The following is a 288,358-nucleotide window of genomic DNA, read 5'->3' on the forward strand; positions in this document are numbered from 1 at the left end:
CCAAGAAGTCCAAGATGTTGTACAATCATGCATATGAGGCATGAGTGTTGGCAATGAAAAAGGTGAGCTATTTTTTATTCTAGATGAGCATCTAAACCTTTTCTTTCTCCAACTATGCTCCTTGACTTGTCTTCTTTCCCAGTTCAAGCGGTGCCCCTTTATATTGCAATGACCATTCATGCATGGCAACAATATCTTATTGCACAACATTGAGATTTTAGACAAGATCTTTACACTTCTGTTGCAACCCATGCAAGTGGAAAACTACCTAATGCACAATAAAAATCTCATAAATATTCCACATGGTCTCTCCTAGTATCAATACCTCACCAAGTATCATTGCCTTCAGTTCTTCACGATAGACCTATGCAGGAGATGCATTCTGTAACTCTTCTTGAAGTTGTTAAACCTCTTTCCTAGAAGTTTGCAAGCTCTTTGTCAACTATTTGTTCTCAACCATTAGATAGTCTATGTTTGACTTTGTAGCACCTGCGAAGGCTAAGTTGGTTGCATTAATGGCACCTAGATTTCTTTTGGTGTTTGTCATGATCATCCTTTCTCTAATGAATGCAGGAGATGCAAGGTTGTCCAGAATATGTTTCTTCCTTGCTTGTACAATATTTTTCTAAAGCTCATCATAAGTCAGATTGTATGTGTCCATAACCGAACCTTCATAAAGAGGAACGATTTCCTCTTCCTTGCTTGGAGCTTGCTCTGCTGTAGGGTGGGGATATTGAATGTTGAGTTGTTGTGTACTTAGCATCAGATCAACATCCTGTTTTCATGGCTCCAGTTCCTCCTCCATGCCTTGAATCTCAATCAACTCCTCAATCTCTTGAGCGAGCTTCTTGTATTGCATCTTCTTTCTATCCTTCTCTAGTTTTTGGCTATGTTCCTGTTCTTCGAATTGTCTTCATGAAAATTCTTCATATTCTACTCTTCACCTTTCTTCTTCTTCCTTCTTCTTCCTTTCTTCTTGCATCCTATTTTTCCTCTTCTTCTCTACTACTGTTAGGGTCAGATAAATATAGTGATCAAGGTATGATTATCTAGCTATTTATCCCAATGGGATGTTGTAACTATTTTTTTCATTTTAAGTTGTTTTTAGCTTTTTAAAAGAAAAAACAAGAAAAAATAACTAAATAAGAAAAATAGGAAAAACAAAAGAAAACAAAAGCAAAAGAAAAATAGAAAAAATAAGAAAATAGAAAAAGAAATAAAAATAGAGAAAAAATAAAAGGGGAATAAAAAAATATGTGGAAAATAAATAAAAATAAAAATCCCCAAAGGGGTGCGCTATTTAAAATGTCTCCTTAAGTTTTTTATTATGTTTAAGGTTGACTAATTAGAAATAGACTTTGCTTAAAGTTATAAATAAAGCGGATGCGATGTTTTGTCACTTTTGATAAAGTGTTTCTAAATTTGAAAGGTTGAGATCATCACCACCCAGATAATTGACAGAGGATGATGTTCGGGACCCCCCCGAGCTTTGACGAATTAACGAGGGTGGGGGGGGGGGGTCCAAAATATGGTTTATAAAAAACTATCGAAAGCTATGTGGCAGCTTCACAACAATTTTGGGGGCATCCCCACCTTTACCCTTTAACGCTTGTACCCCCACCCAAACATTGTTAGCCACTCCTACCTGATCTCGCTCCATCCATGGCATGCCGCCTTTCATCCATTCAACCATCCACACCACCTTAGCATCCACGTCACAGTACCACTTGTTATTAAATTCTCCGGCCAATAGTCATATGGACGATGGCCATTAATAACTTCCACCAACGTATAATTTCTTTAATACGAAACTCCAAAATGGTAATGTTTCCATTAATCATCCCCCCCACCCCCTCTCACTTTAAAAATTTGATATCACCCTGAATTATTTACTTTTTCCATTTGTCTAATCTATGCAGGTTAAGACTAGAAGGTTTTCAAGCACACCAGTGTTCTCTGCAGTAGCATTCACCTCTTTTAACTGATCAATTCCAGTTTGGTAATACTATTTTCCCAAGCCTCCATTATAGTTGAAGATGTCTTCTCATGAAGGAAAGGCAAAAGTGGTTGTCGAGAGTCCTATTTTACCTTTTGTTCATAGTTTAGATGAATTCTCTTTAGTTGACATGCAGTATAAAATATCAGAAACCTAATGTGAGTTAGATGTGTATGAGCTTCATAACTAGGAAAATAAAAAATATTTAGATAACAACGATGAATAGTATCTGGGAGTCATTCTTACCTAAATTTATTTTTCCCCAAACTCATGTTTCTAGGAATTTGTTACATGGTGCCATCTTAGGTATCTCCCTAGACAACAAGCTATAATTGCCCAAAATTACAGAATCTTATTCTCAATTGCACCAAAAGCCATCTTCCAAGCTCTTCAGATTAATCCTCAAGATCCCTTACATCCATTTTCCACTGATTCACTAATGGAAATATACTATAAGCTTACTTTCTCTCAATGGGCCCATATTTCTGAGTCTTTTCTTCTTGAAATTTATACATTTTCCAGACATAATCCCCCATATTCTGCATCTATTTTCCCTGAAATGCCAAGGAATGTTATTTCTATGGTTACTTGCCTATTACCTTTCCCACAAATCAATGGGTAGATGAAGTAATGTTAGGATTTTTGTCAGTATTTTCAATTGGTCAAAATCCATCAGTCATTTTTAATTACAATCAACACCTATCAAATGTTATTCATGATAAATTTCTAAAGTTTACTGTTGAAGGTGCATTCAAACACCATTCAGTCCTCGTATATTTGATGATGTTCTATCAAGAAGACAGGTTCAAATTTAAGTCGCAGAAGGTGGATGAATAGGTAAGACCACTATTAGTTATTCACTGGACTTCCTTAGTAAAAAATAATAATAGAAGAATATTCATTTAGCAATTTTGTAGATCAGTTTTTGTAGGAATTTACAGGGTAAGTTCCTCAGATAGAACACCAAAGGACACTGCTCACAAACAGATCACAGATCAATACACCAGTATTTTGACGTGGTTAAAACCATCAAAGAGGGAAACAGTCCACGGCCTGAGCCAACGCGGCCACTTCAGGCAATTTATTAATAAAAGAATGAAAATTTACATAAGCTTCTCTCATGGACGGTTACCCTACAAATGACCCTCTATGCTCTTTAAATAGAGATCATGGACCAATCGGGTGTTAAGCCATGGATCAAGTGTCGGTAATACCGAGGAGAGAATGAACCGTCGGATCACTACATATCGTGACCGTCAGATTGTAAGTTACAAAATGTACATAGTAAAGAAACACACTTTACCTAACTCTACACTAGACCAAGTTATACTTAACTATTTCCTATGTGTCGGAATATCCTAACATCCCCCCTTAAGAACAAGTTGGGATAGGATTGAAGGATTTACAAATATGACACAATAGGAGAAGGAAGGAGGCACTAGAGCCTATCCCCCCTTAGTGACAACTTCCTGAACTCCAACCATAAATCGAAGTTTGGTAAACTTCGCCTCTGTGAGAGCCTTTGTAAAGATGTCTGCAACTTGATCATCTGTTGAACAATATTGCACTTCAAGAACATGGTCGTGAATGAGCTTTCTGATGAAGTGCATGTGCAGTTCAATGTGTTTGATGCGCTGATGTTGGACTGGATCTTTGCATAGTTGAATGGCACTTTGATTATCACACCAAAGTGTAGTCGGATGTTGCTGCTGAAAGCCAAACTTTGACAGGATCTGACGAAGCCACAAGGCTTCCTTACTGGCTTCTACAGCACCACGATACTCTGCTTCTACTGAAGAAAGAGAAACGACACCTTGTTTCTTGCAAGCCCATGTAATAGGTCCTGAACCAAGAGTGAACACATAAGCTGCAGTAGATTTCCGATCATTAGGGTCACCAGCCCAATCGGAATCAGTGAAACCAACCAATAGAGGAGCTGCTTCGGCACTGTAATGAATCCTAAATTGAACTGTACCTCGAACATAACGAAGTATTCTTTTAGCTTCTTTCCAATGACTTTCATATCGGTTTTGCATAAACCGAGCAACAAGGCCAACGACAAAGGAAAGGTCAGGACGAGTATGGGTTAGATACAAAAGTTTTCCTACAAGTTGACGGTATAAGGTAGCATCAACTTCAGGAGAAGTACAAGTGACTGAAAGTTTGACTCCAACCTGAAAGGGAGAAGGGGCTGGCTTACAGTCTTCCATGTGAAAATGGTGTAGAATATCACAGGCATACTTGGACTCGGAAAGGGAAATACCTTCCTTGGATTGCAAGACTTGAAGACCAAGAAAATAATGTAAGTGTCCTAAGTTTGTCATTTCAAAATTCCTTTCAAGGCTAGAAATCACATGGTTTATAAGGTTGGGATCACTACCAGTCAGGATAAGATCATCAACATAATGAACAAGAATGATAAGAGACTTGCCCACTTTCTTGGTGTAGATAGTATTGTCAGAATGACACCTAGAAAAGCCATTTTCTAAAAGAAAGTTATCCATTTTGGCATACCAAGCTCGAGGAGCTTGCTTGAGACCATAAAGGGATTTCTTAAGCCGACATACAAGGCTAGAGTCTATTTTTATAAAGCCAATAGGTTGTTCCATATAGATTTCTTCATGCAAGTCCCCATGCAAGAAGGCAGATTTAACATCCATCTGATGGACTTCCCATTTGAAAGAGGTAGCAAGGGAAAGAACAAGGTGGATAGAGTTCATTTTGGAAACAAGGGAGAAGGTTTCAGTGTAGTCAATGCCTTCAACTTGTGAAAAACCCTTAGCAACAAGACGAGCTTTATGTTTATCAACTTTCCCATCTGGTCCATACTTGGTTCTGTAAACCCATTTGCATCTAACAAGTTTTCGTCCCTTTGGTAGAGGAACAAGATCCCATGTATCATTTGCCAATAATGAATGATATTCTTCATTCATCGCTGCTTCCTAATCTGGATGACCTGAAGCTTCTGCAAAGGTGTCAGGATCATAATTCACTGAAGCTTGAGCCAGTAAAGAAGAGGCTCTATCAAACTAAGAACGTGTATGTCGCTGATCTGTAGGATCACCGGCAAGATCACCTGTTGCATCCCAAGTAGCACGGACCCATTTTGTAAGCTGAGGAGCTGAAGGAGGATCCTGAGAAGGTGGGGGAGGATTTTCATCCTCGCTTTCATCATCTGAAGAAGAAATATTTTCAAAAGTAGAAGAGATAGGGAGAGATGGCACATCCGCCGAACTAGGCTCGTAGGCCGATATATTTTCAGCAAACTTTACATCTCTTCTAATGATAACATTTTTGGACTTAAGTGGAATAAGTCTATATCCTTTGACATCTTCAGAATATCCAACAAAAATACATTTTTCACTCTTAGGTTCTAAAGCTTTATGTTTCTCATCTGGAATATGGGCCCATGCTTCACTTCCAAAAACATGAAAGTGACTTACATCTGGTTTAATTGAGCTCCATGCTTCTTCTGGAGTGATATTCTTTAAAACCTTAGTAGGAGTGCGATTTATTATGTAATTTGCACAGTTAATTGCTTCTGCCCAATAATTAAGACTAAGTCCTTTAGATTGAAGCATACAATTAGCCATTTCTTTTAAGGTGCGATTCTTCCTTTCAGCTACACCATTTTGTTGTGGAGTATATGGAACAATATGTTGCATTTGAATTCCATTCTCAGTGCAAAAGTTGATGAATTTGTCGTTAACATATTCTCCGCCATTATCAGATCTTAGCTTAAGAATTTGATGTCCAATTTTTTTTTCAACAAAGGCCTTAAAGGCCAAGAACATGTTAAATACTTCACTCTTGAGTTTTAAGAAGTATACCCAAGTGCCTCTGGAGAAATCATCAATGAAAGTTAAGAAATACTTGTAGCCAGAGAATGAAACAACTAGAAGTGGACCACATAAATCACTATGCACAAGCTGTAAAGGAGCTGAGACATGCCAAGATGCATGGTTTTCAAAACTGCCCCAATGATGTTTTCCGAGTACACATCCAAAACAAACACCATCTCTGCAAGATACCATTGGAAGACCTGTCACCATATTTTCTTTACATAGACTTTGAAGAGAACGATAGTTTAAGTGACCAAATCGCTCATGCCAAAGTTTGCTCACTTCATCATTATGAGCAACAAATACCGAGGGAAGATTTGATGACCCAAAGTTGTGAAACTTATACAACCTTGTAGAATCATCAGCAATGCGAGTAGCTAAATTTGTCTAGGATCTCTTAGGTCCTTAATTACAACATCGTGAGGTGAAAATTCAATGATTTTACCTTCACCTGAATGAGTTATTTGATATACAAATAGAAGGTTGCAGGATAAGGTTGGAACACATAATACATCATTAAATTGACCATTTTCTATATGAACAGTTCCAGTCCCTACAACACTAAGAGATCTATCATCACCAACATATATATTTTTTGTGTTACAATCATTTAAAGAAGAAAACATGGCTTTGTTTTTGGCCATGTGATAAGAAGCTCCAGAATCAATGAGCCACTCATGAGAATGAGAAGAATAAGATACATTTAGTGCATAGCCAGACCGAGATGCTTGACAACCACATGCAGAAAGTGCTATTCCTGAAGATGAAGTTGAAGTTGAAGATTGCTCCAAATGGATGTTATGCTTCTTCATTGCTGCTTCCAAGGCTTCCATCTTCTTAAAGCATTTGGATTCTAAGTGGCCATCTCGATTACAAAAGTTGCAATGTCTATCAGTCTTCTTCCCTTTGTTTTTATTTGTCTTATCATTTTGTTGAAATGATTTTTCATTTTGAGGCTGAAATTGCTTAGGACCCTTGTTTTGTTTAGGACCATTCCTTTTACGATACAACTTCTTAGGATTCTTTGAATTTGGTTGTTGCTGGGCAGCTAACACTTTCTTAGAAGAGTTTCCAAGATTAAGAAGACCAAGGTGTAAGAGTTTTTCTTGCTCTCTTATTAAAGAATCACAAAAGGAATCAAAGGAGGGGGACTTGTAGGCTTGTCCTTGAGAAATGAAGGCTTCTCTTGTAGAATGGAAGGTGGAAGCAAACACAGAATAGGCTGGTCCCAACTTAGTAAGAATGGAATAGATAAGGCTACTATCTTCTTTCTTAACCTTAACACCTTCCAAGAGAAGTCTAAGGGTCTTGAACTTGGAAAAAAAATCTTCAATGCAAGAAAAATTATTGGGGTCCAATGTAAGCAACTCATTTTCGAGTTGATGGGCTTTAAGTTCATTTTTAATTCCAAAAACTTTAGTGATCTGTTTCATTTCTTCCTCAGGAGTATCAAGTTCTGCAATATGGAATCTAAGATCGGGAGAAATAGACATCCCTATCAACCCACGTGCTTGATCTTGCCTATTTTCCCATTTAGCTGCCTTATCTTCATCTTTCGGTTTGGTTTCTTGGCCTGAGGCTATTCTGTAGAGACCTTTACTTCTAAGTAAATCCACAATGTAGGACCACCATTGAAAGTAGTTGGTGCTGTCAAGAATAACTTGGCATGGACTTTCCATTTTAACAGAAACTAAAGCTATAGATGCTTAAACTAAGTGTTCCAATGGAAAGATCTCGAAAAATTAGGCTAGTTCAAAACAAACGACTCTGAAAACGGCTTCCAGATGAAGAAGTTATGGCTTTTTGAAGAAAAGTTGATGAAGATGCCGACGAAGTGTGGGAATGTGCGGAAATGAAAATTCTGCCCCCAAAAAAAGGAGACTTGAACTCAAGACCTCTACTCTCATAAATTAGCTTTGGACCAAGTGAGCTAAACTAAAAGCAAGTGAGCTAAAATAAAAGTTTGAGAGAGAGAGAGAGAGAGAGAAGGGGGGGGGTTTGAGTCACTGAAGCTTTGGGTTGCGTGCTTGCTTGAGAAAGCTCTTTTTCCCTACAAAAAAAAAACAAAAAACCCAACACGGACATACAAAAAAAACCAACCTTGCGGCTCGAAGTTAGCTTTAGTCGGAAACTAAATATTTTCCTCAATGTTTCTGATTTTCCAAGATCACACTAAGGCACAACGGAAAAGAGCATACGCATGAGAAAAATCCTTCCTTTCTGTTTCTGATTTTCCCAGATCGCACAGAGTCGCGGGGCAAAGAGCATACGCAGAAATGAAAAGTATAGATCCGGTAATTAAAAAAAAAGCTAAATAAACCAAAATAAACAGAGAGAAAATAATTGTAAACTGCAAATAAACATTGTATACCTCTAGATCTTAAAAATGACGTAGCTAGGGCTACCAGAAACCTTTTTGCGTGAAACGAAAGGGGTTCCTCACTGAAACTGATGCTCCCAACACAATAGAGTAGTCCTCTCGGCCCGAAAGTAGTCAGAAATAGTAGATCTAGGAAATGACAGTCGGACGTAGTTCTACCGGCTTCCGATTTGGATCACCAACGGACGCGGCCCTCAAATAGCTCTGATACCATGTAGGAATTTACAGGGTAAGTTCCTCAGATAGAACACCAAAGGACATCGCCCACAAACAGATCACAGATCAATACACCAGTACTTTGACGTGGTTAAAACCCTCAAAGAGGGAAACAGTCCACGGCCTGAGCCAACGTAGCCACTTCAGGAAATTTATTAATAAAAGAATGAAAATTTACATAAGCTTCTCTCATGGATGGTTACCCTACAAATGACCCTCCATGCTCTTTAAATAAAGATCATGGACCAATCGGGTGTTAAGCCACAAATCAAGTGTCGGTAATACCGAGGATAGAATGAACTGTCGGATCACTACATATCGTGACCGTCAGATTGTAAGTTACAAAATGGACATAGTAAAGAAACACACTTTACCTAACTCTACACTAGACCAAGTTATACTTAAATATTTCCTATGTGTCGGAATATCCTAACAGTTTTTTCATGTATCCTTGAATCTTCTTAACAACATTGTTATCCCAAGGAATTCACGAGAAATGAAAAGAGTTTTGGATCTTATAAATCAATCCAAGGTTGGAGACCAGTATCTTTACCAGAATTATAAAGAAATTCAGATTTATTGATATGAACTCCCTCCCTATAGGTTGCCAAATTTTGTACCAATTAGATTTTTTTCCTTGGAGTATATCAGGAAAATGTTAAATATGGATGACCTGCATTTTGTGTCAAGAAATCAGAAAGCACAGTTTAAACTGAAGGCACATATTGGCCCTTACATCGTCAACACTAGAGTAGCAGCAAAGGAAGCAGATGAGTTACTAAAGAATATGAATTTAAAGTTGAGTTTCACATGTTCTTATGATCCATTAGGGATAATTTCAAAATTGAGAGTTGAGTAGAAGACCACACTATATGCACATACACCTAGACTAGAAATAGAGCAGTATGCCAATCATGTAGGAGGAACTAGTACAGAATGTCAAAGTAGTAGTTGAACAAAAAAAAGGTTGAAATTCAACACGAGCCAGTAGAAGCACATATAATTATCAAGATGTTGAACTCCATGTCTAAGGATGAGCTGGAATAACTAGAGATATAAGATAGAACAAGCACATTCATGGAAGTGAAAAGAGTTAAAACAAAGAAGAACCTCATGATACAACTTGAAAAAAAATACAAAGAATTAGAAATACAAGTGAAAATATTCAACAAAAAGTTTAATTCATTGCAGGAGAAAGGGCTTCCATCTTTGAGATATTCTAATGGAAAATTGATTCTATTAGAGAACTATCAAGACCCGTTATGCAATATAGCTGCAGATACATCTAAATTCACCAAAGTGAGAGGAAAAATAAGTGGAGAAGCTTTCTTGGAAGGCCTAAAATATGGTATCTACATTCAACATGAAGTCCATCATTTTTTTCTCAATAAACCATGTTTTCAAACATACACATAATAGATGAAAGATTTCGAAGTATGGTAAATTTCTCTATTTCTAGTGAAGAACGATGGGGTAAACTTCTAGATCTTGTTGAGTAAAATCAAACAAAAATCCCACATATTGGGAGTGGTCAAACAAAAGAAGTAGAAATGTAGCTATAGTCAATAACAACACTCCTCAAAGTGTGAACAAAACATCTGAATTAGTCTAGCATTGCTATCATTTAGTTCTGTTTTTTAAATATCTACATTTTCTGGTAGATATTATTTTGTAAATAATTTTATTTTGAAGTTTGAATTTAGTTCAAGACAAACTCTATAAGTATTTTGTAAAAATATTTAGAAAGGGTTGGATTATGTAAAAGAGAAGATCTTTCTTTGATTGTAAGTTGTGAACTTTATTTTGAATTAGTCAATTCATAAATACAGAGGCAATTCAACTCCAAGTAAATTCTAATATTAAATATAAAATTCATTTAAGTATGCTTTATATTCAATTTTGTCTTACCTTATATTCATCTTATCCATACCACAAATAATTCACGAGATCCAGGAGTTTGCCTACCTCACCCTACTCAGCTACTCTGTTTATTTGTGATTGATTACTGAATATTTTTTTATGACTCCATGCCTAATGAACTTTTATTTCATTCTAAAACCAAAACTTTGAAAAAACCTATCTTGACCTTTCATATATAGCCTAATATCTAAACATTAAAATTAAAATCATATAGAGAGAGCCCTCTATGAAGATGGAAGGGCTAGATCCGAGCTTTAAAAGTGGTTTGTCGTTACATCTGCAGTTTTCTTTTCAGCATAGGAAAACTATAAAGTGCTAACATTTTGGTGCCATACTAGGGATATTCCCTGGTAAACTTTGATTTTAAGAGCTCAAACCTATTTCCTGTGGGTGATAGTGAGTTAGGAAATATTTAGGCTGAATTCTTCACCTAGAAGTTGTGTTTTTACCCAACTATGACAAGTTCCCTTGGTAATCTAGCTCATAGAAATATTTATACAAGATCACAATGAGATCATGATCCTCCTAAAGTTGTGGATGATCCTAAGAGGTTGATTAGGAAAAAGAACCTTGAATAAAGTCAAGTAAGAATTAACCCTTTGCTGAGGTCTAACTCACTCCTTGAAAGCTTTCCAACACTCGAGGGTATTGAATATGATTTCTCTTTCGAATATAGTCTTTTTAGAACCAAATTAGAATGTTTTTCCCCAAAACATTTTGATGAAACCATTTTGAAACCATACATCTTAACACAAAATCCTGTTATTTCAGAATCTGATAAAGACGTTTTACAACAGTTCGAAAAGCTTAAAGATTTGGTAAACTAGTTGAATCACACTGCTAAAAATCCATTCATAGTTCAATAAACTATCATTTCTTCTTCTACTCCATCATTAACCTCCCCTTTGATTTCTCCCTTTTCTACTATCCCCATTACATCATCTGTCATTCATACTCCTTTTATAGCAACTCAACAGATCACAACCCCGCCACCTTTGCCACCTCTAACATCAAGCACAACTATAATTTCATCCTCCTCTCAGATTCAAATTATGGTAGCCCATTATGCCCCTTTGGTTATGAAACAACCATTAAATTCTATGCCACTGAATTATTACGTATACCTCATTTAGATGGCACTGGGCCTACTACAAATCAACAACACATTGATAAAATGAATGATTTTGCAGACCTAGAAGAGGTCGATGATGATGATGTTTGAATAAGATTGTTTGATGAAAGTTTGATAGGTGAAGCAAGAAAATGGTATAGAATATTAGCATCATGAAGTATTTCCAATTTACAGCAATTTCATCAAGTTTTTCTTTCTCATTGGAAGGTTAAAAAGAATCCACTTCAGATTCTTGCAAAATATGAAAGTTTAAGAAGAGCTCCAGGAGAGTCAGTTCAATATTATTCAGATAGATTCAAGAAACTTTATAATTATATTCCAGTAGAAATAAAGTCCCCACTGGGATTGGCTTTACTTCAATATCCAGATGGTTTTGATGTTGACATGGCCTATCAGTTGAGAGAAAGAAATCCAACTTCTTTAGAAGAGATGCAAAAGAATGTTGTTATTGTTAGTGTCTATGAGTCACCAGTGATCAAATGTACTCTTTCAAAGTTGTCGATAGGGTCCTAGGTCAAATTTTTATAGTTTCAAATGAGTTTTCAAATAAAATTTGATCATTGGTTAGTATGTCTAGGTATATTACTGCTCCCACCATTTCATGGTCACAAAACACCATCTTGGTCATGCCATCACTTCTTGTGATAGGTCATCAGTAAAGTGTCTTGATCACCATTTCACTCATCATCTCATGGTCATTCATACTGCAAGGTACAAAGGTCCAAATCATCAATTTGTAAATCCATTAGGTGTCATTATTAGGTCAAGTCATCAAAAAGAGTCATGTCATCACCTAGGTCATCATTATGGGAGTAGTAATTAGGGAAAATATTCTAAAATGATTCCTAAAGTACATTTTGATCCTTATGAATATGTAACTATGCATACTAAAGTTGTAAAGCTACAGTACACTAGCTTATCATTTCATTTTTCAAAAAGACAAGTGGTGTCACATCATGACCTAATGAAAAAATCGAGTTCCAGCCTATAAAAATACCAACAAATCACATCAATTTATCATTTCACTCTCATGAAAAATATCTCCAAAATCAGAGTGCACTCTAGCCACCAAAGCATTGAACTTTTACCTCCAATTCAGCTATTCTCCTCCTTCGTTGCACATCTGGTAGCCTTTGCTGCGTTTCTGGCAGAATGTTGTGCTTTTGAAGAGGGAGACAAATCAGCCATCACAGAGGTTTTCTTCAGCAACTATAGGTTCTAAAACCTCCTTGGCAAGTAAGTGGACCTCCATCACTCCTCCTTTCATCAATTTTCTCACAAAAGGTCAGTGAAATACCCTCTCCTAGGGTTTCACTGCGCTTTTGGTTTCTAGGGAATTTTGTTTCATTGTAGTGGTAAAAACCTCACATTTTCTACTCAATCATTCTCCCCTATGCTTTATTTACCTCCCCTTAGTGTTTCCCGTTCCTATTCACCTCATCTCCCTCACTTTCCCATAAACCCTAGCCTATGCTACACTTCTTGACAATTTCCTAGGCTAGGACTGTATTTTGAAGCTTTCTACCCCTTCCCCTCACTCATTCCCAAAAATTTCACTTCCCTACACTCCCTAACACCTATCCCTACTCCCAAAAATTTCCCCAAAAATTTACATCACCCCTAACCCCTTCATTCCCTTCCCTAAACAAAACAGTCCCAAATCCCCTATTTTCCCAAATCAAACCCTATCCTTCCTCCTTGTGAGCTAGGGTTTTACCATGCAGACTGAAACCTCAAACACTAAGAAGAAAAAGTACAAAGGAGGGAAATTTCTAGGTATGAGCCCACTCAGGTCCAAGAAATCATGGCCTCACCTTTCATCAAGAAATCTTTCCAAGATGTAGGCTACCTAGTTTTCTGTGAGAAGATTCAAGAAGTAGGTTCCAATGCCAAGTTGACAAGCCTCTTTTCCACCAACTTTAGGAGGGATAAGGCTAACATAGTAGGGGTTGACTTCACCATTTCAGCAGATGCCATTTCCATAGCCACTAGAATCCCTAACCATGGAGAAATCTAGTTCAAAGGGATGGATCTAGATATTGAGAACTACACAGCATTCTTAAAGCCACCCTACAAGAATGCTCCCAAACACATTTTTCCCTTCAGACAATTGCTTGACAGGTATGCTCCTTTAATGAAGATGATCATGAAGTACTTTACCTATGAGGGTAGGTTTTCAAGGCTATACTAGTATCACATAAGACTACTCATGCATTTCACAGCCATCAAACCTCTTAACCTACCTCATTACCTATATAGAAGCCTATTCAAGATGACAGAGAAGGTACAGAGCAAAGGGAAAGATCACCAAGAAAACCTATTTCCTCATGGCTTGGTCAAAATTATTGTTTCGCATCAGTTTTCACAGGGCAACTTATCTTGGGAGGCATTCATGCAGTCAGTTTTTCTTTTGCCCGCTACTAGTCAACCTAGTAGTCAAAGTTCACCATTGGAAAGATCACCAAGACCTCAAGAAGTTGGCTCTACAAGAAAAATAGTGACAAGGACACCTAGGGAAGGGGTAACAAAAACATATAACAGAGGTAAGAGGCTTGTGTTTTCTCTTGACAATGTAGAAAAACTTCAACCTACTACTATTGGACAAGCATCACGACATCACCATGATGCACCTTTGAAATGCAAAATAATAGGTACATTTTGATACTCACATGGTAGAAATAGAAGGGCATGAGAAAGACAAGTCACCTGAGAAAATCATCCAAGAGAAAAGAGGAAGAAATCAGAGAGTTTAAGGATGACTTGGCAAAAGAAAACTTCATCATTGCACTCTTATAGCGGGAGAACAAGCAACTTAAGGTAAATTAGTTTTTTCTTTCTAAACCTAGGGTTGATTTGGTCGCAGATGATGATAAAGGTAAGAGTGTGATATATGTTGAGAATCTTGAAGATAAGGGGCCTCATATCAAGCCAAGGAGGCTAAAGACTAGAGGACTAAAAAGAAAGGAAGGACTAGGGAGTGAGCCATCTCCTCCATTAGGTCAACAATACATTGAAGGCACCATTGTAGCATAATTTGAAAAGGACAAAGAGTATTAGCTAGGCAGAGCCAATGAACACTTGGAGATGCTTCTGAAGAAGGCTAACAGGGAGAGCAAGCTTTAGAGAGACATGGCCATGCACTACTACACCAAGAACTAGATCAATAAGATTAAGGTTAGAAATTTGAAGAAGAAACTACAGAAAACCTTAATCAAGCTAAGGAAGAAAACAACCTTGATTTTCTTGTGGATACATCATTGATTTCCTAACCTATCATTGACTAACTTAAAGGAGAAAGTTAGAGAAAATTTTAATGAATTTTTGCAAATGTTTTAGTTTTTGTGCACTTTTGCAAATTTGGGCAATTTCACACTGCTAGAAGTGCAGCGATCTCTCACTGTGCTTTTTCCGAGGGGCATGTTGATAGTGCAATATTGGTCAACATTTCAGAGGATCTCCCCAGTAAGAACTCCAAACTAGACCTCAGACCATTTGGTGTAGGAGTCCCAGCAGTGGGTTGTACGGTATTGCCTTGACCGTGGCGTAGAGGCAAGCAGGATGTCCTTTTTTGGTACGAAGGGTGTGACGAACGCAGCAAGCCAAGGAAGGTGCATGAAGGGTTCTAACACATAGAAAGGGGAATGACTGCACCCCTTGGAAACCTGTGGAAACACATAGCTTGAAAGGGAACACATGAGCAAAGATACATCACAAGCTGGAAGGCAGGGAACCCAATGATCAAAAGTGATGGTTAAACCAACAACACATCTCAATAAGATTCATACATACCTATATAGAAAGAGTCCATACATACATGCATAAGAAAACAACTACATATATCATTAGAGTAACCAAGATAGTTGAAATAGAATAACCACATATGCACGAAACGTGTTGGTTCTGTTATATTAAGAGTGAAAGATCCAATCATACAATACAACCATGACCAACCACTAGTTCTGTCAGTAGAATGTTACAGTCACTTCCGTCTACTCCTCCAAAGAGATATACTAGCTCCGCATTCTGGAGAAGCCAAGGCTAGTTACAATACACTCCAAGCTTTCTCTAATATACACCTATAGGAAGCTTGGCCACTAAATTCCTGTCAAATGAGTTATGAGGTTCTATAAATAGAAAAGGGTGGGGTGGACCTTGACATTCCCCTTTGTGAATCTTCACCTACCCTCACGACCCTTCAACTACTACATGACTGTTACATTTGACCATCGACACTTGGTCTTTCACTTTTACAAGATGTGCACATGTACCCATGTGAGACAAAATAGGCTTGAGAAAGTCATGTGAGACACTAATTGTTGGGTGTGGAGCCTAATTATCTTCTGTATTCAAAGGTATTGCTGCATTGGACCCCAATTCGTAATGGGGTGGCAAAGCTGCCCCTAAAATATACGCTGCAGGGGGGGTCTTGGGGGGGGTGACTTCAACCTTTGGGAGCACCCCCCTGGCGGGGGATCAGGTGCAGTGCCTCTGAAACTAAAAATAGATGTAAAATTTCCTTGTAAAATTTTGTAATTTTGTAGTCAATCTCGGTCATTCATTAGGCGAAGATGTGACGGTAGAAGTTATGTTTAATTTAGGGTTTTTTTCCCTGGAAGGTAACCCCTCCTATCTATGAGGGAATTGTATTGCGTCTATGTATATCTGTATTCTGAGTGAGGAAGAGAGGAGATTGAGAGCAAGGAGGGAATTACAACGGATCTACTATAGGTTGTATCTCTTCAGTTTGCTGGATAATATAAAAGGAAGAACTGGCTGTTTCTCCATGGACATAGCCTAAAATGTGTGAACCACGTATATCTGTGTCTCTCTTGTTTTATGTGTTTTCTATGTTTGTATTTCTGCAATATATTTTATGTGTTCCATTACTCTGTAATATATAATTTTCTAACAACTAGTATCAGAGCCGAAGGTCTATTTGGCTGATAAACTTGTGGGAGAGAAGGTTTCTTGGTTCGGGTGGGAGAAATGGCAAATATGGTAGGTTTAGTGTCGAAAAATATAACAGCCAAAACTACTAGCTATGGAAGATGCAGATGGAAGATTATTTGTACCAGAGAGATTTGTACCAACCATTGAGCAGAAAGGCAAAGAAGATGACAAGTATGACAGACACAGAATGTGATATTCTCGATAGAAAAGCACTTGGAACAATACAGTTATGCCTAGTGGCGTCGGTAGTGTTTAATATTTCAAAGGAAACGACAATAAAGGGTTTAATGTGGACATTGGCCAAGCTATATTAAAAACCCTCGGCCTCAAATAAGGTATTTCTTATGAAGCATTTATTTAATATGAATATGTCAGAAGGTGGATCTGTTGCTGATCATTTAAATGAATTTAATATAGTTACCAGTCAGTTAAGTTTTGTAGGGGTAACTTTTGATGATGAAGTTAGGGCTATGTTATATTTGTGCTCATTGCCGGAAATTTGGAATGGTTTAGTTATGGCCATTAGTAACTTTGTCTCTGGATCTAGTACTTTAAAGTTTGATGATGTTGTCAGTGCAATCCTTAGCAAGGAAATGTGATGGAAAAGCTCTGATGAGACATTAGGTAATGCTTTGACTGCAGAGACTAGGGGAAGAAAAATGGAATGAGGAAAGAGCCCTGGATATCACAGTAAGTCAAGAAAAGGTAGATCCAAGTCCAGATTGGGGATAGTGTGCTGGAAATGCGGGAAGAAAGGACACCTAAAGAAAGACTACAAGTCTAGGAAGGGAAAACAAGGAGATGTGCAACAAGAAAATGATCATGAAGCAAATGTGACAAGTGATGTGTTGCAAGATGCTTTTATTCTTTCATTAGAAAATAGTATTGATGCCTGGGTGGTAGATTCAAGGGCCCAATTCCATGCCACACCTAATCAGAAACATTTTCATGATTATGTTCAAGGAGATTTTGGACAAGTTTGATTGGGTGATGATAAACCCTGTAAAATCATTGGAATGGGTACAATTTTCATGAAACAACAAAATGGAAATCAATGGCTATTGAAGGAGGTAAGGCATGTTCCAGATTTGAAGAAAAATCTGATTTCAACAAGGCAGTTGGGAGGTGAAGGCTGTGTAGCTACTTTCACAAATAAAACCTAGAAAGTCACTAAAGTAGCCTTGGTAATAGCAAAAGGAGAAAAGGTTGGTACATTGTATTTATGCAATGGTATTTCTAATTTTGTTAATTCTTTAACCTCTACAGGAGAAGATACAACATTATGGCATCATAGGCTTGGGCACATGAGTGAGAAGGGGATGCAGATCCTTCACTCAAGAAATTTGTTGCTAGGTTTGAAGCATGTTGATTTGGAATTCTGTGAAAATTGAGTTTATGGAAAACAGAAGAGAGTCAAATTTCTCAAATTTGGGAAAGAAAAGATGAGCGAAAAATTAGATCTTGTGCATACAGATGTATGGGGAGTTGCTCAGGTATCATATCTCGGTGGCTCTCATTATAATGTTACCTTTATTGATGATGCAACCAGTAAAACCTAGATTTATTGTATTCGAAATAAATTTGATGTATTTGATACTTTCAAGAAATGGAAAACTTTGGTTGAAAATTAGATAGGAAAAAGGTTGAAGTGCCTCAGATCAGACAATGGAGGTGAACATTGCAGCAAAGAGTTTGATAGGTACTGTTCATAAAATGGAATTCGCAGAGAGAAGACAGTTCTAGGAACACCACAACAAAATGGTGTGTCAGAAAGGATGAATGGGACTGTTAGCCATGCTATGCAGTGCTGACTTTCTAATGTTAGAGAAAAGCTTGGTCCGTTTGGTGGTGTCTTCAAAGGGGCCCCACATGGGTCATTTTCCTTTCTCCTCCTACCCCGCTTACTCTCCACCACCTCTGTTTCCCTCTTTACCTCCTAAACTTGACAAAGCAATCCCCTTTGACCTTAGCCCCAAGCGCAAAACCCCAAACCAACCATAAAACCTTACCGTATGTCTTCACGTGGTTGTAACTCGCCACACCACATCCTCGCCATTGATCACCCTTGCCAATCCAACAGCTCCCGTCACACGCGATAAAGGCGACCCGCTCTACCACTCTCCGCCGTCAAATCATCTCCGCTAAGATATGATGGTCTTCACATTCATCACGTCGGAAACTTGATCGAACGATAGTGTGCGATGAGAGCATTTTCTCTCTCTCATCTGCCGCTATGTGTCAATCACTGAGTGGAATCACTTGACCCTAGTCATTTACCACTTAGCGCCTGAAAGTGGTGCGATGAAAACCTTCACCGCTTGGCCAAACTGCCCTTGCCCGTTAAACACCCATGCAACTCCATCGCCCCATGATCGTCTGATCTGTATGCTGAAGATCTAGCGGCCCTAACATACCTCGCTTTCACCTTAGTCGATAGCCTACGTAGAGCCATCTCCGCCGTTCATTTCCCCGATCCGACAGTCATTCTTCTCGCTCACACAGATCGTCCACCTACCCATGCATTCCGTGTCCTCTGACTATTCTGTTGCTCGAAGAAGGAGATGACCAGCTCTGCCAGCATCAGTTACAGTAATACCCCCAGCAACCATATTTAATAGAAAGCATGGCCAAAGGGAGAAAAGGACATATCACGGCTCTGTAACTGAATTTATTAGTCATGGACTCCATCGGTATGAGCACTCCAATCGCATAAAGGACAGCACAGCACTTGAACAGATCGGATTCACCCACTGAAACAAGAAACCTCATTCAGAGACTCCATCAAATAGTTAAATGCATTTGGTGGTCAATTGTGACCCCTCCACACATAAACGGCCAAGTGCCATTGTAACGAAAGCTTATAAATATGTAGAAGTAAGAGGTAATAAAGGTTGGCATTTTATGTAAGGTTCAACTTCTGGAGACTATAGACATTTTGTCACTTGCAGCATCTCATCTTCATTTTCAGCTAATACAAGCTTCTTTTTTTGTTAATTGTTCACTGTCCATTTTCCTCTGTTTTAAGTTTGTCCCTGAGATGTTGTGTTCTTGATCTTTGATGTTTAGCACTAGATAACTGTCATCTTATCTTTGTGTTTGAATGTTGAATGTATCACTGAATAGGTTACTCAGGTTTCTTTCTATCTAATGCAGGAGAGCTATCATCCTATATTTGTGTTGATAGATTAGATTTACATGTTTCTGTCCTGGTTGCAGCCGGCCATCACATGGTCTTGTGTATCTGTTGGTGTGGTTATTATTCTACATATTCACCTAATATCTAAAATTGTGAGCATTGGTGGTCTAAAGCCTTGTAGTCTGAGGGTGTTCATGGATGTCTAGAGTAAAACAAAGTAGAAGTGGTTATCTGTCTTGAACCAAACCATCATTCCTTCCATTAAACCTGTAACAATAGTTGAATTTATATGTTACAAGCATCTTCGAGCTACAACCTAGGAGAGTTTCTTGTAATCCTAACATAATTGGCGCCATTGCCGGGGAGAGGAGATTAAAGATCAGCTTCCCTGGGAGAATGACATAGATCCAGGTTTGATGATAGACAAAGTCTGGACACATTTTTGGTTGTAATCATCTATCTGGTGACTCTACTAAAGGACTAACCTTTTGGCAACTCCACATCATAGTTCTGGCTCAGTTCGTGAGACACACTTGGAGAAATCCTCAAAAATCACTAGCTGACCCAGTGCTTGACCCTAAGAAGATTGTCAAGCAAAGCAAGATATCACGAAAAGGAGCATCAGGATCAGGTAAGCCTAAACAATATTATGTATCTCTGCCAGAAAGGCTTGTAACTGAGCATGCACATGTTGAAAATATAGATCCTAGCACTATCAGTGAAGAAATACCCTTACAGATTCATAAAGCTCCTTGTTCAATAAGTTCCCCTTTGGATCTTAGTCCAAAGAAAACCTCCCTTCCAATCCATCATATTCCTTTAGCCCTGTTAGTCATTTCTCAACTCGCTACCTTCCAAACTTCCAGTACCCTTCCATATACCCCAATCATGGCAGGCCCACAAGCACCTACCAAAATGGAAAGAATCATAGCTGTTAGGTATGGACCCCTGGTCATGCCTATTCCTTTGAATGCCATGCCTATAGGAGAATATCAGAAATACATGCCTAAGTTCACTGGTACAAAGGGAGTAACAACTAAAGAACGCCTTGAGTCTTTTTATAGCTATGTTGATAACCTAGATATCAGTGAATATGATGTGTGGATGAGAGTATTTGTCCAAAGCCTTGATGGAGAGGCTAGAAAGTGGTTCAAAAAGCTGAGCTGGGTCTATAGCAGACATTGAAGCATTAGATGATGTGTTTTTAAAGCATTGGGGAGATAAGAAAGACCTGCTATACTACCACACTGAGTTTGGCAACCTCAAAAGGGAAAATGGGTAGTCATTGTCTGACTTTAATAAAAGATTCAATCGTATGTATAGCAAGATACCAGCTGAAGTAAAGCCTACCCCCACCTCTGCAAAACTCACCTATGCCAATGCTTTTGATTCTAATTTATGCCTGCTATTAAGAGAGAGAAGATGTGCCTCTCTTGCTGAAAAACAAGATGCAACCTGGGAGGTGGAATCCAATATTATGGATGTAGAGAAACTTAAAAGACATGCTGATAGAAGGAGGTAGATAGGTGAGTCTTCCTCTTCTTCTTCATCTTCAGAACCCAAAATAGACAAAATGACTAAAATGATAGAGTCATTGGCTGCTGAAATATCCAAACTGAAGGTTGAGCAGAGTTCTGGGAAAGCAAGGCTACTTAATACATTTGCTCCTAGAAAGCCAAATCCATTCAGAAGGGCAAATGAAAAATTGCAGATCATTCAGAGGGGTAAAAAGGCCAATGAAGAACCAATGGTTAAGACTCCTTTCCAGAACGTAGTCATGGAGGAAGAGCAGTTTGATGAAAAGGATGAGATCCACTATATGGAAGACAAGGGTAGTGCTACCTTTTTGACATTAGCTGCCTACAAGGAGTCATTACTCAGGGACCAGACCAGTCAAGAGTGGGACAGAGAAGCTGTTCTACAGGATGAAGACCATCAAAGGTATAACTTGAGGTCAAGAATGAGTAATGTCAAGGAAAGTCCTACTCAAAGAGTTGTTGTCCCCACAGAGCAGTGGACCAACAAACATAAGCGACCAACAGCTGATCCCATCATCCTCAAATCACCAGTTCAAGAGGTAAGAGGCCCTGAGAAGTCCCCTTAAGTCCCCTTCCCCTTTTAGTTTTGAATTAGAAGTCCAGATGTTGAGAATATCTGTACCTCTAATAGAACTTACAAAGAGTGTGGTCCTTAGAAAGCCCATCCTTGATGCCCTTGAGCTGAAAGTCACACAAGCATCTAATGACTATGTGAATTTACAAGATGATAAACCTGCAATTGTGCTTAGCCCAATGACTGGACCTGCTGATGACAATTCCCCATCATTTTATGTCTCCTTGACCATTCATGACAAAATCCTCCACAACTATTTGCTGGACACAGGTGCCAGCCATAATATGATGCCCAAAGCTGTCATGGAAGAGTTAGGCCTTGATATTACTAGACCTTATCATGACTTGTTCTCCTTTGATTCGAGGAAGGTGAAATGTCTGGGGTTAATCAAAGACTTAGCCATCACCCTAACTCAGCTGCCCATGAAAAGCATGATGATGGATATTGTGGTAGCAGATGTTCCCCCTAAGTTTGGTATGCTACTTTCTAGAGGGTCGATTAAGAGGGGGTGGGACATTGCAAAATGATTTGTATTATGCCACTGTCCCAGTTTTTGGAGGAGAAAGGAGAAGACTATACAGGGAAGCCCAGCTGGTCTATATCATCAGTGATGAGAAGAATCCCAATAATCATCCCAGGGTAGCCAACTTGTTAGTGGTGAGGAAGAAAAGTGGAGAAATTAGGCTGTGTGTTGATTTCAGGAACCTGAAAAAATGCTCTAAGAAGGACAACTATCCCCTGCCAAAGATGGAACATTTTCTACAGAAAGTCTCAGGAGCCAAAGTTATGTCTTTCCTGGATGGATTTTCAGGGTATAACCAAGTTGCTATGCATCCAGATGACCAAGAAAAGACTGTTTTCACTACTCCTTGGGGCACTTTTATGTACTCCAAGATGCCCTTTGGGCTAAACAATGTTGGGGCTACCTTTCAGAGAGCCATGGATATAGCGTTTGTAGCAGAGAAGGATAAGTTCGTCCTCGTCTACCTGGATGATATAACAGTATACTCCAGCAACCATCAAGATCATTTGCATCATTCAAAGAAAGTGTTTCTGAAGTGCAGGAGGTTTGGGATATCGTGAATCCCAAGAAGTCACAATTTGCTTTAGAAGAAGGCAAACTGCTAGGACACATTGTTTCTGCTGCAGGTGTCAAAATTGACCTAGAGAGAGTGAAAGCGATACGGACCTTGTCTGTCCCAAGATCAAAAAAATACATCCAATCCTTTTTGGGCAAAATAAATTTTGTAAGGAGGTTTATCCCTAATTTTTCAGAATTGGTAACACATCACCTTTATGCTGAAAAAGGGATTAGATATCAAATGGACTGATGCAACAAGAAGATATTTTGAAGCCATCAAAAGGACTATTATGGAAGCTCCCACTTTGATTAGCCCAGACTATAGCAAGGAGTTCCATATCTTCTCCTTTGCTTCTGATGACACCCTTGCAGCAGTTTTATTGTAGAAAAATGATGAGGGTTCAGAGCATCCAGTGGCATTCTTCATCAAAACATTAAGGGATGCTAAACTAAGGTATGATATTATCGAAAAACAGGCTTATGCTCTTATCAAATCTTTAAAAGCCTTCCGAATATACATTCTGCACTCCAATGTAGTTGCATATGTGCCCTCTGCTTCAGTAAGGGATGTCCTAACGCAGCTAGATGTTGATGGAAGAAGGGCTAAATGGATTGCAAAGATTATTGAATTCAACATAGAACTGAAGCCCACCAAACTTATTAAGGGTCAGGGCCTTATCAAGCTGATGGCTAAAGAAAATTGCAAGATGCTGGACATGAATTGGGTAAGCATAGACACAGATGATAGATAGACAGGGGGAGAAATAGTTGAACGAGGATAGAACCAGTCTTTGGTCGAAAATTTGGCCTTTTGTCAATGGTATGATAAATTAGTTCATTTTCTGTTGAACCTAGAAATCCTTGCAGGCCTTAGTTCAAGCCAAGCTAGGACTATTAAGCTCAGAGCAGCCAAGTATTGCATTCATGAAAGCTTGCTGTATTGGAGGGATCCATCTAGAATCCTTTTGAGATGTCTGGACAAAGAGAAATATGTGGAAGTCATGCATCAGTTTCATTCTAGCATCTGTGGAGGACATCACTATTGGAAAACCACAACCCACAAGATTCTCAGAGCTGGGTATTATTAGCCCACTCTATTTTCTGATGTCTTTTCATTTGTAAAATCTTGTGACAGGTGCCAGAGGTTTGAACGAAAACACCAGTTGAAATCCTTACCCTTGAAGCTAATACATGCCAATAGCCCTTTCTAGCAGTGGGGCTTGGACTTCATAGGGGAAATTAATTTGCATTCTAGTGGCCAGAACAGATAGATCTTAGTAGCCACTGATTACTTCACTAAATGGATTGAGGCCATCCCTACTAGGAAAGCTGATCACCATGTCATCATGAAGTTTTTGACAGAAAATATTTTCACTAGATTTGGCCGTCCACACAAATTAGTTACAAAAAATGCAGCAGCCTTCAGGGAAAAAGAGTTGGTGGACATGTGTAACTCAATGGGAATTAAGCTAGTGCATTCCACCTCATATTACCCTCAAGGTAATGGTCTGGTAGAATCATCCAATAAGAGCTTGATAAGGATAATCAAAAAGCTGCTAGAAGACAATAAAAGGAACTAGGATTCAAAACTGAAGTTTGCACTATGGGCTGATAGAGTGACCACCAAGAAATCCACAAGTAATTCTTCGTTAAAGCTGGTATATGGCACTGAGGATGTACTCCCAATCTAGTTGACCCTCCCTGTGGCCAAGTTCTTGCAGGAAGAGCAAAATGAGGAAAATGACATGGCAAAGAGGATTAGTGATTTGACTGAAGTACATCAAATCAAAGATCAATTGATTGAAAAGTCTACAGCACATCAAAAGAGAATCAAGGAATCCTTTGACAGAAAGGAAAAGATGCACAATTTTCAAATTGGAGACTTGGTTCTTAAGTGGGATGCTTTGAAGGAAAATAAAGGCAATCATGGGAAGTTCGATGCTTTGTGGATTGAACCTTTTGTCATTACTCAGGTCCAGGGGAACAACACTTTCATGCTGCAAACTATGGAAGGAGAAACAGTTTTTGATGGCCCAATTAATGGGTGATTTTTGAAATTTTATGTTGTTTAAGGCTTTTAGGTCTCAGCATTGTGATTATGTTCTTTTTAAAAGTTTTAGTGTAGGCTTAATTAGACTCCATGCCCAATGGAACACTAGGAAATATTGCTGATCTTGTTTTTGTATGAAAGGCAGTGGCCTACAGTTCTTGAAACCTCACAGGGAGGATTTCATCCCCAGAAGGAGCTAGTGTTAGCCCTGCTATGCAGCGGTGACTTTCTAATTTCAGAGAAAAGCTTGGTCTGTTTAATGGTGTCTTCAAAGGGGCCCAACATGGGTCATTTTCCTTTCTCCTCCTACCCGGCTTACTCTCCACCACCTCCGTTTCCCTCTTTACCTCCTAAACCCAACAAAGCAACCCCCTTTGACCTTAGCCTTAAGCGCAAAACCCCAAACCAACCATAAAACCTTACCATATGTCTTCACACGGTCCTAACTCGCCACGCCGCATCCCCACCGTTGATCACCACTACCAATCCAACGGCTCCCATCGCACTCGATAAAGGCGACCCACTCTACCACTCTCCACCATCAGATCATCTCTGCCAAGATCTGATGGTCTTTGCATTCATCACACTGGCAACTTGATCGAACGATAGTGCACGATGAGAGTGGTTTTTCTCTCTCATCCACCGCTACGTGTCGATCATTGAGTGGAATCGCTCAACCTCGGGCATACACTGCTTAGCGCTCAAAAGCGGTGCGATGAAAACCTTTACTGCCCGGCCAAACCGCCCTTGCCCGTTAAACACCTGTGCAACTCTGTCGCCCGATGACTGTCTGATCTCTCCATTGAAGATCTAACAGCCCTAACACACCTCGCCCTACCTCGGTCGATAGCCTCCATCGAGCCTCCATCGAGCCATCTCCGCCATTCATTTCCCCGATCCGACAGTCATTCTTCTCACTCACCGAAATCGTCCACCTACCCATGCATTCTGCATCCTCTGAACATTTTGTTGCTTGAAGAAGGAGATGACCAACTTTGCCAGCATCAGTTACAGTAATACCCCCAACAACCATATTTAAGAGAAAGAATGGCCAAAGGGAGAAATGGACATATCATGGCTCTGTAACTGAATTTATCAATCATGGACTCCACCGATACGAGCACTCCAACCGCCTAAAGGATAGAACAGCACCTGAACAGATCGGATTCACCCACTGAAACAAGAAACCTCGTTCAGAGACTCCATGAGGCAGTTAAATGCAGTTGGTGGTGAATTATGACCCCTCCACACCTAAACGGCCAAGTGCCATTGTAATAAAAAGTTATAGATATTCAGAAGTAAGAGGTAATCAAGGTTGGGATTTGATGTAAGGTTCAACTTCTGGAGACTGTAGACATTTCATCACTTGCAACGTCTCATCTTCATTTTCAGCTAATAAAAGCTTCTTTTGCTGTTAACTTCTCACTGTCCATTTTCCTCTGTTCTAAGCTTGTGCCTAAGATGTTGTGTTCTTGATCTTTGATGTTTAGCACTAGATAACTGTCATTTTATCTCTATGTTTGAATGTTGATTGTATCACTCAATAGGTTACTCAGGTTTCTTTCTATCTAATGCAAGAGAGCTATCATCCTGTCTTTGCATTAATAGATTAGATTTACATGTTTCTGTACTAGTTGTAGCCGGCCATCACATGGTCTTGTGTGTCTGCTGGTGTGGTTAGTATTCTCCATATTCACCTAATATCTAAAAATGTGAGCATTGGTGGTCTAAAGCCTTGTAGTCTGAGGGTGTTCATGCATGTCTAGAGTGAAACAAAGTAGAAGTGGTTATCTGGATTGAACCAAACCATCATTTCTTACATTAAACCTGCAACAATAGTTGAATTTATATGTTACTAGGCATCTCCGAGCTACAACCTAGGAGAGTTTCTTGGTATCCTAACAGGGACAATCATGGAGCGTGCAAGGTGCATGAGATTGCATGCAAGATTTCCTTTACAATTTTGGGTAGATGTTGTAGATACTATTGTTTATGTAATAAATAGAGGGCCTTCAAGTACCTTGGATGGTGGTATTCTAGAGGAGGCATGGACAGGTAAAAAGGTAAACTACTCTTTTTTAAAGACTTTTGGTTGTGAAGCTTTTGTCCACGTTAATAAAGAAAATAGAACAAAGCTTCAGGAAAAATAAAAGAAATGTACCTTTATTGGATATGGTGTTAATGATTTTGGTTATCGCTTTTATGATTATGAAAAACACAAAATCATTAGGAGCAAAGATGTCATATTCAATGAAAAGGTTTTGTATAAGGATTAGCTGCAAGAAAAGAGACAAGAAAAAGAAAACAGAGAATACACAGTGCTTGAAGAGATCACAGAAAAAGTGATGGTGCTTGAAAATCATAATGATCAACAGCCAGAACATTAAAAGCTACCACAACAGCAACAAGCACCTCAAATAGCTGAAAGTGGTGTTAGAAGATCTACCAGGATATGTAGACCCTCTGAATGATACTCCTTCATTATATTATGTATTGTTGATTGATTCTGGTGAACTAGAATGTTATAAGAAGCAGTGAAGGTAGAAACTAGGAAGAAGTGGGAGCAAGTCATGAAATAAGAGATGGACTCCTTAGCACATAACCAGACTTGGGACTTAGTTAGGTTTCCTGCAGGTAAAACACCATTGTAGAATAAATGGGTTTACAGGTTGAAGGAAGAAGATGGAGGTAGACAAAGGTATAAAGCTAGACATGTGGTGAAGGGGTTTGCATAGAAAAAGGGTGTAGAATTTGTTGAGATATTTTCTCCTGTTGTTAACATGACTTCAATCAGAACTATTTTAAGTCTAGTAGCAGCTGAAGATTTGCATCTTGAGCAGTTAGATGTAAAGACAACTTTTCTCCATGGGGATTTGGAGGAAGAGATATATATGCAGTAGCCACAAGGATATGAGGTAAAAGGGAAGGAGAAACTACTGTGCAGGTTGAAGAAGAGATTGTATGGATTAAAAGAAGCTCCAAGGTAGTGGTATCTAAAATTTGACAGGTTTATGTCTGAACAAGGTTATACTAGATGTCACTCTAATCATTGTGTTTATCGCAAAAGACAAAATGATGGCAGCTATATTATATTGTTATTGTATGTAGATGACATGCTTGTTGTAGGTTCTAACATGCAGGAAATAAATGTTCTCAAAAGAAAATTGGCAAACTCATTTGCAATGAAGGATTTGGGTGCAGCAAAACAAATCCTTGGTATGAGAATAACTAGAGACAGGAAGAATCACAAATTAACATTGTCTCAGAGTGAGTACATACAAAAGGTGTTGAAAAGGTTTAATATGCAGAATGCAAACTAGTTAGTATACCTTTTGCTAGCCATTTCAAATTAAGTAAGGAAATATGTCCCAAGACAGAAGAAGAAATGGATGATATGTCTAAAGTTCCATATGCATTAGTAGTTGGAAGCTTAATGTATGCAATGGTATGCACAAGGCCTAATATTGCACATGTAGTGGGAGTTGTAAGAAGGTACATGAACAATCTAGGAAAAGAACATTGGATGGAAATAAAGTGGATTCTCAGGTATTTGAGAGGTACCACAAATCAAGAATTATGCTTTGGTTGTTCAAAAATTACTCTACAGGGATATGTTGATGTAGATATGGCAGGTGATAGAGATAACAAGAGGAGCACCACAGGGTATGTGTTTACTATAGGTGGAACAACTATCAGTTGGGTCTCAAAACTACAAAGTGTTGTTGCACTCTCAACAACAAAACCAGAGTATGTTGCTGCTACATTGCTAGTAAATAAATGATTTGGTTACAAAGGTTTCTAGATGAATTGGGTAAGAAGTAGGAGTTGGGCAGGTTATACGGTGATAGCCAGAGTGCCATACATCTTGCAAAGAACTCTGCATTTCATTCCAAGACTAAACATATATAGCTCAAGTACCATTCCATATAGTCAGCATTGGAAGATGGATAGTTGAAGATGGAAAAGATACACACTAGCCAGAATCCTGCTGATTTCTCAACAAAAGTTGTAACCAAGGAGAAACTGAGAGTTTGCTCAGTTTCAATTGGTCTTCAAGTATGATGAAGAAGATGAGAAATAGCCAGGTCCAAAGTGGAGTCATTTTCCAGCAAATGAAGCGGCGGCGGAATTTCTATAATCAGTCTCCAAGTGGGAGATTGTTGGGTGTGGAGCCTAATTATCTCTTGTATTCAAAGGTATCACCGCATTGGACCCCAGTTTGTAATGGGGTGGCAAAGCCACCTGTAAAATATACACTACATGGGGGATCTATTGGGGGGTGACTGCGACTTTTGGGAGCCCCACTTGGCAGGGGATCACGGGTAGCACCCCCAAAGCTAAAAATAGATGTAAAATTGCCTTGAAAAATGTGTAATTTCATAGTCAATCTGGGTTGTTCATTAGGCGAAGATCTAATGGTAGAATTTATGTTTAATTTAGGGTTTTTTGCCCTAGAAGGCAACCCCTCCTGTATATGAGGAAATTGTATTGCGTCTATGTACATTTGTATTCTGAGTGAGGAAAAGAGAGGAGATTGAGAGCGGAGAGGGAATTACAACGGATTTACTGTAGGTTGTACCTCTTCAGTTTGTTGGATAATATAAAAGGAAGGACTGGTCATTTCTCCGTGGACGTAGCCCAAACTGGTTGAACCACGTATATTTGTGTCTCTCTTGTTTTATGTGTTTTTTGTGTTTGTATTTTTGCAATATATTTTATGTGTTCCATTGCTCTGTAATATATAATTTTCTAACACTACTAAGACTCGGATAACTATGGGAAGACCAACTCTTCGACATCCTCACGATGATCGATGGTGGTGAACTGATGCCAAGCTTGGTAGTCCGTGATGGTGTCTGTGTGATCAATAGTGACATTGTGTTGAAAGTGAACTCTCACCTCCGTTGCATCCGGGTACACTGATTTGGCATCCTTGTCCAACTCATCTAACAACATGCACATCATAGTCTTGAGTGTATTCGAACCAAAAACATGCTGATGCATAATGTGTGCGCTGATCTCTAAGTCTATGCTGGTGGCTACACACATCAACTCATCAAAGTACATGTCCAGCTCCTTTCAGAATTGGTTCTTTGATTTCACCTCTGTGAGTGTACCAATAGATGGGATCACATGTGTGTGCACAATGACATCCATGCTTCTAAACACCCGTTCATGTGAAGCCAACAAACTAGTGATGAGTTGTGGGAGTTCTTCATAGTTTCGAATCTGACTCCAGATGTGTGCCTTCAACTCTACCACCTTTGGCTTCATCATATTTGGAAAATATAATGGGTCTCCTTTGTATCTCATTTTCCATGTCTACATGTGGTCAACAATAGTGTGCAATTTGATGAGATGTGTGCTCTCCTAGCACAGTGCTGCTGCTAACCATTGAGATGGACAACTACCTTATGCACGGTGTCGAATCTAGAATACAACATCTGCGTGATTGTTTCGAGGGAAAATTCTTCATCTAGTATCGCTCTCTTCAACTTTGCTCTGGCGGATGATGTAACCTATTCTCTTGCCTACTTGATTGTTTGTAATTCCTTAGCCATTCGCTCATTTTTTGCTATCAAGAATCGAACACTTGAGCTGGTGGCCTTGGCATTTTCTTTGGTAGCATCAGCCAGTGATGTTGGATGCTTGCACACATTCTTCAAACTATGCAGGAGATGTGTGGACATCCAAAGTAGGCACTCTACGTGACTACACAACTCTGTGTTGTGATCTCTCAGTTATAAGGCATGAGGTCCATATCTTTTTCAGACTCTGGCTGCACTGCATTTGTATTGATCCAGGTGGGTCCCAACATAGGCAAAAGTCCCAGAGGACTCAGAAAGGGTCAAAATTCAAAGTGTTCAAATTGCTCCCAAACCAGCACCAGATCGAAGTACTCATCGCCCTGATTTTGACGGTGTGAACAACATTCAAATCCGAGCTCGTATGAGGGACAACAAGCTAGTCAAAGTTTTGGTCAAAGTTGGGTAGTGAGCCAAGTTTAAGTGTCCTACAAATTCAACGTCAACCGGCATGGGAACCTAGCTCCCGAAAATGGGCAAAATTGTGGTCTCATTAAATTGCCCAATATCCCTTATTTTCGAAATATTTGAAAATGTCTATTACTATAAAAAATAAAATAAAATAATTAATTAATTAAAATGGGTGGCGGGCCATGACCCCTGCCACCTCCATCGGCCCCAAAACCATGCATATATTTAAAAAAAGAAAATAACATTATTAATAGGCCGATGGTCCATGACCCCCACCGGCCCAACCAACCGCATTAATGTGTGAATAATGTTAACCTTGGGTTGTGGGTGGGCCACCTCTGGTGGACCCGGACCACGCCCCCACCTTATAACAATGGCCACATAAATATAGTGGAGCCGGTAGGGATTGAACCGACCTAGCCCACAAGGGCCAACCCCCACCTGGCGGCCCCATGTGGCATACTGCCAAACCAAATGTCACACCAAACAACAACCCATTTAATATGTAACGGCTCCACACTGTATACAAATAAGTCGCGCCATAAAATGGTTCCGCATACCCAAAACCAAATGCACGCCAAAACAAACTTAAAAATAACCGTGCCCTAATTAAAAAAATATGTAGTTATGTGTTATTAATGTGCCAAGAAGGGGGGTCAGTGGGGTTGGAACTGCTGACCTACCCACACCAAATTTGGTGTTTTCACCAATGGGCTAACAGCCTTCACGTTGAATACTCCGCCACAAAATTTTATATAAACCTAGTTCTCAGTGTGCGGAGGCCAAGGAGAGCACAGATTTCGAGACAACATTTTTAATTAACTTTTACAGGTGGAACCATGATCTTGGAAAAGAGCAAGTGAAACCATGACTGAGCCAAATTTCCAGGAGGGAAAATTTTTTCCAGTGTCCAAATTGGACAAACTTTATTTCGATCCTACACCTCTCAGTGACACAAACCTAATGGCATAGACAAAATTTTGATCTGAGAAGCAGATCTTCAGATGACACGGAGGAGGGAATCTTTGAGGAATCTAAGGGGAATCTAAAAGATCACTGTAGCCCTAGATTTTCACTTTCTCAAAATTCAGAAATTTGATAGTCGATTTTACACTCTTCGATGCCATGAATCTGATGGCACAATCAAATTTTCCATTTGATCATTTCATTTTTCGTCCACTTTTCAAAGTGGAGTGCAGGTCTCAGCATTCAATGTGAAAGTAGTCATTTCCATGATATTCAATGTTGTGAGATTGATGGTGCAGCCTGATCCAACAATTTATCATCCTCTTCTTCAGATAACTCCTTGATGTGAGGTATATGTTGTGTGCTCATCTACTTCTTTGTCTCTTTGCTTGAGGTGTATTGTGCTGTATAGATTCCCGTTTGATGTTTGATGTGGGATCTTGTTTTGTTCTTGATGTGAGATTTACTTATTGTCATGTTTTGATTGAGATCCCTCTGTCGTCATGTTGATGGGATACTCATGTGTCACCATGTATGTATGGATTGAGATCCTTTTGATTCCATGTGGGCATGATGCTCATTATGAACATACGTGTAATTATGTCATGCTGATAGAAGTCCTTTTTGAATGAGAGTTCCTGCAGTGGAACATCTATTGGAGCCACTCCTGCATGAGGGCATATTCCTTGTATGATAGAGAAAACACATGCATGTACATCATCACTCTTTCCAACACTTAATGCAATGACCTACACCATCTTGACACCAGGGCTCGGAGACGTGGTCCCTCTTGGATGAACTCCATTATCAACGTCTTGTGTTTTATGTTGCTGATTCTTGTCATGTTCCTTCTTCTTTACAACATGCATATGTGTTCCTTTATTCTCTTTTAAATGTAATTCTAATCACATCACGAAAGTAAAAGATCTTGGTTAAATCCGGGAGTTGAGTCAACTTGGATCAAGTTTGGTATCAGAGCGGTCTTTGCATGGATGTGAATTGCAAGCATGAACAATGGAACATGCAACGATGGAGGATGACAAAGCGATGTACGAGACCATGCTCAGAATTTCCCAAAAGGTGGAAATAATGTATGAAGCTCTACAAAAAGAGACAGAGGAAAAGGAGTGATTGCAGCCTCAGTTGCGAGCCATGGAAGAGGCCTTAGAAGAACTGAAGCACAATAGCTAGAGTCTTCAAGCAGAGAATGCTAAATTGAAGATACGTCTATAAGAAGAGAAAGAGGATAAACAATGTTTTCTACAAAAGTTGTAAGCTAAGGATGAGGCCTTGGAAAAGATGCAGCATGACCCATGTGAGGTAAAAACAAATTCTCTGAATTCATGTATTTTTCTTGATGATGATTTCACTGTGTTTGAAAATCATACCATAGGAATTGGCTCCAAACTGTGGAAGAAAATGGGGTATGAAGGAAAAGTCTTGGGTATTAATGGCCAAGGCATTGTCAACCCCATCAGATAGGACTTGGGTATGTCAGGAAGGAAGTTGGGGAATGCACGAAGACAGCCAGCAAACCACTAACAACAGAGGATGAGAAGCCCTCGTCAATTCTTTCTAACTCTATAGTGGAGATAAAAGATGATGATTTCCCTTTAGTTTCATCTTCACATAGTATGATTTCTATTGGAGATGTGGAGATACCAATTACAGGGACAAACATGAGGCTCCTTACCACGATGAGGTACAACGAGGAAGAAGAACTTGGTGTTAATAAACAAGGCATAACTCAACCATTGGAGGTTATGCAGAGATGTCAATTTGCAGGCTTGGGATACACCGAAGGAGAATGCTCAAAGGTGTCAGATTCTTCTGAGAAATCATCAAGGAAAGAGAATGATGGGAACACATCACCATCATCTCATGGCAGTGCCCATTGTAGGGAAAGAGCTGAGGCAAGCTCTCATTGCCATAATTACACCAGAGACAACAAGGAAAGGTATAACAAGTCTCAATATGCGAATGTTCATTTTTATTATAATTATGTTGTTAATTATGAACATTAAACATGGCATCGAAAAACATGTACCTTTTGTGGATTACATAACCATACATTTGCTAAGTGTTGGAAAAGAATAGCAGCACAAAAAAGGATGAGGCGTGAAAGACCCTCTCAACAGAAGGAAAAGAAGAAGGTAAAGAATATCTGGAGGAAGAAGACCTATTGCAGTTGTTGCAATAGAAGTGGTCATCAAAGAGCCACTTGTTGGAGGCTCCATCCAGAGCAGTGCCTTAAAGACAAAGTGTCGGTACATGAACCAGGTGAAATGGTTGTTCGAACAATGAATGCGCCAAAAGGAAATGACCCATTCACATCAATAAATGAAAAATGGTTTCTAGATATGTTAGCTTTTCATGGTCGTGCTTTTGTAAATCATTTGTTGCATTTTAAGATGTAAAAGTGATGATGTGTTTTCCATCACTTGTTAAGCAACAATGATTTCTGGTCTTATTTTGTGTTGCATTTTACACTATAAAAGTGATGTTGTGTTTCCATCACTTGTCAAAACAAAAATAGTGTTTGGCCTTATTTTTGTAAATCATGTGTTGTAGTGATGATGTGATTTCCATCACTTGTTGAAGCAACAATTATATGTTGGCCTTGTTTTTGGTAGCTGGGGTATTGTTTCCATCGTGATGTAAACTTGACCACCGAGTATGTGTTATAAAATCATGGCAAGTATGGGATGCTTGGGTCATTAGTTGGTCATGTGAATTAAGCATTTAATTTGAAAAATTGTACTATAGGTTTGCAGAGGATGCAGGTGTCGGCTCATCACTTATGGCTCCGAAGGACAAAGGTGAAGGAGAAGGAAGGGTCACTTATCAGATACTTGTAAGTGCAGACAAGGTACAAAGAAGTTCCAGATTATTTTCATGCTTTTGGAGGACAAAAAGCTCTTCAGTGGGGAGGATTGATCTAGGTGGCTCCTGACATAGGCAGAAGTCCTAGAGGACTCAAAAAGGGTCAAAATTCAAAGTGGTTAGATTTCTCCCAAACCAACACCAGATTGAAGTACTCGTCGTCCTGATTCCAATGGTATGAACGAAACTCCAATCCGAGCTTGTATGAGGGAGAACGAGACAGTCAAATTTTTGTTCAAAGTTGGGTAGTGAACCACGTTTAAGTGTCCTACAAATTCACCATCAATTGGCATGGGAACCTAGCTCTCGAAAATGGGCAAAATTGTGGCCTCGTTAAATTGCCCAATATCCCTTATTTTTGAAAGATTTGAAAATGTCTATTACTAAAATATATATATATATATATATATATATATATATATATATATATATATATATCTATATCTATATATATATATATAGATATATATATATATATTAAAATGGATGGTGGGCGAAGACCACTGCCACCTCCATCGGCCCCAAAAATACGCATATAGTTTAAAAAAAATAAAATAAACATTAATAATCGGCCGACAGGCCATGACCTTGTTGGCCCAACCAACCACATTAATGTGTGAACAATGTTAACATTGGGCTATGGGCGGGCCACCTCCGGTGGACTGGGTCCACACCCCCACCTTATAACAACGACCACATAAATATACTAGAGTTGATGAGGATTGAACTCACCCAGCCCACGTGGGTATGCCCCCACCAGGTGGCTGCATGTGGCGTATTGCCAAACAGAACATCACACCAAACAACAACCCATTTAATATGTAATGGCTCCACACTGTATACAACCAAACCACGCCATAAAATGGTTCCGCATACCCAAAACCAAATGCGTGCCAAAACAAAAACTAACTGCTCCCTAATTAAAAAAATAAGAAGTTATGTGTTATTAATGTGCCAAGTAGGGGGGTCGGTGGGGTTGGAATCCCTGACCTGCCCGCACCAAATTTGGTGTTTTCACCAACAGGCTAACAGCCTACTCCGCCACAAAATTTTATATAAACCTAGTTCTCAGTGCACAGAGGCCAAGGAGAGTGTGAAATCGAGACACAATTTTTAATTAATTTTTGTAGGTGGAACCATCATCCTAGAAAAGAGCAGGCAGAACCATGACTAAGCCAATTTTCTAGGAGGGAAAAAATTTTCAAGTGTCCAAATTCAACAAAATTTATGTCGATCCTACACCTCTCAGTGACACGAACCTAATGGTGTAGAAAGAATCCTGATCTGAGCAGTAGATCTTCAGATGGCCCGGAGGATGGAACCTTTGAGGAATCTAGGGGGAATCTCAAAGATTCCTGTAGCCCTAGATTTTCACTTTCTCAAAATTCAGAAATTTGACAGTCGATTTTACACTATTCGATGCCACGAATCTAATGGCACAATCAAATTTTCCATTTGATAATTTCATTTTTCAGCCACTTTTCAAAGTGGAGTGCAGGTGTCATCATTTAATGTGTGAGCAATCATTTCCATGAGATTCGACCCCGCGAGATTGATGGTGCAGCCAGATCTAATAGTTTATCATCCTATTCTTCATATAACTCCTTTATGTGAGGTATATGAAGTGTGATCATGTACTTCTTTGCCTCTTTGCTTGAGGTGCATTGTGTTCTATAGATCCCTGTTCGATGTTTGATGTGGGATCTTGTTTTATTCTTGATGTGTGTTATAGACATTTTTGTGCCTTACATCACTAAGCATGAAATGTCAATAATTAAGGGATCCAAAGTCCCTAAACATGTTGTTCCTACCCCTAGAGGAACAAGGCCAGCAAACCACAGCAATTCACAAAACTTCTCCACCTGAAAACACTCAAAAACAGGCCATTTCTGGATCATGTCAACTGCTCCACTGAGCATCTGCGCTGAATGTCAACTGCTCCACTGTCTACCTGCGCTGAATGTCAACTGCAAAGAAGGCTACCTGCGCTGAGCGTAACTGGACAAGTGGTAGACTCATTTCTCAAGGTGTCAATGCCCAGGAAGCTTCTAAAATGACACTTGGATCAGGGAATTCGACTGGTGATGAGTAAGAGGTTCCAAATCTCCAAGTGGAAGCAAGAACCTCCAAGTGGACTGAAGAACTGAAGTGGGAGAGGACACTAGTCAGCTCCATGCCAGCCTCAAGCTGACTCATCCTTTCTCCAAAACTCCTATATATAGATCTCTCTCAGAAGGTCATGGGAGGCTGGAATATTGTATTTGCAAAGAATTGCTGTTGGTTTGTGGTTGGATCATTGGGTGCTTATGCTTTGAAAGGGGCTGAAGAAGGAATTCTATTCTGCTGGGAAGGAGATGCTGGGTTGGAACCCTATGGGTTGTATCTCTTCCTGAACCTTGTTTGTCAATCAATAAAGCTTCTTGGTTCTTTCCTATATGCTAGTGTTTATTGTATGATTTGCATTAGTGTATTTGATTTACTTCTAATCCTGAATCATTTATGAATATGTATATTTGCCTTTGTATTGTGTCCTTCTCTTGTTGCATGTAGCTGTTCTCTTGTCACAGGTAGCTATTCTCTTGTGATCTCGTGGGAGCAAAAGCGAGGAGGCAAGTAGCTGTGGACACACAAAGAGGAGAGGATCTAGATCGAGGGACAACCGAAAGATAACGGTAAGTTCGATTTGCATTATTATGCTGGGGGCATGCAAACTTAACGAGCAGTTTTAGCATAAAGTTCATGCTCGTTAAAAAATAAACGCAAGATCCGAGCAGTTTTAGCACATAGTTCATGCTCGTTAAAAAATAAACATAAGATTGAGCAGTGTTTTGGCGCATTCAAGCTCGTTAAAAAATGAACCCATCCCGGTAAATAACCACTGAAGTATGTAACCTGATCAACCATAAAAGCCTTGGTCATGTTTGTGTACCGTCACCTCCACTTTTCATTTGGCCAATCATTTACCTCCATATGATTGTTTACCCATTTTGAGGAATAGCTGCGAAGAGTGATTTCACCTAGCCATCCTTGTGACACTGCCATGATTGGAAAATTCCAACCTGTACCTGGAATCAGCTGCTATCCCTGTTCATCACTCGTTCCTCGAAAGACGAGTCTTCTTTAAGCTCTTTTCAACTGACTCGTGAAATATGAAAAGATTGCCGAGTTTTGGCCTTCCAGCTCGTTAAATGACCGGAAGAGCTATCCCTCCTCTAGATTTTAATATTTTTGGACCTGAGGGATTATTGCACAAAAAGATCGAGCGCTTGTTTTGTTCGGCTCGTTAAAACTATCGAAAACTCATCCCTTCTGTATTGTTTTATACTTTTTCGGACTTAAGGGATTAGATGACGAAAAAGGAATTTTGGAGTTAATTTTATGTACCTTTTCAGACTCTCTAAAAATGAAAAGGGCCGAGTTTTCTTTGTCGTTAGACTCGTTAAAATCACTAAATAGCGACAAACTTGTCTTTAGACGAGAACGAGTTTCACTATCGCTAAGCTCGTTAAAACATAGAGATGGGCTTGCCCAAAGGGCAGGTTATAGAACAAGCATATGTTATCCTCCTCAAGCTTGACAAAAATAAAGAGGTACTGGTGAGCAATGACTGGGGAAAAATTGGGAAAAATCAAGAAGTCTTTGATGGTATCAGGTCGCTCTTGAACATGACACTTTTCCTCCATACCACATCGGGTTGGGTTGTTTCATTCACCGGTCACATCACCATGGTCTTTGCCACACCATCCATATTTGGGGTAATGCTACCAATCCATCGCATCAGTGTCGCCATATGTTCAAGAGAAGTCGTTCAGAAAAGAGTCAACCAGGTCCCATCCACTGCCATACATTATCCTTCATCCATTCATGACCACCACCCTGAATCATATGTCACAGATTGTTTTCACCTCCATTAAAATCACTAGCTCCGTTCCGTGTCACTGATGTGGGATTCATTAAGGCCCTCCTTTGACGGATCACTTCTTGTCGACATCAGCTCATTATCCAAGAAGTTGATCTAGGAACAACCCCTTCAGTACTTTGAAGCTTGCATGCCTCAATGGCAAGTTTCTCACTTCCGGTGACAGGTATACATCAATGACCTTTGACCAGAAGATTTTGCGTGGTGTTCGACGCCAAGTCCTTTATTCACACCACGTGAATTGTACTGCAGTACCTTGAGGGTCATTATCATTATCGGTGATTCCTCTCGCGCTTGTTAACGGTTTACATCATTGACCGGTAATCAAGCGATGTCTTTCCATGTTCGACTTCAGCGCAATTCTCACATGGATCGACTTGTACTTAGAGTGAAGATCGAATGAGATTGAAGACCCCGGATCTAGTTTCATCCATCCGGGCTGCGATATATATTCAGGAAATATAAAGACATTTGACATGTACATCATTGCAGCAGATGATCATCCTACTCAAAGGATGATAGTTTCGCCGGAATTATCAGTCTACCATCAGACGATCGTCTGTTCTATGTACCAAAATGTATTTATAAAGCTGAGCATGGGAATGCCCGCCTCAGCTAGATCATGAAAGTTGTATGAATCATAATGTATTGTATTGTATCTTATTACAGGTCTCCTCCCAGCAAACGGATGAACTTCGGACTCCCCTGGATAAAGCATTTCACCCGATAAACGGCCTCATACTTTACGGGGCAACTGTTATAGACATTTTTGTGCCTTACATCACTAAGCATGAAATGTCAATAATTAAGGGATCCAAAGTCCCTAAACATGTTGTTCTTACCCCTAGAGGAACAAGGCCAGCAAACCACAGCAATTCACAAAAGTTCTCCACCTGAAAACACTCAAAAACAGGCCATTTCTGGATCATGTCAACTGCTCCACTGAGCATCTGCGCTGAATGTCAACTGCTCCACTGTCTACCTGCGCTGAATGTCAACTGCAAAGAAGGCTACCTGCGCTGAGTGTAACTGGACAAGTGGCAGACTCATTTCTCAAGGTGTCAATGCCCAGGAAGCTTCCAAAATGACACTTAGATCAGGGAATTCGACTAGTGATGAGTAAGAGGTTCCAAATCTCCAAGTGGAAGCAAGAACCTCCAAGTGGACTCAAGAACTGAAGTGGGAGAGGACACTAGTTAGCTCCATGCCAGCCTCAAGCTGACTCATCCTTTCTCCAAAACTCCTATATATAGATCTCTCTCAGAAGGTCATGGGAGGCTGGAATATTGTATTTGCAAAGAATTGCTGTTGGTTTGTGGTTGGATCATTGGGTGCTTATGCTTTGAAAGGGGCTGAGGAAGGAATTCTATTCTGCTAGGAAGGAGATGTTGGGTTGGAACCCTATGGGTTGTATCTCTTCCTGAACCTTGTTTATCAATCAATAAAGCTTCTTGGTTCTTTCCTATATGCTGGTGTTTATTGTATGATTTGCATTAGTGTATTTGATTTACTTCTAATCCTGAATCATTTATGAATATGTATATTTGCCTTTGTATTGTGCGCTTCTCTTGTTGCATGTGGCTGTTCTCTTGTCACAGGTAGCTGTTCTCTTGTGATCTTTTGGAGCAAAAGCGAGGAGGCAAGTAGCTGTGGACACACAAAGAGGAGAGGATCTAGATCGAGGGACAACCGAGATAACGGTAAGTCCACCAATCTCCTCTCTTTCATATTTCATAAAGGAAGAAACCAAAGTAGCTGTATTCGTTTGTTGCTAAGGTACTGTCACACCTTAGGTGGATAGGATCATCCTGCATAGGCATTTTTCCCCACAACAAATTGGCGACTCCACTGGGGACAAACTTTGTTTTAGTCATTTTGTTTGTTTGCATCATTGTTTACCTCATAGACTTAACAGCAACGATCGAACTGCTTTGCAAAGTAGAATGTTGCTGCTTTGATCCTTCACTGGGTTTTTGTCTATGATCTCAACAATGGACTCACAAATGAATTGATGATCCTTTGTGATAGTCTTTAGTACCCTCTCAAAGCATCCCTCTATTTATACCTTGCTTGTGTTTCTGATTTGGCCTGAAACAGTTGATTTTTGAGCATTTTATGACCCGGAAACTAAGAGAAACGAGAGTTTCTCCTTTCAGCACAGACACTGTGAAGGCAGTCTGCATTTCAACGCAGGTCCCGTGAAGGCTACCTGCGTTGAATGTCAAACTGACAGTGTTACACTTGTGCTGAACCAGTGTGGCCTTGTGCAGTTGGGGTTCCTTGCTGTCTTTTGCCCTGTTTTGATCTCTGTTTTTGCAGCCTTTAACCAGCATAGGTACCACCTCTGATACCCCTTTTCTTTGCTTGAATTCTGCCTCATTTTTGTACAAAAATAATGTAAGTGTTTTTATGTGTTTGTGGCGTCATTTACAGTTTTCCTTTGCATGAGCAAAATAGTCATCCTGTAGCCTTGATTCAGATCTGATTGATTGATTGATTGAGATCTTAGGAGAGAGTTCATTGGCTGTTTGCAGTTTGATTATCATTTGCTTTTGCTTATTGGTTTGAATTTGTCACTTTTAAGTGTCGAAACAAGTATTTCTTTCGAAAAATCGCAAAGTGATTGTAATCTCTTCTACCCTTGCTGATTTTGGAAAAAGTAAACTTGTTTATTTTCAGTCATTTAAAAGCAAATTCAAAGTTGTACAAAAATCTTTCTTTGTAGGCATTTATACTAAGAAAGTGAAAACAAACACCTGCATTGTGCATTTTGCATTTTGATAAGTTTGCATGTTTGATTTAGGAAGAGTGCATTAGAGTGTGTTGATTGCTCTTTGAGAAAAGATAGTCGCTCTCTTTTCCCTTAGTAGCTAGGATTTTCAAAGTTGAAAGATTATAAAGCTTGCTTATCATCTTAGACTGCATTTAGGAATTTGTACCAATACATCTCGTGGTGATCCTGAAAGACAAACTTTAAAAAGATCAACTTAAAATAAACTGAATGAACCTAACAACTCTTTGCAACATAACGCACAACATAGAGGTCTAGGTAGAGACGTGTTCCGGCGTCGTTAAACCTAGTGACTGTCGATCTCAAAGAAGGTGGGTGATTCCTCCTGAGGGACGATAGCACTAATACGGACTTGTGCTCCCACGTACCGTCGCGTATATATTGGGAGACCCCTATAGGCATATATCCTTTATCCTTAGGAAGCCGTGTCGGCCGCCCTACTGATCGCAATGCAGTGAACACAGCATTCACGAAGATCGACCACCCGTACCATAAAAAGTATTCTGTGGTTTTGCGAAAAGTTTGGCACACCCTCTGCCTAGATCTCCAGAGCAGTTTCTTTTGGCCTTTTTCAGAATCTATAACAGAAAAAGTCCATCTGAGCATTTGTCACTTCGGGCTCGTTAAAACATCGAAGGAGACTAGAGTCATCTTTAGCTTTTTCTTGACTCTTTAAAACTGAAAAAGCAAGTTGTGTCTAAAAGCGTTGTTAACAATTTATTTTAAACGGAAAAATCACCCTTTATTCCTGCGTTGATCTTCGAAGTTAGTCTACCTTCATCACAAAGTTCTTGTAGAATTGCTAGGAAATCTTTTGGGTAGACTAAATATGTCTGAACAACCGTCGACATCCAGGACTGTGTCATCCGACACAGCAGCGGCAGAGCCTCCTATTGCTACTCCAACGATGTTCGCTGGTATACCATCTGTCCCGGCAAATTGTCAACAACAAGCTGGAGTCCAATCAGAGACTGTTTTGACGACATGGTTAGTTCCTATTTTTTCATCCGGATTATCATCTGGTATTTCTTATGTTGAAACTCAACAACTTGATCCAATGTGTCTTCAAAGGCCAATCTACCCTTTAAGCACTGGATTGCCACCATATGGAGCGCAGTATGCCTTTTCATTGTTCCCCCCCAGAGAACAACCATATGGGAGTTTACAACAAAGTTCAGGTCAAACTGGAATTACATCCAGCGGATGGGTACCAATACTGCCTCAGCAACCAAGGGTTGCATATTCAATGCAACTAGTCCACCCTGTGTCGAATGTTGCCACTATACCTGGTATGTTGATTGCGTCACAAGTACAAGCGCTACCTGTTGTATGTCAACCCCAAGTTTCTCAGGTTGCCATACAACAACCTCTTGTCTCGACAACTCAATCACAACCTCCGGTTAGTGCCTCCTTATCTAGAGCGACTCAGGCTCAAACAAGTACTATGACTCCTCATCTTAGTCAATCATCCAGTATTGGACAACAGCAAATGGTCCAACAACCGGAGCTGGTTCAAACTCAACAACCGCAATTCCAGCAATCATATCAAGGACCCGAGCAACAAGTCTTTGTAAGTAATGGGCAACCGTATAATAACGGTTATGCCCATCAAACTTGTCAAAGTTGCCAGCATCAAATACATTATGCTGGTATGCAAAGACCCACTGCTCAGGCGATTCCATCTTATCCTGGGTATGTTCCGCCTAACCTGAATCAACAGTTGCCCTTTGTAGCAACTCTAGAATTACCAGATCTAAACCGGCTGACGAATGATCCAATTGCTTATGCCCCTTGGTGGCCAGCGATTCCGCATAAAATTCCATCGGACATTCCTAAATTCAATGGAAATCCAGGTGAAGACCCATCGAATCACGTCATGACTTTTCATCTGTGGTGTTCATCGAACACCCTGAACGATGATTCGATAAGGCTTCGCCTTTTTCAGAGGACATTGACGGGTCCAGCGGCTAAATGGTATATTGAATTACCTAGAGCCTCTTTCGACAATTTCAGTTCCCTAGCCACGAATTTCTTAACCCATTTTCAATTACCGATAAGGTATGAAACTGGAACGGAAATCTTAACCAACTTCAAGCAGACGATGGCCACACATATATCCGATCATATACATGAGTGGCGTCGTCGTCGCAGGATGGTAAAGACTTACGTTCCAGATCAGCTGTTAGTTGAATGGTTTATAAAGTCGTTACTTCCTGCCATAACGGAAGATGTGGCCAAGGGGGGAGTCGTAACGGAGGAGCAAGTTATTGCTCGTGCACAATATCTAGACTTAGTATATACTCAGTCCGGCACGCTCTATGATAAAATACCTGACGCCCCTAGACCGGAATTTTCAATTCCTCCTCCTCCTAAATCAAATAGTGACTCTCATGCCGGTGATGGCGTGATGGGCGCAACAGACATAAAATTGACAAAGGCTATATCTAAAAAGGCCCGTATGATTTCCAGTCAAAATGCAAATGAGGAACTTCTTGCCTCGGAAGTAAGTGCCGTGTCGGACGACAAGGGAAAACGACTGAAGCAACCAGGGGGGAAGAAGAAAAACAAAGGGAGAAAAAGGAAACCCCCTACGGGGTGTCATATATGCGATGAGGATCATTGGACAGCAGATTGTCCATACAAAGCTGAGCTTAAAAGATTCTTTAAGAGTTCAAAAACCTCAGCTGTGTTGAATGATCCGTTTCCAAGCCCGAGAACCGAACTAGTTGCTAATCAAAATGCTTCCCGATCCCAAGTGCTTATGTTGTCTGTATCAAAGCAGCAAAATGATGCTTTGACGAGGAATAAGGATTACAGGAATCCAAAGCTGTCGAACAACAAGGCTAATGAACAACCTAGTAGTTCGACAACAACTTTGACCGAAGTTGTGCCACCCATCGTCCTTGAGCCAATGATAAAGTCGCAAAAGGGAGCAGTACACAAATCGACATTTAATCCTTGTGCGAAAATAGCACAGATAGAGGACCTGGCCCAATCGCCATCCGTTATGTCGACACTTGAGGTACCGCAAAATTGCTTCTCCCAAGAGCAAGCTTTATTATCAGCAATAGGTGGAATTGACCCAATGGATTCCAATCTTGTGGCCTTTGATCATAAAGGATATGACCCTCAGTTACCAGCTCAACTTGCTTTCCTTATTCAAGTGAAAGCCCTCAACAAAACTGTTCATCGAACAATTATTGATGAGGGGGCATCTACATGCATTATGTCGATGAGTTGCTGGAAAACTTTAGGATCTCCAACCTTGTCGAGGTCTGCGACGACGTTAAAAGCATTCGACGGAAGGACATATACCCCATATGGTATACTAAATAACTTGAAAGTTGAACTAGAGGGAAAAACGGTAGAAATAGATGTTGAAGTCATCGATGGGAATCTTGATTACAACATCCTACTAGGAAGACCCTGGATATATGCCATGGCCGCAGTTGTGTCAACCTACTTCAGGAAGATTGCATTTCCCTTCCAAGGAGGAATTACAATCGTTGACCAACAAACATTTCTCCCCAACAGTTCACAATTTATGGGAAGCATTCCAATGATCCATGGAAGGAATCATTCGCTCCAAAATATCGGAGTAGGTCTCCTAAAAGACCCTGCCTTAATGGGTACTTTTGCCCTACCGCCTTCGAGTAATCTGGCGGAAGTGGACACAGTGGAATATGAAACCTTCTATATCTAATGGATCTGGACTTTGAGGATGGTTCTTATCTCGTGTCAACCTTGTTAAAAAATGAAACAAGGAGTCATGAGGATAGTTCTTTTACTGCGTCAACCTCATTAAAAAATGAAACAATCCCCTTTCCAAATCTCAAAGGTAAACCTTCATTCCAACCACCGAGTTGAATGCAATGAAGCTTGGGGGAGCATGCACCTCGATTTGCATTATTATGCTGGGGGCATGCAAAATTAACGAGCAGTTTTAGCATAAAGTTCATGCTCGTTAAAAAATAAACGCAAGATCCGAGCAGTTTTAGCACATAGTTCATGCTCGTTAAAAAATAAACATAAGATTGAGCAATGTTTTGGCGCATTCAAGCTCGTTAAAAAATGAACCCATCCCGGTAAATAACCATTGAAGTATGTAACCTGATCAACCATAAAAGCCTTGGTCGTGTTTGTGTACCGTCACCTCCACTTTTCATTTGGCCGATCATTTACCTCCATATGATTGTTTACCCATTTTGAGGAACAGCTGCGAAGAGTGATTTCACCTAGCCATCCTTGTGACACTGCCGTGATTGGAAAATTCCAACCTGTACCTGGAATCAGCTGCTATCCCTGTTCATCACTCGTTCCTCGAAAGACGAGTCTTCTTTAAGCTCTTTTCAACTGAATCGTGAAATATGAAAAGATTGCCGAGTTTTGGCCTTCCAGCTCGTTAAACGACCGGAAGAGCTATCCCTCCTCTAGATTTTAATCTTTTTGGACCTGAGGGATTATTGCACAAAAAGATCGAGCGCTTGTTTTGTTCGGCTCGTTAAAACTATCGAAAACTCATCCCTTCTGTATTGTTTTATACTTTTTAAGACTTAAGGGATTAGATGACGAAAAAGGAATTTTGGAGTTAACTTTATGTACCTTTTCAGACTCTCTAAAAATGAAAAGGGCCGAGTTTTCTTTGTCGTTAGACTCGTTAAAATCACTAAATAGCGACAAACTTGTTTTTAGACGAGAACGAGTTTCACTATCGCTAAGCTCGTTAAAACATAGCGATGGGCTTGCCCGAAGGGCAGGTTATAGAACAAGCATATGTTATCCTCCTCAAGCTTGACAAAAATAAAGAGGTACTGGTCAGCAATGACTGGGGAAAAATTGGGAAAAATCAAGAAGTCTTTGATGGTAGCAGGTCGCTCTTGAACATGACACTTTTCCTCCGTACCACATCGGGTTGGGTTGTTTCATTCACCGGTCACATCACCATGGTCTTTGCCACACCATCCATATTTGGGGTAATGCTACCAATCCATCGCATCAGTGTCGCCATATGTTCAAGAGAAGTCATTCAGAAAAGAGTCAACCAGGTCCCATCCACTGCCATACATTATCCTTCATCCATTCATGACCGCCACCCTGAATCATATGTCACAGATTGTTTTCACCTCCATTAAAATCATTAGCTCCGTTCCGTGTCACTGATGTGGGATTCATTAAGGCCCTCCTTTGACGGATCACTTCTTGTCGACATCAGCTCATTATCCAAGAAGTTGATCTAGGAACAACCCCTTCAGTACTTTGAAGCTTGCATGCCTCAATGGCAAGTTTCTCACTTCCGGCGACTGGTATACATCAATGACCTTCGACCAGAAGATTTTGCGTGGTGTTCGACTCCAAGTCCTTTATTCACACCACGTGAATTGTACTGCAGTACCTTGAGGGTCATTATCATTATCGGTGATTCCTCTCGCGCTTGTTAACGGTTTACATCATTGACCGGTAATCAAGCGATGTCTTTCCATGTTCGACTTCAGCGCAATTCTCACATGGATCGACTTGTACTTAGAGTGAATATCGAACGAGATTGAAGACCCCGGATCTAGTTTCATCCATCCGGGCTGCGATATATATTCAGGAAATATAAAGACATTTGATATGTACATCATTGCAGCAGATGATCATCCTACTCAAAGGATGATAGTTTCGCCGGAATTATCAGTCTACCATCAGACGATCGTCTGTTCTATGTACCAAAATGTATTTATAAAGCTGAGCATGGGAATGCCCGCCTCAGCTAGATCATGAAAGCTGTATGAATCATAATGTATTGTATTGTATCTTATTACAGGTCTCCTCCCAGCAAATGGATGAACTTCGGACTCCCCTGGATAAAGCATTTCACCCGATAAACGGCCTCATACTTTAGGGGGCAACTGTTATAGACATTTTTGTGCCTTACATCACTAAGCATGAAATGTCAATAATTAAGGGATCCAAAGTCCCTAAACATGTTTTTCCTACCCCTAGAGGAACAAGGCCAGCAAACCACAGCAATTCACAAAAGTTCTCCACCTGAAAACACTCAAAAACAGGCCATTTCTGGATCATGTCAACTGCTCCACTGAGCATCTGCGCTGAATGTCAACTGCAAAGAAGGCTACCTGCGCTGAGCATAACTGGACAAGTGGCAGACTCATTTCTCAAGGTGTCAATGCCTAGGAAGCTTCCAAAATGACACTTGGATCAGGGAATTCGACTGGTAATGAGTAAGAGGTTCCAAATCTCCAAGTGGAAGCAAGAACCTCCAAGTGAACTCAAGAACTGAAGTGGGAGAGGACACTAGTCAGCTCCATGCCGGCCTCAAGCTAACTCATCCTTTCTCCAAAACTCCTATATATAGATCTCTCTCAGAAGGTCATGGGAGGTTGGAATATTGTATTTGCAAAGAATTGCTGTTGGTTTGTGGTTGGATCATTGGGTGCTTATGCTTTGAAAGGGGCTGAAGAAGGAATTCTATTCTGCTGGGAAGGAGATGCTGGGTTGGAACCCTATGGGTTGTATCTCTTCCTGAACCTTGTTTATCAATCAATAAAGCTTCTTGGTTCTTTCCTATATGCTGGTGTTTATTGTATGATTTGCATTAGTGTATTTGATTTACTTCTAATCCTGAATCATTTATGAATATGTATATTTGCCTTTGTATTGTGTCCTTCTCTTATTGCATGTAGCTGTTCTCTTGTCACAGGTAGCTATTCTCTTGTGATCTTGTGGGAGCAAAAGCGAGGAGGCAAGTAGCTGTGGACACACAAAGAGGGGAGGATCTAGATCGAGGGACAACCGAGATAACGGTAAGTCCACCAATCTCCTCTCTTTCATATTTCATAAAGGAAGAAACCAAAGTAGCTGTATTCGTTTGTTGCTAAGGTACTATCACACCTTAGGTGGATAGGATCGTCCTGCATAGGCATTTTTCCCCACAACAATTTGAGATGTACGTATTGTCATGTTTTGATTGAGATCTCTTTGTCATCATGTTGACGGGATACTCATGTGTCACCATGTATGTATGGATTGAGATCCCTTTGATGCCATATTGGCTAGATGCTCATTATGAAGATACGTGTAACTATGTCATGCTAATAGGAGACCTTTTGTGAATGAGAGTTCTTGTAGTGGAACATCTCTTGGAGCCACTCCTGCGTGAGGGCATATTCCTTGTATGATAGAGAAAGCACATACATGTACATCATCACTCTTTCCAAAACTTAATGCAGCGACCTACACCATCTTGACACTGGGGCTCAGAGACGTAGTCCCTCCTAGACAGACTCTGTTATCAACATCTTGTGTTCTATGTTGCTGATTCTTGTCATGTTCCTTCTTCTTTACAACATGCATATGTGTTCCTTTATGCTCTTTTCAATGAAATTCTAGTCACGTCATGAAAGTAAAAGATATTGGTTAAATCCGGGATTTGAGTCAACTCAAATCACATATCCATCTACTCTAGCATCTGTTTAATTTCTTGAGCTAAGTCCTGCTCCTCCAACTGCTCACCCTATCCGCTTTGTGCCGGCTTGTTAGATGAGTTTATAACCTGTATGGGCGCAGTTTCATCAATATTTACATGTTGCACCTCCTACTATGTCTTTCCCTGTTGTGCTTCCTTCTCTCTTCTACGCAGGTCCTTCTCTTCCTAGAGTTGCTGCTTCAACTTTTGAAACTCCTTTTCTATTTCCTCCATCCTCGATTTATCTCTTTTCCTTTGTGTGTTCCTCTTGTATTTTTCTCACCTCTTAGCCTCAATCTCCAAATCTTCTTTCATCACAAGTGGATATGCTTTGAACTTGCAGCATTGTTCTACCTCTACACTGTCATCAACCTTTCTCTTGCCTTTGTCATGCACAGGTCTATTACCCTCGGTTGCTGCTGATGATGGTACTCTCTGAGATGCTTCTTTGCTAACCATTCAAAAGCTATGCCGATTGGTTCATTGAGCTTGGAGAAGTTGTGACAGTATCTCCATGGGTCTTCCTTAGGCCAATGACATGCCCTGTGGATCCAAGGAAATTGCACTCTCACACAATGGTCCTTTACAAAGCAATGCAGGTCATACAGATTGAAACTTATGGTGTCGAAAGTGAATCTTTTGAACTCTTCCATCTCAACATCAACATGCTTGAGATTCCATATCTCGTACAACCCGATCTATAATTAGGAAGAGTAGGCCAAGGTGCCTTATTCTTCCTTTGTAATTTAGCTGACAACCCTATCGAGATGTGATATGAAACTTCTTGCATGAAGATTTTCTCCATGGAAAACTTCGGTAAAACCTGTGGAGGATTCTTTGTGTTGTACATCCGTATAAAGGTGCCAAGGGGTGAGGCATACCAATCTGCTATGTCGATCAGTGCCTCCATGACTACCTGCGATATGCAAGGCGGATCCTGTTCAAATATCATTTTGTACACCAGGGTGAAAAAGTGGTCTGAAAACCGTGTGATGACTCCACGGAAGTTGCATTCAGAGAACAATCTACCATAAGTGTACACAAAGGTTTTTGAAGGTGTCCATGCCCACTTTAAACCTGGGAATGGCTGATGGGCACAAATTGCATCCAGAATATAAGCGAACATGTATATCTTTACTTGCTAATGTTTGGGTGGAATCCTAGCTTCTGTCAACTATTCCTTCAGCCTAAGAGCTAACATGTCAGACCAATTGCATGGCCTTCCTTCACTGGCTAGTTCGTCCAACGCAATCACCTAGCTCTGTGGTAAGGTCTATGTGTTCTCTTGGACATATAAGCGGCATATTAAGATGACCAAGTACTGATATGCCTTCTGCAGTATCTTTGTCTTGTAAACCAAGTTGGGTGTTGTCCAAAACTTGGCTAGCTCTTTCACCCAAATCTTCAAGATATCTCTGGAGTTTGCGTTGCTGCGTGTGTTTAAGGGTTTCTCCACTGTGATCACTAGCTGTGGAAAGTGGTACATCTCTTGATAGTCCTTCATTCTAAAGGTAGCAAGCTCTGGCCCGCTGACACTTCTCAACATCATCATCTCAGGATCATAGTGCGAGACAATCCTATGTATCATGTCTGCGCATGAAACACGGGATACCTGCATGCAATCAGGTGCAAGCTATATTTGTGGATGTTGACATAGATCATGTAGTCTTCTAGATCTTCCTCAAGTGTGCCTAAGAATGTATTGTTGATTTCTTTCCATTTCACCTTTATGTCTCTGTCTATGCACATCTTGGTGTCTTCGTAAATGGGTAGGCCCATAGACACTTGTTCAACTGCATCTCTAGCTTTCCTTCCAATGGTGTCCTTTGACCCTAATCTCTTGGAGTCCATTGTACCTATACTATGAAGAGATAATGAACCTACTATACCTAGAGATAGAGCAACACTCATGGCAAGAAATCTGTCAGTTGACAGCCAAAACAAATATGAGGACTGACATGCAACATACCTGGGTGACTGGTAGTAATGATTGTACAATTTTCTTTGGAAGGTTGGGAGACTAGCTACAAAAAATACGCAAGGCACAATCTCGGCTGTTAGGATGTTGACTAACTGCTAGAACTGTGCAATGCATAGTCCAACCTGCCTGCTGAGGATTGAAACTACACAATGTGCAGTTTCAGTCAGCAAGGACATGCATGCCTGTAGCCTGCATTGCACAATTTTTTGGGTTAGTAGGACACTGCCTCCCATAATTGTGCAATGCAAGCTTAGAGGCTAGTGATGGGCCAGATTTGCACAATTTTTGGATGGAAGACAGAGCCTTCACTTCCAAAAATGTGCATTTCTGTCTGGGCAAGGAAAGGTCCAAGCCAAGGCAGCCTAGACTCTTTGATGGGTGACTGAAAACATGAAAAGGTTTGGATGCATGATGAGACTAAGTGTAAGAAAGAGTGAATGGTCATGCATGTAAATAGTGAATGAAGGATTCGAAAATAGGAACGCATGCATGTGTGTGAAATGAGTCGCCACAATAGTGACAATCCGTGGAAAACAATGTCATGCATGTGACAGCAATGAGATGCAAACAAAAGCTAAAATGACACTTCTACAAGATAATATACATTAAACCGACAACATGCATTCAAGAAAACCAAGAAAACAACATTCATACAAAGCGAAATATGAAAAGCAACAAAAAAGTGAACTTACCTGAAAACAACTGAGTTGAATGTGCCGAAGACTCCTAGATGTGTTGTGGGATGGCAGAGCTACATGATCGATGTGAGGAATGAGATCTACAATGTTGAATAAATAAGTTTGAGGCTTATGACGCACATGCCACAAATCTGGGAAAGGGTGACACTTGGAGGGAGGTTTCTAAAATGATCTTTGCATGTAACCTCTAGATGCTAAAAATAGATCCCTAAAATTTAGGGATGCTTTTGCATGTTTCTTTTTTCTATTTAAGGAAAAAGAAACCCATGCATGAAAATTGGTATTGCTCAATTCCGGAGGGAATGGTCAACCTGAAGGCACATACAACAGTCCGCAAGCCTGGGAAATAGATTTGCATAGTTTCTGGGCAGAGCAGGGCTAGTTGTCCCTTAGGCATTGTCCAATTTCTAGGGTCGGCAGGTAACTGCCTCCTAGAATTGTGAAATTTATGGGTTGAAGCCCAGTGTCGAGATGGATTGCGCAATTCTGGAGCCTAGCAAGCAACCCAACATGAATATGGAATTTATGGAGGGAAGGTTGGTTCCCTTCCAAAATTGTGCAATTTTCTGAGTGAACATCTCAGCCAGAAAATTACCTACGTATGGAATGGAAGCCCATGATTGGAAATAAACAAGTTGACATGCACATGGTAGAAAGCCAATGAAACTCAGTTGAAGCCTATGTACTTGATAGTGCAAGACATGCTACTAAGGATGGTTGGTAGGGAGGCTCCAAAATGAAGCTAAGGTAAAATTTTGGAGGGCGTTTGTAGTCGCTACAACACTTGGTGACACACTGGAAGAACTCCAGCTCTCTGAATGTACCTTTTTCTGTAAAAATCAAGTCTAACTCCAGAAGTATTTATTAGTTCTCAGATCATCTTGGTGTCCACACTAGCTTGATTGAAAGATGTAGCACCTACCATGCTCTTGGTTGGTTGGCAAACATTCCAAGCCAAGTCAACATAGTTGTTTCGATTGGGATGAGGGGTATATTGGTACACAATAAATATGACAATCAGAGTTTAAGTTTCATATCTGGTGTTGCTCCGCTACTAGCAGGTCTAGACAGTACCCCAACGGAGTCACGTAGGAACACAAGCATCGCTTCGCTACCAGCGAGCCTAGTCAGTACCCTGATAGAGTCACTTGCATCACCTCTCTATGCAGGAAGCCTTTCTATTCTTTCGCCTTATTCATTTTTCATTTTCCAAAAATTTTCACATTTTCATTTTTCATAACTGTGCATAGCACTTATTCATTTTAGAGGTGGAAGAGGAATCCCAACTTATTTAGAGCAAAAGAGGTTGTTCCTTTAGAGAAGTATTTTTTATATACCTATGACATACTTGTTAACATTTTCTCCCTCACCTTACTCTACTTGCCTGAGCTGACAAGGGTTAACCCAAAACAACTGACTAGAGTAGGTGATACTAGTTAGGGCACAAGAATTGTGTTTTCATCACGGTTCACTTCGAACATCACGTATTTTCCATTGGCATATCATGGACTGAAGATAACTAGTTCTACATATAGAGATAGGACAAAAAATAACCAAGTATTGATAATTGCACAAGTCCTCTTTCACTTTACCCTCGCTTGTTTCAAGATTCATACACAGTTTCATGCGAAACTAACCTAGAAACATAAACAAGAAAACAAACAACTAAAAGAGTGAAGAGCAGAAGAAAAATGTGAAAGCAAAGCTTGTAAGCAAACAAGCAAGAAAGCAAATAGAAACACAAGGCAACAAGAAAACATGTATGCAAGCAAACAAGACAAGAATCAAACACTACTCCTACTCCTAAGCTAACAGTGCATGGGCCTGATCATGTGAAGTGATATTTCCAATGTAGCCACTGGTGCATTGGTCGACCCATGTGGGTGAAGGCATGGTTTGTGAACAACGCAGTTGCACGAACCAACAAACATGAAAGATATAAAAATGAAGAAAAACATACTTCGAGTCTAAATGCATCCACAGAACATAGATGAGTGTAAGCGCATGACATGCAATCTGTGGACATACCATGGTGCTGTGTGACACTACGTGCGGATGTTAAGCATACACATTCTCTTGACTATGACAAGCAAGAAAATGAGAGAAACAAAGACAACTTGTGTCACGCATGTGTTCTTGTTGTGTAATATTCCTCCAATGCATGAGATATGGGATCATGCATTTCGAGTGGAGGAAGAGAGATCTATGTGTGGGATTGATCTTCAATGCATACTTATGAGTGATGAGGAGCCTCGGGTGTTTCAACAATTTCCTAACGAGAAGCGAAACCAAACTCAAGACAGCGAGGGCTTGACATAACCATCATCTCGGGCTGAAGTGCCTCAACAGTCTGGGGGTTTCAACTTCGTTGATAGAGAGATCATCATAAATAGGTGTCTTGGAAATATCAACAATGATAGAATCAACATCGTGATCGAATATGGGAGTAAATGGATCATGATAGCTATGATCAGAAAAATCAATAATTTCCTCAGCATCCCCATGATCAGATAAATAAAATAGAGGGGTAGGTGAGAAGCAAGAATGTTCACCCTCTACATTTCCAAAAGAAATAGATTAAAAATCATTTGGATTTTCAATGAAGCATTTGTCTTCTCCACTGTCGAATGATGGGTTGACGTCTAGTGTGTTCTACAAATGACCAGTGGTAGATACATCTGTGGATGGATTTACACAATGAAAATCAAATATAGAAAAATCACCGAAGCTGTTAGGAAAAAGTGGAGGCATGGACAGAAGGAGATCATCCTTCACCGCGGGTTGATATTCAGGTTTCCAGTCATACTCATCATGAATGACAATGCAGGTTGGTTGTGAAACACCAACTCTGTTGGTGGCTTGATCCTCGTTCACACTAAGTGTAGAGTCTAGAACGGAAGAACACAAGACAATGCAATCCAAAGGATCAGCGGAACATAAAGATGGACACTATGGTAACATATGCATGTGACAAGCCATGGGCTTCACAACCAAATCTACGCAAAAATTGAGAGTAGGGATGCTGGGAGGATATGACAGTTGAACATACGTGTGTGCATGTTCTCCCACATCACTTTGTGGTGGTGAAGATGTTTGATGAGGGGGTGGTGAATAGTCACTTGTGACAGCGACTGTATCCATCGGCGATTGCACAACTCCATCACCAAAGTATGCTGAGTGGGGTTTGAACTTCAACTTCATCTTAGGATTGATTGATTTGTTAAGGAAATATTTGAATCTATCCCAAAGATATTAAAACTTCATCTGGATTTTCAAAGCTTGAAACTGTAATACACGGAAGCGCTTCCAAAAATCCATAGGTGATTCTCGTGGAGTCTTCTGTTGTTTTAACAATTTTTTATCAAGAGGTTCTAGATCAAAATGATGGAAAGTAGATTCAATGAGATCACAGAACTTCTCAAGTGAGTGCATGTTGCCAGGTGGCAGGCTGCTACACCATCGTTGTGGGGATTTACAAAGTATGTATGAAAGCAACAAGTTGTCCTTTTCATCAGAGAAGTCATCTGCATCATCAAGAAATGCATAGAAGTCTTGTAAGTAATCAGGCGAGGCCACTTCACCTTCACCATTATACGTGAATTCTGACAAGAGATCCTAAAACTCCCTCATGATGTTGAGATGCTCACCGTTAGAGAAACATCGCAGAGGGATGACTCTAATAGTATCCATGATGAATATGCGAAGATTCAAAATAGGATTTGAGGACTCAGCTTGTCATCTGGCCCTTTGTCTAGTGCAAAAATGTTGACGGTGTTGGACCCACCAACATGTCAGGGGATCTCCCCAGTAAGAAGTCCCAACTAGACCTCAGATCGTTTGGTGTAAGAGTCCCAATAGTGGGTCACACTATATCGCCTTGACCATGGTTGCACACAAAGGCAAGTGGGTTGTCCTTGTTAGTAGAAAGGGTGTGACCAATGCAGCAAGCTAAGGAAGCTGCATGAAGGGTTCTAACACACGGAAACGGGAATGAGTGCACCCCTTGGAAACCTATGGAAACACGCAACTTGAAAGGGGACACACAAGCAAAGATACATCACAAGCTGAAACGAAGGGAAACCAACAATCCAAAGTGATGGTTAAACCAACATCACATCTCAGTAAGATTCATACATACATATATAGAAAGAGTCCATACATACATGTGTAAGCAAGCAACTACATATATCATTAGAGTAACCAAGATAGCTAAAATACAATAATAATATATGCATGAAACATGTTTCCTATGTTATATTAAGAGTGAAATATCTAATCATACAATGCAACCATGACCAACCATTGGTTCCGATAGCGAAACATTACAGTCATTGTCGCCTACTCTTCCAAAGAGATATATTAGCTCTGGACTGTGGAGAAGCTAAGGCTCGTTACAATACACTCTAAGATTTCTCTAAGAGACACCTATAGGAAGCTTGGCAACCAAAAGCCTTTACAATGAGTTATGAGGTTCTATAAATAGCAAAGGGTGGGGTGGCCCTTGGCATTCCCCTTTGTGACTCTTCACCTACCCTCATGACTCTTCAACTACTACATGACTGTTACATTCGACCATCGACACTTGGCCTTTAACTTTTACGAGATATGCACATGTACCCATGTGAGACAAAATAGGCTTGAGCAAGCCATGTAAGACACTACTAAGACTTGGACAACTATGGGAAGACCAAGTCTTCGACATCCTCATGATGATCGACGGTGACAAACTGATGCCAAGCTTGGTAGTCCATGATGGTGTCCATGTGTTCAATGGTGACATCCTGCTAAAAGCAAACTCTCGCCTCGTTGCATCTAGGTACACTAATTTGGCACCCTTTTCCAATGCGCCTGACAACATGTGCATCATAGTCTTGAGTGAAACTAGACTAGCAACATACTGATGGATAGTGTGTGCGATGATCTCTAAGTCTGCATTGGTGGCTACACGCATAAACTCATCAAAGTAAATGTCCAGCTCCGTTCAGACTTGGGTCTTTGATTTCACCTTTGTGAGTGTTACAATAGATGGGATCACATGCATGTGCACAATGGCATCCATGTTTCTGAACACCCATGCATGCGAAGCCTGCAAACTGGTGATGAGTTGCAAGAGTTACTCATAGTTTCGGATTTGACTCCGGATGATTTCCTTCAACTCTACCACCTTTGGCTTCATTATATTTGGAAAATTTAATGGGGCTCCTTTGTATCTCATTGTCCATGTCTGCATGCAGTCAATAGTAGTGTGCATATTTGACAATATGCGTGCTCTCCTATCATAGCATTGCTGCCAACCATTGAGATGGATAACTGCCTTATGCATGGTGCCGAATATGGAATACACCATTTGAATCATTGTTTTGAGGGATGATACTTCATCAAGTATCACTCTGGTGGATGATGTAATCTGTGCTCCTCCATACCTGGCCACTTATAATTCTTTAGCCATTCACTCATTTTTTGCTATTAATAACTGAACACTTGAGCTGGTGGCTTCGGCATATGCTCTGGTAGCATAGGCCAATGATGTTCGAGGATTGCACACACCAGATATGATCACTCATTCTTCAAAATAGGTAGGAGATGTGTGGACATCTGGAGTAGGCACTCTGTGCAACTACCCAACCTTGTGTTGCGACTCGTTGAAAGATATGTTGTGCATATTCACTTCCGGATTATCTTCAAGGATCTTTGTGTTTCCTTGATCGCTTGGGACTTGCTCTGCTTCCGGATCTGGTGAAGCTGGTGGAGTGACCTCTTAGTTATAAGGCATGAGGTAAACATCCTGTTTAGACTCTGGATGCACCGCATCTGTATCCATCTGCTCTAGCATCTTTTCAATTTCTTGAGCTAAGTCCTTCTTCTGTGACTGCTCACCCTGTCCACTCTATGCCAGCAACTTGGATGAGTCTATAACCTGTACGTGCGCAGTTTCATCAATCTATGCTTGTTGATACTCCTGTTGTGTCTGTCCCTGCTGCGCTTCCTTATCTCTTTTGCACAACTCCTGTTCTTCCCAGATTTGATGCTTCAACTCTTGCAACTCCTTTTCTCTTTCCTCCGTCCTCCAGTTATCTCTTTGACTTTGCACGTTCCTCTTGTCGTGTTGTTGCCTCTTAGCCTCAATCTCCAAAGTTTCTTTCATCACAAGTGGATCTACTTTGAACTTGCAGATTTGTTTTGCCTCTGTGTTGTCATCAACTTTTCTCTTGCATTTGTCATGTGCAGGTCTGTTACCCTCTACTGCTGCTAATGAGGGTGCTCTCTGAAAGTTTTCTTCGCATTACTTCACTAACCATTCCACAGCTATGCTGACCGGTTCATTGAGCCTGGAGAAGTTGTGACAGTATCTCCATGGTGTTGGTTTGTGTTATATTATTTCCATGACTAGCCCACGTAGTTAATTGGGGGGTTAGAAGGGGGGCAGAGCACCCTTTTTGTTGCGCTGATTGTGTAGCAAGGGGGGGTCACAGGGGGGTTGAGGTGTACCCGTAACCCCACTTTATGGGGTTCCAGGCAGCACCCCGGAAAATTTTGGTTTTGGACTCTATGTTAGGTTGGGCGAACCCACCTATGGTTTTGTGCATGATTTTCACACATGTTTTTTGGACGCGATGGTTTTTGGTCCATGGTATTGGATGCTTCGGCATGTATAAATATGTATTATAACATTGAAAGGAAAATAATGAAAAATCAAGCTGGTAGTCCTAGTTTTCGGATCCAGGGGAAAATCTCTGTGTATGTGTTTTATGTGTTATGCTCTCACATTGTTTATTTTCTGTGTTTTAGAATTCGTATGCAGGTAATTTCTGTACAGGGTTAAAACCTATATTTGGTATTAGAGTTGTTTTGGCCTCAAGGGGACACCTTTTTTGCTGAGGGGTTTTGCTCGGGCCTGTGGTAGACCCTGTTTAGTGGGAGATCTACGAGATCGATTCTAGTGGTGAAAGAAGATGGTGAGTAGTGGAAAGATAGAGATTGAGAAATTTAATGGTTAGAGTTTTGAGTTGTGGAAACTCAAGATGAAGGATCTGTTAGTGGATAAAGATCAGTGGATTGCAGTAGATCTGGGTACTAAACCAACAGGAGTGTTCGATGAAGAATGGAAGAAGTTGGATCAGTAGGCAAAGAGCACAATACAATTGTGTGTCTCAGATTCAGTATAGCTGAATGTATCAGGGGAAGCTACGATGAAGGCTTTGTGGGACAAGTTAGGGACTTTGTACCAATCTAAGTCTATGGTGAATAAACTATTCCTGCGGAAAAGGCTGCATAACCTGAGGATGAAAGATGGAGACTCGGTGATAAAGCATTTGAACACATTTAATACTTTGGTAAGTCAGTTAGCATCTGTTGATATTAAAATTTCAAATGAAGATAAGTGCATCAGTTTGTTGTGTTCTCTACTAGATTCGTGGGATAGTTTGGTTATTGCAATAGGTAGCAATGCAATTGCCTTGCAGTTTGATGAAATAGTCTCATCCTTGTTGACAGAGGATATGAGATGGAAAAATACGGAGAGCCAAAATGGTGTTGCCTTATTTGTATGAGGGTGGACCTAGGATAGAAACAAAAATAAGTCATCGAGTGGGAGATCTAAATCTAAAGGGAGATCTAAATCTCCAAGAAAACCCGTAAAGGTGGTGTGCTAGAAATGTGGAAAGGAAGGGCACTACAAAAGGGACTGTAAATCTAAAGCTCCTGACAAAGCAAAGGGATCTGATGAGGCTCCTTTTGTAGAGGCAAAAACCACCTCAGATGAAGGTGGTGATGTGTACTTGGCTTCTTCAAGTACACATGTAGATCACAAGGCATGCTTGATTGACTTAGGTGCATCCTTTCACTTCACTCCCCATAGAAAGTGGTTCTCTGAGTATGAGAAATATGATGGTGGTGATGTCTTCTTGGGGGATGATAGGAAGGCTAGAATCATTGGTCGCGGAAAAGTAAAGTTGAAATTGCAAGGTGGAAGGGTTAGAACGCTTCGAGGTGTTCTACATTGATCTATTAATCACCGTATGAGTGACCTCAGTTGAAGATTTATTAAACAAAAAGGTATTGCAGACCCATGTGCTGGTGTGTGTGTTCTATGTTATTGAAACAACGAATCGATCAGATTGCTAATACATAGAAAATAACTGGAAAGACAACAGAGAAATACAGTAAGCAACACAAAGACACAACAAATTTTTAATAAGGAGTTCACCCTATTCTCCAGGGCTACATCTCCGGTCCAGCTTCAGTGGTGGCCTTGTTTTATTGTGTCTTTCAGCAGAGAAATTACAATGCAGGGACTCATGAGTTCTCCTGTAACAGATTCTGCTTGGCAGGGAGGTTCTTGGATTCCCCAAGCCACTCGGAGTTCACAGACTCTTTTCCTTCCTACCAGCTCTATGACCCTCAGTCTACAGTGGAAAGAGCCAACTATGATGCTCAATCCTGACAGATTCCTCTATGGGAAGGCTTGATTCTTCAAGCTCTCTGGTGCCCAATGCTACCTGTGGTCAGCTCGGCCCTCTATCTCCTCTGCTTGGCTTTACTATTCTTTGTGCTCAGTCCCCCTATCAGGGTTCACTGTTCACTGCCTCTCTTGGTCACTTGGACTCTTCGCTCTCTCTAAATCCCTATTCAACTGTCTCTATTCATGGCTTTAGCCATTTGATGTCCATGATTGTTCGGTTCCTTTCCCGCCTGTGTTGATTCGCCTACCACCTGTGTGCTTGGAGTTCCCTGTTCGGCGTCAGCATGAATGCTCGGGAAGTAGCCACGTGTCCCATAGGAACAGTGCTAGCCTATTTGTCGATTCATTTCTTCGGTTATGTCGTGGATATGTTCTTTCTCCACCATGGCGATCAACGATTCCAAATCCCGTTAAATCGCGGCTTAATTCCCTGTCAATTCTGCTTCTGTCTATCAGGCACAATCTCAGCCATCCGATCTGGACTCCTCCAGATCCAACGTCATACGCACGTCAAGCACGGTTGACTTGCTCGACCGATAACGCACGATCTTCATGGTTTTTCTCTCACCTTCGCTGCCATGTGTCAATCGCTGAGTGGGATCGCTCCGCTCTCCTCCAAAACCTCTTACCATTCAAGGGCGCCCCAATCAATATCACCGGTTTCCAGGTTGTGGGTCCCACCTTCATACATTGGCGCTTTTCGTTTCTCTGCCCGCGATTCTCTGGCTCCCAATGTGACCAAGGGCTTAAGGCCCCTCCATTTCGGCCCTATTTGCCCAGCGATGCACGATTAGCACATCGAAAATCAGCTCCTTTTCCAGTTCCGGGGCTCCCAGGGGCTACATCGACCTCCTGCGCAGTCTCCATGGGCCTCGGTCAGTGCGCTTTGACCGAGGTCCTCGTCATTCCATGCCGGCTGCCATGGCCACTGGTTCAGGGTGTCTCTAATTACTGTTTTGCATTCTTTAAGGTTTTGTTTCATCTCGATACAAGTCAAGGTTCTTTGACAGTCGTTTATGGATTCGATTTGGATCACGGCCTCCCTATTGAAAAGCTTTTGGACCACCAAAAGTTGGTTTTCTTCAAGCATCGACTAAGTGAGGAAACTACTGTCTCACTTGTCCAATCTCAATCCACTTCGCACTGCTCAACTTCGAACCTTTAAGCCGAATCCTAAAGTATTCCACCTGTCCACTGCATGTCGTCCTTACCTTCCTGTCCAGCACTATATCTTCCTGCAACTCATTAAGATATTTAGGTAGCAGGTCATCAACAGAAGGTAATTGACTCTACTCTTTAGGGTCCTCAATCATTGAAGGCTCAAACAACCTCAAGCAATCTGCATTCACGACTGAGTAGATGTGCATGTAAGCTGGAAAATCAAGGTGAAAAGCATTTTCACCAATCTTCTCAAGTATCCTGAAGGGTCCATACCTAATAGGTTTTAGCTTCTTACCTTCACCTTACATCCTTTCCTTACTGATATACAACCAGACTTGGTCTCCAACTTGAAAAATATGCTCCATCCAATGCTTATCATGCCTAGCCTTGTACTTGGCCTGGCTCCTTTCTAGATGTTCCTGTACTGCCTGGTGGATCTCCTGGATCTGTTCAATGAACCTAGTTTCTCTGTCCACATCACTGTGTCTATCAACCATGGTATCTTTACCAAAGACAAAATCCAAGGGAGACCTTGGTATGAAACTAAAGCAGGCCTCGAAAGGAGATCTCTCGGTAGAAGAGTGTTTGGCTCTATTGTAAGCATGCTGCACATAACACAAGTGTTCATCCCAAAGCTTAGGGTGTTTGCTGCGATATCCTCTCAGTAACTAGATCACTTTCTTGTAAACTACTTCTGTCTCGCCATCTGTTTGTGGATGAAAGTTTGTGCTTTTCTTTAATTTTGTGTCCATTAGTTCCCACATACTGGACCAAAACTTTCCCACAAATTGGGTGTCTCGATCAGATATAATAGAAGTGGGTAATCCAAAATGAACCCATACATGTTCAAAGAATAATTCTGCAGTTTGTTCAGCTCTGTTTACTAAAAGGTATCAAAATACACATTTTACTGAACCTATCCACAACAACATATAGATAATCATGACCTTTCCTAGATTTGGCCAGCCGTCCAACAAAATCCATGGAAATGCTTTCCCAAGGGTGAGAAGGAACTGGCAATGGAGTGTACAAGCCTAGTTTTTTATTGTTGGGCTTGCTTTTAGCACACATAGCACATCCCTTTACGTATCTAGAAACTGCCTCACTCATTCTTGGCCAATAGCAGAACCTTTGCAGCTGTGCAACTATTTTACTTACCCCAAAGTGACCTAATATCAAAGAAGTGTGTGCTTCCCTAATTATCTTTGCTCTCTCAGTTTGTGGAATGCAGAGTTTCTCACAATGATATAAGAGTCAGTCCTTCACATGATAGTCCAATTCTTCTACTCCTTTGCCTTAACTCAAAGTTGCATATACATATTTAAAGTCCATATCCTCAGCATACTGTTCTATGTAGCTTTCATGCAGCACATAATTACGCTTAAGTATGGTGGATGCATTTATAATGGGTCTAGATAACATGTCTGCAACCTTGTTATGCATGCCCTTTTTATATCTGATGACTAAATGAAACTATTGTAGAAAACCTATCCATCTGTAATGTCTTGATTGTTGCAAATTAGTTTGGGAGTGTAGATATTGAAGTGGCTGATGATCAGTATGTATTACTGTTTCTTTGCCCATTAAGTAATGTTTCCACTTCTTCACTCTCTGAACTAATGCATACAATTCTTTATCATAGGTAGGATAGTTAATTACTGTAGGATTAAAAGTCTTAGAATGATAACATATGGGTTTACCATGCTGTGTCAACACTACTCCCATGGCATAGTCACTGGCATCAGTTTGGATCTCAAATGGTCTTTGTAGATCTAGCAGTGCTAGTACAGGTGTTGTACTAATTTTTTCTTTCAAGGTGTCGAAGGCTTTTTTCTGTTTGCCTCCCCACTGAAACACCTTGTTCAATCCTGTCAAAGCATGTAAGGAAGCTGCAATTGAGGAAAAATTTGAAATGAACTTCCTCCAATACTGTGTTGCTCCTAAGAAGCTTCTCACTTCTGTAGCAAACTTGGGTTTAGGCCAGTTTACAATGACTGCCACTTTAGAGGGATCTATTTTCAATTCACCTCCCCCTACTATATGACCCAAATAATTTAGAGAGGTTTTGCCAAATTCACATTCGGCGAGTTTAACATAAAGTTTTTATCTTTTAAAAACATCTAATGTCTGCTTAACATAATTTAAATGTTCTTCCTGCGTTTTACTAAAAATCAGAATGTCATCGAAATACATAATAACAAAATCATCAAGAAAAGGTCTGAGTACATCATTCATTAATCTCATGAAAGTAGCAGGGGCATTGGTCAAGCCAAAGGCATAACCAACCATTCATACAATCCCTACTTTGTATTGAAAGCAGTCTTCCATGCATCTTGCTCTGCAACTCTGACCTGATGGTATCCGCTATGCAAATCTAGCTTGGTGAAATAAACAGCTTCCTTCAGTTGATCTAAAAGATCATCTATGCGAGGAAGGGGATAATGATTTTTGATTGTTATCTTATTCAGTGCTCGATAATCAATGCACATTCTCCACGAGCCATCTTTCTTTCTCACCAAAATGATTAGTGACCCACATGGTGATGTGCTAGGCCTGATGAACCCTTTCTCGAGCAACTCCTGCACCTGATTCTTGATTTCAACATTCTCTAAAGCAGATAACCTGTACATCCCAATGTTAGGCAAAGGAACATCTTGCTGCAAAATAATATCATGTACTATTCCCTTTTTGGGTGGATGACCTTGAGGTTCTTGAAACAAGACATCATACTCTGAAACAATCTTTTCTATATCAGCTTGCTGATCAGAATTACAGCCCTCAAATACATTGGTTTTATCAGTTTTCTTTTCCTTTACAACCATTAGTAAGAACTGTTTGCATGAATTTATCATTCTTTTCATCTTTCCCGAGTTTATGAGAGTATAATTATTCTTGAGCTTATGAGCTCTTACAAAGTATTCGATTCCATCTTTAACAAGTAGATACTTGTTCTCGGCTCTATAGAAAATATCCTTTCTATCATACAAGTAAGGAATTCCTAAAACAATTCCACATATATCCAAAGGAATTAAATCTAACTCAACCTCATCTACAAATGTTGACCCAAAAGAAAACTTGAGTTTGCACTGTCTAGTCACTTGTAGTTGTGCTTTATCATTCAACCATCCTAATGGGTAGGGCTTCTTATGAGGTGTAGTTGCTAATCCCAATTTTTTTACAATTGCTTCAGAAATTAGATTTACTTGTGAGCCACTATCAATCAAAGTATCAATCTTTTGATTTTTGGAAACAACTTGAATATGGAAAAGCTCATGCCTTTTTCTCTCATGTTCTTCATCAACAATATATTGAGCAGAATTACTAGTAGATGCTTCAGAATTCTTACCTTTTATACCTGTGGCTGCAATGATTGTTTCATCTCCTGACTCTGACCCCAAATCTTTCTGAATAGCTGCAGTAGTCTTCTTCTTCTTGCCCTCGGACTTCTTAGGTCTCAGCTTTGGATGCAGAATCCAATAGTGCTCATCATCATGCCCCTCCTTTTTACAGTGAGTGCATGAAGCTTTGCCTTTCTGTGAAGTGTTAGCCTTCCTTGCTTTCCACTTCTGCTTTCTTTTCTCCTTGCTATTGCTTACAGTGGGTTGGGATGGTCCCGCAACTTCTGGATTTCCATCCTTTCCTCTAGACTCTAGATGAGTAGCTTGTACAAATACCTCATCTATACTAGTGGGATTAAACATGAGGATGGTATGGCTCATGTATTTGTGTAGACCACCAATGTATTTCAAAAGAGTTTCTGGTGAGTCTAATGAAATACCCAACATCAATGCTCTCTTTCGGAACTCTTGAGTATACCCTTGTACACTTTGCCCTTTCAACTACTGAAGAGTTTTCCAACTCATCATGGCTTGTTGCATGTAGGCCAATGGATATAACTTCTTTTTGATTGCAGTAACAAATTCACTCCAGACAGAGATGGTCTTACCATGCTTCCTCATATCAGTTTGGGTTCTGCCTTCCCACCAAATCAAGGTAGTGCCTCCTAGGCGTAGGCTTGCCAACTAAATATTACTCTTGTCTGAGTCTATATTTTGTACTCTGCAATATACATCAATTTGTCTAATCCAATTTTCCAACTTTTCAGCATTTAGCTCTCCATCATATATAGGAAAATCAAATTTAACATCTAACTTAATCAAAGATGCTTTCTTATTATGCACAGGGCTAGTAGGAGGTGTAGGGAAGCTTTCCTCTTTCCCCTTTCCTTTGGAGTGGTCATGGGAATGAGATTCATATTCTTCTTTATCTTTCTTAGAGCCTGATGAATCTTCACCCTTATGCTTTCTAAATTCCCTATACTTCTACCATAGACTTTATAGCTAGGAAACTTTCTATGAATTGAGGGTTTTGCCCTATAGAACCTTCTTCTAACATTGTCTTCCAAGAATAGACTCTCCCAATTTCAGGATTAGTTTCCACCAACTCTCCTTCTCCTAATTTGAGCTTTGATCTAGTGAGCATTCACAGCTAAACCAACACAAGCTTGTCTAACCTTATAGCCTAGAGCTCTGATACCACTTGATCTGATAATCACCCTATGAGTGACCTCAGTTTAAGATTTATTAAACAAAAAGGTATTATAGACCCATGTGCTGGTGTGTGTGTTCTGTGTTATTGAAACAACGGATCGATTAGATTGCCAATACACAGAAAATAAATGGAAAGACAGCAGAGAAATATAGTAAGCAACACAAAGACACAAGCAATTTTTAATAAGGAATTCACCCTATTCTCCAAGGCTACGTCTCCGGTCCAACTTCAGTGGTGGCCTTATTTTATTATGTCTTTTAGAAGAGAAATTACAATGCAGGGACTCACTATGAGTTCTCCTGTAATAGATTCTTCTTGGGAGGGTGGTTCTTGGATTCCCCAAGCCACTCGGAGTTCACAGACTCTTTTCCTTCCTACCAGCTCTGTGATCCTCGGTATACAGTGGAAAGAGCCAATTGTGATGCTCAATCCTGACAAATTCCTCTATGGGAAGGCTTGATTCTTCAAGCTCTCTGGTGCCGAATGCTACCTGTGGTCAGCTCGGCCCTCTGTCTGCTCTGCTTGGCTTTACTGCTCTCTGTGCTCAGTCCCCCTCTCAGGGTTCACTGTTCATTGTCTCTCTTGGTCGCTTGGACTCTTCGCTCTCTATGAATCCCTATTCAACTGTCTCTGTTCATGGCTTTAGCCATTTGATCTCCATGCCTATTTGGTTCCTTTCCCGCCTACGTCGATTTGCCTACCGCCTGCGTGCTTGAAGTTCCCTATTCGGCTTTAGCATGAATGCTTGGGATAGCCACGTGTCCCCATCGGAACAGTGCCAGCCTGTTCATCGATTCATTTCTTCAGTTATGTCGTGGATACGTTCTTTCTCCACCGTGGCGGTCAACAGATTCCAAATCCCCTTAAATCGCAGCTTAATTCCCTATCAATTCCACTTCTATCTATCGGGCGCAATCTCAGCCGTCCGATCTGGGCTCCTCTAGATCCAACATCATACGCATGTCGAGCACGGTTGACTTGCTCGACCGATAATGCACGATCACGGTGGTTTTTCTCTCACCTCCACTGCCACACGTCGATCACTGAGTGGGATCACTCCGCTCTCCTCCAAAACCTCTTACCGTTCAAGGGCGCCTCGATCAATATCACCGGTTTCTAGGTTGTGGGCCCTACCTTCGTACATTGGCACTTTTCATTTCTCTGCCCACGGTTCTCCAGCTCCCAACATGACCAAGGGCTTAAGGGCCCTCCATTTTGGCCCTGTTTTCCTAGCGATGTGGGATTAGCTCTAGGCACTAATTGCGCATCGAAAATCAGCTCCTTTTCCCATTCTGGGGCTCACAGGGGCTACATCGACCTCCTGCGCAGTCTCCATGGGCCTCAGTCAGTGCGCTTTGATCGAGGTCCTCGTCTTTCCACACTGGCTTCCATGGCCACTAGTTCAGGGTGTTTCCGATTGCTATTTTGGATTCTTCAAGGATTTGTTTCATCCTGATACAGGTCAGGGTTCTTTGACAGTTGTTTATGGATCCGATTTGGATCATACATATTCCTGCATTAGCCAGAAATCTGATTTCTGTTAGCAAGCTGGATGATGCAGGTGTAAAAACAATGTTCAAGAAGGATACCTGCAAGATGGTTCAGGGAGAACTGGTATTGATGCGGGGAGTTCAGATTGGAGCTCTATACAAGCTGCAAGGTAGCACTGTTATTGATGGGTGAAAAAGTTCTCTGGTTCTTGAAAGTGGAGTAGAAAATCTAGTGGTCTCCAGAGAGAAGACCATGCTATGGCATCAAAGGCTTGGACATATTGGAGAGAAGGGCCTTCGAATACTTCATGGTAAAGGTATGGTAAAAGATATGAGTAATAGCTCTCTGGATTTTGATTTCTTTGAAAATTGTGTATATGGGAAGCATAATTGGGTGAGTTTCCCCTCTGGTGGTAAGAGGGCAAAACATATATTAGAGCTTGTGCACAATGAAGTGTTTGGACCTGTGAAGGTTCCATCACTGGGTAAGTTTGTGTACTATGTATCATTTATAGATGACTTCTCAAGGAATACATGGATATATTTCCTTAAGAAGAAATCTGAAGTCTTTGACAGGTTTAAAGAATTTAAGGCTCTCGTGGAAAACCAGACAGAGAAGAAGGTAAAGGTGTTGAGGACAGATAATGGTGGAGAGTTTTACAGAAAGGAATTTGAAGAATTCTGTAAGAAGTGTGGTATATCACAACAGAAGACTACTACATATACACCTCAGAAAAATGGAGTTACAGAAAGAATGAACAAGACGTTGAATGAAAGGGCAAGAAGCATGCTCAGTGGTGCCAGGTTAGGATAGGAATTCGGGGTAGAGGCGGTGGATACTACATGTTACCTGTTCAACAGGTCACCTTCATTAGTGTTGGAGGATAAGACTCCACAAGAGGTATGGACTAGTAAGAAACCCTCTCTTTCACATCTAAGGGTATTTGGATGTGATTCATATGTATATGTTCCAAAGGAGAAAAGAACCAAGTTGGATAGTAAATATGAAAAGTGCGTCTTTAGTGGGTATAAGGATGGTTTAAAGGGTTATAAGCTTTGGAACCCAGTAACAAGGAAGGTTGTGTACAATCGAGATGTGGTGTTCAGAGAGGTGAAAGATGTTATTAAACATGAAGTCCAACCAAAGGAACCTGAGAAGATAGAGTTTGAGCTAAAGGAGGAAGAATCAGACTCTATAGTAGAGGAGGAATCAGAAGATGAAGAGCCACAAACTCCAACTATGAGAAGATCAGTTTGAGAAAGAAGGCAGCCTGAAAGGTATAGTCCATCTACTTTCTATTCAAATTTTTCTTTATCTATTACTGATGATGAACCCAGAATTGTGAAGGAAGCAACAGATTCAGAGGATGGAAAACTCTAAAAAGAGGCCATGGTTGATGAAATGGCATCTTTGCACAAAAATGAGGCATGGGATCTGGTGGAGTTTCTGGCTGGAAGGAACCCCTCGACAGCAAATGGGTGTTCAAAAAGAAGACAAATGCAGAAGGAAAAGTGGAGAAATACAAAGCTCGATTGGTAGCAAAAGGTTATTCCCAGGTGCCAGGAATTGATTTTGGTGATATTTTCTCTCCTGTTGCCAAGGTAACTTCTATTAGATTACTTTTATCTGTTGCCATTGTCTTTGATTTTGAGGTAGAAAAGATGGATGTGAAGACAGCATTTCTTCACAGGGATCCAGAAGAGGAAATCTACATGAAGCAACCTGAAGGCTTTGCAGCGAAGGGTAAGAAAGAACTAGTATGCAAGTTAAATAAGTCTCTGTATGGGTTAAAAAAGTCACCAAGGATGTGGTATCAGAAATTTGATACGTTTATACGGGGACTTGGCTTCATTAGAAGCAAAGAAGATCACTGTGTGTATTTTAAATTAATTGGTGACCATGTTATTTATCTGGTCTTGTATGTGGATGATATGTTGCTGGTTGGAAATGACAAAGAAATTATTTAGGATTTGAAGACCTAAATATCCTCCAAATTTGACATGAAAGATCTTGGTGCTGCAAACTATATTTTGGGCATGGAAATTAAAAGAGATCATACAAAGAGGAAGCTATGGTTAAACCAGAGGAAGTATGTCAAGACAATACTGCAGAGGTTTAATATGAAGGATAGTAAACCGGTGAAGGTTCCTATTCCTATAAGTGTGAGGTTATCTGTTGAACAGTGTCCCAAGACACAAGAAGAGGAAGAGGACATGTCCTGTGTTCCATATGCAAGTGCAGCTGGTAGTCTGATGTATGCAATGGTTTGTACTAAACCAGACATTGCACATGTAGTGGGAGTATTGGGCAGGTTTATGTCAAAACCAGGGAAGGAGCACTAGACAGCAGTGAAGCGGGTTTTCAAGTATTTGCGTGGCACTAGTGATTATGGTTTGTGCAACCAAGGAAGACGAGGATTGGACAAAGTGTTGGATATTCGTGACTTCGTTGACATAGACTGGGCTATAGATCTGGATCAAAGAAGATCTACAAGTGGGTATGTGTTTAACTGATTTGGAGGTGCAGTCAGTTGGATGAGTAAGAAACAATCTGTAGCGGCACTATCAACTACCGAGGCAGAATACATGGCAGCCACTCATGCAAGCAAGGAAGCATTTTGGTTGCAGAGATTCTGTTCAAGTATGGGGTTAGTACAAGGAGCTATAAGGTTAGACTGTGGCAAACAAAGTGCAATTTTCTTGGCAAAGAATCCCGCATATCATTCAAAGACAAAGCACATTGATGTTCAGTATCACTTTGTGAGGGATATGATAGAAGACAAAAAGGTGTTGCTGGTAAAGGTGGACACTTTGAAGAATATTGTAGATGCATTGAAAAAATCTGTGAGCTCTAAGAAGTTCTCTTGGTGTAGAGAAATAATGGGTGTTTCGGGGCTGGAAAAATTACTAAACTCTCTTGTGGCCCCCTATGGAAAGAAAACAACAAGTGGGAGAATGTTGGGTTATGTTATATTCTTTCCATGATTAACCCACGTAGTTAATCGGGGGGTTAGAGGGGTGGGTGGAGCACCCCCTTCGTTGCGCCGATTGTGTAGTGAGGGGGGATCACAAGGGGTTTGAGGTGTACCCGTAACCCCACTTTATGGGGTCCAGGGCAGCGCCCCAGAAAATTTTGGTTTTGGACTCTATGTTAGGTTGGGCGGACCCACCTATGGTTTTGTGCATGATTTTCGCACATGTTTTTTGGACGCGATGGTTTTTGGTCCATGGTATTGGATATGATGGTTTTCAGTCCATGGTATTAGATGCTTTGACATGTATAAATATGTATTATAACATTGAAAGGAAAATAATGAAAAATCAAGCCAGTAGTCCCGGTTTTGGGATCCAGGGGAAAATCTTTGTGTATATGTGTTTTATGTGTTATGCTCTCGCATTGTTTATTTTCTGTGTTTTAGAATTCGTATGCAGGTAATTTCTCTATGGGGTTAAGACCTACACATGGGTATTCCTCAGGCCAATGACACGTCCCATGGATCCAAGAAAATTTCACTCTCATGCAGTGGTTCTTTACAAAGAAACCTAGGTCATATGGGTTGAAACTTCTAGTGCTGAAAGTGAATCTATTGAATTCTTCCATCTCGGCATCAACATGCTTGAAATTTTGTATCTCGTACAACCTGATCTACAAAGGAATAGAGGGCCAAGGTGCCTTCTTCTTATTTTGCAATATAGATGATAGCCCTGTCAAGATGTGATATGAAACTTCTTGCATGACGAGCTTATCCATGGAAAACTTTGGTAAAACATGCAGAGGATTCTCCATGTTGTACATCCTTATGAAGGTGCCAAGAGATGAGGTGTACCAATCTTCCATATCGATCAATGCCTCCATTGCTACCTTCCACATGTAAGATGGATCCTACTCAAATATCATTTTGTACATCAGGTTTGTGTGATGACTCCGTGGAAGCTGCATTTGGAGAACAATCTAAAATAAGTGTGCACAAAGGTTTCCGAAGGTGTCCATGCCCACTTCAAACCTTGAACCTGCTAACGGGCATAGATTGCATCTAGAATATAAGCAGACATGTATATATTTACTTGTTGATTTTTGGGTGGATTCCGATCTTTTGTCACCTATTCCTTCAGCCTGAGAGCCAACATGTCAGACCAATTACATGGCCTTCCTTCACTGGCCAGTTGATCCAACGCAATCACCCAACTTTGTGGGAAGGTCTATGTCTTCTCTTAGCCATATAAGCGGCACGTAAAGATAACCAAGTACTTATATGCCTTCTGTAGTATCTTTGTCTTGTAAACCACGCCGGGTAATGTCTAAAACATGGATGGCTCTTTCACCCAACTCTTCAAGATATCTCTAGAGTTTGCGTTGATGCATTTGTTGAAGGGTTTCTCCATTGTGATCACCGGTTGTGGAAAGTGATACATCTCTTGATAGTCCTTCATTCTGAAGGTAGCAAGCTCTATCCCGCTAAAACTTCTCAACATCATCATCTCAGGATCAGTGTGTGAGACAATTCAATGTATCATGTTTGTGCATGGAAATGCGGGATACCTACATGCAATCCAAGACAAGCTAGATTTGTGGATGTTGACATAGACACTGTGATCTTCCAGATCTTCCTCAAATGTGCCTGAGAACGTATCATTGATTTCTTTCCATTTCATCTTGATGTATTTCTCTATGCAAAACTTGGTGTCTTCATAAACGGGCAGACCCATAGACACTTATTCAACTACATCTCTAGTTTTGTTTCCAATTGTGTCCTTTGCTCGTGCTCTCTTGGAGGCCATTATACCTATACTATGAAGAGACAAATGAACACCTGCTATACCTGGAGACATAGCAACACTCATGGAAAGAAATATGTCAGTTGAAAGAAAAAAAAATTGAGGACTAACATGCAACATACTTGGGTGACTGGCAGTAAAGATTGCGTAATTTTCATCAGGAGGCTGGAAGATTGACTGAAAAAACTGCACAAGGCATAATTTGGGCTGTCAGGAGGCTGGTTGACTACTAGAGCTATGCAATGCACAGTCCAGCTTTTCTATTGAGGACTAAAACTGCGCAATGTGCAGTTTCAACCAACAAGGACATGCATGCCCAAAGACTTCATTCAACAATTTTCTTGGTCAGCACGACACTGCCTACCAGAATTGCCCAATGCAAGCTTGGAGGCTAGTGCTGGGCCAGATTTTCACAATTTCTAGAGGGAAGATAGAGCCTTCACTTCTAGAAATGCACATTTTTGTCTAGGCCAAGGCATCCCAGACCGCCGATTGGTGACTGAAAACATGAAAAGGTTTGGATGCATGGTGAGACTGAGTGTAGGTAAGAGTGAATGATCATGCATGCAAACAGTGAATGCAGGATTTAGAAAATGGGAACTCATGCATGTGTGTGAAACGAGTTGCCACAATGGCGACCGTCTGTGCAAAATATTGTCATGCATGCAACATCAGTGAGATGGAAAAAAAAACTGAAACGGTGCTTCTAGAAGCTAATATACATTAAAATGACAGGCATTCAACAAAACCAAGCAAACAACATTCATACAAAGTGAAAGACGAAAAGCGACAGAAAAGCAGCAAATGACATTAAAAGGAGACTTACTCAAAAACCACTGAGCTGAATGTGCTGAAGATTCCCATATGTGTTGTGGGATGTTAGAGCTCCAAGATCGAAGTGAGGAATGAGCTCTATGGCGTGGAATAAATAAGTTTGAGGCATATGATGTGCATGCCACAAATCTGGGAAAAAGAGACACTTGGAGGGAAATTTCTAAAACGATCTTTACATGTAATCTCCAACTGCTAAAAATAGATCCCTAAAATTTAGGGATGCTTTTGAATGTTGCCTTTTGCTATTTCAGGAAAAAGCAGCCCATGCATGCAAATTAAGGTTGCTCAGTCTCAAAGGGAACCAATCAACTGGAAGGCACATGCAATGCTCTGCAAGTCTGGGAAATGGATTTGCACAATTTCTAGGTTGAGAAGGGTTGGCTATCCCTCAGGAATTGCACATTTTCTGGGGTTAGCAGGTCACTGAATCCTAGAATTGTACAATTTATCGGTTGAAGCCTAGTGTCGAGATGGATTGTACAATTTTCTGAAGGAGGGCTACCTAGCTGGATTGCACAATTCTCGAGCCCATCATGTAGCCTAGCATGATTTCGCAATTTTTGGAGGGCAAGTTGGTTCCACTCCAAAATTGCGCAATTTCTTGAGTGAATATCTCAGCCAGAAAATTACCTAAGTCCAGAATGGCAGCCCGTGATGGGAAACAAGCAAGCTAACATGCATAGGTTGGAAAGCCAATGAAACTCAGCTGAAGCCTATGTACTTGACAATGTGAGACATGCTGCTAAGGATGGTTGGTAGGGAGGCTACAAAATGAAGCTAAGGCAAAATTTTGGAGGGTGATTGTAGTTGCTACAGTAGGGTACTAAATGAGGAAAATTATATATGGTTGGATAGCTTATGACCTGTACATATAAAATATATACTTGGGTTTCCATATCAGCTTGCAATTTCAGAGAAAAAGTCAAAATACATGCTAAAAATCATGTTTCTGCCTCATTTTTGACCTCCTCGCTGCGCTTCTGGAGCAGTCTTGGGAAAAGTGATTTTAGCCACCTTGGAAAAGTGTTTTTTCTTGCTTGAAGGTTCGAAGGACAAGTAGACATCCAATGATTTCTAGATCTACCTTCTGTTCAACAAATGGATGAAGAAAATTCACTCAAAAGTTCCCTCAAAATATTCATTGCACTTCTGTCAAATTCGTTGTGCTTCTGAGGAGATTCGTTGTGTTTCTGTCAGCAAGTGAAATTTTCAAGTTTTTCTTGGTCAAGGTCAAGTTTTGTGATGTAATTTATCCTCTAAGGTTTTCCTATGATGTAATTAAATGTATTTAAGCTTGAAAATGTCAAATTAGTGTAGATTCATGCTCATTAAAGCTTTTAAAGTTAAAATTAATCAGTTTGGGCCAAATTGGGAGTTGGTTTCTAACCTCCCTAGTCTTAGGTATGGTTGGAGATATTCTTGTAAATAGTTCCTATCATGATGGATTCAACCCCTGAGAGGGGGAAAGTCGTTTTTGATCTATATGTAGCTTGATCTAAGTCATAGAGAGGGTTGGATACTTGAGAATCATAGCTTGGAGCTAGTGTACAATTTTTTGCAGTAATACAATAATCAATTGCAACTATTATCTTGGGATTCTTGTGGTATGCTTTTATGACATTGTTTTTCTCTCTTTATCATCAAATTGAATATATATTTTGCCTTTCTACCATATCTATGCTTTCTTGTGATCATCTCATAGGTGTTTGAGCAGAATTCATAAGTTATATGCTCTGTTTTGATGAGGTTTTCATGTTAGTGTTCTGTTTCTTCTAATGAATGAATTCATGGTTACATGCTCATTCTGATCCTCTACCTTTTCATCCATGCACCACCATGAAAACCTACTTCTATCACTGATCATACCTACCTTGCCCCATTATATCTCTACAATTGATCATTTGAAACCCTATCCTAGTTCCTAGATCTATGAGCTTCATCTAGCAAACCCTAAAAATCAAACACCATTGAGCTTAATATCTAGCCTAACATCTGATTCCCTCTCCAGTCACTTCATTGGCTGTGAGATCCTTGAGAGATCCCTCTCTGATTTGGTAGGGCTAGCTACTAGATCTAAATATTGGTTTGAGGTTACCTCCGTCGGTCTCCTTTCTCAGCCTCGGGACACTGAGGAGTGCTAATAGTTAGTGTAGAGGCCAATCTACTTTCCAAGAAAGCTAAGTTGAGGTATGAGAAGAGAGTGACCATTAAAGAAGAACCTTCTTCATCATCAGATGTAAATATGGACACTTTGGTTAAAACTATGGAGAGAATGATGGAAAGAATGACTTTGACAGATAGAGTTGCACCAAAAGAACCACAAGGGGGTCCTCAAATCTGGAATCTAAACTTTAGAAGATAGAAGACTCAAATCAAGCAAAGAGAGTTGAGAAACCCAGTAGATCAACAATAAATTAGACCTACTTTTCAGGAAAATTATGCTAAGAAAGAACATGAGATAGCATATGAGCCAGAAAAGAATCAAATCAATCTTTTTGGTGAAGGAGAAATAGATAATGTTTTCTTGACCAAAGAGGAACAATATTTTTTCTTATTAGCACAACAAGATGTGATGCCTACAAAATCAGAGGATTACAAAAAAGGTTATCAAAATTCCATTATGGAAGTGCATAAATAATATAATCTGAGAAATAAAAAAGCTGCAACAAATCCTCCTAAAAAGATCCAAATTTATATACCTTCTACAAGTCAAACATAGGTTGATCTTCCAAAAGAAGCCCCTAAAAAATAAGATACAAATGCAAAAGAGGTAGAAAAGACTCAACCTTATTTTAACATTGAAAATGAGTTGTCAAAGGATAATACTTTTGTTCCTTTAACTGAATTAATGAAAAATGATGTATATAGAAGTCAAGTTATAAAAGCACTAAAGATAGAGGAGGGAACAAATATTGTAAATATAAGTGATGACCAACCTAAATTGTTGTTTGGACCAAAAGTTGAGGGAAAATCAGAAGATGGTAATGTGCCACCGTTTTATGTTTGTATTAACATTCATGATTTCATTTTGCGCAATTCCATGATGGATTCAGGTTCTTCACATAATCTCATGCCAAAAGTGATTATGGAAAAACTCAGATATAACCAGACCATATAAAGATGTTTTCTCTTTTAATTCAAGTAGAGTAAGATGTTTATGTTTGATAAAGGATTTCTGTATGACCCTTATCCAAATCCCAACCAAAATTACAGTGGTGGATATTTTTGTGGCTGATATCCCTCCAAAATATGGAATGCTCTTGTGAAGGTCTCGGGGAGAAAAGTTGCAAGGCACATTGCAAATGGATATGGAATATGCAACTATTCATATTTTTGTGCAACAAAGGAGGTTGTAGATTGAGACTCTTACGAAATATATTGTAAGTAGTTAGGGAAAACCCAATAATTACTCACTTTATTCTATACATTTAGACATGGATTCTTTCATTTTATATAATGACATATGTTTGGAAGATGAAATTCAAGACAGGGAAACTCAATTAGGAAAAAAAAGGGATGTGAGGTTAAAGACTAAAACAAAAGATGATAACGATGAAGGCCTTTGGCATATGGATTTTAATGGGGAAATCAACAAGGAAGGATTCGGGGTTGGTGTATTCATCTTAGACACAAAATTAGGTAGGTCAAAGAATAATTCCTACAATCTTGTTTTTCAATGCACCAACAATGTGGCCGAATATGAGGCATTTATTTTGGGGTTGCAACTATTGAAATATTAGGAGCCAAACGGATTTCTATCCATGGAGATTCAAAATTCATCATAAATCAAATCAAAGGTGAGTATTTAACCAAATATCCTAGGTTGAGGGCACACAAAATTGTTGTTTTGGATTTTTTGCAGTGCTTTCCAGAGTATCAGTTGTCTCTAATTCCTAGAAATCAAAATGTGTTTGCTGATGCATTTCCTACCTCAGCAAGTACATGTAATATTTCTTTCAACCTAAATAATAAATATGAAATTGAGGTAAAAAATAGGCCTATTGTCCCAAATAACATAAGGTACTGGCAAGTGTTTGACAATGACAAACAATTAGACAATTTTTTGCAATTAAAGGGGGGGTTTGAAAATTTGCATATTGATGTAGAAAGTAGTGTTGATTATGATAGATAGGAAAATATTTTGAATCAGATTAGTGAGAACTCTGATGAACATGAAGTAGAGCTTGAAATCATGTAGTTAAAGGACACTGTGATACCAAGAGGTTTGTTACAACTTGAATAATTATTTGATTTCAATGATGTGGCTCAAAAGACCAAAATGAACCCTGTCAGAATGAAAGTGGAGGATTATAACATTGGGACTAAAGACAATCCAAATATTGTGAAGATTTCAAATTCCTTACCTCCAGAAGAGAAGTAGAAATACATTGATTTATTGAGAGAATACTATGATGTTTTTGCATGGGGATACGAGGACTTAAGGCCTATGAAACAAGCATTATTCAGTATACTATTCCTATCAAAGAAGATCAAAAACCTTTTAAGAAGAAGCTAAGAAGAGTGAACCTTGTTCTACTACCCTTAATTGAGAAAGAAGTAAGGAAGCGTTTTGATGCCAGGATTGTTGTACCTTTGAGATTTCCTAAATGGTTATCAAATCTAGTACCAGTGATAAAAAATACTGAAGAAATAACGTTATGCGTGGATTTCTAAAAGCTTAATAAATTTTCTCTCAAAGAAAATTACCCCTTGTCGAAGATGGATCATATACTGCAGAGAGTATTTGGTTCTAGCAGAATTTCATTGCTTGATGGGCTTTTTGGTTACAACCAGATTTTAGTGCATCTAGATGATCAAGACAAAGCAACCTTCACAACACCATAGGGAACTTTCATGTATGTGAAGATGCCTTTCGAACATATGAATGCATGGGAAAATTTTCAGCGAGCAATGGATATAATTTTTACAGATGAAAAAGAAATATTTATTGTGATATATATCAATGACATCACTATGTTTTCTAAACCTCATGAAGATCATTTGTTTCATTTTAAAATTGTCTTTGAGAAATGTAGAAAATTTGGTATTTCTTTAAATCCTAAAAAGTCTCGTTTTAGTTTGGAAGAAGGTAGACTGCTAGGTCATATAAATTTCAAAGATGGTATCAGAAATGACCCAAGTAGAATTAAAGTTATCATGAAAATTGATCCCCCAAAAAATAAAAAAGGAAGTGTAGTCTTTCATCGATAGAATTAATTGTCTAAGGAGGTTTATTTCGAATTTGGCTAAAATTTCAAGAGAAATCACCAATATGTTGGTATAAAGGATGGTGAAATAAAATGGAATGCTGAAGCAGAAAGATCATTCAGTGAGGTAAGGTCAAGCTTGACTCATGCTCCTGTTCTAGCTAGTCCTGAATACACTAGGGATTTCATTATTTTTTCCTTTGCTTCAGAACATACTATTGCAGTAGTATTGATGCACAAAAACAAGGAGGGATATGAGAAACCCATAGCCTATTTTAGTAGGGGGTTAAGAGACGCTTCTTTGAAATATAATATTATGGAAAAGAAATATTTTTCCTTCGTAAAAGTCATGAAATATTAAGAGTGTATATACAACATTCTCATATAATTTCTTTTGTTCCCAATGCAGTAGTAAAAGACATCCTTACTCAAAATGATCTAGAAGGAAAGAGAGGTAAGTGGATAGTTGTTATTTTAGAATATGATATTGAGATTAAGCCCACAAAACTTATTAAGGGTCAGGGATTGGCCAAATTGATGGCTGAATCAAATTTGCATGCATTGGATATCAATTTTATTGTTGCTCTAGATGGTGAAGAAGACCCTATTCAATAGGTATCAGAAAAATTTGTTACTTCCCCCTAGTATACAAATATTGTTTATGTTTTGCAGCATTTACAAGCTCCACCTAGTCTGACAAAGACTAAATCAATATTTCTCAAATTAAAGGCTGTCAAATTCTGCATTTTGGATCAAGCTTTATATTGGAAGGACGCTGGAGGAATTTTATTGAATTTTTTGTTAGAGGATGAGGCAGATAAGATAATGGAAGAGTTTCATAAAGGTGATTGTGGAGGGAATATTTTTTGGAAGACTACAACAAATAAAATCTTGAGAGTTGGTTTCTACTGGCCTACTTTGTTTGCTGATGTGCACAAAAGGGTTTCTACTTGTCATTAATGTCAAATTTTTAAGGAAGGAAGAAACTCTTACCTTTTCCTTTGAGCCCATTTTAGTAGAAGTACCTTTTCAGTAGTGGGGTTTGGATTTTATTGGGGAGATTCATCTAAGTTCTTAAGCCCATCACAAGTGGATTCTGAAAGCCACAGATTGCTTCACCAAATGGATAAGAGTAGTTACAAATAGGCAGGCCACAAACTCAGTAATTATCCAATTCATGGAAGGTAATACTCTTTCTAGGTTTGGATGTCCTTATGAAGATCATCATTGATAATGCTGCTACATTTAAATATAAAAATATGGTTGATTTCTGCAATAAATATCATATAGTGCTAGGAAATTCTACTTCCTATTATCCTTATGGAAATGGTTTAGTAGAGTCTTCTAACAAGATCTTGGTCAATATAATAAAGAAGTTATTAAAGGAAAATAAAATGTCTTGGCACAAAAAGTTGATAAATTCTCTATGGGCTGATAGGGTAAGTACTAGGAAATCAATTGGAATGACACCATTCAAATGGTTTATGGAGTTGACGCAATTTTCCCTACCTCCCTAGGAATTCTAGTATTGAAATTATTGCAGGAATTAGAGGTTGAAACAAATGATGTGCAGAGATGGATAAATCAAATGGTACAATCGTAGCAGACCAGAGAAGAAGTCTAGAATAATACTCAGGTAATCCAAGATAAGATCAAATGAATTCATGACAGGAGTGTGGAAGCTGATGATTTTTAGCTTAATAACCTTGTGTTAAAATGGGATGCTAGAAATGAGGAAAAGGGAAAACACAGAAAATTTGACAGTTTGTGGAAGGGGCCTTACAAGATTGAAGCTCTTTGTGGGACCAATGCATTTATGTTGAAATATATAATAGGGGAATCACTTGCTAGAGGACTTGTTAATGGAAGGTTACTCAAACATTATGTTAGCTAAATTCAGTCAATTTAAAACATCGTCATTGTATATATCAGTTTATTGTTTCAAATACTCCAGGTATGGGTAGCTGCCATACGAAATTGAAGCCCGAAGTGAAGGCACTAAGTTTCAAATGAGTTTCTACCATATGTAATGAATTTTTAGATAATCAAGTCAATTTCAATTGATTGAAGGTTAAATAAACGCCCAACAGAGAAGGCTACTAGTCTACTATGTTCTTTGCACCTTACAGGGAGGATGCCATCCCCATTGGAGCCTTTTTTAGGGTCCTATAAATATAGTGATCAAGGTATGATTATCTAGTTATTTATCCCAATGGGATGTTGTAACTTATTTTTTCATTTTAAGTTGTTTTTAGCTTTTGAAAAGAAAAAATAAGAAAAATAAAATAGAAAAATAAAAGAAAAGAAAAGAAAAAAGAAAAATAGAGAAAAAATAAAAGGGGAATAAAAAATATGTGGAAAATAAATAAAAAATAAAAATACCAAAGGGGCACGCTAATAAAAATACCCAAAGGGGCGCGCTAATTATGTTTAAGGTTGATTAATTAGTAATGGACTTTGTTTAAAGTTATAAATAAAGTGGATGTGATGTTTTTTCACTTTTGATAAAGTGTTCATAAGTTTGAAAGGCTGAGATCATCCCCACCCAGATCAACGATGGAGGACAATGTTTGGGCCCCCCTCAAGCTTTCGGGACTTAACAAGGGGTGGGGGTCCAAAATATGGTTTATAAAAAATTTCTGAAAGCTATGTGGTAGCTCCACAATGGATTCAGGGGCCTCCCCCGCTTTACCACTTACCACTTGTACCACCCTGAAAACTACTGCCAGCTACTACCCATTCCTTCCTGCTCCCACTCCATCCACAGTATGCCACCTACCATGCATTCAACCATCCACTTTACCTTACCATCGACGTCACAGTACCATTGGTTATTAAATTCACCTGACAACAATACTATGGACTTTGGTCATTAATAACTCCCACCAACGTATAATTCCTTTAATACAATGCTCCAAAACGATAATGTTTCTATTAATCACCCCCCTCCCTTCTCTCATTTTAAAAATCCCATATCACCATGCATTATTTCCTTTTGCGATTTTTTTGATCTATGCAAGTTAAGACGTCAAGGTTTTCAAGTGCACCAATGATCTCTATAGTAGCATTCCCCTCCTATAACCGATCAATTGTAGTCTGGTAATACTATTTTCCCAAGCCTCCATTACAGTTGAAGATGTCTTCTCATAAAGGAAAGGAGAAAATGGTTGTTGAGAGTCTTGTTTTGCCTCCTATTCATAATTTAGATGAATTCCCTTTGGTTGACACACATCATAAAATAGCATAAACCTAGCGTGATTTTAACTTGTATGAGCTTTGTAACTGGGAAAATGAAAAATATTTAAATAACAATGATGAATTTAGTATTTGGGAATAATTCTTGCCTCAATTTATTTTTCCCTAGACTCATGTTTTCTAGGAATTTGTTACATAGTGTCATCTTAGGTATCTCCCTAGCCAATAAGCTATAATCACCCAAGATAATGAAATCTCATTCTCAATTGCACCAGAAGCCATCTGTCGAGCTCTTTAGATTAATCCTCAATATCCCTTACATCCATTTTCCATTGATTCACTCATGGAAATATACCAGAAGCTTACTTTCTCTCAATGAACCCATATTTTTGAGTCTTTTCTCCCTGTAAATTCTAAATTTCCCAGACATAATCCCCCATATTCTGCTTCTATTTTCCTTGAAATGTCATGGCAAGTTATTTCTATGGTTACTTTCTGATTAGGTTATCCCATAGATCAATGCATAAATTTTAGAAATTTTGAACAATATGACACTTATTCACAGAGATTATCCCGATTATACACTATTTCAGAATACATGCATAATACATAACCTCCTCTACGTTGATCATCAATTTAGCAGCATCAAAAACAATGAAACATCAATCGCATGCACACATTAACACAGTATGTAACCCGGGGAAAGTTTACAGCTGAAAACCCCACACTATCTGTATATTAATGATTGAGAACATGTAACAATACATAGTACAATACTCCTCACAAGTACTCAGTACTATCTCCACCTGTTACACACAAAACTAGCTCAGATCCGAACAAGTCATAGGTTCAAATCTCCTCCGCTACTTTTCCTGCCTCCACTGCACAAACCTACAAAAGAATCACTCACCCTGGAAATCACGTGAGCACAGGCTATAATACTTGGTATTGGCCTCATTGCACAGTACTCATTGGCATAACTCAATCCCATTGATTATGCAAGATCTCATGCACAACTATAGTCACAACTGATAGCAATCTCAACCTCTAACACCTGTCTCCACTGAACTTTACATGCACTGACATGCAACTGAGTTAACTGATGTATTCTTTAGTTTCTTTATGAGTTAATAATTAATTCACACAACTCATCACTAGTCTATTTGCAGTTAGACTAATTACAACTAGTTTAACCAAGTCAAACTGAACACAACTCCATCAACTCCACATCCAACTCCACCAAACTCAACTGCTTGAGTTCTAACTGAAGTCCTGCATGCAACAGCTCAACTAACTCACAAGAAAAGCATATTTCCTTCTGACAGCTGCATGTGCCACATCTGTAGCTCAAATTGAAGTGCTCCAAGAGGATAAGATAAAGTTTATAGTCCAAATATTATTATGAGACAATAATATTTGACTTTTCTATTTTTAGCCTGGCAGTCTAAAAATAGACTCTGATCACACCGCTGTGAACCAAAAATAGAAGTCCATCTATTTTTCCCAACATGACCAATCATCCATAAATAGCATACTGCAACTCATAGACCATGATCCATATGTCTAAAAATAGACATAGTCTAAAAATAGACTTTGCACCATAATTTGCCTGTGGGCCCACTTAGTGAAGGCGACTCCTTTCCACTAAGCTCCATCATCTTGTTGCATTATCAACACTCCCTCTCAACAAGATATGGATTATCAACAACCCCTATCCTGCCTCGGTGGTATTCGAATTTGCTCCTGGTGAGCGCCTTCGTCAAGATATCAGCATCCTGATCCTCCGTTGGAATGTATGAAAGTAACATGATTCTCCGCTGCACACAATCTCTGATATGATGGTACCTGATGTCAATATTCTTAGATCTATCGTGAAATACAGGATTAGCCAAGAGTTCAATGCAACTCTCGTTATCACATTAAATCACAATAGGATCCAAGTGAGAACCGAACAACCCGACTAGAATCTTCCTCATCCATATAGCCTCGCATGTAGCCAAACTTGGTGCCATATACTCGGCCTTTGCTGAACTGAGTGCCACGGATCTCTGCTTCCTGCTGTACCAAGAAACTACTGTTGACCCGATACTGAAGACCCCTCTCGATGTTCTCTTTCTATCCGTTGGGCTTCCTGCCCAGTCTGCATCTGTGAAGCCACATAGCTTCACCTCATCGTCCTGTTTATACCACAAACCATATCCTGATGTGCCTCTCAAATAATGCAATACATGCTTGCTTTCCTTCCAGAAGAGCTTGGTTGGCTTAATCATAGCTTGTGAAAGCTAGTTAACAACATAGCATATATTGGGTCATGTATTGACCAGATACATAAGTGACCCCACCAACTATCGATAAACAGTGGCATCCACTTCTTCTGCCGAAGTGGCATCCTCCTTCCTCCAACCTCTAGGAAGAGGAGTATCAACAGGCTTGCAGCCATGCATGTTGAACTTCTCTAGTATCTCCCGAGCATACTTACCCTGAGAAACAAATAGTCCATCACTACGCTACCAAATTTCCAATCCCAGGAAATAATGAAGGAGGCCCAAGTCCTTCATCTCAAACTCCTTAGCAAGATCATCCTTTCATGAAAGTATCAACAACTCATCACCCGTTAGAATCAAATCATGTACATAAAGTGAAATTATAAGCAACTTACCCTCCACCACAATCTGGCATAGGTTAGGATCCGCCCCACCCTTGGAGAATCCAAGTCTGGTGAAATAACTATCTATTCATGTGTACCAAGCACGTGGTGCTTGTTTCAACCCATACAGTGCTCTCTTGAGCCTGAACACATGCGACTTGCTGCTGAAGATCTCAAAACCTTCGGGCTACTCAATGTACACCTCCTCCTCAATGACTCCGTTGAGGAACGCAGTCTTCACATCCATCTGATGAATGTGCCACCCCATCTATGTTGAGAGAGCAAGAATCGTCTGTATGGAAGAATACCTTGCGACAGGTGCAAAGGTCTCCTCATAATCGATCCCCTCTATCTGTGAAAAGACTCGGGCAACAAATCTTGCCTTGTACTTCTGCACACTCCCGTCAGCTGCCTGCTTAACTTTGTAGATCCATCTCGAACCCACCATTGATTTCCCTTCCAGTCTTGGGACAATCTCCCATGCACTGTTTCTGACAATCGAATCATACTCTTCCACCATGGCGTCTACCCATGTGGGATCCTCCATAGCTTCCTCGAAAGAGGATGGCTCAGTCACAACACATTTTCTCATAAGAGCCATGTATCTAGTGTACCAATAAGGTGATTGTCTATGCCTGCGTTGGGCTGTAGGTGGTCCTATAATTTTCTCTGCATCTTGAGCCAGTCGCTCAGCTTCTGTCAAGCGCTTTCGCCCTCTGATGGTTGGCATTGCATGAGTGGTCTCTTCCACTCCATGAACTTCGTCCTGTGGCTGATCCACATCCTGAAGCTCATCTTTAGAAACTAATAGCTCCTCATCTGCATGCAAGTGTGGCTCCCTCTCAAGCGAACACTTCATGGCTTTCTCCTCCTGAAATTTTATATCCCGTCACACAACAATCTTGCCACTATCTGGAAAATACACACGATAGTTGTGGGGCGTATCAGTGTACCCCACAAATATCCCAACCTCTGCGGTCAGCTCCAACTTCTTCCTAGCATCCTTCATCACATGCATGTAAACGTTAACACCAAAAATCCTCAAATGAGAAAGATCAGGCTTCTTACCATAATAAGCCTCCTCGGGTGTACTCATGCCAAGTATCCTGTGAGGACAACGGTTCTGTACATATACTGCTGTATTGCGTGCTTCCACCCATAAGAAGGGGTAGGCTCTGATCATGCAACATTGCCCATGCAGCACCCATGATCATTCTGTTCTTCCACTCAGCAACCTCGTTCTGCTATGGGTTATGGGGAGCTATGAGCTCTCTTCGAATCCCTTCTACTTTACAGAAATCCTTGACCTCATCAGAGATGTATTCACCACCATTATCGCTCCTAAGAACCTTCAACTTCTTCCCTGACTCCTTCTCGACCAGTGCTTTGAACTCATAGAACTTTGAGTATGTATCGCTCTTCTTCTGCATGAAGAAGATCCAACACTTACGAGAGAAATCATCAACAAAAATTACATAATACCTGTGCTTTGCTGTCGAAGCTACTGAGAAAGGTCCACACATGTCTGTGTGAATTCTCTTAAGGATCGTCATGGCATGACTATCCTTCTCGTGAAAGGTGGCTTTCACAAACTTTCCCAAAGTACACCGCTTGCACTGATCTGACTATGCAAGAGTGCCTTTAGGAAGCCTTGTAGTGATCTGCTGCAGTATCTTCAAGGCTCCATGGTGAAGGTGACCCAATCTCCTATGCCACAGCTCACCATCATCTCGGCTCACCAATCCTTTTGCCTTGCATGCCATTGCTGCACAACCATCTACATGCAACTAATAAAGGTTCCTCACTCGAACCCCTATCTTCCAGGTTTCTCCAGTTTTCTTACTGCGCAGGAAAGCCTTTCCCTCGCTAAAAACAACATCATATCCCTTGTCTTCTAACATCGCCACAGAGATAAGATTCTTCTTCAATCCTAGAACATGCATCACTTCCTTCAATACGAAGGATTTACCAGACTCCCTCTCAAAGGAAATGGTACCGATACTGGTCGCACTGTATCTGCCAACATCGCCCATCTCGATGTGAACTCTAAGATCTTTGTCCTCCAGATCAGAAAACAAATCTCGATCTCCTGTCATGTGAAAGGATGCACCACTGTCCAAGAACCATACCGATCCCATCACACTTGAAACCAAGCATGCGATCATTGAAAAATCAAGCTCAAACTGCGAGGCTAGAGCCTCTCTTGCTGCATATTCAGTAGCTTTCTTGTTCTTCTTCTTCTGCAGAAAATTAGTGGCATAGTGTCCGTGCTGGTGACAGTGAAAACACTTCACCTTGGACATGTCCTACTTCTTGCCTTTCGCACTGGACTGAGAAGCCTTCTTGTTCTTCCCCTTCTTTGCTTTGGCAGCCAAAGCGCAATTTTCTTCATCAGCTCCCTTTGATGAAGATCTGTCCCTGGTATTCCGCCTGATCTCCTCCTGCACAAGATCTGACCAAAGTCTCTCCCATCCTGGCAATTTCTCTCGACCATTGACAGAGTCCTGATAGGAATGCCAACTCTTTAGAAGACCAAGTAGAGCTAAGCTCACCAAGTCCTCATCATCGACAGTTACCCCCACACTTCCTAGCTCATCTCGACACTGAGTAAACATCGTGAGATACTTGGGCATACTGTCTCCCTTCTCACATTTGATGTTTCTGAGTTTATCCTTGAGCGCCAGCTTCCTCTGATCGTTCTTGCTTTGGAATAGATCTGTTAACGCTTTCCACATCAAGTATGGAGAAGCCTTTCCATGCAGGCTAGACACAATGTGATCCTTCACGCCCTCCAACAAAATCCTTCGACACTTTGCTGTCTTCTTTTGCCAACCATCAACTTGAGTAGCATCAGTAGGCTTTGGGACATCAGCCTCTATGAAATCCTTCAGCCCATTATCATCCAAAACTGTCTCCATCCTATCCTTCCATGCAATATAGTTCGAGCTGCCCTCAAGAGCATACTCCAATCACAATCCGTTGAAAGACATTGCCACGTTGATACCAAGAAAACACTGCTGCAAATTCCAATTCCACCAGCTCCAAACTCAACTGCCTCGGATCTAGAGTTCATGAGAACAAAGTATTTCTCGTACAGAGATTGAATGTACGGGCTTTTACCAGATATCTCACCTTCCAAAGGAAGGATGAATCCAGAGGCTACCTAGCCCGATTACAGACTCTGCCTAAAGAAATAAGATGTAGACACTTTTTGAATAATAGATCTGATGATCAACAGCTTCGATACCATGTAGAAATTTTGAATAATATGACACTTATTCATAGAGATTATCTCGATTATACACTATTGCGAAATACATGCATAATACATAACCTCCTCTACGTTGATCATCAATTTAGCAGCATAAAAAATAATAAAACATCAATCGCATGCACACATGAACACAGTATGTAACCCAGGGAAAGCTTACAGCTGAAAACCCCACACTATCTATATATTAATGATTGAGAACATGTAACAATACATAGTACAATACTCCTCACAAGTACTCAGTACTATCTCCACTTGTTACACACAAAACTAGCTCAAATCCGAACAAGTCACAGGTTCAAATCTCCAACACTGCTTTGCCTGCCTCCACTGCACAAACCTACAAGAGAATCACTCACCCTGGAAATCATGTGAGCATAGGCTATAATACTTGGTATTGGCCTGATTGCGCAGTACTCATTGGCATAACTCAATCCCATTGATTGTGCAAGATCTCATGCACAACTATAGTCACAACTGATAGCAATCTCAACCTCTAACACCTGTCTCCACTGAACTATACATGCACTGACATGCAACTGAGTTAACTGATGTATTCTTTAGTTGCTTTATGAGTTAATAATTAATTCACACAACTCATCACTAGTCTATTTGCAGTTAGACTAATTACAACTAGTTTAACCAAGTCAAACTGAACACAACTCCATCAACTCCACATCCAACTCCACCAAACTCAACTGCTTGAGTTCTAAATGAAGTCCTGCATGCAATAGCTCAACTGACTCACAAGAAAAGCGTATTTCCTTATGACAACTGCATGTGCCACATTTGTAGCTCAAACTGAAGTGTTCCAAGAGGATAAGATAAAGTTTATAGTCCAAATATTATTGTGAGACAATAATATTTGACATTTCTATTTTTAGCCTGGCAGTCTAAAAATAGACTCCGATCACACCGCTGTGAACCAAAAATAGAAGTCCATCTGTTTTTCCCAACATGACCAATCATCCATAAACAACGTACTACAACTCATAGACCATGATCCATATGTCTAAAAATAGACATAGTCTAAAAATAGACTTTGCGCCATAATTTGCCTACGGGCCCACTTAGTGAAGGCGACTCCTTTCCACTAAGCTCCATCATCTTGTTGCATTCTCAACATAAATGACGTAGTGTTAGGATTTTTGTGAGTGTTTTCAATTTGTCAAAATTCATCAGCCATTTTTAATTGTTGTCAATACTTATCAAATGTTATTCATGACCAGTTTATGAAGTTTACTGCTGAAGGTGCATTCAAAAACCAGTCAATCCTCATATATTTGATGTTGTTCCATCAAGAAAACAAGTTCAAATTTTAGTTGCAGAAAGTGGATGAACAGGGAAGACCACTAACTATTAGTTATTCACTGGACTTCCTTAGTTAGAGAAAATACAGAAGAATATTCATTTAGCAATTTTGCAGATTAGGTTTTGCATGTATCCTTGTGTCTTCTTAGAAGCAATGTTATCCCAAGGATTTCACCAGAAATCAAAAGAGTTTTTCATCTTACAGAACAAGCCAAGGTTGGAGACTGGTACCTTTACCAGAATTATACATAAATTCAAATTTATGGATGTGAAATCCCTCCCTACAGGTTGCCAGTTTTTGTACCAGTTAGAATTTTTTCCTTGGATTATATTAGGAAAATGTTAAATATGGATGACCTGAATTTTGTGTCAAGAAAGAAGAAAGCACAGTTTAAATTGAAGGCAAATATTGGTCCTTACATTATCAACACCAAAGCAGCAACAATGGAAGCGGATGAGTTACTAAAGAAGATGAATTTCAAGCTGAGCTTCGCATGGTCTTATGATCCTTTAGGGATAATTTCAAAATTTAGAGTTGAGCAGAAGACCACACCATATGCACGTACACCTAGACCAGAAATAAAGAAATATGCCAATCAAGAGAAGTGGATAGAGAATACACTGCAAGAGGCTGAAGATAAAACTGTCAAGCAGACATCCCTACAAAATCATTTTTCAAAAGACAAAGAGGCTAAGAGATCAAGGGAAAGAATGTTTCCTACAAATTCAAGTTCTCAAGCTGCATACTTTTGGGTTTTCAATAGGAGAAAGAAGACATATCCAAGGAAAAATACTAAGTCTGATACTAAAAATGATGCTCAGATAAATACTCAGGAGGAATCATCAGAAGAAAAGATCTCATAGGATAAAACTACAATTGTTTTAACAGGTCATCCAAACATTTCCTTCTCACACACTAAAGAGACAATAGATTCACTTATATCTTCTCCATCCAAGATTGCAACACAACATAACATTGCCAGATATAGAGAGATTAAGAGAAAGAATGAAGCATTGAAGGCTACAACATACAAAGAATTTTGGAAGCAGACTTCTACTACTCAGCACAGATTGTTGTCTACCCTTGACATAGAGAAGGGAAAATTCTAATTAGCCTTGTTGGAACCTACAGTTCCAAACCCTAAAGGTGCAAAAGACTACAAAGCTTCTATCTTTTCTTTTGATACCAAGAAGAATCTTGCAATCAACCAGATTGATTTTCATAAATAGGTTGGAGAAATGATATACTCAACATTAACAAGTTCAACCATGGAAACCTCCAAGCTGTAGACCTCTCTAAACAACATGTATTTAGAGTTAAAGATAAAGAGAATGCCATCCTTAGCCAAAGACACCAGAACCAAATCTCTTGTAGATTTGGTAATTAAACAAGGATATGATCCTAGTGATATCAAAGCAGTTGAGGAGATGATAAAAAAATAAGAATGTTGATATTCAACCACTAAGAAATCAACTCAAAATTCCAACCGCAGAGCACCCATAGACTAAATAAATCACTCAGCTGGAGGTAAAGAAAGAAAATTTGTTCAAGTTGATAGTTGAACAAAACATTCAAATTCAGAAAATGGAAGCAGACATGGAGGCACTTTTGAAAGAAAAGGAATTGTTGTTAGCTACAGGTACATCAACACAATAGATAGTATAACAAACAACAACAATGAACTCAACAAAATGGGCAAAAACATCCATTGCAGGTTCTTCTAAAAATTTAATAAAGGCTCTGGGAGATTTATCATTAACTAACCAAGAAAATGAAAGATTGTTAGCATCAGTGAGAATAATGGGGGGAAATAAAATCAAAGTTGACAATGCATATTTAGCAAAAGTATAGAAAAAAAATTTAAGCTGACTCAGTAGATTGCAAAGTATGAAAACCAATATTTAACAACACAAATGTTGGCAGAGGCCAAGCAAAGCATATGGCATAACATTAATGCAAATATTACAAAATTGTGGTCATAATTTTAGATTATATTTGAGCAGGAGGAACTACTACAGAATTTCAAAGCAGTAGTTGAACAAACAATGGTTGAAATTGAACACAGGCCAACAAAAGCACATATAATTATCAAGATGTTGAACTCCAAGACCAAGAATGAGCTTGAAGAACTCGATATACAAGACAGAACAAGCACAATCATGGAAGTGCAAAGAGTTCTAACAAATAAGAACCTTATTATATAGCTTGAAAACAAATGCAAATAGTTAGAACTGCAAGTGAAAAGATTCAACAGAAAGTTTAATTTATTACAGGAGAAAGGGATTCCATAGTTGAGAGCTTATAATGGAAAAAATATTCCATTAGAGAAATATTAGGACCAGTTGTGTAATATGGTTGCAGATACATCTAAATTGACCAAAGTGAGAGAAACAATAAGTGGAGAAGCTTTACTAGAAGGCCTACAATATGACCACTACATTCAACAAGTCCATCATCTATTTCTTAATAAACCAACTTTTCAAAGCACACAGAAGTAGATGAAATATTTCGAAGTATGGTAAATTTCTCTATTCCCAGTGACGAACGATGGGATAAACTGTTGGAGCTTGTTCAGTAAAATCAAACAGAAATCCTACAGATTGGGAGCGGTCAAATAGAAGAAGCAGAAATGTAGCTATAGTCAACAACTCTCCTCGAAGTGTGAACATAACATTTGAATTAGCCAAACATTGCTATCATTTAGTTCTATTTTTAAAATATCTACATTTTCTGGTACATATTATTTTGTAAATAATTTTATTTTGAAGTCCAAATTTAGTTCAAGTCAGAATCTATAAGTATTTTGTAAAAAGATTTAGAAAGGGTTGGATTATGTAAAAGAGAAGATATTTATTTGATTGTAAGCAGTGAACTTTATTTTGAAGTAATCAATTCAGAAATACAGAGGCAATATTGTTTTAGGATTCTTGTGTCAAATAAATGGTGATGTTTTCCTCTTTGTTAATGTGTTTTTCTTTCTAAGTTTTCACATGGATGTTCTTTCCTAATTATTACAAGAAGATTATGAGTTGAATTTACTTGGAATACTCTGCTCTGACTTGTTTAAACAATCTTAATGTTTTCCTTCCTAGATTAAATATAAAATTCATTTAAGTATTCTTTATATTTAATTGATTCTTACATTATATTCATATTATACATACCACACATAATTCTCGAGATCTAGGAGCATGCCTACCTCACCCTGTTCAAATACTCTTTTTATTTGTGGTTGATTACTGAAGATTTTCTTTATGACTCCATGCCCAATGAATTTTATTTCATTCTACAAAAGAAACTTTGAAAAAACCTATCTTGACCTTTCATATCTAGCCTAATATCTAAACAGTAAAATTAAAATCATATAGAGAGATCCCTCTCTGAAGCTAGAAGCACTAGATCCCAAATTTAAAAGTGGTTTGTGGTTACATATGCAATTTTATTTTAATCCTAGGAAAAATATGGAGGGCTAATAACTTCTATGACCGCTTTAAGTATGATTGGATCTACTTTCATCTTATGGCTTCACTCTCCCCCTGGACCATGCACAACTTTCCTCTTTCCCTTCTCCCACACTAGGTTGTTCCCTTTTGCTCGCACTACCTCTGGAGTAACTTCTCTCTATAGAGTAACCTTTGAAGTTCTTGCAAAACTACTTGAATCGCAGGACATGGAGGCATTATAACCATTCTTCCATGATTCCTCCTCTAGGTTGTAGAATGTCCCGCTCAGCCACTAGAAATGAATCGTCACACAGTTGTCTCTACAAACATCCTAGGGATTTTATGGATTGAAGTCCAAAGTACCAAATGCAATTTTTTCTATCGCCTTTCCTTCAGTATCCACGAATTTTAGATTCTATTTCTCCTACAATCTGATTTGCATAGGAAGAGTTGGTAAATGTGCTTTCTTCTTCTTGTGCATATTTGCTAGCAACCCTGACAGATGATGTGCAACTTCTTGTATGGCTAACTTATCAGTGGCATGCCTCGGTAAAATATGTGGTGACTTCTCCCAATAGAACACTCTAAGGAATGTACCATCCGATGAGGTGAACCAATCTGCTATCTCCAACACTTCTTCCATTGCCCCACGTGACATGCAAGGTGTCTCTTCCTCAAATATCAACTTGTACAACATAATGAGGAAGTGATCAGTAAAATTTTCCATTACTCCTCTATGTATGCACTCTAAAAATAGTTAGCAGTGTATGTGCATAATAGGCTCTCATGATGTCCAAGTCCAATTCATGCCAGGGAATGAATTGTGTGTGAAAATTGCATCCAGTGGATAGGGAGACATGTAAAATATAACTTGCTTTCCCTTGGGGGGATGAGGGAATTAGATACATGGATCTACATCTATTAAGCCAGCAAGTCTGACCTCTTAAATGGTTTTCCTTCATTCACAACCTGGTTTGGTAATAATTCCCACCATTTAAGGAAGTTCTCCGTGCTTTGCTGATCATAGGTTCTACAACATAGAACTATCAAGAACTGATAATTCCTCCTAAGATATTTCATCCTATAGGTGTTAGTGGGTGTCTGACAGAACTCTGTTGGCTCTTTCACCTAGATTTTAACTATATGGCTGGTGCTCAAGTAGTTGGTGGCAACATAAAAGTAAGAATCCGTGAGCAATTCTGCTTTCAGCAAATGATACATGAGATGATAATATGGTGCTAGAAAAGAAGCAAGCCTTTTTCCGCTGGCATTGTTCAAAGTCATAGTCTTTCGATCTATATGAGAAGCTATCCAAATGATAACTTCTGCACATGGGAAAGTCAGATACCTACATGCAACCTTATGTAACCCTGACTTCTAGACATTGATATACACATTCCAGTCTTCAATCTCGGCTTGGAAGCTTCTTGCTGAGAATGATTCATTCACTTTCTACCATGTGATATATGATTCCTTTTTTAAAAAAAAATTAGTATCTGCGTAAACTGGAAAGTTCATTGGCGTACTCCTAACTACCTCCATAGTGCTGCTTTCTGTGGTATCCTTTGAAGTAGATCGCTTTGGTGCCATGATGTCAGTGATTGATGAAGATAATTTCTCAACAAATGCAATACCTGTAGGAGGAAAATGCACTCAAGGCAAACACAAATTAGCTTTAACAAATTGACTCTGAAAGCAAGATCACAACAACACCGAGTGGACTGACTAGGAAATTTATGCAATTCTTGAGGTGAAGGAGGGAGATTGGTTGTCTGAACTGCACATTGTGTAGTCTTAGTATCTAGTGGTGTAGCTTGGGGCTAGATACTGTGCAATGCAGCGTTCATTCTCGGCAGACTGAGGTGGAGACTATGCATTGCGCAGTCCCAATGGCCAAGGGATGGGCTTGAACCTTGGAAATGCACAATTCATATTTTGGCTAGCCAGGTACTATGCATTATGTAGTCTCAGAGGCCAAGTTGACAACGTGAGCCTTGGACTTGCGCATTTCCCAGCTAAACAAGGAAAAAACTAACCAAGGGATGAAACGATATGCCTAATAAGAGTGTAGGAAACTGGTATATATGAGTGATGGTGCAAGTTTAAAGTGCATATCTAACTAAGGATAGAAGGGTCAATGAAAATTGAGTGCAAATGATCAACATGTAGAAGGAAAAAAAAAGCATGCATGGAGAATCGCCGAAACGACGACCACTAATGGGAAAAAATAAGAAAACTAATGTGACACTTGTAAAAGGAAAATAATTCAAGGAACCAACAGTTGTACAAGCTAATAGAAATTAAAACACTAGCAACCATGAAAATAAACAAGAAAAACATTGCTCATAGAAGCTAAACGGAAAAAAGTGACAGAAAAAGTGACAAAATAAAAACTCACTTGGAAAAGCACCGCAAACTCCACCAAATGCTCCTTGATCTCCTTGGGAATGCTAGAGCTTCAAGATCAAATGTGAAAATGAGCTCTTGGGGTGTCGATTATATAGATCTATACTCATTAGGGTTTATCACATGCATGCCTAAAATCAAGGAAAAAGTGACACTTGGTGGAAAGCTCCAAAAATAGTAAGTGTGTCACCTTCAAGAAACTCATTAATGACTCCCTATTTTCTGGGGATTCTTTTTAATTTTTTCCTTTTTTTCTTTCTTTTTTCCTTGAAAATTGACCATTCACACTACCAAGGAAGATTGCGGAATTCCCAAGGACTGGGAAGCTCCTTGACTCAACGCATTGCACAGTTTCTGAGTTGATGAGATGCTTTATGTAGTTTCCATCATCAAGGCTAGTCTGCCAAGAAGAATTGAGCATTTTTTGGAGGAAAGGTTGGCTTGCCTTCCAATATTTTGTAGTTTTTGGAGGCAATCTCAAAAACGCTGCAAGGTTTGGGCAAAAAATTTCTTTTGACTTAAAAGATTTAGATCGAGATCAAAACGAGAAATCACAATTGAAACTTGAAAAAATAAGTCTTTAGCATATCATGAATACTTAACGAGAGTAAAAGATAAGCTCTCGTGGATAGAAGGGAAGCTCCAAAATCAAAGCATCGAAATTTTTTTGGAGGGTGGTTGTAGCAACTACAACATAAGGATCCATAGATCCATATACCATTCGAGTTATAATCATATAAGGACTCTTGAAGATGTAAATAATTTTATCTTTATGTATTCTAAACTACTCATAATGAGTATTCTAAACTACTTCATTGTGAGTACAAGGGATACTACAAGACATAATTTCAGATCTTGGGGATTTGAAATTACTGAGATATAATAGATTCAATATCGAGCTCCTGCAAAGCAAGAAAAAGGTGTGTAATTTTGAAATTTTTTGCATAAGTTTTGTTTGAAAAATTAGTTTGAAGTGATTCAAAGGCAACAATGAAGCATAAATATCATTAATTGATGACCCGAAGAAAAAAAATGGAAACACCTAGTAAGCAACCCGAAAGTTCTACTATGACACATGAAGAAGAAGAAGAAATGCGACATCAAATATCAAAATTACAAGACCAAGTGTAACAAATTTCGCTCTCACAAAGAGTACCTAAAAATGAAATGGAAGCTAAGATGGATGGTATGAAGAATGGTTTAAAATCAGACATGGAAGGTTAGAAGAATGGTTTAAAAGTAGACATGAAAGATGACATAGAAGAAGAAATGAAGGGCAACATGGAAGATTTGAAGAATGGTTTAAAAGCAGACATGGAAGGTTTGAAGCAAGGTTTGACAAAGTTGCTACAAAAAATGCTTCCTAATGGCAAAAAGGTATTAGATGAAACTCATGATGAGAACAAAAGGAATGTTAATCATGATTTCATAGAATCTAAAATTGCATTGAAGACCTTCCTATTCCAAAGATCGATATGAAGAAGTTTGATGGCAAGGATCTGGTAACATGGATACTATAGTTGGAACAATATTCTAATCTCCATAATGTATAACACACACAAAAGGTATGCATTGCATCTTTATATTTAGAATCCAATTAGTTTGTATGGTATCGATGGCTTTGTTCTTGTAAACCACCTATCACTTGGTAAATTTTTACGGAGGAAATGATAGCACATTATGAGGATACAAAGAGAAACACCATTTTTAGCCAATTGATAAATCTCAAACAAAAGGGTTCAATGGTGGAGCACATCGAGGACTTCCAAAAGCTAAATATGAGGGTAAATGATATTGTAGAGGAGCATAAGATTGATGTCTTCATAGGGACTTTAAATGATAACATAAAACATGAGGTTCGTCTATGGGAACTTGATTCATTGGAGAAGGCATTCAGGTTGGCGAGAAAATTGAAGAAAAATTATGGCAACAAGGAAAACATAGTTACCAATCAAACATGAACTATTACCTTGAAATGGCTACTTGAGCCCAAAAATCCATAAAAAAACTTTAAAAAACATCTTGAAATTGAAAAGTGTTGATTCCAGAATAAAGTTTTATTATTTTTTATTTATTATTTTTATTTTTTTCACAGTAAATTTTCAATATTTTTTAAAATTAACAGTAAAAAAATAATAAAAGCCATTTTGTTTGGTGCAAAAAACACCTTGAAATTGAAAAGTGTTGATGTCAGAATAGTGATTATTTATTTATTTATTTATTATTATTATTATTATTATTATTATTATTTATTTATTTATTTTATTTTCAGGGTACATTTTTAACACTTTTTAGTAATGACGTTAAAAACAAAATATCGTGACTCTGAAAAACTTTAAATTTCCAATGATTTTCAAGCATGACATTAAACTTAAAATATCACTTCTTTGAAAAACCTTAAAATTCCAACAATTTTCAAGTATGGTGCTAAGAAAAAATATTTATAATTGTTTTCAGCCATAACATTAAAGATAAAATATCACGACTTAGAAAAACATTAAAAATCCTGGCAAATTTTCAACAATGGAATTAAAACCAAAGATTATGACTACAAAACAATCTTAAATTTTCAAAACATTTTAAGCATGACATTATGGAAAAAATTTATGGCTAAAAAAACTTTAAAAATGAACACCTTGAATGAAAGAGTTATTATACCAAGAGTAATTTTTTTTAAATGCTAAATGTATAGCGATTTTGAAGTCTTAGCCTAAGACAACTTGATACGTTGCGAAAAAAATATAAAAATCAACTATCAAATTGACACGTAGTGTAGGTGAGTTCAACCCATTGTAATGAAAACTTAAAGACCAACCATGAAATTAACACATTGTGGGGCAGACTCGATTCATTATAATGAAAATTTTAGAATCAACTATAAAATTGCACATAATGGAATCGGGTCGCTAGACAAGCATCGACACATACCCTACAATATATATATATATATATATATATATATATATATATATGAAAGATACACACACACACACACACACACACACATATATATATATGAAAGATACATAAAAACATAAAAATTCAAATATTGAAAAAAAATTAAAAGATAAAAGTAATAAAACATGAAAAAACATGACAAAAAATCAAATATAAAAAATATATAGTAATGACATAAAAAAAACTATAAAATGTAAAAATATTAACCATACCATGTAAAATTGAAAAAAAAAAAAAAAAAAAAAAAAAAAAAAAAGGGGGAAAAAAGAGAGTAAAATAAAATAAAAACCAAAAAATAAAAAATTAAAATTAAAATTAAAAAAATAAAAAAAAAAAACAAAAAATACAAAAATAAAATACAACATTACAAAAAATTAAAAATTGAAAAAAAAAAAATTCCCACGCCGAACTAGCCAGGGGTGGCAAAGGGATGATTCATGACAAAAAAAATAAAAAAATCATATATATATATATATATATATATATATATATATATATATATATATATATATATATATAGATATAAAATAAAAACCATAAAAATGTAAAAAAAAAAATCAAAATTAACTTGTAAAAATGAAAAACTTAATTGAATAAATAAATATGAAAAAACTAACATAAAAAATAAACAAAAAAAAAAAAATATTTATATAATATAAGAAAATATAAATTAAAATTAAAAAAAAAAACATTTTTTAAGTTTAAATAAATAAATAAAAACGCCACTTAATTTTTTTTTAAATAATTATAAAAAAAAAAATTAAAATAATTAAAAAAACAAAAAAAATCAAAACAATTAAAAAAAATTAAAATCAAAATTAATTAATTAATTATTTTTTAATTTAAATTATAAAAAATTTAAAATAACAAATATTTAAATTTAAAAATAAAAATAAAAAATATTTAAATTTAAAAATAAAAATAATAATTATTATAAGAATTAAAATACAAAAAAAAAATGAAAACAAACCAAAAAAACATAAATTAAAATTAAAAAAAATATATATTTAAAAATTAATAATAAACAATTAAAAAAAGCAAATTGAAAAAAAACAATTAAAAAAAATAAGAATAAAACAATAAAAAAAATAAAAATTAAAAGAAAACAAAATTAAAAAACAAACAAATAAAAAAAAAACAACAACAATTACAAAATATAGCCCCGCCCGCCTCCTGCCCTTCACCCTCCCTCCACTCCTCTCTCCTCTCCCCCATCTGGCCCTCACCCCATCCCCCGCCCTCACTCCCCTCCCCACTCTCAGCCCTCCCACGACCCCCCTTACCCCCCTCCCCTCCCCACCCAGGTCCCCACCCAGCAGCAAAGAGGCCGTAGGCTAGGGGGCCGGGAGAGCGAGGGAGGCTATGCGCAACCCTCCCCTCCCCGTCTGAGCCCCAGGCTGTAGGCTGATGCCCGGAATCAGCCTGTGGCCTCTTGGCTGCTAACTGGGGGCCCGAGTGGGGAGCAGAGGCGGTAAGGTGTGGGCGGGGGGTGCGAGAGTGGGGAGGCAAGGGGGTTTGAGATCAGGGGTTGGGGTGGGGACCATGTGGGGGAGGGGAAAGGGGAGCGGAGGGAGGGGGAGCAAAGAGGAGGGAGGGGGGTGAGGTTGCGGGGTGGGGTGGCGGCCAGGTCGGGGAGGGGAGAGAAGGGAGAGGGTGATGGTGTAGGGTGGAGTGGAGGCTGGATCGGGGAGGGGAGGGGAGGGAGAGGTTGAGGGCGGAGAGTGGGGTGGAGGTCGGGTGGGGGAGGCCATGGGAGGAGGGTGTGGGCCATGTGGGGGAGGACTCAGGAGGTGGATGCGGACCGGGGGTGCAGTCAGGGCCGGGAGGGGAAGGAGTCAGGAGGAGGGTGAGAGCGGAGAGTGGGCTGAATTTTTTTTAAAGTGTTTTTTAATTGTTTTTTTTTTTTAATTTTCTAAATATATATTTTTTTATATTATTTTTTTCTTTAAATTTAATTGTTTTGTTTCTAAATTGTTTTTTTTAATGGTATTTTTTTTATTTATTATTTTTTTTAATTGTTTTTTTTTTTTTTTTTTTAATTTTTAATTTTCTTAATATTTTTTTTTTAAATTGTTTTTTTTTTTAAATTGTGATTTTTTAATTGTTATTATTTTTAATTTTAATTTTATTTGTTTTATTGTTATATTATTTTTTTAAATGTTTTGGTTTTGTTTTTTTTAAATTGTTTTTATTAGTTAATTATTTTTTAATTGTTTTGATTTTTTTTATTTAAATTTTTAAAATTTAATTAAATTTTTTATTTATTTATTTTTTGTTTTTGTTTTGGTTTTTTTTTGTTTGTTTGTTTTTTTTTTTTACCTTATTTCTTTATTTTTATAGTTTTAATTAAAAAAAAAAAATTCTTAAATTTTTATTTCATTTTATTTTTTATTTTTTTATTTAAATTATTTAATTTAAATATTTTCTTTTTAATTATTTTTTTTCTTAATTTTTTTTTTAATAAATATTTTAAATTTTTTTTGTAATGAGGCTTTTTTAATTATATTTTTTAACTCAAAAAAATATTTTTAGATTTTTTTTGTGGATCAATTTGTTTTTCTTTAAATTATATATTTTTTAATAAAATTTTTTCCAATTTTTTTATTATTACGAGTTAATTTTGGTTCTTTTTTACATTTTTTAGGTTTTCTTTTTTCTTTTTTTCCTTTTTTATATATTTTTTTGTATTTGATTTTTTTGTCATGTTTTTATATTTTTATTTTTATGTTCTATTACTAACATGTTTTGTGTTTTATTTTTTTTACATTTTTGTAGGTTGTTTGTTTGTTTGTTTGCTTTTTTTTTTTTTTTTTTGTTCTATTTGATTTTTTTTTGTCTTTTTATTATTATTATTTATATTATTTTTTATGGTTTATTACTAACATGAAAATCACCAAGATTTAAAAAAAATATCCACACTTAACTCATTAGAAAATTTAAACTATAAAGACTAAGCCCTTTAAACAAAAAGGGTTGATGCTCATCAACACTTTTCAAAGTCAAGATGAAAATCACTAACAAAAAAAAAATGTTCACACTTTTCAAAATTAGCATGAAAATCGATAACATTTAAAAAAATGTGTTGATGTTGCATCAACACTTTTCAAAATCAGCATGAAATCACTAACAGCGAAAAAAATGTTCACACTTGATACATAAGAAAATTTAAAGTGTCAAAAATATGCTAAAAAAAGAGTGTATTATGGCATCACCATTTTTCAAAATCGGGTGATTTTTTGCTACCTCAAAAAAAAAGGTACCAGTTCACTTTCTCTTTTGATCGGTAATTATGTTGGAATCTTACCACTCACAACTATAATTATGGAAGTGTTGTTGCTCCCATCCTTCCACAACCTACAAGGTTGACACCACAAAAATTGGAGGAAAAGATAACGAAATGGATTTGTTACAGTTGTGATAGAAAATACACTAAAGTTTATAAGTGTGCTGAGAAGAAATTAATTTACGTAAATTGGGAAGAGGAGGAAGAAAAAGAACAAGAAATGTCAAAATAAGAAGATATACACTAGGAACCAACCTGAGAGAAAGAAGAAATGAATCCGACCATATCTTGTAATGCATTGACAAGAATTACCACCCATCAAACTCTCAAGATAGAAGGACATATCAAGAAGAAGAAGGTAATAGTGTTGATAGATTTGGGTAGTACCCATAATTTTATTCATTGTAAGATAGCCAAGGAATTGAATTGCTTCCTATATCTAGCACTAAGTGTCAAGTGATGGTTGCAAATGGAGGAACCATAAATTTCTCTAGAAAATGCCATAATATCAAGCTATCCATGGGAGAATGTATATTGAATATTCCAATGATTTCCATTCCAATGGGTAGTCCTCATGTTGTGCTAGGAGTCCAATGATTACAATCTTTGGGTAAAATAGCCTTTGATTTTTAAGAACTTTTCTTGAAATTTTTTTGCGAAAGAAAGGAAGTTGAATTAAGGGGTATCGCAGAGAAACCATGAAAGATAATCAACTGTAATGACATGACAAAGATTCTAAAGAAATAACAATGGGGTGTAATTTCACAATTATGTTCACTAGAGGTTCAAACAATGAAATCATCATTTTCTCCATATCTCCAAAAAGTCTTGGACAATCATTCTAAGGTTGAAGCCATGGAATATCACATTGAGAATCAACAAAAAGTTCTCCAACTATTAAAGGATAACCTCACTTTAACGCATAATCGAATGAAACAACATGAAGATCAACATCGCAACGAGAGAAGTTTTGATGTAAGCGACTGGGTATTTTTATGGCTACAACCATAGAAACAAATGTCCCTCAAGCAAGATAAGAAGGATGATAAATTATCACTAAAGTAATATGGTCCTTACAAGGTGTTGCAAAATATTGGTATTATGCCATACAAATTGGAGCTTCTTGCATCTTCCCAAGTGTACCCAGTTCTCCATGTTTCATGCTTAAAGAAGGTTATAGGTGACAAGCTCCCAGTTCAAAAAATATTGTTAGAACTTGACGAGGAAGGAAAAATCATATTAGAACATGAATAAGTCACGAAATAACTATGAAATATATGAAATCGACCAATTTCAGAGTATCTCATGAAGTGGAATAACTTTCCCACTAAAGATTCCACATGGGAGGATGATAATTTTATACAGAAGCATCCAGAACTACTCAAATGTTGGGGACATCACTTTTTTCAACGAGAGGAGCATGTTACATCCCTATATTGCTAGTGTAACCCCTTATTGTATTGTTGTGCCCATGTAGTCCCCATATTGTTATTATTGTGCCCCATAGAAGCCCAGTATTGTTATTGTTGTGCCCTTACAATATTATTTTTATGTAGGCTATGATTATATTATGACCCCTTAAAATCCTATCAATAGAAAGAAGGTCTTGTCATTTGTATCATCCAAGAATTGTTCATTTATATAATGTACATGAGGTTTCCCCTTTGAAGAGGATAAATTTTAAGTCATTGATCTATCTATTTGTGAGCTAGTTGCATAACAAAAAGATTCATAATCAAGTTGTGACTATAAAAAAAAACCTATATCGAAACCATCTCCTATTCCAAAATCGTGATCAAAGGTTAATTGTTCATCATCATACACATTGTAAACAAAAAGTTTAGAATAATTAACATAAATATTATGTGGACTGATATTACAACTTCTTGAAAACGCTATCACATACCAATTTGTTTGTTTGAGAAATGTCTTCCAGAGTTGATATTTGATCTACATAATCATGAATGGATGAGGTTGACATTGTGATAGACATAATTTACTCCTCGACCTACCCCGCTTCACAAAATTTATCAATATAATGATCAGGGAAATCAAATAAATAGGAATCGAAGTTGAGATTAGTGATTAAATTGTTAGCTTCCTTAAGATAATGTTTGCAATCAAAACGAGATATGCTACTATGTTCATTTAAAGATTCATAGGGTAAAAACTTTTCATTATAATTATAAGATTCATCTTGCTGACATTCAACTTCATTATGAGTACAAGATTCACTTTCTTGAATTCCTAAATTAGATCTATCACAAATCTCATTTGAATGGAAAAAATCTACAATGAGTAAGTTAGAGGAATATATGATTTTATAATGTTCATAGAAAATTGTGTGGAAAAACTTTAAAGATGAAATACCACTAGGAGGAATCCTCTTGTACCATTATCATTCATTACCCTCTAAGGACATCATAAATAGTTTCATGAGTATGTACTCATGATAAACCCTAATCTTTGGAATGTAGTTGTGGAACTCTATGAGGTGTTGAACAAGATCATCATCATCATCTTCACAAAATTAGGGCAAGCATCCCACATATCTATCTCAAGCATTTGATTTAAAAACCTGATATATCATAGAAATTAAGTGGAGCAAATCATTTATAAATAAAATAAGATTAAAAAAACTATCTAAACAATGAAGGAGTCACTAGGTGAACAAAAAAACAAAGAAATATATACTTGAAGATATTTAAGGCACTTGCAGATGTGACCCTATTCTCCAGTAGGTTACAGACTTAACCAATCAATCTAGTTACCAGGAAAATGAAATCTTGACAATTTTCTCCCTGACAACGGTGCCAAAAGAATGTTGGTTCTCAGATTGTCTCAGTAACTAAGAATGTATAGAGAAGATATTCACTGAGGATTATAAGAATCCTCCCGCTTCATGTGATGAGGGCTAGCCTCACTTCACCTTAGGGAGTATTCCATTTGATTGATGTAATTTAAATATATTTTCTAATGAAACAAATAATTATGGCTAGATAATGATATGAGGATGTTTTTTTAATAAAATAGGGTTTTAGGGAGAGAAGGGTGGTAAGAACACACAACGTCAAACTTATTAAATAAAACATCATTTATGACAACATGAATTTGAATAACATATCATAATTCACACATGATGAGAATTATAATTTAAAAATAAAAGGGAAAGTAGGAAATCCAAACAAACTGGCTTAAATGCATCTAATTGGAATATGTAGTTAAAACAATATGATATCAAGTAACAATATTAATCTATCCTACACAAACACTTAGAATATATGATTTAATTATTTCTCAATAATAAATATTGGGGAAAAGCTAAATCATATTTTTGTGTGAAAGATCGAAGAACATGGTCAAGTCAAAATATTTATGATGAGTCAAAATATTTCTCATCAATCACATGTGTTAGTGAAATAAATAACATAGGAAACAATAATAAAATAAAAGAGAAATGAAAAGGAAAATTGGTTCTTTTGGCATTCAAATTCAGTATCAAGTAACCCTAGCTAACATGTGTCATTAGAATTTTGGCCTACAACAAATAAACTCAAATTTGATCCAAAACCCTTAAATATCAAGTATTCAAAGACATTTAAATCAATTTATGCATTCAATATTTTTGTATAATCAAGTTAAATTAGCAATCTTGAATGATTCTACCAGCTAGTATAGAATTTAAACAAAGAAGAACACATGAAAGGAAATGAAATGAAATGAAATAAATTGTGATATTATTAAGGAAACCTCACAGTAACAATGAGAAGAGTCACTACAACAAGTGCATTATGGATGTCAGAAAGAAGTTTTCATCTCCAACCTGCCATCTTCTTAATCTATCTCCTTTTGAACCCCTCAAATGAATGTTTACATCATTTAATCACAATGAGAAGAGTCACTGTAACAAGTGCATTATGGATGTAAGAAAGAAGTCTTCATCTCCAACCTACCATCTTCTTAATCTGTCTCCTTTTGAAGCCCTCAAATGAATCTTTACATCATTTTTTATGTTGCTGGGAGTTAGTTTTCCATTTAATTCTTATAACTACTTTAAATAAAATTACGATAATAATAATAAATTTTTCTAAATAAAATATATATTCCATCTTTTCATTACATTTTGTTAAAATCTTTTCCGAGAATCTTTTAAAATACTTTCATATCACAACCAAATAAGTCCTTGTCCCTCTATAAATGTGTGATAAAAAATTCAATCAGATATCGTATATTAATTTTCATTTTTTAATTTTATACAACATTTCTATCAAAAACAGAATTATATATATATATATAAAAGTTTTACATATATAAATTTTGAATAACATATATATATATTTTACATATATATAAACTTTCTAAACCTTAACACGCATATTCAAACATAATAAATTTTTTAAACCCAATTTGATGCCTTTTGGGTGTGCTCGAGGAGAGAGAAATTATGAGGCAACTATGGCTCGACGAATCTCAACCATCGAGACATTTTAATCGAGTAATCACTGTTCATGTCAGGTGAGAATAAACTCGATGATTAGTTTTTAAGTTGGGGGCTTAAGTCACGCAGGGGATGGTGTATTAAAAGGGATTATTAAAAATGTTTTAGGATCATATAAGGAATTTCACATTGCTAATTGTATGAGGTGGGTTAGGGATTTATAAAATTATTTAATATTTTTTTTTAGTTAATTATGTTATTTTTAATTAATTTACATTGTTTTGTTTATTATTATTTTTTTAACTAGTTTAGTTTATATTATATTTAGTTCATATATAATTTAGTTAATTTATATTTTTAAATTTAATTTAATTATTATATTTTATTTTTTATTTTTTTTAAATTATGTCAATAATTTATATTTTGATTAGTTAATTTTAACTATTAATTAATTTGATTTGATTTTTAATTTATTTATTAATTTATTTTTATTTTAGATTATTAAAATAATAATTATAACTTATAGCTATATTTTTTTATATAAATATTAATTTAAGATTAGGATTTCAAACTTTTCATTTAATGCAATAATGATCTTTATAAGCTATAGTGACTAATATAACAATAATCTTAATGCAGGGCAAGACATAAATATATTGTCATGAAGATTCGTGCATGTGGTTTTGATCATCAGAATACAAATAATTCATATGCTGAGGGAATTGCAAGGCTAACCTAGTAGAAAGAGCCAAGTTCTAATTGAGGTTAGATTTGGTGACAACATAGATAGAATAATTTAGAAAAGCAAGAGGAAGTCTTTTCCCATAAAGGAGAAACCATAGGTCCTCCTGACAAGTACATAGCAACAAAACAAACAAAAATATTGGGGGATCCAAGAGTAGAGAGACATTGTGCCTACAAAAGGAGATACCTTAAGATATGAGCTTCACCTAGCTAGCATTCTAGAGGGTCTTCTTGGACCATTGGACAAGGCTTGTAGTATTCTACATCATTAAAAAGGAGGTGCCCCATGGAAGTTGACCAACTAGATGAAGATGGATGCGATGATTTCTATGAGAAAGGAAAGACACCATGGCTAACTTGGCAACTCTTGTTGCTGGAGGGGCCTAAGCTAGCTAGAGGATCCTTCGATTCACTCTGGGTCTACAAACACCTTGGTGAAGGGATGTGAAGCTTGTCATGTTGGGTATTAGTTTGAGCTAGAGAGACCGAATGGGAGTTATCCACTATGTTCGTTGAAGGAGAAATAGAGCCCTGGAGCTGCATGCCCAGGAGGTTTGCAATTTGGTGGTAGGCATCTTTGGTATGGTGTAGGTGCAATCCCATGTCAAGCACATTGCCCTCCAGTAGCATATTGATGTTCTCCTAGTCTCTGAAGAGGTAACCGAGGAGATTTTGTAGTGCCTACTGGTGGTCTTTCGTGACTCTAAGCTACTGAGCCTCGACAACCATTATACAGTAGCGATGAGGGATGCCACAGTGGTAGTGCTCATCATCCTGTCCATGCCAAGGTGAGAGGGGGGTCTTCCCCTTCCTTGGCCTCCTCTGTGTGGGAGACCTCGTTCTCGCACCATAAATGCTATGAATTCAATCGCAATTCCCATCATCTTAGTTGCTACTCTGCCTTCGAGTTGTTGCAAAGATGAATTGCAAATTTCCCCACACTCGAGCATTGTACCTTGGAGTTCCTCTTGCTAGGAAGTAGAGTGAGTGCACTAACTCATCACAAGCCATAATGTTAGAAGAGGGTGGGTTTTCCACAACCTCCATGTTCAAAACTCGATAAGTTACGGAAGGCGTTCCAATGGTGCTGCAAAAATCACAAGACATATGAGATGTGGGGGTCATTCATGAGGGTAGTTATTGCCTAGGATATGTCGACCAACACAATAAAGTTATACAATAAAACCTAAAACATAAAATTATAAAACCTAATAACTTAAGTTGTAAAAAATTAATATTATAAAAATTTAAGTTATGGAAGAGATTGTTATGCTGCGATTTATTGGTGTGAAGCTAAATGTAGTGATCCACAATCAAGTAGTACAAAGTTTCTTTAACCATATGCAACTAGAGAGAGGAATGTAAACGACAAAGCATGAAGACATTACATAATTCATTACATCCAAATCTACTTATCAATGCAGAATTACAAGTGCAACAAATCATATTTTGTAAATTTTGAATTTAAACATGGTTTAAACACATGCAAGGAATTTATCATCTGAAACTCTATTACCCACTTCAATAAGAGGACTCTTATAGGCTTAATTAAAAAAATATATCTACTAAATAAAAAATGTTTTTTAACAATGTTATAATCGAAAACATATATATACAACTAGGTAGGTTCTCTATTCTGTGCTCTATAAAATCATTAATACAAAACTAAGTTGGAAATGCCAAAAACATAAGCCTCAAAACACAGCCCTCCCATCAAGCTTTAACACTGGGTATAGAAATTCAATCATGATGAAATATTTAGTAACTTGCCATTATGTGAAAAGATATATTTGGAAGATAATGTTTCCATGCTGACTTTGGAATTGGTTTGAGTTGTTGAAACTTGAAAGATCTTCTCAAGTCTTATCTCTAATGTTAGAATTAATTAGATCTCAATCCAAATATATATACGAGAAAAAAACATTTAAAAAAAAAATTGTGTGCAAATTAATTTTCTTTGTTGGTGTCAGCCAGAGTGAGCTAACTCCTCAAAGGAGGGCCCAAGGGCATAGGGAGAGTGAATATATTTTTTTGAAGTGAGTACTTTTTTCTGTCTATACATCCTTTTAATGAGCAGCAGAAGGAGCCACTGGAGCGCTGCCATTGTGACGAGGAGGTGCTTCTGTGTTTTGTGTGGTTGTGAAGCCTTTTGTAAGTGTTCGATGGAGTGTTGTTGGAGGAAGTGTCGTTGTATTATCTTTGTTTGACCAATTTAAAGCACAGGCCCATTATGTGGGCTCAACACCCAAGCAGTGTAGGCAGAGGATCGTGTAACTTCAGCTAGATCCATGTGAATATCAATCCTATGGATGATTTTGAGGTTTGTTCATGTTGTGTTTTTTGCCAAGAAATGTTGCTTGAAGTGTTTTCCCTCTGAAGCTTCAGTAGTGGATAATATTGGTGTCGCACCAGAAGGCCAAATAGAGTTGATGTAGTCCCACTGTTGCTTTTCAGTATTGTATTGAGTGTGTAGTGACTAAGAAGATGGAAACCGAGAAGACAGTTTAAGCCTCACTGGAACCATGAGACCTGTATCAATTGTGTGATGGTTAAGGTCCAGTAACTGGAGGATGACCATTCAGACTTCGGGTGTTTTAACTGGAACTAACAACTAGTATGAATGATTGACAGTAGCCATTTATGACCGATAGTAGCAATATGTTAAATCGTCGAAGGCACTGAGACAAGTCTTTGACATTTGAAGGTGGTGCATATCCTGATTATGATACACCTCCATATGTAGCTTAAGTGGAGAAAATAAACAGAGATATCCAAATGAACATGAAAGTGAAGGTTCATACACTTGAGGAATCGATCGGCCGGCAGAGACAATTCCATAGTGTCAAGAATTTTTTTTTTGATGCTTAGTTGCATAAATTGTCCTTTCATGACTAGCACAACCCAATTCCCATTATAGGCATGGGTATCATTGCTGATATTTGGGTAGGAATGGATTTTGTTTTTTCCGCTTCATTAACATATCCTCTTCTCTACTGATATCACAATACATGAGTTTGTAGCCAAATCTATATGCTTGTTTAGCTTTACAGTGTGTTGCTTGGGCCATCCCAATGCTTCCCATAAACTACAAAACCTAAATCACAGTATTCTTCTGGATATTTTGTTGGGAATAATGCTTAATTTGTTATGTAAATTACTGACAAATTAGTCAGCAGATTTTGTGTTCTGTGTTTTATTTGTTTCACTATTTTTTTTATATGTATTTTTATTCATAGTTATGTTGGCTTATCAGCTGGCTTAAAGAGGGCCATTTCATATTCTACAAGTGGTATCAGAACACGTAAAATTGTTTTGGGTTAAAGTTGTATTGTTGGAATTTTACCAAAATTAATCATATTGAATTCTAACCAAATGTCAGTTCTAGAATTTGATTGGGAACGATTATGATTATTGGTGCATTAAGATGCTAACCTTTTTATTGGAAAATATCTGTGGGAGATTGTTGAATCAAGTTATGAGGAACCAGCTGATTAGAATGCTCTTACAGCCAATGAAAGAACAACCAGAAAGGAAGAAAGGAAGAAGAATGCTCAAGCTTTGTTTCACATTTAGATAGCTCTTGATAAGAGCTTATTTCCAAGAATATCAGGAGCAAAAACTGCCAAAGATGCTTGGGAGACTCTACAAGAAGCTTACCAAGGTAGTGATCAAGTTAAGGTGGTTAATCTTCAGACATTGAAGCGAGAGTTCGATAATTTGAAGATGCAAGACGCTGAAAGTGTGAGTGACTATTGTGTGAGAGTCAAAGATGTGGTCAATAAAATGGCTACACTTGGAGAAATTGTAAGTAATGAAGTTTTAATTAAAAAAGTATTGAGATCTTTAACACATAGATGGAATCATGTTGTCATAATCATGGAAGAAAGTAAGGATTTGACAAAACTACAGTTTGATCAATTGGTTGGATCTTTGATGTCTCATGAAAAAATATTGAAGGACACTTTTGAAGGTGTAGAGAAAGCTTTTTCCTCTAAATTACAAATTACAAAGAATGAAGATGCAAGCAGCAGCAGTACCAAAAGAAATCAAGGTCAAGGTAAATGGCAAAGCCAAAATTATTCAAGAGGTAGAGGAAGAGGTGGCTCAAGTGGAAGAGGTAGTTTCAGAGGAAGAGGTAGAGGTAGATTTGATAAGAGAAATGTTCAATGTTACTATTGTAATAGGTATGGCCACTTTGAAAGAGAATGCGGATTGAAAGAAGGTAATCATGCTAACTATGCTAAAAAAAGTGGTGAGTATCCTCGATATCATTTATTTTTATCTTATGTCAAAGGTGAAAATACTAGTAATAATGCTTGGTACCTAAATTCTGGATGCTCTAACCATATGATAGGGAATGAGAAGTTGCTTTCAGCAAAGGATGGAAGTTTCAAATCCAAGATCCAGCTTAGTGATGATAAATCATTAGAGATTGCTGCCAAACGAGCTATGGAGGTCCAAACAAAAGAAGGTATAAAGAGTATTCATGACATTTATTATACTCCACAATTGAATCATAATTTGTTGAGCATTGGGCAGCTATGTGAGCAAAATTATAAAGTAGTCTTTGAAAATAAGACATGTACTATCTATGATAAAAATAAGAGAAATAGGGTGATCATTGTTGTGCATATGACAAGAAATAAGATGTTTCCCTTGAGGTTTGATGAACATAACAAAATTCTTGGCTTATGAGGATTCAGGTTGGTTATGGCATCTCAGGTATGGGCATTTAAATTTTCACAGTTTGAAGTTTCTAACCTCATATGCATTAGTTTTTGGTTTGCTCAAGGTAGAAGAGCATAAGGAGGTTTGTGAAGGAAGTGCTAAAGGAAAGCATGCAAGGGAAAGGTTTCCACAAGGCACTGCATGGAGGGCTCATCACCCACTTCAGCTTGTTCATACAGACATATGTGGTCCTATGCAAACTAAGAGTTTGGGTAAGTCATAATATTTCATCACTTTTATTGATGATTACTCACGAAATTGTTGGGTGTAGTTTTTGAAGGCCAAAAGTGAAGCCCTAGATACATTCAAGAAGTTCAAAGCCCTTGTAGAAAATGAGACAGGGTGCAAGATCAAATGTTTGCGGATTGACAGTGGAGGACCATTCTGCTCAAAAGTTTTCGAGAGTTATTGTGATATGAATGGCATCAGGAGGCAGCATACTATGGCATACACACAACAGAATGGCATAGCTGAAAGAAAGAATCGTACTGTGGTTGAAATGGCAAGATGCATGTTACAAACTAATGGGTTGAGCAATTCTTATTGGGGAGATGCAGTTGCTACAATAGTGTACATCCTCAACCATAGCCCCACCAGTGCATTGGAAAAGATGACTCCTTATGAAGCTTGGTATGGAAAAGGGCCTAATGTTAATCATTTCAATTTTTTTGGTTGTTTGGCTTATGTGCATGTACCTGATCATAATAGAAAAAAGTTAGATGCAAAGAGTGAGTTATGTATTTTTATTGGGTATAGTGAGACAAGCAAGGCTTATAAATTGTATAATCCTCTAAATAACAACCTTATTGTCTCAAGAGATGTAATTTTCAATGAAGGGGGAGTTTATGGTGATAAAAAAGGCCATGTTGAGAAGACAAAATCTGTTTTGAATGATGATATAATTGTTGATAATGATCATAAGCAACCAACTAATGTTTCTATAACTAGTGGGTTAACTCCACCAAGCAACCCTTCATCAATTTCTTCATCAAGTTCAATTCCAACTTCTTCTCCAAGTTCTACAAAGAAGGTAAGAAGATTGAGTGATATTTATCAGAGCAGTGCAAATCAAGCACATGAAGAAAGTCCAATAGGTGAGGTAGTCAATTTTTCTTTATTAGCTAAGGCTGATTTTGAACCATCATGTTTTGAAGATGCATGTACTAATGAGGTTTGGATGCAAGCCATGCAAGAAGAGATGGATTCCATTCAAAGGAATGACACTTGGAAGTTGACAGAGCTTCCACATGACAAGAAAAAGATTGGCACCAAATGGGTCTATAAGACTAAATTTAACAGTGATGGGAGTGTTGAAAGACACAAAGCAAGATTAGTTGCTAAAGGATTCACACATAAGTATGAAATTGATTATGAAGAGACTTTTGCACCAGTAGAAAGATAAGAGACCATTAGAATGTTGATTTTGTTAGTAGCTCAGAAAAAGTGGAGCATACATCATATGGACATGAAAAGTGCCTTCTTGAATGGATACATAAAAATAGGAAGTGTATGTGGAGCAGCCATAAGGTTTTGAAGTGGAAGGAAAATACAATAATGTCTACAAGTTGAAGAAGGCTTTGTATGGTCTCAAGCAAGCACCAAGAGCGTGGTATGCAAGGATTGATGGATACTTTCAAGAAAATGGCTTCTAGAGAAGTAAGAGTGATCCTACCCTTTACTACAAACAAGAAGGTATTGATATTCTAATCATAAGTTTGTATTTTGATGATCTATTGTATATGGGTAGTAGTTCTAAGATGAATGATAAATTCAAAGTTGCTATGATGAATGAATTTGAGATGGAAGATCTAGGCATCATGAAATATTTTCCAGGAATGGAGGTTTATCAAAGTAAGGATGAGATTTTCGTTTGTCAGACAAAGTATGCACATGATATACTAAATAAATTTGATATGATTGATTGTAATCCATCCCCTACTCCAAGTGCTCATGGAGAGGTGTTATGTAGAGATGATGAAGCTAATTTAGTTGATGAGAAAACTTACAAAAGTATTGTGGGGAGCTTGATATTTCTAACCCACACAAGGCCTGATATTACATATTCAGTTTCACTTGTTTTAAGGTATATGACAAATCCATTTGAAATACATATGAAGGCAGACAACAGGGTTTTAATGTATGTGAAAGGCACTCTAAATTTTCGTATTCATTACTACTCTTATGAAAAGTTCAATCTTGTTGGATTTAGTGATTTAGATTGGGGAGGTAGTCTTGATGACCGTAAGTCCACATCTAGAAATTGTTTCTCTTTCGGTTCTGGTTTAATTACATGGAGCTCAAAAAAACAAAGAATTGTTTCCCTCTCATCCACAAAAGTGGAGTATGTTGCAGTTACCTCAACAAGTACACAAGCTCTTTGGCTTAGAAATTTTTGGAAGAAATTGGAGAAAAGCAAATTCAGCCTAGAGTGATTTATTGTGATAATGTAAGTTCCATCAAGTTAGCAAAAAATCCGGTTCATCACAGCAAGACAAAGCATTTTAACATGAAATATCACTTCATTAGAGATTTGGTGCAAAAGAAGGATATTGAATTGAAGCATATAAATAGTTAGCATCAGATATATTCACCAAAGCAGTTGCAAAAACTCAATTTTTGGCACTACGAGGTAAGATAGTAAATCATCATTAAGCATTAAGGGGGAGTGTTGGGAATAATGCTTAATTTGTTATGTAAACTGCTAACAAATTATTCAAAATTAGGGTAGCAAATTATTAGGATGGTCAGTGCTCGAAAATAGCTTTCACAACATTGGTAGTGTCAGTATATTACATTACGAAGTTGATTGATAATCATATTAGCAATAATTTTACTATATAAGAATGTAGTTAATGTTTTAGTTAAAATATGAGATTTACAACAGGTTTGTGTGACATGCCAGTTCATATTGTACATCTTTGAGGTGGAGACTAGCATGGACCTCTAATGCTATGAAAGAGCGCTACCTTGGTTTATGCTAGGCTGCTGTGAGCATGTAGATTGTTAATGTTATTTTATTAAGATTCTATATATTATAATTATTTTTATAAAACGCTGAGACCAATTAATGAACAAAGAAATATAGTTAATTTAATGGTTTTTAACTTTTTTCAGTGTTGAAATAACACATCATTAAGTTGGTTATGTTGAGTTTGTTATATGCTAATGTGTCTTGTCCTGTGCTTCAAGAACATTAGTTAAAAGTTTTCTTCATGTAAGTTTGTATGTCAAAATGGTTAGTTGTATAATTAATTACTGGATACATTAAGTTCCGAGATAACTTAGCTATATCACTGTCAAAATAATAGTGCACTATATTTTGAGAGATAGAAGTTAGTCTATGACCTATGTTTTAAATGGAGGTCAAGTGGTATCTCAAAGTTGTGGTGGTGAAGAAAGAATGGTGTCTATGAGATTGCCTAGTGGATGTCACTGTTGATGAAGACAATTTAGACAAAAATCCAGTATTGTAATTTATGTTATTTTTATTTGGCATGTAAACATTAAGCTAGAGACTTGGAAGATAATGCTTCCATGCTAAGCTTGAAATTGGTTTAAGATTTATAAGTGATTGTTAAAAGATCTTCTCAACTCCTATCTCTAATGTTAAAATTAGTTGGATATCAATGCAACTATAAAAATAAATTTATATGTACAGCCAAAACTTCATCCAGTAAATAGCATGAAGAAAGACTTAAAATGTTTAGTTTAATGATACAATCTATCATCCCATAAAATGCACCACATAAACTGTCAAAAGATGAGAACATGTCAACATAAAGATGTGAACTTAGCCCCCAAAGACATAAGCATTAGAGCATATTTATATTTATCAAGTCTATGCATAGCAGAAAATGATGATAATGAAGAACCCATAGTGGTAGCAACATTTATTTCAATAAGTAATGATCACATGTTGCCTTAACCAACTATTCATGTGTTTACATCAATAGTGAAAAGCAAAGCCATACCATGTATTACTGTGCAAAAATGTATGAGGATCTGAACTGTCGTGGTGCTGGCATGTGTGCTCTTAACATTGTAACATCATATCCTTTGAAAGAGCCAATGCCATATTTATTGAAAACTACCTGTTGAGATTACCTTTTGTAGATAGATGCATTTCTTGCATGCGTTAGAGCAGCGTTCCATTCACAGTGGTCTGTGAAATAATAAGCTTGAGTATAACATCTGAAGTTTAAAAATCCCAGTAGCGGCACAGGAAGTAGCAACCACACTAAATAATACCTAGCTTGCGGCAAAAACCCTAGCATTTACTTGCTAAAGATACTCAATTGATGATATGTATCAGACTGGAAATCGGTGGGAGATTTGTCGGCATTTGACATTGAATGCAAGTGTAGATTCAAAAGTAATATCTGTGATTAGATGATAAGATGCAATGGGAAGCCTTCGGACTTAAGATACTCAATTGATGATATGTATCAGACTGGAAATCGGTGGGAGATTTGTCAGCATTTGCCAATGAATGCAAGCGTAGATTCAAAAGTAATATATGTGATTAGATGATAAGATGCAATGGGAAGCCTTCGAACTTGTGAATGAAAATGATAATATAATGTCACTGTGCAAGAGCGTGCCATCATTTTGTTGGGTATTTTTCAATGGAGAAATACCAAAACCAAATAAAATTATTCACCACAGAGACAATACTCTGTTTCTTCTGTCCAAGATCTTTTGACAGGGAACCTCTTAAAACCAAAATGACTCAGATGACACCATTACATAGTCACAAAGAATTTCTATTAATTAAAAACAAACATTCTGTTACATATTTCTTCCTCAGTGCAAAGAGGGAATCAAAAAAAAAACTCTGCTGCTCTCACAGATTTTCCACTGCTGTGGAGATTACATAAACAACTCTATATTCTTCAATGGGTAAATCAAGACATTACATACCCATTTCTATATCACACTGTTGTGCCATTACAAAAGAAGATCGCACTCTTGTGCGTAGCCACCACTCACAACACACAAAACAAAAACTACCACACGTAGACTTTTTTTTTACGACATATATAAAACAAACATATAAAAAAAATATAAAAACATATGCCCATAACCATATTAAACACATGCCCATAACAATATTAAAAGCATCCACCTAATCTACGTAAAAACATTAAAACTATAACTTTTCTTCCGCGGTGGTCAACGAAACAAAAGGACAAAAAAAATTCATTTGACGCGGGCGGGGTCGGCTGACGTCACTTCGGTGCCACGTGTTGCCACCCTATTCGTCGGGCCCGGTCGTTAACCTCCGCGCAGCTTCGCGCCGATCCGAGCCACCAAACTCGATCCAACGCAATTCGCTCGCCAAGGTCGCGCGAACAAAACTACCTTTAGCGTCCGGGGAGAGCGGTTTTCGACGTCGTACTAAGGACGCGTGGCAGAGTGTGATTGTGTCGGAGCCTCCGCTACGGATACCACCTTTGGTGAATGGCGGTGCGGGGAGACCGGGGTTGTTTTCAAAAACCGCCGCGCGCTGTTTTAAAATTAGAATTTAACACTCCCCTTTAATTTTAACAGCCGCGCGTTCGGTCATTCCCAAACACTTTCTCAAAAATTCAAAACTCTTCTGAACCAGTGGCTTTGTCAAGATGTCTGCAACCTGTTCCTGGGTCCTGCAATGTTCGAGGACAATTTCTCCATTGTTCACTAATTCTCTGATGTAGTGAAACCTTGTATCGATGTGTTTCGTTCTCTTATGAAACACTGAATTCTTTGACAAAGCAATAGCTAAGCTATTGTCACAAAAGACCACTTTTGCTTTTGCCTGCTCTTGGCCTAAGCTTCTCAACATCCTTCTCATCCAAACTGCCTGACATGCTGCTGCTGTCGCTGCCACATATTCAGCCTCTGCTGTAGATAATGCTACAATGGACTGCTTCTTAGAAGCCCATGAAATGGCTCCTGAGCCCATGTTAAAAACATAACCTGAAGTGCTCTTCCGATCATCTACACTTCCAGCCCAATCGCTATCTGTGTACCCAACCAATTCTGAATGTTCTGAGGCATGATATAGAATTCCAAACATTTTGGTACCTTTCACATACCTCAAAATTCTCTTTGCTGCTTGCCAATGTACCTCCTTTGGCCTCTCCATAAATCTGGAAATTAAACTAACAGCATACATTAAATCAGGCCTAGTTGCTGTTAAATACATAAGGCTGCCCACAATGCTTTTGTACAGGCTAGGACCAAAATCCTTGCTGCTGTCCTCTCTGCTGAGCTTTAATCCCATCACTGTGGGAGTGATTGCTGCCTTGCACTCTTGCATGTTAAATCTGCCCAAAACTTGATTTACATATCTTGCTTGAGATATAAAAATTCATTTTTCATTTTGATCTACTTCTATGCCTAAGAAGTATCTCAACAAACCCATGTTAGTCATTTCAAATTCATCCTTTATGACTGATTTAAAATTCTCAATAAGATAAATATCATTTCCAGTGAAAATAACATCATCTACATACAAGACAACAATTAAAATTTTACCATCCTTTTCCTTGATGTAGACTGTGGGTTCTCCTTCACATTTGTCAAATTCATTCTCCAATAGATATGAATCTATCCTGCTGTACCATGCTCTTGGCGCTTGCTTCAGCCCATAAAGAGCTTTCTTCAATCTGCACACTTTGTGCTCTTCACCTTTCTTCTCATAGCCGAGAGGCTGTTCAATGTACACCTCTTCTTTTAACACTCCATTTAGGAATGCTGACTTCACGTCCATTTGGTAGACTTTCCATTTGTTTTGTGCTGCTATGGACAGCACTGCTCTCACGGTTTCCATTATTGCAACAGGGGCGAAAGTCTCCTCATAATCTCTCCCATACTGCTGCTTGTAGCCTTTGACAACCAGCCTTGCTTTATGCCTTTCAATCTTGCCTTCAGCATTGCTCTTGGTCTTGTAGACCCATTTCACACCAATGACTTCTTTGCCTTTTGGTAACTCAACCAAATCCCATGTTTTGTTTCTCTCTATGGCATTCATCTCCTCATCCATAGCTTCTATCCATTTCCTATCTTTAATTGCATCCTCGAAATGAATAGGATCATCAACATGACAATACAAGGCAAATAAGGAATTCATTCCTTCATCATAAATGTCACTTAGATTTCTAAATTTCTTACCTCTTTCACTTGGTGTGCAAGTGCTTGAAGATGCACTTGAATTTCCTCCTTTTGGTGTGCTTGGAGAAGCACTCTCATTGATCCTCAATGGTGTACCTTGCTGTTCTTGTGTTGGTGTTACTGTTTGGGGATTCATTTCAGCCACTTCCTCTTCATTTTCATCATGAGGCAAACAACTTTTAATGTTCACTGTTTTCTCTATGCTTCCATCCCAAGCTTCCTCCTCAATGAATTGAACATCCCTGCTGACAAAGAACTTCTTGGTAGATGGAATGTACAGCCTATAGGCTTTGGATTCATCACTGTATCCAATGAAAAGACATTTCTCCCCTTTGCTGTCCAACTTCCTCCTTAGCTTATCTGGAATGTGTGCATAGGCCACACACCCAAAAACTCTCATGTGGGTGACTACTTGCTTTCTCCCACTCCATGCCTCTTCTGGCACTTTGTTCATGACTGCTTTTGTAGGACACCTGTTCAAAATATAAACTGCACAATGTACAGCTTCAGCCCAATAATCATTTGGCAAACGCTTTGCCTTTAGCATGCTCCTCGCCATATCCATGATGGTCCTGTTCTTCCTTTCAGCAACTCCATTTTGCTGTGGGGTGTACCGAGTTGTAAACTGTTTATGAATTCATTTTCTCTACAAAACTTTAGGAATTCATTGGAGATATACTCACCTCCTCTATCAGTTCTCAAAACTTTTATATGCAGCCCGCTTTGGTTCTCCACAAGTGCTTTGAAATTTTGGAATTTCTCGAACACTTCACTTTTGTTTTTAAGGAAATATGCCCAAGTTTTTCTTGTAAAGTCATCAATGAATGTTAAGAAATATAGGCTGCCAGCTAATGATGGAGCTTGCATTGGTCCACACAAATCTGAGTGAATGATCTCTAAGGGTGCCTTTGCCCTTATGCTTTTCCCTGATGGAAAACTTTCTCTATGTTGTTTGCCCAATATACAACCTTCACAAAGGCTGTCTGGCTTCTCTATCAATGGTAATCCCTTTACCATTCCTTTTCTGCTTAATAGGTTTAGACCTCCAAAATTGAGATGCCTGAATCTCAAGTGCCATAACCAATTTTCATCCTTTGGCACGCTTTGGAAGGCCTCTTGGGTGACTGCTGCCATTTCCCTTTTGTTCTTCATGTCTGCCCTGATCCGGAGAGGGAACATCCTATTCCTTGTCATCTTCACTTCAGCAATGCATCTTTTGCTGGGTGGTATGTCCTTGATGGTGCACACATCATTTACAAAGTAAACATTGTAACCCTTTTGGATAAGCTGTCCAACACTCAATAGGTTACATCTCATTCCGGAGACATAGTAGACATCTGCTATGGTTTTCCTTTCTCCTTGTTTTGTAAATATTTTTACCTCCCCTTTTCCCATAACAGACACTTTACTATTAGTTCCTAGTGTGACCTCTGATTTCAAATTCTGATTTAAGGCTGAAAAGAGGGCTATATTCCCTGTCATATGGTTGCTGCAACCTGAGTCTAAAAACCATATGTCCTCACTATGAGTTTCAGCCATGTTACAAGCTAACAGGACATTTTCTTGACTGCTGTTTTCTCTTGTAACATTTGCATTTTGTCTACTGTTCATATCATGCTGTTTCTTTCTACAATCACTTGCATAATGTCCATACTTTTTGCAATAATAGCATTGAACATTAGATTTATCATACCTTTGTCCTTGAGCATGATACTGATCTCTTTGTTGGCTGCTGCCTTGACCTTGGTTCTGATTTGGATTGCTGCCTCTTCCTTGTGCATTTGATGGGCTGTTCCTTCCACCTCTATTTTGGCTTCTGCCTCTTCCTCTTCGGTTTCCTCTTCCTTGACCCCTTCCTCTTCCAAAGGACATCTGGGTCTTGAAGGTTTGCTCAAGGGATGAGTTTTCATTCCTACTCAACCTCTTCTCATGAGTTATCAGTGATGCATGTAGCTCATCAACTGAATAGTTTGAGAGATCCTTTGTCTCTTCAATGGTGGTGACTATGGCATCAAACCTTGAGGGTAAGACCCTCAATATTTTCTCCACAATCCTTCTATCTTCAATGGTTTCTCCATGAGTTCTCATTTGTGTGATTACACCAACATGAGTGAAGAATGAGTCAATGTTATCAGACTCCTTCATGCACAGATTCTCAAAATCCTTCCTCAGCAATTGTAGTTTTGCTGTCTTCACTCTCTCCATGCCTTGATAGGCTGTCTTAAGGGTTTTCCATGCTTCATTGGCTGTCTTAGCTACTGCTAACCTTGGAAACATACTCTGGTCTACTGCTAGATACAACAACACACGGGCTTTTGAATCTTTCTTCCTATTGCTCTTCAGCAGATCTCTCTCTGCTGGAGTTAATCTATTAAACTCAGTTTCATCTGCTGGTTCTTCAAAACCATCTTCAACTATTTCCCATAAGTCTTGGGAGGCAAACAGGGCTGTCATAGTTATTGACCAATAATCATAGTTTTTCCCATTAAACTGTGGGAGCTGGGTGTTGAACATACCCATGCTTGTTCTTGCCATTCCTTGCATTCTGAACTATGACTTTAAATCCTTGACTGTGGTTTTTTTTAAAACAACTAACTGTCTTCAGCAATAACAAAAGAAATGCTTTTGAGGAATACCTGAATCCTTCGCTGTCTGAGTCTTCTAACTGCCTGAGAAGTTTTGCTGCAGCAACAACCTTCTCCCTTCAGCTTCTTTAACTTCTTTAAAGAGCCTAAGCCAGCTCTGATACCACTGTTGGGTATTTTTCAATGGAGAAATACCAAAACCAAATAAAATTATTCACCACAGAGACAATACTCTGTTTCTGCTGTCCAAGATCTTTTGACAGGGAACCTCTTAAAACCAAAATGACTCAGATGACACCATTACACAGTCACAAAGCATTTCTATTAATTAAAAACAAACATTCTGTTACATATTTCTTCCTCAGTGCAAAGAGGGAATAAAAAAAAAACTCTGCTGCTCTCACAGATTTTCCACTGCTGTGGAGATTACATAAACAGCTCTATATTCTTCAATGGCTAAATCAAGACATTACATACCCATTTCTATATCGCACTGCTGTGCCATTACAAAAGAAGATCGCACTCTCGTGCGTAGCCACCACTCACAACACACAAAACAAAAACTACCACACGTAGACTTTTTTTTTACGACATATATAAAACAAACATATAAAAAAAATATAAAAACATATGCCCATAACTATATTAAACACATGCCCATAACGATATTAAAAGCATCCACCTAATCTACGTAAAAACATTAAAACTATAACTTTTCTTCCGCGGCGGTCAACGAAACAAAACGACAAAAAAAATTCATTTGACGCGGGCGGGGTCGGCTGACGTCACTTCGGTGCCACGTGTCGCCACCCCATTCGTCGGGCCCGGTCGTTAACCTCCGTGCAACTTCGCGCCGATCCGAGCCACCAAACTCAATCCAATGCAATTCGCTCGCCAAGGTCGCGCGAACAAAACTACCTTTAGCGTCCGGGGAGAGCGGTTTTCGGCGTCGTACTAAGGACGCGTGGTGGAGTGTGATTGTGTCGGAGCCTCCGCTACGGATACCACCTTTGGTGAATGGCGGTGCGGGGAGACCGGGGTTGTTTTCAAAAACCGCCGCGCGCTGTTTTAAAATTAGAATTTAACACATTTCAGCATTTTACTTTTAGCAAAACGCGTCATATGTTTAAGTGCATTAATCATATTGTCTAAAATGTAGCTAAACACCACGCCTGTGGATAGTAACAACAATTAGAAATTCAACCTACTTGATTTGAGCTCAAGGATGGAAGCATTTAAGGTCATGGAAGATCACCCATAGTGTGCAAAGAGTGAATCGTGTGCAAAGAGTGAATAAAGTTATAGCTTTATTAATACACTGAGGTAGTATAGGTCAACATTTACATTTTGTACCTGTCTAAAACTATAGCTCTAATTCAATGCATTAATAAAACTATAGCTCTAAAAATAAATATTAATAGCAATAAACGTGGACTAAAAAAGTTGTGTACTCACTCAAAAGTGAAATAATATTACCTATTTAGTTACTAAACGTTATACATTCAAAACGTGAGAGAAACCGCCGCTTCTGCATTTAAATCAATGTAATTCGTTATTAAAGTGCAGTCTGTCGTGAAAACGATGCCATTGGCTCTGAAACAAACAGTGAAATTCTTATCCAGTAAGGACTGGATTCTTTACTGTGTAAGAGTTGTACTGTTAGGTTTGTCCAGCTAGTGGGAAGTGATAGTTGAGTGGTGGGGATGGACTTTTGTTATCCTCCACACTTAGGTTAGAATGTCACATGATTGACTATTATTTATCTTGATTTCTCATAATAACAGATAAATGTTGTTTAGGAAAGTAGGAAAAAAAAACCTGCATTGTGACTTTGGCATCAAATTCTAGGTTGTGGGCTTTGCAATGGAACCCAAAAAACAAGGGACTGAATTGTGACGTTGGCATCAAACTCTAGGTGGCTCGGCTTTGATATGGAGTAAGTTTGCAATATAAGGGTTTCGAGGTCATGATAGAATGACAGAATTGAAAGCTTACCTGCTTTCCTTCTAAGTTAAGGAGAGTACACTGAGCTGTAATAAACAGAGTTCATGATCCTAAGATTGGAATAAGGCAACGCCATCCCTTTCAAAGCAATTCGTTCCACTTAATAGGACATTGAATTACTTGCAAAGGTATTTCATAAGTCTACATCTATAAAGCCTTAGTAAGAAGGCCATGGAAGGAAATTGAAATTTTAACCATGCCCATGGGCACGTATTCCAATGTCATAAAAACTAATCTCAGCATGTTTTGTGCCCTGAAACGAGTATCGAAAGCCGACATGAAAGAAATCAACTCGGATCTAAATGTTCAGTCAGCCTCAAACGTTGGACGTCTAACTTCAAGTACATGTCACTCCAACACTTCGTCTAAGTACACATAAAAGTGGAGTGAAACTCTATCAAAACCCTAGCTCAGGTAACCTTGGATGATAATATTGAAAATTCTCATGAGCATGAGAAGAACTAGAAGAAGACTGATGCATTAATAGTGCATGGATTAGAAAATTACTGAGAGTTAAGTATGTATATATCAAAATAGAGTACTACAATTTAAGTTTTTGATGTTTTTATGTTTAACTATTTCACTGTAAATTGTTGAAATGGAATATTTGATTTTAAAATTATTAAAAATTTATTAAATAATATAGTTTAAATAGTTTAATGTTTTTTTATATGTTTAAATATTATTGGAATAATAAATTTAAATGGTTAAATTTATACAAATTCATTATCATTTATGTATTCAAATAAAAAAAATTAAAAATTTCAATGAAAAGATAAAATGGTAAACAATTATACTTGATCTTGTAAAATTAATAAGAAGTATGATGATGAGCTGAAATAACTATTAGAAAATTATTAATTAAACATTAGACTAGCAAGTAAAATTAATAATTAAACAACTGAATGTAATTAGGTATCATCATCTCTTAAGTTTATAAAATTTTGTTATTCATTAAACAAACATTTTTATAAGCCTTTGTTACTTTGTTTTTGTTATTATTGGGATTTATAACTATCCAATAGTATCACATGCAAACATTTCTTCATGTTCTATTTTCTAAAAGGAAGATTTATATGGAGAGGGATTTAATTCAGTTATGGCCATAATAAATTAGATTTAACATGAATCTAGATTATTCTATACTAAAAATCTACTATTAAGTGTGTATTTGTTATCTTGTGTAATGTAATTATTTGGCATTTTTTTCCTTTGAATTTAAACATATAATTTTTTATTAGATTATAATTTTTAATTATTTAAATTAAATTTTATAATGTATAAATATAATTAATATTTTAAAAAAATAATTAAATTATACGAACTATAAATTATACAAAATTTACAACTCAAATATATAATTCCAATATATCAATATCTATTAAATTACTTAAAAAAAATAAAATTAACAAAATTTCACATATGTAAAAATAAATATAATTTCATATTGTAAACATTAATTATAATTAATATATTATCCATAAAAAAAATAATAAAATAAAAATATTTAAAAGTAAATATTAATAATATATAAATAATCGTATATATAGCTGGGCTAAATTTTCATCATTCATCATATTAGAAAATGGCAAAAAGTTTTGGCACTGGGAGACTAAAGTCAAAACCCAAAGAGAGAGGGAGGTAGAATTTTCCATCAAACAAACTAGAACTACTACTGCTATTTTGCAAGCCAAGCTCTGACCAAATACAAAGAAACAAAAACTGAATATAGAAGAATATATTATAGCTGAAGTACTATTTAATTATATATATAATTAAAATTAAATAAACTCATTTAGAATCATTTGGAATTTTTCCTTTATTATAAATGCTATTTAGGTAGAGTAAGTTTTTCATTTTCTAATATATATATATATATATATATATATTTAGTTAATTGATGAAGAGAAATATGTGAGCGATTTAGAAAAATCAAAGTCTACTCATATTCATCAATAATAAGTTATCCAAGCATTTTCAAATTAAAAAAATCAGATTAAAGTTTAGAAATCAAAATCTACTTACAGATTATTAATAAATTAGGGCAGATAATATAAGTTTTTTGAATAAATTGAAATTTATATCAGATTATTAATAAATCATTTGAGATAATATAAATTTTTTAAAATAATAATGATAAATTAATTTAAATAAATTTATATATAATATTAAAATATTAAATATATAATTTTAAATTAACAAATAAAATAAAATAAAATAAAATATAATATATATATATATTTATATATTAAATATTTGTATTTATTTTTTATAAATTTTTTGAATAAATTATGATAAGATATTTTCTTAAGGTATTCTTTGATATGAAGAAATTACAAGTTTACTTCTTCATCCTATAAACTTATGTAATTCTCACATTTATAAAAAAAATATTTATATTTATTAAAAATAAATACTGATTAAAAAATGAAAATCCAATTGCAAACAAAACGATTATTACAATTGTCGAAATCAGGCAATCAACTAAGTACCTTAGTGATAGAAATTCTTAATGGATACCACAAGAGGATAGAACTGTTGGCATACTGACTGTTACCTGCAACAATAATTGAGAGAATTAGATTATGTTCATGATCGCAACCTTTCCAATAACATATATATGCTCATCTGCAAATTATGACCATTAACGAGATATTATACCTCAGACATCATCTGTATCATATCATGGGTCATGAATATGTAACCTGCATCCGAAGGCGTGGAGTTTCAAGTGGAATTTCAAACCTCAGGATGCAGATTATACATTCATAATCCTTGGCAAATTACTTCATCCAGAATGACATAACTAAGAGCCTGTATGCACAGCCATATGTTTATGGATGACAAGCTTGGTGTCGTGGTGGAAGGATTTATAGTGCTGATTCCTAATGATGCCTGGGATCCTGCCAAGCATCTGCCCTGAAAAAACATCCGAATATGGGGAGAAGGTAAATTCGTTTCAGGATAAGCTTTAATATTTTCATTCCTGTTTTCTAGGCTTTCTGTCATTTTTTGGAATCAGCTTTACCTTTCGATCGAATCCTTCATTAAATTTTTATTAAGTTTTCAAATGACTGCATTCCATAGAAAGTTTGTACTGAAATATTTAAACAGGTAAGTCCCACTCCAGCACAACTGTAAAATGCGCTACGCTCCTTTCTATGCCACCATACATATGCATTAAATTTTTATAAAGTTTCCAAATGATTGCATTCCATAGAAAGTTTGTACTGAAATATTTAAACAGGCAAGTCCCACTCCAGCACAACTGTAAAATGCGCTACGCTACTTTCGATGCAAATATGATTTATATAATGATAACACTTAGATGCTTTACCGAAAGAAACAATAATTTTTTGATAATTCTTTCACATATACCATACGGATATGCTATGCTGATATATGATACCTCATCCAACGAGAGAAATCTTCCACATATACCTTATGGATATGCTATGTTTGATAGATGATACCTCGTCCAACGAGAGAAATGCTTTTTTCGCATTCACTTGAATTCGGACTGTGAAACTCTTATACGATCAAATTTGCTTCTTAATCCTTCTCTTTGTTATGGTATGACGGGCAATTCTTGGAGGTCCGTTGGGTTAGAACGAGAAAGTTGAGAGTAAGTGTGATGATTTTTTTAATTGGCGGAAAAATTTATTATAATTTAGTTGTGAAGATAATTATTTTTAGTGGTTAATTCAGAATGTACACTGATTTATTATTTTTATTTAAAGAAAATCATGCAGGTTGACTCATCACTTTTATTCAAGGAAAATCATGCCACTTGGAAAAATGTGCTGGTTCATAAGGGCATAGACTTTCTCTCCTTCCAAATGTCTATGGGTCTTGGGCATTTAATCTGTTTCCTTAAGTCTTTGGCCTTTAACCTGTTTCCTTAAGTTGGAGAAAGACTGACACTTAGCCAAGCAAAAGCAATTTTAGGGCATACTCCAAGCTGTCAGTGTGAGAGATATATCATCTATATGTAATTTATTTGTGTTCAACCATATTTATATTATTTAAATAAAATAATAATGTGTATTATAATAAAAACTAAAAATAAAAATGAATAAATAAAAGTTTAGTTAGTTTTAATTAAAAATATTATAGAATATCAATAAATGTACTCACTCTCATTATCTTCACTTTGTTATAGGCATATATTCCAATTTGCCTTGAAATATTTCACTATCACTCTCCCTATAATTTTATATAAACTTTAAAGAGAGAAAGTAATTAAAAGTAAAAAAAATCTTATATTTTTGTTTTTGATTATGAGGAAGATATATTAAAATATTTAGATATAGAAATAAAATAAAATATTTGAATAACTATATTAACTTATATGATTCCATCCAAAAATATTTTAACATTGAAAATATTTCATTCAATTATTAACATAAAATTGATATGTGGTATTTTTAAAATATTATCAATAATAAAAGTACAATGTGGATTTAAATTGAGATATTTCAATGTTTATATATAAATAATTAAAAAAATAAATTCTTATAATTAAAAGATTGGAGTCTCTCATTATTCTACAATTTGGGCCATGAAGGAATAGTAAATTTAAACTATGTAATTTACCTAACATAAATTACTAAAACACATTTTAATAAAGTGGTATCTATTTATGTATTAAAAAATGTGATTTAAATAATGAAAAATTACATTATAAATTTAAACTATATAGTTTACTAAACAAAAGTTACTAAAAACAAACATTTTTATAAAATGGTATCTATTTATGCATTAAAAAATATAATTTAAATAGAAAAAATTACACACAAACATAGAGAAAAAGACATTTATGTTTATGCTTTTACTATTAAAAAAAAAGTATATATATATATATATATAATATGATAATTATCTATAAAGTTAATAATTTATTTTTTATTATATTTTAATAAAAATATATAAATATTTTCTCAAAATAAAATTTGAAATATAAGACAATTTCTCAATAAAATAATATAAATTTTTTAAAAACTTAAAAATAAAAGTAAGCCCTTTAATTAGAAAACGCATTTTTTTTTTGAGGATTGAGTTAGAAAACTCATATTTTTTTAAGATTGTGAAATTGGACGATATAGTTTTTTAAATTAAAAACTCAATTTTTTTTGACATAGTGAAATTGGACGATCTAGTTTTTTAAATGAAAAATAATCTTTTAAAGATGGTGAATGTGGTTTTTATTTAATGAAGTAATAGTGAAGTTTGTATTAAAATATATATATTTATTGAATGAGATATTTATTTATTATTTTTAAATTGGAATATGTTTTTTTTGGAGAATTAGTGATTTTGAAAGATCAATTGCCTTTATTATACTAGATATAACTATTTCATAAATTTTACAAACGGGTTAGTTGAAACATATGTGTAGAGACTTGAATCCAATTATTCGGGAAATATTTTGTTCACCGAAACCACTTTAGTTAAGATCCCTGGAAATTGAATGAGATGTTAGAAGTGAGTTGAAACATTATTTTCATAAGATTTATAAGGTTTATTAGGTAATTGAAGTGTATTTATTTAATGCAAAATGGTCATTATTAAGCCTCTCAAACATTTTCATTGCTAATTTGGAGGTTAGCACATTGATATTCTTATGGAAATTTCTCTCTTATCTGATTATCAATATAGAGGTTTGTTGTAGTGATGCCGGAAATTACTCCACAGTAGACATTTTTACTGTTAACGTTTCAGAGTCTAAACCAAGACCCATCATCAAGACAAAAGTCTAATAAAAGAGAATGAGAAATGAGTTCTATAAATATAAAAGAAAGTCTCTAATGCATAAAACTATACAAATATTTAAGAAGATATAAGTTTGTATATAATAAGTATTTTATAATAGTTATAAAGTATCTAACTAGAAGTTGATGTTGTAATCTTTGTTATTATATGAGTATTTATATTAAAATTATTTACTCAGATGTTAAGTGTTAATGATATAAATAAGGATTACATGTTAATGATATTAATGGAGGAATATTAGTTTTATATGATATAATATTTTAATTATTTTTAATCCTTTAAAATTATGTTGATAATGTAGTTTGTTATCAATGTTATTATGAGTTTTATTAAAAAAAATGATGTAAAGTTATGCCATTGAGGTTGAGGTTGTTTGTTATTATTATTATTAGTTTTATTATTTTTTTATAAGTTAGTAATTGTTAATGCTAATGATTAAGGAAAGGGAGAGGGGGAGGTGTAGTATGATAAGGTTAAGGAGGGAGGATTAGTCCCGGTTTTTTAGGATGTGGTTTTGTGTGAGTAGGGGGATCCAACTACAGCTAACCTCTATCTCTTTGTTGATATTTTTGGGATGTTTCATGATTTCCAGAACTTCATGCATCTTCCTTTTATAATAATGGTTTCCTTTAGATATTATTTCCTTGTTCTCTAGTGACACATAGTGACTCATCTTTGAATAATGTTTGACAAGTGTTAAGGATCTAATCATTTCTTTCCTAATATCTGCTCCATGCTCCTTAAGTCTGATCTTGAAGGATCTTCTCGTCTCACCAATGTAACATTTACCACAAGTACACGACTTTGTAAACCTTTAAGTTGAAAGAAATCTAGGTCACGTTTTACAGATCTCATCCTATGTTGGATAGTATTCAAGGTTTTAAATGAGTTTGATATGCCTTTCCTCCTCAGTACCTTGGCTAATTTATTAGTGATGTCTTGGATGAAGGGAGATACACCTTACCACTTAGGGCTTGGGTATTATATGGGGGGGTGCGGGGGGGGCTTAGCTGTGGTTCTAGATTTGGCTTTAGTGATGGTTCTATTGATGTCATTATTCTTGTAGCTAGTGTTTAACAAAGCATTTTTCTAATATTTCATTTCTTTATCCATATGTTCCTTGTCAGATTTCCTTAAAGCTATGGTGAAGAGTGTGAACGCACAAAGTCACCATATAGGGGTTTATTTTATATAGATCTAATACTATCGTTTATATTGCTATAATTTTTACATGATCCAGGTGGATATCAATGACCATCCACCTCTTATGCTATCTTAATGGTTGTCAATATTCTTGGGAGTTCTTTCTATTATTTTTGGGTCGCAAACTTTAGGAGGCTAAGTGTTTCCATGGCATATCCAAGCCATGGTTCAAAGTTGTAGGCCTCCTATAGTTCTTTCCAAGAAGTTATTGTGAATTCTAAACAAATATTGTACGCAAAATTTGCACCCCCTTGAAAGTTGATGTACCAACTAACCATCTGAGGACTTGCAAACCTTTTAGTGTTTCATCTTCTAAGCTTAGGTCTTTAGAACTCTAGGGTTCTTTATTTATGTTAAAAGCCCATTGCTTTGGCCTCTTGTAATGGATTTTGTGAATGCACAAAGTCACCATATCTCCCTATTCAGAGATAGTTACCACTATTCTATCTAGTTTGTGTTCTATAGTATTATGCTATTTCATTTATTTATAGAAGTTGATTTTTCGCCATATTATATGCTTTCTATTATATTTCTTGATGTATTTGTCATTTCATTTGCTTTCCTTCCTTTCATTTCATTCCTTATACAACTCATATAATTGGTATTAGAGAAATATTCTCCTTGTTATTTATTAGTGCATGTTCCTAATAAGGTAAAGGTACAGACAGTTGGGTCTCAAGCTAGTTTCACTTGGGAACAATTTCTCTTTCCAACCCAAATAACCTCTGATGGTGGAAGAAAATATAGATGATGGAGTGGGAGATGTTATCAAGATTTTTCTTTAGGAATCACTCGTGCGACAAAGGAATGAGATGATGGAAAATTTTCATGGATCCTTCAAATAATTCTAGTAAAAACTAGGGAACCTTCAACTAGTGGCAACATTGGATGTGTGACACCACTCAAGGTATAAGTTAAATTTGATATCCATATATTTTGAAGGCCAAATATATGCCAATGCTTTGGTGAAATGGTCAAATATGTTAGAGGGATATTATTTTCTCCATAAAGAAATTTTCAATGAAAATATCACCTTTGCACTCCTGAATGCCCTTCCCCATGTCAAAGTTTGGTGGCAACATTGCTGGGAGAGACAAAATGAAGATGGTTCTATAATATTCAAGGAAAGACCCAATTGGGAAGACTTTTTTTTTATGCCCTTAAAGAGGAATTATATCATATAGATAACTATGATGACCAATACATGAAATGGACAACCCTGTGATAGGAAAGAGAGAATGTGGTGTTAGAGTACATCAATATTTTCCATACCTTGCACTCAAAGTTGGGTATCAAATACTCTGAGTGGCGTATAGTTTTGAAGTACCATAGTGGTATACAGAAGTACATACAAATCAAGACGTATTTCTTGGACGTCTCCTTACTAGAGCCCACTTATCAATATGTTGTCAACATTGTGTAGAAATTGAAGTAGAGAAATAAGAAGGAGTTCAAGTTTGCAAATCCACTGCAACCAAGTCCTAGAAAAGGTGACCCAAACTCACAAAAAAAGGGACGTAGTAAGGAGTGCTAATTGAAAGACAAAAAACCAAAGTCATAGACAAAGAATGGTAATGGGAAGTTGAAAATGACACTTGAAATGGTGTGAATTCCTCAAATCCCATGGAAAAAAATGATGAATATCACTCAAAATAATCATTGTTGGTGGAGATTAAAGAAAAGGAAATGTACTTTGGATCTAATTCTAATGTAGAGAAGGATAAAGGAAATCATATCATTGATGGAAAACATAGTGCTGCAATCATAACCATAAAGAGGAAAATGAAAGAGCCAGAGGAATATGAAAGGGGGGAATGCCTTTTCCATTCATAAATGTGGGTGAAGGGGAACTCATTACAATTCATTGTTGATAGTGGGAGCTAAAAGAACTTGATATCGACTTACATCATTAAGATGTTGAAGCTACTGACAATGTCACACCCCCAACCATACACTATTTGTTGGTTGAGCCATAGATGATATATTCATGTCATCCAATAGTGTCACCTGTCATATGGCATCAAAACTTTAAAATATGAGGTATTGGGTGATGTTGCTCCACTCAAAGTTTGTGATTTTCTTTTGGGAAAACCTTATATGTGGAAACATCATGATGTTTATGAGTATCATCCATATATAGTCATTATTAATCTCAAAGTTCAACTTTACAGGATACTAAAGGTAGTCCCAAATAATGCAAGTTTACTGATGTCAACAAAATAACACCAAAAGGTAACCTCACAAAATAAAATAAATGTTCTCTTCATAGTTTTTCCAGAAGATGAAAGGAAGATCTTTGTAGCCATCACAACCTCTGCATGAAGACTCTCAATGCAACAAAAGAAATTGGAAAAAGACTGTAGAGATATACAAACATATATTTGCTCGACATGTGGGGATTCTTGTACACTATTAGGTAAAACACTCAATTGAATTGATACTTGGTGCTCCTTTACCTAATGTTCCAATATATAGATGATTTCTCTTGGAGAATGGTGAAACAAAATGTTAGATTCATGAGTTGATCCAAAAGGGACACATTCAACAAGCTCCTCACCTTATGGGAGTCCAATTATGTTGGTGTATAAGAAGTATGTGGAATTCATAGTCTATATTGATCAAAGATCCATGAACAAAATCACTCTCAACAACAAATACCTAATCCTTGGACTAAGAATCTTCTTGACTAGGTTCCAATTGAACAAATTAATGTACATATGGTAACATTCTAATTTAAAGAAGGCCTTTTCGAGTGGTTGGTTAGGACCTTTTACTTGAGTAACACTCAGCAATGTTAATGAGGATGATGGTTGATATCTTGCAATTGTTTGCAAAATCTTTTGTGGTTATTTATTTGGATGAGATCCTCATATTTAATAGGACCTGGATGGAACATTTTTAGGAAGTTTATCAAGTCTAGAGCACCATGTGGCAACTCAAGTTCTATGCCAATTTGGAGAAATGCTTATTTGGCATGCAAATAATTAAATAATTGGGATACTTTGTGGATGAATTTGGGGTGCATTTGGACCCATCCAAGATCTAAGTCATTTGATATTGGCTAGCCCTAATGACTCTAACATATATCTATATCTTCTTGGGCCTTTCTATCTTATATCAAAATTTCATGTCAAGGTTCTCTCACACTGCTTGGCCATTAAGTCAAGTGACCCAGGGTGGAGCTGTAGTGAATCAAAAAATATTGAGGGGTGGTGAATCAACATTCAACCAAGTTTACACTTATTTAAATAATTATTCAATTAATCTCAATAAAAAAATAAGATACCATTCATGTATGACATTTGTACACTAAGATTTTAACATGGAAACCCTTCATGGACAAAAACCGTAGTATGTTTTTATTATGATGTAATTCAAAGCCTCAACATAAGATTACATTAATTTTTATGAGAACCAACTCACAAGAGGCCCCAACCCCCTCATATAAAAAATCCCTAACTTTCTGGAGGCACTAACCTCAAATATGTATAGGTACCCACCTGTAATAGACAATTAGATCTATATTTCATTTATTTTCAAATATAGATCATTCGGCATCTTATGTAATTCTATATTCCTTGATATAAATTAATCACTTGCTTCCTTTGTTCAGTAAGGATCTTGTTGATTGTGCTAGATATTGCCAACATACCGGGGGTCTCCCCGATGTGGAGTCCCAATTAGACCACACCATTTGGAGTAGGAGCCCCATCCAAAATATCATCTCGACCACCATAACTTAAGGTTCTCCTTGGTTTCAACGGATAGAATAAGAGATCATATACGTAGACCTTGAACAGGAAAGTAAGTTGACATTATGAAACATCTATTGCAATGTAAAAATTGAGACCTTCATGAGCGGGAGACGAGAGTGAGTCTCTGGAAGGAAGTAATAGTACCGACCCAAGAGAGACACAAGAGAGCATGAAAAAATTTGTTAGCAAAATAGTTCACATAATGGTTTTTAAAGAGAATACAACACACATTCAACAAGATGAGTACCAAAGTGACCAAAATACGTAAATTTCTCTAGTACATATGAACACAACATATACCGTAAACATCCCAAGAATAGTCCTAAAACATTTGCAATAAATGCATGCAAATGTGTTTCCTCATAAAGCTTCAATATTAGGTGAAAGATCCAATTACACAATTACAATAATGAGGAACTAGTTCTAATAGTGGAACATTAAGTCACTTATTGCTTCCCCAAATAATAGTTTTCTCTCCTATGCTAAGTAGAGAAGCCAAGACTTACTCTCCAAAGCTTTCACCTCCAAAAATCCATTTGTTTGAGTTACGAGGTTGCTTTTATAACAAGAGGAATGAACTTTCATATCCTTATGACTCCTGGACTTCTAACGTGTCCTTTGGACTTCTAAACAACTGTTGAACTTCTAAATGACTTTTGGTATTCTCTCCATGACTGTTGGACTTCTTCATGTGACTTCTGTCCATATATGACTATGTGACTCTTCATATTCCACATGTGACCTTTGGAATTCCACACCTTACATTTTATCCTTTCCCCCTTAATAATTACATCATCACATTCCACATGATGTGGCATAACACATGGAATACATTGACCATTATGATGGCGCTTGTACAAGTTACAACTTGGCAATGATGACATGGACTTCATGATGAGGTGGCAATCCCAAGTTGTCTTCCTTGTTGCTTCATCTTCCATTCTTAATGGTATATTTGATATATGCTTCATCATGACATAATATCTATTCTATTCTTCATGTTCACCCTCCAAAGGGTTTTGGATCAATATAATAATCCTTTGAGTCATCATGCAATGTGTTCTTTCTGTCTTGGTCCATGATCTACTTCATATCTCCATGATAGCTCTCTCTTGTTCTTCTTCTCTGCCAGCGTTTCTTTATGCTTTCTCCTTACTATTCTCTTTGAGCATCACCTTTTCATGCTAGGAAGGTAATGTTTCCAATGAAAATCGTCCATGACAAGGAAAAATGTGTCTTAAAAATATCCATTCTATCACTACGTAGCTCTTGGAATGACAACTCATGATAGGCTTGTGGAAGGGTTAAAATAAGGAGGCTTGATTAGGAGGGAGTAGTAAAAATCATCAATGTATTAGGAAGGATTTGATGTTCATTTTTACTCTGCCATGCACTATGAAAAGGAGATCTCATTGCTACTTGGTCCAGTGTAGCGAGGAAGCTAAAGGGACAAGGTGGGAAGGATTGTTGCTTAAGTCTGCACCATGCACCCTAGAAGAAAAGAGAATGAAGATTTGGAAAGAACAATTTGAATAGTTAAAGGCTGAGAGGATGCTTCCTTCAACCTTCCCTACTATTCCATATGCTAAAAAGGAAGGTTGTAATTAATGCCTGAGCACATAGTGCATAGGTGAAGAGGGAAGGATGAAGGCTTCAGGCTTCAAGACTGCACCATGTGACCTAAGAAAGAGGAGGCCATTAGTAAAGCACAGTTTGACTGGTAAAAGGATAATTGTATCTTCAAAATACACCATGCATTGAGGGAGACCTTTCAAGGAAGAGGCTTGAGCACAGAGTGCATTAGGGAAGAGATTAAGGATGAAGGCTTTAGGCTTCAAGACTGTGCCATGTGACCCAAGGGAGAGAAGTCTCGAAATACATTGTAATTTTCTTCAACAAGGACTCATTGTTAGTTTGGGATTCGTTTTTCCTTCTATGTTAGTGTAGTTTGACCTAACAGTGAGTGCTTAACCATTTGGAATGCTCCTTACTTTGAGGGAGGCCATAGGAAGGTAGCCACTTTGCTTAGGAGGGTTTTCACTGCATTGGGAGGATAGGAGGGTATTTTCATTGCATGTTTTTCCCTTGAAGAAGGGTGGAAGAGGTCCATGATGTTAGCTAGGAGTTCTCTATGTTTCATGTAAGGTATAGCTAACCAAAAATTCATGTAGTGAGTCAATATAAGCAAGGAGGATTAGGTGAATTCTCTTGGGAGGATCATAATGTGCAATAGTTTTGAGGTGATATTGAGGATGACTTAGTGCACAAATATTGGTGAGTAAGATTAAATAATTGAGGCCCATGAATAGGTTAAGCTCCTCATTTGATAAGAGGTCTAATTGCTTCACAACTTGCAGTGGGATGAAGGACCAAGAAGGGCTCCAAAATGGATAAGTGTGAGACCAACAAAGTAAAAGAGAGAAATGTAATCGAACACGACTCAAAAATTGATCACACACATAAAACCATCAATCTAAAAGGATACATAGGATTCATGGATAAAAATCACGCCTCGAAACGACAACAAAGCAACACTTATTTCTAAGTGTGACAGTTGAAACAACACATTATGGCAGTTAGAACATAAGTTACGATAAAAGTAATGGCTGTGACCAAAAGGTGTGCTAAGCTGTAGGAATGTGTCTAGCACATATTTTAATGATATGTAAGACCATCGCATGTAGAAGAGTGTGTCAGAAATAGCGTTGGTGATATGAAAAGGTGTGACATATGTAGGATTGAAAGCAACAAAAGTGACAATTGGGACAAGAGGAAAACATGAAGGCAACACTTGTGAAATGAAAAAAACCTTGAAATAAGAACATGCTAGAGTGAATATAATATGAAAATAACACTTAATAAAGTGAAAGCAAGGAAAAATGACAATCGTGAATGTAAAAGAAACACTTGTGAGAGTGACGATGCATAAAAGCGGAAGTTGAGAAAACTCACTGAAATATAAGTCCAATAACAACCAAAGTGAGGGGGACTGTGAACGAAAGTGCGCACTAAATTTTGACATGAGTTGAAAATCACAGAGAAGCTATCTTTACGGATGATTTTGTGGTTATTCAAGTTAACATAAGGGAAGTGTGCTCATGAACTCATCAAAGACTAAGCATGTGTGTGCAAGTGACTTTGACAGTTAAAACTAGGAAGACGACTTAAAGCTTTTACAAAATAGTAATCAACTATGGAGTAAACATAGGATGAAATACCGTAAGATCCTCAATAGGCTCCAAAATTCAAGTTTAGAAATTTTTTTTTTAGCCTCTCTCACAAAACAATAATAAATCCAAAATAAATAAATTAATTAAATATTCTAAGTTAAGAATTTGTGCCTAACTCTAGGGTTGTTCCTCTAAGATAGGAGTTAGTTTAGGTAACTCCTATATTGGTGTATGTCTCGTGAGAAATTATCTCAACCAAAGGAGAAATTATCTCAACCAAAAGTGTCTAAGATAGCACACACTATCTTGAGAACACTATCTCTCATCTATTTATTTGTAACACTATATTCAATTTTTTTAATGAATAAAAATGTGAGAGAGAAGCATGAGGCTTCAACCTTTTTCCGCCAATATTTTATGTTTGGTTTTTATGTGTGCTTTATCTATTTGTCTGAGTTAATTTCATTTTCAATATGTGGTATCAGAGCTTGGTTAGATGCCTGTTTGAATTTGCAAGTTATATATGCATAGACTGTGTGTTTCACAGAACTTGAAGCGAGTTGAAGCCTTCAAAGCCGAGATCGCAAAAGATCGTGAAGAACGAGTCTGGTCGAAGGACTTTATCAACGCCCAATCATAGATAAACTGCTCACAAGTCGTGGCTTAGCCAACATCAAGAGAACGATTTTAGACTGGGGCCGACAATAATTAATTGGAATGCCGAATCCTTTCACTATTGATAGAGCCAAGCTCTATTCAGCTCTGGGATCGTAAGCAGTGGTGCGCTGTGGATCAGACTGCATATTGCAAAATTTTTGATGGTTTAGAGAGCAGACACGGTTAAAGATGCCAGAGAATGTCGATTTAAAGGATTTTTGCAGCGAAAATTGGGTGAACCAGAAGACATATAAGACGGGGATAGATGGACAGCATTAAAAGTATTCGCAGCAAGCATGGTAACGCTAATTATGCGATCTGTCCTATATTATGAAAGGATTATTAATGTCCTCTGAGTGTTCATTCACTGTTTTTAAAGTCATTTCCGAATTATAAATGTCGTGTGAGTGCGTTGCAGTGAGAAGAATATTTAGATGTTTGTGTAGTGCTTAGTCAATGCGTTCACCTTTGATTGTTGCAGTATTCATATTCTATGAAGAGATTATAGGGTGTCAGAGTTCTGGTGTTTGACATAGTGACCTCCAGCTATGATATCCAGCAGCATATGACAAAAAATGATAAGAAAAGACAACGATGGAGAATAAAACGGTCCATCTCTAATATTACATCCGTCGAGCGCTTGAAACGAGATATAAAATGCAGTCAAGCAAGACAACTGAAATTGCTGAAGTCTGTTGGTGACGAGAAGATCATTGCGGGTCAGGAGACGGAGAATATTTCTTGGCGGTGGCCATTGGCATGCCATCCAAACCCTTCCTTGCAATCCTGGACACGAGCAGTGACCTAATATGGACGCAGAACAAGGCAATCACGCAGTGCAAACGTTGGAGAATTGAATATGAATTGTTTTCTCCATATGCATCTGGGTCATTGTGGTATTGCTTTCAAATTAATTTAATTCATTGTATTCAAGTTGGTTATGTATGAAGGTCGAAAGGCCTCGAATTTTGTTTTCAGAAATAGAGCATGACCTGTAGCCAGAGGTGCAGAAGTGTCGAGTTGTTTGAAGGTTCATCAACTTGTTTATTGTGCAAGCCGCAACACAGTGGAAGCGTGGTGGACAGATCTGTGCTTATTTAAACTGTCGTTGAGGTTGTTTTGTGACAGATTGCCAAAACCAACAACGCTAATGTAATAGCACATCCATTTCCCAGAGAATCAGCATCAGAGGCATGTGAATGAGAGGAGGCCGAGTCAAGTCGAGGCGCAAGCCAACCGTGCGGAAGAGCCATCGTATAGCCACCGTGGCGAAGCTTTCACCGTAAAACTCTACAGCGTGGAATACTTACCTGCGTGGAAGTAAAAGGCAAAAAAATTGCATATGTCGTTTTGTTTTCTAGGCTTGAAGTTTACGGTTTGAAGATTTAAGTGGCACATTTTTATATTAGAATATGCTTGAAAGAAAAAAGGTATAAACGAATGGTTTGAAGATTTAAGTGGGCACATTTTTAGAATATATTAGTTTATGCTTTAAAAAAAGGTGTAAACGAATATTTTAAAAATAGTGTAAAAAAAATATATTATGGAAAGTTTTAAAAGGGTGGTATGTAAAAGTTCTTTAATATATTTTGGGGAGATGAGTTTTTTAATGTAATTTTTTTTTGGAGTGATAAGTGAATGGTGAGCATTTTGAAATGATGGTGTGGAGTGATAAGGTGATTTTTTTTTTGTAATTTTAGAGTGATAAGTGTTTGGAGAGATAAGTGAATATTTTATTTCTAGAAGGTTGAGTCAGTGTTTTGAAGACATTTTTCTTTCAAAAGTTCTAGAACTCTGATTCCATGAAGATGTTGTGAAGCTGAGCGATTATGTACTCCAAAGTTTAATAAAGATATCATTTTTGTGGTGATTGTGTCCTAGATCCGCCCGAAATTGAATAAGGGGATCTTAGGTACACGAAGAGTGTGTTGATGATGGTGCATGCTTCATGTTTTTTTGCTTATGATTTGTGTCTAGTTTTGACACATAAATGATCTCATTTCATGCACACATAAAATACAATGCCAACAAGCACAACACCTATAACGAAATAGTTGCAAGGAAGGATAATTAAGCTCAACACATGCATTTGCATCACTACAACAAATAATCAAAGTTTTCAACATTGGCATTCTACCTCAACAAAAAATTTCACTCAATACAATCAAGTTCATGAATCTGTAGACTCTAGCATTTCAAAGCAATGTCTACATCACTACAATCAAGTTAATGAATTTGTAAACTTCAACGTTTCAAAGCACAATCTACATCAACATTGTTGAACTTGTAATCAAACTCAAATGACATTGAATTGTAAGGGTGCATTCTCGGTTGAAACCGACACCCAAGTCTTGAATTGAGTCAAACTGAATTCATTGTAGTGAGTCATTAAAATCATTGTAAGCTTTTTTTTGGTGCATTTTCGACAGTGTTCGACACCCTTCCTTTAAAGCACAATCAAGTGAGTCCATGAGTTTTAACTCCAAATGAAACAAACAACAAGTTCACATCTCCTGCAAGCGAGCGTGAGTATTCATTCAAGCAATTTGCGTCAAAACAGTACAAAGTTCAAACTTTCAAGCGAGCCAGAGTGAAGATCATTAAAGCAACCAAACAAGTTCAACTCTAACACCAATCAAGCAAGTTGAAATTGACATCAAGCGAGCGTGAAGTCATCAAATAAGGCAAGTGAGCATTCATGCAAACACAATCGTCATCAAGCGAGCGTGAATTCCAGAGTTTAAGCAAGAAATTTCTACAACTCTAGCAAGTGTTCTCAGCAAGTGCAATAAGCAACAAATCAAGCGAGCATGCCATTCAAGTCCCATAGCAAGCAAGCCTGTCAAGTGAAATAGTTCAAAGCACGACAGCTACGACAAGAGAGCCTAATTTCAAGTGAGCAAGTTCAGATGGCAAAACATATTCAGTGGTTAAACATTCTTCACAGTTTGATCATCTCCAGTGATGAAGACATGGTGCACACCAGCAAAGAAACTCTTGCTGATCTTTCACGACATCTACAACAAACACATGAAACAATTGAGTTTCTTCAACTAGAGTTGCAACTACAAAGAGATGAGTTGCAACAAAAGAGTGCTTCTTCCAAGTCATTCAACCATACAAATGAAGATAAAGATGTTGATTCCAAATCAATTATCCAAACAACTTCAAGCGTCGAAGTTGTTCATGATCAAATTCAAATTTCTTCCAAACCCATCATCAAGCCCTGGGAAGAGATTCAAAATAACAAGAATCGACGAGGCTTAGGATATGTCACTGATGACACCAAATTACATATCCCAGATTATTCCAAGCCAATTAAGTTCATCAGTGCAGGATTTCTTGCACAACACACCTCAGAAGGTTCTGAGAAAATTGCAGACAAACAGAATTGCACGCAACCTGAAGTTAATGTCCAACCGAAATGTTCTCATTGTCAAAGAACTGGTCATATGGAAGATCAGTGTTTTGATCTCCATTCGTGTTGCCATTGTGGCAAGCCCAATCATTCCTCAGAAAAATGTAGCAACCAACAAAAATCAGCCAGATTGAAGATACATTATGAATGGATCGATCCTTGGGAATGGTCATCCACAGTCAAACGGTTATCTCAGTTCTACAACTGACTACAATCACACATAGTGTAGCCAGCAGTGAACCAATGATGGTACTCTTATGCAGTTGAATGAGGGAGTACAACAGTGAAACTCTCCTACACTTGAAAGGGGGGAGTTCAAATATATTTTGGAGATGATTGTCTCTCCTTTCAGCTGACAAAGGGGGGAAAATGTCAATGAAATTGACAAGTGGTTGTCAGACTGAATGTCTCGACAACATCAGCGAAGTAGCCAGTGGGCATCTTCATTAGCCAGTGGGCATTTGTCATCAGCAGTGAGCATCAACAAATTCGCCAGTGGGTGATCGACAACCAAAGCAACAGTGAGCATCTTTCATCATAGCAAAAGCAACATTGAGTTGTTTTTCGACATCTTCAGCCAGTGGGCGATCATCATCAGCAAAGATGCCAGTGGGCCTTCATCAAATTGTGTCAGTGGACACCAGATGCTATTTTCAAGCAAAGGACAGTTGGATCCTTTTGCGGCTTGGCACATGATGAATCATTCATGCAGCCGACTCAGTCTCTTCATATTGCAGTTTCTTCAGCATCCATATTTGGCGGTTTTTTCAGGCAATGCTTTTGAGGATCAACATGAGAACTTGGAAGATGGTTCCTTGTTCTTATTTTGGATTTATCATTGAGGGGGGGAATGTTAGCCTCTCTCACAAAACAATAATAAATCCAAAATAAATAAATTAATTAAATATTCTAAGTTAAGAATTTGTGCCTAACTCTAGGGTTGTTCCTCTAACATAGGAGTTAGTTTAGGTAACTCCTATATTGTTGTATGTCTGGTGAGAAATTATCTCAACCAAAGGAGAAATTATCTCAACCAAAAGTGTCTAAGATAGCACGCACTATCTTGAGAACACTATCTCTCATCTATTTATTTGTAACACTATATTCAATTTTTTTAATGAATAAAAATGTGAGAGAGAAGCATGAGGCTTCAGCCTTTTTCTGCCAATATTTTATGTCTGGTTTTTATGTGTGCTTTATCTATTTGTCTGAGTTAATTTCTTTTTTCAATATTTTTTTGGAGGGTGTTGATCCCAACGTTAACACTTGGCAGTACACTGGTAGAACTCCAACTACTCTATTTAGGTTTAATTCTCTAAGTGCAAGGTCTCAATATTTCTAGAATTATTGATTCATCTTGTGGATTACCTTGGCTTCCCAACTTAACCTAATTAGAGATATAGTCTTGTTTATTTCCTTACTCTATTAAAAACATATCAAGCTTTCCAAATCACAATTGTTTCAATCTAGGAAAGGGTAATATATAACCACGATTTTAATATAATCAGAGTATGTGTTTTCATATTTGGTGTTTCTCCACTATCAATAGTGTTGGAAATTACCCCGATGGAGTCATTATAGGAAAAAAAGCATCACTTCACTTGTAGCAAGCCTGAACAATACCCTAGTGAATTTATTTGTTTCATCTCTCTACACATGAAGTCTTTCTCTTCCTTCACCCTTTATTTATTTTATTTACAGAAGTATGCTCTGGCACATATTTATTTCACAGGTTAAAAATGGATCATGACTTATTGAGAGCATAAGAGGTTGTCCCATCAAAGAAGAATAATTTTACCTCTGATGTAGGTTTTCTCGCTAATTGATTTCCCCCTTACCTTTCTCTACTTGATTGGATCAACAAGAAAAACACTATTTACTTACAATGTCTAGTTGATGAATGAGGATACGAGAATAGATATAGGCTTTATAGTTTTACAAAATTCCTTTCATTCGAATGGATCATATTTTCCATTAATACATTATTGACTTTAAAGATATGTAGACCTAGAATATAGAAGAGGAAACAAATCATACAATTCCCTTTTCAAGTTTTTCCACATTATCTTCTGAGCCAAAAGGAGTATCTTTCATGCAAGGTATTATTAAGCAAACATGAAAGAAGACACATAACAAGAAAAAAGGCAGAAACAAGAGACAAAGAAAATGGATACTGAACCCAAAAGCATCATATGGAAACAAAATAGATGCAAAGGCTAGAAGGAGAGAAGGAAAGAAGGTGGACGCAATGCAAAGGAAATTGAATACAAGTTAGCCTACTCCTAACCTAACCAGACAGAAGGTCAGGGCTAAGTGCAATTGTATTTCCAATGAAACCACTATTGCTCCTTACTTGTAATAAAAATGATAGAGAACTAATGTGCAACAAAGAAGATATGAACTTGAAAAGATTGCAAAAAACATTGAAGGTCTTTCTTAAAGGAAGAAATACGTGTAATATCACTTGAATTTTCCCAACCTACCACCTTACCTTCTTGATGAAAACCATAATCAAACAAACCTTGATGGGATCCTATGAATGTACCTGCACTTATATTATTTTTCTTAGCACACATAAAGAGAGATAAAAACTTACTTCTAGCAAATGGGATTGCTAAGTAAGATTCCTCCAACTGATTATAGATTAGATCATGAAATTCAAAAACACCCCCTTGAAAAGATAATTTCCCAATTAATGTCATGGAATTAGGGCGAGAATCATGCAAGGGAAAATAAAGTTGGTCCTATTCAAAAAGCTTGTCAAGATAGTGAGGACCTAACATAACCATCAATGGAGGATGATGTGCCTCAATTCTTTGTTAGCCTCTAAATATTGAGATAATAAACAATAAATATCAGCCGATGCAAAACAACCATAATTACGTACAGTAGTTGGAAAATGATCAATGGAATCATAGTTGTTAGAACAAGAACCATGATTAGATGGGATGATTAAGGAATACAATTCTCATTTGGGAGACAATAATAAATATAGATCAATTGGAACAACTTTAGAAATGATTTGAATGAAAGAATCATCTTCCTCACATGTTGGATGTGACAAACCATCTATTTGTGACTGGCTACAAATTGGATTTTCATCATAGTAATTAAAAAGGAATACTAATATGGAAAACACATGAAATTAGTTGAGATATAGTGGACGAAAAAGAGGAACTTGATTCAGAAAATAGTATAAAGCATTCATTCACTCTCAAGAGGAGATCTAGTGACATGACGAAAATGATTAGCATTAGAATATTCACAAGAAATATTAGGAGTTGATTATTTTCAAAAACATATGATAGACATGAATCCTTCGACAAATTATAAAGTTTAGAATGATCAACTTCACAACTTCGTACATCCATGAAAGGTATGCATTCCAAACCTGAGTTTGATAGAAGAGATTTGCATGGATATGAACTAACTAAAATAGAGTCTTCAATCCGATTGGAGGCCAAATGTTGAAAGTTAAGAGAGTTATATATAAAATACAAGACAACTTTCAAGAAGGAATTTGTATTCAAAGAAGCCATACAAAGGAAATAATTTTGCAAGAAAATCTAGACCTGACATATTTTAGGGATCTCACCAAAGTCGCGAGAACTTGACATAACCATCAACAGAGGTTGAAGTTCCTCAACTCCTTGAGGAGTCCTGAAACTTCCAATAACTATATAATTTCATTTTGAATATTGAATTAGATCATGCATGGTGTGTGGACAAATACCATCAATAATTTCAACTAGATCACTACTATCCAACTTGTGGCAATCTACTCAATGATTTGATCATCATTTACATATTCCCCAAATAGATTACCCAAGTCATAAAGTTATTCCAATTGCACATCTAAAGATGGATTGATTGAACAAATATCATGAGTAAAATGGAAAGAAGAATTTTCTTCATGCAAAATTTAAAATGATAAGGAATGGAATGGATACCCAATGATTTCTTTACCTTATTCTTGATCATGAATGATCTCACTACCCTATGTCAATTTAAAATCCAACTAGTTAGATGGAGAATCTACATCACAAGTTAATTCCTTACAAAATGTGGAACGCAAGGGATAGTGAGGGGAAGAGGAAGTTCCTATTATCACCCCAAGAAACTCTCCTAGGTTGTAGCTCAGAGATCCTCGGGACATCACAAACTCAACTTAATGTTGGAAATGGATGAATGGAAGGAATGATGCATATTCAAGCTAGATAACCACTCCTACTTTGCTTGACTCTAGACATGCGTTAACACCTGCCAGACTATAAGGCTTTAGACCACCAATTACTCATAGTTTAAGGATTGGGTGGATATGGAGAATATTGACCACACCATTAGATGCACAGGACCCTGTGATGGCCAGTTGCAACCAGTAAAAAGGTCTGTAAATCTAATTCCCTAGTGCACAGACAAGATGACAGCTCTCTGTCACTAAGTGAAAAGAAACCTGATTGATAGATTCACTGATACATACAAGATTATAACATAGAGGTGGGATGACAGCCCCTCTAATGCTACACATCAAGAGTTCAGGAAGAAATGCAAATAAAGCAAGCCTACAATAGAAAAGAGGTGGAAAGTGAGCAGTTAACAACAAAAGAATCTTGTTTTAGCTGAAAATGTCGACGAGATGCTGCAAGTATCAATGTAGTTACAATCTGGAGAATTTGAACCTTGCATCAAAACAACAACCATCAACCCTGATTACATCTCTTTTTTGGGTATATATAGAGTTTGATTACAAAATAGTTATGCTATTCTATGCGTGGAGGGGTCATAATGGAGCACCAACCACTTTAACTGTTTGATAGATTTTCTGATGCAATCTGCCTGCTTTTATGAACAAAATGGATCTTCTTGGATGTTCTGTTGTACCTCTCAAGTAGGTGAAGTGTTTTATGGGTGAAGTTCCATAACTGTTGAATGTATTTTAACTGCTCGAGGCATGTCCTTTTTATTCTTGGCCATCCTCCCTATTGAATGCGGTTGTTGAGGATCTATTATGCTGAGTACTAGATGCAGGCCACCTTCGTCCTTTCGGGAGTATGGAATGGTTAAAGACATGTACAGTCAGGACGAATGGAGGAAGAAGATCGGTCGTTAGATTTGGCGGATCAATAGCGGGAATCGGTCAGCGGAGGGTATCAGGAGATCGGAGGAGGCGGGATGATCATAGGCCGTTGGATCTCAGGCGGGCGAATCCAACGGTCGTCGGGCGTGGAAGCTGCATAGAGTTTATCAAGCGGGGAGAGCAGGCTTGAGCGGTAAGCGGTATTGCTCGTGTCGCTATCAAGGGTTGGGTGGTAATCATACGAGGGGGAGTGATACCACTCAGAGGCTGACGCATGGAAGCGAAAAATGCTTTGATCATGAGTTAAAGTGTCGGCAGCTCACGGGTACGAGAGGAGTGAATGCTGTTGGATCACGTGGTAGGCGATCGAACGACAGGGTTTAGTTGCACATGTTGGTTCGATTGATGTGACGGGAGGGCCGTTGGATCATGGTTTCGGGGATCAACAGCTAAGATTAAAAGGCGGCAAAGGGTTAAGGAGGTGTAGGGTCATGTGGATATGGAGCCATGGGATCTTAAGCTTAGTGCTTGGGGCTTTAAGAAATATGGGTTTGTGCCAGGTATGAAAGGAAAAATGGATATGGCAAGGGTTATGAGAATGTGAGTGGAATGAAGGGGTAAGAGAAGGATGACTGATACGGGTCCTTTGTAGGCATAACTAGCATGGCCAGACATGTATTTGACCCTCAAATCTTGAAGTATGTAGCAGAGCTAACATTGGCTCCTTCTGGGGATGAGATCCTCCCTGTGAGGTCTCAAGAACCATAAACCACTGCCTTATACATCAGAACAAGACTAAAAACATTACCTAGTATTCCATTGGGCATGGAGTCTCATTAAGTTTACACTAAAAAAGAACACATTTACAACATTAAGGCTTGAAACCTCAAACAACCAAAATCTTCAAAAAACTACCCATTTGCTGAGTCACCAAAATTTGTTTCCCCTTCTCTTGGTCAATAGGTTCATTAAATATTTGCAAAATTGGATTTATTTGATCGTCTACCTCAAAACGTTTAGGGCATTTGACCTTATCGAGTAGAGATGGTTTGTATCTCACCCCCTCTCTGTATGCTCTCATCCTTGGGTGCTTCGCTTGAAATGTTCTGTTTACTTGCTAAATGATCAGATCAGCATCTCCAAACACCTTTATGTTTCTGATTCCTCTATCTTTAGCTGCATTGAGACCCAATATCAGAGCCTCATACTCTGCTATATTGTTCGTGACTTGAAAAGCCAGCTTAAAAGACAGATGTGTGCTTTCTTGTTTTGGAGATATCAGCACCACCCCTGCTCCTGCAGTCTCCCTGGAACATGCTCCATCAAAGAACATCTCCCAAACCTGACTTCCTTGCTCTTCCTCGGCCTGATTGACTGGTTTCTTGATATGCATTGAGGCCTTATGAGATTCTTCAATTTGGAGGATACAAGCTCCAAAATCAGTGTCCATAGCATATATGGGATGATTAGATGGATTCTTCTCATCACTGATGATGTATGCCAGCTATGCTTCTCTATACAATCTCCTGCTTTCCCCTCGAAAAACTGGGATGGTGGCATAAGATAGATCATTCTACAATGTCCCACCTAGTCTCTTAATCCACCATCTAGACAACAACATGCCAAACTTGGGAGGGACATCTGCTACCACAATATCCATCATCATACTCTTCATGGGCAACTGAGTCAAGGTAATGGTCAGGTCTTTAATCAACCCCAGACATTTCAACTTTCTTGAATCAAATGAGGATAAATCATGATATGGTCTGGTGATGTCAAGGCCTAACTCTTCCATGACAGCTTTATGCATCAAATTGTGGCTGGCCCCTGTGTCTAGCAGGAAATTGTGGAGGATTTTGTCATGAATGGTCAAGGAGACATAAAATGATGGAGAATTATTATCAGCAGGTTCGATCATAGGGCTAAGCACAACTGCAGGTTTATCATCTTGCAAATTGACATAGTGAGTGGAGGTTTGTGTGGCTTTCAGCTCAAGGGCCTCAAGGATAGGCTTTCTAAAAACTTCACTCTTTACAAGTTCTAACAGAGGTACAGATATTTTTGACTTCTAGACTTTTGACTCAAAACTGAAAGGGAAAGGGGATTTATTAGGGCCTCTTACCTCTTGAGCTGGCACTTTGGGGTTGACTGGATCAGCTGGTGGTCTTTTCTATCTGATATTCTGTGACTCTGTGTGGACAACAGATTTTTGGTAGGACTCTCCTTAACATTGTTTTCTTTTGACCTCAAATTATATATTTGCTATTCACCAGTCTACAAAACAGCCTCTCTGTCCCACTCTTGACTGTTTTGGTCCTGCAGTAACAATTCTTCATATGTAGCCAATGTCAAAAAGGTAGCAGTACCTTTATCTTCCATGCAATGAATTTCATCCTCCTCTTCAAACTGCTCCTCCCCCATGACTACAATTTGGAAAGGAACTTTAACCTTTTGTTCTTCATTTGCTTCTTTACCCCTTTGAATGATTTGTAATTGTTCATTTGCTCTTTTGAATGGATTTGGATTTGTTGGAGCAAATGTGTTTTGAAACCTTGTTTTCCCAGAAATCTGCTCAATTTTCAGCTTAGATATCTCAGCAGCCAATGATTTTATCATTTTATTCATTTTATCTAATTTGGGTTCTAAAGATGAAGCAGAGGAAGAAGAAGCCTCACCTCTCTACCTTCTTCTATCAGCATGTGCTTTAAGCTTTTCTGCAGCCATGATATTTGATTCCACTTCTAGTGCTGCATCTTGCATATTAGCTAGAGTGGCACATATTCTTTCTCTCAAAAGTAGGCAGAAATCAGAGTCAAAAGCATTGGCATAAGTGAGTTTGTCTGAGGTGGGGTAGGCTTTACTTCAGCTGGTATCTTACTATACATATGGTTAAATTTTTTATTAAAATCAGACAAAGATTCCCCATTCTCCCTCTTTAGGTTTCCAAACTCTGTATGGTAGTAGAGCAGGTCTTTTCTATCTCCCCATTTTTTTGAGAATGCATCATCTAAGACCTCAATGTCTACTATAGACCTAGGGGTTAATTCTTTGAACCATTTTCTAGCCTCTCCATCTAGGCTTTGGACAAAAACTCTCATCCACACATCATCTTCACTGGTATCTAGGTTATCAGCATAATTATAAAAGGACTCAAGGTGTTCTTCAGTTGTTACCCCCTCTCTACCAGTGAACTTGGGCATATATTTCCGATATTCTCCTGTAGGCATGGCATTCAAAGGAATAGGAAAGACCAGGGGTCTGTACCTAGCAGTTATGATTCTTTCCATGTTTGTGGGAGCTTGCTGACTTGCCATGACTGGGGTAGGTGGAAGGATACTGGCAGATTGAATGGTAGGAAGTAATGGAACAGATGACAGACACAAAGGAATATGATGGACTGTATGGAAGGCTTTCTTTGGACTAAGATCCAAAGGGGAACTGACTGGAAAAGGATCGGTATGAATCTCTGAAGGTATTTCTTGACTGAAAATGCTAGGCTTTAAATCTTCAAACTGTATATCCTCAGCTATAACCTTATATTTCAGAGATGCATAAGTTTTCTTAGGCTTACCTGATCCTGATGCTCCTTTCTGTGATGTTTTCCTTTGCTTAGAAATCTTCTTAGGGTCAGGCACTGGGTTCGCTGGTGATTTCTGAGGATTTCTCTAGGTATGCCTCACAAACTAAGCTAGAACTGAAATGTGGAGTTGCCACCAGGTAGTTTCTCCAGTAGAGTCACCAGATAGATGATTACAACCAGAAATGTTCCAAACTTTGTCTATCATAAAAGCATGGAACTGTGTCGTTCTCCTAGGGAAGCTGAGCTTCAATCTCCTCTCCCCGGCAACAGCACTAATTAATGTTATCACCCTAAGAAACTCTCCTAGGTTGTAGCTCGAAGATGCTCAGGACATCACAAACTCAACTTAATGTTGGAAATGGATGAATGGAAGGACTGATGCATATTGAGGCCAGATAACCACTCCAACTTTGCTTGACTCCAGACATGTGTGAACACCCCCCAGAATACAAGGCTTTAGACCACCAATTACTCATAGTTTAAGGATTGGGTGGATATGGAGAATACTGACCAGACCAGCAGATGCACAGGACCCCGTGATGGCCGGCTGCAACTAGTAAAAAGGTCTGCAAATCTAATTCCCTCATGCACAGATAGGATGACAGCTCTCTGTCACTAAGTGAAAAGAAACTTGATTGACAGATTCACTGACACATACAATATTATAACACAGAGGTGGGATGACAGCCCCTCTAATGGTACACATCAAGAGTTCAGGAAGAAATGCAAATCAAGCACAGCCTAGAACATATAAGAGGTGGAAAGTGAGAAATTAATAGCAAAAGAAGCTTGTATTAGCTGAAAATTCCAACAAGACGCTGCAAGTATCAAAGCAGTTACAGTCTCCAGAAGTTGAACCTTGCATCAAAACAATAACCATCAACCCTGATTACACCTATTTTTTGGGTATATATAGGGTTTCATTACAAAACTATTCTGCTATTCTATGCGTGGAGGGGTCATAATGGATCACCAACTGCTTTAACTGTCTGATAGATTTTCTGATGCAATCTTCCTACTTTTATGAACAAAATAGGTCTTCTTGGATGCTCTATTGTACCTCTCGAGCAGGTAAAGTGTCATATGGGTGAGGTTCCATAACTTATGAATGTATTTTAACTGCTCGAGGCATGTCCTTTTTCTTCTTGGCCATCCTCCCTGTTGAATGCGGTTGTCGAGGATCTATTATGCTGAGTATTGGATGCAGGTCACCTTCGTCCTTTCGGGAGTATGGAATGGTTAAAGACGTGGACAGTTGGGATGAATGGAGGAAGAAGATCGGCCATTAGATTGGGCAAATCGACGGTGGTAATCGGTCAGCGGAGGATATTGGGAGATCAGAGGAGGTGGGATGATCATAGGCCATTGGATCTCAGGTAGGTGGATCCAACGGTCATCAGGCGTGGAAGCTGCATGGAGTTTATTGGGTGGGGAAAGCGGGCTTGAGTGGTAAGTGGTATTTCTCGTGCCACTATCGAGGGTCTGGCAGTAATTGTATGAGGGGGAGCGATACCACTCAAAGGGTGATGTGTGGCAGTGGAAACCACTTTGATTGTGAGTTAAAGCACGGGCAGCTCGTGGGTGTGGGAGGAGCGAATTCCATTGGATCACGCGGTAGGCGATCAGATGGCAGGGTTTAGTTGTACATGTTGGTTCGATTGATGTGATAGGAGGGCTATTGGATCATGGTGTCAAGGATCAACAGGTAAGATTAAAAGGCAACGAAGGGTTAAGGAGGCATGGGGTCACGTGGATATGGAGCCATGGGATCTTAAGCTTAGCGCTTGGGGCTTTAAGAATTAGGGGTTTATGCTGGGTATGAAGGGAAAAACGAAGATGGCGGGGGTTATGAGAATGTGTGCGGAATGAAGGGGTAAGAGAAGGATGACTGATACGAGTCCTTTGTTGGCATAACTAGCATGATCAGACATGTATTTGACCCTCAAATATCGAAGTATGTAGCAAAGCTAACAGTTCCCACAAAAACATTTTCTTTGACCAAAACATATTCAAGATCTAAATCCTTCGAAACAAAATTTTCTTGAGAAACTAAAAGATCAAATGGTGCACTTGGGAAATCATCATTACATACAAGAATGGAGTCAAAATCAATATAATGATGTTTTCCCAAGACTTCAGATTGATTAGGCAAACCAACTTCATTTGATTCATCCGTAATATTTCTAGATTCAAAATCAAGCAAGGATGGGAGAACATTATATTGACATGGAGGATTTTGAAAAAGAGAAGAGAGATAAAAATAAATCTTACTTTCTTGCTCTTTTACCTATGAAATGTGACTCCCTTGCTCCTGACCACTTTTTTAGATTAGAAATTTGAAAATCATATAGATTAAGGGGTAAGGGGTTATGAGAACGAGATGGTAGAGAAGGAAAATAATCAAAGTCAGATTCCATATTGGGGTTATGTGTGTTAATATCATCTTGACATATCATAGGATTAGCCTTCATCTTAGGTTGCATGAGAAATTCCAAAGTTTCTCCACTGGACCTGGATCATGAGAAATGAATGATGGTTGAAGAGGTAGATCAAGGATCTGATTTGTGTATTTCCCAAATTCAACATTATCACAGGGAGGCACCCAAATTAGTACTGGAAAAGGAGGATGATGAGGAACAAAAGGAATAGTAGATTCCTCCTTTGATATTGGGGGTGTATCACAATTTACAAAATTTGGGGAAATATGAACATCTCGGGGTTTGGATTCACACTAATTCAAATAAATTCGAACCAAATGTTGATTTTTTTTCTTAAATAAATACCAATCCATATTTTCTTCAGCAAAATTATAACATAAGTGAAGGAATCTATTAGAAAAATCCTCAATTGATTCATTATGCTCCATTCTAATTTGATTGATTATTTTATAAACAACTCGATAATCACACCTATCAAAAGCTTGAGGAATCTCCTTGAGGATATGATCAAAAGAATGGATGAAAGTAGATGATAAGGTATGACACCATTGATTAAATTTACCTTCAAGAGTGAGGGTGAATAAAATATGCACAACATCTTCATCACTTATTTCATGATATTTACAAAACCCAAGAAAATAATTTATGTGTTTGGATAAAAATATACCACCCTCACCATTAAACATTAATTGAGATAAGACGTGAACAATTTCCATGGAGATTGAAAGTTTACCAGGAGATAGGTTAGACAAAAACTTGCAGATTATGATTTGGGAAAGAGCAGTTTAAGATAAGATATTTAAAATAGACTCAGTGGGCAAAACTCATCATCTAGCCCTCCTTCTAGTGCCAGAATGTTGACGGTGCTAGATACTGCCAACATAAAGGGTGCCTCCCCAATGTGGAGTCCTAATTAGACCTCACACCATTTGGAGTAGGAGCCTGTTGTGGTCACCAACAACCCCCCTCTTTGTTTGATATTAGTAATAACATCAAACAAAGGGGGACCCTTAGCCAAAAATCCAAAAAATATTTTTTGTTTAAAAAATTCTTTTGTATCAGCTCCCTAAAAGCTATATCGCGTCGCAACGGAAAAAGGAGCGCTTGCCCAAAGCGCATAAATACACTAAAAAGGAGCGACGCGAGAACCCATCGCATCGCGCGCATTAAGAGCGTTTGAAAAAGGAGAACCTAAAGAAACGCCGACGGCCGATATGCGACGTCGCACGTCGCAATGCCACACGAGCAGCACAAAATGACAAAGTGAAAACCTTGCGATGTTGCGATCTGCGATCTGCGACCATGCAAAGCTGCGATCTGCGATATTAGCGATCTGCGACCATGCAAAGCTGCGATCTGCGATATTAGCGATTTGCGATCTACGATAACACTTAATAATGTCGCAGCCATCGATATTGTGATACCAATCGCAGAAAAAAAACTCATCGCAAGAATTCTCCGACATACACGGTAGATCCAAATTTGAAAGCGCGCCTTAAGGGAAATTAATGACCGCATGCTCGAATATCCAGAAATGATTGCATCGCATTTATCGAAGAGTCAAGTTGTGATAAATGTCATTAATTTCGCATTCATTAGAATTTAATGCTTTCATGTCAATCTTTTCGTCATTTCCCTTCTTCTTTGCGTAAACTGCAAGACATGCAACTGATATAAATCTATATGCAGGAAACATCTAAGGAGAAGGGAAGAGCGCCAATATTACAACAGAGAGAAGATGCCTCCGCAATTGGATGCCGCATGCAGCAGAACCGCGGATTCCAGAGTATTGCCCAACAGGCACTGATGAAAATAGACTGTCCAAGACTCAGAGTCAAAGGCGCACAAAAGCAGCGTGTTTACAAAAGATCCTGAAGCTCAGACTTGGTAAAGCAGAGAAAGAAGCGCAAGAGAAGAAAGACACTCCAGAAAAGCCTGGAACAAAGAATGGAAACAGTTCTCGAAACAGGGAATTGTCTATACAGCGTGACTTCTAACTCATTGAGTCATTCGCACGACCGGAAACCGAAATAGCAACAGCAAAATCAGTTCGAAAAGAAACTGGGTTGTACTAAGTGTGCGCACGGCGAATACACCCAGCTAGAGAAAGGTTTTCGAAAATATCTTCTAGTCTAACAGAAAGAGGTGCCAGCGCTTGTTGTTTCTAATTTTCAAGCTCGAACAAAAGGAAAGGACAACCAGCCGACTCTTTCAGGGCGAACAGCGCATTGCTTACAGCACTAAGGAACAGATACAGAAACGGTTAGAAATTAGATTCAGTTTTTAGAAATAAATTTGTTTTTAGTAAAAGGGCGGTCATTTGAAGCCATTCCCTGAATTTGTGTAAAGTAAAATTAGTCGGTTACTAGTATTTAACCCTTCTCGTTGCACTGGAGAAGGGTCCGAAATTTTGTCAAAAAACTTGTCCTCAGAACATGCACTTTTGCACCCTCGGAGGGGGTTTTTGATGAATGGACGGATCAATATTTATTTATGTTTGCATTTTAATACCTGCTACTGATGTTGCACTTCTGTACTCTTACTAGGCATTAGAAGCAAGTAGAAATAGATCATTATTGCTTAAGGTCTGTAAGTTTAAAATCAGTCATAAATGGTACTTTTATCTCTTGACTAGTTTCTGCTTGCATTCTTAGAGTAATATACAACTGATGTTATTTATATGTTAACGTATGAATGAGTGGACTACCATTTGGCACTTTTGTATGATGGAGTCATTGATTTGTGCTTAATACATGAATAGCTGATTATGCAATATGCTGTTCACAACCGTTTTGCTTAACTTCTTACGCAAGATGGTTCATCTTAATTGATTTATATTCTCATGATAGCTGAATAATCTTCATTACCAGTTATTCTGTGAAATCTTTCTAGATTGCATAATGGAAAAATTCTGTCCCGGGTTAGTGTAGATTAGATGTATTGTTTTTGTTAGATTAAAATAGTATAAAGTCATTTCAGAATTTGGAATTAGATTAGTTCAGGAATAATTACAGATTTTCTACTATCATTTTCTACACACACACATCACCATTTTCTACACACACACACACCCCTTAGAACGGGAAGCTGGTCCCGTCATCCCCAGTCAGACCCGCTACACCAAACGGGCACGGAGCCGCCAACCAGGTTCCCGACCGGGTGGGTATCCCCCTTGTTGTTGACCCGATTTCGGGGCCCTCAACATATTTGGCGCTAGAAGGAGGGCACGAACTATGAATGGCACCTAAAGCAATATCCAGATACCATTCTGAGAGTAATACACCCTCATCAACTCCCTCGACTTCTCCAACACGGTTAAACCCTGAATTTGAAGTCGCTCGAGTATCCACCACTGCTACATATTCGAATATATCAGACCAATCTATTATTGAACCCCCTGAAATTCAAACTTTGATCTGTAAACTCCAGGGATTCTCCATTTTTAACCAGAAGTCTGATAAATCTAAAAGCAGCGTGACTTCGCAGTACAACCCTGCTCATCCCCTTACCAGATTAAAGAGTGAAAAATTTGGCATACAACCAAGTGAACTCCCTCTTCCTACCAGAAAAAGAGCAAGGAAAACACCTCAAGAGTCTGACGGAGAGACTCTCTCATCCACTTCGTCCATATCAACTCCCTCACCGCGAAGTCAACCACCCACTTTTCCATTCCAACTCACTCACCCGTCTTCCACAAACCTTCCTCTTCGAACATCAAAGATCCTGATTTCTTCACCTTCTCAGCATCAGGGGTCAGTTTCTGCACTTCCATTAGCTAGCAGCTCCACGATGGCCCAGTCTCCATGGAACAATCCTGGGGCAGTTTTAATGCCTCCACCCCTGAGCCCTATACCGGCCCATCCAGAGAAGTGGCTACCTAAATTCAGCCCAGAAGCAGGTATGCTAGCCGAAGAACATATCAATAATTTCATGCTTTCTGTTAATCTCAATGGAGTTACTAACGAAGACGCTGTTGTTCGGCTCTTCCCTTATACAATGCAAGGAACGGCCGGGTCATGGTACTTTTTGTTACCTTCCAGATCCATCACAAGCTGGGACATTTTTCAAAGTCAGTTCCTCACTAAGTTTGGTGATGACCGATCTACGGCGACATTGATTAATGACCTATCTAATCTTAAGGCTGAGGCTAGAGAACCCATTAAAGACTTTAACTTACGGTTCAATAAGATCCTCAACAAAATCCCTGTTGCTTCACAACCCAGCGAGGAAGTAAGATGTGAATGGTACATCACGGCTTTACCTCCAAACTTGGCTATCTTCGTAGATAGGGGAAACAAGACCACATTAGTTGACAACTTGACAGAAGCGTTAGCAGTGGAAAGACGTGTGGTAGCCCTAGAAAAGAGATCTGCTATAGAAGAACACAAATCAAAGAAGATCTCTTTCAAAGAAGACACCAAGAAGAAGCAAACGAAATATCCTTTCGATTTGGAAGGGTTACAAAAAGTGTTGAAAGCCATGTCCAATGAGATGGTCGATATCAAGAAACAAGTAGCAGAAACTTCTTCGAAAAAGCCCTTTAGGACTTTTAAAAGAAATCCTCCCATGGAGGTAAAACCACCCAGTGTTGTCTCAAACGTTGAGTCTGAAGAAGACGAAGAAGAAGAGAATACCACTGAAGGGCAGACCGACGAGGAAGAAGTTGTAGAACTTCAAGGAATGTGGGATTTCATCCTCCCACAGGAAGAGGATCATGAAGCATTTCCTGTTAGCACGAGAAGCAAAAATCAGCTTGATCCTCCCCAAACTACCCCAAAACAAAAGGGTGCAAGCCCTGCAACAAAAGAAAGGGTCATAACCAAAAAGATAACTGCTAAAGCGACTCAGTTTAGCCCAGTCCAATCTGAACAAGCACCTCCATCAAGAACACTAATAGTGTCGGATGAAATGGATTATAACATCATTGACGACATGAAGAAGACTAGGGCTAATATCACTCTGTATGAATTGAGTAAACTGAAACACCAGCAAAAAATCATGATGAAAGAATTACATGCTGTGCCTACTACATCTTTACCTACAGCTGTGGCTTCCCACAATCTGGGAAGACCTCCAACCAATACGATAAATAAAATTGATCCAAATGACATCGCCTTGATTGGAGGAAGATCAAGGTCTCATACTCCTCGTTTTCTTCTCACATATGAAATCTTCAACAAAAACGTGCACAATTGCTTGGTCGATTCTGGTGCTTCAACGAATATTTTACCCAGGTCAATATGTGCCAAATTGAATGTGCAACCTCAAAAATCTGCAGTACGTATAGTTCAACTTGATCGATCCCAGGTCGAAGTGATTGGTGAACTTAATGAGGTGACCATAAGATTGTCGTCTAACCCAAAAGTGTGTCAGGTTATCGACATTCTGGTAGCCGATATCCCTGAGTTCTATGGCTTGATTCTTAGCAGGGATTGGTCGGAGAAACTCCATGGATATTTCTCAACCGACTGGTCGCACATGTGGTTACCATCGAACGGTAAACCAAATCAGATAAAGGTTGAACGAGAGTTGCACCAAAAATACATAGTGACAGAACTAGAAGGAGAAAATGAAGCCATCACATACAATAGCAGCATTGTAGGCAATTACGCAATAGATTCTTTCCTAGGCAATTTCAGTGCTCATATTTCGCCATACTTAGAGAATTCAGTTTTATCCCAAGTTGAAAATTTCTCCCAAACTGATGACTCAAAATGTTTTAGTTTTTTAGATAATTCTGTAAATACGTCTTTATTTTGGAAATTATATTTTGACAGATCTAAATCCAACGAGGGGGCAGGAGCAGGATGATTTTTGATCAACCCAGACGGGAACAAGATTATGCTCACATGCAGACTTGAGTTCGATTGCACGAACAACACAGCGGAGTACGAAGCCTTGGTTCAAGGCCTATACAAAGCAATCGGATTGAATGTTAAGTATCTTCAAGTCTTTGGAGATTCTGAGATCGTCGTAAAACAGGTACATAACACCATACATTGCCTGTCTAGTCATTTAAAGCATTATCAATCGTTAGTGCAAGATCTCACTACACATTTCATAGCATTTAACATCTCGTCAATTCCAAGAATTCAAAACGCAATTGCAGACTTGTTAGCTAACGTAGCCTCTCGACTTATCCCTTCCGAAGATTTTAGTCCTGATAGGTTTTCAATAGAATTAATTTTTAAACCTTCCATTCCTGACAATATCACCAACTGGAGAGTGTTCAACGACGACCTAGACATCGTAAGTTTCCTCACCTCTGAAGGATCCTACACAAACCAGATAATTGACGAAGACTGTCATGATCACCAAACACAACAAAGTAGCACTGATAATGCTATACCCAAATCGGTTGTCAAATTAGAAGACTTATATGACTTGAAAAGTCGGTTCAAAAGGTCGGCTAATGCCAAGCTTTATAGTTCAACTCTGAAATACGAATCAGTCAACCTAGGAACCGACGAAAAGCCGCAAAACGTTAATCTAGGCCAGGGCTTAGCCCCTGAAGAAAAATCAGCATATATTCACCTTCTGAGACAGTACAAAAACGTTTTTTCCTGGAACTACGATGAGCTGAAGACTTACAACACTTCCATCATTCAACATGTTATCCCTATGATTGACAACGAGAAACCTGTCCAGCAGAAGCTCAGAAAAATACACCCTAACCTAGAAAACCAGATAAAAACTGAGCTTAATAAGTTGTTGAGAGCCAGAATAATCTTCCCCGTTAGGCATTCCAAATGGGTATCCAATATGGTGCCCGTTAGGAAGAAAAACGGAGACATTAGAATCTGTATCGACTTCCGAAATCTCAACAAAGCCTGTCAGAAAGATAACTTTCCCCTCCCACCTATGGAGCAAATTCTACAAGCAATAGCAGGCTCAGAATTAATGTCATTCCTGGATGGATTTTCAGGATACAATCAAGTGCTGGTGCATCCCGATGATCAGTTAAAGACTACGTTCCGAACCAAGTGGGGCACTTATGCATATCGGAGGATGCCATTTGGTCTGATCAATGCCAGAGCTACCTTTCAGAGAGCCATGGACATCACGTTTAAAGGATTGGTCAATAAATCAGTAGTGATTTATCTGGATGATATAACAGTGTACTCCAAAAAACGGAAAAACCATCTCCAAGATTTGAAGAAAATCTTTCAAAGATGCTTGAGGTATGGGATCTCGCTCAATCCAAAGAAATCTTTCTTTGCATTAAGCGAAGGGAAATTGCTTGGATTCATAGTATCGAAATCTGGTATTCACATAGAACCCGTCAGAATCAAGGAAATTTCCGAAATATCCATACCTCATAACAAGAAAGCCATGCAATCCTTCCTTGGACAGATCAATTTTGTCAAAGGATTTGTCCCAGATTTTTCACGTATTATTTCCCCCTTACAAAATATGATAAAAAAGAATTCAAATTTCAAATGGGGTCTAGACGAGCACGAAGCATTCAACTTAATCAAACAAGCCATCATCAACGCTCCATCTTTGGCTACCCCAAATTTTTCAGAACCTTTCATCTTATACACGTTTGACTCAGAAAAATCTTATGCCGCGATTTTAACTCAAGAAAATTACGAAAAGGTAGAAGCCCCAATCGCATTCTTTAGCTCAAACTTACAAGGTGCTGAACTCAATTATTCTGACGTCGAGAAACAGGCATATGCCGTTTTCAAAGCAATCAAATATTTCAGACCTTTCTTGCTAAAAGCCCATACCAAAGTCATAGTACCGTTTCTAGCGGTAAGAAACCTCCTGATACAGAAGGATGTGGGCGAGAAGAGAGCGAATTGGATCACCGCCTTACAAGAATACGACCTTGAGATCAAACCGGCACACATCGTAAGAGGCCAAGGCTTCTGCAAGATGTTAGCTGGAGCATCGCAAATCCCTGAGAACTCGTCTGAAGAGGTACACGCGTATGAGGTAAGCCTAAACGACTCAGAATCATTATATGCTGACACCATTTATTTTCTTAAGAACGGGTATGCTCCATCACGTCTGGATCATACCAAGAAAAGAGCTCTGAGATTAAAAGCTAAGCAATACCAGCTCATAAATGATGTCCTGTTTAAAAGGAATTATGATTCTGTACTTCTTAGGTGTCTTGAGAAAACTGAAGCCGAAAAGGTTTTGCAGGAACTTCATGATGGACCAGCAGGTGGACACTATGCCGGAGATGCAACTGCACACAAAATCTTGCGTGCAGGATATTATTGGCCCATGCTGTTCAAAGACTCATACAATCACGTAAGGAAATGCCAGGTCTGCCAGACTGCTGCAGGAAAACAAAGGAAAGCGTCCATGCTGCTACAACCGGTCAACATCGACCAACCATTTAGTCAATGGGGCTTGGACATAATAGGTGAGATCGTTCCTCACTCTTCTAAGCAGCATAAGTATATCCTTACGGCAACTGATTATTTTACCAAATGGGTAGAAGCAGTTCCTCTCAAGACAGTTCATTCTGAAAACATTATTGAATTCATAGACCAATTTATCATAACTAGGTTTGGATTGCCAACGGCCTTAATGTTTGATAACGCTTCATATTTTTCTGGAAATGCTACGACTGAGTTTGCGCTCAAAAGAGAGTTCAAACTGAAATATTCTGCCAACTACTATCCGCAAGGTAATGCATTGGCTGAATCAACAAACAAGAACCTAATTAGAATTATCAAAAGAACAGTTGACCAAAACCAAAAGAATTGGCACAAAGCGCTGGTAAATGCTTTATGGGCTAATAGAATCACAAAGAAAGCTTCGATTGGCACTTCTCCCTTTAATTTAGTTTACGAGCGGGAAGTGGTTCTTCCGACTCACTTAGTCATTCCCTCTTTGTCTTTAGTGCAGTACATCGATGAAGTACCTACTTCCTCATTACAATTAAGACAAATGGAAATAATCAAACTAGAAGAACAAATAGAACAAGATAGGAAAACCCATGCACATCACCAAGCGCTAATAAAATCTTCTTTTGACTCAAGCATCATAACCAAAAAAAACTTTCAGATGGGTGATTTAGTTTTGAAATGGGATAAGGCACATGAAGAAAAGGGCAAACATACGAAATTCCAGAAGCTGTGGCTTGGCCCTTTTCAGATTGTAGAAGTCGTAGGCCCGTCCACATTCGTGTTGCAGGATCTGGCAGGTAGGAGAGATTCTTTACCTGTCAATGGATTGATTCTTAAATTATATTTTCCATAGAAGAGAAATTCTTCTAATTTTTGTAGGATAGATTTAGTTTTTATATTTCATTTTGTTTTGTTTTTCTCTTTTTGATGAATAAAACCCATTGTAGATGATCATGTGAAAATGATTCATGAAAAGAGCACGCCAATTCTCTATCAGATTTTAATTTCGCTTGTACAAATAGCAAAATTTTTGAAAAATCTGAATTTTATTATTAACAAATAGAGTTAACTTCACCTTGATTACGATATTAGTTTCAACCTCAAAGAACTTTGACGAAGGCAACCTTTGGTGAAAAAATTGTTTTGTATCAGCACCATGAAAGGTATCATCAATAATAAAATACGTACTCTCTGCAAAGCTGTTGTTTTCAAAAAACTCTATTATTGTCGTCCAGAGCTTTCTTAAGGAAAAAAAATGACTTCCTCCCTGCTAAAAGGGAATTGCAGCATTCAGAGAAATAATCCAAGCAAAACACTATATCTCAAAGAATAAGAGGTCTCATCACGAGCCGACTTATCATGATCACAGATATTATAACTTGCTGACTTTGCCAATACTGTCTATCAAAACAGGGCAACGACTTAAGATTGTTGCAATCAAAAGACAAGAGGTCTCATCACGAGCTGGCTTGTTCAGCAAAAGTGTAAATCAAGTGAATGACTGTGTCATAATTTGGCCACCAAACCAAGACATTGTTCTTTAGAGAATTAAAAAAGGAAAAGTGTGTCAAAAAGGATTTTTCTCTGGAATGTTGCGAGTAACCTCAAGTAGGAAAAAGGATCATTGCTGGATAACATGGTAACCCTGTCGAGGCTATGGACGCTTGCGGGTAGCAGAGGCTCTACCTACGACAAATGAGTATACTTTTAAGCCAGTACGCAGAGAAGACCTTATTTTATCTTTAATCAAGACCAAGTAATGTCTGGTGCGAATGCAAGAAAAAGCCTAAGGAAGCAAGAAATTGAGATTAAAAAAAGGTTGAGACAAAGTATCGTTGACAAGGTGAGGGGTAGTCTACTCTATCTGTTCATAACAAAATTTAGACATATAAGAATTTTGCTGTTTCGGAAGTGAACGGTCAATAGAAATGCAGAGATAACTGGTTCTTCACAGTGAATCGCCATTGTTGTGGTCACCAACAACCCCCCTCTTCGTTTGATATTAGTAATAACATCAAACAAAGGGGGACCCTTAGCCAAAAATCCAAAAAATATTTTTTGTTTAAAAAATTCTTTTGTATCAGCTCCCTAAAAGCTATATCGCGTCGCAACGGAAAAAGGAGCGCTTGCCCAAAGCGCATAAATACACTAAAAAGGAGCGACGCGAGAACCCATCGCATCGCGCACATTAAGAGCGTTTGAAAAAGGAGAACCTAAAGAAACGCCGACGGCCGATATGCGACGTCGCACGTCGCAATGCCACATGAGCAGCACAAAATGACAAAGTGAAAACCTTGCGATGTTGCGATCTGCGATCTGCGACCATGCAAAGCTGCGATCTGCGATATTAGCGATCTGCGACCATGCAAAGCTGCGATCTGCGATATTAGCGATCTGCGATCTGCGATATCTGCGATCTACGATAACACTTAATAACGTCGCAGCCATCGATACTGTGATACCAATCGCAGAAAAAAAAACTCATCGCAAGAATTCTCCGACATACACGGTAGATCCAAATTTGAAAGCGCGCCTTAAGGGAAATTAATGACCGCATGCTCGAATATCCAGAAATGATTGCATCGCATTTATCGAAGAGTCAAGTTGTGATGAATGTCATTAATTTCGCATTCATTAGAATTTAATGCTTTCATGTCAATCTTTTCGTCATTTCCCTTCTTCTTTGCGTAAACTGCAAGACATGCAACTGATATAAATCTATATGCAGGAAACATCTAAGGAGAAGGGAAGAGCGCCAATAATACAACAGAGAGAAGATGCCTCCGCAATTGGATGCCGCATGCAGCAGAACCGCGGATTCCAGAGTATCGCCCAACAGGCACTGATGAAAATAGACTTTCCAAGACTCAGAGTCAAAGGCGCACAAAAGCAGCGTGTTTACAAAAGATCCTGAAGCTCAGACTTGGTAAAGCAGAGAAAGAAGCGCAAGAGAAGAAAGACGCTCCAGAAAAGCCTGGAACAATGAACGGAAACAGTTCTCGAAATAGGGAATTGTCCATACAGCGCGACTTCTAACTCATTGAGTCATTCGCACGACCGGAAACTGAAATAGCAACAAAAAAATCAGTTCGAAAAGAAATTGGGTTGTACTAAGTGTGCGCATAGCAAATACACCCAGCTAGAGAAAGGTTTTTGAAAATATCTTCTAGTCTAACAGAAAGAGGTGCCAGTGCTTGTTGTTTCTAATTTTCAAGCTCGAACAAAAGGAAAGGACAACCAGCCGACTCTTTCAGGGCGAACAGCGCATTGCTTACAGCACTAAGGAACAGATACAGGAACGGTTAGAAATTAGATTCAGTTTTTAGAAATAAATTTGTTTTTAGTAAAAGGGCGGTCATTTGAAGCCGTTCCCTGAATTTGTGTAAAGTAAAATTAGTCGGTTACTAGTATTTAACCCTTCTCGTTGCATTGGTGAAGGGTCTGAAATTTTGTCAAAAAACTTGTCCTCAGAACATGCACTTTTGCACCCTCGGAGGGGGTTTTTGATGAATGGACGGATCAAGATTTATTTATGTTTGCATTTTAATACCTGCTACTGATGTTGCACTTCTATACTCTTAGTAGGCATTAGAAGCAAGTAGAAATAGATCATTATTGCTTAAGGTCTGTAAGTTTAAAATCAGTCATAAATGGTACTTTTATCTCTTGACTAGTTTCTGCTTGCATTCTTAGAGTAATATACAGCTGATGTTATTTATATGTTAACGTATGAATGAGTGGACTACCATTTGGCACTTTTGTACGGTGGAGTCATTGATTTGTGCTTAATACATGAATAGCTGATTATGCAATATGCTGTTCACAACCATTTTTCTTAACTTCTTACGCAAGATGGTTCATCTTAATTGATTTATATTCTCATGATAGCTGAATAATCTTCATTACCAGTTATTCTGTGAAATCTTTCTAGATTGCATAATGGAAAAATTCTGTCCCGAGTTAGTGTAGATTAGATGTATTGTTTTTGTTAGATTAAAATAGTATAAAGTCATTTCAGAATTTAGAATTAGATTATTTCAGGAATAATTACAGATTTTCTACTAATTTTCTACACACACACATCACCATTTTCTACACACACACACACCCCTTAGAATGGGAAGCTGGTCCCGTCATCCCCAGTCGGACCCGCTACACCAAACGGGCACGGAGCCGCCAACCAGGTTCCCGACCGGGTGGGTATCCCCCTTGTTGTTGACCCGATTTCGGGGCCCTCAACAGAGCCCCATTTGGAATATCTACCTAACCATCATAACTTAAGGTTTGCCTTGGTTTCAATGGATAACATAAGAGATCATATATATAGACATTGAAAAAGAAAGTAAGTTGAAATTGTGAAACATTGATTGCAATGTGTAAAAGGAGTTGATTCGAAAATGGATATTAAACTAAGGAGAAAAGGTATTGCAGACTCATGTATAGAAACGTCTATATTATTTAGTGCAATGGATTGAAAAGATTTCGAATAACATAGACAATGAATAGTTATAAAACATAATACACACACATCCACACAATCAAAATAATAAAGGTGTTCACCAGACCCCCTGTCTAAGTCTCCTGGTCTTGCTTTCAGTGTCGACCTCTATATTATATCTTCAAGAATAGAGTTTATAGGTGTGAGCTCAATTAGAGCCATAACACAAAAACAATGATATTACACAGGGATTTCACTTGAAAACCTTGAGTCTAAAGAGTGCACATACTGTCCCTCTTAGTGCCTCTGATCAACTGTTCATAGCTGTGCGTTTTCTTTGAATCTCTATCTCAATTTGCCTTCTCTCTGACTCTGCCCCCTAGTTCTGTCATGGGATGGATTTTTAAGCTTATCGGCGCTGTCTGTTCACCTTCCTTTTCGGGCTCTCGGCCTCCCAGCCTTTGTCCCTTCATCTCCCTTTTTGGAGTTGGACACGTTACGTTAAAACAAAATTATTAAGACACAAGAACAATTTCTTTTAGAAACGGAAGGATCAGCAGGCGCGGTGAAACTGACTGTTCGTCCTTCCTTCACACAAATCCCCTGATATAATACATATTTGGGCCTTATTTCATTTTATTGGGCAAAGAAATACATAGAATACATTGAAAAACTCGAAAAAAACATTTTATCAGAACTCAAATATCCTATGAAATGATGTTGATAATCCTTTCAGTTTGCCTATGGTGAGTCCTTCCTTTCGTTCCATGCGATGCGATATTGGTAGTTGATCTAGATCGTTGATCTGCGTGCTCAATCAATGGTTCATGTTGTTTCTTTTGTATCGCTATTGTATTTATCTTAAGGATGTGCCTGATACACTCTACTGATGCGATATCGTTGAACCCTCCGATGCGATCCACCGATTTGATCTGGTCTGATCTGAAGGCTCCTGTGTAGCGGTAGTTAGACCTCCGATTATCTCTGTTTTCTGCCATTCTTAGTGTTTTTCTTCTACGATAGTGTTTTCTGATAGTATATGTATATGAAGACTTTGATTTAAAGGTTTGATACAAGATCCATTTTGGATCACGCCTTCCCACTGAAAAGCTTTTGGACCACCAAAAGTTGGTTTTAGGCATCGACCAAGTGTGGATATAGTTCTCTCACTTGTCCAATTTCTATCCATTATGCCTTGCTTCAATTTGAACCTTTGAGTCCTACTCTCAGGTACTCAACATCCCCTTGACACGTAGTTCTTACCTTCCTATCTAGAACTATGTCCTCGTATAACTCATTGAGATATTCAGGCAACAAATCCCCAATGGAAGGCAATTGACTTTTCTCTTCAGGATCCTCAATCAATGAAGGTTCATACAATCTTAAGTTTTCTGCATTAACGACTGAATAGATCTACATATAAGCTGGCAAATCAAGGAAAAAAGAATTTTCACCAATTTTATCAAGTATCTTGAAAGGTCCATACCTTATTGGTTTTAGCTTCATACCTTCACCTTGCATTATGTCTTTGCTGATGTACAACCAGACTTCATCATCAACTTGAAAACTATGTTTAGCTCAATGCTTGTCATGTCTTGCCTTGTACTTGGCTTGACTTCTTTCCAGCTATTCTTGTACTTCCTGGTGAATTTCTTGGATTTGTTCAATGAACTTGGTTGCTTTGTCCACATCATTGTGTCCATAAACTGCTATGTCTTTACCAAAGACAAAATCCAAGGGAGACTTTGGTATAAAACCAAAACAAGTCTCGAAAGGAGATTTCTGAGTAGAAGAGTGCTGGCACGGTTGTAAGCATGCTGCACATAACAAAAATGCACATCCCAAAGCTTGGGATGCTTGCTGCAATAGCCTTTGAGTAACCGGATCACTGTCATGTTGACCACTTCTATCTAGCCATCTGTTTGTGGATGAAATGTTGTGCTCTTCTTCAACCCGGTGTCCATCAAATCCCATAGATTTGACCAAAACTTCCCAACAAATCGAGAATCTCGATCAGATACAATAGAAGTGGGTAACCCAAAATGAACCCATACATTTTGAAAGAACAACTTTTCTGTTTGTTCAGCTCTAACCTACATGTTACATGGTATCAAAATACACATTTTACTACACCTATCTACAACAACATACAAATAATAATGACCTTTCCTAGATTTTGGCAATCCCCCAACAAAATCCATGGAAACACTTTTCCAAGGACGAGAAGGAATTGGAAGTGGAGTGTACAACCCTAATTTCCTATTATTGGGCTTGCTTGTAGCACACATAGTACACCCTTTGATATATCTAGAAATTGTCTCATGCATTCTTGGCCAATAACAGACTTATACCAAAATGACCTGATATGAGAGAAGTATGTGCTTCTCGAATTATGTTAACTCTTTTAGTTTGTGGAATTCATAACTTTCCCAAATGATATAAGAGTTGGTCCTTTACATAATAATCCAATTCTTCTACTTGCTTGCCATGGCTTAAAGTTGCATATACATCTTTAAAATCTACATCTTGAGCATATTGTTCAATGTAACTTTCATGCATTACTGAGTTATACTTAAGTATAGTAGATGCATTTATGATTGGTCTTGATAACATGTCTGCAACCTTATTGTGTATGCCCTTCTTATATCTGATGACAAGATGAAATTGCTGTAGAAAACCCATCCACCTATAATGTCTTGATTGCTGCAATTTAGTTTGTGAGTGCAAATATTGAAGTGGTTGATGATCTGTATGTATGATTGTTTCTTTACCCATTAGGTAATGTTTCCACTTTTTCACACTTTGTACTAATGCATACAATTCTTTATCATATGTGGGATAATTAACTACTGCAGAAGTAAATGTCTCAGAATGATAGCATATGGGTTTTCTGTGTTGCATCAACACTACTCCCATGGCATAGTCACTGGCATATGTCTCAATCTCAAATGGATGTTGAAGATCTGGCAGTGCTAGTACTGGTGTTGTACTGATTTTCTCTTTTAAGGTGTCGAAGGCTTCCTTCTGTTTGCCTTCCCACTTAAACACCTGTTTCAATCCTGTTAAAGCATGTAATGGAGCTGCAATCAAAGAAAATTTAGCAATAAACTTTCTCCAGTATTGTGCTGCCCCTAGGAAACTCCTAACCTCTGTAGCAGATTTGGGTTTAGGCCAGTTCACAATGACTTCAACCTTAGAGGGATCTATCTTCAATTCACCACCCCCTATAATATAACCCAAAAAATTTAAATATGTTATGCCAAATTCACATTTTGACAATTTTACATAGATATTTTCGCTTTTTAAAACATCTATAGTCTACTTCACATGCTTTACATGGTCTTCCCATGTCTTACTAAAAACAAGAATGTCATCTAAATAGACAATTACAAGGTCATCAATAAACGGTCAGAGTACACCATTCATAACTCTCATAAACATAGCAGGAGCATTAGTTAAGCCAAAAGGCATAACCAACCATTCATACAGTCCTTGCTTTGTCTTGAAAGAAGTCTTCCATGCATCCTATTTTGCAACTCTGGCCTGATGATAACCACTTCATAAGTATAACTTAGAAAATTAAATTTCTTCTTTCAATTGATCTAATAAATCATCAATACGGGGAAGAGGATAATGATTCTTGATCGTTATTTTATTTAGTGCTCTATAATCAATGCACATTCTCCACAAACCATCTTTCTTTCTCACTAGCATGATTGGAGATCCACATGGTGATGTGCTTGGTCATATAAACCATTTATCTAGCAACTCCTGTACTTGATTCTTTATATCTGCATTCTCTAAAGGTGACAACCTGTACATTCCAATGTTAGGCAATGGAGCATCTTGTTGCAAATAAATATCATTTACTATTTCTCGCTTAGGTGGCAGACCTTTAGGTTCTTGAAATATAACATCATACTTTGAAACAGCTTTAACTAAATCAGCTTTCTGTTTAGGATCACAACCTTCGAATGCATTGGATTTTTTAGGATCCTTTTCCTTTACAACCATTAGTAAAAATTGCTTACTTGAATTCACAATTCTTTTCATCTGCCCTGAGTTTATGAGAGAATAGTTATCTTTAAGTTTATGAGCTCTTACAATGTATTCTATTCCATTTTTAGTGAGTTGATACTTATTCTCAGCTCTATAGAAAATAGCTTTTCTATCATACAAGTATGGACTTCCCAAAACAATACGACATATATCCAATGGAACTGTATCTAACTCAACCTCATCTACAAATGTTGATCCAATAGCAAACCTAAGTTTACATTGTCTCGTTACTTGTAGCTTTGTTTTATCACACACCCAACCTAATGGATATGGCTTCTCATGAGGTTTTGTTTGTAATCCCAACTTCTTTACAATTGTTTCAGAAATCAAATTTACATGTGATCCACTATCAAACAAAGTATCAATCTTATTGTGCTTGGAAATTACTCTAATACGAAAAAGCTCATTTATTTCCCTCTCATTACTTTCATTATCAACAGATTGTGCAGAATTACTTGTGGATGTTGTAGAATCTTTACCTTTAATACCTGTGGCTGTAATGATTGTTTCATCGCCTGAATATGATCCCAAGTCTTGTTGAATAGTAGCAACATTCTTTTTCTTCTTACCACCAAACTTCTTAGGTTTCAGTTCTAGATGCAAAAACCAGCAGTGTGCCTCATCGTGTCGTCATTTCTTGCAATGAATGCATGAAGGTTTATCCTTCTTTACAGTGTTTACTTTCCTCTCCTTCCATTTCAGTTTCTTCTTTTCCTTGCTCTTGCTTACAGAATATTTAGATGTTCCCCCAACCTCTGGGTTTACATTCTTACCTCTAGCTTCTAGATGTGTGGCTTGAACTGATACATCATCTACACTAGTGGGATTAAACATTAGAATAGTATGCTTTAAATAGCTATGAAGACCACCTATATACTTCAATAATGTATCAGGTGAATCTAATGATATACCTAGAGTTAAAGCTCTCTTTCTGAATTCTTGATTATAACTCTGTACACTCTGACCCTTCAACTGATAAAGATTTTGCCAACTCATCATTGCTTGCTACATGTAAGCTAAAGGATAGAATGCTTTTTGATAGCAGAAACAAATTCATTCTAGGTAGAAATGATTTTACCATGCTTTTGCAGATCGGCTTGTGTCTTGCCTTCCCACCATACTAGTGCAGTTTCTCCAAGTCGAAGGCTAGCCAGCTGAATCTTCTTCCTTTCTGAATCAACATTCTATAACATGAAATATACATCAATTTGTCTTATCCAATTATCTAGATTTTCTACATTGAGTTCTCCATCATAAATTGGCAAATCAAACTTCACATTTAATTTGATTAAGGAAGTTTTCTTCTTCTTCTTAGAAGAGCTAGTGTTATGTGAAGAAGATGATGAGGATGATGAAGGTGATGATGGAGGAGATGGTGGAGGAGGCATTTCCCCTTTCCCTTTGCCTTCTGGAGGGGCAACTAGAAAAGGTTCCTCTACTCCTTTGTCTGGTTTAGGTGTTGAAGTGCTTTCACCTTGACCCTTCTTAAACTCCAGATACATCTCTTCCACCATAGCTCGGATTGTCATAAAACTTTCTATAAATTGAGATTCTGATCCCAATGGAGCTTCTTCTACCATTCTCCTCTGAGAATATACTCTTCCAATCTCTGGATTAGCCTCAACAAGTTCTCCTACTCCTAATCTGAGCTTTAATCTAGTTAGCATTCAAAATCCAGCAGAAGCTTGTGTAACCTTAACAAAACCAAATTCTCTGATACCACTTGATCCGAAAATGGATATTAAATTAAGGGGAAAAGGTATTACAGACTCATGTGTAGGAATGCCTATATTATTTAGTGCAATGGATTGAAAAGATTTCAAATAACACAGACGATGAACAGTTATAAAACATAATACGCACACATCAACACAGTTAAAATAATAAAGGAGTTCACCAAACCCCTTGGCTATGTCTCCTGGTCTAGCTTTCAGTGTCGACCTCTATATTATGTCTTCAAGAATAGAGTTTACAGCTGCGAGCTCAATCAGAGCCATAACACAACAACAGTGATATTACACAGGGATTTCACTCAAAAACCTCGAGTCTAAAGAGTGCACAGACTCTCCCTCTTAGTGCCTCTGATCAACTATTTCTAGCTGTACGTTTTCTCTGACTCTCCATCTCAATCTGTCTTCTCTCTAACTCTACCCCCCTGTTCTATCATGGGATGTATTTTTAAGCCTATTGGTGTTGTCCGTTCACCTTCCTTTTCGGGCTCTCTGCCTCTCGACCTTTGTCCCTTCATCTCCCTTTTCGGCGTTGGACACGTCATGTTAAAACAAAATGCTTAAGGCATAAGAACAATTTCTTTTAGAAACGGAAGTATCAGCGGGTGTGGTGAAACCAACCATTCTGTCTTCCTCCACACAAATCCCCCGATATAATACATATTTGGGCCTTATTTCATTTTATCGGAGATACAAAGAAATACATAGAATACATTGAAAAACATGACAAAAACATTTTATCGGAACTCAAATACCCTATGAAACGATGTTTATAATCCTTTCAGGTCCAACTGTGGTAAGTCCTTCCTTTGGGTCCATGCGATGCGATATTGGTAGTTGATCTGGATTATTGATCTGCATGCTCGATCAACGGTTCATGTTGTTTCTCTTGTATCGCTATTGCATTTATCTTAAGGCTGCGCCTGATACACTCTGTCGATGTGATATCGCCGAACCCTCCAATGCGATCCGCTGATTTGATCTAGACCATTGATCGGTCCGATCTGATGACTCCTGTGCAGTGGCAGTTAAACCTCTGATTATCTCTGTTTTCCACCATTCTTAGTGTTTTTCTTCTGCGATAGTGTTTTCCGATAGTATATGTATATGAAGACTTCAAATTAGTGGTTTGATACAAGATCCATTTTGGATCAAGAGTCCTTCACAAGCGGGAGACAAGAATGAGTCTCTGGAAAAAAGTAATAATACTAATATAAGAGAGACACATTAGAGCATGAAAATATTTGTTAGCAAAATAATTCACATAACAATTTTTAAAGTGAATACAAAACACATTCAACAATATGAGTACCAAATCCACCGAAATAGTTCAATTTCTCGAGTACATATGAACACAACATATACTATAAACATCCCAATAATACACCTAAAACATTTGTCATACATGCATGAAAATGTGTTGGCTTATTAAGCTTCAATATTAGGTGAAAGATCCAAGTACATAGTTACAATAGTGAGGCACTAGTTCCAATGGTGGACATATAGTCACTTCTTTCTTCTCCACACAATAGTTTTCTCTCCTATGCCAAGTAGAGAAGCCAAAACTAGCTCTCTAAAGCTTCAACCTTTAAAAAGCCATTTTCTTGAGTTATGGGATTTCTTTTATAATGAGGGGAATGACCTTTCATATCCTCATGAATCTTCGACTTCTAATGTGTCCTTTGGACTTCTAAACAACTTGTGAACTTCTAAATTAATTTTGGACTTCTCTATGTGAATTTTGGACTTCTTCATGTGATTTTTGTCCATATATGACTATGTGACTCTTCATATTCCACATGTGACCTTTGGACTTCCACACCTTACATTTTTCCCTTTTCCCTTTAATAATTGCATCATCACATTCCATATTATGTGGCATGATACATGGACATACATCAACCATTATGATGGCACTTATACAAGTTACAAATTGACAATGATCATATGGACTTCATGATGAGGTGGCAATGTCAAGCTATCTTCCTTGCTGCTTCGTCTTGCATTATTGATGGTAGATCTGATCTATGCTTGATATTCATGGAATATCTTATTTTTTCTTCATCCTCACCCTACAAAGGCTCTTGGATCAATATTGGAATCCCCTAAGTCATCGCGCAATGTCTTCTTTATGTCTTGGTCCATGGTATTCTTCATGTCTAAAGTATATCTCTCTTTTGTTCTTCTTATCCATAGGTTTTTCTTTGTGATTTATCCTTACTATCTTCTTTGATCATCACCTTGTCATGCTAGGAAGGTACTCCTACCAATGAAAATAATCCATGACAAGGAAAAATTAGTCTTGAAAACATTTATTATATCACTAACTAGCTCCTAGAATGAACAACTCATGATAGGCCTATGGAAGGGTTAAAAGAAGGAAGCTTGATTAGGAGGGCACAATAAAACTCATCATTTTCTTAGGACTTCACTATTCATTTTTTCTATGCCATGCACTAAGAAGAGGAAATCTCCTTGGTCCAACGTAGTGGGGAATTTGAAGGGATAAGGTGGGAAGGCTTGTTGATTAAGGCTGTGCCATGCACCCTAAAAGGAAAGAGAAGGAAGACATGGAAATCGTAGTCTAACTAGCCAAGGGTTGAGAGGAGTCTTCCTTTAGCATTTCCTATTGTTCCATGCATTGAAGAGGAAAGGTCTACTCAAGTCTTGAGCACAAAGCGCATAGGGGAAGAGGGAAGGATGAAGGCTTCAAGATTCAAGCCTAAGCAATGCACCCTAAGAAAGAGGATGCCAATAGTAAAGCAATTTGACTAGTCAAAGGTTCATTGTATGTTCAGACTGTGCCATGTGCTGAGGGAGACTTATCAAGGAAGAGACTTGAGCACATTGGGGAAGAGGGAAGGATAAAGGCTTTAGGATTCAAGACTGCGCCATGCACCCTAAGTGAGAGAAGGATTGAAAGGAAACACACTTTTCTTCAACAAGGGGTCATTGTTGGTTTGGAATGCGCTTGTCCTTCTAGACTAGCATATTTTGACTGAAAAATGGGTGCTTGGCCATTTGGAATGTGCTTTACATTGAGGGAGGCCATAGGAAGGAAGCCACTTTTCCTAACATGATTTTCACTACACTGGGAGGATATGAGGGTCTTTGCATTTCATGTTTTTCCCCTGTAAAATGATCAAATAGGTCCATGGTATTAGCTAGGTGTGTTTTATGTGTCATGCAAGGTAGAGGTGAAAAAAATTCTTCTGTAGTGAGTTAGTATAAGCAAGGAGGATTAGGTGATTTCCATTGGGATGATTATAATGTGTAGTAGTTTTGAGGTGATCTCAATGAGGACTTAGCACAACAATATTGGTGAGTAGGATTGCATAATTGAGGCCTATGAATAACTTAAGCTCCTAACCTGGTAAGAGGGCTAATTCCTTCACAACATGCACAGGTATGAAGGACCAAGAAGGGATCCAAAATGGCTAAGTTTGAGACCAACAAAGTAAAAGAGAGAAATGCATACGAACACGACTCAAACATGGATCACCCACATAAAACCATAAATAAAATTTGGAAGGATACATAGGGACCATGGATAAAAATCGCACCCCAAGATGACAACAAAGCGACACTTATTTCTAAGTGAGATAGTTGAAACAACACATTATGACATCTAGAACACAAGTTACGAAAGAAGTTATGACTATGACCAAAAGGTGCTCTAAGTCATGGGAATGTGTCTAGCACATGTTCTAATTATATGTAAGACCATCTCATGTTGAAGAGTGTGCCAGAACTAGCTTTGGCGACACACAAAGGTGTGACATATGTAGGATTGAAAAAAACAAAAGCGATACTTGGGACAGGAGGAAAACATGGAGATGACACTTGAAAAATGTAAACGACCTTGAATGTGACATATGCTTGAGAAAATATACCGTGAAAATGAAACTTGTTAAAGAGAAAGTGAGAAAAAATGACAACCACAAATGTGAAAGTGACACTTTTGAAAGTGACGGTGCACAAAAGCGACAATTGAGAAAACTCATCGAAATATAAGTACAATCGAAACCAAAGTGAGGGGGACTATGAATGAAAGTGCACATTGACTATTGAGATGAGTTAGAAATTACACATACACTATATTTATGGATGATGTTGTGCCTATTCAATCTAGCATAAAGGATGTGTGCTCATGAACTTGTCGAAGACTGAGCATATCTGTGCAAGTGACTTTGACAGTTAAAACTAGGAATAAGACTCAAATATTTTACAAAACATCAGTCAACCATGGAGTAACCATAGGATGATAGACTGTAAGATCCTCAATAGGCTCCAAAAGTCAAGTGTAGGGAAAATTTTGGAGGGCGTTGATCACAACTTCAACAAATCCTACACCCTTTACCACACATATACACATAGCTACAACTCCTTTAATCCACAACCTTCTGACTAATATCTTGCTCCAATTTCATCTGCTTCAAACCAGTTCCTCTTTCAATCACTTGTAAGTATACATTTATTTATGTTTAGCATGCATATCTTATTTCTTTATGCACAAGTTAAAATAGTTTTTCAATTTTGTATCACCATTTCTTTCACAGTAAGTTTTCAATAGTCATGCATGGGAATTAGTCAATTTTCACTTTGTTTCTTAGTCTATTTCACATATTTTTATTTGTTTAATTTCATTTTACAAATGTGGAACCCGAACATGAAAATTTAGATTTAGATTCAAGTTTTAAACAACAACATTAACAAACTTCCATCCCTCACTTTCTCATTTATAAACTCTACCCCATTGAATATGATGGACATCAATCCATGGTTCTACCTATGGAATGTTTATTTCTTGATTGGATCAATGACAAAGTTGCTTGACTAATTCACTTTTATTTATCTATATTCCGAGTTATATTTAGTCCTTGTAATAAATGTGGCACTCAAACATCAAATTATGTTCCCAATCACATGTGACCATAACTTTAAGATTGAGTCCTTAACCTCCTAAGTGCATTTTTATGCTAACATGATGTTGACATAACTTATACGATGTGGAACCTTGTGAGTAGTTCATGTGTTAATTGGAAGTGATCCACTTGGCCTCCTGACAATGTTGAATATGTTTTCCATGTGTCACCTACCACATCACTTTCCACATCATCATATTGACATCATTATCCTATTATTTGTGTCGTGTCATCCCTTTCTACATCACCTTGCTATGTTAGCACCACCTAGGTTGCCATCTATGTTGTTGTGTCAGCCCACCGAGCCCATGTCGCCTATTTTCCATACAATATTCACCTCATATATTGGCCATATCTCTACATTGTTCAATCATTGATTTGATTGGGCTCCTACTCAAGTAATGGTCAATATTTATTTCTGGTTCCCCCTACCTGTAAAAATATTAAAAAAGGGTGGGGATCCACTATTTGTTACTTTTGTGAATAGCTTCCTATACACATTTCTCAATGTGTGTTGTATGGTGACCTCCATGTTCTTGGATCCAATGGTCCATGTTAATTGCAACTCTCCCCCACCCTATGCTTGACAGTTAAGGTGGGGGGGGGGGGGGGGTTCATAACATGTTGTTTTGTGCACATGACACTAACATGTAATGACATCCCTGAGTCCTGTCCTATCAGCCATGTCATCACCTTTGAATTCCATGGTATTCCTCACATTACCATATCACTCTTTATCATCCACTCTCACTCTGTCATCTGCTACTTCCTCATCATACTTCCACATCATCTTTCCCATGTAATAATTGAGATCAATTTGACATCTAATTCTCTCCACAACTTGTCAAAAATACTATCCCCCAAATGGTCCACATTCCTTCATATCCTTTGAATCTTTCACTTTATGCCAACCTTTCATCTACTTCAAAATAAATTTTCTCATCAATTCTTGAAAAGTTTACTATGTGTCATATATCATTTGAAAGGTATCTGAGAGGGATATCCAACTAAATTTATAATCTCCTTATTGGAGTGAAGGAACTAAAATATAATTTTCCTTAAATATTAGGCATCAACCCACATTGACATACTTACTAGGCTCCCCTTGGACTTTAGACCCTTGACATCGATGACTAGGTTTTTCATCAATGACAACCAAAATGTAATATTCTCAACAATATCCCCCTTTGACATTGATGGAAAATTAGACCCAACATTGTTGAGTCATTGATGGAAATATCATCACTTAGCAACACTCCCCCTAACACCTATCAGGCTATAATAGAAAACCACTTATAGCTGTTAAGCTCTTCTCCCCTAGAAATATCACTCTCCACTACTATTAGAAGGCCAATTTCTAATTGCTCACACCTATGCAGATACTGCACCTTCCATCCACTTTTTCTGAGAGGCCAATGGTTGATCACACTCCCCCTTTGAAAACTTGTTATCTTCTTGTCACAATTATTACTTAGGAACTTCTCCATTTTCATTTGTAGTTTATTTCTCCATTTATACATGCTATGGTTGGCACTTCTCTAGGGACTTCTTCCCCTTGTTGTTTCAAAAAATGATGTACATTTTTTGATGGTTTCAATGTTTCGGAATTTATCCCTCTTTGACATCAATTGCAAAGGGTGTTATCTACTAAATTGTGATGTTTGTTGGAAGAATGTTCCCCATGAGATCATGTTTCTCCATTAAAACAAAATTTTCAGTATACATGGACTTCTACTAAGAACAAAGGATAATAAAGGACAACTTGTGCAACAAATATGCCAAATTGAACATATGTGTTCCCACTAAACAAGTATTTTCTTCTTGATTTAAATATGTTGTAAATAACTCAATTCCCCACCTGCATATTCTTCATAGGTGAAATGGAAAAACCCCATAGACTACTTAGTATAGTTGAAGCATGTTCCTATTGTTGTCACGATATAAAATGCAATCAAAAATTTCAATTTCATTGCTCTTCTTCTATAGCTAATTCTCTAAATTTCTCAATATGTTGAGTAGATTCCAATCCCTATTTTGACTAATTAATTATGGTTAAGGAGATAATTCTCCCAACTATTGTCTTAGGGACTCAAAGGGTTCCTTGGGAAGTGGTTTGGTGAATTTTCTCGTTAGTCTCAACATATTCCAAGCAAAAAACACAGTCAAGAACTTGATCTCTCAAAAAATGATACTATTGGAATTTTCTATGTTTTTTAATGCATAATAGAGTTTTTAGAAATACTTATTGCACTAGTATTGTCAAACATGATGGGAATAAGATCATTAAATTATACTTTGAAATCCTTGTGTGTTTCATTCATCCAAAGGATTTATGTACAACAAGTTGTGGTTGCTCTGCACTTAGGTTGAAATGTAGATAATGAAATTGAGTTTTATTTCATGCTTACCCAAGATACTAGACAATTTCCTAAAAAGAATGTTGCAACAACAATGCTCTTTTCATCATCAATGGTACTTTCCCAATTTTCATGAGTTTATGATTTCAAATTGAAATATTTTCCACTTACATACCATAAACCAAAATCAATTGTGTCCTATACGTATTTGAAAATACTTTTGACTTCATTTACAGGGATTTTGTAATGCCACCTCCAACATTTATCCACTTTCACCAGCCTTCGGAGGTAAACATGAGCTGAGGGATACTATGACCCAACCAAACCTCCTAATTACAGTTAAGGAAGTGGAGTTGACAAACTGAAACTTTATTGACCTTCCTTAGGAGCTACAGGACACCCAGAGCTAAAAAACCACTCCTAGTGCCCAAACCCTAAGCTAGAATGTTCTTTTAGAGACATGGGCTACAAACCACATTCATGACAAGGCCTCCATGCAGTTGAGACCATCCAACCAGATGCACAAGCCTAATAGGGTGTAGTTTTGCCACAAATTCTTTAGTTCAAAGGGTATGGTCCTGGATTCCAAACCTAAATTCCAAGTCAGCCTCCAGACCATTGTCTATAACTCAGTGAGACTTTCTAGAATGATAACTAACATCAACACAAAGCCATTCCTACAAAACTTGATCCAATACTTGGCCAATCCATGCCTAACCATGACATTCATTTCATCAAACATATTGAGAACATGTAATATACAAGCCATGAATGCATATATAAACATAAGGGGCTGATACTTATCTAATAATCATCAAGAATGTCTAATTCCCTCTCATAATAGCTACAATAACATTTGTTATCTCATGCATTCAGTAGCCATTCCTAAACTAATCAAAACATGTCAAGATCCATAACTAGAACAAGTTATGAAACCATGCTTATAAAGAGAATAATAACCATGATAGAGAAACCATCAAAGACACCTAATAATAAGTATAAGTACTCTTGAAATACAATAGGATCTTATTAACAAATTAAAAATGCAACCAATTCAAGGACTTCAACGTACTTCCCGACCATAGATTGAGTTGAACCAAATATTTCTCTTAGCCAATCACCCTCGTGCCATGTTCCAAGCATGAACGTGGGAATCAAGACATAAACATCCAGGGCTTCTAACAGATTAAAATACCTCCACCCTCATTCTCCCACAAAGTCACAAAAATTGGTCAAGAGATATCATACGAAAACCAATACATAAACAATGAGGGCTTCCTGAAAATTAAACCACCTCCACCCTCAGGCTACCGTGATCCTGCCAAAACTGATCAAGGGATCACTAAGCCCAAAACAAGCTTGGATGCCTTAGAACTTTCTCACCATTACCTTGAGGAATTTCCCTATCTCCACCCACTTGTTGAGGGATTCCTGCAAATTGAACCACATCCACCCCCAACCCTTCGGAACTTTCATGATACCATGACACATGGTTCAAAAACCATATAAAACTCCAAATCTCAACCAAATAAAAGAACCCCATCACACCATGGCTATCTAGAAATTGAAACACAAGGATGAAAACACTGTCACACCTAGAAATCCCATTCCAATGACAACAAGAGGACCATATACATACATGCATTTACCATGCATTCAAAAACCAACAAGGAAATCATGAATGCAACATGTTACCTGCAAGTCTCCTAACTGAATTTGCTTTATCCAAATTTTCTTTGCTTGTCCTTTGCTTACCTTGTCCTTCCTTTGCCTTCCTTTTCTTGGTTACATGCTTTCTCCTCTTGCTGATCCTCTCTCTAAAACTAACTCCAAAACCAAACTGACAAAAAGGTCGACCAAACTATCAAAAGTTGTGAACTGATCCTAAGAAGCCTTTTAAGCATTGAGGCCTCTAATTTCTTCATTTTCCTTCAATTTTCCTCTCATGCAAACTTGTGACTCCTTATTTCCCTTTTCTCTTACTTTCCTTTATTTTCATAAATAAAATGCCAATTAATGCCTCCTTGCCTTTGCCAATTCCTTTTCCAATTTCCTTAGACATAATAAACCGAAAGTGACACCCACTAGGATGTTTTTCCCAACATGATGCTTCGAATATGTGTCCCATGACCTTGGTCTTATTTTACCTTTATTAACTTTATTATATGAAATTTTAACTCAGGGCTAGTAAATACTCCTCCACCTTAGGGTAAGACTATCCTTGGTGTTCTATGACTACCTGTTGTAGTGGCTACAACCACCCTCCAAAATTTTGGCTTGCATACAAATTTCATAGCCTACCTTGGATCTTGTGATCGATCATTCCGTGGTCACTTGTTGGTAAGCTGATGATCTGAAGCCCCCTCCTTGATCTTAAGATTTGTTCAAGTTCTCATCTTTAAGTAGTGTGTGTCATCTTTAGGAATCGAGATTATTGTTTGTCATGCAAAGGGAATTTTGTTCTGCTTCAAGGAGAAATCTTGTGCGTATGGGTTATTCTCATTACATAGACATGTTTCACACTCACTTCACACACTCTTGTCACAAAATGTTGTTGCATAAAGAAGAGTATGTATTTTATGTTATGGATGGTCTATGTTGCATCACTAAGTGTTCGTGTGTGATCATAATCAAGTTCTATCATTGTTTGCATCAGTCTCATTGATCTCACACTTATCCTAGTTTCCTGAGCAACCTAGCCTCATCGAGCTTTCCAGAACTACACACTTTCCTTCTGAAACCCTCAAGCATTTTTACTTTCCTCTTAGAACTAAAAAATGTGTAGAGACCCCAGCCTCCCTTGGCATCCAAAACTATGAAGTGGTTTCCTCCAGTGTCCTTCCCTAGTCGAAACCCAAAATCTTCAGAAACTACACAGTGTTGTTCCTCAACTGCCCAGCCATCACTTCTCTCTATAATTGCACAAAGCAGTCAGGCAGCCAACACTACTCTCCAGAAATGCACAAAGCAGTTAGGAAACCAACATTGATCTCCAGAAATGAACAGAGAAGTTCATGTTCCCTGCATTCAGAAGCTGTGTAGAGGTTTCCTCCCAAGACACATCCAGCAACAGTGTCTTGTAACTCAAAACTGCATAGTGTTGCCATAGATGTCTAATCTATATTGCACTCAGAAATTGCACGGAGGAGGCAACCATCCTTGCTCTAGAAAACTATGCAGACCATCCCGACAATAGTCACTAACCACTAAAACTACACAGATCTACCTCTCGGTGACTACAGGAAAAGATGACATGCTAGATCACTCTCAAGGAGTTGAGAAGAAGGAACAAGAAACTGAGTTATGATAAAATATTGGAACCTCATGAAAATTCCATCAGATGCATGATCATCTCACAGGTAAGTACGATAAGTAAAGAATATCTTTTGAAGTACATCCCTTAGTATAGCTTGAAGGAATGCTTGTCATTGTCATCTCATGTTGTCTTTGATAACATGCATGTTTGCAACCACAGAGTCATTTCATGTGTTTCCTCTACATGTCTTGCTTCCTTTTCACCTGTTTGGCCAATTTTCATCTTTGGCATGTCGATTGCTATGCAATGCTTACGACTCAGTTGTGGTAATTTTGAAGGTTTGTCTTTGTTTCTGTGAGTTTTTTTCACTCTGTCGACATCAGCTGCACTCACACACAAAGGTGTAAACACTATCACACAAGTTTCATCACGGTCATTCAAAAACATATCTCAAGTGTCACACTTGTCACTCTTAACCCTTGAGTCAGTTTCACTGAGCACATGTTGTCTTGTTGGTTTGAGGTGTCTTTTCATCGAGTCATGCTAAGTGTGTGATCACATTGTCATGTGTGCACAAGTACACTTGCTTTCACACTTAGTAAATTTTCCTGAAAAATCTGTCAACTGGACAACCCTCTGTCAACCAAGCTCAATCTAAATGACCTTACACTACTGCACAAAGCTTGATGTTGTCCTCCACGCAGCCTACACTATGTAATTATGTAGATGAGGCAACTGAATGACTCCAAGAACTGTGTAGAAGTTGTCCCAGAACAGGATCCAGTCTGTGCCTCCTACAAGATGTCCCATCAAGCCTCCCATTGGTCAACCAGAAAAGGTGGCTTGAGCTGTGATCGAGGGCTGTACTGATCTCCAAAACTGCGTAGAAATTCTCCAACATGACTGCCTTGCACTACCTGCAGAAACTCTGCAGACATGTGGGACAAGCATTTGTTGCCTATCACTACACTATCCCAGAAAATTGTGCAGATCTGCCAGGACGAATTCCCCGCTGGCCTACTCTGCAACCAACCCAGGAATTATGCATATCTGTCCTACACCAACCCTTCTTCCATGCTCTGCAAACAACCCAGAAACTGTGCAGAAGTGTTAGGGAGGCTTCCCTGTTGACCTGCTCTTCTCACTCAGAAAATTACGCAGATCTGCCAGCCACCAACCCTTCTTGCCCACTCTGCAATCAACCTAGAAATTGAATAGAATTGTCTAAGTGTGGACTGTCTCCTAGGATTATGCAATTTTTACCATCATCTACTGTAGCCTTATCTTGTCCTCATCTAGAAAGATATGCATAGTTTCTTCCGGTGCCTCCTACTACCCACATTGTCTTCCCCAGAGAAATTACATATATCCCAGCTAGATGTCCTACCCAGTGTTCCCATTGAAAATTGCACAGATTGGCCTAACAGCTCCCCAACACCCTACTTGGCCTTCCTCTAAGAAACTACGCAATTCTGCCTCCCAACTGGGTTTTGCCCCAAATTTATCACTGTTGTCCTGGATTGCGAAAATTTGTCTCCCAGTGAAATCTCCGAAGTTTTTTTGGATACTTCTCTAGAGCCTCACATCCTAGTATAAGCTGTGCTCTGCGCAGTTTCAATGCCTTGTGCCTATCTCGGTCACCTGCACTAAAATGGAAAATAATGCATCATGATAGACTAGGAGATTTTTGGATTTGATGTCATCTCATCATGGGTGTCTGCAAGAACATGTACATCAATGAAACTTGGCGCGACAAAGAATAGGATGGAAAAGAGGCACATGTTTTAAGACTTTCTTGCTGTCGAATGACCACATGAAGCACATCGAGCAAGTGAGTGAAAGGGACCCATTTAGATGCACCATCAAGCAAAGACCAAGACCATTGAAAACCCTGCACACTTTTCCATGTAGTGGTGAAGATATAATACACCAAGAGCGTACCATCACTCAGAAGCACAACAACACGACATAGACACCGCAGTCAGCCAGTACATGTTAGAAATATCATGTCGAGTTATGTCATGTGTTGTCTTTGCCACATCAGTACTATGGGCCATACTTGTAACCAATCTAATGTAAAGTGGAAGTCCAAGAGACCCACATATGAAGTCAAAGAGTCATGTAAATTCGAAAAGTCATAGGAAGTCAAATACTCATGAGGGAAGTTGAAAAGTCACGAGGGTCAGTTATACCCCCTTGTCTATATATATCCCCTCATTGTATGAGCAAAGGAATTTTCACCTTGGCTCCTCCCACATAGCCTTGAGAGTCAGTCGTCTGTTCTTTGAGGAGGGAGGACTGGCTCCAATGTCCCACTACTTTGACTAGTGATGTATGGTGTACAGATATGTCTTGGATCTTTTGCTTAATTCAGAATCTTGTATCAGACCAACACGTTTTCACACATGTTTTGTATTTGTTTGTAAGACTTTTCTTTAAACGTTTACAATGCATGTTTTCTTAACCTATACTAAGATATTTGAACTACTTCGGTTATTTTAGTACTCATATTGTTGAAGATGTGTTGTATTGTTTTTCAATGTTGTCTCATCCATGTGGACTACTCCATCGGACATTAGATAGACCATCTTTGTGTTTTCTTTGTTTTAACTACCGTTACCCCTGTGTGGACTATTCCACTGGATGGTGTACGTGTTTTCCCTTCAACTTTGGTTTTCACAACTACCACATCCGTTGTGGACTATTCCATTGGATGCTAGATAGACCCTTGTTTTTGTTCACATGTGTTTCTTCCTGTGTTGGGACTATTCCCTCTCATCAAGAGGTTCACTCTACCTCCCCCCATTTTGACAGTAAGATAACCCAGACACAAAGTTACATTAAGAAGTCACCAAGCACACTCACCTCACTTTATTGAAGTTACATGCATAACAGTCTCATGTGCTAAACAACAAGAGCTAAGGAAAATCCATAAGATAATGGTCACTGAGCTATTGTACTGGATCAGACTCCTACAAAAAACATTGTGAGGTCTAGTTGCGACTTCACACCGGGGAGATCCCCTGAATGTTGGAGGGTCCAACACCATCAACATTTCTAGCACGAGAAGGAGGGCCAGATGACAAGCTAAGTCCTCAAATATATTTTGAATCTTCACACATCTATCATGTCTTATGTTACACTTTGTCCTCTGATATGTTTTTCTTATGGTGATGACTTTGAAATCCCAGAGGAGCTATGGAATCTCTTGTCATAGAACACATATGAAGGTGAAGGCTGAACATCTTGGGAGAGGCATAGTCTTGCCTTTTCTAATCTTTGTGAAAACCTCGAATCCTGTGAGGATTATGTGATCTGCACATTTTTTGCATTCATGCTTCGTGGGCACCCATTGAAATGGCTTGTCACACTGCTCAAAAAATTTATTCACTCATTTGGTCACTTTGTTTTAGAGTTATGTCATGGTTTCCATAACTTTGATTGGCAAGCACTTAATAAAGAAATTCTGAAATTACAGAAAGTGCTTGATGAGTCCATTGAGAAATTTCATGTACACTTTCTTAATATTTCATTTTTATTTCCTAAATATGAAGTTTATTGGGAATTTCTCAGTGGAAGATTTGAGTATCTTCTTCACATATTTGAAAATCCACAAGTGTTAGAATTATTCAAACTGACCCCGACATACCTTAGTGTTAGGGATGTTAAATCTAAGGTGGACACAGTTGCTGTCACAAGTGACTTTCCATCCTCATCACATCAAACATATTTAGCATTGCAGTGCAAGGTGGGAGGAGGTGCACACCCATCTGTTGAACCGTCATAACCTCCCACCCCACCTGCTCTTGATTTTTGAGTAGACTTGTTTCCTCAACTTCTATCCCCACGTTCTGTTGACCCTCCAGATTGTACTGTGTTGTTTTCTCCTATTCTGGACTCCACACTTGTTGTTCATGAGGATCAAGTTTTTGATGAAGTTGGTGTTGTGCAGCCAGCATGCATTGTCATTCATGATGAGTGTGTGCAAGAATATAAAGAAGAACTCACGGTGAAGGATGACCTCCTTCTATCTGCACCTCATTTTCTCTATCATGACATCCCATGTGATTATGTCATTTATGATTTTCTTTGTGAAAACTTATCGTCGGATGTTTCTACTTCTGATCATTCACATGACACACCAGATGTCAGTTTGTCATTACATTGCAGTGAGGACAAATCTTTCTCTTAAAATCCACTCAATCTTCATCTATCATTTCCAGAAACAAAGAGGGTGAACATTCTTGTGGCTCATAAACCCCTCTGCATGATACATCAAATCATGAGGATGCCAATCAACATCTCAAATTTTCTGATCATGGTTGTCATGCTCTCTTCACTTCATTTGATCACGATGTTGATTCAATCATCTTTAATCTTTCTAAGCCATTGGTCACTGATAATATACCTGCTAATGAAGTAGAAAACCCTCAAATGGTCAAGGCACTTCAGCCTGCGCTGATGGTTATGTCAGACCCTCCGTGTCTTGAGGTTAGTTCCACTTCTGGTTAGAAAATTATTGAAACACCAAAGGCTCCTCATCGCTCTCCTGTGTGTATTGAAAATCAATCTAGTTCATAGATTTTTGTTCCTCCACCTGAACCACATGATACCATCACCCACGCATTGGAGGAATCATACACAATGGGAACGCTTGTGAAACACAATTTTTTTTTCCTTCTTATGTTTTTTCATTTATCATGGACCAAAGAGTCTGTATGTTTATAATCTATAAGTAGTGTGTCCCATTAGCATGATATGTTCGCAGAATGCTTATCCTACGCTTTTACTCTTTCCTTTTATGTGGACACATTTGAACTCATAGTGTGTTGGTATTCATTGTTGTATATTTATTGTTTGTTGGTTTACATGTATATCTTTCTTGTTTACCATGTCTTCACCAACATGGGCTAGCCAATCCCCCGGTGGCTGCATTGGAAATATCACTTTACATGAGCAGGCCCATGAATTTTTTAGTGTAGGAGTAGGAGTAGTGTTTGCTTTCTTGCTTTTCTTTTCTTTCTAGTTTGCATGTTTGTTTTCTTGCTTACTTGGTTTATTTTTTCTACTTGCTTTGTTTGGTTTGCATGCTCGATTTATTTTCTTTCACTTTACTTCCACTCTTTGCTTTCTTGTTCTCTTTGTTTGTTTGTACTCGTAGGTTAGCCCCATATGAAACCATGTTTGGATCTCGAGACAATCTAGAAAAATATAAGAGGATTTGTAAAGCTGTCAAAATTCAGTTATCTATTTTCCTCTCCCTTTATGAAGATATTGTTGTCTTCAATCAATGATATCTTGATGGAAAATATGTTTTGTTCAGAGTGAGTCGTGGTGAAAACAAAACACTTGCACTTTAACTAGTACCACCTACTCGAATCAGTTCTTTTGGGTTAACCCTTTTCAACTCAGCCCAATAGAGTAAGGTGAGGGGAAAAACCTTAACAAGTGTGTCAGAGGTATATATAAATACTTCTCTAAAGGGAGAACCTCTTCTACTCTCAATAAGTCGGGATCCCTCTTCCGCCTTTGAAATAAATAAATGCCTATGCACAATTCTTTGAAAAATGAAAAATGAAAAAATGAAAAATAAACAAGGCAAAAGAAGAGAAAGGCTTCCTATGTACAGAGGTGATGCAAATAACTCTATCAAGATACTGATTAGGCTCGCTGGCAGTGAAGCGATGCTTGTGTTCTTGTGTGACCTCGTCGGGGTAATGTTTAGGCCTGCTAGCAGCGGAGCAACACCAGAGATAAAACTAAGACTCTGACATTTATATTACTTGTGCATCTATATACCCGTCATCCCAATCGAAATAACTTAGTTGACTTGTCTTGAAATGTGTGCTGAGCGATCAAGATAATGGTAGGGACTATATCTTTCCCCAAGCGAGTGCTTAAGCCATGACAATTAAAGAATCGAACAATACTTCTGGAAGGGTTAGAATCACTTTTCACAAAGAAAGGTCCATGTAGAGAGTTGGAGTTCTACTAGTGTGTCACCACTATTGTAGTGGCTACAACCACCCTCCAAATATTTGGCTCGAATGCAAATGTCGGAGCCTAACTTGGATCCTGTGATTGATTTTTCCTTGGTCACTTGTTGGTAAGCTGATGATCTCAATCCCCCTCCTTGATCTTAAGATTTGTTCACATTCTCATCTTTATGTAGTAGGTGTCATCTTTGGGCATCTGGATTATTGTTTTTCATGCAAAGGGAATGTTGTTCTGCTTCAAGAGGAAATCTTGTGCATATGGGTTGTTCTCATTACATAGACATGTTTCACACTCACTTCATGCACTCTTGTCACAAATTTTGTTGCATCAAGAAGACTACGTCTTTTATGTTCTGGATGGTCTATGTTGCATCACTAAGTGTTTGCATGTGATCATAATGAAGTTCTATTACTATTTGCATCATTCTTATTGATCTCACACTTATCCTAGTGTCTTGAGTAACCTACTCTCATCTAGATTCCAATAACTGCACACTTTGCTTCTGCAACCCTCAAGCGATTTTCCTTTCCTATTGGAATTGCAAAATGCATAAAGGCCCTAGCTTCTCGTGGCATCCAAAACTACGCAGTGGTTTCCTCTAGTGTCCTTCCCTAGCCAAAACCCACAGCCTTTAGAAACTACACAGTGTTGTCCCACAGATGTATAGCCAACACTACTCTCCAGAAATGTGCAAAGTAGTCAGGAAGCCAATACTGCTCTCCAAAAATGCACAGAGTAGTACGACTGCCCTACATTCAGAAACTGCGTAAAGGTGTCCTCCCAAGACCCATCCCATAGCAATGTCTTGTATCTCAAAACTACGAAGTGTTGTCTTAGCTGTCAAATCTATCTTGCACTCAGAAATTGTGCAGAGAAGGCAACCAAACTTGCTCTGGAAAATTGCACAGATCATTCTGATAGTAGTCACTCACCGTTAAAACTATGCATATCTATCTCTCAGTGATTACAGGAAAAGATTACATGCTAGATTGCTCTCAAGGAGTTGAGGAGAAGGAACAAGAAACCAGGTTATGATAAAATATTAGGGCCTCATGCAAACTCCGTCAGATGCATGATCATATCAAGGGTAAGTACGATAAGTAAAGAATATCTTTTGAAGTAGATCTATTAGTATAGCTTGAAGGACTACTTGTCATTGTCATATCATGTTTTCTTTTATAACTTGCATGTTTGCAAGCATAAAATCATTTCATGTGCTTCCTCTACGTGTCTTGCTTCCTTCTTGTTGGCTTGTATGGGCTTGACCCAAGTTCAGAGGTGATTTAACCAAGAAAAGCCTGGTATTACTATCCCTTTTGGCAACAGTCCATGGAACGTGGACTGAGGTCTCACACGAAGTAGTATGGGAGGGTGCTAGAACCAGGTTTCTACACCTTGGGGATGTCTGATGGGCTTTTGGAGGTTCACGATCTGACTTGTCGCTACGAGCACTTGCTATTCCTTCACAAACCGTGTTGTTGTTTCCATACAGCCCTACTCGGGGCGTGACCCGTATAATACCTAATTTCTTTGCTACTTAACCAGTTACTTAACTTGTGTGTGTAAGATTTATGGTTATTACAACATATTCAACAAGCATATCAATGCGCGTGATACATAAACTAATATAAACATAAAGACAATAATGCACAACAAATACAGAGAAATAAGAATCAAATTCTCTTTATTAATCTTCAATCCCAATTACAAACTCGACACTTCCCTACGCATTTAGTTGCATGGGTCAGCGCACTCAGCTACGGACTCTACTAGGCCTCTGCGCACTCAGCTGCAGAGCCTCTTCCTACTACTATGACCCAATACACTTAGAATCCTACTCTAAGCTTGAGCCTTTCCTTCACTACTCACTCTATCATGCACTGTCTTTATAACTTAGAGCCTCACTCTATTTATACAATCCCATGGTCCACGAACCATGGGTAGGCCGACATGACTTTACATTACATTACATTAGTTTAGGGCGAACAACCCTATGACTTAACCTCTACCTCATGCTCCGTGCTCGCAATTCGTGAAGTCTTAGAAAACCTTTGACCAAAACTTGGGCTTTGAGCCCAAAAACCTGCTGTGGGGGGATTCCATGCCGAACAGGCCCCCAACACAATCATCGTGACTCATCCTGAGTCACTCTGCTGGTGCGGCGATCTTGGCACAGAGCCCCTCCAACTATTTGCGTACTATCCAAAGGTCCGCGACGCACTGTTCTACAATTTGCTAGATCTGCTGCATGCTTGGTTATGAATCATCCACGTCTGAATCGTGTCCTTTCTTTGGTACCAGCTTCTGGTGTGTGTGTTTATAGTCTCGCACCTTTGTCCAGCTCCTCGGGTCATGAAGACTGTGCTTTGGCCGGTTAGTTAGATAGCCGGCCCACTCGTGTAGGGCTTCAGGTGACTACCGTTTACTTTTCCTGGGAAGGGTTCTCCATTATGTTTGACTAGCTGGATGACTCCTCCTTCTGTGACCTCCTTTACCACGTATGGTTCCAACAAGTGCATTATGAATTTTCCCGGAAATTTATAAACTTACTGTCATACAGTAGCACTAAGTCATTTACCATGAAGGTGCACAACTTGATATGGTGGTCGTTCTAAGCCTTTTCAAACTGCCTTTGTACCATTTGATGAAATCTATCCAAAAGCCATTCTTCCTCGAGTTCTTCTAATTGTGCGAGCATTTCTTCGAGAGATTCACGGTCCGTCATGCCTGTGAGTGCTGTTATTCGCAGACTAGGTATGATGTATTCCATTAGCATGACAACTTACATACCATAGACCAACCGGAAGGGTGTCTGCCTCATCAGTTTCTTGCATGTTGTCCTGTATGCCCATAACATAGCAGGTACGCATAGGTCCTAGTCGTTCTGATGTGCATGACAGACTTTGGTCAGCGCAGTCTCTAGTATTTTATTGAATGCCTCTACTATGCCATTGGATTGTGGGTGGTACGGTGTACTTTTCTAATGATACCCCTAGAACTCTTCTATGAGTGTGCTGATGGTTTCATTCAGGAAATGTGTTCCGCAATCGCTCATTAATATTTTTGGATAGCCAAATTGTGTCAACACATTTTCGAACAAAAACTTTACACTCGTGGCGGCCATGTAGTCCTTGACCGGCTGCGCTTCTACCCATCATGTCAGGTACTCCATCACGGTGATGATGTAGCGCACCCCTGTCTTTCCCTGAGGTTTGATCAGACCCAAAAAGTTGATTGTCCATTTCTCAAACAGTTGTAGTGTCATTTGGGGATTTAGTGGCATCTCGTCCCTTTGTAATGGTTTCCCCATCCTTTGACATATATCGCAAGCCTTATAATGCGCTTTCGAATCCTAGTGTAGGGTCGGCCACCATAACCCTGCGCGAAGAATCTTCTCTGTGGTCATGGGTCCTTCCTAGTGTCCTCCTACAGTGCCCCCATGTGCTTCCACGAGGATCTGACCTCATTCAAATTTAGGTATATATCCTTGTAATATCTCATCGTTTCCCATCTTGTAGAGGTACCCCACGATGACAGAAAATTCTGCCACGCGTACCACCAATTCTTTCTTTTGTTGGATTGAGTACTCCTTCGAGAAAGTCCCTATTGTTAGAAAATGGATTATATCTTCGAAGTGTTCGTCCGCAACGCATACTGCAAAGAGTTGTGCATCGGGTAGTCCCTCCTCTAGATTTGTTGGTTCCTCACCCGTCTCAATTAGTGACAAGTGGTCTGGTCCTATGTTTAAGCATCCCAACTTGAGTATGACCTCAAAATCATGTTCTTGAAATAGTAAAAGCTATCTGCATATTTGACTCCCCAACACAGGCTTCTTCACCAGGTATTTCAACGCGGAATGGTTAGTATACATCTTGAAATGTCCTACAAGTAAATGTCATTATTTTCGGAGTGTGTACATCATTGCCAACCTGTCATGCTTGCTGGTATAGTAGTTCTTTTATGCTTCGAACAATCTCCGACTCGCAAACGCGCTTGGGTGATCTACACCCTCCATGCCTTCCTGTGTGAATACGGCTCCCAACGCGATACACAACACATCAACATGTACATGAAATTCCACGTCCCATTTCGGGAAGACCAGGATTAGCGCAGAGGCCAGTTTCCCTTTAAAGACATCCAAAATTTTCATGTAATCATCATTCCAGCAATATGTAACATCTTTTTTTAATACCTTTTCCATTGGCGTAGTTATTTGGGCATAACCTTTGATGAACTTCCTATAGTATCCAGAATGTCCCAAGGTAGCGCGCAGTTGTTTAACACTTTGCGGCACTTCCAAATTTAGGATAACTGTGATCTTCGTAGGGTCCACCATCAATCCTTGTTTGCAGACCACATGTCCTAGCAGGTTTCCAAAGGGAATGAGGAATGTGCACTTGTAGAGGTTCAATGCAATTTGGTGCTGGCAGCAAGTATCCAGCATCAAACATAAGCTTGCTAAATGGTGCTTAACTAGTCCAAAAATAGTCTAGTCATCTAGATAGACATCCAAAAAATTGTGGATGTATTCCTTGAACGTGGCTACCACGATACACAAAATTATAGCTGGTGCATTCTTCAGTCCAAAAGGCATCATGGTGTATTGAAAGCAACCCCATTCTATTGCAAAGGTCATCTTCATCCTATCTTCTAGCACGATCTTGATCTGGTGGTACCCTGAGAAACCATCCGTGAATGAGTATGATTCCTGACCGCCAACATTCTCCAGTACTTCATCTATAAATGGTGTTGGGAATGGATCGTGTACATAGGCATCGTTCAACTTCCTGAGGTCCACGCATATTATTATTTCTCCCTTCTGTTTTTTCTCCTGTACTACCATAGGACTCACCCAGTCACATTCTTCCACTGGTTCAATAATTCTGGCTGCGAGCATTTTCTCTAATTCATTCTAGACCTTTTATTTATATTTTAGGTTCAAGCGGTATGGACGCCGCTTAACTAGCTTCGTGTCAGGTTTCAGGGTGATCTTCATCATCCCTAAATCACCAACAATCCCTTTTAAGTCCGTAATTTTAGTTGGGAACAAGTCTTGGTATTTGCGGAGTAGCTCAATGACTTTATTGACTGTGGCATCATCCCAATAGTCCCCCAGCATTGTGTACTTTGGCTCTACATCCATTCCAATGTTGACCTGCTTTGTCTTTAACGGTGCAGTGATGTTGGGGTTTTCAAGTGATGGTCCGCAAATCTCGCGAGAGCCTTCCGTTTCTTGAATGTTAATGTTCCATGGGTCATCATCGTCCTCTTCGACATTTACATTATAACACTCCCATGCGCCACTTAACTGTGTTGCCTAGTCTGGCTGAAGTACTCCCACTGTTCCTGTAGTATTTTGAAGATAGCGACTTTTACTACTTGTAGTGCATTGTCAATAGTATCCGACCAACGATCTTCAAATGTAAACGTTAACAAGAATCCCTCGTGCAAGACATCCCATTCACCTGTACCATGGCATAGCTCTGTCTCAGTATACCAATTGATAGGTCTGATGTCCACGATATGGTAGAATAAATGCACCCATTTAGGCTGTGGCTCTTCCCCGTAGACCTTGGTCCATTTCGCAAGGTGCATGCGTGGATCATCTCGTCCGTCATATTTATCTACTAGTCATAATTCGAGTTTTCCAAAATGCAAGTGCATCATCCCTCTGCATTTGCGCCAGTCCTCAAAATTTCCTTAATGCGTACCCCACCATTTTACGGCTGTTGCACGTAATGCCCATTCCAGTGCATCAAACCACTGTTGTTCTGGTACTGCACTTTCAAATTTGCTCATAAATTCATCTACCACTTATAATCCATCATATGTCAATAGCTCCCTTTCCTCTGTTGTCACGCAATGTTGTCACGCAATGTTTATCATCATGTTGCAGTTCAGTGTTGTTACTTCGTGCAGCCGATTCTGCCATCGCTCTATTTCTTCATCTAAATCGGAAGTGCAGGAGCTTTCGTGCTCCCATGAAATCCTTCCATGTACAGTTGGATTCACCCAATCCACTCCTTGTGCAGTTATCTTGTAAATACAATCGACATTGTTATCACTATCATCGTCATGCACCGGTTCAATGTATCACACTCCTTCGGCTAGATCTAGTGGTACTACCATGCATAGTGACTTTTTCTCAAACATCATTTTGTGCTTTTTTAGATTTATGACTTTGTTCATATTGGTGGCCCAGTCTATTCCTAATAGCGTGGGATGGGGATCTTTGTCATCGACAATCTTTATCACTTCAAAATATGCCTGCGTGCTCGCACCTTCAATATCGACTATTATCCCTTGGGAAAAATCTTTTGTTGGTTCGCCATTCGTAACTAAATAGGGGACCATTGTAGCATAGGTATGCCCATGTGTTCCTGTTATAGACATTTTTGTGCCTTACAGCTATAAGCATGAAATGTCCATAAACCAAGGGATCCTAAGTCCCTAAAGATGTTGTTCCAGCTCCTAAAGAAATAAGGTCAACAAATTACAGCTTCTCCCAGAAGTTCTACACCAGAAACTGCTCAAAACTAGTCAAATCAGGATCAATTCAGATGCTCCACTAGCTGCCTGCATTGCAAAGCACCCAAATACACTGGCTAGGTGCGTTGCGACGTAGGTGAATGCACTACCAGGGTGCGTTGAGCGGGAAATGACAAATGGCAAAGTCATTCAAAGGCAATGGAAGCTTCCAGAATCTTCTCCAATGACACTTGCCTCACTGAATTCGACCAGTGATGAGTAAGAGGCTCTCAATCTCCAATTGGAAGCAAGAAATGACAGAGAGAAACCACAAGTCAAAACATAAGATAACTCATCTTCTCTCCTTACATCTATATATGGATCCCTCATCCCAGAGATCCACAGGCTAGAATTTTGTACTTTGCAGAGAATTGCTGTTGGTTTTGAGATTGAGATTAGTGCATTGGGTGATTTATGCTTTGTTGGAGGTGAGGAAGGGATTCCTTTGCTGGGAGGTAGATGCTGGATCGGGACTCACTTGGTTGTATCTCCTCTTGGACTTTCTTATTATATCAATAAAACTATTTGAGTTTCTCCTACATGCTTGTGTATCAATGATGTTTTGTTATATTTGCATGTTTAGCTTAAATCTAATCCTAAGCTATTTATGAATGTAAATCTATGTCTTTGTGTAGTTTTCCTCTTCTGTGATCTCGCAAGAACTTGGTGAAGCTGGGCGAATAAGGGAGCAGGTAGCGGGAAACAAGCAAAGAGGATAGCGATTGGATCAACAAACTAGCGTAAGACACAGGTTAGTTCATCCTTCCTCTTCGTTTACATTTCATAAAGAAGAATACGAAAATAGTTTTCCTTGTTTGTTGCTAAGGCACTGTCACACCTTAGAGTGGGATAGAGGCGTTCTGAATAGATACTTTTCCCAACAAAAAAATGGCGACTCCACTGGGGATCGTGTCTAGTTAGTTTATTTGTGTTTCTATTGTTGTTCATCTCATAAACTCAGGAGTGGCGAATCGAACTGCATTTGCCATTTACAAATGCAAAGTAGAGATCTGCTACTCTAGTCCATTCACTGGGCCTGTTTATGATCTGAACAATTGATCCACAAATTCTCTAATTTCCCTTTGTGATAGCTCTTAGTCCTCCTTTAAATCATCCCTCTGATTATGCACATTTGATTGCTTTTATCCGGCCAAAAACCATAGAGTAAACTGCAAACCGTGACCCAGAACCTAGAAGAAATTCTCGTTTCTGCTTTAGCGCAGGCTCTGTGAAGAGACTCTGCATTTCAGCGCAGTTCCCGAGAGGGCTACCTGCGTTGCAATTCAGTTTCTCTATGTAGCAGGTGCGTTGATCAGCCTAGCCCTGCCTAGCTGAGGTTCTTTGCTCACTTTTTCCAATTTTACCTCTGATTTTTGTAGCCTGGTATCAGTGTGTGTACCTATCTGAAAACCCCTTTTCTTTGCCTTAATTCTGCCTCAGTTGTATAAAAGAAACTGTATTTGTTTTTGTGTATTTGTTACGTCATTTACAGTTTCCCATTGTAAAAGTAAACTGGTCATACTGTCGCCCTTAGATCTAGATCTGTCGTAAGTGTCATTTTGATCTTAGGAGAAAGTTTATTTGCTGTTGATAGTTGATTGTGCTTTTACTTTTACCTATTGGTTTGAATTTGTGAATTTCTAGTGTCAAAACAAGTGTTTACTTCAAAATCATAAAGTGTCGTAATCGTCTCTACCTTTTGATTTCGAAAAGAAGCTTGTTTGTGTTTTTCACTTGAAATCGATTTCAAATTTGTACAACAACTTTCTTTTTAGGCATCAATATTAAGAAAGTGAAAAACAAATACATGCATATGTGCATTTTCATTTTGACAGTTTGTATGGCTTGATTTAGGAAAAGTGCATTTACAGTGTGCTCTTTGCTCTTTGAGAAAAGATTGTGTCTTTCTTTTCCCCTTGTAGCTAGGATTTTCATTGTTGAAAAGAGATAAAAGCTTGCTTATCATCTTTAGACTGCATTTAGGAATTATATCTACATCTCGTGGTGATCCAAAAAGGCAAACTTCTAAGAAAGATCAACCTAAAATAAATTGAATGAACTTAACAACGCTTTGTAACTTAACGCACAACATAGAGGTTTAGGCTAGAGACGTGTTCCGGCGTCGTAAAGCCTGGTAACTGTTGTCCTCACTATTGGTTGGGTGATTCCTCCACCGTGATACGATAAGTGCCAGTACGGATTGTGCTCCCATGTACCGTCGAGTATATATTGGGAGACCCCTATAGGCATAAAACCTTTATCCATAGGAAGCCGTGTCGGCCGCCCTACTGATCGTAATGCACTGAAAACAGCATTCAGGAAGATTGACTGCCCGTACCCTAAAAAGTATTCTGCGGTTTTGTGATTGGTTTGGCACACCCTCTACCTAGATCTCCAGAGCAGTCCCTTTCATTCCTTTTCAGACTCCTTAATAGAAAAGGTCCATCTGAGCACTTGTCACTTCAGGCTCATTAAAAATCGAAGGAGACTAGAGTCATCTTTTGTTTTTTCTCGACTCTTTAAAATTGAAAAAACAAGTTGTGTCCAAGCGTCATTAAAATTTATTTTAAACGGAATATTCATACCCTTTTTCCTGCATTGATCTTTAGGTTGAGAAAATGGAGCCTACCAACCAAGGAATTCCCCTTGGTGGAAATCCTAGTCCCTTCTCCTCTTGGGGAGATGTTGGTGTGCCCCATATGGCCACATTGTCGCTTCCAGGACTGACAATTGGCTTTCCAGTCTGGCTCTTCTCAACCAATGTCGTTCAGAACACCACTACTCCTGAACAGTCGAATCAACAGTTAGACGAGTCCAGAGTTTCCCACCAACCGTCTACTTCCTCTAATTCTTCCTCTCTTCCTTCCTCTTCGCTTGATGGGACTGGTAAAGCTAAAAACCAAGTTCCTAAGGAGAAGAAGGAAAAGAAGAAGAAAGAGAAAAACAAGAAGGAGCCAAACGTAAATAAGGGAAAACAAGTGTCGTCTAATGAAAATCCACACACAGCACCGACCAGGCCTAAATCGCCATGTGTCATTTGCAAGGGAGACCACTTTCACAGAGATTGTCCTTGCATCCCTCGGATACTAAGGGACTGGTCCCCCCATTTGCACAATCCGGTGTCGTCAACCTCTGATGGCCATGTTGAAAGCACACCGTCAACTAGCGAAAGTGAAGTCCCAGGACAAAAAGGGAAAGCTAGATTTCCCTGTAGACTGTGCGAAGGCGACCATGCTCCCCACCGTTGTCCCTTCTTAGACGAAGCTAAAAGAGTTTTGGATGATTGTCCGGTTTCACCGTTACGACTTCCTCCTAGATATAAAAAACTCTTGCCGAGTCCTTCGTTAGTTGAGAATCCAGCTGGCCCGCTCAAGTGGTCGGCTGAAGCACCTGTCATTGAAGATGAACCAGCTGAATCCATACCCGACGAAAGTCAAAAGGTCGAGGCGGCAGTCGACCCGGTCTTGTCTTCAGAGGTTTTATCTTCGAATGACACAGTCACTGAAGAGGATAAGGATGACACCGTCCAAATTCTCTTCATCAACACAGACTCCGACGAACACGGGGGCAATCCACCCATTCCTTTATCGCAGGAAGGAAGTTCATCAGAGTCATACCCGGCCGTCTACTCGGTCCCACCTCCAAGCAACCTAGTTGTATCCTTCGACTGGAACCAACTAGGCAGACCCCGTTTGCCAGCAAGCATACCATTCCGAATTATCGTTCAAATATACAGAATGGTCATGGCGGGCACCATCATAGATGAGGGGGCGTCTGTGAGTATCCTTTCCTCTATTGCTTGGAAAGCACTTGGTTCGCCATCGCTATTGCCTGAAATGAGAAATCTGACAGGCTTTGATAAAGGAACCTGTTACACTAAAAAATGTCACCATGGCTATTTACAGTTAGTATGGCTCTATCAACAGTCATGCTATCCTCTTAGGCAAGTCTTATGCCTCTGCTCTCCATGTCAAACTCCAAAAAAGAGAGAAAGTCTTTATAAATGTATTTATCTCTAGGTACGCAGGTTCTCTCAACCTTACCTGCGGATACGCACCCAATGTTCACAAAAGCTGCGTCCTTGGACGCTTTGTATGTAAAGGGGCAGGTGTGTCCCCCTGTAAAGGTCAAAATGCGCAAGTTTCATCTTTAAAAAGTTACTTGTGGTCATTTCTAGAGAATTCTAGAAGGTTGTTCGACGTGTATTGAGCGCCTCCAGATGGTTCATGTACCCCTACCAAAGAGGAACTTATCCCATCAATAAGGGAGTTATCCCATCCAAAGAGGGGATTATCCCATTGATGGTGGACCTGATTAACTTCCTCTTGAGCACTATAAATACAGGCATTGGGCCAGAAGGAGGAGAGGTTGGAAGCTATACATTTCTAAGGGTAAATGCTGCAGGAATTAGGACTCCCATTTAGAAGCTTGTGAGGAGAGATTGCCATCTTTGCTTGTTCTATTTGGAAGTGGGTGAGCTTTGTCAAAGTAAAGGAGAACTCTTGATGGACCCTGGGAGGGACTTGCACAACACCAAGGCTCAGGTTGTATTTGTTCCTTTTGTTACCTATTAATGCAAATGAGTCCATTCTTCTCAATAACTTGTTATTTATGAGTTGTTTCATGTACTCCTTGGTCTATGTGTTAAATATGTTTTATTCTATGAGATTATCAAGTGCTATTTAATCGTTTGATTGTTAGTGTATGCAGGTTTCAAAGTGAAGGAGGAGCTCATGTACCTCGTTTTGCGTCATTATGCTGGGGGCATGTGAACTTATAACAAGCATAGTTTTTCGTTTCAAGCTTGCGTAAACATGAAACCGAATCCGAGCATAGTTCTTTTCCTGTGTCAAGATCGTTAAAAAATGAAACAAATCCTCCTCTACTTGAGTCGAGAGATTGACTAGATCTCGTAGATGTTAAGTTGTATATTTAGGTTAGTCATTTCAGTTTTTTACGTAATTTTAGGTCGGGTCTTTCAAATGATCTCGTGCTTGAACCTTCATTTCATCCACCGTAGTTGAATGAAATGAAGCTAGGGGGGGCATGCGCTCTAGAAGTTACACTTAGGGGGCATCAAGCACAGTTTTCTTTCTGTTTCAAGCTTGTGAAAAAATGAAACTACTTTGAAGCATACTTTTTCTCTGTTTCAAGCTTTTGTAAAAATGAAACCTATCTCGAGTCAGTTTCAGTTATTTTCAAGACTCGTTAAAATCATGAAAATCCCGAGATTATTTTGCTATTTTTCATTCTTGTAAAACAAATGAAAATGCCGAGTTCTTTCCGTCTTTTCCTGCTCGTAAATTAAATTGAAAGTCAGCCATATGAGTACATTTTTATCATTTTTTCGAACTCGTTAAAACTTACGAAAAAGTGAAACCTCAGAGTCATCTTTTAAGCCCTTTTCTGACTCCTAAAATATGAAAAGATTGCCGAGCGTTTCTTTTACACTCGTTAAAACGGAATTAAAAGACGGTCCCCTTATAGCCCTTTTCTGACCGTAAAATCAGGAAAAGATTGCCAGGTTTTTGTCGTTTCAAACTCGATACGGAAATAAAACGACGTGTCTTTGATCGCTTTTTACTTTTCAGGTCAGTGGCACTAATTATGAAAGTACTCCTTGGTCGCAAGATCAAGCGGTTCCCCAAGGTATTATTTTATACTTTTTCGGGCTTGAGGGACACAAATCTACGAAAAAGTTCAACTTGGAGTCTTCTTAAGTTTTTCAAACTCTCTAAAATTGAAAAACGCCGAGTTTCTCCTATACTGGGCTCGTTAAACATTTCACAGTAAAGGACCTGTTCAATTACAAACAGGAACGAACCACTCCTTCCTAGGGTTCAAATCAAAACTAGGTTGGACTCATCCGAAGGACGAGCTTATAATCAAGCATATGTTATCCTCCTCAAGCTTGTTAAAAATAAAGAGGTACTTGCCAGAAATGGTGGGGGAAAAGAGAGAAGAATGAACCTGTTTGTTACCTTTTGTCTCAGAAGAAACTTTATTACCACTCTTGAACACGACACTTTTCATTCACCTGGGTTGGGAAATCCTTTACCTCACAGTTGATCAAACCACTTTGAAAGTCTTCAGCCGGGTTCCGGGGATTAACTTTGAGTCGTTTATCACCAAGCCATATGTTGTGTCGTTATGTGTTCAAGAGGTCTGCAAACAAAACTTTCATCTGCAAAATACTTATCATCCATTTGACCGTCCCTGAGTCAGTCCTTACAGCAACATTTCTTCAACTTGAACAATGATTTCGTGTTGCGGGCTTGCCTGCAATGAGTTGCTTTCTATCGACATCAGCACATTATCTAGAGAGATGACTTAGAAATCGTCAGTACCTTGAAGTCTGCATGCATCAATGGCAGGTTTCTCGCCTTTGACGTCAGTTTACATCATTGACTTTCGATCGAAGGATTCCGTGAAATGTTCGACATCAACTCATTCATTCACATCTCATGGATTGTACTGGGTACTTTGAGAACCATTGACATTACTGGTGGTCTCTCTCACGCTTGTTAACAGTTTACATCATCGACTGGTAATCAAGTGGTTTCTACCATGTTCGACATCAACTCATTTATTCGCATGGCTAGAATCGTACCAATTCGGGAAGTAGAAATGAAGACCCTGGATCTAGTTTCCACCATCCAGGCTGTGAGGAGTTTTGTATTCATTATCTAAGTAGACTAATCATAAACAGATGGCTGCGCCCATACTGTGTCTACAAAAGTCTATGATTATGATGTACTGCAAGATCATTCCTGTATCAGAGTAGTTAGTCTGTTAGTTAAAGTTTTGATCTGAGTATGGGAATGCCTACCTCAGTGATGATATAATCTTATACATGTATTTTGTGTTGAAAATTGCAGGTTCTGACCAGGCTCTCCACGAGATAATCCTTGAAATGATAAAGTGCTTCACCCTTCCTAGATAATACAAAACCCTAATCTATTACAGGCTTCGCACTTTAGGGGGCAATCTGTTACACTAAAAAATGTCACCATGGCTATTTACAGTTAGTATGGCTCTATCAACAGTCATGCTATCCTCTTAGGCAAGTCTTATGCCTCTGCTCTCCATGTCAAACTCCAAAAAAGAGAGAAAGTCTTTATAAATGTATTTATCTCTGGGTACGCAGGTTCTCTCAACCTTACCTGCGGGTACGCACCCAATGTTCACAAAAGCTGCGTCCTTGGACGCTCTGTATGTAAAGGGGCAGGTGCGTCCCCCTGTAAAGGTCAAAATGCGCAAGTTTCATCTTTAAAAAGTTACTTGTGGTCATTTCTAGAGCATTCTAGAAGGTTGTTCGACGTGTATTGAGGGCCTCCAGATGGTTCATGTACCCCTACCAAAGAGGAACTTATCCCATCAATAAGGGAGTTATCCCATCCAAAGAGGGGATTATCCCATTGATGGTGGACCTGATTAACTTCCTCTTGAGCACTATAAATACAGGCATTGGGCCAGATGGAGGAGAGGTTGGAAGTTATACATTTCTAAGGGTAAATGTTGCAGGAATTAGGACTCCCATTTAGAAGCTTGTGAGGAGAGATTGCCATCTTTGCTTGTTCTATTTGGAAGTGGGTGAGCTTTGTCAAAGTAAAGGAGAACTCTTGATGGACCCTGGGAGGGACTTGCACAACACCAAGGCTTAGGTTGTATTTGTTCCTTTTGTTACCTATTAATGCAAATGAGTCCATTCTTCTCAATAACTTGTTATTTATGAGTTGTTTCATGTACTCCTTGGTCTATGTGTTAAATATGTTTTATTCTATGAGATTATCAAGTGCTATTTAATCGTTTGATTGTTAGTGTATGCAGGTTTCAAAGTGGAGGAGCTCATCCAGATCAGCGGAGCTGGACTGCTACAACAACGTTGGATTACATGTAGGATCTAAACACTTGATTTCCCATATAGTAAATGCATGTTTAGAGAAGGATTGCTCTTGTTTGTCTTGTTTGTCACTAGAGAGTCTTAGGCTCCTAGGGAGGTTGGTTGTGTCCGCACTATCGACTCTTTCCGCCTGACAAATTGGCGACCATACTGGGGAATCCATTGATGTGAAAGTCTTTTCCTTTGTATGCAACTTCGATCTGAGAAAAGTCACTTATTTTCTGGTTTTTGGCTCTATGACTTTGTTTTTGTGTGGGTTAGCTTAGGGTTAGATTCAATTTAGTTTTTCTTGAATTTTCCAGTAGGACGCACCCTCTGAGTATTGCACAGTGCATCCCTGTACGCACTGTCGCTGTGTGCACAGAGCGGGCCCGCACCTGTCTTAACAGGTTGCCTGCGTCCCCTGCTAAAATTTAAGAAAATTCCATTTTTTTCATTTTTTCTCTTAGATTTTGCTTTTTCTTAGTTTTTACTGCCCAGACACATTAGTCTCCTGCCATAAATCTTCACCTAAGCTTGTTTCATTGGCATTCCTGTTTTAAGCTTTCATCAATTGGGTGTTTTGAGTCTCTTTTTTGAGAAGTTCTTGATTTGATTTCCTTTGGTCATTACTTGGAGGTTTGTCTCAGTTTTTTCACAAGTTTGCATCTTTTTGCTCTTGTTTTTGCAAAATAGTGTATGAGTGTTAATCGCCTTTGAGTGTTTTTATGTTTTGATCTTTGGAACTCTCACCCAATTTTCTCGACTTGCACTTGATTGGTTCTTAGATTACATTAGAATCATCTTGTGTTTGAGAATTCTCTTGCATAGATCACATTTGTATAATTAGAGTTCTCATTTTCAGAATATGAATGAAAAATGTGCATAGATTACATTTGCATACTTTTCAAGTGAATTGTGCATAGATTACAATTGCATAGTTTACATTCTGAAAAATCAATCGTAGATTTAGATCAGTTTTCTTTGATTTGAATTTACATAAAAATAAAACTAAAAAAAAGGTTTGGAATTGATTTGCATTAGTTTTTCTTGATAAAATTAGTGCATTAGAGAATTTGTTGAATTTTCTCTTAGTGATCAATTTCTTGCATTGTTGGTAGTGAATGGAAACTCTCTCCTTACTTTAGTTAGGATTCATCGAATTGAAAAGATTACATTATCATATTTGATTGCATTCAGTTGAGTCGGGTCATAACACCATTGGTTTCATCTCCATTTACCCCTTTGAGTAATAACAGCCTTAATAACACAACGCTTAATTAAAATTCATATAGTAATTTTTACATTTCTAGGGCTCTGAAACACCAACATAGATCAGGCTAGTGTCTTGGAGTAGGAGAGTAATTAACTCTCCAAGACAACAAAACCAAACAAGTAGCTCATCTTGTGGTAGGATAAATCCAATTGTTTCATTTGTACTCTGGGAAAGCTCCTCTTAAAGGAGAAGCACGAGCTCGTGTCCGAACCAGTGAGGGGATCAATCCTCCCTCATTGGGAACGACGCCAGACACGCACGTATTACAAACGGTAAACCTCAGATTAACCATTGTCGAGGAGCCAGGGGTCACTTGTTGGTAAACCTTGGATTATTGTCAAGGAGCCGGCAAGGGGATTGAGCTTGATACTCTGCCCTTGTGTGCTGTCGGAGTGTAGACTATTCCCCCAGGTGCATTTATTGCTGTTGGTGACCTTAGTGACCATTATATTTAGGGTTCTACCCAAGGTGACGGTGGAGGGAAGATCCCACTGTACCTGGAGTAGACGTCGGCTAGACTCACTTGGATTTTCTGGGGGGTTCACTTCACTCGAGATGGTTAAAGTGGAGGAACTTGGTCCAGTCTATTCATTAAGCAGGTTGCCGGGGTAACTGTTCCACCCGCCACTTCTGTACTGAATTCGACGATGTTGGGCTTCATCACCAACTAGTGTTTTCGGTCCAGAAGGTTACTGTTTGTGTATGGTTTGACTCCTAGATTTGATGGCGCGTGTTAATTTGTTTATTTTTACTTTTAGAGACCATAGGTGTGAATTGTGAATTTTAATTGTTAGGTGTGAATTGTGAATTGTTAATTTTAGTTATAAATTGTTAATAAAATTCACTGAAGTTGAATATAATGGCAAATGTTCCGGAATTTACCAACCTATCAACCCCTCCTAACGAGAATCCTAGTACTTTTCCTTACTTTGGAAATGTTGGTCCTCCTTATATGGCTACTTTGTCATTACCTGGATTTACAATAGGTTTACCGATATGGTTATTTTCAACTTCGTTGGCCCAAAATACTCCAATTGTTCCACCTCAACCGGATGCTTCACCTCAACAGAGTTCACCATCTCAACATAACCGACCTTTTGTTGATCCTTTACCTTCTTCACCTAATTTTTCTTCCTCCATTTCTTCCTCTTCGCCTGGTAAAAGTCTTGATGCTAGTAACCAGGAGGCTAAGAAGAAGAAGAAAAAGAAGAAGAAGAAGCAAGATAAGAAAGAAGTCAACCAACCAACCATGGCTGTAAGTGTTGGTTGTGTTGAGGAAAATTCCGACATGCATCGTAAACCCAAATACCCTTGCAGGCTTTGTAAGGGTGACCACTTCCTTGTCAATTGTCCTGGTATTCCAAAGGTCTTGGAAGTATGGTCAGAAAAATCTCATCAACCTTCCATTGATCCATCAACCAGTGATAGTCAGGTTCCTGGGAAAAAGGGTAAAGTTAGGTTTCCTTGTAAGTTATGCAAAGGGAGTCATCAAACTCACATTTTCCCTCACATGGATGAAGCCTCAACATTGTTGGAAAACCTTACTGTTCCACAGCAAGAATTTCCAACTGGTTACCGTAAACTTTCTCGTAACCTACCATCAACTGACGGAGTGATTGATCAAAATTCAAGTACGGTCAATCATACTCTTCCATTGGAGAGTGAAACTCATGTCACTCAGGTTGATGATCAATTAGTTGATCAAGTGGTTGATTCAATTTCACATTCGGTCGATCCCACTTTCCCTTTAGAGAGTGAACTTCATACTACTCAGGTTCTTCTTGTTACATCAGATTCTCCTATGCCGGGGGGCATTTCACTTGTTTCTACAGAACCCCCTCCAAGTACTGAGGTCTTTTCCTTTGATTGGAATAGACTGACAGAACCTCGTCTTCCTTCCTCCATCCCTTTCCAAATCATTGTCAAGGCTGGTGGTAGGGACATACATCGTACTCAGGTAGATGAAGGTGCTTCTGTCAGTATTTTATCCTCAACTGTTTGGAAAGCTTTGGGTTCCCCTCAGCTTGCGCCTATTACACAGAATCTTAAAGCTTTTAACAGAACCATTAGTGAACCTTTAAGGATCCTTCCTAAGTTTTCTATTACCTTGGAAGGTAAAACTGTCTGTATTGATCTTATGGTTGTTCGAGGTCCCTTGGATTTCAATTTACTCCTTGGGCGAGACTATGTTTATGCAATGAAAGCTGTCGTATCGACACTCTTTCGCGTGATGTCTTTCCCTCACAATGGCAGTATTGTGACGGTAGACCAGCTTTCGTTCCCTAGTCTTGTTTCAACTACCAATAATATGACACCCCTAAATGTTCCTGATTCTAAAGTGGTATCCACCCTCCACGGGTCAATTATGTGGCAACTGGTCCCATGTTTTCAGTTACCGATGTAAGTGAGCCTCTCACTGTTTGCTCATCTTCCTTTGATTTAGATCCGGTAATTGACATGGAAAACTCTATGGGATTATTTGAACACGATGTTCTTATCCCTTTTGAGTCCCTTGACATGTGTTCCTTCCAGAGAAGTGTTCTTCCTTCTGATGAAGACCTTTTGGAAGCCATGATCAAGGTGTGTCCATTGACATGTCTTCCTTCCAGTTGGAAGCCATGATCAGTGTGTGTGAGGATAGTTTCTTCTAGTCTCAACCTTATTAAAAAATGAAACTGGAAGTCATGAGCATAGTTCCTTGTCTTGTGTCAAGCTCATTAAAAAATGAAACAAGGAGTGACGAGGATAGTTTTTTCCTGTGTCAACCTTGTTAAAAAATGAAATAGGCTGTAGTGAGGATAGTTTCTTCTAGTCTCAACCTCGTTAAAAAATGAAACTGGAAGTCATGAGCATAATTCCTTGTCTTGTGTCAAGCTCATTAAAAAATGAAACAAGGAGTTGCGAGGATAGTTCCTTTTACTGTGTCAACCTCGTTAAAAAATGAATCAGTGTGTGTGAGGAAAGTTCCTTTTACTGAGTCAACCTCGTTAAAAAATGAATCAGTGTGTATGAGGAAAGTTCCTTTTACTGTGTCAACCTCGTTAAAAAATGAATCAGTTGTGCGAGGATAGTTTTGTTCCTGTGTCAACCTCGTTAAAAAATGAAACAGGCTAGTACGAGGAAAGTTCCTTTTATTGTGTCAACCTCGTTAAAAAAATGAATCAGTGTGCACGAGGATAGTTTTTTCCTGTATCAACCTCGTTAAAAAATGAAACAGGCTAGTATGAGGATAGTTCTTTTACTGAGTCAACCTCATTAAAAAATGAATCAGGTAGATTTTAGGATATGTAGGTAGATTGTAGAAAGTAGGGTTTTGAGGATAGTTCCTGTTACTGAGTCAACCTCGTTAAAAAATGAATCAGGTTAGAGGATAGTTCCTGTCACTGAGTCAACCTCGTTAAAAAATGAATCAGGTATGAGGATAGTTCTTTTCTTGTGTCAACCTCCTTAAAAATGAAACAACTCCCTTTTCAAGTTAAATATTGAAAGTTAACCTTCATTCCATCCATCTGGTTGAATGCAATGAAGCCTGGGGGGCATGTACCTCGCTTTGCATCGTTATGCTGAGGGCATGCGAACTTCTGAGCATAGTTCCTTCTCTTGTGTCAAGCTCGTTGAAAAATGAAACAAGGAGTCTGGAGCATAGTTCCTTGTCTTGTGTCAAGCTCGTTAAAAAATGAAACAAGGAGTCTTGAGCATAGTTCCTTGTCTTGTGTCAAGCTCTTTAAAAAATGAAACAAGGGTAGGTTAAGTAGGTAGATTGTAGAGAGTAGTCATGAGCATAGTTCCTTATCTTGTGTCAAGCTCGTTTAAAAAATGAAACAAGGGTGTTGAGGATAGTTCTTTTCCTGTGTCAACCTCACCAAAAAATGAAACAACTCCCACAAGTCTTTCCAAGATCTTGAAAGTAAAGCTTCATTCCATCCACCTCATTGAATGCAATGAAGCTTGGGGGGCATGTACCTCGTTTTGCGTCATTATGCTAGGGGCATGTGAACTTATGACAAGAAGAGTTTTTCGTTTCAAGCTTGCGTAAACATGAAACCGAATCCGAGCATAGTTCTTTTCCTATGTCAAGCTCGTTAAAAAATGAAACAAATCCTCCTCTACTTGAGTCGAGAGATTGACTAGATCTCGTAGATGTTAAGTTGTATATTTAGGTTAGTTATTTCAGTTTTTTACGTAATTTTAGGTCGGGTCTTTCAAATGATCTCGTGCTTGAACCTTCATTTCATCCACCGTAGTTGAATGAAATGAAGCTAGGGGGGGCATGCGCTCTAGAAGTTACGCGTAGGGGGCGTCAAGCACAGTTTTCTTTCTGTTTCAAGCTTGTGAAAAAATGAAACTACTTTGAAGCATACTTTTTCTCTGTTTCAAGCTTTTGTAAGAATGAAACCTATCTCGAGTCAGTTTCAGTTATTTTCAAGACTCGTTAAAATCATGAAAATCCCGAGATTATTTTGCTATTTTTCATTCTCGTAAAACAAATGAAAATGCCGAGTTCTTTCCGTCTTTTCCTGCTCGTAAATTAAATTGAAAGTCGGCCATATGAGTACATTTTTATCATTTTTTCGAACTCGTTAAAACTTACGAAAAAGTGAAACCTCAGAGTCATCTTTTAAGCCCTTTTCTGACTCCTAAAATATGAAAAGATTGCCGAGCGTTTCTTTTACACTCGTTAAAACGGAATTAAAAGACGATCCCCTTATAGCCCTTTTCTGACCGTAAAATCAGGAAAAGATTGCCGGGTTTTTGTCGTTTCAAACTCGATACAGAAATAAAACGATGTGTCTTTGATCGCTTTTTACTTTTCAGATCAGTGGCACTAATTATGAAAGTACTCCTTGGTCGCAAGATCAAGCGGTTCCCCCAGGTATTATTTTATACTTTTTCGGGCTTGAGGGACACAAATCTACGAAAAAGTTCAACTTGGAGTCTTCTTAAGTTTTTCAAACTCTCTAAAATTGAAAAACGCCGAGTTTCTCCTATACTGGGCTCGTTAAACATTTCACAGTAAAGGACCTGTTCAATTACAAACAGGAACGAACCACTCCTTCCTAGGGTTTGAATCAAAACTAGGTTGGACTCATCCAAAGGATGAGCTTATAATCAAGCATATGTTATCCTCCTCAAGCTTGTTAAAAATAAAGAGGTACTTGCCAGAAATGGTGGGGGAAAAGAGAGAAGAATGAACCTGTTTGTTACCTTTTGTCTCAGAAGAAACTTTATTACCACTCTTGAACACGACACTTTTCATTCACCTGGGTTGGGAAATCCTTTACCTCACAGTTGATCAAACCACTTTGAAAGTCTTCAGCTGGGTTCCGGGGATTAACTTTGAGTCGTTTATCACCAAGCCATCTGTTGTGTCGTTATGTGTTCAAGAGGTCTGCAAACAAAACTTTCATCTGCAAAATACTTATCATCCATTTGACCGTCCCTGAGTCAGTCCTTACAGCAACATTTCTTCAACTTGAACAATGATTTCGTGTTGCGGGCTTGCCTGCAACGAGTCGCTTTCTATCGACATCAGCACATTATCTAGAGAGATGACTTAGAAATCGTCAGTACCTTGAAGTCTGCATGCATCAATGGCAGGTTTCTCGCCTTTGACGTCAGTTTACATCATTGACTTTCGATCGAAGGATTCCGTGAAATGTTCGACATCAACTCATTCATTCACATCTCATGGATTGTACTGGGTACTTTGAGAACCATTGACATTACTGGTGGTCTCTCTCACGCTTGTTAACAGTTTACATCATCGACTGGTAATCAAGTGGTTTCTACCATGGTCGACATCAACTCATTTATTCGCATGGCTAGAATCGTACCAATTCGGGAAGTAGAAGTGAAGACCCTGGATCTAGTTTCCACCATCCAGGCTGCGAGGAGTTTTGTATTCATTATCTAAGTAGACTAATCATAAACAGATGGCTGCGCCCATACTGTGTCTACAAAAGTCTATGATTATGATGTACTGCAAGATCATTCCTGTATCAGAGTAGTTAGTCTGTTAGTTAAAGTTTTGATCTGAGTATGGGAATGCCTACCTCAGTGATGATATAATCTTATACATGTATTTTGTGTTGAAAATTGCAGGTTCTGACCAGGCTCTCCACGAGATAATCCTTGAAATGATAAAGCGCTTCACCCTTCCTAGATAATACAAAACCCTAATCTATTACAGGCTTCGCACTTTAGGGGGCAATCTGTTACACTAAAAAATGTCACCATGGCTATTTACAGTTAGTATGGCTCTATCAACAGTCATGCTATCCTCTTAGGCAAGTCTTATGCCTCTGCTCTCCATGTCAAACTACAAAAAAGAGAGAAAGTCTTTATAAATGTATTTATCTCTAGGTACGCAGGTTCTCTCAACCTTACCTGCGGGTACGCACCCAATGTTCACAAAAGCTGTGTCCTTGGACGCTCTGTATGTAAAGGGGCAGGTGCGTCCCCCTGTAAAGGTCAAAATGCGCAAGTTTCATCTTTAAAAAGTTACTTGTGGTCATTTCTAGAGCATTCTAGAAGGTTGTTCGACATGTATTGAGGGCCTCCAGATGGTTCATGTACCCCTACCAAAGAGGAACTTATCCCATCAATAAGGGAGTTATCCCATCCAAAGAGGGGATTATCCCATTGATGGTGGACCTGATTAACTTCCTCTTGAGCACTATAAATACAGGCATTGGGCCAGAAGGAGGAGAGGTTGGAAGCTATACATTTCTAAGGGTAAATGCTGCAGGAATTAGGACTCCCATTTAGAAGCTTGTGAGGAGAGATTGCCATCTTTGCTTGTTCTATTTGGAAGTGGGTGAGCTTTGTCAAAGTGAAGGAGAACTCTTGATGGACCCTGGGAGGGACTTGCACAACACCAAGGCTCAGGTTGTATTTGTTCCTTTTGTTACCTATTAATGCAAATGAGTCCATTCTTCTCAATAACTTGTTATTTATGAGTTGTTTCATGTACTCCTTGGTCTATGTGTTAAATATGTTTTATTCTATGAGATTATCAAGTGCTATTTAATCGTTTGATTGTTAGTGTATGCAGGTTTCAAAGTGAAGGAGGAGCTCATCCGGATCAGCGGAGCTGGACTGCTACAATAGCGTTGGATTACAGGTAGGATCTAAACACTTGATTTCCCATATAGTAAATACATGTTTAGAGAAGGATTTCTCTTGTTTGTCTTGTTTGTCACTAGAGAGTCTTAGGCTCCTAGGGAGGTTGGTTGTGTCCGCACTATCGACTCTTTCCGCCTGACAGAACCAGTCGACCTTTAGGGATCCTCCACAATGTGCCCATAACATTGAAAGGGAAGACCGTTCAAATGAACGTGATGGTCGTTCAAGGACCCTTGGATTATAACCTACTCCTTGGACGAGACTATATTTATTGCATGGGAGCCATCGTCTCCTCACTCTTTAGAGTAATGTGTTTTCCGCATGAAGGAAGAGTGGTCAAGCTCGGGGACCAGTTTTCATTTCCCAGATCACGCATCGCAAATAGTCATATACCGTACCTAAATGGTCTCTTCACACAAGAAATGTCTCAAGTCCCAGTCCGTCCTTCCGATGAGCACGAGTAATTCAGAAGGATATGACTGAAAACCAGGGGGCATGCGTCCTGGTCTGCTTCGGCAGGAAAACTTTGGGTGTAGAGTAGGTTTCCGTGGGAGAACATGACTAGTCTGTACCCCGTCCGTCAGTGGAAGAGGGGTTATTCTAGAAAAAGATTCTCTTGTTAAAGTTATGTGTTTGGCGCTCGTTGTCACTCACCTTTTTCTGCTTTGGCAGGCATCGCTGAGGAAGTGTTTTGTTTGCTGTGCGAATAGAACAATCTTTGGGTAACCTGTAAGAGGTAGGCCTTTCCCGATAAAACAAATGTTTTGTCTGCAAATTGAGAGGTAACCTTGAAATCATATTTTATACCTGGGGGCATGCAAACCTTTCGGAGTGCAAGCAAAGGGCAACTATTTATTTTTTAAATTTTTAGGTCCTCCCTTTAAACCCGTAGGCTAACCCTTTAAACTCGTAGGATTAGTCGTCACCTAACTTGCATAAAGAAAGGATGTGGGGCAAAAATCTAAAAGTTGCCGTTTTATATGAGACATTCTTATCATATGACTGGATTAATCGAGCAGTTTTAGCGCATAGTTCAAGCTCGTTAAAAAATAAACATAAGATCGAGCAAATGTTTCAACCCGTGTTTAAGCTCGTTAAAAAATGAAATATCCTCCGGTAAATAACCAATGTGAATGTAACATTATCAACCATTAAAGCCTTGGTCGTGTTTGCACCGTCACCTCCACTTTTCTATTGGTCGATCATTCACCTCCATTTGATTGTTTACCCATTTTGAGGGACAGCTGCGAAGAGTGATTTCACTAGCCATCCTTGTGACACTGCCGTGCTTGGAAAATTCCGACCCTTACTTGGAATCAGCTGCTACCCGTTTTATCACTCGTTCCTCAAAAGACGAGTCTTCTTTAAGCTCTTTTCATCTGACTCGTAAAATATGAAAAGATTGCCGAGTTTTGGCCTTCCAGCTCGTTAAAGCGACAGGAAGTGGTATCCCTCCTCTAGATTTTAATCTTTTTGGACCTGAAGGAATATTGCACAAAAAGATCGAGCGCTTGTTTTGTTCGGCTCGTTAAAACTATCAAAAATTCATCCCTTCTGTATTGTTTTATACTTTTTCGGACTTAAGGGATCAGATGATGAAAAAGGACTTCTGGAGTTACCTTTACGTTCCTTTTCAGACTCTCTAAAAATGAAAAGGACCAAGTTATCTTTGTCGTTAAACTCGTTAAAAAACATTAATAGCGACAAACTTGTCTTTAGATGAGAACGAGTTTCACTATCGCTAGGCTCGTTAAAATATAGCGATGGGTTTGCCCGAAGGGAAAATTATAGAACAAGCATATGTTATCCTCCTCAAGCTTGACAAAAATAAAGAGGTACTGGTCAGCAATGACTGGGGAAAAATTGGGAAGAAACTCAAAGAATCTTTATTGGTAGCAAGTCGCTCTTGAACATGACACTTCCACTCCGTGCCTGAGTCGGGTTGGGTTGTTTCATTCACCGGTCACATCACCATGGTCTCGCCATACCATCCACTTTTGGGGTAAATGCTACCAATCCATCATATAAGTGTCGCCGACATGTTCAAGAGAAGTCATCCAGAGAAGTCACCTGTGTCCCATCCACTACCATACATTATACTTCATTCTTTCATGACCGCCACCCTGAACCATATATCATCAGATCGTTTTCACCTCCATCAAAATCATTTGCTCCGTTCCATGTCATTGATGTGGGATACATCAAGGCCCTCCTTTGACGGATCGCTTCTTGTCGACATCATCTCATTATCCAAGAAGTTGATCTAGGAACACCCTTTCAGTACTTTGAAGCTTGCATGCCTCAATGGCAAGTTTCTCACTTCCGGTGACAGGTATACATCAATGACCTTCGACCGAAAGATTTTGCGTGGTGTTCGACGCCAAGTCCTTTATTCACACCACGTGAATTGTACTGCAGTACCTTGAGGGTCATTATCATTATCGGTGATTACTCTCGCGCTTGTTAATAGTTTACATCATTGGCTGGTAATCAAGCGATGTCTTTCCATGTTCGACTTCAAAACATTTCTCACATGGATCGACTTGTACTTAGAGTGAAGATCGTACGAGATTGAAGACCCCGGATCTAGTTTCATCCATCCGGGCTGCGATATATATTCAGGAAAAAATAAAGACATTGAAATGTACAGCATTGCAGCACAGATAATCATCCTACCAAAAGGATGATGACTTCACCAGAATCATCAGTGTACCATCAGATGAGTGTCTGTCCTATGTACATGAAAATAAATTTATAAAGCTGAGTATGGGAATGCCCGCCTCAGCTAGATCATGAAAACAGTATGAAAATAATGTATTGTATTATATATTATTACAGGTCTCCTCCCAGCATTGAAAGAACTTCGGATCCTCCTAATAAAGCATTTCACCCGATAAAATGGCCTCATACTTTAGGGGGCAACTGTTATAGACATTTTTGTGCCTTACAGCTATAAGCATGAAATGTCCATAAACCAAGGGATCCTAAGTCCCTAAAGATGTTGTTCCAGCTCCTAAAGAAACAAGGTCAACAAATTACAGCTACTCCCAGATGTTCTACACCAGAAACTGCTCAAAACTAGTCAAATCAGGATCAATTCAGATGCTCCACTAGCTGCCTGCGTTGCAAAGCACCCAAATACACTAGCTAGGTGCGTTGCAACGCAGGTGAATGCACTACCAGGGTGCGTTGAGCGGGAAATGACAAATGGAAAAGTCATTCAAAGGCAATGGAAGCTTCCAGAATCTTCTCCAATGACACTTGCCTCACTGAATTCGACCAGTGATGAGTAAGAGGCTCTCAGTCTCCAAGTGGAAGCAAGAACTGACAGAGAGAAGCCACAAGTCAAAACATAAGCTGACTCATATTCTCTGCTTACATCTATATATGGATCCCTCATCCCAGACATCCACAGGCTGGAATTTTGTACTTTGCAGAGAATTGTTGTTGGTTTTGAGATTGAGATTAGTGCATTGGGTGATTTATGCTTTGTTGGAGGTGAGGAAGGGATTCCTTTGCTAGGAGGTAGATGCTGGATCGGGACTCACTTGGTTGTATCTCCTCTTGGACTTTCTTATTATATCAATAAAACTATTTGAGTTTCTCCTACATGCTTGTGTATCAATGATGTTTTGTTATATTTGCATGTTTAGCTTAAATCTAATCCTAAGCTATTTATGAATGTAAATCTATGTCTTTGTGTAGTTTTCCTCTTCTGTGATCTCGCAGGAACTTGGTGAAGCTGGGCGAATAAGGGAGCAAGTAGCGGGAAACAAACAAAGAGGAGAGCGATTGGATCAACAAACTAGCGCAAGACACAGGTTAGTTCATCCTTCCTCTTCGTTTACATTTCATAAAGAAGAATACGAAAATAGTTTTCCTTGTTTGTTGCTAAGGCACTGTCACACCTTAGAGTGGGATAGGGGCGTTCTGAATAGATACTTTTCCCAACAACAGTTCCCATGTTTGCTTCGGTAGTACATTCACTCCTGAAACCAGATCCAGGATTACTTGATCCATTTCGTACTCAGCCATTTGTGCAATCAACCTCATCTCCCTTCCTATGCGCAATGCATGCTTTCCAAGTTTCTGAACCACGTGCTGTTCTCCTGACCCCGCACACCTAGTGATAAGTTCCTGTAGCCCTTTGACTGCCTTGCTGTCATGCAACATCTTCATGCATGTCTCCAAAAAGGTAGTGAGCATTGAAGGATCCATCCTTGGTTCTAGTTGATCCTGGCTACCTGAAGTGGTGGCCTCCGTGAAGCTCTTCTTAGCTTCCATGAATGTATCCATTACGTGTTCTAAGTAAAACTCGGGTTCCTGTCAGGCGGAAAGAGTTGACAATGCGGACACAACCAACCTCCCTAGGAGCCTAAGACTCTCTAGTGACAAACAAAACAAAGTAGAGCTATCCTTCTCTAAACATGCATTATTATATGAGAAATCAAGTACGTGGCTCTTACCTTTGTCCAAACGCTGTTGTAGAAGTCCAAGCTTTGTTGATGTGGATGAGCTCCTCCTTTTCTCCAAAACCTGCAATCACCAACAGTCAAACCATTAAATAGCACCTGATTATAACATAAAACAAAGCATATTCAACATGTAGACCAATGAACACATGAAACAACCCATAAACAACAAGTTATTGAGAAGAATGGACTAATTTGCATTAAAGGTAACAAAAGGAACAATTACAACCTGAGCGCCTTGGTGTTGTGCAATTTCCTCCCAAGGGTCCTTCAAGATTTTCCTCTACTTTGACAAAGCTCACCCCACTTCCAAGTAGAACAAGTAAAGATGACAATCTCTCCTCACAAGCTTCTAAATGGGAGTCTCTATTTCGACAGCATTTACCCTTAGAAATCTATAGCTTTCAACCTCTCTTCCTTCTGGCCCAATGCCTGTATTTATAGTGCTCAAGAGGAAGTTAATCAGGTCCACCATCAATGGGATAATCCCCTCTTTGGGTGGGATAGCTCCCTTATTGATGGGATAAGTTCCTCTTTGATAGGAGTGCATGAACCATCTGGAGGCGCCCAATACACGGCGAACAACCTTCTAGAATGCTCTAGAAATGACCACAAGTAACTTTTTAAAGATGAAACTTGCGCATTCTAACCTTTACAGGGGGACGCACCTGTCCCTTTACATACAGAGCGTCTTTGGACGCAGCTTTTGTGAACACTGGGAGCGTCCCCGCAGGTAAGGTTGAGAGAACCTGCGTCCCCAGAGATAAATACATTTATAAAGACTTTCTCTCTTTTTGGAGTTTGACATGGAGAGCAAAGGCATAAGACTTGCCTAAGAGGATAGCATGACTGTTGATAGAGCCATACTAACTGTAAATAGTCATGGTGACATTTTTTAGCGTAACAGATTGCCCCCTAAAGTGCGAAGCCTGTAATAGATTAGGGTTTTGTAAATCTAGGAAGGGTGAAGCGCTTTATCATTTCAAGGATTATCTCGTGGAGAGCCTGGTCAGAACCTGCAATTTTCAACACAAAATACATGTATAAGATTATATCATCACTGAGGTAGGCATTCCCATACTCAGATCAAAACTTTAACTAACTGACTAACTACTCTGATACAGGAATGATCTTGCAGTACATCATAATCATAGACTTTTGTAGACACAGTATGGGCGCAGCCATTTGTTTATGATTAGTCTACTTAGATAATGAATACAAAACTCCTCACAGCCTGGATGGTGGAAACTAGATCTAGGGTCTTCATTTCTGCTTCCCGAATTGGTACGATTCTAGCCATGCGAATAAATGAGTTGATGTCGAACATGGTAGAAACCACTCGATTACCAGTCGATGATGTAAACTGTTAACAAGTGTGAGAGAGACCACCAATAATGTTAATGGTTATCAAAGTACCCAGTACAATCCATGAGATGTGAATGAATGAGTTGATGTCGAACATTTCACGGAATCCTTCGATCGAAAGTCATTGATGTAAACTGAGGTCAAAGGCGAGAAACCTGCCATTGATGCATGCAGACTTCAAGGTACTGACGATTTCTAAGTCATCTCTCTAGATAATGTGCTGATGTCGATAGAAAGCGACCCGTTGCAGGCAAGCCCGCAACACGAAATCATTGTTCAAGTTGAAGAAATGTTGCTGTAAGGACTGACTCAGGGATGGTCAAATGGATGACAAGTATTTTGCAGATGAAAGTTTTGCTTGCAGACCTCTTGAACACATAACGACATGACAGATGGCTTGGTGACGAATAACTCAAAGTTAATCCCCGGAACCCGGTTAAAGACTTTCAAAGTGGTTTGATCAACTGTGAGGTAAAAGATTTCCCAACCCAGGTGAATGAAAAGTGTCGTGTTCAAGAGTGGTAATAAAGTTTATTTTGAGACAAAAGGTAACAAACAGGTTCATTCTTCTCTCTTTTCCCCCACCATTTCTGGCAAGTACCTCTTTATTTTTAACAAGCTTGAGGAGGATAACATATGCTTGATTATAAGCTCATCCTTCGGATGAGTCCAACCTAGTTTTGATTCGAACCCTAGGAAGGAGTGGTTCGTTCCTGTTTGTAATTGAACAGGTCCTTTACTGTGAAATGTTTAACGAGCCCAGTATAGGAGAAACTCGGCTTTTTTCAATTTTAGAGAGTCTAAAAAACTTAAGAAGACTCCAAGTTGAACTTTTTCGTAGATTTGTGTCCCTCAAGCCCGAAAAAGTATAAAATAATACCTGGGGGAACCGCTTGATCTTGCGACCAAGGAGTACTTTCATAATTAGTGTCACTGGCCTGAAAAGTAAAAAGTGATCAAGGACACGTCGTTTTATTTCCGTATCGAGTTTGAAACGACAAAAACCCGGCAATCTTTTCCTGATTTTACGGTCAGAAAAGAGCTATAAGGGGACCGTCTTTTAATTCCGTTTTAGCGAGTGTAAAAGAAATGCTCGGCAATCTTTTCATTTTTTAGGAGTCAGAAAAGGGCTTAAAAGATGACTCTGAGGTTTCAATTTTTCGTAAGTTTTAACGAGTTCGAAAAAGGGATAAAAATGTACTCATGGTTTTCACTTTTTCGTAAATTTTAATGAGTTCGAAAAAATGATAAAAATGTACTCATATGGCTGACTTTCAATTTAATTTACGAGCAGGAAAAGACGGAAAGAACTCGGCATTTTCATTTGTTTTACGAGAATGAAAAATAGCAAAATAATCTCGGGATTTTCATGAGTTTAACGAGTCTTGAAAATAACTGAAATTGACTCGAAATAGGTTTCATTTTTACAAAAGCTTGAAACAGAGAAAAACTATGCTTCAAAGTAGTTTCATTTTTACATAAGCTTGAAACAGAGAGAAAACTGTGCTTGATGCCCCCTAAGCATAACTGCTAGAGCGCATGCCCCCCCAGCTTCATTTCATTCAACTACGGTGAATGAAATGAAGGTTCATGAACGAGATCATTTGAAAGACTCAACCTAAAACTGTAAGAAAATTATGCAAAACACGGAAATAACTAACCTAAATATACAACTTAACATTTATGAGATCTAGTCAAATTCTCGATTCAAGTAGAGGAGGATTTGTTTCATTTTTTAACGAGCTTGACACAGGAAAAGAACTATGCTCGGATTCGGTTTCATGTTTACGCAAGCTTGAAACGAAAAACTATGCTTGTTATAAGTTCACTTGCCCCCAGCATAATGACGCAAAACGAGGTACATGCCCCCCAAGCTTCATTGCATTCAATGAGGTGGATGGAATGAAGCTTTACTTTCAAGATCTTGGAAAGACTTGTGGGAGTTGTTTCATTTTTTAATGAGGTTGACACAGGAAACGAACTATCCTCAAAACCCTTGTTTCATTTTTTAAACGAGCTTGACACAAGATAAGGAACTATGCTTCTAACTACTCTCTACAATCTACCTAACAAAAAACTCTACTCTAAAAACCTTGATTCATTTTCTAACGAGCTTGACACAAGACAAGGAACTATGCTCTAAAATCCTTGATTCATTTTTTAATGAGCTTGACACAAGACAAGGAACTATGCTCATGACTACTCTCTACAATCTACCTACTTAACCTACCCTTGTTTCATTTTTTAACGAGCTTGACACAAGACAAGGAACTATGCTCAAAAAGTTCGCATGCCCCCAGTAAAATGATGCAAAGCGAGGTACATGCCCCCCAGGCTTCATTGCATTCAACCAGATGGATGGAATGAAGGTTTACTTTCAATATTTAACTTGAAAAGGGAGTTGTTTCATTTTTAAGGAGGTTGACACAAGAAAAGAACTATCCTCATACCTGATTCATTTTTTAACGAGGTTGACATAGTAACAGGAACTATCCTCATACCTGATTCATTTTTTAACGAGGTTGACTCAGTAACAGGAACTATCCTCAAAACCCTAGCTTCTACAATCTACCTAAATATCCTAAAATCTAGCTGATTCATTTTTTTAATGAGGTTGACTCAGTAAAAGAACTATCCTCATGCTCACTGATTCATTTTTTAACGAGGTTGACTCAGTAACAGGAACTGTCCTCATAGACACTGATTCATTTTTAACGAGGTTGACACAGTAAAAGGAACTTTCCTCACACTCACTGATTCATTTTTTAACGAGGTCGACACAGTAAAAGGAACTTTCCTCACTACAACCTATTTCATTTTTTAACGAGGTTGATATAGGAAAAAACTATCCTCGTTACATCCAGTTTCATTTTTTAACGAGGTTGAGACGGGAAAAAACTATCCTCGTAGACACCTGTTTCATTTTTTAACGAGGTTGGCACAGGAAAAGGAACTGTCCTCGCAACAGCCTATTTCATTTTTTAACGAGGTTGACACAGGAACAAAACTATCCTCGCAGACATTGATCATGGCTTCCAACTGGAAGAAAGACATGTCAATGGACACACCTTGATCATGGCTTCCAAGAGGTCTTCATCAGAAGGAAGAATACTTCTTTGGAAGGAACACATGTCAAGGGACTCAAAAGGGATAAGAACATCATGTTCAAGTAATCCCATAGAGTTTTCCATGTCAATTACCGGATCTAAATCAACAGTGAGAGGCTCACTTACATCGGTAACTGAAAACATGGGACCAGTTGCCACATAATTAACCCGTGGCAGGGTAGATACCACTTTAGAATCAGGAACATTTAGGGGTGTCATATTATTGGTAGTTGAGACAAGACTAGGGAATGAAAGCTGGTCTACAGTCACAATACTGCCATTGTGAGGGAAAGACATCACGCGAAAGAGTGTCGATACGACAGCTTTCATTGCATAAACGTAGTCTCGCCCAAGGAGTAAATTGAAATCCAAGGGACCTCGAACTACCATAAGATCGATACAGACAGTTTTACCTTCCAAGGTAATAGAAAACTTAGGAAGGATCCCTAAAGGTTCACTAATGGTTTTGTTAAAAGCTTTCAGATTCTGCGTAATAGGTGCAAGCTGAGGGGAACCCAAAGCTTTCCAAACAGTTGAGGATAAAATACTAACAGAAGCACCTTCATCTACCTGTGTACGATGTATGTCCCTACCACCAGCCTTGACAATGATTTGGAAAGGGATGGAGGAAGGAAGACGAGGTTCTGTCAGTCTATTCCAATCAAAGGAAACGACCTCAGTACTTGGAGGGGGTTCTGTAGAAACAGGTGAAATGCCCCCCGGCATAAAAGAATCTGATGTAACAAGAAGAACCTGAGCGGTATGAAGTTCACTCTCTAAATGGAAAGTGGGATCGACCGAATGTGAAATTGAATCGACCACTTGATCAACTAATAGATCATCAACCTGAGTGACATGAGTTTCACTCTCCAATGGAAGAGTGTGATTGACTGTACTTGAAGTTAGATCAATCATTCCGTCAGTTGACGGTAGGTTGGGAGAAAGTTTACGGTAACCAGTTGGAAATTCTTGCTGTGGAACAGTAAGGTTTTCCAACAAATTTGAGGCTTCATCCATGTGAGGGCAAATGTGAGTTTGATGACTCCCTTTGCATAACTTACAAGGAAACCTAACTTTACCCTTTTTCCCAGGAACCTGACTATCACTAGTTGATGGATCAATGGAAAGTTGTTGGGATTTTTCTGACCATACTTCCAAGACCTTTGGAATACCAGGACAATTGACAAGGAAGTGGTCACCCTTACAAAGCCTGCAAGGGTATTTGGGTTTACGGTGCATGTCGGAATTTTCCTCAACACAACTAACACTAAGTTGGTTGACTTCTTTATTATCTTGCTTCTTCTTCTTCTTCTTCTTCTTCCCTTTCTTCTTCTTCTTAGCCTCCTGGTTACTAGCATCAAGGCTTTTACCAGGCGAAGAGGAAGAAATGGAGGAAGAAAAATTAGGCGAAGAAGGTAAAGGGTCAACAGAAGGTTGGTGATGTTGAGATGGTGAACTCTGTTGAGGTGAAGCATCCGGTTGAGATGGAACAATTGGAGTACTTTGGGCCAACGAAGTTGAAAATAACCATATCGGTAATCCTATTGTAAATCCAGGTAATGACAAAGTAGCCATATAAGGAGGACCAACATTTCCAAAGTAAGGAAAAGTACTAGGATTCTCATTGGGAGGGGTTCCTAGGTTGATAAATTCCGGAAAATTTGCCATTATATTCAACTTCAGTGAATTTTATTAACAATTTTAAAACTAAAATTCACAATTCACAATTCACAATTCACACCTAACAATTAAAATTCACAATTCACACCTATGGTCTCTAAAAGTAAAAACAAACAAATTAACACACGCTATCAAATCTAGGAGTCAGACCAGACACAAACAGTAACCTTCCGGACCGAAAACACTAGTTGGGGATGAAATCCAACATCGCAGAATTCAGTACAGAAGTGGCGGGTGGAACAGTTACCCCGGCAACCTACTTAATGAATAGACTGGACGAAGTTCCTCCACTTTAACCGTCTCGAGTGAAGTGAACCCCCCAGAAAATCCAAGTGAGTATAACCGACGTCTGCTCCAGGTACAGTGGGATCTTCCCTCCACCGTCACCTTGGGTAGAATCCTAAGATTACGGCCACTAAGGTTACCAACAGCAACAAATACACCTGGGGGAACAGTCTACACTCCGACAGCACGCAAGGGCAGAGTATCAAGCTCAATCCCCTTACCGGCTCCTTGACAACAATCCAAGGTTTACTGATAAGTGACCCCTGGCTCCTCGACAATGGTTAATCCGAGGTTTACCGTTTGTAATACATGCGTGTCTGGCGTCGTTCCCAACAAGGGAGGATTGATCCCCTCACTGGTTCGGACACGAGCTCGTGCTTCTCCTTTAAGAGGAGCTTTCCCAGAGTATAAATGCAACAGTTGGATTTATCCTACCACAAGATGAGCTACTTGTTTGGTTTTGCTGTCTTGGAGAGTTAATTACTCTCCTACTCCAAGACACTAGCCTAAGCTATGTTGGTGTTTAAGAGCCCTAGAAATGTAAAAATTACTAGATGAATTTTAATTAAGCGCTGTGTTATTAAGGCTGTTATTACTCAAATGGGTAAATGGATATGAAACCAATGGTGTTATGACCCGACTCAACTGAATGCAATCGAATATGATAATGTAATCTTTTCAATTCGATGAATCCTAACTAAAGTAAGGAGAGAGTTTCCATTCACTTCCAACAATGCAAAAATTGATCACTAAGAGAAAATATAACAGATTCTCTAATGCACTAATTTTATCAAGAAAAACTAATGCAAATCAATTCCAAACCAATTTTTTTTATTTTTATTTTTGTGTAAATTCAAATCAAAGAAAGCTGATCTAAATCTACGATTGATTTTTCAGAATGTAAACTATGCAATGGTAATCGAAGCACAATTCACTTGAAAAGTATGCAAATGTAATCTATGCACATTTTTCATTCATATTCTGAATGTGAGAATTCTAATTATGCAAATGTGATCTATGCAAGAGAATCCTCAAACACAAGATGATTCTAATGTGATCTAAGAACCAATCAAGTGCAAGTCGAGAAAATTGGGTGAGAGTTCCAAAGATCAAAAATAAAAATACTCAAAGGCGATTAACACTCATACACAATTTAGCCCCCCCCCCGGCGAATGAGGGGGAATTTTTTTTGCAAAAACAAAAGCAAAAAGATGCCAAATTGTGAAAAGACTGAGAGAAACCTCCAAGTAATGACCAAAGGAAAATAAATCAAGAATTTCTCAAGAAAGAGACTCAAAACACCCAATTGATGAAAGCTTAGAGCAAGAATGCTAATGAAACAAGTTCAGGTGAAGATCTTTGGCAAGGGACTAATGAATCTGGGCAGAAAAAACTAAGAAAAAACAAAATCTAAGAGCAAAAAGTGTAAAAAATGGAATTTTCTCAAATTTTGGAAGGGGACGCAGGCAACCCGTTAGCACAGGTGCGGGCCCGCTCTGTGCACACAGCAAGAGTGCGTCCAGGGACGCACTGTGCAGCACTCAAAGGGTGCATCCTACTGAAAAACTCAAGAAAAACCAAAATAAAACTAATCCTAAGCTAACCCACCCAGAGACAGAATCACAGAGCCAAAACCAGAAAAATAAACCAATTTTCTCAAAGCAAAGTTCACACAAAGGAAAAGATTTTTCTCATCAATGGAATCCCCAGTGGAGTCGCCAATTTGTCAGGCGGAAAGAGTTGACAATGCGGACACAACCAACCTCCCTAGGAGCCTAAGACTCTCTAGTGACAAACAAAACAAAGTAGAGCTATCCTTGTCTAAACATGCATTATTATATGAAAAATCAAGTACGTGGCTCTTACCTTTGTCCAAACGCTGTTGTAGAAGTCCAAGCTTTGTTGATCTGGATGAGCTCCTCCTTTTCTCCAAAACCTGCAATCACCAACAGTCAAACCATTAAATAGCACCTGATTATAACATAAAACAAAGCATATTCAACATGTAGACCAAGGAACACATGAAACAACCCATAAACAACAAGTTATTGAGAAGAATGGACTAATTTGCATTAAAGGTAACAAAAGGAACAATTACAACCTGAGCGCCTTGGTGTTGTGCAAGTTCCTCCCAAGGGTCCTTCAAGATTTTCCTCTACTTTGACAAAGCTCACCCCACTTCCAAGTAGAACAAGTAAAGATGACAATCTCTCCTCACAAGCTTCTAAATGGGAGTCTCTATTTCGACAACATTTACCCTTAGAAATCTATAGCTTTCAACCTCTCTTCCTTCTGGCCCAATGCCTGTATTTATAGTGCTCAAGAGGAAGTTAATCAGGTCCACCATCAATGGGATAATCCCCTCTTTGGGTGGGATAGCTCCCTTATTGATGGGATAAGTTCCTCTTTGATAGGAGTGCATGAACCATCTGGAGGCGCCCAATACACGTCGAACAACCTTCTAGAATGCTCTAGAAATGACCACAAGTAACTTTTTAAAGATGAAACTTGCGCATTCTAACCTTTACAGGGGGACGCACCTATCCCTTTACATACAGAGCGTCTTTGGACGCAGCTTTTGTGAACATTGGGAGCGTCCCCGCAGGTAAGGTTGAGAGAACCTGCGTCCCCAGAGATAAATACATTTATAAAGACTTTCTCTCTTTTTGGAGTTTGACATGGAGAGCAGAGGCATAAGACTTGCCTAAGAGGATAGCATGACTGTTGATAGAGCCATACTAACTGTAAATAGTCATGGTGACATTTTTTAGTGTAACAGTTCCTTTGTAGGAGCCTTGTGAACCCATGTGCTATCTTCTGGATGCTTCCCTTTATCATCTACCATGGTCACACCACTCCTGAGCATTGTGTTTACATTTGGGTCTTCTTTGCACGGTTCAGACCTCATCATTTGTAAATTCTATGTTGGAAGGGGCTGCAGTACCCCCCCAGCACTGTGTACTTCGGCTCTACCTCCATTCCAATGTTGACTTGCTTTGTCTTTAACGGTGTAGTGATGTTGGGGTTTTCAAGTGATGGTCCGCGAATCTCGCGAGAGCCTTCTGTTTCTTGAATGTTAATGTTCCATGGGTCCTCATCATCCTCTTTGACATTTACATTATAACACTCCAATGCGCCACTTAACTGTGTTGCCTAGTCTGGCTGAAGTACTCCCATTGTTCCTGTAGTATTTTGAAGATAGCGACTTTTACTACTTGTAGTGCATCATCAATAGTATCCGACCAATGATCTTCAAATGTAAATGTTAACAAGAATCCCTCATGCAAGACATCCCATTCGCCTGTACCATGGCATAGCTCTGTCTCAGTATACCAATTGATGGGTATGACGTCCACGGTATGGTAGAATAAATGCACCCATTTAGGCTGTGGCTCTTCCCCGTAGACCTTGGTCCATTTTGCAAGGTGCATGCGTGGATCATCTCGTCCATCATATTTATCTACTAGTCATAATTGGGGTTTTCCAAAATGCAAGTGCATCATCCTTCTACATTTGTGCCAGTCCTCAAAATTTCCTTAATGCGTACCCCACCATCCTGTGGGTGTTGCATGTAATGCCCATTTAGGTGCATCCAACCACTACTGTTCTGGTACTGCACTTTCAAATTTGCTCATAAATTCATCTACCACTGATAATCCATCATATGTCAATAGCTCCCTTGCCTCTGTTGTCACACAATGCAATGACTTGATCATCATGTTGCAGTTCAGTGTTGTTACTTCGTGCAACCGATTCTGCCATCGCTCTATTTCTTCATCTGAATCGGAAGTGCAGGAACTTTCGTGCTCCCATGAAATCCTTCCATCTACAGTTGGATTCACCCAATCCTCTCCTTGTGCAGTTATCTTGTAAATACAATCGACATTGTTATGACTATCATCGTCGCACACTGGTTCAATGTATCACGCTCCTTCAGCTAGATCTAGTGGTACTACCATGCATAGTGACTTTTTCTCAAACATCATTTTGTGCTTTTTTAGATTTATGAATTTTTTCATATTGGTGGCCCAGTCTATTCCTAATAGCGTGGGATAGGGATTTTTGTCATTGAAAATCTCTATCACTTCAAAATCTGCTTGTGTGCTCGTACCTTTAATATCGACTGTTACCCCTTGTAATCTTCCCATGGGAAAAATCTTTTGTTGGTTCGCCATTCGTAACTAAATAGGGGACCATTGTACTGTAGGTATGCCCATGTGTTCCCGTGTTTGCTTCAGTAGTACATTTGTGCCCGAACCCAGATCTAGGATTACTTAATCCATTTCGTACTCACCCATTTGTGCAGTCAACCTCATCTCCCTTCCTATGTGCAATGCATGCTTTCCAAGTTTTTGGACCACGCGCGGTTCTCCTGGCCCTGCACACCTAGTGATAAGCTCCTGTAGCCCTTTGACTGCCTTGCTGTCATGCAACAGTTTCATGCATGTCTCCAGAAAGGTAGTGAGCATTGAAGGATCCATCCCTGGTTCTAGTTGATCATGGCTACCTGAAGTGGTGGCCTTCGTGAAGCTCTTCTTAGCTTCCATGAATGTATCGATTGCGTGTTCTAAGTCAAAATCAAGTTTCTTTGTAGGAGCCTTGTGAACCCGTGCACTGTCTTCTGGACGCTTCCCTTTATCATCTACCGTGGTCACACCACTCCTGAGCATTGTGTTTACATTTGGGTCTTCTTTGCATGGTTCAGACCTCATCATTTGTAAATTCTAGGTTGGAGGGGGCTGTAGTACCCCCTTTTCACGCATCCTCGCTATCAGCCAAGGGAAATCTTCTACCTCATGATCAAATTGATTACAGCACCAACATGATATCCTAGTCGGGTTCGTACAATAATGGGCATAATGCCCTGGCCCTCCGCAATTATAACAAATTATCTGGCTAAAACCCCTTCCTGGTCCCATTCCACCTCGACCCTGACTGCACCCCTGAAACCCAGCTCATGCCATCCCTACAGTTGGGTCGAGGGCTCATGTTTCGGCCTGCACCTTGTAGGTAGGAGTCTGATCGATCATTAGTTCATAGCTTCGACAGGTGCATTCATCATGGCCTATCAACCTGCATAAATTACAAAACAATTGTTGGGACATCTACGTATACTTCTGCAACAAATGGCAACTATCCATGGTGTGTTTTCCTCATATCTAGCAGATCGCGCACTATAATGCAAACATCGTGCTCAGCCTTGCCTGTGCCTTCGGCTTCAAGAAGATTGGCCCTCCCCCTACCAAGTAGTTCATGAACACTAGATAGTGGTCCTTATCGTGCCCTTGGCCTTAGCATTTTATGCACCACACTTCCTCGTGCACCTCTGGCCGAGGTGTCTTTTCCTGTTTCAAATTTTTCATCTCTAGACACATATTCTACAGTTACGCATGGATTTTTTGGACTCCCAACCTAGGGTCGTATAGGAGTCTCTTGCAATCTCATTTCCATCTCCAATGCTTTGGCCTCGGTGGAAAGTTTTTACTGTGACAGCACCATCCTTAAGTGTGGTGTAAGTGAGGCCACAAAGCATGCACGATGTTGTGCATCTATTAACATCATATTGGCTTTGAAAATTTTACTCTTTAGCCTTTGGTCCAGAACCCAGGGGGTCTCACCCGAGAGCATCACGATCTCCTTAAACCCGATGATTGATTGTGTCTTTGATCTTGGCGTGCTAAATTCCCTATTCGGCACACCCTGGATCTCTGCGATTCCTGCATTCGGGTGGTCATTAGAATGCTTGATATATGACGTTAATGCATGATCCTGCAGTGTGCTCACTAGCATAGCCTTTTTAATATTATCATCCATGACGCCCTGTGCTTCCCATACTACTCTTACCATGAATCAAAATTGGTCCGGATCTTCATTTCCTACTCCTATGAACACCGACAGTTTGATCGCACTCACCATACTGAACTGCGGTGTTGGCGGAGGTGGAGTGGGTGGAGATGGAGGTGAGGGGGGTGAAATGGGTGGTGGTGTGGGTGGAGGTGGTAAATGCGGAATTCCCTGTCTTATCAAATTTACCATGCTTCTTAAAGAAACTTTCACGAGCTCCTCCTCGCCTTCCTGCGAGGGTGAAATCAAGGGACTGTTTTCTAACTCTTCACTACTTCCACTTCTGTAGATCTTCCCACTCCACGTAGTCCCAAACATTAATTTATTTGCATAACTTGCTTTTCACACAATAGCATTTTAATCCAAGTGTTTAAAGATTTAATATACTTACCTCATGGTCCCTTGAGAAAATGTCGCTCTGCCTCACTGTAGCTAACGATCGTGTGTACCGCGAACTCAGTGATAAATCCTCCTATTATTCGGTCGAGCCAATGGTCCACAACTCATGCTATCTTATTTTCTGATGCTTCTAGTCTGCGCATTAATTCTGGAGTCCACATTATTCGTTTGTTGAGCCTACACCTTCCCTGACTATCTGCTAACTTTGTGATCCACTCATACAGCTCAGACAGAAAATATGTGAAGAAAATTTCATGGATTTCCATATACAAGTAGCGTTCCAACCACTATTCCTTAGATACTCATAGATTTCTATTCTCCTGTGTCGTTAACTCATGAATCTTCTTGTCCAATCACTCTTCAATTTCTTTCTTTGTTGGATTCCAATGGCACGACATTAGACATCCTTTATGCAGATCTTATTCCTGGCAATAGAACCATTTGTTGGCTTGTATGGGCTTGACCCAGGTTCAGAGGTGATTTAGCCAAGAAAATACTAGTACTACTAGCCCTTTCAGAAACAGTCCGCGGTGCGTGAACTAAGGACTCACCCGAAGTAGTATGGGAGTGTGCTAGAACTAGGTTTCTGCACCCTGGGGATGTCTGATGGGCTTCTGGAGGTTCACGGTCCGACCCATCTCTATGCGCACTTGTTATTCCTTTCTAACCCGTGATGCTGTTTCCGTGTAGCCCTACTTCAGGCACGACCTGTATAATACCCAATTTCCTTACTACTTAAACGATTACTTAACTTGTGTGTGTAAGATTTATGGTTATTACAGCATATTTAGTAATCATATAGTGCGCGTGATACATAAACTAATATAAACATAAAGACAATAATGCACAACAAATACACAGAAATAAGAATAAACTTCTCTTATTAATCTTCAATCCCGATTCCAGACTCGACACCGCTTTGCACACTCAGTTGCAAGGGTCCGCGCACTTAGCTACGGACTCTACTAGGCCTCTACGCACTCAGCTGCAGAGCCTCTTCCTACTACTACAACCCAATACACTTAGAATCCTACTCTAAGCTCGAACTATTCCTTCGCTACTCACTCTATCATCCAATGTCCTTAAAACTTAGAGCCTCGCTCTATTTATACAATCCCATGGTCCGTGAACCATGGGTAGGTAGACATGACTTTACATTACATTACATTACATTAGTTTAGGGCAAACAACCCTCTAACTTAACCTCTACTTCGCGCTCTGCGCTCACAATTCGCAGAGTCTTACAAAACATTTGACCAAAAATTGGGCTTTGAGCCCCAAAACCTGCTGTGGGGGGATTCCATGCCCAACACTTCTCACTTGTTTGAACAATTGTCGTCTTTGGCATGTCGATTTCTATGTCATGCTTGCGACCCAGTTCTGGTAATTTTGAAGGTTTGTCTTTATGCGCATGAGCTTTTTTTGCTCTGTCGACATCGGTCACACTCACACACGAAGGTGTAAATAGTGTTGCACAAGTGTCATCATGGTCATTCGAAAACATATCTCAAGTGTCGCACTTGTCGCTCTAAACCCTTGAGTTAGTTTCACTAAGAAAATGTTGTCTTGTTGGTTTGAGGTGTCTTGTCATCGAGTCATGCTAAGTGTGTGATCACATTGTCATGTATGCACAAGTACACATTCTTTCACACTTAGTGAGTTTTCCTAAAAAAATTGTCGATCGGACAACCCTCCATCAACAAAACTCGATCTCATTGACCTTGCACTACTGCCCAGAACTACGCAGAGCTTGAGACTGTCCTCCGGGCGGCCAACACTACCCAATTTTGGAGATGAGATAGTTGACTAACTCCCAGAACTGCGCAAAAGCTATCCTAGAACCCAATCTAGTCTGCGCTTCCTATAGGATCTCCCATTAATCCTCCCTCTAGTCAACCAGAAAAAGTGACTTGAGCTGTGATCGAGGGTTGTATAGATCTCCAAAATTGCACAAAAACTTGTCCACCCTAGCTTCCTTGCACTGCCTACAAAAACTTCAAAGACATGTGGGACATGCATTTGCTGCCTTTCACTGCACTGTCCCAAAAGATTGTGCAGATCTGCTAGGTAGGATTCCCTACTAGCCTACTCTGCAACTAGCCCAATAATTTCATAGAGTTATCCTGCACCAATCCTTCTTCCTCGCTCTACAAACAACCCAGAAAATGCACAAAACTATTAGGGAGGCTTCCTTACTGACCTACTTTGCTCACTCAAAAAACTACGTAGATCTGGCTACCACCAGCTCTTCTTCCTCACTCTGCAATCAGCCTAGAAATTGTGCATAACTGTATAGGATTGGACTATCTCTCAAGATTGTGCAATTTTAACTAGCATCTCCTACAGTCCAATCTTTTCCTCTTCTGGAAAACTGCTCAGATTTTTCTACGAGTGTTTCCTGCAGCCACACTCTCTTCCCTGGAGAATTTACGTAGATCCCAGCTAAATGACCTGCCTAATGTTCCCCTTAAAAATTGTGCATATTGGCCTAGAAGCTCCCTAACACCCGGCCTCTCATTCCTCCCAGAAACTGTGCAATTATTCCTCCCAGTTGGGTTTTTCCCCACATATGTCATTACTGTCCCAGATTTCAGAAATATGTCTTCCACTATCATCTATGCAATGCTTCCCAATAATGCTCCAGAGCCTCGCATCCCGACCGGAGTTGTGCTCTGTGCAGTTTCAGTCCCTTGTCTTTCTCTTCATCACCTGCACCGAAATGGAAAACAATGCATCATGATAAACTAGTATATTTTTGGATTTGTTGTTGTCTCGTCATGAGTGATTGCAGGAATAGGTACACCAATGAAACATGGTTCGATGATGAATGGGATGGAAAAAAGGCAAATCCTATAAGACTTTCTCACGGTTGAATGAACACATGATGCACATCGAGCAAGTGAGTGAAAGCGACACATTCATATGCACCATCAAGCAAAGACCAAGACCATCGAAAACCCTACACACTTTTCCATGTGGAGGTGAAGACATATTACACCGAGAGTGTACCATCACTCAACAACACAACATCATGACACAGACACCACAATTAGCCATTACATGTCAACAATGTCATGTCAAGTTGCATCATGAGTTGTCTCAGCCACATCACTACTATGGGCTATACTTGTTGTAATCAATGTAATGTAAAGTTGAAGTCCAAGACCCACATATGAAGTCAAAGAGTCATGCAAAGTCGAAAAGTCATAGGAAGTGAAACAGTCATGAGGGAAGTTGAAGAGTCACAAGGTTCAGTTATACCCCCTTGTCTATATATACCCCCTCATTGTATGAGAAAAGGACTCTTCACCTTGGATCCTCCCACATAGCCTTGAGAGTCTATAGTCTGTTCTTTGAGGAGTGAGGAGTGGCTCCAATGTCCCACTACTTGGACTAGTGATGTATGGTGTACAAATGTATCTTGGATGTTTTGCTTAACTCAGAAACCTATCTCAGGCCAGCATGTTTTCACGCATGTTTTTTATCTGTTTATAAGACTATTCTTTAAACATTTGTAATGCATGTTTTCTTAACCTGTGCTAATATAGTTGAACTACTTTGGTTATTTTAGTACTCATATTGTTGAAGATGTGTTGCATTGTTTATCATTGTTGTCCCGTCCATGTGGACTACTCCGCCAAACATTGGAGAGACAATATTTATGTTTTATTTGTTTTAACAACCGTCACCCCTGTGTGGACTCTTCCATTGGAAAGTGTACATGTTTTCCCTTGAACTTTGGTTTTCACAACTGTCATATCCACTGTGGACTATTTTGATGGATGCTGGATAGACCCTTGTTGTTGTTTGTGTGTGTTTCTTCTTGTGTTGGGACTATTCCCTCTCATCAAGAGGCTCACTTTACCTCCCCTCCTTTTGACAATAAGAGAAACCAGACACAGAGTTACATTTCACCTCGTCTTCTTGAAGTTATAAGCATAACACTCTCATGTGTTGAACAACAAGAGCTAAGGAAAATCCCTAAGATAATGGCAACCCAGCCATCGTACCAGATGGGATTCCTACACCAAACTGTGTGAGGTCTAGTTGGGACTTCATACTGAGGAGATCCCCTGAATGTTGGCGGGTCCAACACCGTCAACACACCTATAACCAACAAGACCACTGAAAACCAAAACATACTTCCTATGGAGTTTTATAATTTAGTTTGATGCAGTAATTATAATCGAAAACCTACTGAAAAGAGAAACCAACATGGCAAACATGACAACATGACATCCATACCTCTTATTGGAGCTTTATAACATAGCTCATTGTGGTATAACAATAACAAACATACATATATATGTACATATAATAAACCTCATTTTCCTCAACTGCGCAAACAATGAAGAATACACAACCTACATTTGATTAATGATCTCCCATGTATCTTCTGAAGCATGAGAAAACATCGAAAAGTGGAAAACATCATGGAATTTCAGTGTTGGCAGAAATGCAAGTCTGTAGGCCACTGGTCCAATCATATCAAGGATCTTGAAAGGCCATAAATATTGAGGTTCCAACTTAGCACATGACCCAATTCTCAAGGAGCTCTTCTTAGGCTTGATGCGAAAGTACACATGCTCCCCAACTTGAAACTCGTTAAATACCTTGTATTGATATTCATAACCCTTCTTTCTATCCTATGATGCCTTCAGATTCCTCTTAGTAACCTACATTTCCTATTCCATCTCTACCAACATGTCTTGTTCTATCAGTAACATGTTCACTGGATTACTCTAGCTGATCGGAGTATTACAACTCCACCCATAAAGTGCCTCAAACAGACTCATACTCAGTGACTTCTAATACCCATTGTTTTTATAAAAACCAACCAGTGGAAGATACTCCTCCCACCTCCTCTGTTGGTGCATAACAAACATTCTCAACATGTCCTCTAGAATCTTGTTGACCTTCTCTATCTGTCCATATGTATATGGTTGATAAGTTATTCTAAAGGCAAACTTTGCACCTAAGCTTGCAAGTAAACTCCTTCCAAAAAATTTAAGTGAACTTGGGTTCTCTATCACATATAATCTAAGGAATACCATGCAATCTCACTATCTCCCTGATGACCATGTGCTACCTCACTATATGAATTAGTATACTTTAGTAGAATAAAGTGAGCTACGTTGGTCAACCTATCAACAAAAACCATGATGCAATCATGTTGTATATATGTCCTTGACAAAACTATAATGAATTCCATGGAAATTACCTCCCATTTCCACTATGGAATTGGAATTGGATGCAATAAAACAACTGGATACTTACGCTCTACTTTTACTTATTGATAATTCAAACATCTAGCCACAAACTAAACCACTTCCTTCTTCATATTCTACCAATAGTAGAACTTATTCATAGCTGCCAATGTCTTCTAATATCTCAAATGACATAAATACAACTTGACATTAGATTCCCACAAGATAATATTCTCGAACTCACTATAGTCTGACACATAGATCATGTCCCTAAATCTTACCAAATCATTTGCGTGAGATTATAATCCACAAATTTATCACCCGTAATCTACTATTGTAACCTGTGCCTAAGCTATTGGTACTTGTCATCCTATTTTCCTACATGTAAGATATGATCCTATAAATCTATCCCATATGAACTCATAGTTGCTATGTGATTCACTTGCACTCTTCTTCTAAGAACATCTGCAAGTTTGTTCTCCTTACCCTTAATGTACTTGATCTCAAAGTCAAACTCATTGAGCATAGCTAGCCACCTAGCTTGACTGACATTAAGATTAGGTTTATCAAAAAAGTATCTCAGGCCACTATGATCACTCATCAATAAAAAGCTCCTTCCAAGAAGATAATGCCTTCACATCTTCAATGCATGAATGATCATTTCCAACTCGAGATCATGAGTCACATAGCTTTGCTCATGCTCATTCAATTTCCTTGACTCATAGCATACTACCTATCCCTCCTCCATCAATATTCCACCAAGTCCTCTCTTGTAAGCATGTGTACACACTAAAAACTCTTTATATGGATCTGCAATATTTAAAACTGGAGAATTTGTAAGTAACTGCTTCAATTGCTCGAAACTTGTTGCACATTCCTTTGTCCATTCAAGTTTATTTCCTTTCCTCTACAATGATGTAATAGGATAGGAAATATGTGAGAAGTTCCTGATGAGCCTCTTATATTAACCTGCTAACCCCATGAATGAGTTGACCTCATCCATATTCCTATGAGCTACCCATTCCTTGATAACTATTATCTTTTTTGGATCCACTACTATGCCTTCCTTGGAAACAATATGTCCCAAGTAATGTACGTCTGTCTAAAATAAAATGAACTTACTAAGATTGACATTAAATTGATGCTCTCTTAGAAATATCAATATTGCTACTAAGTGTTAGACATGATCTTCCTCATTCTTATAATATATCAATATATCATTAATGGATACAATCACAAAATTTTCTAGATAAGGATGCAACACACTGTTCTTCAATCACATGAAAGTAGATGGAGCATTAGTTAGAACAAAAGGAACTAAAACAAGCTCATAATTCCCATACTTCGTCCAAAAAGTTGTATTGTAGATGTCCTTTTCTTTTATGTGTACCTGATGATATCCTGATCTCAAATCAATATTTGAGAACAATGCTTCTCCTTTCAATTGATCAAACAAGTCATTGATCCTCGACATCAGATACCTGTTCTTCATGGTTACCTTGTTCAACTACTTGTAATCAATACACAATCTAAGAGTATCATCCTTCTTCTTTACGAATAATATTGGTGCACCCCAAGGAGATATAATTGGCCTATTGTATACCTTGTCAAGCATTTCCTTCAAATCCACTAGCTCTAGAGTGCGCATCCTGTAAGGTGCCTTTGATGCTAGTGTTGCCCCTGGTACTAACTAAATAGAAAATTTTGCTTCCCTGTAAGGAGGAAACTTTGAAATATATGCTAGAAATACATCCCAAAACTATTGTAAAACCATATACCTCTTCAAGTCTTCATATCCTCAACATCATTACCTTTATAACTATAAACATGCACTACAAACAATATGCACTATTTCCTACAACTGTAATTTTCCTACATAGCTGTAACCATTCTCACTTGTTGGCATTATGTTTTCTGGTATGACTGTATGTTACAGATGTTGTACTTGATGGCAACTCCAGTGGCAAGGCTCTCAGTTTGTTGAAAATTAAGAAGGACGTAGGAAACCAGTTCAGGAGGTGCGTACCCGCAGGTACACCATGCAGGGTCTGCGTCCAGCGACGCTGGCCAGCCGTTCAGGGGGTGCGTCCACCCAGTGCACACATTTCAAGGCAGAGAAAAAGCATGTGGGGGTTTCTTGTGTGGTATCTAGCCGACGGTTTTGTGTTTCTATGGTGTCGGCTCGTGGTATTGTTCCATGTTTTGGGGAGGAGCTTGCCTATATAAAGCAAAGGAGTTCATTTGGATTGTGCATGGTCTTTGGTTGAATATCTTATTTGGTGAGATCTAGTCCAGATCTAAGAGGGCGAATCTTCTAATGGACTGTGATCTCTATGGCGCATGATCAGATCTGTAGATCTGACTGTTTGGGTTAGTCCTGAAGTCTTCATATCATTTATATCTGAAGGGACGCAGGTTCAGTGGAAGAAACGCGTGCCGGGACGCAGTGCAGAGTCTGGAGATCTGCGTGGGGACGCAGGGCAGACGAAGTTCAGGTGCGTCTGGGACGCAACTCAGTGACTGTAGATCTGCGTGGGGACGCAGAGCAATCAAGGTTCAGGTGCGTCTCTGAAGCAAAAGACGCGACGCGATAGTGTGTTCAGGTGCATCTCTGTAGCAAAAGACGCGGCGCGATAGTATCTTTGGGTGCGTCCCTGAAGCAACAGAACGCAGAACAGTTAAAGGAACAGTGCGTGGGCACGCAGTGCAGCGGAAGGATATCTGCGTGTGGATGCAGAGTAGCAGAAGGTTTACTGCGTCTGGTCACAGGCCACAGAAGGAAAAACGGCGTCTCTGTTTTAAGATGTTCTGTTGATTGAATTTCTCTGTTGATAAGGTGTTCTGGGTTAGTTCTGTTATTGCTGATCTGATATTTGTAGTGGTCTATATCTGTTATGTACTTGTTGATCATCTGATGCTTTATGAAAAGAAGTAGGGGGTTGTAGCTCCCTTCCAGGAGTAGACTTGAAAATGAGAAAGAGAGAGAGTTGTAGCTCTCTACAGGTTGCAGCCTGTGTACTGGTAAAGGACTGCACCAGTACAAAATCATTGTAAAAGAAGTTTCTAAATTGAAAGAAGATAGAGACATATTGCAGCAGGTGGTTTTCTCCCACATTGGGTTTCCACCTTACATCTTGTGTTCTTTGGTGTGACTGTCTATTTTCTTTGTTCATGCTCATTATTTTATGGTACTGATATGCAAGAATAATTCAAAAGATCAAATAAGGAAGATTTGTTAAATTGCTAGATAATACTGATTCACCCCCCCTCTCAGTATTATTTCCAACAATTGGTATCAGAGCAGGTCCTTCAGAGAAGCTTGATCGCTTGAAGGTAGATCGTTCATCATGAGCAACTATGAGAGAGAAGCATCAATCAGGCCACCGATTTTTGATGGGACAAACTTCAATTATTGGAAGGTAAGAGTTACTGCATATCTTCAATCTCTTGGTACAGAAGTTTGGGACATTGTAGAAACAGGCTATGCTTTTCCTTCAGCTACTCCTACAGATCCAGCTGAGAAAAAGAAGTATGAAACAAATGCAAAAGCAGTCAGTACTCTATTAGGAAGTATATCCCAAACAGAATTCATGAAGGTAATGCACTTCAAATCAGCAAAAGAGATATGGGACAAAATGGTCACGAGCTATGAAGGAGATGAACAGGTAAAACGAGCTAAACTTCAAACTCTCAGGATTCAATATGAGACTCTCAAGATGTATAATGATGAAAGTGTGGCTAATTATTTTCTTCGGGTAGATGAGATTGTTAATTGTATGAAAAATTTGGGTGAAGAAATAAAAGAGGCTATAGTAGTTGAAAAGATTCTAAGATCATTATCCCCCAAGTTTGAATCTAAAGTATCTGCAATGGAAGAAAAGGAAAATCTCCGTGTTCTCACTATGTCTCAGCTACATGGAATTCTAACTGCTTATGAAATGAGAAAGGGAGGTCCATCAGACAGAAGGGAAGCTGCTTTTAAGGCATCAGGCAAAGAAGATTACTATGAAGCAAGCCATGTTCCAGAAGAAGAGGAAGAAGAATCAAACTTTGTCAGAAATCTTCAAAGGGGTTCTGGAAGGTTCAGAGGTAAGCTACCTTTTAAATGCTTTGCTTGTGGAAGAGTAGGTCATTATGCTGCAAAATGTCCTTATAAGGATAAAGGAAAGGAACCTGCTAGATGGAATAAGAAACAAAGTACAAATAAGAAAAGCTACTACACCCATGAAGATAGTGATGGCTTATCAAACAGTGATGAAGATGAACAAGGTAATAAATATAAGCTGTTAATGGCATTTGAAGATGATGATTATAAGGATGCTGTAGATGTGGATAATCTCTATGATGAAATTACTAGACTCAAGAGATGTATAGAAGAAAAGAATGTGATCATTGATACTCTACAATTTCAAATTGATGAAAAGGAAAAACATCTTGAAAAACTAGAAGGTGAAATTGTTGGTCTCAGAAAAGAAATTGAGAAAACAAAAGCTATTAATCTTAAGTTTGTCAAAGGATCTGAAACTTTGGATGAGATTATCAATGTGCAGCGGTCTCCTCTAAACAAGACAGGTTTGGGCTATAATGGAGAAACCTCTCAAGCATCCACCTCAAGAAGTTATCTTGATGCAGCAAGAAGAAATGAGCAGAAGAACAATGAAGATAATCAGGTAAAGCAGGGACGAATTACAAACAAAAACTATTAGGGGCAATCCATCTTAAGGGTGAACAAAAGCTACAACCAGCCACAGGTAAAATCTTCTCAGTTTGGTTCAAGAATAGATGAAAATAGAAATTACAATCAATTGGCTGGTAGATTCAATAACCGCAGAAGCTTCTTCAATGGACAATGCTTTTCTTGCCATAACTTTGGTCACAAAGCAGCTCAATGTGTTGCATATAAAACAATCATGACTAGGGAGGCTCAAAAACAAAGAAGTATGACAGGGATTACAAAAAGGACCTATAACAACTTTTCTGCTCTTGAAAATGAAGTTGAATGTTCTATTTGCAATAATTTTGGTCATGAAGACTCTGAATGCAGGAGCAGGTTTCAGGAGAAAAAGGAACAAGAGCGGAAAAAGGAACAAGCCACAAGCACCAAAACATGGAGAATAAAGGAACCTCAAACAGAAAGATGTGGGATAGCATTTTATGCAGAAGGACAGGAAAATCTATGGTACATTGACAGTGGATGTTCAAAACATATGACAGGTGATAAAGAAAAACTTGAATCTTATTCTACTTTAGAAAAGGGAAAGAAAGTTTCTTTTGGAAATGATACTCTTGCAACTATAAAAGGAAAAGGGATTGCTCCTTTAAAAGAAAAGTTCAAGGCTGGAAATGTTTTGTATGTTGATGGATTGAAGCATAATCTTCTAAGTGTCAGCCAGATGTGTGATCAAAGAACCGAGGTTATTTTCAGATCGAATGGATGTCTTGTTCGTGATCTTGATACAGGTAAAACAGTACTCAAAGGCAAAAGAACTCCAAATAATCTGTACATATTTGAAGAAGGACAACAACAATGCTATCTGAGCAAGGATGAAGAGCACTGGTTATGGCATCGAAGGTTGGGACATCTAAGCTTCTCACAAATAAGGAAAGCATGCAAATATCAGGCAGTTCGCGATCTTCCAGATATCAAAATTCCTGACAACACCATATGCAGATCATGTCAGTTTGGAAAACAAACCAGGACTAACTTTCCAGAGAAGGAAGGATCAGCTAGCATGCCTCTTGAGCTAGTACATACAGATACATGTGGTCCATTCAGGAAAAGAACACCTAGAGGAGAGGAATACTTGATATTATTTATTGACGATTTCTCCAGGTTTGTCTGGTTAGGACTTATGAAGCACAAAGATGAAGCTTTCGAAAAATTCAAATCCTTCAAAGCCTTGGTTGAAAATGAATCAGGTCACAAAATTAAGTGCCTCAGATCCGACAGAGGTGGGGAATTTACTTCAAATGAATTTTTCGATTTCTGTGATGAACATGGCATAAGGAGAGAATTCTCTACAGCTAGAACTCCTCAGCAAAATGGAGTTGTTGAAAGAATGAATAGAACAATCCAACAAATGGCTCGTGCTATGTTTGATGAATCAGGAACTCTCACAACTTTCTGGGGTGAAGCTGCACATGCTGCGGTTATTATTCTCAACAAGACAAATGTCCGGGTGAACAGCACTCAAACTCCTCATGAGCTCTGGAGTGGTAAAACTCCTTCGGTAAAGCACTTCAAAATCTTTGGGAGCAAATGCTATATCAAGAATACTGATGAGCAGCTTGGCAAACTTGAACCTAGAGCAGATGAAGGCATTCTTCTTGGTTACTCTCCACATAGCAAAGCATACAAGTGCTACAATAAAAGACTTGGCAGAATTGTTGACAGCATTGATGTGGTGGTTGATGAGAAGGGATACATTCCTAGGCAAGTACATCGGGAAGATATCGAAGAAGATGAAGGCTACCCTCAAAGACAGAATGATGAAGAAGAAGAACCTCAAGAAGAACCAGAGGAGCAGACAAGAATAGAAGAGAAAACTCCATCCAGATATGTTCAGAAGAATCATCCAGAATCTCATATTGTGGGGCAGAAAGAAGCAGGTGTACAAACAAGAAGAACAGTTGCAGAAGCCTCAAGCTATTTGGCATTACTATCCTCTACTGAACCACAAAATGTGAAAGAAGCATGCAAAGATGAATGTTGGGTCAAAGCAATGGATGAAGAACTTGAGCAAATCGAAAAGAACAACACTTGGGAGCTGGTTCCTAGACCAAAGGATAAGAATGTTATCGGAACAAAATGGGTCTTCAAAAATAAATTGAATGAAAATGGAGAAGTAATTAGAAACAAAGCCAGACTTGTTTGTAAAGGGTATGCGCAGCAAGAAGGAATAGACTTTGAAGAAACTTTTGCTCCTGTTGCAAGACTTGAGGCCATCCGAATGTTCCTTGCTCTCTCAAGTTTTCAAAACTTCAAAGTATTTCAAATGGATGTGAAATCAGCCTTTCTGAATGGAGACTTGGAAGAAGAAGTGTACATTGAACAGCCAGATGGGTTCATTCTTGGAAATGATCCAAATCTTGTATGCCGATTGAAAAAGGCTCTCTATGGTCTCAAACAAGCTCCAAGGGCTTGGTACTACCGGTTGGACAAATATCTTCATCAACAAGGTTTTTCAAAAGGTTCAGCAGATAGCAATCTGTATATAAAAGTTGAAAATGACAAATTGCTAATACTTGTTGTGTATGTAGATGACATTATTTTTGGCAGCAATGAAGAAGCTATGAGTCAAAGTTTTGCCTCGGTCATGCAGAAATAATTTGAAATGTCCTTGCTAGGAGAACTGACATATTTCCTTGGTTTGCAAATCCAACAAAAGGAAGGAGGAATCTTTTTATCTCAAACCAAGTATCTCAAACAGATTTTGAAGAAATATGGCATGGAAGATGCAAAACCAGTATGTACACCCATGGTCACAGGATGTAGTCTCAGTGCAAATGATGAATCTGCAGCAGTACATCAACCAACCTACAGATCTATGATTGGAAGTTTACTATATTTGACAGGTACCCGACCGGACATCATGCATGCAGTTGGAATAGTTGGAAGATTTCAGGCAAATCCGAAGGAGACTCATCTTCAGGCAGTAAAGAGAATCTTCAAATATCTTCAAGGGACTCAAAATTATGGCTTATGGTATCCTAGAGATACAGATCTTACTCTTCATGCTTATACAGATGCAGATTGGGCCGGAAGCGTGGATGACAGGAAAAGCACAAGTGGTGGTGCATTCTTTATGGGTTCCAGACTGGTATCTTGGTTCAGCAAGAAACAGAGTTCGATCGCCTTGTCTACAGCTGAAGCGGAATATGTCGCTGCTGCATCTTGTTGCACCCAACTTCTTTGGATGATGCAAACTTTTCAGGATTTTCAAATCACTTGTACACCACCAATCCCCATCTTATGTGATAATACAAGTGCAATCAGCATCTCAAAGAACCCTATTATGCATTCAAAAACCAAGCACATACCAATCAAGTACCATTTTCTCCGAGAACAAGTGCTTGAACAGAAAGTCAAGTTAGAGTATGTTCCTTCCAAGGAACAAGTTGCTGATATTCTCACCAAACCATTGCCCAGGGACACGTTTGAATACCTCAGGCAAAAGCTGGGGGTTGTTGATGCATCATCTTATTGTTGAACATCTTCTTATTGGTGGTACAGGCTCAGGGGGAGCACATAATGCATTGTTGGCATTATGGAGAAGGAGATCTTGGAAATAGCTGCAATATGTCTCTATCTCTTTCATGGTGGATCTCTGGTTATTTGTTGCAGATCTGGAGGAGCATGAGCTTAGGGGGAGCATACCCTTTGCCCTTGATGTCAAAGGGGGAGAATGAAGCTGAAGTTTGTAAGGTTGCCATCAAGTCTAAAGGGGGAGATTGTTGGCATTATGTTTTCTGGTATGACTGTATGTTACAGATGTTGTACTTGATGGCAACTCCAGTGGCAAGGCTCTCAGTTTGTTGAAAATTAAGAAGGACGCAGGAAACCAGTTCAGGAGGTGCGTACCCGCAGGTACACCATGCAGGGTCCGCGTCCAGCGATGCTGGCCAGCCGTTCAGGGGGTGCGTCCACCCAGTGCACACATTTTAAGGCAGAGAAAAAGCATGTGGGGGTTTCTTGTGTGGTATCTAGCCGACGGTTTTGTGTTTCTATGGTGTCGGCTCGTGGTATTGTTCCATGTTTTGGGGAGGAGCTTGCCTATATAAAGCAAAGGAGTTCATTTGGATTGTGCATGGTCTTTGGTTGAATATCTTATTTGGTGAGATCTAGTCCAGATCTAAGAGGGCGAATCTTCTAATGGATTGTGCTCTCTATGGCGCATGATCAGATCTGTAGATCTGACTGTTTGGGTTAGTCCTGAAGTCTTCATATCATTTATATCTGAAGGGACGCAGGTTCAGTGGAAGAAAAGCGCGCCGGGACGCAGTGCAGAGTCTAGAGATCTGCGTGGGGACGCAGGGCAGACGAAGTTCAGGTGCATCTGGGACGCAGCTCAGTGACTTTAGATCTGCGTGGGGACGCAGAGCAATCAAGGTTCAGGTGCGTCTCTGAAGCAAAAGACGCGGCGCGATAGTGTGTTCAGGTGCGTCTCTGTAGCAAAAGACGCGGCGCGATAGTATCTTTGGGTGCGTCCCTGAAGCAACAGAACGCAGAACAGTTAAAGGAACAGTGCGTGGGCACGCAGTGCAGCGGAAGGATATCTGCGTGTGGAAGCAGAGTAGTAGAAGGTTTACTGCGTCTGGTCGCAGGCCATAGAAGGAAAAACGGCGTCTCTGTTTTAAGATGTTCTGTTGATTGAATTTCTCTGTTGATAAGGTGTTCTGGGTTAGTTCTGTTATTGCTGATCTGATATCTGTAGTGGTCTATATCTGTTATGTACTTGTTGATCATCTGATGCTTTATGAAAAGAAGTAGGGGGTTGTAGCTCCCTTCCAGGAGTAGACTTGAAAACGAGAAAGAGAGAGAGTTGTAGCTCTCTGCAGGTTGCAGCCTGCGTACTGGTAAAGGACTGCACCAGTACAAAATCATTGTAAAAGAAGTTTCTAAATTGAAAGAAGATAGAGACATATTGCAGCAGGTGGTTTTCTCCCACATTGGGTTTCCACCTTACATCTTGTGTTCTTTGGTGTGACTGTCTATTTTCTTTGTTCATGCTCATTATTTTATGGTACTGATATGCAAGAATAATTCAAAAGATCAAATAAGGAAGATTTGTTAAATTGCTAGATAATACTGATTCACCCCCCCTCTCAGTATTATTTCCAACATCACTGATGTAGACTTCTTATTACACTGTAAGATTTTCTTCTCTCCATCATCATCCAAGAACTAAATATTATTCTTATAGCAATCCACCTTGGTCCTCTAAATATAAAACCAATCCATACCTAGAAGCATATTGTATGAACCCAACGAAAGCACATTTAGATGCATTGATGTAGGCATACCATTCAACTCAAATGCAGAAGCTCTTACCCAATGATGAACTCTTTTCTTATTACCTGTAGCCAAATGCACCAACCAGGGCTCTTCATGCACTTATTTTCTCAAACCACACTTATCCACCAAGTCAGGATTAACATAGCAATAATTAGATCCAGGGTCAATCAAAATAGAAACAACTTAATCACAAATCTTACCATCCGTCTCAATAATAGATGCCTGGTGATCTACCTACTTGTTATCAAATTCTACATAGATCCAAGGAATCCTATGTCCAACATCCCCTAACTAATTGTACCTCTAGAGAAGTGTAGATCTGAGGCCTACCACCATGATACAATAGACAATCCTTCTTGCGATGATCCTTTTCACATATCCAACACTATAATGGCCCACTACCTCTATTTTGTTGCTCTCCTGGCTGAGGTCCATGTCCCTTCTCAACTGCTTTAAAATTATTGTAAGGAGAAATTGTCTCTTTCTCACCTGCATCTTGAGGTATTTCTTGCTTCAATGGACATTTACCTTTAGTCTTGTGATTCCCTTTCTAAACCTTCTTAGACTCAGTCTTACACTTCAATTTCTCATAACAATGCTTCAACTTCCCAATGACTTCCTCCAATGACCGAGGCTCATCACACTCAATCTGATCCTTAAATGCTAATGGTATTCCATTGATAAATCACTAAAATTTTGTTTTCCCATCCTTAATATACGAAACATACATCAAAAACTCTAGGAACTTAGTTGGGTAGTCCTCATATGTCATCAATCCCATATTTAGCTCATAAAAATCCTTGGGCTTACTGTCGCAGTACCTCTCTCACAAATACTTCTTCCTGAAGAGTCTCTTGAATTCATGCCAATTGAACTCCTCTTTCCTGATGTCTCTAACACACTTCACATATTCCCACTAGATATCTGATTTCCCTTTTAGGCTGAAAATAAATCTCATAGCCTTCATATTCTTTGTACATTCATCTACCTAAAATAACTTCTTCATCCCAAGTAACCATGCCTATGCATCTTCCTATTTGTTAAAATCTCTATCGAATGTAGGTGACTTGGCTTTCTTGAACTCATAAGACAAGTATCCCCTCTCACTTCTCCTGTAAGGATGATAGTGATGGTGACCATGATACCTACCTGAACTAGAACTAGAGTAGAACCCATATCTAGTAACTATCTTATTAGGCACATCCAAGAACCTGCCATCTCTGACTATGTCATCCATGTCTGACCTACTCCTACCAGGAGACCTGCTACTATATACCCCATTAGTCCTATCCTCCTATCCATAACTCATCCATGTCTTTCACCATCTTTAGAAGTGTGAAAAACTTTGAAGGATAACTGCATTGACCTCTGCTTGTTTTTTCTTTGCCCTAGAAAGTATTTCTTGCGAATGAATGATTATGTCATTGTCTGCCTTACAACTTTTGATCTCTGCCTTTAAAATTCTCAAGGGATCTGCTATGTCTGGAGAGTACTCATTTATTAGCTGCTCATCTAATATGTAAGGTGAGTCTCATGAATTGTAATCCACCATTTTTCTAGTCATCTTTGATCGTCTTCTTCCTACAAACATACCATGTTAGATGACAAAATATAAACATAAACAACATGCGTCAATGAAGTTTAGAGGAGGCTATTTTTTCTGCAAAATTAGTCCAAGTTAGCATGATACATGGATATATACATAATCCTATCAATATATTGACATCATGCATGACAACACCAAATGCATATGATAACCTCATGCATGACAATCATAACCATGATATTGCATGCTAGAAATTAATTAACAGAGCAATGAAATACACAAAATATTGTTGAAACACAAATAAAAAAACACATAAAACAAGAGAGACACAAAAATACAGGGTTCACCCAATTTGGGATACTTCCATGGAGAAACAACCAGTGCTCCCTTTTATATTATCCAACGAAATAAAGAGATACAACCTATAACAAAACCGCTATAATTACCTCTTTTATCTTACACAGTCTCCTCTCTCTTTCTCGCTCAGAGTAATAATACAAATACACAATACAATTCCCTCATATAAATTGATGGGTTGAATTCTAGGGGGAAAAACCTAAATTAAATAAAACTTCTACCATCAGATCATCAACCTAATGAATGGCCCATATTGACTATGAAATTACAATATTTTACAAGGTAATTTCATTTACCTTTAGATTCAGGGGCTCTTCCCCTGATCCCTAGCCAGGGGGGCTCAGAACATGCAGTCGTCCCCTCGGACCCCCCTGGAAGCAATAGTGGGGGGGAAGTCCCCCCCATCCCCCCCCTTTGGGAATTGGGATCCAAACACAGCTGAAGAAATACCTCTAAATCAGGAATATAATTGGGCTCCATATCCAAAAATGACATACATAAAAATCACATAGACACCTACATACATGCATGAAAAACATATTTTTCCCATCTAATCCAAGTATTAAACCATGCTCTAATACCAATCTGTAATCTCAACTCCTAAATTTACCCACTCTCACCTTCTTGATGGGGTAATCATGAGATGAGGGCTACTATTATTTGACCCAAATTCCTAAGTATAGTTAAGGAAGTGGAGTTGACAAACTAAAACTTACTCAGCCTCCTAAGGAGCTACAAGACACCGAGGAGCTAAAAAACCACTCCCAGTTCCCAGAACTTGAGCTGGAATGCCCTATTAGTGACTTGGACCCATAAGCACATGCATGACAAGGTCTCCATGCGGTTGAGGGCCTCCAACCACATGAAAAAGCCTACAAGGGTGTGGTTGTGCCCCAAATTATTTAGTTCAGAGGGTGTGTTCCTAAGTTTTGAGCCTAAATTCCAAGTCATCCTCCAGACCACTACCCAGAACTTAGTGAGACTTTCCAAAATGATAATTCACATCAAGAAAAATCCATTCCTACAAAACTTGATCAAATATTTGACATGTCTAGGCCTAACCATGAGAGTAATTTCATCAAACATATTGAGAACATGTAATCTATAGGTCATGAATGCATACCTTAACATAGAGCTATGATACTTATCTGAGAATCATCAAGAAGTACCAATGCCATCTCATAATAGCTGAAATAACATTTGTTAGTTCATGCATTCAATAACAATTCCTCACCTAATGAAAACATGTCATGAGTCATAACTAGAACAGGTTATGAAACCATGATGATAACCTGCATATAACCAAAATAATAACCATGATAGAACAACCATCAAAGCCACATAATAACAAGCACAAGTACTTATGAAACACAATAGGAAGAGAGATCTTATTAACATATGAAAAATCCAACCAAGTTAGGGACTTTCACATACTACCCAACCATATATTGAGTTGAACCAGGCAATTTTTTCATCCAATCACCCCCATCCCATATTCCAAGCATGAATGTGGGATGTTGGGCAGTAGAAAATGTATGTTTTATCCTCATATTAGCTTAATTAATCATTCATCTTTATATGTTTCTCTTCATTTAAGAAAATAATTTAGAATAAATGAGTGTAGAAGCCAAATAAAATCAATTATTAACGAATTGTGTAATTTTGGGCATGAAAGCTAACTTTCACTACTTTTGTATGCAGGAATATGAATTGAACAATTTTTGTTCAAATTATGGAACAAGGATGACCAAGAAAAGAAAAAGGACAATGTTTCGATCATGAAGATTAGCGGAAGACCAGGGGAATTGAGTTTATTTCGTAATAAAATCTAATTGTTAGTTGCAAAATCCTCAGGATCCCCCAATCCTGAGAATTCGCCCCTATCCATTTGTCTTTCATAGGTTATATAAAGCTGACAGGCGAAATAGAACATCTAGCTAGGAATTGGGAGATTGTAACTTTCATTTTGACACAGAGTATTCTCACTACGGTGATGTTGTATCTTTATTGTTGAATTTAATGAGAAATATTGTGTTTCACTTAATCGCATTTTGAGTGTTTTTCGGTAGTGAATTTTGGAGACTCCGGGCCCGGTCGATAGGAGATTTACTGCTTTTCTTGTGTCATACTTATTTCTTTTTACCTTTGCAATTATTTATTCTCATTATTTCACGAATTTAGAATTATTTTGATTGTTGTGAAGCATTGATCCTTCTGATTTACCTCTGTCGTTCAAAGTAGATTCTAGATCTTGCTTTGTTTACATCTATGTGTTAATATTTGATAAATTTATCAGATTAGTTTAAGTATTTGATTGGTTTTCCTTCTGAAGTAGTGTTATTAGAGATCTTGAGTTCACAGTTGATTGCTTTTAGTTAAAAGCTTGAATAGTTGTTTGTTGTTTATTTGTTGTAGCTTTCCTTCTTGTTGAATGAATTATTGTCAATACTAGTTAGTAAATCTGCTAAGAGTCATCCTTTTACTTGCATTCAGATTTGGTTCTTTGCACAATAGATTAAAATAGATTTGAAAATGATTTAAGGTTTGCCTTCAGATTTGTCTTGGATTGAACTTCGAGAATTAGATATCAATTATTGTAACGATTCGAAATCATTTCATTCTGAATTAGCCTTTGAATTCACTTGCGTAGACAATGTTGAACACTCTTGAAATAAACATACTTACCCTGGTTTGATAACTAATGTATATATTAAGGTTTGTTTTTATAGTCATCTTAGTGCACCAACATTTTGGCACCGTTGCTGGGGAGAGTGTTTCAAAGTGATTTCTTTTTATTTTTCTTGTTGTAAAAGAATTGGGTATTAAAAATGGGAGGTAAGAACCTACGTAATGAGCAAGTAAAGTGCTTGCTCAACAACCCATTTTTCAGCAAATTCATAGAAGTTAAATAGGAGTAGGGGTTTTTATGAATGGCTAAGAATAAAAAGGTAGAAAAAGATCAAAACCCCCCACCCAAATCCAAAAAACCCAAGGGATTTTATAGATGAAATCATAAAAAAATCTGAATCTAAGGCATTAGTAGGACCCCGGACTATATATGGAAAAATCCATACCATAATCCCTCAGGCAGCAGGCTCACCATCTATAGCCTAAGCTGAGATTCATAGCCAAATAGGAGGATCTGAATAGAGATTTTAGGTTACCAAAAATTAACATTTTGATCCTTCACAAGAGGGAAAATCATGCAATTTAAACAAAAGGAGAGGGAGAAAACATTGGAGCTGCTGAGGTAGAGCCACAATTGTCTGAACTAGGATCACCTGTGATCCCAAATTTAAGCAGTGCCATAAAACCACCTCGGATTGAAAATTCTCCACTTACTGAGATAACATCCCTTGAACTTCCTGAAGGATATTGGCACATTTTCGACCAAATGGCAAATCAACCACCTCAAGGTCAAACCTTGACATTGGAATATCCCATAGTTGACCCAATAGCCAACACCCTGATGAAAGCTATTGCCTTGCAAAACATCCCAACCTTTCATGGGATGATCGCAGAGGATCCAGATGCCTTCTTATTCAAGTTTGACATCCTGTGCAGAGGATACAATTATACCACCAACCCTCAGAAACTGAATTTGTTCCCTTCTACCCTTAAAGGAGTAGCTTTGTGGTGGTTTATGGGTTTGGGTGGATGCACTATTAACTCTTGGGATGACATGAAAACTTATTTTCTCACAAAATATCAAGACTACTATAGGTCTAGGGAATTAAAAGATGAAATCTTTAAAATGTCTGTGAAGGATAATGAAAATCTAGAGGAATATGTTGAACGGTTTCAGTACAATTTATAGAGATCCCCTAATTTCAGTACAATTACCAAAAGGAGTTCTGAAAGCCATCTTAACAAAAGGAATGAAATAAGAATGGATAGAAACTTTAAATTTGAGGGGGAAGGGAGACATTTCTAAAGAGGATTATGATGAAATTGTTCAATCGTGTATCAGGTGTTCGCGAGGTACCACATGCACTAGTTCAGGAAGCTAAGATTCTATGAATAGAGGAATCAAACCGCCTAGTGGAAGTGTGACAAGAGTAGAAATCGGTAACATCCTAAGGAATTCAAGACAGACATCTTGGGAACCCTTACAATGCAGTTGGATGTCCTGTAGGCTAAACAGAAACAATCCTTAGCAGAACATAATTTGGCCCTTTTTTTCCCATGCTGCCAGAAGAAGCACAGTCAACGAGAGTGTCCATTGGACATGGTCTAGACATGTGCTATCTGCACCAAGGACCATGCTACTGAGCAGTGTACATCACTTCCAGGGATGAAAGAAGTTTTTAAAGAAGTAGAAGAAGAGACAAAACCAATATACTTAATGAACCAGTGTCAATAGTGGGAAGGCTGACCTACAAGTATGTCACAAGACACATCTTAGTTCTTCCTTCTTCATCATTTAATTAGCAGTAGAATTCTAGAACAACGTGGCAAGGTCAATCACCTTTCTCAACTTGGAAGTCTCAACTATTTCATATGTCACCTTGGCCAACTCAGTCCTTTCCAGATAATGGTTGGATGATTTTTCCTATTCCTTTTTGGAAAAATAATACATACCCATCCCAGTGGCATGCCTCTACTTCACAAAATTCGAACTGGTCTCTAAATTGGCAGTGACCTCTAGGGATAACCAATTTTCCTATGTGGATAGGTCCTCAACCTCAACCTACATTATCAGCCCCATATCCATTATAGCAAAATCCTTAGCCCCTTCTGCATCCCCAAATACCATCTCAACCAAATCCAAACCCCAATAATAGACCAGTTCAGCTGACACAAATTGTTGAGAACTCAAACCTTGAGACCAAACAAAAAGAATGTAGTGATCTTAGGCTGAGGTCAGGATGCATTATCACTCCTAAGGAAGAAAGTGACCAGCCACCAAATGAGTTAGAAACATCACCTGTAAATACACCTTCGACTTTGACTAAAACATAAATAAAACAGGGAGAAGACACAGTCGGATAGAAAGATCTTGGAAAACTCATAATTACTTCTCCCCCATTCCCTGAAAGATTAAAAATACCTAAACCAATTGTTTATCCAGACTTTGATCTCTTAGGGGAACTTAAAAATCTATGCATTAAAATTCCTCTCCTCTAGGCCATCCAAGATATTCCTATTTATGCTAAAATGATTAAAGAACTATGTGCGAAAAAGCTTGTGAGGAAAATAAAAGCTTCACCAACTATCCATTTTGTAGGAGCCTTGTCTGATTTAGTTTTGCATGGGGAAACACCGATAAAATATGAGGATCTAGGGAATCCCATAGTTACAGTCCAAACATATGGTTGCTCCTTTCCAAACACATTAGGTGACTTGGGCATAGCCATTAACATCTTAACTGCGGAAACTTTAGAGACACTTGGTATCACAGCTCTGGAACCAACCACCATCATGCTAGAACTTGTTGACTATTCAATGGTAAGACCAGAGGGAACTTTACAGGAAATTATGGTTTGCGTTGATTCATGGGATTACCTAGTGGAATTTCTAGTTATAAACCCAAAAATTCGATTAGATGGACACCCTTTAATTTTGGGCCTACCTTGGTTGGAAACAACCGATGCTTATATAGGTTGTCGTATGGGCATCATGACGATTTCTAAGGGAGATGCTATAAAGAATCTTGTTTTATATCCTCTTGCCAAACCAAGTCCGCCCATCGTGAAAATACATAAACAACCACCAACCTACATGGAAGAAAGTATTCATTCACCACTTACAGTAGAAGAGGCGCTTGAGTTCAAGAATCAGATTGAAGACAATGTAATCAATAATTTTGTTAATCATCCAGCCACCATGAATAATGTCAAATGTCAAATGTTAAAAGCTACTCTTGAAAATGAAGCCTTGGAAGACCCTTTGAAAGATACTAATGATCAGCATATCCTGACAACTATCGTTCATAACAGCAAGCCTATTGAAATTGAACCAGGCAAGATTTTAAACATCAATGATAGTCTTGATAGTGACCAACAGCAAAAGCTCATTCAAGTTTTGTAAAAATATAAAGGGGCTTTTTCTTAGGACTATCTAGACATGAAGGGCATAGACCCAAAATTATGTACACATCATATCTACAACGAAAATGATGGTCGTCCTATCTGGCAACCTCAATGGAGACTAAATCCACATCTCAAAGATATTGCAAAAGAAGAACTACAAAAGCTATTGGACGTGAATTTTATTGATCCCATTTCAGATACTAAGTGGGTCTCTCCCCTTGTAGTCATTCCCAAGAAAAACAAGAAGTGGCGTATCTATGTGGATTATTAGGAATTAAACAAAGCCATGCAAAATGATCACTTCCCTCTTCCATTTATTGATCAAGTCCTTGATACACTAGCATGAAAACAACTCTTTTCCTTTCTTTATGGCTTCAATGGCTATAATTAGATCCAAATCACCCTTGAAGACCAAGACAAAACCATTTTTACCTACTTATGGGGTACGTTTTCTTAAAGAGTGTCACCGTTTGGTTTATGCAATGCCCCAACTACATTTTAGAGGGCCATACTCTATATTTTTGCTGATCTGATAAATGACGGACTTGAAGTTTACATGCATGACTTTACCCCGTATGGGGACAACTTTGACCAAGCACTACAAACATTAGAGAAGGTGTTGGAATAATGCATCGCCACTAGGCTATGTTTAAGTAACACCAAGTGTCACATGATGATGAGAGAAGGCGTAATCCTAGGACACTACATTTCTGTGGCTGGGATACAGGTAGATCCAACAAAGATACAGGTAATTCTCCTACTACCTACACCCTCTACTTAGACAGAGGTACGTAGCTTCCTAGGGTATGCAAATTACTATCACAGGTTCATAAAAAAAAATCCACAAATTGCTGCACCTTTGTATGCTTTAATAGGAAATGTTGAATTTAAATGGTCTGATAAATGTGACATCGCCTTTAAAGATTTGAAGAAATTAGTTTTGACGGCACCAGTATTGTGTGGACCCAACTGGGAGCTACCCTTTCATATCTCTACGGACGCATGAGATGTAGCAATAGGCGTTATCCTCGGCCAAGAGAAGGAAAGAAAGCCTTATGCTATTTATTATATCAACAAAAATCTTACTGCTGCTGAACTTAATTATACAGTAACAAAAAAGGAATTTTTAGGTATCGTTTATGCCATAATTAAATTTAGACATTATATAACTGACTATCAAGTTTTTCTATATACTGATCATTCCACCATTAGATATTTAGCTAACAAACCAATTACAAATGGTCGAGTGACTCATTGGTTGTTACTTTTGCAGGAGTTCAATATCATCATTAAAGACCGTCCAGGGAAGGAAACCCAATTGTAGATTTTTTGTCTCAGGTTCCAAAGATAAATGATCCGCTCGTAGTGGATGACCAATTTCCAGATGAACATTTGTTTTCCATAGCAGTTAAAGCACCATGGTATGCAGATGTAGAAAACTATCTAGCGGTAGGAAAGTTGCCCAGACACTTGACAACAAGGGAAAGGAAACAAATTGTTTAGCACATCGCCAAATTTTCTTGGATTGTTGGACACATTTTTCATACAAGGTCTGATATGTGCATATGTAGATGCATTCATGAAGATGAAATCTACGACATCTTGAAGGCCTGCTATGACGAGCATTGTGGAGGACACTTCACATATCACAAAACTAGGCACAAGGCACTACAGATGGGCTATTATTGGCCCACCATTTTTAAAGAACTAAGAAATATGTCCAGGCTTGTGATCATTGCTAGAGGATGGGCCTTCCAGGTCAATTTGACAAAATTCCACTGCAACCCCAATTCGTAATAGAACCTTTTGAATGATGGGCATTAGATTTTGTTGGCCCATTTCATCCACCATCAAACCAAAAGGCCTACATACTAGTTGCTACAGACTATGTAACAAAGTGGGTAGAAACAATAGCTTTACCAAGAGCTATGGAAGAAGCCATAATTAATTTCCTTTTCGAGTTATTTGTGCAGTATGGTTTACCTAGGGAAGTGATAACATATGGAGGAGGGAAATTTGTAGGACATAAGATTACAACCACTCTACGGAACCACCACATCACACATAGAGTCACTTCCTTGTATCACTCACAGGTGAATGGGTAGGTTGAAAGCACTAATAAGGTCATCAAAGCAATTTTGACCAAGACAGTTTCGACACATCGGTGGGATTGGGATACTAGACTACCAGAGGGCTTGTGAGCCTATCACAAAACTTGGTGAAATACTATTGGATATTCTCTGTACCAACTTGTATTTGGCAAAGAACCTATCTTTCTTATTGAATTTGAAATAAAGACTCTCAAAACATCCTAGGAAGTGGGACTGGATCTAATGGAGGCCCAAACTAAATGACTTCAACAAATAAATGAATTGGATGAAGCTCAACTACTTTCTCTACAATGCATAGCAATTATTTAGCAACAAAGGGCTAATTGGCATGATATTCTTATTAAAAAGAAGATGTTTCAGAAAGGAGACAGGCACTCCTCTATAATTCGAGATTTCAAGACTTTCCGGGTAAGTTACAGACAAGGTAGCTTGGACCATATGAAATTCAAGAGGTACACAATAATGGCACTCTCACTTTGACCAACATTGATGAGTCTAGCCATTCTTTCCGGGTGAATGGACAGCAGGTACCTCTTTATCATAAACCACTCACCAAAGAGTCTTTTTGCCAACATGTATGTGATGATCCCACTATGAAAAATTTAGTTGTAGGGAGTAATGACCCGGTAGCTTTACTCTCATGAAAAATTATCTCTCTTCAACTGTAAATAATGTATATATTTTTCTTATTGTTGGTTGTAATTTATTTTAGATAGGCATCATTGTGTAAATACAGGGATTTATCTTGTTTTTTGGTATGGTTAATAATTGATGTTCAATCAATTGAACAACTATTGTTCAATCAACTCGAGAGCTCTGATTTCTTTTTTGTGTGTTTGATGTTCAATCAATTGAACAACTGTTGTTCAGTCAATTGAACAATTGTTATTCTATAGAATGAATAGCTGTGATTCTTTTCTTCTTGTGATCAACAGTTGTTGTTCAATTTTAATCAAGCACTTCTTGGAGGGAAAGATTGATCTCAAGTCTTCTTTCACTCTCGTTCTCATCTGGAACGCTCCCATTCTTTCCTATCAAAACCATCGTTTCGGATTGGGAATTTGTACCTATGATAAAGGAAAAATAGTAATATTAATACCATTATGACTTGTAAAACCTTCTTTATTTTAAAACTGACTTGGTTCATCTATATAATGACTTGCTGGCTATCTTCTCTTTGGACATATCATAAAATGATTCACTATCTTAATACCATGTTGGTTTATCTTTCACACTTTCAATTGATAATTCCCTTTGGTATGATGATATAGGGATAAAATAATAACTTTCATTAACATTTTTTACTTCTCATGCCAACCCTAACTCTTAAGGAGTAAATGAGCCTCCCTCCCTTTACAATAAAAGTATGGAAATATGAAAATACAATACAAATCTTCCTAAAGAGGATAGAGGGTCTCATCACGAGCCATCCTACCATGATCATAAGGGTGCAACAAGTGACATTCATTATGGCCACCACCCCAGGGTAATGACCTTCTAGATAGTCAAAACTGTCAAAAGGACATGAGGTCTCATCACGAGCTGGCTTGATCACTTTGTTATATACTGGTGAATGGAACTATGATTATCTAGTTACCATGCTAGTATAGTGGTCTCTTTATAGCAATAAAAAAAGAAAACCATCTAAATACTAAAATGGAGGATTCTAGCTCATTTTCAGGTTAAAAAGAAACCCTGTTGAGGCTATGAATGCCTACTGGTAGCAGTGGCTCTGCTTGTGGTATTGAAGTTCTATGTTACATTGCCAATTATTCTTTATCCCATTATTTCCTATTGATTCATTTCTAAAGGTGAATTTACTAATTGAACAACATTTATAATTATATTAACCAATATGCAAGGTAAAATATAATCTTATATGAATTATATCATTTTTGTCCTATCAATTGATACCAGTAGTCGTCATCATCTATCATCGGTCACAATTTCATTGTATTTTTCCACCTAAGGAAATATCTCTTCACATAATGTTCAATTCTCTATTTTATTCTTTTTGTGATCGTTTCCCATCTTTGCAACATGTACTGCTATGAACGTTTTTTCCCATTTTTACTCTGCTCTGGCTATTATCTAGCCACATTTATGAATCCCCGATGTCCTTTCCCTTCTTCCCATGGTTTATGGTCATGGACACCCTTTTCTGATTGGAGGGGGGAAGGTATGCATTACAGATAGCATGCATAATAATTATCAAGTTGTTTTCTGATTGGAGGGGGGAAGGTATGCATTATGGATAGCATGAATACTAATTATCAACCTGCACCAAAAAATATAGATAACATACATACTAATTATCAAGCTGCGCCAAAAACTGCTAATGTGAGAAACAACAAAATTGTCTTTTAAATAACAACTTTAAATCTTTTAATACAGTTTATTGTGTTGTTCCAAACTGAGAAATTGTGAGAAAGCGCATGCAAAAGTGTGAAGTTGGGAAACTGAGACACAACAACCATGGGAGGAAAATCTATCTGTAGTGAACCTACAATACTCCAAGTAACACAATAGGCTTGCAAAATTCCTGAGCGTGCTAGCTGGCTTCAGTAACTGTCCAAATTACAAGGATTCCATAATCAAATAACACTTGAATTCTTGCAAAATATACAGGATGGATGCACGATGGTGAAGGGCATAAATATAACATTTTTCGAATAAGTTATAGCCGAAGTCTCGGGACTTCTAGTGGAAGGCACAAGATGGACTGATAAGCATGTTCTCATGCATGATGTAGTTGTGGTATTCCAAGAACCAGATGAACAATTGGTACGCAAAGGCAAAGGGATTCACCCCACATATTTAAAGGAACCATTAGATTTATTGGTGACCATTGTTCAAAGGTAAATCACTTGTGACAGATGTCAAGATGTGGTCAAACCTCGACAACTCAAATTGTTAGCTATTCTTAAGAAGAAAAGTATGGTTAATTTTCCATTCCTTTTTAATTCCTTATTGCATGACATTGTTGGTTAGGTTAGGAAGGCTAAAGATCCACATTCTGTTATCAACCATCATGGTCTTATTAAGTTAATTATTATTCATGGACTGGCCCAACAACAATTAACTTGGGATCAAATTGTAAATCCTCCCTTAATCCCACTAGAAGGAAACTCAGATGCACAGACGGGGATAAATGATATAAGCATTGATAATACAGATACTAAACAGTAGAGAGTAAAGGTAACAAGTCCAAAAATGGAAAGAAAAAGAAGGAACCATTCTTTGGCCTCTGGCCCAACGAAACATAGGCATTCTACAAGGATAAATGCATAACATCATACCCAAATTCCAACAGAGGAAGCAGGGCCATCTCATATGCCCTCTTTAAGCCCGCAAGATGATTTTCTGTAGGAATATGAGGAAGAAATGGCTAGAGTATTGGAGAATATGGGTACATATTGTGAAGAAAGGGATCCATCTAGAAACTCTATAGGAAAAAATCATTCCCTTAACTAGTCTTCCTCTGCCGATAATTTTGGCCATACTAAAACTTTGCCATCTGATAATAATTTGGAGGATCGGAGGGAATCAATTCCCTCTATGAATGAGTCCTCTGAGAAGGAAACCCATGCAGAAGAAACCCTTGAGGAAAAAAATCAACCAGGAGATACTGTTATATTAGAGTCCCCTGAGAAGGAAGCCCATGTAGAAGAAACCCTAAAGGACGAGAATCAACAAGGAGATATTGTTCCAATGGAGTCCCCTGAGAAAGAAGCCCATGCAGAAGAAACCTTGGAGGATGAGAATCAATCAAGAGATATTGTTCCATTGGAATCCCTAAGAAAGAAGCCTGTGTAGAAGAAGACCTCGAGGACGCGAATCAATCAGGAGATACTGTTCCATTGGAATCCCCTAAGAAAGAAGTCCATGTAGAAGAAGGCCTTGAAGACGAAAATCAATTAGAAGATACTATTCCAGTGGAACATAACCCTTATATTGGCACAACTCCCCATGAACGTGAAATAAACACAATTGTGCCATCTCCAATCAAAATCCCCATGAGGAAAAAATCATACAAGGCCATATTAAGGAAGTTGATTAAGAAATACAGGAAACAAAAGAAAAATTTCAAACAATTGAGAGAGTGGTTGAAAGAAGAAGATAAGGCTCGAAAACCAAAAGTGGAACTAGAAATTATAGGGACCCAAACAGAGCAATGTTTCTTGGAGGATATTGAGACTCAGACTAAAAGTCCTCGTGTTTATTCAATAGGGACCCAAACAGAACAATGTCCTTTAGAGAATATTGAGACTTAGATTGAAAGTCCTTGTGTTTGCTCAATGGAGACCCAAACGGACTTACCTACCACAAATGTTGTTGTCCAAACCAATTTTAAGGAGAATGCCCAAGAAGATTGTTGAATGCCTCAAGAAACAACATAAGTTGTTGTTCAAACCGATTTTCAGGAGAATGCCTACGCAGATTCTTATATGTCCCAAGAAATAACCGAAGTTGTTGTTCAAACTAGTTTAGTGATAACACATGATAATGAAACTAAGATAGAGGAAACATGTCACTATGTTCCTATGGTTAGAGAATATGTTATCCTAAAATCGCAAAATGAATTAACAAAGACCCAATAGGAGTTGGCTCAACACAAGAAAGAAGTAGTACTGTTATAGATACACCAAGAGTTGCAGAATAAATTTGATGAACTTACTACAACAGAGGACGAGACTTTTTCCAACTTCAAAGATGAGTAGAATAAATCAGAGAAAGCACAAGCCAAGCTTCAGAAGGCCAAGGAACAAATTGAAACTATTTGTTCCCTTTACTCTGATGCTTTGTCTTTCTGGTCACCTGCCACTAATTATGCATTATTTTTGTTGGAAAGGTACCTACCGTTGAAATTTAATGCTACCAGGGCTAGTAAGTTAGCAAAAGTCAATACCACTTCAGTCTTTGTCCAATTTTTTAAGGAACAAAATGAGCAAGTACAATGCATTCTATGTGAATTATACCTACACAATTTTTTCTTAGAGAATGAACTAGATAGTGATCCTAGCCCCTTCATTGGTGACATACAATTCTAATCTTTCCTCTCTTTCGCTACCAATTAGGTTAAATGGACTAAAGCCTATAATTTTTTTTAGAAAAGGGAACATGGTATAGATTTATGGGTCAGAGGAGAACCCACGAAACCCTTACACCTTTCTGACCAACATAAAAGCTTTATGCAATAAGACGAGGTCGTGGCTAAATTGGGACCACTACATATAGATGTTATATAGGCAGGAAGAGAATATTTTCACGACATTAAGGAGGAAGCTTTGTTGGCAGCAAGGCAAAGATGGGAAGCTTCCTCTAACAATATAAAAAACCGAGAGCCATTTGGGTACAAAAACTTTAAAGTTATTGTTACTCGCCTAAACATGTACAACAATATAGTCCTAGCCATGGGTCCTTCCTGAATAGGATGTCATTGCAAATGTCCTATTATGTGGTACCCCCCTGAAGGGTATTATTATGATTATGATTTTCCATATTACTGTATAAGCCAAGATTTTGCAATACTTAAACAAAAAAATGGTTTTAGGCTATATAAGGAATAATTTTATCCTACCTATTCTTTGACACAACTGCACCTCAATCATCTTATTGCATGAGGACATGAAAAAAGGTAAGCAGGGGAGTACGTTGGGCCATAGAAAAGGTATGTTTTATCCTCATGTTATCTTAATTAATCATTCATATTTATATGTTTGTCTTCATTTTAGAAAATAATTTAGAAGAAACGAGTGTAGAAGCCGAATAAAATCAATTATTAATGAATTGTGTAATTTTGGGCATGAAATCTAACTTTCACTATTTTTATATGGAAGAATATGAATTCAATGATTGTTGTTCAAATGATGGAACAAAGGCGACCAAGAAAAGAAAAAGGACAATGTTTTGATCATGAAGGCTAGCAAAAGACCATGGGAATCGAGTTTATTTTGTAATGAAATCTGATTGTTAGTTGTGAAATCCTCAGGATCTCCTGATCCTGAGGATTCGCTCCTATCCATTTGTCTTTCATAGGTTATATAAATTTGATAGGCGAAATAGAACATATAGCTAGGAATTGGCAAGATTGTAACTTTTATTTTGACACAGAGTATTCTCACTACGGTGGTGTTGTATCTTTATTATTGAATTTAATGAGAAAGATCGTGTTTTACTTAATCACATTCTGAGTTTCTTTCGGTAGTGACCTCTGGAGACTCTGGGCTTGGTCGATAGGAGATTTACTATATTTCTTGTGTCATACTTATTTCTTTTTACTTTTGCAATTATTTATTCTTGTTATTTCATGAAATTAGAATTATTCTGATTGTTATGAAGTATTGATCCTTTTGATTTACCTTTATTGTTCAAAGTAGATACTAGATCTTACTATGTTTACATCTGCGTGTTAATCTTTGATGAATTTATCATATTAGTTTAAGTATTTTATTGGTGTTCCTTCTAAATTAGTGTTATTAGAGATCTTGAGTTCACAGTTGATTGCTTTTAGTTAAAATCTTGAATAGTTTCTTGTTGTTTATTTGTTGTAGCTTTCCTTCTTGCTGAATGAATTATTGTCGATACTAGTTAGTAAATCTGCTAAGAGTGGTTGCTTTTATTTGCATTCAGATTTAGTTCTCTACATCATAAATTAAAATATATTTGAAAATTCTTTAAGGTTTTCCTTCAGATTTGTCTTGGATTGAAATTTTAGAATTAGATATCAATTATTGCAATGATTTGAAATCATTTCATTCTAAATTAACCTCTGAATTCACTTGCATATACAATGTTGAACACTCTTGAAATAAATAGACTTACCCTTGTTTGATAACTAATGTAGGTATTAAGGTTTATTTTTATAGTCATCTTAGTGCACCAACATGGGATTCAAGACTTAAACAACTAGGGCTTCCCAGAGATTAAACCACCTCCAACCTCATTCTCTCATGATCTCACCAAAACTAGTCAAGAGGTCACATAAGAAAACCAATATATAAACAACTAAGGCTTCCTGGAGATTAAACCACCTCCACCCTCAAGCTACAGTGATCTCGCAAAAACCGATCAAGAGATCACTAAGCCCAAAACAAGCTTGGATGCCTCAAAATTTCTTCACCATTACCTTGAGGAATTTTCCTATCTCCACCCACCAGTTGAGGGATTCCTATAGATTGAACCACCTCCACTCCCAACCCTTGGTAATTTTACTGAGACCACCTCGCCGGTTCCAAAACCATCCAAAAATCCAAAGCTCAACCAAATGAAAGAACCCCATCACACCATGGCCATCTAGAAATGGAAAGGCAAGGATGAAACCATTGTAACACTGGGTAAAATCCATGCCAATGACAACAAGAGGACAAAATGCATACATGCAACCTATCACCTACAAGTCTCCTAACTGAAGCTGGTTGATCCAACTTTTCCTTTCTTGTCCTTTGCTTTCCTTGTCCTGCCGTTTCCTTCCTTTTCTTACTTTCTTGCTTTGTCCTCTTGGTTCTCTTCTTTCTACGAAACTAACTCCAAATCCAAACTAAAAAAAGGCACAACCAAAATGCCAAAAGTTGTGAACTAATCCTCATAAGCCTTTTTATCGTCGAGGCATCTAATTTCTTCATTTTCCTCTATTTTCCTTCCATTTTCCTCTCATACAAACCCGTGACCCTTCATATCCCTTTTCTTCTACTTTCCTTTATTTTCATAAGAAAAATGATAATTAATGACTCTTTTCCTTTTTCATTTCCTTTGCCAATTTCCTTAGCCATAATAAACCAAAAGTGACACTCACTAGGATGTTTTGCCAAACATTCAGCTTGGAATATGTGTCCCATGAAATTTGGTCTTATTTTTGCTTTATTAACTTTATTACATGAAATTTTAACCCGAGGTTGTTACAACTTGCTTTAGGGTTTGATTGGAATCTATATACTTTCCCTATAACCTACATTATATCACGTCTAGATTCTCTTAAATGAAAAATGATTCCAATCATTGGCTTGTAGGTGGTTTGATTTACATATGGGGAAACACCTTCCTTACTCAATTTGCATCTTGTTACCATGGGTGTGCTTACAAGCTTGCACTATTCCATACTAACCTTTTTCAGAGTTTCTTTTATATACTTGGATTGGGGAATGAAAAAACCTTTCTTTTACTGAGTGACTTGCAACCCTAGGAAAACTTAAAATCCTCCTAGTATAAACATTTCAAATTCCTTTTCCATTGCTTGAATGAATTGGTGATTCATGTTTCTAGATCACTCCAAAAAAAGATATCATCTACATACACAACAACGATTAGTAAATTTTAATTATGGGATTTAATGTACAAGTTGTTTTCTATTTCTCCTTTTTTAAAACCCTTTTATAGATATTTTCTAGTCTTGCATACCAAGCTCTTGGAACTTGTTTCAATCCATACAACACTTTCCTCAATCTACAAACCTGATTTGCATCTTTAGTAAGATGAAAAACCTATGGCTATGTATTGTAAACGTGCTCCTCTAGTTCACAATTGAGGAATGTTGACTTGACATCCATATGATGAAATTTAAAGTTCCTATGATTTTTGAATGCCAATAACATTGTAATAGATTCTAATATAGCTACTAGGAAATATGTTTCTTTAAGATCAATACCTTCTACCTGAGCATATCCTTTGCATACCAACCTGGATTTATTCCTTACCACTTTTCCTTCTTCATTCAACTTGTTCTTGAACACCCACTTGGTACCAATAATGTTTTTGTCTTTAGGTCAGAAACTAGTTCCCAAGCATTGTTTTTCTCTATATGATCCATCTCTTCATCCATTGCTTTAACCCTTAATTTATCTTCACTTTATTAAATGAAGGTTTAGGTTCTATTTGAGATAATAGAGAAAAAATTATATTTCTAGGACTTCATAATAATCTTCTTCTTGTTTGAACTCCTATTTCTCTATCTCTAATTATTTGTATCTCAAGATGTTGCTTTTGTACATATTTGGATGGAATTTTGTGCCTCTGAGTGCTCTTTTCTTATTCTTCTTCATCTATCTCTTTTGGTTCTGCATATGTAAAAACACACTCACCATCCTCTAATTTTTCATTCTCCTTGGGTTCTACTAACCGTGGTAAGGAATCATGTACCTTGCCATCAATGCATTCCATGATATTCTTAGTTCTATTTTTATAACACTTGTATCCTTTGCATTTAAATGAATATTCAATGAAAATACCCTCATATCCTCAAAAGTGAAACTTTCCTAGTTTTTCATCATTCCTTTTTATATAGTATTTGCTGCCAAATACTTTGAGATGTTTTAATGAAGCCAACCTTCCTTTCCATAACTAATAAGTAGCTTGTTACTCTTTGGTATGAGTACAATTCTATTTTCTAGATACATAGTAGTTTGAGATGCCTCTGCCCAGAAAGTGTTTTCCAATTTTGCTTCATCCATCATTTCTATAACCATTTCTTGAACAAACGTATTCTTTCTTTCCACTACACCATTCTATTAAGGGGTTTTGACAACTGAATATTGTTTTATGATTCTACATTCCTCACAAAATGCTTCAAACTCATTGGAGGTAAATTATTATCCTCTTTCTGACCTTAAGAATTTTATTTTCAAGTCCTTTTCATTTTCTACTTGGGTCTTAAACACTTTGAACTTGTTGGGACAATATGATTTTCCTTTAAGCAACATAATCTAGGTCACTCTAGTAAAATCATCAATGAATAAAATGATGTGATGTTATTCGACTGGGTTCCATGTTTTTGTAGGACCACATATATTAGTATGGACCAACTTTATGGGTCTAGATGTTGATTAATCTCATATCTTGAAGTGCACCTTTCCCTACTTTCCAAATCAAAATGATTTAAATATAGATATGTCTAGTTACGTCATCCTTGACATGTCTCTTATTGCCTCTATTTTGATGATTTTTACAAAATTATCAAAGTTTACATGTCCCATTCTTCTATGTTATAACCTGGTTTCATCCATTTTGCTTAAGAAACATTTTACTCTAGAATCATCAAATAAATACACATTAGTGGGAGTTTTTATTGCCTTCCCTACTAGTTTACCATTCTCAACCTTCCCTTTTTCACTAATTTTAGATCGAGATGCTACATCATAGCCATTGTTGTTATCGGGAAATCTAGTGTCTATTCAGAGCTGCTAGTCCCACTAAGACGGGTAGCTATCTCAGAAACAAATAGATTAAAGTTACTTGTTTTTACTTTATGAGAGAGAGATGGGAAAGAAGCAGTGAGTACCAACCTCAGTCTTCTGCTTGGCTCCTTGCTTGTTTCCTTTCTCCTTTGATAGAATCTCGCCACTGCTTCCTTACTTGTCCCACTTCAAAGAGCACCTGTAGGTTCATAGCAGCATAATACCATCAAAGCATAGAGACCTTTCACTGTAAACAATATAGGATCAGATATATATTGACCATACAAATGCATATACCAGCACAATATTAAGAGATACAAAAGAATATGTAGGAAAACTCAAATAGCTTTATTAGTAAAAGTAGTAGAAGAGAGGATTACAACCACTTGGTCTGACCTAATGCCATCCTCCTAGCTTGAAAGCCCTCTTCACCTCACACAAAGCAAGATCACCCAACAATGTCTTCAAAGAGAAACCAACAACACCTCTTTGCAAATTACCAAATTCCAACCTCCGGATCTCTGGGATGAGGGATCCATTTATAGATATTTGCAGGGGGCTGAGTCAGCTTTTGGATTTTGATTAGTTTCATCTCTCTGATAGTTCCTAGTTCCACATGGAGATTTTAGATATCTTACTCATCCCTGGGCAAACTCAGAGAGGCAAGTGTCAAATGAGCAGTTTCTAGAAGATTCTCTGGGTTTCCACCTAGCAAACTTCTTGTGCCATTTATCTTCTCTTGCTCATCGCAGCCTATAGAAGGGATTTCTAGTATGCATCACACTTTTTGCATGTGGTAGGTGAGATGCATCACACCTTTAGCACTGGGCAGTCTGTATGGTCCTGCTTTGACCAATTCTGAGTAGCTTTTCATGGAGAACTTCTAGGAGATGATGTAATTAGCTCACCTTGCTTCTTTAGGGTATGAAACAACACTTTTAGGGACTCAAAAGCGCTTGGTTTATGGACATATGTGATTGGGGTTGCAGTGCCCAAATATGTCTATAACAGTTGCCCCCTAAAGCATGAGGTCGTAAATCTTTTGATGTCGGGTGAAATGCTTTATAATGAGGATCCGAGCTTTTTCACACTGGAAGGTGTCCTGTAATAAGATACAATACAATGCATTATCTTCATAATATTTTCATGATCTAGCTGAGGCGGGCATTCCCATGCTCAGCTTTGATAAATTCATTTTCATGTACATAGGACAGACAACCGTTTATGTGCAGACTAATGATTCTGGTAGAGCCATCATCCCTTAGTTTGGATGATTATCTGTGCAGCAATGATGTACATTTGATGTCTTTATTCTCCTAAATATATCACAGCTCGGATGGATGAAACTAGATTCTAGGGTCTTCAAAACTCGTTCAATCTTTGCCTGAAGTACAAGTCGATCCATGTGAATAGATGTTCTAATGTCAAACATGGAAAGACATCGCCTAATTACTAGCCAATGATGTAATCTATTAATAGGCGTGAGAGGAATCACCAATGACAATTACCCTCAAGGTACTGCAGTACAATTCACGTGGTGTGAATACATGAGTTGATGTTGAACACCACGCAAAGTCTTTCAGTCGAAGGCCATTAATGTAAAACCGTCACCGGAAGTGAGAAACTTGTCATTGAGGCATATAAGCTTCCAAGTACTGAAAGGGTTGTTCCTAGGTCGGCTTCTTGGATAATAAGCTGATGTCGACAAGAAGTGACCTGTCGTAGGAGGGCATTGATGGATCCCACATCTACTACATGGAATGGAGCAAATGATTTTGTAGAGGTGAAAATGATCTGATGATACAAGGTTCAGGGTGGTAGTCATGAAAGAATGAAGCGTGAAGGTATTGTAGCGGATGAGATATAAAATGGGTAGGTGAATTCTTTGAGTGACTTCTCTTGAACATATCGGTGACACTGAAATGGATTGGTAATGTTAACCCCAAAAGTGGATGGTACGGTGGACCAATGGTGATATGACTGGTGAATGGAATAACCCAACCCGACTCAATATTGTGATGGAGTGAAAGTGTCATGTTCAAGAGCGACCTGCTACAAATAAAGTTTCTTCAAGTTTTCTTCCCAATTTTCCCCAGTCATTTCTAACCAGTACCTCTTTATTTTTGTCAAGCTTGAGGAGGATAACATATGCTTGTTCTATAATTTTCCCTTTGGGAAAACCCGTTGCTATGTTTTAACGAGCCTTGCAACAGCGAAACACACTCTTATCTGAATGGAAAAGTACATCGCTATTTTTTTAACAAGTTTAATGACAAGGATAACTTGGTCCTTTTCAATTTTAGAGAGTCTGAAAAGAGACGGAAAGAAGACTCCAATATTTCTTTTTCGTAATATAATCCCTTAAGTCCGAAAAAGTAAAAAACAATGCGAAAGGGATGACTTTTCGATAGTTTTAATGAGCCGAACAAGACAAACGCTCGATCTTTTTGTGTAATAATCCCTCCGGTCCAAAAATATTAAAATCTAGAGGAGGGATTGTTATCGGGAAATCTAGTGTCTATGCAGAGCTGTTAGTCCCACTAAGGCTGGTAGCTACCTTAGAAACAAACAAACTAAAACCACTTTCGTTTTCCTTTATGAGAAGTAGATAAGAGGGGAAAGAAGGAGACCCACCTCTGTCTTGTGCTTGGTTCCTTACTTGATTCCTCTCCTTTGTGATAGATCTTTGCCACTCGCTTCCTCGTCTACCCAGCTTCAAAGAGCACCTGTAGAATCAAAGCAGCATAACACTATCCAAGAACAGAGATCTACTATCATAAACAATATAGGATCAGATATATATTGACCACACAAATGCATATATCATCAATCATATAAGAATGTGGAGGAAAACTTGAATAGCTTTATTAATAATCAAGAATAGCAAAGAGGATTACAACCAATTGTTCTGACCCAGCGTCATCCTCTCAACAAGAAAGCCCTTCTTCACCTCATGAAAATCTTATATCACCCAACACTATGATGTTACACCAAGAAACCAGCAGCACTTCCTTACAAGATACAAAATTCCAGCCTCCAACCTCTGGATCTCTAGGATGAAAGATCTATATATAGATATTTGCAGAGGTGTGAGTCAGCTCTGGGTTTTTGATTATTGTCTTCTCTCTGATAGTTCTTGATTCCACTTGGAGATCTAATTGATCTCTTACTCATCCTTGGGTGATTATGAGAAGCAAGTGTCACAGGAGAAGTTTCTGGAAGATTCCATGATCATCCACCTTGCAAACTGTCTCCGCCACTTGTCTATTCTCGTCCATCGCACCCTATAGAAGGACTTTTCAGTATGCATTGCACCTCCCGTGTGTAGTAGGTGCGATGCATCTCACCCTCAGCACTGAGCAATCAATATGGTCTAGTTTTGACCAGTTCTGAGTAGCTTTTCATGGAGAACTTCTGGGAGATGATGTAATCAATTGACCTTGTTCTTTTAGGGGATGGAACAACACTTTTAGGGACTTAGAAGCCCTTCATTTATGGACATGTTTGATTGGGGTTATAGTGCCCAAAAATGTCTATAACAGTTGCGCCCTAAAGCATGAGGTTGTTAATCTTTGATGTCGGGTGAAATGCTTTATCATGAGGATCCGAAGCTTTTTCGAGTTGGAAGGTGACCTGTAATAAGATACAATAAAATACATTATCTTCATAATATTTTCATGATTTAGCTGAGGCGGTCATTCCCATGCTGAGCTTTATAAATTAATTTTCATGTACATAAGACAGACAATCGTCTGTGTGCAGACTGATGATTCTGGTAGAGCCATCATCCCTTAGATTGGATGATTATCTGTGCAGCAATGATGTACATTTGATGTCTTTATTTTCCTGAATATATATCACAGCCCGGATGGATGAAATTAGATCCGGGGTCTTCAATCTCATTCGATCTTCACTCAAAGTACAAGTCGATCCATGTGAGAGATGTTTTGGAGTCGAACATGGAAAGACATCACCTGATTACGAGCCAATGATGTAAGCTGTTAACAGGCGCGAGAGGAATCACCGATAATGATGATGACCCTCAATGTACTACAGTACAATTCGCGTGGTGTGAATAAGGGACTTGGCATCGAACACCACGCAAAATCTTTCGATCGAAGGCCATTGATGTAAACCTGTCGCTGGAAGTGAGAAACTTGCCATTGAGGCATGCAAGCTTCAAAGTACTGAAAGGGTTGTTCCTAAGTCGACTTCTTGGATAATGAGCTGATGTCGACAAGAAGTGACTCATCGTAGGAGGGCCTTAATGAATCCCACATGTACGACACGGAACGGAGTAAACGATTTTGGAGGTGAAAACGATCTGATGATACAGGGTTCAGGGTGGTGGTCATGAAAGAATGGAGCGTGAATGTATCGCAGCGGGTGAGACACAGGTGAATTCTCTAAGCGACTTCTCTTGAACATACCGGCGACACTGAATGATGGATTGGTAGCGTTAACCCCAAATGTGGATGGTGTGATGGACCAATTGTGATATGACCAGTGAATGGAACAACCCAACCCGAGTCGGATGCGGAGTGAAAGTGCCATGTTCAAGAGCGACTTGCTACCAATAAAGTTTCTTCAAGTTTTCTTTCCAATTTTTCCCCAGTCATTGCTGACCAGTACCTCTTTATTTTTGTCAAGCTTGAGGAGGATAACATATGCTTGTTCTATAATTTTCCCTTCGGGCAAAGCAGTCGCTATATTTTAACGAGCCTAGCGACAGTGAAACTCGTTCTTGTTTGTACGGACAAGTTTGTCGCTATTAGGTTTTAACAAGTTTAATGACAAAGATAACTTGGTCCTTTTCAATTTTAGAGAGTCTGAAAGGGACGTAAAGAAAACTCCAATAATCCTTTTTCATCTTATAATCCCTTAAGTCCAAAAAAGTATAAAATAATACAAAAGGGATGAATTTTCGGTAATTTTAACGAGCCGAACAAAACAAGCGCTCGATCTTTTTGTGTAATAATCCCTCAAGTCCAAAAAGATTAAAATCTAAAGGAGGGATAGCACTTCCGGTCACTTTAACAAGCTGGAGAGGCTAATTGCTTGGCAATATTTTCATATTTTACGAGTCAGATGAAAAGAGCTTAAAGGAGACTCTTTTTTCAAGGAACAAGTGATAAATTCAGGTAGCAGCTAATTCCAGGTAAGGTTTGGAATTTTCCAATCACGACAGTGTCACAAGGATGGCTAACAGGATCACTCTTCGCAGCTATTCCTCAAAAAGGGTAAACACTCAAATGGAGGTGAATGATCGGCCAATACAGAGTGGAGGTGATGATGAGAACACGACCAAGGCTCAAAAAGCTGATGATAATGTAGTCATAATGGTTATTTACCGAAAATTGGTTCATTTTTTAATGAGCTTGAACTTTGGGGGAAACAATTGCTCATTGCTTAGGTTTAATTTTTAACGAGCTTGAACTTCACATAAAAACTACTCGTGGCGGGTTTATTTTTTAATGAGTTTTAACCCTGCGGTAACACTCCTCGTGATAAGTTTGCATGCCCCCAGCATAATAACGCAAATCGAGGTGCATGCCCCCCAAGCTTCATTGCATTCATCTCGGTGGTTGGAATGAAGGTTTACCTTTGAGATCTTCGAAAGACTCGACTTTGATTTTACGATATCGTAATCAAAGACTCGATTTGGAAAGGGAGTCGTTTCATTTTTCAAAAGAACTATCCTCATGACTCCTTGTTTCATTTTTTAATGAGGTCGACACGAGATAATAACCATCCTCGAAATCCACCGTATTTACAGTATTTGATAGAAAATCAAAAACTGAAGGATGATTAAGGTTGCTGGAATAATCTTCGTGGTAATCCGGAAGATGGGAGTGATGGTGGTAATCTTCCCATGGTGCCTCTCCTATCATCATTGATTGAATGATTCCTTCGTCTGTAGAATGTACATGCGACCAAGGATCTAAGGAGGTGCCATATTCCTTAGACCTATCTATCCAAACACTCGATGAGCGTTGATTTGGGTTTGCCCCCCAGGCCAAGAAAATTGATTGCTACAATATTTCTAAAATGGCGATGATCCATGCTGACCAAATGTTTAGGGATCTTCCGAATCCATTAGATATAGAAGATTTCATATTGCAGGTTTCCACTGTGGCCACTTCTGCCAGATTTCTCAGAGGTGGTAGGGCAAAAGTACCCATTAAGGCAAGGTCTTTTAGGAGGCCTACTCCAATATTTTGAAGCGAATGATTGCTTCCATGGATCATTGGAATGCTTCTTGTAACTTGTGAACTGTTGGGGTGAAATGTTTGTTGGTCGACGATTGTAATTCCTCCTTGGAAGGGAAATGCAATCTTCCTAAAGTAGGTCGACACAACTGCAGCCATGGCATATATCCAAGGCCTTCCCAGTAGGATGTTGTAATCGAGGTTTCCATCCATTACTTCAACATCAATTTCTACTATTTTTCCCCCCAGTTCAACTTGCAAGTTACTTAAAATCCCGTATGGAGTGTATGATCATCCATCAAATGCTTTTAACATTGTTGACGATCATGACAAGGGTGGTGAGCCTAAATTTTTCCAGCAACTCATCGACATAATACATGTAGATGCCCCCTCATCAATAATTGTTCGATGAACAGTTTTATTGAGGGCTTTCACTTGAATAAGGAAAGCTAGTTGAGCTGGTAACTGAGGGTCATATCCTTTGTGATTAAATGATACAAGATTGGAATCCGTTGGCTCAATCTCACCTATTACTGATAATAGAGCCTACTTTTGGGAGGGGCAATTTTGCGGTACCTCAAGTGTCGACATAGCAGATGGCGATTGGGCCAGGTCCTCTACTATATTATAATTTTGTGCTACTTTAGCACGAGGATTAAATGTCGATTTGTGTACTACTCCCTTTGGTGGCTTTATCGTTAGCTCAGGAATGATGGGTGGCACAACTTCAGTTGAAGTTGTTGTCGAACTACTCAGTTGATCAGTAGCCTTGTTGTTCGACAGCTGTGGATTCCCGTAATTTTTATTCCTTGTCGATATCAAAGCATCATAAGCACTTGGGATCGGGAAGCATTTTGATTAGCAACCAGTTTGTTTCCCAGGGTTTGGAAACGGATCAGTCAATACCGCTGAGGTTTTTGAACTCTTAAAGAGTTTCTTAACTTCAGCTTTATGTGGACAATCTCTCGTCCGATGATCCTCATCGCATATCTGACACCCCGCAGGGGGTTTCCTTTGCCCATAAGGGTTTGTAGAAGGTTTTTCAGGAGATGACTCATCCTTCTTCTTTTTTCTCCCTTTCTTTTTCTTCTTGCCCCCTGGTTGCTTCAGTTGTTTGCCTTTGTCGGTCGACACGGCATTTACCTCTGAGGCGAGAAGTTCTTCATTTGCATTTTGATCAAAATCTTACGGGCCTTCTTAGATGTAGCCTTTGTCGATTTCATGCTTGTCATACCTATCATGCCATCACGGGCATGAGAGTCTTTGTTTGATTTAGGAGGGGAAGGAACGAAAAATTCTGGTCTAGGAGCATTAGGTATTTTATCGTAGAGTGTGCCAGACTGAGTATAGATCAAGTCTAGATATTGTGCGCGAGCAATAACTTGCTCTTCAGTGACGACTCCTCCCTTTGCCACATCTTCTGTAATGGAAGGTAATAATGACTTAATAAACCATTCAGCTAAAAGCTGATCAGGAACATACATTTTTACCATTCTACAATGACGTCGCCACTCATGAATATGATCGGATATGTGAGTGGCCGTCGTTTGCTTGAAATTGGTAAGGAGTTATGTTCCCGTTTCATAGCTTATGGGTAACTGAAAATGGGTTAAAAAGGTTGTGGCTAGGGTACTGAAGTTATCAAATGAAGCTCTAGGTAATTCAATATACCATTTTGCTGCCGGAGTAGTTAACGTTCTCTGAAAAAGGTGAAGCCTAATCGAATCATCATTTAGGGTGTTTGATGAACACCATAGATGAAAGGTCATCACATGATTCGATGGGTCTTCACCTGGATTTCCATTAAATTTAGGAATATCTGACGGAAGTTTATGCGGAATCGTTGGCCACCAAGGGGCATAAGCAATTGGATCGTTTGTTAGCCGATTTAGATCCGGTAACTCTAAAGTCGCCACAAAGGGTAACTGTTGATTCAGGTTTGGCGAAGCATACCCAGGATAAGATGGAATCGCCTGGGCAGTTGGTCTTTGCATACCAACATAATGCATTTGATGCTAGTAACTTTGATAAGGTTTATGGGCATAACCATTGTAGAATGGTTGACTTTGACCGTTTTGAATATATGGTTGCCCATTATTTGCAAAGATTTGTTGCTCGGATCCTTGGTAAACTTGTTGGAATTGCGATTGTTGATATTGCACCAGCCATGGTTGTGAATCCATGTGCTGTTGTCCAATACTGGCTGTTTGACCAAGATGAGGGGTAATTGTACCCGTTTAGGCCTGTGTCATTCCACTAGTTAGCGATTGTGGTTGAGTTGCAGGGACAAGAGGCTGTTGCATTACAACCTGAGAAACCTGAGGTTGGCATACAATAGGCAACGCTTGTACTTGCGACACCGTCACAATAGTTGGCGTAGTTGGTATATTTAACATAGGTAAACATTGTTGCATCGAGTATACAACTCTTGGTTGTTGAGGTAGTATTGGCACCCAACTGCTAGATGTAATTCCAGCATAACCTGAATTTTTTGTGAACTCTCGTATGGTTGTCCTCCCGGAGGAGACAATGATAGGGTATATTTCCCCCTATACGGCGGTAATCCGATACTTAAAGGAATGGTTTGCCCTTGAGGACCAGACTGCCCAAATTAACACCATGAAGGATCAATTTGCTGAGACTCAACATAAGATTTCCCGAATATTATTCTGGATGAACAAACAGGAACGGACATACTGTCGAAATAGCCCCTGAGTAGGCTCCATCTAGCGATTGAGAGCTAGTTGGGACAGATGGTATGCTGGCGAACATTGTTGGAGTGACAGCAGGAAGTTCTACCATTGCTGTGTTGGATGACACAGTCCTAGATTTTGACGGTTGTTCAGACATTTCTAGTCTATCCAAAAGATTTCCTAGTGATTCTATAGGAGCTTCCGATAACGGTAGATTAATTTCTGATGAAGAAGGATATAGGGTGATCCCGACTCCAAATTGTGATGGAGTACTAGATGGAGGACCCTCCACAATCTCTTCTATAGCAATCAGACCAGGTGGAAGAGGTAGACCATCAGGTCCGTAAAATATTTTTGGTGCCGAAGAAGGTATAGAATCTGCAGCAACAGATGTTTGGGGAATAACACCTTCTGAATCAGCTGTAGGTGGAGCTGGTTCAGTAATACAAGTGTCTACCTTCACACTAGGATCAACTCTACTGTCCTTTGGTGGCTGCAGAACTTCTTCTATAGAGGTAGGGATACCAGAAATGTTTGGAGTAACCAGAGTCTCCAATGGTGTCGGAACACTTGTTCCAACTTTACCAGGGGTTTTCGAACCGGTTAAACGAGTTTGCTTCGTCCGTAACAGTTTTGATTCTGGAGACAAAGACGGTTGACTCGTAAGCCTCCGTGAACGATGGGGTTTCAATTGAATTTCTTCCACGATTGTGGATTACTCAATCAACTAAAAATAAAAGGGGAAATATGTTTCTGAATTAAATGAATTTTAGACGCTTTGACACAACTTGTTTTTTCAATTTTTAAGAGTCGAGAAAAAACAAAAGATGACTCTAGTCGCCTTCGATTTTTAATGAGCCTGAAGTGACAAGTGCTTAGATGGAACTTTTCCTTTAAGGAGTCTGAAAAGGAATGAAAGAGACTACTCTGGAAATCTAGACAGAGGGATTACCAAACCAATCACAAAACTGCAAAATACTTTTTACGGTACGACAGTCAATCTTCCCGAATGCTGTGTTCAGTTTATTGCGATCGATAGGGCGGCAGACACAGCTTCCTATGGATAAAGGATATAGCCTATTGTGGTCTCCCAATATATACTCAACGGTACGTGGGAGCACAAGTCCGTATTGGCACTTGTCATCTCGAAGTGGAGGAATCGCCCAACCAGCAATGAAAGCAACAGTTACTAGGCTTTACGACGCTGGAACACATCTCTAGCCTAGACTTCTAAATGTTGTGCGTTAGGTTCCAAAGCGTTTTTAGACTCATTAAATTTATTTTACAGTTGATCTTGTTTAAGAAATTTGCGTTTTCGGTTCACTGCGTGATGTGGATATACAGTTCCTAAAATGAAATCTAAGATGATAAACAATCGTTTAATCTTCTTTTTGTAATGAAAATCCTAGCTACTAAAGAAAGAGAGATGATATTCTTTCAACATAGAGCAGAGAGCACACATTATATGCACTATCCTAAATCAAACCAACAAACAGTCTAAATGCAAATGCACATGCATGCATTTGTTTTCAGCCTTCTTAATGTGTGAATGATAAAAAGAAAGCTAAGCACAAATCTGAATTATTTTTCAAAGCGACATTACTAACAAGCTTCTTTTCAAGACAAAATGAAGACAATGACGACACTTTGTTATTTGGAATTGAAAACTTGCTTTCGACACTTGAAAAAATATTAATTCAAATCAAATACAAGAGTAATAGTGTAATCAACTATCAAGAACAATTGGATTCTCTTCTATGACTGAAAACGACATCTAGCGACACTTCCAGATCAAGAAACGACAGTTCAATTACGCTACTTCTTTGTAAAAGAGAACTGAAAATGGCTCACAATACATAAAAACATTTACAGTTCTTTGCACAATAGAGGTGGAATAATGGCAAGGAAGGGGGTTTCCAACAGAGGTATACTGACTACAGACAGCAAAACTCCTGAATAGAGCTGAAAAGAGTGAAAAAACCAAAGTCTGAAGGTAAAATTAGCCCTTTTCTGATCAGCGCACCTGTTACATAGGGATTCTAGTATGCATCCCACCTAAATCAAACGGGAACTGTGATGCATACTGATATCCTTGAAGAGAGGGTGCGATGGTCGAGTGCGAGACTTTTGACCCAGTTCTTGATCACAGTTTGTAGCACAATTCAGGGATTTATGCCGAGCAAGTGGTAATCAATAAATAAATCACAGGGGTAGATCTAAGGAGGTTACTAGAGCCACCACAAGGGCAGTTAGAGAGCTTGTAAATCGATAGTTCAGTTCATAAACAAAACCCAAAGATAGACTGAAGCAACATTGATCTAATTTGCACTTGCACAATAGATGTAGTTCAAAGGCTAGCTGGCTTGACTTCAGGCTCTGTCTGTAAGTTTATAAAGCAAACAAATATAGACAAACAAACAATCTATTCACTCCCCAGCGGAGTCACCATTTTGTTATCGGGAAATCTAATGTCTATGCAGAGCTGCTAGTCCCACTGAGGCTGGTAGCTACCTTAGAAACAAACAAACTAAAACCACTTTCGTTTTCCTTTATGAGAAGTAGATAAGAGGGGAAAGAAGGAGACCAACCTCTGTCTTGCACTTGGTTCCTTACTTGATTCCTCTCCTTTCTGATAGATCTTTGCCACTCGCTTCCTCGTCTACCCAGCTTCAAGGAGCACCTGTAGAATCAAAGCAGCATAATTCTATCCAAGAATAGAGATCTACTATCATAAACAATACAGGATCAGATATATATTGACCACACAAATTCATATATCATCAATCATACAAGAATGTGGAGGAAAACTTGAATAGCTTTATTAATAATCAAGAATAGCAAAGAGGATTACAACCAATTGTTCTGACCCAGTGTCATCCTCTCACCAGGAAAGCCCTTCTTCACCTCATGAAAAGCTTAGATCACCCAACACTATGATTTTACACCAAGAAACCAGCAACACTTCCTTACAAGATACAAAATTCCAGCCTCCAACCTCCAGATCTCTAGGATGATAGATCTATATATAGATATTTGCAGAGGTGTGAGTCAGCTCTAGGTTTTTGATTAGTGTTTTCTCTCTGACAGTTCTTGATTCCACTTGTAGATCTCATTGATCCCTCACTCATCCTTGGGTGATTCTGAGAAGCAAGTGTCACAGGAGAAGTTTCTGGAAGATTCCATGATCATCCACCTTGCAAACTGTCTCCGCCACTTGTCTATTCTCATCCATCGTACCCTATAAAAGGACTTTTTAGTATGCATCGCACCTCCCGTGTGTAGTAGGTGCGATGCATCTCACCCTCAGCACTGAGCAATCAATATGGTCCAGTTTTGACCAGTTCTGAGTAGTTTTTCATGGAGAACTTCTGGGAGATGATGTAATCAGTTGACCTTGTTCTTTTAGGGGATGGAGCAACAATTTTAGGGACTTAGGAGCCCTTGGTTTATGGACATGTTTGATTGGGGTTGTAGTGCCCAAAAATGTCTATAACAGGGATAACACTTCCAATCACTTTAACGAGCTAGAGAGGCCAATTTCTCGGTAATCTTTTCATATTTTACGAGTCAGATGAAAAGAGCTTAAAGGAGACTCATCTTTTGAGGAACGAGTGATGTTTTTAGATAGCAGCTAGTTCCAAGTAAGGTTTGGAGCTTTCCAATCATGGTAGTGTAAAGAAGGTGGCTAATAGGATCACTCATCGCAGCTGTTCCTCACAAGGGGTAAACAATCAAATGGAGGTGAATGATCGGCTAAAACAGAGTGGAGGTGATGGTGGGAACATGACCAAGGCTCAAATGCTGATGATAATCATTCACAATGGTTATTTACCAGAGGTGGGTTCATTTTTTAATGAGCTTAAACTCTAGTGGAACATATTCTCATTGCTAGGTTTAATTTTTAACGAGCTTGAACTTCGCGTAAAACTGCTCATGATAATGGTTATTGATATTTGATTCACCATTGACACTAGGTTCTTTTGATGGTTGTACTACCTATTCAATTTCTCCATCAAATTGATTAGAAATGAGGACATATGCTTGAAAAATGAGTTAAAAAACCAATTCCCTACTTAAATTACGTGAAAGGTAACTTAAAAATAGTTTTTTACCCCTCATTTTACCATTTCATTTGGAGTTGTGACTGTTGGAGCTTTGGAGGTGTTTTCCCCTTTGATTTTCACCATCTGATTTCCAGAGATTATGTGGATGATTTTTGGTGTTTCTGGACCAGGTAGGAGCTAATCCTGAACTCTTCAATAGCATTCTTTTCTTTTTGAATTCTGAGCATGTTTTCCTGCTTTTCTAGGCCCCTGGGGTTTGAACATTTCGTTCTGCGCCCACTGCACTAAGTCTATATCGAAAGGTGTGATGCACCTTAAGCTAGCCACTGGTAAAAATGTATGCATCGCACTTATTACACATCTAGGGTGCAATGGGCGCAAGGAGAAAAAATTTGCACTGATTTTTCATGGAAATTTTGCCTATTTTTTGCCAAATCAGGACCCTGATTCTTCTCTTGTTTGTTTTTCAGAGATTCATCGGAGAAAAATGGTTGTTACATGGTGTGAATGTGAGCATGAAGAAGAGGACATGGTTGCCCTACATGATCTGGGTATGGTAACTACATTGTCGAACTGTGGCTTTCTCAAGTTCTTCCACATTTCTAGCATGAGGCAACAAATCAACTTGTTGCAATATTTCCTCGATGGATGGGATCCTACAAACCAAGTGTTCTAGATAAGAGGAAAATCCATCCCCATGAATGCTGAGGAAATCTACTTTTTGACCCGTTTATCGAGGCATGGTGCCCCTCTCTCACTTTCAGGTTCTGCCAATGGGGGTGAATCCGTGAGGGATTATATTCGCCGATACTGTAGGGAAGGATCTCAATCAAGCAGGGATGGTAAGATTAGTATCTGAGATGTCACTGACTGGCCTTTGAGGACTATTTTATTCACCTTCACTAGATTGGCTGGTAGCACGGCCCTTCACTTCGCCAACAGGTCCTATATGAAGTATGCCTTGGAATGTCTCGGACCCAAGGTATTCAACTGGTGTGATGCAGTACTTCCAATTATCAAAGAACAGCTCACCAAGGTGAAAAATGGAATATCCAAGAACTTTGGCTATGGTTCTATTCTGACTGATTTCGCCTTGGAGAAGATCCCACTGACGCAGCCACAGTACATTTCACTTGGCTTGCCACCACCGACTGAGCCACGAATGCAGAGATGGGTCCACCTTATGGCCAGACATGCTGGTCAAATGCATGTTTCATTCTCTGATGCCTTCTTTGAGTGGTTCAACTGTCAGCAAATGGTTTATGCCGAGTATCCATATGCTGGGATGGATTTTCAGGGTGACCTAGATTTGGTGCTATCGACTGGCGAGCAGTGGGGCGTCATAGGTAAAAATCTCTCACCACATCTCTGTTTATTGTTTTCATAATGTTCTTGTGTTTTTAAAATGTTTATCAATACTAATCAAAACTCATGTGATTATGCGGATATTGGGCCAGTGCGACCAGCAACACGTCTGAGAGGAGCAGCTGCCGTTCCAGCAAGAGAGGTTGTAGGGAGGGCCATTCTTCGCGACCTGGATGTATTCGAGACCCTTGCAATGTTGCAGGATCAGATCGAGGGTCTCACCCTTGGTATCCCGTATGTGAGGACCGATGAGCTTCCTCTGAGATTACAGCACCATACCACTGGCATGTCGAGCTAATGGACCAGGCTCTTATGCATGATTGCACAGGCGATGACTAGTTATCACGAGCACCATTAGATTAGGGTGCCCCCTTGCATTTTGAGTTTTTGGGTCATACGACCGATTTTTTCTTGGACATAGAACACTATGTACAAACTATAAATAGTTATATATATAATTTTGATTTTCGGAGCTTTATTTTGGTTAAGTTATATTATCCTAATGCAGTTTATTGATAAAATTCTTTTCTTTTACAAATGTTGCAAATGTCTATCTAACACATAATTTGCTAGTAAATCAGTTAATGTGTTTAAGTTTCTGGAAATATGTTGATATTGAATAGAATCGAACTTCCTTTCCAAAATATTTACCCTTAGGAACAAATGATAGATAGTTGGATTCCTAATGGAATAGATGCTTGTAAGATGTAGAATGACGAGCTGTGAGTCTAGCCTGATGACAAGTCAACATATGCCATGCGTGATGGCGTGAGAGAGGAGTTCTATCAATGCGCTATATTCAGCAATGTTGTTTATTGATTGACCAATACACACTCCTCTGAAACTCACTAACTCATCACTTGGATCAAAGATGGCCCAAGCTATAGAAGATAGGTTCCACGTGCTACGACTCACCCCGTTGGCATATCCAACAAATGATTCTAATGGGTTTGACATTTACAACAAAATGCAAAAGTGGATTACCTAACCAAAATGACCACTCTTAACCAAAAAAAAATATAACAAAAGCATATGAAGAGGTTACCATGCCTAGTCAAGCATAGTAACGTTTAAGGTACAACCCGTTTCGAGGTTGTGACAGTGGAATCCTGTCATAATCTACTAGCTCGTAGGCTCCTTTTTCTAATACACGCTTAACAATATAGGGACCCATCCATAAACACTGGAACTTACCTGCTTCCAATTTATCGGATTCCTGATCATAGAGAAAGACCAGGTCACCTTCTGAGAAAACGCGGGGTTTGACATTCTTGTCAAATTGCACTTTGACTCGTTTCTTATGTGCTTCGTTAGCCAAGGTGGCATCACGAAGAGTTTCATCCAGTTGGATTAATTCTAAGAAACGAGCTTCTTCCTCTGAAGTTCCGGGAGGAGGTTAACTGCGAGCTTGAGAGATGAAATCTCACACTGAACTGGTAAGATCGCTTCCAAGCCATACACCAGTTGAAAGGGTGTAAACCCGGTCACATTTCTTACTAATGTTCGGTATGCCCACAAGGCTGAGTATAGGATTAGGTGCCAACTCCATTTATGGACTCCAATCATCCTTTGTAGCATGCGTTTTAGGACTTTGTTGATCACTTCAACTTTCCCGTTCGCTTGCAGATAATATGAAGTAGAGCTGTCGTGGGACAGTCCTAGTTTGGCAGCCAATTCAACCATCATGTGATTGCGAAATGCGATCCATGATTTGTGACTATAGGTTGTGGAACGCCGAACCTTGTGACTACATGATTGAAAAAGAAAAGGGCAGCCGTTTTGCTGCTATTGTTTAATGTAGGCAGCACCTCGGCCCATTTCGTAAAATAGTCAACTGCGACTATGATATACCCATGCCCCCTGGCCGAGGTGGGGTTACATTGCATGAAATATATGTCCCATTTAGCGAATGGCCCAACAAAAACTACTGGCTTCAGAGATGTGGGTGGTATTCCGGTTTTACAGTCGAAGATTTGACAAGCATGGCAACTTCTGACTGCGGTTATGCAATCTTTGAACATTGTTGGCCAGAAGTATCCTGCTCTTAAAATATTTTGTGCCGTAGCATAATCAGATTGGTGCTCCCCACATGCGCCTGAATGAAAATCATTCAGGACTTTTTCGGCCTCCTCATGGGTGAGGCACCTCTGGAAAACAGTATCGACACCACGACAGTAAAGCATATCACCGACGATCATGTAGTCTTTTGCTTAGTATCGAGTACATCGCTATTCTGAGCGAGAGGTATTAGACCTATATTTTTGGGTTTAGAGATAAATGATTATATCTTCGTACCATGGATCACTTGAAGATATCAGAAAGAAAGATTCATCCATGATTGTTGTTTTGGATGTTGAATCGTTGGACGATGATGGGAAATCACATAGTAACTCTACGAAAACTAGAGCTTTCTTTGTTTTGGATTTTACAAATTCCAGATCAAACTCTTGCAAAATTGCTATCCATTTTGAATATTTTCCCCCAAGCAACTTTCGTGACAAGATATAAGTCATGGGGTTGCAATCTGACAAAACGGTAGTTTTTCGAAAGAGAACATAGTGTCGAAATCTCTGTATTGCTTGAATGGCAACAAGAGCTAGTTTTTCAACATATGAGTACTTGCTTTCTGTATCATTTAAGTTTTGACTTAAATAATAAACAAGATGTTCGATTCCATTGCCTTCTTGAACTAAAACCATTGTGATGGTCGTATCTGCTGCAGCCAGATATAGGTTAAAGTCTCTTTGATAATCAGGAGCGTACATTAATGATGCTTTTATTAGGGATTCCTTTAGAGCATCAAAGGAAGCTTGTGTGACCTAATCCTAGTTGAAGGGTACTTCTTTTTTCAAAAGATGTGTATAACCTTTAGCAAGTTCGGCATAATTTGGAATGAACCTCCTCAGAAAGTTTGCTTTCCCTTGGAGTTTCTGAATCTGAAGCAAATTTGAAGGTGGAGGAAAATCGATGATTTCCTAAACCTTACATGGGTTGAGACGAATTCCATCCTTAGAAACTACAAAGCCAAGTAAATGAACAAAACCGACACAAAACACACACTTGTGTGGATTGAGTCTTATTTTGTAGTGTCGGCAACGTAGAAATATTGCTATTAAATGCTGCGGATGATCGATCCGCTTTCGCAAGTGAGCCGGAAGCGACTGAGAGCTTCGGTGGATCATCGGGATGCTTCCCGTAACTTGCGAACTGTTGGGGAGGAATATCTGTTGGTCGACGATTGTAATTCCCCCTTGGAAGGGAAATGCAATCTTCCTAAAGTATGTCAACACAACGATAACCATAGCATAAATCCAGGGCCTTCCCAATAGGATGTTGTAATCAAGGTTTCCATCGATAACTTCCACATCACTTTCTACTGTTTTTCCCCCCAGTTCGACTTGCAAGTTACTTAAAATCCCATATGGAGTGTATGTTCGTCCATCAAATGCTTTTAACATCGTCGGCGATCGTGACAAGGGTGGTGAGCCTAAAGTTTTCTAGCAACTCATTGACATAATACATGTAGATGCCCCCTCATCAATAATTGTTCGATGAATAGTTTTGTTGAGGGCTTTCACTTGAATGAGGAAAGCGAGCTGAGCTGGTAACTGCGAGTCATATCCTTTATGATTAAAGGCCACAAGATTGGAATCCATTGGGTCAATCCCACCTATTGCTGATAATAAAGCTTGCTTTTGGGAGGGGCAATTTTGTAGTACCTCAAGTGTTGATATAGCGGACGGCGATTGGGCCAGGTCCTCTACTATATTATAATTTTGTGCCACTCTGGCATGAGGATTAAATGTCAATTTGTGTACAACTCCCTTTGGCATCTTTACCATTAGCTAAGGAATTATGGGTGGCACAACTTCGGTTGAATTTGTTGTCGAACTACTAGGTTGATCAGTAGCCTTGTTGTTTGACAGCTGTGGATTCCCGTAATCTTTATTCCTTGTCGATATCAAAGCATCATTTTGTTGTTTTTAAATGGACATCATAAGGACTTGGGATGGGGAAGCATTGTTACTAGCAACCAGATTGGTTCCCTAGTTTGGAAACGGATCAGTCAATACTGCTGAGGTTTTTGAATTTTTAAAGAATTTCTTAACTTTAGCTTTATATGGACAATCTCTCGTCCAATGATCCTCATCGCATATGAGGCATGGCTGAGTAGGTTTCTTTTGCCCAAAAGGGTTTTCAGAAGATTTTTCAGGAGGTGAATTATCCTGTTTCTTCTTTTTTCTCTTCCCTTTCTTCTTGCCTCCTGGTTGCTTCGGTTCTTTGCCTTTGTCAGTTGACACGACATTAACCTTCGAGGCTAGAATTTCTTCATTTGAATTTTGATAAGAAATCTAATGAGCTTTCTTAGATGTAGCCTTTGTCGATTTCGTGCTCGTCGCACCTATCACACCATCACCAGCATGAGAGTCTTTGTTTGATGTAGAAGGAGGAGGAACGGAAAATTCTTGTCTTGGAGCATCAGGGATTTTTTCATAGAGCGTGCCAGACTGAGTATCGATCAAGTCTAGATATTGCACACAAGTAATCACCTACTCTTCAGTGACCACCCCTCCCTTCACCACATCTTTTGTTATAGAAGGTAACAAAGACTTAATAAACCATTCAGCTAGTAGCTGATCAACGACATATGTTTTTACCATTCTATAACGACGTCGCCATTCATGAATATGATTGGATATGTGAATGGCCCTCATTTTCTTGAAATTGGTAAGAAGCTCTGTTCCTGTTTCATACCTTATTGGTAATTGAAAATGGGTTAAAAAGGTTGTGGCAAGGGCACTGAAGTTATCAAATTAAGCTCTAGGCAATTCGATGTACCATTTTGCTGCTGGACCAATTAATGTTCGCTGAAAAAGGTGAAGCTGAATCGAATCATCATTGAGAGTGTTGGATGAACACCACAGATGAAAGGTCATCACGTGATTCAACGAGTCTTCACTCGGGTTTCCATTAAATTTAGGAATATCTAATGGATGTTTATGAGGAATCTCTGGCCACCAAGGGGCATAAGCGATTGGATCGTTCATTAGCCGATTTAGATCTGGTAACTCTAGAGTCGCGACGAAGGGAAACTGTTGATTCAGGTTTGGGGAAGCATACCCAGGATAAGATGGGATCACCTGAGCAGTGGGTCGTTGCATACCAGCATAATGTATTTGATGTTGATAACTTTGATAAGGTGGTTGGACATAACCAATTTGAGATGATTGGTGATAACTGTTATGAATATACGGCTGCCCATTACCTACAAAGTTTTGCTGCTCAGGTCCTTGGCAAGCTTGTTGGAATTGCGGTTGTTGATGTTGCACTATCCATGGTTGTGAAACCATTTTCTGTTGCCAATACTAGACATTTGACCAAGATGAGGGGTAATAGTACCCGTTTGAGCCTGAGTCGCTCTAGTTAAGGAGCCACTAACTAGCGATTGCAGTTGTGTCGTAGAGACAAGAGGCCATTGTACAATGACCTGAGAAACTTGAGGTTGGCATACAACAAGCAATGCTTGTACTTGTGATACTGTCACAATAGTTGGTGTAGTGTGGATATTCGACATAGGGAGACTCGGTTTCATTGAGTATAGAACTCTTGGTTATTGAGGCAGTATTGGCACCCAACCGCTGGATGTGATTCCAATTTGACCTGAATTCGGTTGTGAACTCTCATATGGTTGTTCTCCCAGAGGGAACAATGAAAGGGCGTAGTGCCCTCCATATGGCGGCAATCTAGTGCTCAAGGGAATGATTGGCCTTTGGAAACCAGACTCCCAAATTGATATTGTTGTGAGGGATCAATTTGTTGGGATTCAACATAAGAGATTCTAGATATTATTCCAGATGAACAAACGGGAACAAACCATACTGTTGAAATAGCCCCTGGGTGGACTCCTTCTAGTGGTTTAAAGCTAGTTGGGACAGATGGTATACCAACGAACATCGTCGGAGTGGTGGCAGGAGGTTCTACTACCACTGTATCAGACGTGACAGTCCTAGATGTCGATGGTTGTCTAGAAATATCGAGTCTATCCAAAAGACTTCCCAGCAGTTTCTACAGGAACTTGTGATGAAGGGGTATTAACTTCTGAAGTAGAAGGATATAGGTGGATCTCAGTTCCAAAATGTGATGGAGTACTGGATGGAAGATCCTCCATAATCTCTTCTATAGCAATCAATCCAGGTGGAAGAGGCAGACCGTCTGGTTCGTAAAATATTTCTGGTGCCGAAGAAGGTATATATTCTACAGCGACAGATGTTGGAGGGGTAACACCTTTCGAATCAACCCTGGATGGAGCTGGTTCAGGAATAGAAGTGTTTACTGTTACACTAGGATCATTTCTAATGTCCTCTTGTAACTGCGGAACTTCTTCTGTAGAGGCAGGGATACCAGAAATGGTTGGAGTAACTAGAGTCTCAGAGGATGTTGAAACACAAGTTTCAAACAAACCAGGAGACTTTGACCCAGTTAAACGAGTTCGCTTGACCCGGAATGGTTTGGTTTCCAGAGTCAAAGACAGTTGACTCGTCAGTCTCCGCGAATGACGGGGTTTTGATTGACTTTCTTCCATGATTGCGGATTATTTGATCAACTCAAAATAAGAAGGGAAAACGTTATTCCGTATTAAATGAATTTTAGATTCTTTGACACAACTTGCTTTTTCACTTTTTAAGAGTCGAGAAAAAGCTAAAGATGACTCTAGTTGCCTTCAATTTTTAATGAGCCTGAAGTGACAAGTGCTCAGATGGACCTTTTCCTTTAAGGAGTCTGAAAAGGAATGAAAGAGACTACTCTGGAAATTTAGATAGAGGGATTACCAAACCAATCGCAAAACTGTAGAATACTTTTTACGGTACGACAGTCAATCTTCCCAAATGCTATGTTCAGTGCATTGCGATCGATAGGCGGCAGACACAACGTCCTAAGGATAAAGGATATAGCCTATTGTGGTCTCCCAATATATAATCGATGGTATGTGGGAGCACAAGTCCGTACTGGCACTTATCGTCTCAAAGAGGAGGAATCACCCAACCTATGATGAAAGCGACAGTTACTAGGCTTTACAATGCCGGAATACATCTCTAGCCTAGACTTCTAGATGTTGTGCGTTAGGTTCCAAAGTGTTTTTATGTTCATTGAATTTATTTTATAGTTGATCTTTCTTAAGAAGTTTTCCTTTAAGGTTCACCGCGTGATGTAGATATACAATTCCTAAAATGCAATCTAAGATGATAAACAGTCATTTAATCTTCATTTTGCAATGAAAATCCTAGCTACTAAGGAAAGAGAAATGAAATCCTTTCAACATAGAGCAGAGAGCACACACTAGATGCACTATCCTAAATCACAATCAATAAGCAGTCTAAACGCAAATGCACATGCATGTATTTGTTTTACGATTTCTTAATGTGTGAATGACAAAAAGAATGCTAAATACAAATCTGAATTATCTCTTCTTTCAAAGCGACAGTACTAACTATTTTCTTTTCAAAAAACGACAGGAAGGTAAGACGACACTTTGCGATTTTGAATTGAAAACTACTTTCGACACTTGAAATAGTTATAAATTCAAATCAAATACAAGAGTAATAGTGTAATCGACTATCAAAAAGAGAAGTATTCGTTTCTTTGACTGAAAATGACACTTGCGACACTTTCAAATCAAAAGACGATAGTTCGATTAAGCTACTTTTTTGTAAAAGAGAACTGTAAATGGCGCACAATACATAAAAAAATTCACAATTCTTTGTACAATGGAGGTTGGATGATGCAAAGAAAGGGGGTTTCTACAATGGTCTACTGATCATAGACAACAAAACTCCTGAATAAAACTGAAGACAGTGAAGAAAAAACCAAAATCTGGAGGCAGATCTAGTCTTGTCTGATCATCGCACCTGTAACACAGGGAAACAGGGATGCATCCCACCTACTGCACACGGGAGGTGCGATGCATCCAGATTGCCAAGAAGACAAGGTGCGATGGTCTAGGGATGAGACTTTAACTTGGTTCTTGGTCACAGTTTGCAGTTTAGTTTAGGGATTTAGGCCGAGCAAATGATAGTTAGTAACTACAAAGTATAGGGGCTGATCTAATGAGGTTACTCAAGCTACCTCTAGGGCACTTAGGATGTTTGCAAGTCAATTGTTCAGTCCATAAACAAACCTGGAGATTGACTAAAGCAGCGTTGATCTACTTTGCACTTGCATAGCAAATGCAGTTCGAAGGCTAGCTGGCTTGACTTCAAGCTCCGTTTGTGGTTTATGAATCAAACAAATAGAGACAAGCATTCAAACTAATCGGTCCCCAACAGAGTCTCCATTTTGTTATCGTAGTGTCTATTCAGATCTGCTAGTCCCACTAAGATAGGTAGCTATCTTAGAAACAAATAGATTAAAGTTACTTGTTTTTCCTTTACGAGAGAGAGATGGGAAAGAAGCAGAGAGTAGCAACCTCAGTCTTCCGCTTGGCTCCTTGCTTGTTTCCTTTCTCCTTTGACAAAATCTTGCCACTACTTCCTTACTTGTCCCGCTTCAAAGAGCACCTGTAGGTTCACAATAGCATAATACCATCAAAGCATAGATATTTTTCACTGTAAACAATATAAGATCAGATATATATTGACCATACAAATGCATATACCAACACAATATTCAGAGATACACAAGAATGTGGAGGAAAACTCAAATAGATTTATTAGTAAAAGTAGTAGAAGAGAGGATTACAACCACTTGGTTTGACCCAGTGCCATCCTCCCAGCTTGAAAGCCCTCTTTACCTCACACAAAGCAAGATCACTCAACAATGTATTCAAAGAGAAACTAGTAGCACCTCTTTGCAAATTACCAAATTCCAACCTCCGGATCTTTGGGATGAGGGATCCATTTATAGATATTTGTACGGGGTGAGGTAGCTTCTGGGATTTTGGTTAGTGTCATCTCTCTGATAGTTCGTGGTTCCACATGGAGATTTTAGATCTCTTACTCATCCCTGGGCGAACTCAGAGAGGCAAGTGTCAAATGAGCAGTTTCTAGAAGATTCTCTGGGTTTCCACCTAGCAAACTACTTGTGCCATTTGCCTTCTCTCGCTCACTGCACCCTATAGAAGGGATTTCCAGTATGCATCGCACTTTTTTCATGTGGTAGGTGAGATGCATTGCACCTTTAGCACTGGGTAGTCTGTATGGTCCTGCTTTGACCAGTTCTGAGTAGTTTTTCATGGAGAACTTCTGGGAGATGATGTAATCAGCTGACCTTACTTCTTTAGGGTATGAAACAATGCTTTTAGGGACTTAGAAGCCCTTGGTTTATGGACATATGTGATCGGGGTTGCAGTGCCCAAATATGTCTATAACAATTGTCACACATTTGGATCACACTTAGGAGAATATGCTTTAGCCCATCCACATATATATTTTTATGGGCTTTGTTCTTCTTATCTAAACTAAAAATTACTTTACCTTTTATATGAGTTGGTTTATTATTTACAAATGTGACGCTTACTTTCCTATCTTCTCTCAGGAATACAAATTTTCTTTTGTCAATAGTCATGTGCTTTGAACAATCACTATCAAAATACCATTTCTCTTAATGATCATGACCATATAGGGAAAATGGACACTCTTCATACCTTTTTTTTTATGTTTCCATTTCTTCATATTCCTTTGATGTGTAGATTGTTTAGAAATATGATATCTAGGAGGATTAAATATTTTACTTCAACATTCACTAGGTTTATGGCCAAAGTTGTTAGAATTGAAACATTCAAACGCATTCATAAGAAAAGAGAATGAATTTCTATTTTATACATAAGAATTTCTAGAATAATTGAACCTGACACCTTCATTTCTATCAAATTTACTTTCTCTATAGTTAATGACCTTATGCCTAGAGTTATGAAAGCCATAACAATTTCCATAGAACAATTTTGGGTACTTGAAATTGGGTGGTCATTGCATGGGGCTAGATTTATTGAATTCAGTTGTCTATGTTGTTGACACACAAATTTTCATTGAGGAATATTTTTTAATTTGAAAGGATTAGGACCTTTTTGGTTTCTTCTTATGTAAGTTCTTATTGGAATTTTAGGTTGTGTTATAGACATATTTGGGCACTGCAACCTCATACTCATATGTTCATAAACTAAGGGTTCTTTAGTACCTAAAAGTGTTGTTTCATACCCTAAAGGATCATGGTCAACTGATTATATCATTTTCTAGAAGTTCCACCTGAAAAACTACTCAGAACTGGCCAAAACTGGACCATACTAACTGCTCCATGGTCAAGGTGTGATGCATATTGACTGCCTCACTAGCCAGGTGCGATGCATACTGAAATGGCCTTCTGTGGGGTGCAATGAGCGAGAATAGACAAATGGCATAGACAATTTGCTAAGTGGATGATCATGGAATCTTCTAGAAACTTCTCCTGTGACACTTGCCTCTCTGAATTCGCCCAGGGATGAGTAAGAGATTAATGAATTCTCCAAGTGGAACCAAGAAATATCAGTGGAATGACACTAATCAAAAACCCAGAGCTGACTCACACCCTTGCAAGACATCTATGAATGGATCCCTCATCCGAGATATCTAGAGGCTAGAATTTTGTATTTTGTAAGGAAGTGTTGTTGGTTTATCTGTGAGAAGAGACATTGCATTGTTGGGTGATTTTCTTATTCATGAGGTGAAGAGGGCTTCTACACTGGGAGGATGATGCTGGATCAGACAGCTGGGTTGTAATCCTCTCTTTCACTATTAATAAAGTTATTTGAGTTTTCCTCCATATAATCGTGTGTTTATGAATCTTATCATTTATGAATTCAATTGTATGGTTAATGTGTTTCTGATTCCGCATTGTTTATGATGTTTTAGATGGAGATGCTTTGATGGTTTTCTGTTACTTTGACTCTACAGGTACTCTTTGAAGTGGGACAAGTAGGAGAGGAGTGGCAAATTCTATCGAGGAAAGGAGAAATCAAGCTAGGATCAAAGCGGAAGATCCAGGTTGGTCCTCTTTTCTTCCCTCTAATCTATCATACTTAAAGGAACTCTCGAAAAGCTTTCATTTTTTGTTTCTAAGATAGCTACCCATCTTAGTGGGACTAGCAGTTTGAATCGACACTATTTTTTTCTAAAACAAAATGGCGACTCTACTGGGGAATGAATAGTTTGTTTTGTTTGTTTATTGTTTGCTTTATAAACTAAATACGGAGCTTGAAGTTAGCCAACTAGCCTTCGAAATGCATTTGCTATGCAATTACAAAGTAGATGAATGCTGCTTCAGTCAATCTCCGGGTTGGTTTATGAACTTAACATCTGAATTACAAGCATTCTAAGTGCCCTTATGGTAGCTCAGAACCTCATATGATCTTACCCCTATGCTTTGTTTTTACTGTCCATTATAATTCAGCCTAAATCACTGAACTTAGCTGCAAATTTTGAGAAAAAACCAGGCTCAGTTTCACTCCCTGGTCCATCTCACTGTCTGTAGCTATGCAACCTAGATGCATCACACCTCCTGTGTGTTGCAGGTGAGATGCATCCCTGTTTCCCTATGTTGCAAGTGCGATGATTGAGTGATACTGTTTTTTCTCTCCGAGAGTTGGTTTTTTTCTCCTTGTTTTCAACTTTATTCAGTAATTTTGCTATTCATGATCAGTATCGTCTTGCTGGAACCTTCTTCCTTCACATATTTCAGCCTGCATCAGTTAGGAATTGTAAATATTTTTATGTATTTGTGAATCATTTACAATCTTCCTTTGTTGAATGTATCTTAATCAAACTTTCGTTTTTGATTCAAGTGTCATAATTGTCATTTTGAATCAAAAGAAGAGTGTCGTAAAGTATTCCTCTTCTAGATAGTTGATTGTACTTTTGTCATTGTACTTGAATTGAGTTATTAGTATTTTAAGTGTCGAAAACAGTTTTCAATTCAAAATCAAAAAGTGTCATCTCAGTCTTCCTTTCGTTTTGAAAAGAAATTGTTAAAATGTTGCTTTAAAAGAAAATAGTTCAGATCTATACTTAGCTTTCCTTTTTGGCATTCACACATTAAGGAGGCGAAAAAAAAATAAATGCATGTGCATTTTCATTTTGACTGCATGCGAAATTTGATTTAGGAAAGTGCATTTAGTGTGTGCTCTATGCTCTCTACTGAAAGAAAAATCTTAATATTCTTTCCTTTGTAGCTAGGATTTTCATTGCTAAAAGAAAATAAACGTCTGTTTATCATTTTAGATTACATATTTAGGA

Source organism: Pinus tabuliformis, chromosome Q, assembly GCF_031772625.1.
Source record: "Pinus tabuliformis cultivar Carrire ecotype Pingquan chromosome Q, CPIR1, whole genome shotgun sequence".
Lineage (NCBI taxonomy): Eukaryota > Viridiplantae > Streptophyta > Pinopsida > Pinales > Pinaceae > Pinus > Pinus tabuliformis.